Here is a 272,876-nt window from a genome sequence, read left to right as displayed (position 1 = left end):
GATTATATTTTTAAGTGGTCATATCATAGAGGATAGTCTATGCAAAAGCCTCAAGATAGGATGTTCAGAGAAATAGCAAATCAGTTGGTTTATTTGAACAGGAGGGCTTAAAGGGGAACAATGTAGCCTTGAAAAGTAAGCAAGGTTATGAAGGAATTAGGTCTCAAAGTATGTATATTTAATCTTAGAAGTAATGGTCTGATAAAGCCAGAAAGGCCTCAAGAATGTTACTTTGGCAGCTGTGCGGTAAGTGGATTGTCAAGAGACAAGACCAATTAGGCTATTGCAGTTTCTCAAAACTGCTGCAAGGAACCATGAAAACCCCAAAGTTTCTTTTTTGTTGTTTTAATGAACCTTAGGTTTGTTAATAGACTTTACTTTTAGAGGATTTTCCAGCAACAGTTCTGCCAAAGTTTTGTTTACATTGAAAGATATTCTCCCACTGGAAAAGTTTGAGAACCATGGGGCTATTTCCATAGCATCACTGAGAAGTGTTCTGGAACCTAATCTAAGGTCAGTTCTTGAGAATGGAAGCACAAACATACATACAACTTAGGTCCTAAGCAAGAATTGTCATAACTGAGAAATTAAGATATCTTAAGGTTTATAAAGCACTTGTCTCATCAGCCCAATTTAGGAGGTTTGACAAGTATTGATGGCATAATTTTTTTTTTCTTTTCTCTGACCTAGTAGTGCTTTGCACATAAAAGACACATTAAATACTTGTTGGATTTTCCCAATGAAAAAAATTGAAGGTGGCAGCTTGTCCAAGGTCCGCAGCTAATTTCATCCACAAAATGAATTTTTTTTTGATACTTAATGAAGACAGTCTACTAAAGAATATCCAATATATATTTTAACATATTTAAGGAAGAGAAGTTTTTTTATTTAGGAATTAAGGCATGTTTCTCCACAGTGCAAATAACACTGGCACAAACTAGGTGGGCATAATCATTACCTTCCTTTCCTGTTTCCAACTAAACTTGCTAGGTATTCTAACCCCAGGTGTTGAATGTGAAGGTACAATAAAAAGTAGAAGAATCAGACTAAAACAGATTCTATTCCCAAATCTCCAATCCGAAAAGAAGATAGAATTTTTTCAGAGTGAGACTTGAGTCTGCTGGGAATGGTGAGTAGAAGATTAGCCAATGAGCAGGTTTGGTAATAGCTAATATTTTTATTGGTTGTTAGGTTTGCAAAGCATCATCTCATTTGTTCCTCACAATAGTCATGTGGGATGCTACTAATTTCTTAGATGAGGAAACGGTTGAGATGCTGCCCAAGGTCACACAGCTAGTGTCACAGGCTGGATTTGAACTCAGCTGTTTTTAATTCCAAATTCAGTACTCTCTCTACTGTACCCATATAACTGCCCAGGACCTGGTTTTAAGTGCTCACTTCCAAATATCACTTCAAATCCCTACTCCCTTGCTTTTTAAAAAAAAGCACTAAGATGAAAGATTTGTGTGCTGATATAATTAAACTGCCTTGCTGGAACAGGGACCATATAACACCTACAGGCAGACCAGTAAGTAGCCTAACATTCAAGGATTTCAGATATGAGAGCCCCTAGAATCTAAGGGACACAAAGTTTTTCAGCTGGGGACGGGATAGATTGATGTAAGGGGAACTTGGAAGCAGAGAAACTAGGACACTACTAAAAGGTAGAGTAGGAAGAGACTTGAAACAGGGAGACCAATTCCCGGTTATAAAAGTCCAGGCAAGAGGAGGTGATGACCTGAACAAGTTTGGTGACAGCGTGATTAGATGGTATGTATGGGAAAGATGATGATGATAAATTAGGACATCTGTTATCTGAGTCCATATGCAGGGTGAAAAAGAAAGAAATTATGAATAACAGCCAAGTTCTAAACCTGGGTAACTAGAAATATGGTACTTCTTCAATATTAGTGATATTTAGAGAAGTGGAGAATTGGCAGGGTAAGGGGAAGAGTTCTGTTTTGGATGAAAAAAATTCAACAACAACCTAGACAACACCACATCCACCAACTTATTTTTCATAAGATTGCCTCCTTTCTCCAGGTCATCTGACCTGCCAAGATTGAGGGTACAACATTATACTTCCTGGAATATTCCCAAACATCATATCTAACAAGAAGGTAACTAAATTCGCTCTTAAATGTGTTCTGGGACTGATCTTGGGATAAGTAACAAAATAGTAATACAATGGCACCATTATATCATGCATACTTTCTCTAGCTTTTGGTAAATTGGCCTACCAACTAGACATCACCATTGTTTTTGAAGAGTTCTCTATTGGTTTACCATCTCAGTGCCCACATAGCCAGGGCAGCAGTGCTTCAAGAAGGGGAAAAAATATACTATATATAATATAAATATACTATACCTGAAACAGTAAAGTTTTGTAGTTTCTATGAGAATGCTTGCTTAGCTTCATCATCCTCTTGAAAAATACCTAGCCAAAATGTCTTAATGCCTTGATTTCAATGGTATTAATGTTCTTCATAACCAAGTGACAGTTTTCAGCTCTGCCCTAAACTAAAACGTTTAATTGAATATTAAACTTCCCATCCCATTCAAAACTACAAGGTAGGCTTCCACAAAACTTTCTTTAAAAGTATTTCTCCTGTGGAACTTTGAATCAGATTTTATTTTTCAAAGCAACAATTCAAACTTGTATACTTTTAAGTTTTGCAAAGCACTTTCCAAACCAACAACTTGTAAAATAGGTATGTGTGTTAAAGTTAGCTTTGGGCCATTCTATATGAGTCTGGTCCAGACTAGAACTGACAACACATCTTTTTCAGGAAAGCTTTAATGATAAGCCACTCCTATCAACAGGGACCTTTCAAATTTGCAGATGTTTGCTTTTGTCAAATATGTTTTCAACCTCAGAGCAACAAACTAATAAGCAAGAATTGCATATACATTCCTATTACAGAACTAATTCATCTGTTTTGTTTTTTTTTGGCAGCAATTGATTTATAGCTCTAGATAGTCCCTAATTCAACTAATGCCACCTGAGCAAAATCTCAAAGAAAGTAGAGTCTAGAGAAATAAATAACAAGGCAATCCTAAAAAGGAAACATTTAACATGAAAAAGAAATAAAAAACTTTTTTTTATTCATGAAAACATGATCATTCTAATGGCAGCTTCAATTTGACTGTTAACTTACAGAAGTTTTGTTCATTTTGTAAATTGAGTTGACTCACTTCTCCCAAAACAATGATCAAAAAGAACTATCACCTTGAGAGAATACAGTTCCACTGGTCAGATACAAAATTTAATTGCAAGTATCAAGTTGTGATATATGGAAAACCAGTCCAGAAAAACAGCTGGTATGCATATATCAGTACATTAATGAAAGAGGGACAAATATATTATGATCAAGTCACATACTTTGAGGTGATGGTGGGATCTGATGCAGGATGAAGTTAAACATGAAAAAGATAGTGCAATCATATTTTTCTTCATTAATAACTAAGCCAAGCTTATGATTTTCCATATCACTTCTAGTTGAACAGAAACAAGCATAACCTAGAATATGAAGATTACTACAGTGGAGAAAGGTAACAAATTTTAAAGTTGGGAGATGTAAGGATATCAAAGCAACTTTATTTTTTTTAAGGTCAGACTTTCAGCAACTCCCAAACCCTTCCTCCAAAAACAAAATCCCCATACCACAATTCATGGTTCTGAGGCAAACCTGAATTTACTTTATACAATTTGCCAACCTTGAAAGAAATATTGATGTTTAATCTGTAAATTATGTATAATTTCTCCCAAACAAATGGTATCAACACTGGGATGATAAATTAATGAGGATGCAAGTGCGTATGGGAACATGATGCTACAAATATTTTTTATTTTAAACCATAAACTTATGGAAAGTGTTCTTGGAAAGTGCATAGCATGAACTGAGATCACAAAACATGTCCATATAGTAATCATCTAGAGAGAAATCAAGTTCCTTTATTTTTAAAAAAAGTTACTCTGTTCTGCCCGTTTTAAGATTTTACGATTTTAAGAATCACAATCTCCAAAACCAAATAGAAGTCAAATGAGTTATTTATTATCACCTTTCTCTTAAAGACTTTGTTTTTGGTCCTGGGCTGTGATTTCATCTGTGTAGGGAGCTCCCAGGAAAGGAACTCCCCCGAACCCCCAATGTAGATAGGCATGTGTTCTGCAACTTCTAGAGTCCCCAGACAACTGCATGGGAAACCAAGAGAGGCTGGGTGACTTGCCCAGAGTAAATTAAATCAATAGTGAACCCAACTGCACTTTTAAAGGAGGATGAGAAATGACTGGGCATTTATCTATGTAACTTTTCAATATAGGTAGGGCCTGTAGAATTTTACTGGTATAATAGAAACAACAACAAATAAACTTCATGCATTCCCTTCTTACCCCACCCCCAAAGTATATATGCTCTCCCTCCTCCACTCCTATCTTTGGCAATACTTAAAAATCCTGAAAGCAAAAGTTTGCTTGAGTGGAACAAGAAGAATATATGATGATTTTAAAGGTTTGCAATACAACCTCAGCCTGTGCACTGAGGAGAACCCCATAGGGAAGACTGAATGGTTTATAGCAATCTGCTCAGGAGAGAAAAGAGCAAGAATTCAAAACCAAATGGCAGGGAGCTGTTTCACTCTTTGCCCCTTTCTCCCCATCTCTTTGCTTAGAATGGGTTGTTGGGGCAAAGAAATTTTCAAACACTGAAAGGTAGTGAGTGATTTGGGAAGAACTGGAGGATATAATAGATGAATTCCCAGATGAAGACAGCAGCGACATCTTTAACTATCAATGAGTTTCTTTGCTTTGGCATTGGCAAGATCAATACGATCTTTGTTAGTATCAGCCTGAAATGGAAAAGAGGGAAAAAGTTATAATATGTCAAAATAATGTGAACGTGAAAAACCACATCAGTGTCCTTGAACAACAAGAAAAAAGAAACCTTCCTAATCAGTCATCACTAGCTAAAGAAACTTCAATAATTCAGGCGGGGTAACAACATAACTCTCAGGGAGACTAGGGAACTGTGGATAGAGAAGAGAGTTGTGACAAACCACAAAATCAATCTAGGCAAATAAGAGGCCCTAAAGAGGACAGAATTAAGGAGAGTCGGGGTACTTCTGATGTACCATTTAACACCAACTTGGATGTGGAGTTGGTTTAGAAAGTTGGTATAGACATCTTGACCCAATCCAAAGGACCCATATTTCCTAAGATATCTCAGAATAGAACCCATGAGTTCTAGAATTAAGCAAATTTTATTTTATTTCATTTTTTCTGTTTAGTAGTAAAACACCATTTATTTTCTATGGTTGTTCCATCATAAGTGAAGCAGATTTTAGATCCAACCCCAAAGACAGTGAAAATAAGCTTGTGCTCTTCAGAGTGTTCAAATACTCCCAATCCTCTAGAAATACACCAGAACCAAAGCATATCTAAATCTGGACTAGATCATTGGGCTAACTATAGAACAAAATGATACCCAGCAAATCAGAATGCTTTAGGCCAATATTTGCATTAAACTTGTGTAATGTTCACAGCACGGAATTTAATAAGCTCTAAGATAGCTTCTTTTTATTTCGCATATATATGATGTGTACAAAGATGAGTACAAAGTCCCCTTCAGGCAGAGGCATCCCTTTTCACTGCATTGTCTGTGAGTAACAAAGGTTTTTTCTCTCCTTTTATCATTTATGAATTTATCAAGGCCTTAGTTTCTGAAATAGCCTCTTTTTACTCTGTGGATAGGCCAATGAAACAATCATTCTGCACAGTTCATGTTGGGCTTCTATCCACTGAATCTCAGGATAACTTCAGGGTTTGACTGCCCAAACCACCATGAGAAATATCTGTTTTTAATATTTCTCTATATACCTTGAATTATGATTTGAAGAAGCTAATCTATTCTTGTATCAGTTAAAATCTTTGCCAGAGAGGTTTGGAATAGATTCCTCTTGAATAGGGTAACATCAGCTCACAAAATATATTCTTGAGTGCCTCCACAAGGTCTTGGGTTTACCTCCCACCTTGGTAGTTTCAAACTCAGCACCTTTTCTCCTACTTTCCCCTGTGGAAAATGCCCTTCTCCTTTTCTCTCTATCAATACAAATCCTACCCCTTTTATCAAGTCCCTTCTCCTTCTAATCCTACTTGGTCCCTACTTCTCTAAGGACCCACACATTTTGAATCACACAGTTTGGCTCTTGATTCTCTGCTGTTATTTGCTTTATAATTTATTATTACTGCCTACCCATTATTAAATCTTAATGCTATGAAGATGGTATCTAACATCCTAGCCCAAAGCCAAGGGTTCAAAAAATGCCTGACTGATCATTTTGGAAGAAAGGAAGAGAAAGAGGCTTTGAGGATCTTACCTTCTCAATGATTCTCCCTATTTGTTTGTTCTGAGAGTCAATCTCATTGCCCATGTCTAAGGCCATTGTTTTCAAGTTCCCCAAGATACTGCCCACCTGAGTCAAATTTTCTTCCATTTCATCTTCTCTGGCATCATTAGTTATCCTATCATAGAGACAATTAAATGTTATCACAGGATTTGTGGCATGCTGCAAAGAACTGTATGAGTGCTAGACTGGCTTCTTAAGAATGATGAACTAACTTTTCAAAAGAAGTGAAGTCTAACTGATTGCATCCCTCAACCCTCTTCAACATTCTGCTGTCTTTTCAGTATAACTGAACATTAAGCAGTCTATATTGAATGGCATTTCTGAAACATTAGCAATAGTGAAACTCAAAGAACTAATAGATAAAGAGTATAATATTTCTGATACATGTATGTGGAGTAAAGAGCAAATGTCTAACACCTCCCTTAATGCCATTCCTGCTGTCATCTAAGAACTCATGCAAAGTTATTATTGCAAAGAAAGGAAACTCAAAGTCCCAAGTTAAAAGAAAAAGAAAAAGTGATTGGGAAGAACATGTACCGTTTAATATATCCACCACTGGCTCCTCCTGCAGCTGTTTGCTGAGGTTGACCATTTGTCATACGGCCTGGCTGCTTAGAAACCACATTACCAGGTGAACTGTCTCCACCTTCAGCCCATGTTGCTTTATAGGCCTTGCCAGACTCAAAATTTGCTGACCTACACAGACAAGTCAAGGTTGAGAGGAAATTAAATGAAAGAAGCCAAATCTTGTTTTAGTTTGCACTATCATTGGTGTAGCCAAGTAGGGTGGCATTAGAGTATATTTGACATTCCACTAAAATGAAATTCCAAGCATTTGACATTCTAATATAAACATGTCATTCATAATTCTTATGAGAATCTACAAGCTAGGAAGGGAGATGATTTAACTGTGAAAGGCTGGATTAGCCTGTGAGGAAAAGTGCACCTTTAGTTTATTATCCTGAAAATCAAAATACTCAGGTACATGGCAGAAAATTTAAATCAGTTAAGACTAGGTCATCTTAGACCATTCATAATAATATGAAACAGAAAGAACACAAGTAAGTAAAAAATAATCCCCAAACTCATTAATTTCAAATTCCTCTCCACCACACTTTTACTAGAACTAAAAAACAAGTGATATACATCAACCATCTACCAGAAACTGTGCTAAGCATCGGTAATACAAAAATAAAATAATTCCTGTCTTCAAAAAGTTTACATTCTATCTAACAGCCTGAAAGAAAAATCTTTCTCTTTGAGGAGTGATTGATAGATAAGTTCATCCATCAAAATATATTTTTATTATACCTCCACCTAAGAATGATGAGACATGAGGCTTAATAAAATGTTTCTTAACTGTTGAGGCTTATATAAATAACTTTACAATATGATTCATAACTAACACTAAAAACTTCCTAACCCGTTGACAAGGTCAAGGAGAAGTTAAAATAGCTGGTGTTTAAATAGAGCAGAGATTCTTAACCCATTTTTGTGTCATGGATCCCTCTGCCAGTCAAAAACTATGGCCCCCTTTTTCAGAATATTGTTTTTAAATGCACAGAATAAAATACATAGGAGTACAAAGGAAGCCAATTGAATTGAAGTAGATTAATTTTTTTTAAGTTCACAGACTCCAGATTAAGAACTCCTAATATGGAACTTTATAGATTTCACAGAAAGTTTTACATGGGTTATCTCATTTGATCAGTAAGGCTTTGTATAGGCTAGTTCAGGTTTTGCTTTATCTAAAGAAATGGAAGTTTCAGGAGACAGTCGTGGCCTCTTTGGTATATTCCAAATTATTCTCTAATAAGGAAATTTTAAAATGGCATACCAGAGATTAAGATAGGATAGTATATCTAATCCTAAATGTGTGATTTGAAGTGCATCTGACAAAACTAATTTTATCTTAAATATATCAAAATCTTTTTATGCTCAGTATGATATGCTCCCTGTTTTAGGACAGTATGAAAAAAATGAATCCAATATTTAAGAATATCAAGAACTAAAAAATATATAATAAAATAAAAATTTTAAATTAAAAAAAAACATCAAGAACTAAAGCTTGAAGCATGAGTCTATGTGCCAAATTTTGTTTACAAATTTGACTGCAATATATTTTGAACACTATAAAGTCAAAAGTTTTAAGTATACAATAATATTCTTCAAAGATAAAGACCAATGATACTCTACCAGAAACTTTATAACAGGAGATATAATATAGTAAGAATAAGCATGTGTTCTAGGAATGTTAGATATGGGGAGAATATAGCATGAAACTAAAAACCAAAATAATTTCAAATGTAGTAGAAAATGTAATATGTCTGGGCATCTTGGATTTATGGTTGGGTTAAAGCTGGGAAAGATTCAAGAGAGATACCTGTTTTCAGCAAAGGAAGTAGGGAAAGACTAGGGACGAGAAAAATCTAGTGAGACAGGACCTAGGTCATATTAAAGGACATAGGTTTCTGTATGAACTCCCTGGGTCTCTAGCAGTTTCAGTCAACTTCTCTTGGGGAATAAGGAGCCATCCATGGGAAAAGGAAATAAAACCTTCCTTTCAGCCAGAAGTCAATCTACATGAACAAAATCTATTTTACCTTCACAAAGTCATAAGTCAGTTAGCCAATACCAATTTACTCACTGAAATGTGCACTGACTGACTTCAGAGATGGATCTAGGGAATCATTTAGTTTGACCTGTAGTTGAACAATTTCTTCTAAAATATTCCTAGTGAGTAATTTGGTCCATTCCAAAGGAATAGGAATTGGAATTGGAAACTCACCATCTCCTGAAGCAATTCATCCTACAGACAACTTAACTTTTCCCCTTATACTGAATCTAAATCTGCCTTTGCCAATTTTCAGAGTAGATCTATTATAAATTACAGAACCAACCTCTGTTATGCCTCTCTCTAAATAAAAAATGTTTCATATCTATTCTGCTCCTTTAACTTCCTTTAATAAGAATGTTTGCCCACAAAACGGAAATACCTAGCTTCCTAACTTTTAGAGTTTCAGTTAAAGCATAATCAGTCACTATATCAGGATAATAGGCTGTTTTTATACATGAAAAAGGACGAGTAAGTTGCTGAAAGAAGGGTCTAAGGACTTTAAAATATAATTTAAATTAAAATCCTTAAAAAAACTGGCACATAGAAATACTTAAAAAGCATTAGTTTTAAATATTCTTAAAATATGTGGTTCACATTTTCCATACTACTGGAATGTTTTATAGCGATTTTTTATTTTTTATATATTATTTACTTTTTAGCACTTTTAAAATTTGAAGTTCCAAATTCTCCCCCTCAACCCCTTCCCTCATCCACAGAGAAGGCAAACAATACATCAATTATCTATGTGAAATTATGCAAAACATACTTCCATATCAGCCATATTGAGGGAAGAAGGAAAGAAAAAGAAGGGAGGAAGGGAAGAAATGAAGGAAGGAAGGAAATTAAACTTCAATTTGCACTCAAAGGTTATCAGTTCTCTTTCTTGTGGTAGATAACATTTTTTTCATCATAGGTCCTTTGGAATTATCTTGGATCATTGTAATGACCAGCATAGTCAAGTCCTTCACAGTTAATCACTGCAACATTATTATTATGTAAAATGATCTCTTGGTTCTGCTCACTTCACTTTTCATCTGTTCATATAGATCTTGTCATGTTTATTCTGAAACTATCCCCCTACTCAGTTTTGCTGGATAGATAATTCTTGGTTATAATCATCAAGTTGATAGCATTCTCTGTCATAAGTCTTTCAGGATTGTCCCAGATCACTACATTGCTGAGAGTAGCCAAGTTTTCACAGATAATCATCATCCAGTATTGCTGTTACTGTGTACAATGTTCTCCTAGTTCTGCTTATTTCATTCTACATCAGTTCCTGCACATCTTTCCAGCTTTTCCTGAAATTATCTTGCTTATCTTTTCTTTAGCACAATAGTATTCCATCACCAACAGGTATCACAATTTGTTCAACCATTTATCAATTGATAAACATCTCAATTTCCAACTCTTTGCCATCATCAAAAGACCAGCTATAAATATTTTTGTACAAATAGGTCCTTTCCCAGTTTTTATTAACTCTTTGGGATACAGACCCAACAGCAGCATTATAGGATCAAAAGGTATGCATAGTTTTATAGCCTTCTGGGTATAGTTCCAAATTGCTCTCCAGAATGGCTGGATCAGTTCACAACTCTACAAACAATGCATTAGTGTCCCAATTTTCCCCACTCCTCCAAAATTTACTACTTTCCTTTACTACCACATTAGCCAATCTGATAAGTGTGAGGTGGTACCTCTGTATTGTTTTAATTTGTATTTCTCGAATCGAGTGATTCAGATCATTTTTTCGTATGATTATTTGGCTTTGATTTCTTTATCTGAAAAGTGCTTATTCATATCCTTTGAGTATTTGTCAAATGGATTGAATTCTTATAAATTTGACTTAATGCTTTATAAATTTGAGAAATTAGACCTTTATCAGAGATATTTGTTAAAAAAAAATTTTCCCCAGTTTGGTTTCCCATTTAATCTTGGTGAGATTAGTTTGGTTTGTACAAAAGCTTTTTAATTTAATATAATCAAAATCATTCATTTTACATCTTATGGTACTCTCTCTTGTTTGGCCATAAATTCTTCCCTTGCCCAAAGATCTACCAGGTAAATTATGCTGTGTTCCCCTAATTTAGTTATAGTGCCATTCTTTACATCTAAATCATGTATCCATTTAAACCTTATCTTGGCATAAGGTGTGAGAATATTGGTCTATACCTAGTTTCTTCCATACTATTTTCCAATTTTCCCACCAGTTTTTATTAAAGAGTTTTTATTCCAAAAGCTGGGATCTTTGAGTTTATCAAACACTAGGTTGCTAAAGTCATTTGCCCTTGCATATTGTACATCTAATCTACTCCACTGATCTATCATTCTATCTCTCAGCCAGTACCAGATTGTTTTGTTGATTGCTGCTTTAGAGTATAGATTGATATCTGGTACTGTTAGGCCTTCCTTCAAATTTTTTTTAAAAAATTATTTTCTACAGCCAGCTTTTGTACCTCTTTTTCCAATTCTACTTTATAAGAAGTTATTTCCTTCAGTGAATTTTTGTACACCTTTTCCATTCAGTCTATTATGCTTTTTTAGAGGTTCTTTTCTTTGGTGAATTTTTGTGCCTCTTTTACCACTGGGCCATTTCTGTTTTTTTAAGATATTTTTTTTTTGTACAAACAAAACCAATGTAACCAAAATTAGAAAGAAAGCAACAAATTGGGAAACAATCTTCATAACAAAAACCTCTGACAAAGGTCTAATTACTCAAATTTATAAAGAGCTTAAATCAATTGTACAAAAAAATCAAGCCATTCTCCAATTGATAAATAGGCAAGGGTCATGAACAGGCAGTTTTCAGCCAAAGAAAACAAAACTATTAATAAGCACATGAAAAAGTGCTCTAAATCCCTGATAATCGGAGAGATGCAAATCAAAACAACTCTGAGGTATCACCTCACACCTAGCAGATTGGCTAACATGACAGCAAAGGAAAGTAATGAATGTTGGAGGGGATGTGGCAAAATTGGGATATTAATTCATTGCTGGTGGAGTTGTGAATTGATCCAACCATTCTGGAGGGCAATTTGGAACTATGCCCAAAGGGTGATAAAAGACTGCCTGCCCTTTGATCAAGCCATAGCACTGCTGGGTTTGTACCCCAAAGAGATAATAAGGAAAAAGACATGTACAAGAATATTCATAGCTGCGTTTTTTTGTGGTGGCCAAAAATTGGAAAATGAGGGGATGCCCTTCAATTGGGGAATGGCTGAACAAATTGTGGTACATGTTGGTGATGGAATACTATTATGCTAAAAGGAATAATAAAGTGGAGGAATTCCATGGAGACTGGAACAACCTCCAGGAAGTGATGCAGAGTGAAAGGAGCAGAGCCAGGAGAACATTGTACACAGAGACTGATACATTGTGGTACAATCGAACGTAATGGACTTCTCCATTAGTGGCAATGCAATGTCCCTGAACAATCCACTGGGATCAAGGAGAAAACAAAAACACTACCCTCAAGCAGAGAACAAATGGGGGGAGTAAAAACACAGAGGAAAGGCAACAGCTTGACTACAGGGGTGGAGGGGAGATATGATTGAGGAGAGAGACTCTAAATGAACACCTTAATGAAAATACCAACAACATGGAAAAGATTTCAGACTGAGGACACGTGATACCCAGAGGAATCACACATCACCACTGGGAGGGGGGTGTGGGGAAGAAAAAGAAAACGATCTTTGTTTCTAATGAATAATGTTTGAAAATGACCAAATACTAATGTTTAAAAAAAAGATATTTTTTTCAATTTTATTGTGCCTCTTTTACCAAACTATTCATTCTCTCTTCATAATTTTCTTACATCACTCTGAATATCCCAGTTTTTCTTCTACCATTCTTATCTTTCTAACTCTTACAAGATTTCTTGTGTCTAATTTGCATGTTTTTAAATGCTTCAATAACTTTCTGCCTTTCTTTCCTGAGGGGAGGGGACAGCTATCACTATACTCTCTTTCCTCAATGAAAATTTTTCTCCATTTCAGATTTTTAAAATACTATAATATGCGCAAAGTAAAGTAAGTCAAATGTCACACATTGGCCTTGTTTTAAAATGTCAATCTTTAAGATAATTCCAAAGGATTTGTTAAGATGAAAAATGCTATCTACTTTCAGAGAAAGAACTGATAAAATCAATACAGATCAAAACATACTTTTTTCTTGTTTTGGGGGGAGTAGCAGGGTTGGGTTTTCTTTTACAACATAAATGAATTTCACAATATGGAAATATGTTTTTCATGACTACCCATGTACAACCTATGCTTGCCATCTCAATGAGGTGGAGGTGGGAAAAGGAGAGAGAGAATTTGGAATTCAAAATTATTCAAACCAAATGTTAAATTACTTTTACATGTAATCAGGAAAAATAAAACTTAAAATGAACAAAATAAATTTAAAAGATTTTCTATCTTGCTTGGTTCCTCAAGTTGATCATTTCTCTGTGTGAAGATGGTTGGCAGGCTTTATCACTGGATCTCTTGGAAGTCTCATTCATTAGTCACTGCATTTATCAGAGTTCCTAAGTCTTTCAAAATTGTTCTTTCTCACAATGCTGTTATTGTGCCAGTAGTTCTCCTGATTCATTTCACTTTATTCTAGATTAATTCTGACAAGTTTTCCCAATTTTCTCATGTTTTATGCCACAATCATATCCCGTTACCTTTACATGCCTTAATTTGTTCAATTATTATCCAACTGATGGGAACTTTAAAATCTCAATGGGCCTAGTAGTGGCATTGCTGGGTCAAAGGATATATCCAATTTAGTGCCTTTGGGGCATAGTTCTAAACATATATTTTCTATCACACATCACAACAAAACTCCACTCATAATATCCATGCACATGCAAATATAGCCAGTTGAAGCATCACCTTTAGATAGCAGGTTAACAGCTCAGATTGCGCCAAAAGACTGCATCCTAAAGTTCACTTTGATCAATTACCGAGCCAGCCTCTGATGTTAAATCTTCATTTTTAGTAAGCATATTAGAAAGGAAAAGATTAGGTAAGAGAGTGAGATACACAAAATAGTAAATAGCAGCAAAAGAGAAGCAGGTTTAGTTAGAATTTTTAAAACAGCATTTAGAGTCCTGCCTTGTTTTATAGAAACAACCAAGATCGGAGAATCTGAATAAAAAGGAGGGAAAAAAAGAATCATAAAGTATTTAAACTTGAGAATGTTTCATTTCAAGCCACAAGACCATCTAATTGATGAAATTCTAACTTAAAATTAACCCAAAAGTTCAATATGTGCACAAAACCATTTTTCAGGTCTGACCAGGTCACAGCAAAATAAGATTTGTTTTGCATACTATAATAGCTCAAGTTTTGAAAATTTTTCACATTTAATTGAGTTCTCAAAAAGTCCAGATGGTTTTGAAGCTTCTGGTTATAGTATATAGGTAACAATTGTTTTGCTGATTCAATTATATATCATGTCATTTCTCTATTCAAAACACCTTAATGACTTGTGTTCAATCACTCTTCATAACCCTATTTGGGGCTTTCTTGGCAAAGATACTGGAATGGTTTGCCATTTCCTTCTCCAGTTCATTTCACAGAAGAGAAAGCTGAAATAAACCAAGCTAAGTGACTTGCCCAGGATCGCACATGTATTAAGTGTCAGTCCAGATTTAAACTCAGGTCTTCCCAACTCCAGGTCCAGCATGCTATCTACTGCACCACCCAGCTGCCCCAACCTACTGCTAACAAGTAAAACATGGAATATCTCAAAAGTCTTAGTGTAATTTTAAGATTTACAGTCCTCTATAAAGTCTTTTTCTGGGGGAGTGGTTAACTTTACTTAACATTCATTTTTAACAGTTTTGAGTTCTAAATTCTCTCCCTCCCTCCTCCCTTAAGATGAACAATATGGTATCAATTCCTGTATGAAGTCTTTACACATCCTCCAACTTCCTTTGCAGAAGCATACTCTAGCCTTACTGCATAAAATACAGAATTGTTTTAGTGTAGTAGCCAATTTTGTTGATTTTTCCCCTCTTTCTCTTTTTTATTTTTATTTTATAATGGATGGCTCTGGGGGGAATTCAGGTGTTACAAAAACAAAAGACATTTAAAAAAGATAAGCTGTAATTAGAGAGAAGAATCTCAAAGTTCCAGGTCTCAGAGATATAGATAATTATGAAAATATCAAGGCATAAGATGTGAACCAACAGTGTGTAATTGAAGTAGGACAGAGGAGGTCACTAGAGTTAAATAAAGCATTTAAGAAATTGTGGGGCTGTATTGTAAGAGGGGATCATCAACATGAATATTAGGAGAGGAAAAGACTACCTGCATGAATGTGTCCTAAGTTTCTAAGAAGATCATAAGGTTAATATTTTTTTCACTACAAAGAGTAGCTGCTTAATAAATGTTTAATTGAAATGTATGACAATACACTAGATTCTGAAGCCACCAACTACAAATGATGTTGAGAGCTACTTAGTTAAATAACTAATATAATAGAGAGTATAATCTGAATATGATAAATTGGGACACTAGACATTTCATCATCCTGGGACTTTTAATCTGAAGTATACTTCATTTCAAACTAATATTAATTACATAGTCAACTGTAATTAAAATGTACATCTTAAACTGATTACCTTTGAAGAAAAAAGATTAACATCAAGGACTTGAAAGTGGAGATGCTAAGCTGGGCTTGGAGATTCAGCAAAAGCCTTTTGTAGGAGCTGATACTTGATCAGAGTCTTCAAAAGACCCAGAGGTTCAAAGAAGTGGAAGTGAGGAGGGAGAGGGTCCTAAGAAACTAGAGGACAGGCTTGGCGGAGGCATAGGGGCAGGAGATGGAATATTTTATATGAGAAACTGCAAATAAAACCATTTAGGAATGTAGAGTGCATGAAATGTGGAGTACTATGTGATCTATCTAAGATATAGGCGAAAGCCAGATATGGAGAGCTTTAACTTGCTAGATGAGGAGTTTATATATTGTCCAGAAGCCTCAGGAAGTCACCAAAGCTTACTTGATCAGGAAAATGACAGGTATCACTTGTACTTTAGGAATATCATTCTGGAAGCTGGGTGGAATATGGATGAGAGAGGCTATTGCTACTATCATCTAGGTGAAAAGAGATGAGTGCCTGGATTAGAGTGCTAGCCCTTGAAATGTAAAGTAGTTAGATGTGAAAGATGTGGTGGAAATAGAGTTGAAAAAAAGATGTGGTGTCATATTAGATACAGAGAGTACAGGGATGGATGCCATGCCTCTTCTCTAAGCCCATAGCCACCTTTTATTTGTTTCAGAAATGAGACTCACTTAACAGTTTGTATGCAGAAAGATCATCAAAGAAAATGGATGTCCCATGGTTCCATAAATACTTCTGGCATAAGTATATTGAGGAGATGATGATGGAGAGGTACTCAGTGTCCTTATTTTACTTTGTTTCCCTTTTCTAGTATAAGCAGTATGGCTTTCATGGAAGCCTGAGAAAAACAGAGAAGCATAGAGCTCAAACACGGAATCTCATAGAGAAAAAATTCCCCAAAGTAGTTATAATACAATGGAATTAAGGCACCTACTGTGAATAAATATTTGATCCTTGAAGAAAACTTCAGCTCCTCGACAAGGGAAAACTTTACTTATCCTATTTTACTACTCATCAGGCCTACCTCTAAACAATTAAAAGGATAGGTTTTTTTCATAAAACCAAGGAAGAGAAAAAGATTGCAAAAAAAGAAAAGGAACTATTGACTGAGATGGATGAAATAATAACGAAGAGAGCAAGCAAAGCAACTAGACTTTTATTGAGCTTTTGTTTTCTCTACAAAGAGAAAATGAGCTTCAGACTGAAAAGAACAAGTAAAAATGACTAACAGGAAGCTGAGGTGACAGGCATTGTCTGGCTGCTGATAGTAAGTCCCAAGTCACCAGGCTCCAATGAAGTATATTCTAGATTACTGAACAAGCAAACAGAAGTGACTGCTGAACCACTGTCAGTGATCTATGGAAGAATGTAGAGAACAGAAGTGAAGTCACAAGCCTGGAAAAAGTCATATATTTTCTGTTGAACACTGGATTGAGAAGAGTCTGCAAACTCTAGGTCTGAGTTTGACTTTGGGGTCCTTGCAAAATTTAGAACAAATTGATTATTTAGAAAAAAATGATTATTAAATGGTTAAAGAAAATTGAGTATATACTTGGGAAAGGAAGCAGTAATCACAAGGAGCCATTATCATGGTTTCACCACGAACAAGTTATGCCAAATGGATTACTAGCTTAAGAGAATGTTGTCGTTTTAACACAGACTTCAACAAAGCTTCAGACAAAGCTTCTCATACTATCCTTTTGTTGACAAAATGAAGAAGTATGAGCCAGAAATATGTACAGTCAGATAGATTCAGAAATGGCCAACTGATCCCAAAGAGCAATCTGCAAATAGGTCTCCAGGAGAATGCTCAAAGTATCTGGCCTTGTACAATTAAACTTTTTTTGAGTGATAAATAGGCAGAGATAAAATGCTTATCTAGTATGTAAACTACACAGAATCCAAAAAGGTCTAGAACACTGGATTGAATTTAAGATGAGCAAATGTATCATCTTAACAACTACTTAAAAATTTTTTTAAATTAACCTCACAAGTTCAAAACAGAGAAGACATAGCTAAACAGCAGTTCAGAAAAAGATTTTAAAGTTTCAGTGGGCAGAAAATTAAAGGAGTCAACAGTGCAAATGTCAGGTCATGTTTGTTTAGAGAACATCCAGAGTAGGGCAACCAAAATGGTGAAGGAGCTTAAGATCATACCATAAAAGTATAGGAAAAGAAATGGGAATATATAGCAGAGAGAAGAGACTTAGGAGAGACATTCTGGCTTCATTCAAACACTGCCATGTGGAAAAATAATTAGATTTGTTCTACATGGACCTAGAGGGCGCAATACAGAAGCCAACTTTAACTCAAAATAGGGATATATTTCTTAATGATGAGAATCATCCCAAAACAGGAAAAAACTGCCTTGAGAAAATAGTGGATTCCTCCTTAGTGGAGGTCCACAAGTGAAGTCTGGATATACTCATTAGCCAGGTAGAGAAGGGAAGGGGATTCATGGTCAGCTATGGTGGAATAGACTAGAGGGCCTGAAAGGTAATATCTAAAACTCTGTGATACTTTGATTTATCTTATATGTCATTAAAGCAGTAGGAAGAAAACTAAGAGCCTGAATAAGTATGGAAAAATTTTATCTACTCTGTCTTTTTGATAAACACTAAACTTAGCATTTGAACAACTTAGGCCAATTTATTTGGGGGTAATATTTGCAATCATGAGTCACAGGAACTTATTTACCTGAAAGCCTGACAACAAAGAAACAGCTCTTTCATTCCCACCTATTTCTGGTAGCCAAAGAGCCCCAAATGTAAAGCTTTTGACAGAAAAGCTATAAACAAGTGGAATAGCTGCAACAAGAAGTAGGTATAAGTTGGAATATGTATGAAGCAATGGAAAATGAAGACCTTCAGCACTATGAACATAGTCATTCAACTGTAAGACAGCTATACGTTGTCACTTTTTATAACTTATTAGAATAAAAAAATACTGCCAGTGTGTTTTCTTTTCACTGAAAATTTAACAAATTAATAACCCTTTCTCATGAAGGTAATTGGTAAAACTGATTTGTTCAAAATTAACCTATAATTCTGAATACTTAAATCTTTTCTGCTATTAATAAGAGGTTGGCATAAAAAAGGGCAAGAAGAGTGAAATTAATAAGAATTAAATGTCATTTATAATTTTAACAATTCATTTAATGGATGTTTGTCGAATGCTATCCTATTGTAGGTGCTACTCTAAGATAGTCTTGAGAGTACAGCTTTCAAACATTTATCATATACAGTTTTCAGTGAACAACCACTTATGAAAAAACTCACCTCAAACTTCAGAAGCTTCTTTGGACACTGCAACAGTCTAGTTTGGGAATCCCTGTCTACAATTCCAAACCATCCATCAGTTGCTGCCTGATTAATTTTCCTAAAATATTGCTCTATGTTATATTCCTAACTCCAGGATCCATAACTACCCCAAAGACCTTTATTGGAGATCTATAGTAATGCTATATATGAATGTAGGTTCAAACTCTTCAAATTTCCATTCTAGGCTTTCCATCATGCACCTAGCCTCATTTCTCAGTAGTCATCACATGAATCCTCCATTTCAATTATTAGACCCACTTCTTCACTCTCCTCCTCACATGCCACACTCATTCTTATCTACATGCCCTTTCTCATACTATTACCTCCAAATGGAATATTCTCATCTGCCTAATCTAGTCTTGCCTATCACTCAAAGTTGACCTTTAGTCCTGTCTTTTCATTAAAATTTCTCTTTCTCCTTTATTTAGCTCTTGTAGGCTAGATAAAGAACACCATTTAGCATTTGCTATGTACTTCTAGTATTATTTACTATTGTTTCTCCAACATTATTATGAGTTCTTTGAAGGCAGAATCATTGAATTAGAGCTAGAAGAAACCTAAGCAGTCATCTAGTCCAATTCCTTCATTTCAATAGCAGGAAACTGAGGCCCAAAACAGGTAAGGAACTTGCCTAAGGTCATATAGTTAGCATCAAAACCAGAAGTATAACCTAAGACTTCCAAATAAATCCATTATTTAGCAACCCATAATGCTGCCACTTCATGTTGCCTATCTCTACTTGTACTGGAAGTGATAAATAGTAAGCAGGCAGGTATTTACTATGATGAAGTACTTTCTATAAAACCTGCCTTATTAATAGTTACTTATTGATTGCTAGTAAAAGAAAATATTAACTTTATTCTGCTTTTTGACTTCCAGAAGCATATTTTCCATCCACTTCTTAGACCAAAAAACCTCAAGATACATATTTTAAAACAGGATGGATTTAAAATTGTGGTTTTCAGGGATGCAATGAAGTCTTTAATTTAGTCTTAAAACTACACAAACATTTCAATAGAAGAAAAGCTGGGAACAAGGGATCTTTCTATAAAGCTTGTATAGCAGTTTAAAACAATCACTGCCATAAAAAACAAAAACCTCTCAAAATATCCTCTAGGTAAACAATGGTGAGTTTTCAGGCTTTGAGTAATCAACTCACCTATTCCAAGGGCAAACACAAAGGCCGCAACATTTGTTGAGTTCTGTTAACGTCTTCTCTGCTTCTCTCATGTCTTTATTTATTTGGTCCATGCCTTCTTCTATGCGGTTCAGTTTTTCTAAGAAGAGTTTTTGGAAGGTTATATTTTTGGGAAAGTTACTGGCTATCACAAATGTTCTAGGAAGCCTCCCAACCTGAAAATATTGCTGTATGAAGCAATATAATATGATACAGTTCCAAATCTAATAATGCATTGATCTGATCTAGTAAATGTCTAGAATAGCAGCAAAAGACATAATAGATAGCAAATACTATCTGACATGAAGTCAATTTGGCATATGCCAAACTTCAAAGCATCCAAGTCCCCCAATATCAGAATCTGAACTGACCCCAGGAAGAGCTTAGGGACATAGTTCTATTTTAGAATCACACAGGCTGAGGTCTGCTTTGGAACAAGATACCTGACATTATCCCTAGCTCAGTAAGTTCAAACCCCAGAACCTTGAGAACTAGGCCCATCTGACACTGAGCCCCAAGGAATATTCCAATTTGAATGTCCTACTTGTTTAGGTCACTATTCAGATTTAACCTGATTTCCGATTATACAATAACTTCTTTTTTAAAATGTAAACACTTACCCTCTGACTTAGAATTGATGCTAAGTATTCCAAGGCAGAAGAGCAGTAAGGGCTAGGCAATGGGGGTTAAGTGACTTGCCCAGGGTCACACACCTACTGTGAACCTTAAAAATTCTCAGACCCTACTTCATAAGGTTGGATTGTGAACCTTAAAAATTCTCAGACCCTACTTCATAAGGTTGGGTTAAGACCATTCCCTCTTTAAACAATGAAGGAACTTAGATCAGGAATGTGAAGACCTCTACTCCACCCCTACTTAAGGCTGCTTTAGGGGAAGAAACTCCTTGCTGAACAATGAAAAATACTTAAACCCATACTTATAGTAAGACAACAGTTCTTAAGCTGTGCCTATTTTTAGATCTAATACAAAAAGGTGCTAAGTACCTATAAAGGTCAGGCGACTTGTGAATTTACAAGGAGCAAAGAGGTGAGAAACTTACTCAGAGGTTTTCTGGTGTGAACTTAATTAAAAATTTAAGCCTTCTTAGGTATAAATTAAGAATGGTCTGTCCTTTGAAAAACATCTACTGTGATTGGTAGATGTGAGAACTTAGGGGAGGTGACATAGGAGAAAATTCCCTTTATAAGGAAAGGAAAAGCTGAGTCTCGGGACAGTCAGAAGAATCTCTCTCTGGAGATGGATGGATGGCTGAACTGGTGTCTCTGAACTAGAATCCTTGCTTGGACAGATCTTGTGGTGAATGATTTAAGACTGACAGATTTCTCTCTTAAGACTCAGGTCTAGGCCATGTTGGCTAAGGCCCTTCATACTTATTCCTCTCTTATTCTCTCTCACTTTCATTAATTCCTCATTTGTATGAATTAAAATCTCTGTAAAATCCAGTTGACTTGGGTATATTTTAATAATTGGGAATTTTCCCCTGGCGACCACATTTTATTTGATTTAAAAACAAAAACTGTCTTGAAAACTTATTTTCTGAGGTCACAATTTACTCATCCACTCTTTTAACTGCCTCAGTTTATGTCTTCCACTATTTTAATTATTACACTATGAAGTGTCTGAGGCCAGATTTGAACCTAGGGCCTCCCATCTGTAGGTCTGGTTCTCAATTCACTGAGCCACCTAGCTCCCTCTTATAGTAACTTCTTTTAACGCCTCCAATGAAGAAGTCAAAACACTGTACAAACGAAATGTGAATGAGGTTTGAGGTAAAGGAAATGTACCGTCCAAAATAAGGAAGAAAAACATTTTGGAAACCTCTATGAAAAAGCCTTGTGAATGCAGCAAATCAGTATAGGTCATATGCAAAGTAAAATTTAGAGCGTCTTCCAATGACTCCAAACTCACCCCCTTGTTCATCCAGCATAGTGATGGTTTTGATTCCTGCATCCTGAGACTGAAAGAAGTAAAAAAAAAAAAGTCTAGAGTATAGTTAAAGTAGAAGGACTAATATTTACAAATGTAAAACAAGAGGCCCCTAGAAAACAGAGAAAACATCAAGAAAGTAAAATTATAAACAAATTAAGCCAGGATTCTAGAAGTGCATTGTACAGTATAGTCAGCATTTGAAATAAAAAGCGAATCAGTTATAGACTTTTATTAAATTAGTTACTCCTGCCATGCTATACTAGTGGAAGAGGAAAAATCAAGTGTTAACCTTACTTAGCTTAATGACATTAATACTTCCTGGTTTCAAACAAAACACGGATTGTCCTCCTGTACCTACTGAACTCTTTAAGAACACCAATTCAAAAAAAAAATCCCTCCTTGCTTAATTCCTGTACTTGAACAGACAGAACTGACTTCATGTCAAACATAAGGTTATCTGAGCAATAAATATATTACAGGGCATTAATGGTCCAAATGCTAAATAGGCCACAAGCTTGTAATATAGAGCTGTGTAGGGAGAACAGTGGCATCATGTTGTGACAGATCATATCCACCAAGATACTCAAGTGTAGGCTATTTCTAGTAACATTCTCTTACCTCAATTGCTAAACCCAGGATTCTCCTTGTACTTTCCAGGGACTAGAAAAAAAATGAAAAACATAGCTTTAATCTAACATTCTAGGGTGCAATGGAAAATAAGCATCATTTAAAAATAAAAATCTGTTAACATGTTGAGGATGTCATTTCCTACTATGTGAGAAATCAATGCAAACTATCCCTTATACAACATAAAAACAACCACATTTGTTCATTAAAGTTGCAAATTTATTTTTACCAAATGCTCCAAGAGATACTGGGGGTTAGTCAGGTTAATCACAGAATTTGAAAATCAAAAGGAACCTCTATAGCCATCAAATTCAACTCATGCCTCACAGTAATACCCATTATAACATATCCTACAAGTGGTTATCCAGCTTCTGGGTGAAGACCTCTATCTCTCAATCTTTGAAGAGGTCTGATCACTAAGAAGTTTTTCCTAACATCAAGCCTCTTTGCAAATTCCTCCAGTGTTCTTGATTTTGCCCTAAGGAACAAAATGCAAGAAGATGGATCCCTCTGCCACAGGAAAGCCTTTCAAAAATCTGAAGAGAACTATCAGAGTCCCAACATATTTTTTTCTCCATGCTTAACCTTCCCATTTCCTTCAACTGATCCTCAGATATCAAGAACTCAAAAGTCTTTTTCACCATTCTCACGGCCATCTTCTGCTTGGTGCCCAAAAAGTGACTACCATTCTGCAAATGACATCTGACAGATGAACTGTCACCTCCTTATTCCTAGAGGCTATGCCCCTCTTATAGCAGCTCAAGACTAAATGAGCTTTTTAGATTCCATACTACTTTGATGAGATTCAAACTTTGAGATATTTTTCAGAACTGCTATTTATACATGCCCGAAACTCAAGACTTTACATTTATCCCTACTGAGTTTCATCTTAATAGATTCGGCCTAGTGCATTAATCTTATGAAATTTTTGGATTTTGTCACACAGCATATTAACTATCCTTCCCAGTTCTATGTCATCTACAGATGTGATGAGTATACTATCTCTGTTTTTATCCAAGTCATTAATAAGAACTTTAACTAGCACAAGGCTAACCAAAGAGCCCTAGATCATCAGTATATCTTCAAACCTATTTTCAAAATCCTCAATCAACAGATCAATAAGCAGCTACTATGTGCTAGGCACAAAACTAGGTGTTGAGAATACAAAGATTAAAAATAAACAATCCTCATCTCTTCATATGGATAGACATCAATCTTGTTTATTATTATTATTATTATTATTATTATTATTATTATTATTATTATTATTATACCTCTCACCTGAACTGGTGCAACTGCCTAATTGCATTTCCTTACTCAATTATCTCCAATCCAACCACATAGCTGCCAAAGTAATCTTCTTAAAGCACAGATTCGGCCATGTCAGTCCCCTATTCAAATTTTACATGGCTCTAGGCCATGTAATAATATATGTATATAATAAATATAATATAATATAATATAATATAATATAATATAATATAATATAATATATACAATACAATACAATACTATACAATACAATACAATATATATGTATAATATCTCTAGTGCCTCTGTTTAGGCTGGAGTGTGTTAGAATTTACTTTTAACTAGTTTTTGTTATTGTTTTGAGGAGAAAAGATGACAAGGCAATTATACAAATCATCAGGCAATAAATACCAACTGAATTCTTTGGTCTAATCAATCAACAAGCATCTATTAAAGGACTAAAGTTGGCCAAAATAGCCTTTAAGATAAGAGATGTGAAATGAATGTTTACCTCATCTGTCACCTGGTGCGCCCTTAGCTGAATTTCTTCTGCTGATAGATTATCCATGATGGATCAAAATTCTTGGTAAGCAAAGAAACAGGAACTGAGATACTCTGTTTTAAAAAAAAGGAATAGGATTCAAGGTTTAAAGTATATTATTTTCACCTTAGAAGATCTCCTTTAAGAGTTACACAAACTGATAGAAAGTGAAGTGAGAACCAGGAAAAATTTGTGAACAGTTACTGATGATCAACTGTGAATGACTTAGCTATTCTCAGCAATACAATGATCCAAGACAATTAAGGACTTATGATGAAAAATGCTATCCCCTTCCAGAGAAAGAATTGATGGAGTCTGAATACAGATCAAAACAAATTTTATTTGACTTGGGTTGGTTTTGGGGGGGGAGTGGAGTCTGTGTTTTCTTTCACAAATGACTTATTAGTCATAAATATTTAGCATGAATGCACATGTATAACCTATATCAAATTGCTCAGGGAGGGGAAATAAAGTTAAAAAGAGACTATATGGAACTCAAAAAAATTTTAAATGAATGTTAAAAATTGTTTTTACATGTAATTGACAAAATAAAATATTTTTTAAAAAATTTTAAGATCTCTCCCATTAACTTAATTAAAAAAAAAACATCATTATGTTTGTAATGAAATCTTGGTGGGGGCAAAAAGAAAGTTTTATAAATTAAGAAGCAAGGTAATAAAATATTTTATTAGCTTTTTGAGTAAGACATCTTCTACAATTCAAATTCCAAATTCAAACATTATTGTGCAGAAGCAACCTGATCTAGTGGAGTTAAGAGGAGCTAATCTTAAAGAAAGACCTATTTAAATCTTATCTCTGTTACATTTTAATTATTCTACCCTGGCCAAATAATTTAGAAATTTGCGCAGTTGTTACACAACTACACATGTATAATCAATATCAAAATGCTTGCCTTCTCAAGGAGGAGGGAAGGGAAAGAAGGAAGGAAAGAATATGGAACTTTACAATTTTATTTAAAAGAATGTTACAAATTTTTGTTTACAAATTATTGAGAAAAAATAAAAATTAAATGAAAAGAAATTGCACAGAGAGGTTAATACTATAAATTATAAGTTAAAAAAAATCATAGATTTAGAGTTGGCAAGGACTTAGGAGAGGAACTGTTTTTCAGCACTGGTAGATTTTCCAAGAAGTTGAACTCCCACATCATAAACAAACTAAAAACAAATAGTGTATTAAGTGGAAGACATAAAGATAAGAAATGTTCCCTAGTCTCATGGAACTGATGATCTAGTAGAAGGATAAGATACAAACAAATGCCAAGGGAGTCGAACACAATGAATTCCAGGGTCCCTTCCAGGTCCCTTCCAGGGTCCCTTCCAACTCAAAATCTATAATTATGTGGTCAGATGAACACTGCATATTATATTAAGTGTACTAAAATGCAGCCATATACATGCAAACATACATGTGCTAGGGAAAAGGCTCAAAGAAGACTTTGTAGAAGAGGAGGTGGCACTTGAGTGGGGTTTCAATGGATAAACGCAAAAAAAGGGAACATTCTAGACATAGAAAAGAATGAGAGCAAAGGAAAAGAGACAGGAGGAAAGTGAAGAGTATAAGCATACAGTTTACAAAAGAGATAAATATTACAAGAGGCTGAAAGTGCTAAGGGTGGTGCCAGGAAAAGGCCCTGATCTGATCAAGAGCATATCTAGTCCCTGGTGCCTTTAAACACAAAGTACAACAAAAATACAACCAAGGGTCTTTTTCATATACCTATAATCAAGATTAGTCACTTACAAGGAAAACCCACCACACAATGAACAATATTTTGGTTACCCATTTCTATGAACTCAACTAGGCTGGTTCTTAGAGGAGAGAATTACAGTAATCACCAGACTACACTTGAAAACTAACTGGCAATCCACTGGCAAAGTCTACAAACATTCTACAAATAAATGCTTGTTAAATTTCTTCACAAAAAGCACCTTTTCATTAGTCCTTGATAATTTATATGTTAGTTGAAGAGATTAAGGTATATTGAAATTTGGAGAGTGGGGAGGGTGATCACCCTATCCCAGTGATGATGAGTCTTTTGGAGATCTTAGGGACCAAGTGCCCAAACTGCTACCCTCATACCACATGTGAGCCCCCTGCCTTACCCCAGACAGGGGAGGGAGGAAGCACTCCCATTGGGCTGCTGGGCAAAGGGAACAGTGCCCCCCCCCTCAGCACGCTCTGGCAAGTGTGCCATAGGTTCACCAACATAGTCCTATCCCTTAACTCGAATAGCAAGAAGAGCAACTGAATGTTACAATTCTCACTAGTCAAGGTATTATGCTTCTTTCTATTTTTATTTTCAATGGGGGTGGGAGAAATTATAAAAAATAAAATAAAAAGGCTAAGTAGGTATAAAATATATTTTTTGTTCCTATCATTTAATTTTTTTTTACTGATGCCTTATTTTTATATAATTTTTTCCTAATAAGCCCTTCCCAACCCATTTGGAATCTCCTCATAACAAAGTACAGATTTTTTTTAAAAAAGCAATACAATGCTCATGCCTGATAGGATATGCAACATTCTATACCTGTAGTTCACTATTCCTCCTCCTCCTCAGTCCTCTGGAGTCATTGCATTGATCTGAATTCTGAGGACTTTTAAATGTTATTTATCTTTACTTCATTGTGGTCATTGTATATATCATGTTTTCTTGGTGCTGGTTACTTCCTTAGCAACATTTCTTATGAGGCAAGAGCCATATAACCCAATTTGTTCAGTCATTCTCCAATGATTTGGTACCCACATAATATATTATATAGTTTTTTGCAGCCACAGAAAGTACCACTATAAATATTTTAATACACATGGGATCTTTTTCTATTTGTCCTTGGGAGTATGTGCCCAGTAGTGGTTTCATTTGATCAAAGAATATAAACAATTACTTTTCAGGTATTTAATCCACAGTTCCACCAGTTGTATATTACTGTGCCTGTGCTCGCCCAACATTGACCTGACTTTTCTTTGCCTATCAAATCCCTGTGAAGCAAAATCTGCTGCTTTAATTTGTATTTTTCCTATTTTTGTGATTAGGAACATTTTTATATTTATTGATCATTTACATATACATTGTACATTTTAAAAATGTTTTAAAACTGTTCATATTCTCTAACCACTCATCTTTTAAAGAATGATTTTTGGTCTTATATATATATATATATATATATATATATATATATATATATATATATATATATATATATATATATAATTCCTGTATATCTTGGCTAGCAAACCTCCAACAGTCCTATCTGCTACACAGATTTTCCCCCTCCCCTCCATCAATGGCTTCTCTTTGTATTCAATCCTAAGGTTTTTTGTGTGTAAATACTTTTCAATTTCAAATATTCAGAAATGTCTATTTTATCACTTGCCATCTGCTTCATCTATAAATTTTCCTCCGAACTACTGATCTGAAAGTTATTTTTCCTCCTCTTTTCCTATAGATTTTTTGTGACCTTGTATACTAATAGAGTGCCATAGTTTTCTAGAGCTCAGTCACCCCCAAGCCCTAAAGTATCAGTGTAAACCTTAAGAAAAAAAGTTATCTTTCACACAATTAGTATATTTAAAACTATGATTTATCATTTTGCCTTCCTTTCTCTAGAATTAATAAATACATATCAAAACAATACCAATAACAGTCAACCTTAGGCAAAACTGTGGAGGCCAAGTTTATCTTTGTAGTTCTCTTAGAGGTACATGTGGTTTACCTTTCTAAGTAACACATTTAGGGATCACTTCTCAAAGCTCAGTCAAACTACAGCCTTCATTTTGGTTCATTTATGCTTTAGTGTTGAGGAAAAAGTACAAAGAACTTCCCTAGCTCAATGAACAATGCAGCTGTCTTTTGTAAGCCTCACAAACGAGTTCCTGAAGAAGCAAGCTGCTAATGAGTCAGATGCTGAGCACCTGATGAGCCTTTGATTCAGCCAGCTTTCAGAACCAAAGACAGTGGAATTTCTAATCTCCTCCTCTAGGATCAAATAAGAGAAACAACAAAGGAAAGATGTAAAAAGAAAGCTTAGAATAGTCCTAAATTTAGTCAGCTGTTTTGTATCCATTTCCAGTATTAAACATATCTGGATTAACTTGAGAACTAAAAATAAGGATGTTGTGGCAACCACAACACAGTTGCTTAATTTAATTTCTTGAGAAAGGTTATTTTACTCATCACACTGTCTCTTTTCACTTTAGGATCCTATAGATGCCACTTATAGGCCCCAAACTCAAAATCATAGTATTTTTAGAACTGCAAGGAATATTCAGTTTTCTTACTACATATAATCTAAAACAAGAAATCTTAGATGCTAGGAACTAGATTCATATTAGACTAGTAATTCACTTAATGGCAATAGCAAAAGAGAAGACTTTATAATCATCAGAAGGATCTAAAATGGGTTGCTTTTGAGGGGAAGGGGAGTGGAGGAAGGGATCAGAAAAGATATGGAATAATAATAGGTTTCCTCTCAGAGTATGTCTTCAAGAATAAGCAAGATGATCACTTATCAAGTATGTAAATAGTTTGGATTTTATTCAGGTATAGATTGGCTAAATTATCTCTGAAGTCTTTTCCATTTCTGAGATTCACAAATTTCTTCCCAGGAAGTTACACAGGCCTCCAGATCTTTCATACCCACTAGGAACATACATTATCAGTACCACAACAAAGGTCCCACTCACTATTTGACAAAAACTGTTGAGAAAACTGGAAAGCAGTTTGGTAGAAACTAGTTCTAGACCAACATCTCACATCACATACCAAGAACAGATCAAAATAGGTATGTGATTTAGGGTGATACATCACATAAAGGGTTATACCATGAGCAAATTAGGAGACCACAGAAACTTTTACCTGTCAGATCGATGGGTAAAGGAAGAATTTATAACCAAACAACAGATGGAGGGCATTACAAGATGTAAAATGGGTCATTTTGAATATATTAAATTAAAAAAGGTTTGTACAAACCCTACCAATGCAGCCATGACTAGAAAAGTAAAAAACTGGAGAAAATTTTTACAGCAAGAGATCTCTAATAAAGGCCTAATTTCTCAAATATAGAGAACTGAGTCAAATTTATAAAAACATAAGCCATTCCTCAATTGATAAATGGTCAAAGGACACAAACAGGCAGTTTTCATTAGATGAAATCAAAGCTATCTATGGTCATATGAAAAAATACTCCAAATCACTACTGATTAGAGAAATGCAAATTAAAACTCTAAGGTACCACCTTATACCTATCGGTTGGCTAATATGACAAATGTTAAAGGAGATAAGGAAAAATTGGGACACGTCCCAATTTTTAATAATGTAGTGTGAGTAGAGTTCTGAACTAGTCTAACTATTCTGAAGAACAATGAGTAGAAATTTCAGTTGAGCAATAAAATTCAAAGCCAGATTTCAAGGATTGAATGAGTGAAGACTGATTTTTTAAACTTGTCTGTATGATTTCATAAAGAGGTGGAAAGACCCACATGAACTGATGCAGAGTGAAATAAGCAGAAGCAGGAAAGTTCTGTACACAGTAATAGAAATATTATGAAATAATCAACTGTTAAAGACTTAGCTACTCTATAGCAATATAATGATCCAGGACAATTCTGAGGAACTTATGACAAAGAATGCTATTACCCTCCAGAGAATCGACTGTTGGAGTCAGAATGCAGATGAAAGCATACCATTTTCCCCTTTATTTTATTTTATTTGGGTTTTTATTTTGGGTTTTTGTTTTATATGAGTATCTCTTACAAAAATGAACAATATGGAAATGTTATGTATGATAATATACAAATAACCCAGATCAAAATGCTTATCAGTTCCAGGAAGGGAAAGGGAGGGAGATAATTTGGATCAAATAACTTCAGAAAACTTATTTGTAAAATTGTTATTACATGTAATTGGTAAAATAAAATCTTTTAAAATTTTTGTCTGAGAAAAGAGAAATATATGATTGCCTGAGGAACTGGCAAAATCTAGTCAAGGTTTTTTTAAGGAGGGGAGAGACTAGGGCATGTCTGAAGGCAGTAAGAATGAATATAGAGCAGATAGGGAGATATTAAAGATTAAAGGGCTGTGATCAAGAAAGGGTACACATAAAAGGGGGGAAAAGGACATTCTAGGCCACAGGAAACAGTATGAAAAAAGTCTCAGGGTCCAGGAAAAAATAGGTCATGTTCAAGAATAATTAGGAGACTAGCAGGTGGGAAGAATTATGAAAGAGGGGGTGGGGAAAGCACATGTAGAGTTAGCCCACCTCATTATTAGAGCCTGGAAAAAAGGAGGAAAAATTAGGGAATAATGTCAAGTGGAATTTCAAGATTAGGAGAAAGGAAAACAGAACTCAAGATGAATGCTTTAATTTTTTCAGTAAAATTAGAGATAATGTTATCAGTTGAAAGGATAGGAGGCTAAAAATTAGAAAATATGGCTGGAATAGCTTCTGTGAAAAGTGAGATAGTATATCAATTAGTGTATTAGGTGGTTCTTTTCTTAGGTGGTTTATGGTAATATGGGATTTCTGAGCAAGCACAGGGAGCAATAAGGTAGTGAGTGAGAAGTCAGACTTGTCTCCCTCCTCCACCCACTTCCATTATCCTCTTAGGTTAGAGTCAAGCTAGGATTCAGAATGAGTAAATTGACTGAAAATCTGACATAACTCACTCTCTAAAATTTGTTAGAAACAACGATTTATTTTAAGGAAGATGGGGAAACAGAGGTTGGATAGGAGAGAGGGGAATGGGTTTCCCTGATCTAGAGTAAATCTTAAAATTGAGCAAATAAAATTATATAGTCTTAGAAGAGGGATGTTGTTAACAGTTTTAAAGATCTTCAGAGTCAAACTCCTAGTAATACAAAGAGAAATTCAGTAACCAACAGGCAGAGAAACCTTCTCAGCCCTTCCTCCTCAAGGGTCAGGGAGAAGAGTTCCCAGCAGCAGTTTGGGTCTGTTTAACTGCCTTCCTCCAGGTCACATTCTCCCCTGGAATTTTCCTTGATGGACGGATCTCCAAGCTTCCATTCATTGCATCTGTTTCTCCAGGTTTTCTGCAGTATTGCTCTCTCACAATATGGAGGAACTATTTTTTATTCAATTTAACAAACATTTATGCATCTACTGCATTCCAAGTTCTATGACATGAGGAGATACTAATTTGGCTTATGGCATAGTCTCTGCCATCATGACTAGAGCTATATATAAAGAAGATTGTCCAGAAATTATATGAAGGATGAATTAGAAAGGGGAAAGAATATAAGCAGAAAGCACTGTTTCACTATCTCAGCAGTCCAGGAAAATGACAATGAATACCTGTACTTCGGTGGTAGAAGCAAGAAAGAAGAAGCCATAGCAGAGATTTCATTTAGAACTGACTATGGGTGGGAAAGTGAGAAGGATAAAAGATAATATCGAGGTCTCAGACCTAGCAGCCCGAGTGAAACATGATGTCAATGACAAAAAAAAAAGTAAAGTGTTTAAAGAGGAGTTGTAAATACAAAGCAAAGGACCACTCAGAGCCTACAATTACTTTATTAAAATCAAATTCAGTGAAGCTGAAGTAAAAAAAACCTCTCTCCAAGGAGGTTCCCTGAAATCTCAGAGGCCACCTTTTTTTTTTTTAAGTCCTTACCTTCTATCTTAGCATCAATAGCTAAGTATTAGTTCCAAGGCAGAAAGGCAGTAAGGGCAAGGCAGTTGAGATTAAGTGATTTGCCCAAATTCACAAAGCTAAGAAGAGTCTGAGGCTAAATTTGAACCTAGGCCCTCCCATTTCCAGACCTGACTCTCTACTCACTGAGCCACCTACATACCCCTAGGTCTCCCTCTAAATAGAGCAACCTTTCCCAAAGTCCACATCTGGGGATAAAATCAACAAAACTGCCCAGGATTTGCATCATAGCACGTTGGCCCACAATGTAAAGTCAAAAGAAGAAACAACTTTGCTACTAGCTTTATTACACCAAAGTAGTGATAGTAAAGAGAAGGAAATGTAGGAAAGAGGTAAAGAATTGCATGGAGGAGAGAGAGAGGTGCCTTGGTCTCACTAGCTCTCCCACATCACATCTCAGGAACCAATCATAGTTCCTTAATTTGCCTGGCAGTGGTGGGGGTGGGGGGTGTGCCTGTGGGATCAGTTTCCCATCTCCTTGGATTCAACTTCCTTTCTCTGAGGGTCTCTCTATACTTGCACATCTCAATGGTAAAGAATCTTCAGGTCCCTAGTTAATGATGTTAAACAAAGTGACATAATAGGGAGAAGAATTCCTTTCTCATAGTTACATGGAGCATATGCAGAAGAAAATACCCTTTAGGCACTAAGAGATTAGAGGCTAAAGTTTAGAAGTCAAACTAGAGATAGTCATCTGTATATAGCTGACTATTGAAGCTGAAGAAATAAATGTCATTTCTAAAGGAGAGAAGGCAAAGAGGAAAGAGGATGTAAAAATTAAATTAATTTCTACAGATAAAATATTATATTTCATGAGGTTTATTAAAGATTATTAGAAATCAAGGAATAAGGAAATACAAAATAAGAAAAGCACGTGCCTAGGGCTGATTAGCCCATTCACAATTCACTTACTACATCTTGCATGCTGAGTAGAGACATGTGTGCTTAGAAGCAGAAGAAGAGAGCTCTTGAGAGGCAGAGAGCCCTTTAAATACTAAATTGTGTTCTCAACCCCAGGTGAGGACTCAGGTAAGATTATAGGGAATTCTGGGAAGTACCAAAGACTTCTAGGGATTGAAGCCCAGGGTTCAAATCTCCATTTTACAAGGACTAAGAATAGAACCTTGGGGAATACCATCAAGTGTGGTGAGAAGTCAGCAAAAGAAACAGAATGAAGAGTTAAACAGGAAGAGAAACACTGAATTATGGTAACTTGGAAACCAAAGAAAATATCTCTATGTTTTCTATCACAATATAAGCAATATGGAAATATGTGTTATGTGAAAGTATGAGTATAACCTGTATCAAACAGAGTTGAGAGCATAGGGAGGGAGCAAACCTGAATTTGAAAATGTCAAAAAACAATAACCAAAAAAATACATGGAACTGAAAAATAAATGAATGAATGAATGAATGAAAACATTAAAATTCAAAATAAAACAAAAAATATATATCCCAAAGGAGTTTAGTCTTGTTCATCTGAGAAGTTAAATAAAATCATAATTTTCATTATATTGGTGGGAAGTAACTATAAACAACTAAACATTATAAGGATGATATTAGAAAATAAGTATTGTTTTATTAGTTTAGAGTTAAGAAGTAGAATGACTGACTTGAGAAAAAATTGAAGTTTGAAGCAGAGCTGAGTGAGCATGTTAATTTCAGATGTTGACAGTTATAACAGTTTTTCTGTGTCAGTTACACTCTCTGGCAGTCGGCAGTTGGTCTCTGGCAGTTGGGTGAGACACACTCAGAGACTCTCTCTCAGGGCTGGAGGAGGTAACATCTTTGCCTCTCTCTGTCTGAGGGAAAGACCTGAAGGAGCTCAGTGTTTTCCTTTCCCAATTTGGGAAACACTATTGACTATCTATTTCTATCTTTATAAATTGGTTTATATCTGAGAAGATCAAAGAAAGATCTGGTCTTTGGTTTGGACTCTGAGAGACTCAAGAGTCCTAACATAATGCTTGTTGAGACTCAACCAGCTAGCCTTTGTTATTTTATAACTGTAAGGTGAAGTTAAGAATTATAAGGATAATAATGGTAGTTTTATTTAGAACAGTGTAAATTTGGGTTAGACCCCAGGAGGATTAGTGTAGCCTGTGAAACAGGAGAAACAGTTCCTTGTTGAATCAGGGAATTTATTTGGGTGGATTTAGAATCCCTGAGAATTAGAAATCCTTTTTATCCTTATATATTTCAATGAATATTTTATTTTTTATAAGAGTCTCTTTAGCATCCTTGCGCCTGGCCCTGAAGGGAAGTTCACATTTGAGCTTCACTTCACTTCATCACTGATGATATTTTTTATTACATCTATCAAGAGTATCTGAACAGATTTGAACCTGTATTGGCATAGTTTTCCCATCTATTTTTATAACTCATCATTATTATTTTTAAAACATCCACAGGTTCATTTGAATACTGAGAAGCTGAACAAGGAGTTTGTGGTAGTGTCAATATGAATTTTTGGATGACTCAGTTTACCTTTACTTTTGAGAAACCCCAGTACTAAGCACACCTATTTTGATTTAAATGCTAAGCACCTTTTTGTTATGGAGGTTTCTCTATTGGTTGAAAGTTTCCTCTCAGGAAGCCCAGCTCCTGAGTTTGGCCTTTATCTTTAATTTGTTACAGCTGACCATTTTCTAATGTCATAGCTGTTGAGTGTTTAGAGGTTTATGCACCTCTATAAAGAGGTGCATATATATATATATATATATATATATATATATATATATATATATATATATATATAAAGAGACTCTCAAGTCCAGCATCTCTTTGGCATTGGCACTAAGAGCTATGTCCCAGGGATACAGTTCCCAGTGTCTAAGAGCCTTTGGTTCTGAATAGAATTTGATTTATGACTCTGTGTTGTACCTAGATTAATGAACCTATCCCTTTATTTGATTAAAAAGTGGGTTTTATGACTACTTGGAAGTTCTGTATTTATTTCCAAGTTAACAGCAGGAAATGAAGAGCTTTATGACTGCCCAATGAATTGTCATTGGTAGCCTCCAGACAGTGTTGCTTCTAAAATCCCAAATAATATCCAGGAGTAATTTTGCAAATATAGGACAATTCCCATCAAGGTGCTATCTAGTGGCTCTACTGGTACTTTTTGGTGTAGGTCAGAAGTCACATGTTGTTTTATTCTACAGACATTTGTTTGAATGTAATTTTTGGATGACTGAAGAATAGTATGATAATGAATAATTACCTCCATGAAAATAAAGATACTTAACCAGTTTTTTTTTTTAAATGGATGTGTTGGGGGAAGCTGAGTGGCTCAGTGGATTAAGAGTCAGGCCTAGAGATGGAAGTCCTGGGTTCAAATTTGACCTCAGACACTTCCCAGCTGTGAGACCCTGGGCAAGTCACTTAACCCCAATTGCCTAGCCCTTACCACTCTTCTGCCTTGGAGCCAATACACAGTATAGACTCTAAAACGGAAGGTAAGGGTTTAAAAAAAATGGATGTGGATATTGATATGTTTTGAGGTACAAAGAAGGAGAAAGCAAAAGAATACATATGCTGTCTAGGATTTGATTGGAAAGGACAATTGTTAGGATAGTCATTGGGGAATGAGAGACAATAAGAGATAGACTAGGAGGAAGGTGTAACAGTAGTGAGGATTCATTATGCACTACCAATTTATAAAGGAGAATCATCTTGATTTCATTACTTTCTCCAGGAACATCCAACAGTCTAAAACAGGAACAGAAAAACTGGAATGAAGATTATCCAAGGCTGCTGATGAACAAGTTGGGGAAATGGAAAGTCAGGAGATGAAAGATTCTAGCTTAGTGGTCATCATCAGAACAGCTGTTTTTGCTGAAATCATTCATGAATCCTCAATTCTCTCTAAGCAGATGACTCCCCAATCTGTTGCTCCAATATTGACCTTTCTCCTAGATTGTAGAAGATTCTCATCTCCAACTGCTTATCAGACTTCATGTCAAAATCAACATGCCCTAAAAGTAAACTTATTTTTTTAAAACAATAACTTTATTTTCTTTCCTAATAACAACTCTAAGACAAAAACGCAAGGGCTTCAGTGGAATTGCTTGTTGTCTCCCTCCCCCCTTCCCTTCTCTTCCCTGGAGTTAACAAGAATCATGTAAAACTGGAAAAAAAATTTAAATTAAATTTTAAAAAAAGAAAGAAAGGCAAATGGGTAAATGGGGTAAAGTGACTTGCTAATTTGCCCAGGGTCACACAGCTAGGAACTGCCTGAGGTCAAATTTTAAACCAGATCCCCATTCCAACTCCAGGCCTGCCACTCTATACACTGAGCCACCTAGCTGGCAAAGATTTTCCCCCAAAGTCTATTTATTATTATGAAACAGGAGAAGTGGAGGAAGAAAAAAAAATAGGCATTAATGCCAAAAAGGTTTGAAGAGTGCATGAAGGAAGCTATTATAGGATTATAAAATCACAGAAAAGGGAGAGATCTTAAAAGTCATCTAATCCAACTCCCTCATTTTACAGATGAAGAAAATGCAGCCCAGAAAGGTTAATGTGATTTTCCCAAGATCACCTAGTTTGTAAGCATCAGAGGTGGAATATATTCCCAAATCCTCTGATTCCAGTTACTGCCCTTTTTCAAATGGTCTCAATCTTCTCAATAAGCTAAAAGGGTATAAGGAAAGTCACCTACTACAGTGTGAAGGTTTAAAGGCAGAAAAAAAGTTTTAGTAAATTACAATGGGAAATTATATAGGGCATGAGTAAAAGTATGGTAGGATTACAAGATAGCAATGATGACCTAATTGAGGTTATATCACAGAACTAGTAATAATTTTTGTATTCAGATCACATAAAATATATATCAAAAGACCTCTATAAGGAGATACAGCGAAATTGGGACACTAATGCATTGCTGATGGAGTTGTGAATTGATCCAACCATTCTGGAGGGCAATTTGAATTATGCCCAAAGGCCTTTAAATGACTGCCTGCCCTTTGATCCAGCCATACCACTACTGGGTTTGTACCCCCAAAGAGATAATAAGGAAAAAGATCTATACAAAAATATTTATAACTGTGCTCTTTGTGGTGGCAAAAAAATTGGAAAATGAGGAGATGCCCTTCGATTGAGGAATGGCTGAACAAATTGTGATATCTGTTGGTGATGGAATACTATTATGCTGAAAGGAATAAAGAACTGGAGGAATTCCATATGAGCTGGAATGACTTCCAGGAATAGACACAGAGTGAAAGAAGAACCAAGAGAACCTTATACACAGAGACGGATGCACTATGGCACAATCGAATGTAATGGATTTCTCTACTGGCAGTAATGCAATAATCCAGGACAATTCGGAGGGATTATGAGAAAGAACACTATCCACATTCAAAGGAAGAACTGTGGGAGTAGAAATACAGGAAAAAAAAATCATTTGCTTGGTCACATTCATTGGGGATATGGTTGGAGATGGAGACTCTAAACAATCACCCTATTGCAAACATTAATAATATGGAAGTAGGTCTTGATCAATGATAGATGGAAAATCCAGTGGAATTGCTCACAGGCTGGGGGGGGAAGAGGGTTGGGAAAGAATATGAATCATGCAACTATGGAAAAATATTCTAAACTAATTAATTAAATAAGGTTTAAAAAAAAAAGACCTCCATACAGCTGTATGTATCTTTTCCTTACATAAGCTATAGTTTGGGGACCAAATATGTGCAAACTAACATAACTTAACAGTTCTTATAGCCTGTGATTCTGGAAACTAGTATGTCTTTCAAAGAAATATCTGAATCAGTTACTTGACCCTCAAATATTTCATCTCCTACCTCTGCACTTTTGAACTTTATTGTCACACCAGGAATGTACTTAATCCTTATTGCCATCTTATGAAATTTTTAGTCTACTTGGTTTCATCCCTTACAGAAGGGAGGGCTTCTACTGATTCTCTCATTTTTAGTGCATCCTCTATTCAAAATTATTGTTGTATTTATGTTGTATGTATTTTATATTTATTTTGTATGTATTTTGTATTTGATCCCCAAAGTACTACATGGATGCCTTATGGTGGTATGGAGGCTGTCCTTAAAAACTACACTAGTGGAACACAACCCCTGATTCTACCAATGTGCAGTACACGCCTGGCAACCAACTGAGTCACCTTTGTAAAATTAAAAATTAATATCCAATATTCCAAGTATTACATTTTAATAAGATTTGTTAATAATCACTTGAAGTAGAGGAAAGTAAAAAAGTCAGTAAAAAGGAGCTTCCCGGGAGAGGGGTGGAGTTACACACAACTGTATTGACACAATAAGTAAGTAAGGAAATATGGAATAAATAATATAATAAATAAATAAGGAAGTAAGGTGGGGATGAAGGGAAAGGGATTGTGGAAAATGTAGTTCAAGGGTACAAAATTCTATTTACACAGCTTCTTGACCAGGCCCAGTCAGATTATGAAGAAGCTTGTCACCAATAAATTGCCTATTTGGTGAGAAATTCTAGACTGCAGAACCACCTCAAACAAACAAACAAAACACAAAAAATGTTCCTCAGTACCCAGTCTCCTATTTCTGAAGTAATTGACAGAATGTTGGAAAATGGGGCCATGGCTGCTAAGAATCACAGTTTTATACCATTTAGAAATATAGCTTAGGTTAGATGCTGGTACTTCATTAAATTTGTTTTGGTTAGATTTTTATATAGTAACCAATGAGAGGATATACTACTAGAAAATCTCAACATTCTAGCTATAAATGAAACAAGATCAAAAGAGGATGGTGCAGATAAATGGAAGAATGATTCTCTCTGAAGAAACAAATAAAGGAGTTGGTTTTATTGTCCAAAGTTAATGAGGAATACATTCTGTCATTTGGTCATCTCACACTGTAGTGCTCATGATTAATATTTGCAAAAAGAAAAAAACTGCAGCTTAGGAACCAACATTTAGTACAGAAAATTAAGATGTGGAAGTTTTATAAAGAAATCAATAGGGGCAACTAAGTAGCAAGAGAGCTAGAGACAGGAGGACTTGGGTTCAAATGTGGCCTCAGATTTCCTACCTGTGTAACCCTAGGCAAATCAATTAACCCCAAATGGCTAGCCCTTACCACTCTTTTGCTTTAGAATCAATATCTCAATACTTTTTTTTAATCAATAAAACTTTCCAAATTAAATTAATATGTACTAGGTGATATCAATGTAAAGGTAGTAATAGACAAAGAAGGTAAAAAAGTGGGAAAATATGAATATGAAATATGGAGTAAGTGACATCGAAGACTTTTTAAAACTATACAAAAGCCTCATACCTATTTATCATGAATACTTGCATTGAGAAAAAAGGCAGAAGACAATGTACATGAAAAGTATCAAATAACATAAAATATAAAAATTGATGTTTTCATAGGCAGAAAATTACTTGTTATACATATGGGAGACAATCTTCAATTATCTGTGTATAGTAAGCACAGTTAAAACAAAGATCACTTTTTTTAATCTACAGTTGAATTTATTACTATTTTGAATAATGAAAGAAATTACATTTTAGATATTTTCACTGTGCCAAAGTACATGCTTTAACTTCAAAGTTGAACTACAACATTTCCAGCAATGTCTGCCTCTGATGACTCACTGCAGTACAAAGGTAACACTTGGGTTCTCAAAGGCTATGCCAAGAGAACATGAACTCAGGTAGGTCCTACCAAGCTAAAACTCTTTCAAGTAGGGGCCTAAAGACTAACAAATTCCTGAAGATTTTCTTAAGTTTTTTAAAAAGATTTTTGGTTATTGTTTCTCTATAATTCTTAACAAAGATCAAACATGAGCATTTCCATATACTTAGACGAGAAAAAGAGAACATGAAATCCTGACTCTACCACCTACTGCTTTTATTTTTTAAAAAATATAATAAATTCCAGTTATTGGTTTCTTTTCTGTTTTGCCTTCTGCAAAGATCAAGATTAATATAAAGTTAGAAAAACTAATAAAAATGAGAAAAATATTATGGCATACTTAAAAAAAAAAATCTAAGAACTTCCAGAATGGTTGAGAGAGCAAAAATTTAAGGTGAAAATATCCAAAAGATTAGGCATTAGAATTCAAGGAAGAAATTATCAAATATAACAAGAAAATGAATATTTAAGAAAAACAAACTCTCATGATAATGGTAGATTCTCTTAAAAAGAAAAAAATTAAGGGGCGGGGGGGGTGGGGGGGGGTGGGGGGGGCCGGCGGCTAGTGGATTGAGAATCAGGCCCAGGGATGGGAGGTCCTGGATTAAAATGTGAACTCAGACATTTCCTAGCTGTGTACCCCTGGGCAAGTCACTCAACCCCCCATTGCCTAGCCCTTTCCACTCTGCCTTGGAAGCAACACACAGTATTGATTCTAAGATAGAAGGTAAGGATTTAAAAACAAAAATAAAGAACTAGAAAACAAAAATTCAGAGGCAGCAAAAAGTAATATAACAAGATAAAACAACAATATTGGCAGATTACACGAGAGTTCTACAAAATAAAATACTGAAAATAAAATGAGGATGTGAAGAGATGATCCAAGAATAATGTATCTTCTAGGAAAAATATGAAAAAAATTTAAATACTATACTTAAAGATAATATATATTACCCAGAACTACTCTTCAAAGAAGAAATTCAGGTTTACATATTACTTACTCAAGGATGGATTCTCGAAGTGTCTGAAGAAGAGGAAAATACAAAGGACATGATAAAAAATCTGGGAAATCCATATGCCTACTTTCTCATCAACATAAAATTTTTGAGAATATAAAAATGTACTCAGGTCATCCTTCATGAGACTATTAGTATAAAACAATAAGGGTTCCACAAGTGATATTCCATAGCAGATCACATCTTTTCTCATCATACAACATACTGAAAAATACCTTTTTAACCAGGTATCTCCCTATATATATCAAAATGATGATAGGAATAAGCTTGTGCAGGTATAATTAACATCAAAGTATAAAAGAGGAAAACATGTTCATTAAAGGAAATGCCACTACCATGGAAGAGATCGATTTAGTCCAAGTTAAAGGATTCTTAGGTTCTCCAGATGCTTCTATTTGTGGAAAACATTAAAACGACTACATCTAAGCCAGGAACAATACAATACTTCCTGGATAATATCCATAACCACTGAAAAAGTTGATCTAACCATAAACACAAGAAAAAACAAGTAGATACAAAATGTGTTTTGCCCAAATTATGATATAAGGTTACATCCCAAGCTGTTGCATTATGGGGGGGATCTTAGGATGTGAAAATAAACAAACTGGGAAGAGAATTAAATGTTAGGAAGAAAGAGGGTTAGATTGCCTCCAAGAAACAGCAGCACTAACTTAATGCTCCCAAATTTCTCCTTAAAACAGAGGTCTGCCTTCTTAATACCAATATTCTACTGGTGATACTACTGCATGGCCATGCATAATGGAAACCAAATAAAGTCTCTGAAGAATTAAAAAAAGAAAAACACCAAAAAAATTTTAATTAAAACAAAAGAATAACACCTTGATGGCAATCTAAAGGCATATGTGGTGGAGAATAAAAGCAAAGAACATCATCAAAAAATTCCTAATGGGCTAGTAATTTGGCAAAAATAAAGGAATCAATGAACAGTCCATGTGCTCCACTATTATACTTTTGATACCAGAAGAGCAACTAAGTAAAACCTCAGCAATTTAAGTGCACCATCTAGTCAAGGACCCAGACAAAAGTCATACAAGATAGAATGGGATCTGTATGCTTCAGGGAAGCATCGATGCTGAAATCACAGATCCATTTTTGTCTACTTGGTACTTACTTAATTGTATTCAGGTTGTATCCTTTCAGAAAATAAAAGCTCTCTAAGGGAAGAAATGGTTTCATCTTTGTATCTCCAGTATCTAGCAAAGTATCTTGGATATAGTAGGTAGTTTAATAAATGTTTATCAAATTGAAAAGTAAAGAGACTAGCATATATTTAAGAAAAAAATCATTTTAAGTATAAATGAAGAATCCAAAAGTTCATAGAACTATGCAAAAAGTAGAATTGCTTCTATTAGCATCTATTCAATAACTTATCATTAGTCCTAAAAAGAGGTAGAAACTGTAGAAAAGCATGTATTCTTTCATGTGGTTTTTTAATAGATTCCAAACTTTTATGACAACATAACCAAGAAGTAAGAGGAAAAGAGGAGCATATAAGAAACAAGAAAGTACTATTTTTTACCTGAATGATTTAAATGTAAAGAGAATTCATAACAGAACAATCTTATAGAAGTCAATCCAAGAATTTAAAAGGCCTGGGAATGTCAAGAACCTTAGAATCTACTGGGAGAAAAAAAAAACATATACACAAATAAATAAATATTTTAAAATAATAAGAAGCAAGCACATCAACAATAGGAGAAAGGTTAGGAAGAATCAGAAAATACTTCCAAGAGGAAGAGAAACTGTGGCTGAACCTTGAAGAAAAATAAAGATATTTAGGGCAATGGTGATGAGAGAGGATATACCAAGTATGAGGATAGTCTGGACAAAGGAACAGCGGCAGAAAACTAATTTTCAAGTTCAGGGAACAGTTATTAAACATGGAATATATATTGCATAAAAGGAGGTATAAGAATTATGGAAAAGTTGTAAAGACTCAAACTATCAGGAGCTTTAAGTGATAAGCTGAGGATTTTTTACTTTACCCAATAGTAACAAGAAACAACATGACCTGAGTTGAGTAGGTCATAAGGAAATAATTTTGGCAATGGTGACAAGGATGGCCTGGATGATTGGACACATGTGTTTAAGTGCCTATTAGAGGATACAAAGAAAGGGATAAGCCAGTCCTTCCCCTCACCAGCTCACAATCTAACCAGGGAAGACACATAAAAAGAGACAGAAAAACAGCAGAGAAGAGCAGAGGAATGATAAAAGTCCTGCAGCCAAGGTGGGAAATGATCTGAAGACATAGTTTCTGAGCTGATTTCATTTTGCAGAATTAGTTCCTGGAAATCATGAAGGTTGGGAAAATATATGGGTAAGAAATGACATGGTGTATTCTCTGGGCACCTCCTTAAATTTCTCACCTCAAAACTGAGAAAACAGAAGCAGGTAAACCAATTAGGAAGCTTTTCCAATGGTAGTAAGAAGAGTCTAAACTAAATTACTGATTATATAGGTACAAAGAAGTAGATCAATTTGAGAAATTCTGAAGAAGTAAAAAATACATGTCTAAACAACTACATACATGTGAAGGAAGAGATAAGGATAGCTGTAAATCTAAATAACTGGATGGAGCATGGTACCCCCAGCAGAAATATGAAGTTGGATGACTGTTTTAGACAAGGTGAATTAGAGATGTCAGAGGTGCACCCCAGCAAGCAGATGGTGATACAGGACTGAAGTTGAGAGAGACTAATAGGAGACATATATTTGATAGTTATGATAAGTGAACCATACTGCCAAGATCATCATAAAGTATTAGTTCTAAGAGGGAAAAAGATATGAGAGATATGAGAGATATGAGAGAGAGAGAGAGAGAGAGAGAGAGAGAGAGAGAGAGAGAGAGAGAGAGAGAGAGAGAGAGAGAGAGAGAGAGAGAGAGAGAGAAGGAGGGAGGGAGAGAGAGGGAAAAAGGGAGGGAGTGAGGAAGGAAGGAAGGAAGGAAGGAAGGAAGGAAGGAAGGAAGGAAGGAAGGAAGGAAGGAAGGAAGGAAGGAAGGAAGGAAGGAAGGAAGGAAGGAAGGAAGGAAGGAAGGAAGGAAGGAAGGAACCCAGCTTAGAACTTTTGAGGAGCATCCATACTTTGTGTGTCTTCATCTAGCAGAAAAGACTAAAAAAAAAGCTGAGGTTATATTCCCTCCTGAATTCAGGGTGGATCAATTACAGAAGTTTTACAAAAGAGCTAGGAATTGGAAATGACAGTCTGACCCAAGGCAGGAATTTAGTTAGAGATTCAACACAGGAAGCCTGCTTTGAAAAGGAAGAGAAGGCAGTATTCCTGACTTTTGGAAGGAGCTGATGTGATAAGACAAGCTAAAAGAATGTTGATGGAAGCCATCAAGACCAAATGACCAAGAAGAGGAGACACATGCTGGTCTATACAGCTGAAAGAGCTAATTTTCACAGCCTACAGAATGCCAGAAGGAGCCTTAACTGGCTAGTGGATAAGGCCGAGGCAAACAGACCTGGGCAAAGAGAAAGGGGGTCAGTGGGAAGCAGTTTTTCTACGGTCCTGAATGACTGCAATCATTCACTGCAAGACAACCTGAAACCAAAGAAGTTTCATTAGGTGCAAGAAACTTTGTCTGCCAGGGTTCCCCTAAAAAATGTTGAAGTAAAGAATCAAAATCAGATAACTCACAAACTAAGATAAACAAATCAATCAATGGCCAGCCTTTACTTACCATATATAGGATAAAAAAGATGTACTCTAGAACTCATGGATACTGTTTTTGTATTATCTTTTTTTTACCTTCTTCATTTCCAAATAAAATGCCTCTAAAAAAATTATCTCTTGGCTGAACTAGGGGAAATGATTGTCCATATATAAGTTAGAAAAGGGAGTTCACGTTGCCTTAGCAGAGGCATGGCAAATACTGACTGGTTTTAGAATGAACAAATATCAGTATTGGAAAAGTGAAAGTTTAGCATAGGGAGAGTCAGGATCAGTATGATGCTAATGCCTGCATCCTGGGACTTTCCATCACATATGACTTCAGTGGGGTTTTTACAGTCAGTTAAAAGTTCTAGAGGTCACATCACAAAGAACAATGAGGTAAACATTAGAAACAGTAGTGGTAAAGATATGCCAAGGCATTTTGTGAATGAGCATTTAACTCAAGAAATGCTAAGGTAATAAAACATTTTCTTAAGGCAAAAAAAGTCTAACCTCACCCAGTGATGGACTGCATAGCTGTCATCTGAGAATCAGTCTGGCTAAATTAGCAAGAAAGAATCATCATCAGATTGGTTACAAGGTGATGCATTTTTCAGCCATATCAACTTCTAAAGATTATCAACCCAGTTGTGCAGAGGTTGAGGATATATATTTTGTGAAGAGAGTACTCATACAAAAACTACCCATCTCTAAAGTAATGTTACCACATAAAGTAGGTACTTAAACTTTCAATTAAACAAATATTTATTAACTACTGTGAATTTTTTAGTCCCCATTATACATTCTGGTTTTTTTTGGATAGTCCTAATTTCAATGGGATAAACTATACTTCTAACAAGTATGTAAGCATATCAAACACCTCCTTTTTAGTTATACATTCTGGTTTTTTTTGGATAGTCCTAATTTCAATGGGATAAACTATACTTCTAACAAGTATGTAAGCATATCAAACACCTCCTTTTTAGTAAACTGGAAAATATTAAAAATATTTTCCTTTAAAGCTCATACCAGATTCCTGGGAAAGGCACGTAGTAAAGACTGGTGATAATGTATATAACAAAACAGCTTTTCCTAGGGAAATGTATTAATAGTACCTTGAAACAAGGTTAATTCTTGTATTATCCATCTTTACCTCCCCAGCCAAGAGAAGACACTCATGCTAGGAGCCATCATTTTCCACTACAAAAAGATTTAAGATATTGATAGAAGAGAAGTCCCTTGGGAAGGGAAATGGTCCATATGGGAATGAGTTAGTAACCTGGTTATTCAACAAATTTTGGAATATTTACTCAAACTGTATATTTGTGTTCTTTTCTTAGTTCAAGATTCCTACAAATGGTTTCAAATAATCTTGGAGTAGGGCATGGAAGACGATACCAGTTCAGATACCTCTCTTTGAAAAATAAAATAAAATAATTTCTGGCAGACTGGCACCTAAATGCAGAGTACAGTATTGGTATTAATAGTTTTTCTTCAACACGAGGCTTTGCAAAATTTTAGACTAATGGTCTCCAAATTGTGTGGGGAAAAGGGGAAAAAGTTAACTAAGAGAATAGTGGCCTGACCTAAAGAAAAAGTACAATCAATCAAAACAATCTATTCTAATCCCTTATTTCTCATATCCTTCCACTCATCTCTAATCAAGTAGCTGCCACCACAGTCCAGCTTCTCATCAATCGTCACAAGATTACTGCAAATCTCTTCCTTCTTACATTTTCCATAAAGAAGCCAAAGTGATTTTCCTAAAGCACTGATTTGCCTTTGTCTCTCCTTTATTCAACAAACTCCTGTGGCTTTCAAATGACTGAGAAATCTAACAATATTTGATCTTACTCTTGTTTAACTTCTTTTTTTGAGTAAATGTAATGCATAATCTTACATTGATATTTTGATATGTATAGATAATATATTGATAAAGAACTATATACATATTGGAAGAGGTGTTCAATTTTTTTTTTATTGATGGGATGTTCATTCAAAAAAGGTTTGGCAACAAATGGGGTATACATAGACCATGTTTCCAGATTTTTTGGTTCAGAAATATGGTCACTGTATCTAAATGCAAAACTAAAAAAAACAAGAATTAAATTCTAGAATAACTTCCCATTTTAAAAAAACATAAGGCAAAATTACACAAAAGCACGATCAGCAGTTGTATTTCATACAAGTATTTCTTCCTCAAAATTCCAGCCCTAGAAAATCAGGAACTAAACTTAGTAACTAAAAAATGATCAGCAAGTTTCTTGCCTTTTCAAATTAGGGGAAGGGGGAGCGGAAAGGGGGAAGAGAATTCAAAACTTAAAATTAAGAATTTTAAAATAATTTTTAAAAAATTATTACATGCCAAGGGACATGGATAGGCAGTTCTCAGATAAAGAAATCAAAACTATTAATAAGCACATGAAGAAGTGTTCTAAATCTCTTATAATCAGAGAGATGCAAATCAAAACAACTCTGAGGTATCACCTCACACCTAGCAGATTGGCTAACATAACAGCAAAGGAAAGTAATGAATGCTGGAGGGGATGTGGCAAAGTAGGGACATTAATTCATTGCTGGTGGAGTTGTGAACTGATCCAACCATTCTGGAGGGCAATTTGGAACTATGCCCAAAGGGCGACAAAAGAATATCTACCCTTTGATCCAGCCATAGCACTGCTGGGTCTGTACCCCAAAGAGATAATAGACAAAAAGACTTGTACAAAAATATTCATAGCTGCGCTCTTTGTGGTGGCCCAAAACTGGAAAACGAGGGGATGCCCATCAATTGGGGAATGGCTGAGCAAATTGTGGTATATGTTGGTGATGGAATACTATTGTGCTAAAAGGAATAATAAAGTGGAGGAATTCCATGGAGACTGGAACAACCTCCAGGAAGTGATGCAGAGCGAGAGGAGCAGAACCAGGAGAACATTGTACACAGAGACTAATACACTGTGGTATAATCGAACGTAATGGACTTCTCCATTAGTGGTGGTGTAATGTCCCTGAACAATTTGCAGGGATCTAGGAGAAAAAAACACTATCCATAAGCAGAGGACAAACTATGGGAGTGGAAACACTGAGGAAAAGCAACTGCCTGAATACAGCGGTTGAGGGGACATGACAGAGGAGAGACTCTAAATGAACACTCTAATGCAAATATTATCAACATAGCAATGGGTTCAAATCAAGAAAACATCTAATGCCCAGTGGACTTACGAGTCGACTATGGGGGGTGGGGGGGGAGGAAAAGAAAATGATCTATGTCTTTAACGAATAATGCTTGGAAATGATCAAATAAAATATATTTTTTTAAAAAAATTATTACATGCCAGAATTGTCCAAAGGGGTCAGCTGGAATAACTACAAAAAATAAATCTAAGTTCAACAATGAAATGTGTTAAGGCACACTTAGGTTAACACTATGGCTAGAGTGCTAGGTTTGGAGTCTGGAAGAACTACCTGAACCCAAATCTGGCCTCAGATACTTACTAATTGTTTGACCCCTAACAAAGTTATTTAGTCTGCCTGCCTCTCAACCTCCTAAACTGTTAAAAAAAAAAAAGTACTTAATAATGTCTGTTCCTTTCCCCATCCCCCTTGACTCAGAAAATATAATTTATTCACATGTAGACAAGTACTAAGTGATGACATTTCTAAATACTAAAAGTGAGGTACTAGAGAAGGGACAGTAACTAATAAACATGTGGCATGAACAACACAGAAAGAATGAGGTACGTTAGAGAATAAAAATAGAAAAAATATTAATTTTTTAGCTTTTCCTTTGCAAATATTTCAAAATGCAAAGTCTGTACTTTCTATTACAACTGAAGTTTGAGTTTTGAAATAAAAGGAATAATGGACCAGGTATTTATTACTTAAATAATGTACTTTCTAAATGAACATTATTTGGTGCTATTTGCCAAATCTAGATCACTGCTCTGTAGGCAAAGAAATTAGAATTGTGTAACAATAGAAATGGCAAAGAAATATCTTGAGTACATAAGAAGCGATTTGTGAAAATGCCAGTTAAAAAAAAAAGTGTTTATTAACAACTGGGTAGAAGAGGAAAAGCTGATGCTAAATTAGGTCACGATGAAAGCATTCATTTTAAAAACAAGCTCACAGCATGTCTAAAAACCCTGAACCATTACATACAGGTATGAATTGTTATTATATTCAAAATTTATATTATTAATTTCCTAGTAATAAATGTATTATATCCCCTAATTTTATAATGATGATGATGAATCTTGGCCATGGAGAAGGGTTGTAAACAATGTGTAGAACATCCATAATCATTTCCTTTCCCATTACAGAATAAAATTTGAAAACTTTTAAACTAAATAAAATCTGAAAGGTAAGATTGTTTTAAGTTTATTTTCAATACAATTTTTAAATTATTTCAAAAATTATTTAAATTAGTTTCATCAGTCTATATTGTACTTATTTTACATTCCCTCACTATCAGTACAAAGTCCATAATCTCTTGAGTTTATATTAAAAGCAGGTGCCAATACGCTAATGGCCATGTAGTGTATTTAGAGTATCTAAAGAGACTTTAGATATTTTCTAGCTAGTCTGGAAGTTCTTAAACTTTTTTGGATCAGGATCCCTTTACACATTTAAAAAGCTTTTGTTTATGTGTTATCTATTGGCATATACTACATCAGTAAGTTATTTCTATGAAAATGGCTTTTACCCTGAGAAGATCTGAGGAGCCCCAGGATTTTCCCAGACTATACTTTGAGAACTGCTAATCCAGTCAAGCCATTCATTTTAAAAATGAAAACAGTTACTCCTTAGAGAGGTTAACTGACCACATTAATTATGCCATTTCTCTGCTCAACATGCCTCAATAACTCTCCATTGTCTCCAAGATATAATCCAAACTCCTGATCCTCACACTCAAGGCTTTTAGTCTCAATCTACCTTGTTAAGAAAAAAAAAGAAAAAGGAAAAAAAAAGGTTTTTTGATGCCTTCTGGCTTTACAACATAAGGCATTTCTTGCTATACTTTCATGAAATCACACATATACACAAAAACAATATATTGCAGATGAGTCTTCCCATGTAACAAAGAGAATCAGCAAGTCAAGTCATTTCCGCAAACATTGTGTCTACTCTGTGCCAGACACTGTGTGAATGAATGCTGGGGATATAATGAAAGGAGGAAACAAAAAAGTACCTGCTCTTACAATATATGAAACATGTAGGTCTGTGAACCTCTCTATTGTAAAGCTGTTGTTACATCTTCAATTCTTCTCCATGGCCAATTAATCAGCATTTGCCTTGATTTAAGTATTCTTTTATGTTCACATTTTTTAGGTCATTGTGAATTTTGTTCTTCTGGTTCCGATTATTATCTTCATTATTATCATCAGTTCATATACATCTTTCTATATTTCTCTGAATTTCTCATTCATACCTTCTTACAATACAGTGATATTACATTACATTCACACACTTCAATTTATTCAGCCATTTCACAATCAATAGTCACATACTGTGTTTTCCAGTTCTTTATTAACCACAAAAAGGGCTGCAATGAATATTTAGGTGTAAATGGGGACTTTTAATATATTCTCCTTTAAGTATATGCCCAGTATGGGCAGCAAAGTGGCACAGTGGATAGAGCGTTACTCCTGGAATCAGGAAGACCCAGTTTCAAAGCTGGCCCTCAGACACTACCTCGTTGTATGATTCAGGGCAAGTCACTTAACCTCATTAGTCTAGCCTTTGCCCTTCTGTCTTAAAAGTTGTAACTAAAAGAGAAAGTAAGGGTTTATATGCTCAGTAGTAATATCAACAGGTCAAAAGACATAAATAATTTAGTGATTTTCTCCCATAGTTTCTAAATTATGTTCCAGAATGGCTGGACCAAAATTCAGAACTCCACCAACAGTATATCACTAAGCTTGTCTTTGATTCGCTACAATTTTTCACATGGTTGCTGATATTTTAAAATTATTTTTTATCTATTTTCCCCTACTTTTCTATTGAGTAATAGTCCCAAGTCTTACATATTTATGTTAATTCTCTACATCTTGAATAACTATCATATATTTAAGATCCTCCCCCAGTTTTACTGGGTGAATTGACTTTCTGCAAAAGCTATAAAATTTTTAAGTTTCATTTAATATAGTTAAAATCTATCTTCTTTTTTCTTATCTCCTCTACTCCCTAATTGGTCAAGATTCTCTAGCCAGCATTACAAAAGGCACTTCCTTTGATTCTCCAATTTTTTAATGCTATGACCTTTTCTAGCTATGAGTAGCCATTTAGAGCTCTATTATATATGGGGCACAAGATACCAGTCTATTTTCTGCCAAGCTGCTTTCCAGTTTTCCCACCAGTTCTTATGGAAGAGGGAATCATTCCCCAAGTAGTTTATGCTATTGGCTTTAATGAACTCAAGATTGATAACTCAGAAGAGCAAGGATATTTGAAGGACATCAACATGTAAAATTTGAAATCCTAAAGTCTGAAGTTAGGCACTGGGATAGAAAGAACATTAAATCACTGAATTCCATGGGAAAAGGGGATGAATTAGTTGAGAACAATAGATAATAATCAAAGGGATCCAAAAAGGAGGATATATATGAAACAAAACTCAAAACAGGCTTACTGAAAGCAAATCTGGGTCAAATAATAATAAAACTGTTCTACTAACACGCAATTTGATGACCTGGAAGTCTAGAAATTGCATTACAGCCACCATTGCATAGTTTCTATCATCACTGGATAATTATTAGGCCCTAGGCATGGCTAATAATAGTGATGATTATCATTGACATTTATATAGTACCAAGGCTGAAAACACCCAGTAGCATAGATGCTATTACTATATCTATATCCCCATTTTAACAATGAGCCTCAAAAAAAGGTTAAGTAATTTTCCCAGGGCCACCCAGCTAGAAAGTATATGATGTTGAATTCAAACCCAAGTCTGACTCCAGGTCAAATGCTTTAACCATTATGCCAAGTTGCCTCAACTATCTCAGGAAAAGAAGTAGCTTCTTCAATATTAACTAAAAGGATTCATAATCTGGCAGGCCACCCATCCAGAGGAAGACACAGGAGCAAAGCAGAGTAATACACATCCTGAACAACTCTAAGGCTACTATATAATAACCAAGTCAGTCAAAACATGTCACTAGAACTTCCTTTTCACTAACAGAGGCATTATTATATTAAACTGTTATGTAACAGTTTAACAGGTTTTACTTTCCCAACTAAGTTGCTGAATCCTTGCAGGCAAGGATTGTCAATATTTGTATCTCAGAGCCTTGAATATAGTAGGCACTAAGGGTCACAAAGTGCGTCTGCAGATTCCCAGTTATTCATCCTTCATTTTAAAAAAGGACCAATAGTATTACAATGTGGGGGCAAAATGGTGGCTTATGGGTGATGTCTTGCACTTGAACTGGATTTAAGTGAGGCAAAGTTGCACAAAGTCGTAAGCTTCACTCTCTCTTCCAGTCACTAAAATCCAGCAGCAGGACAAAAGTCAAGAAGACCGTTGATGACCCAGAATGCAGTGGATGAGCCTGGCATCTTCAAAGTCCAACTAAGTTCTAAATGCTCCTCAGCACCTGCTCTAGCTGCCTTCATGACTGGGGAATAAATTATTCTCATTTGCCCATTCCACCAGAGGAAGTCTTCACATGCTTGGGGTAGACATCCCCCTAACTCACTGATGGGTTTAAGGCCCATTGGTTACCTTAAACCTGGTGTATGGAATGTTTGGGAAAATCTAGCATCAGTTTGAGGGCTTATTGAGCCCTTTCAGAGCTGCTCATCCTATCACCCAACTCTCACTTGTGGCTGTAAGAAAGCTGTAGCAAATAGAGACCATATCCTGGCAAACCAGGTTGATTCCCACTAGTATTCTTTCTACTATATTATGTTGCCTCTTGTTGTAATTATTCTGATAGAATATGGGACCCAAACCCCCCTTCTCCCAATACCTACCAAAATTAACAGGCCTCCCCCTCCCAACACCTGTAATAAAGCCCCAGTAAAACCTGGCAGAACACCAGGGCTTTTCTGTCAGGCCTAGACTAATGACCTCCTAGATGACTGACCAGTGGGCCCTGTAATAAGTAGTAATAAGGAACTATATTATTGGTAATTGCTAACTAATAAATAAGGCTATAAATCTCTTTTCTTCTTTCCCTTCTCCCTTTCTTCCTCCCTTCCTCCCTCTTCCTCCTTTCCCCTCCCTCTTGCCTCTCCCCTTTTGGTGATTCTCCTTCTGGCTTCTCTAAATCAACTCAGGGGTGAGTTTATAATGTTTCAAATCAAATACTTTTTCTCTTCTCTATCTTAAATTAAAAGGTTTATTGGGGAAGACAGGGAAGGATAAGGAAATGGAAGGAAAGAAGTTTGGGGGTTTCCCTATCACTAGGATGAGTCTTAGATTGGAGGATGGTAGAATATAGTTCAATTGAGAGAAATAGCTGATAGGTCTGAAGTTCAGTCACTATCATCAACAGAGCAAGTCAGAGAGAGAGAGAGCTGGACTTTGTCCTTCTTTCTTCTGCCATCAAAGCCAAAAGACCAGTTCCTTTCTGTCTTCAGGGTTAAAGACATAACCCTTCTGTTGGTCTGTTCCTTTCTTCCAACTGCTTCTCCAGGTAACATTCCAAATCAAAATATTCTCATTTGAATGACAGGTCATTACTTAGGTGCTCCTGTCTTTTTGCAAGCTTTTCCAATCTCTCTCTCTTCAACAGTCCCCAACCCCAGGGATAGAGAGTCCCCAGGCCCTCAAGGCCATCCAATAAACTTGACCCAAGTAGCTCAAGTGAACCAATAGCAGATTACCTCATCCCTGACAACAACCCCATAAAAGGCTACACCCTTCTTCACTCAGATGGAGACTCAGTAGTCATCTTTGCTAGCACTAATCTTCCCCTCACTCCCTCCTGCCAAACCTCCCCTCCCCCAGGGACTCCTCAGCCACCTCTTCTGGCTTGGGGACTCTCACCTTCACTGCCCTTTCCTTCCCCCTTTGCCCTTTCTTTCTTTCTTTCAATAAAGCCTGTGCTATACCCCACACAGACACACTCTCATCTCATTTGTCTTGGGTCAGACCCCTGTCAGTAAGCACTGACATATTCCACAGTCTTCATTAACTCATTAGTATTATACTATAGCAATTACATATGATCCAATTAACTTTCCACAACAAATAAACTCAGCCACACAGTGTAACATACCAGGCATAAAAGTATGATTGATGTAATAATATTGTATTACCAGGCCTCTTGATAGTCAGTGTATGATTCCTGAGCTAGGCTCTTGACTTGGCCACACTGCCTTTGTTCAGAGCAAAGGTCATTAACATTTGAGCCAAACTCATTTGCAAAGCGGTTAGATTTACCCAGGCCTCTAGGTTGTCATAATTACCATTTCAACCAATGTCAATCAACCATGCTTTGTTATGTATTATTCATTGAAGAACTCCCAATCTACACCTCAATAAATGTGGGTGTGGGGTGCTGCTCTCTCTCTTGATTCCTGCAACCTTGGAGCACTTCTATCTCTCTAAGTGCCACTCTTGGTCACCTGCTTTCTATCTTGGAATTCTTACTTCCATGTGTTCTCTTATTTCTCATATTTTCCTTTAATTAATTTGCTAAGGAAAATATTATCAGGGGCCATCACCATTCCCCATATCAATTAACTTGTCTTTGAGTCTTTATTTATCACCCATCTTCCTCAGGCTCCTTCCTCCTTCTCAAGTTATATCCCACAAAGAAAAATTATATAGCAACCGCTGGACGGACTGCTATACACAGCTATAAATTGCACACTAAACTATGGTCAGGTAATCTTTTAATATGTACTGTTGGAGTCATTTTACCCCCATTGCCTAGTCCTCATCACTCTTCTGCCTTGGATACAATCCACAATATTGGTTCTAAGATGGAAATGAGGGTTTTAATAATATATATGTGTGTATAATATGTATATGTATTGCTGGATTTAAGGGTACTACTGAAAAAAATCAAAACATCTGTCCATTCCAAGTAGATCAATAGCACTATCATCTTACACAAAGGATTTCTTATTTCATTCAGTTCCTTATAAGGTCCTGTGAATTTTAAAACTATTCCACCTTACTCAGACGGTACTTTAGAAAATATGATTTAGCTATTTCCTGATTAGTAACAATGGAGATACTCGGTTTAACAGAATCAGGTCTTGGGAACTCTACATTGCTCCACCCTACTTAAGTTTTACAAGGTCAAGAATGTCTGCATCATACTCAAGGATTAAGTATCTGAGGAAATGGCCTTCAACAGACATGTACAAAAACAGTGGACAGACCCCTGGGCTGTCCTAAGTCAAGCTAAGCTATCATTGGTACAGATGAGATGCAGAAAGTGCCGTAAAACCGTCTATATAAGGCACGTCACTTCCTCTCTCTCTCTCTCTCCCTCTTTTCCCGGAGAGGCATCTCTGGCTGGCAGCATGCTAAGTGTTCCAACATCTTGGCATGGTGGCAGCTATTTATTTGTCTGGGTTTTGATGGTGAGTTTGCCCTTGAGCTAATTCAGGTTCAGGCATCTTGGTTGAGCCCTCTTGGAGTTCAGGCTGATTCCTTCTTCCTTCACACTCCAAACCCTTACTTTCTAGATCCCCTAATCTACCTGCCCGGTACAAGCCAGGTGGGAGAAATCCTTCACCCTTTCCTTCTCCCTTCTTAATTTCCTTCCACTATATTAATTAAATCACCATAAAATTTCAGACTGACTTGGGTATTTTTATTTTATTATTTGGGATATCCATGGTGACCAATAATTAATATAATTTAGGTCACAAAGCTAAAATTATCCTTACAGTCCCAAATAAAGTTCTAATAAATCCTTCATATTCTATCTCAAATTCTATTTATTTTAGAGTTCTATCTCTTAATACACCAAATCACTATTAATCTCTTCCCTTAATATATACCATAGATTTTAGTGTTAGCACTTGATAATATTTAATTAAGCATTTGAATATAAGCAGTGTGATTATAAGGTAATGAAAATTACTTCTGGGAAAATGGCAGGATTAATCAAGTCCACTGATTTCTACTGTAAAAAGGCAAGATAAGGAAGGCACAAAAAAAATAGCTAAAATATGAAAAGTGATTTAAAAAAACATCAAATCACTCCCAATTTAGCAATTTGAGAAAAATGGATGTTACAGGATTTAAACACTATCGTACCCTAGTGCCTGGGAAGATATTAGGGAAAAAAGAGAGAGCAGAATGGAATTTAAACAGACCCTACAAGACTACCTCACAGGAACAGGAACAGCAACAACCTCAATAATTCAGGATAGATTTGTGTCAGATTCGCAAAGAACTCAAGTTGAAATTTGGGGAATTCAGAGAAAAAACCCAAAACAATGGAAAGAGGTTGCAAAGAAGCAACCTTAGGCTTGATGTCAGGAAAAGCTTCCCAACTAGCGGAGTTGTCTAGAAGTAGAACTCATTGTGTTAAGAATGTTGTTAATTCCTTCTCAGAGGGGGTTTTCAAGCAAGGATGGATGATTACTTGCAGAATAATATCAAGAATACCTGTCTTTCAGTTACAAGCTGGACTTTCAGTTACATAGCTGGCAAGGTCCCTTGTGACTCAAAAATTCTGTTAACTCTGTGACTGCCCAATGGATGAATTATCAACAGATAGCCCTCAATAGCAACTACTGATAACCATATGAAAGTGCTCCAAATATCTAATAATAAGAAAAATGCAAATCAAAACAAAGAATCATAAATTTAGAATGATAAAGAACTCCTAAAGTCATCTAGACCACACTCTCGTGTTACAGATGAAAAAAGTGAGGGTCGACAATAGCTCCTAGGCTTAATAGAAATCAGTTCATTTTAAATTTTATTGTGAGGTAATGATCTCCTATGTATCCTTCACTGGCTATTCTTTCTGACATGTTAAGGTGTCAAGTCAATAAGCTAGCAAGCATATATTAAGCACCTAATATGTGACAGGCACTGTGATAATAAGTGTTGGGAAAACTCCCAGGTTCCTCACCTCCAATAATCCTTGCTCTCAAAGAGCTCATATCCTAATGGAGGAGGAAACATGAAAACAACTATATACAAGATCTAAACAGGATATATTGGAGATAATAACAAATGGGAAGGTACAAGTGTTAAGGGGGATAAGGAAAAGTATTGAAGGTGAGGTATTAACTGAGATCTGAAGGAAGCCAAGAGGCAGAAACAAGGAGGGAGAGAATTCTAGGAATAAGAGGGATGCCTGTGAAAATACCCAGATTCATAAGATAGTTTCTTGTTCAAGAAGACTAGTGTCATGATCACAGATTACACAAGAAAAAGTAAAGTATAAGACTAGAAAGGTAGGAGGAATCAGGTTGTGAAGAGCTTTAAAAGCCAAACAGGGAATTTTATATCTGATTCTGGAATTGATAAGAGGTGTCCACTGGAGTTTAGTGAGTGCAGGGTGACAAGATCAGACCTGTGCTTTAGAAAAATCACTTTGACAACTGAATTGAGAATGAACTTGAGTAGGAGAGTCTTAAGGCAGGGAGACCAACCAGCAGTTACTGGAATAATTCAGGCACTGAAGTGATAAGGATCTTTAGCAAGGTTAAGACAGTGTCAAGAGAAGGGAGTATATTCTAAAGATGTTTGCCAAAGTGAAATGGGTAAGTACTGATAATATTAGAGGGAGCAATAACAATGAGGACTCTAAGCAGATACCTAGGTTGTAAGCCTGGGTAACTAGGAGGATGCTAATGCCCTTCACATTAATAGGAAAGATAGGAAAATGAAAGAGCTTAAGGTTGAGGGATAGGGCAGGATAAGAAATTCAGTTTGAGTCATGTTGAATTTAAGATGAACAAAAAATATCCCTTCTGAGATGTTCAAGAGGTAGCTGAAGATTTGAGTCTGAAGGTTAGGAAAAAGATTAGGGCAGGAGAAGTGAATATGAGACTCATCAGCATAGTGATGATAAATTAACCCCTGGAAGCTGATAAAGATCACAAGATACATAAGTAAAAGAAAGGAGGGCCCAGAACAATGCCTTGGGTGGCATCCATGATAATCAAGCATGACCTGATGACAATCTAGCAAAGGAGATTGAAAGAAAACAGTCTAACAGGTAACAGGAGAACCACAATAGAGTAAGATCACTGAAAGTTAGAAAGAATATCAAGTGTGCCCCAAGATCCTATATTTTGTCCTTAAGTTTTTTCTTTCCAACTCTCTCCCCCTTTAGCAATCTCATTCTCTCACATAGGAAGGATTCCCAAGTTTATAATTCTAGCCTTGACCTCTTTCCTGAGCAGCAGAGCTAAAGAACTGCCCAAAGACATCTTTACCTATATATCCTTCCAGTATATTAAACTGAACATATTCAGAACTGAGTTTATCTTTCCTGCAAAAATCATTCTATTTCTAGCTAGCAGCTAAACAACAATCCCTTCAGTCATCTATATTCAGGAATTTGGGATTATCTAGACCCTTCTTTCTCCCATCTCTCATATCCATTGAGGTACCAAGTCATAGGATCATAGATTTTGAACTGGAAGAGTCATCAAGTCCAAGTTGAGGAAACTGAGGCCATAAAAAGGAAGTAATGTGCATGTGGTCATACTGGTGGTAGAAGTACAAAAATTTAAACCCTGGTCCTCTGACTCCAAATCCACTATATCCATTTTCCACTGTATCAGAACTACCTGTTCCATAAAGGAGGCAAGGTTAAGAAGGACAAAAAGCAGAGGTAATTTGAAAGCTTCAATTACGGGTCTCATGAGAAACTGTATGTCATCCAAAAACCAGCTTGGTTAAGCTTAAAAACCCTCCCTGCCATATTGTCCCCAGTGTAACAAATATTTCAAACACAAAAACTCTCACCCTTTCTAATGTGATGAAAAGGAAGTACAGCAGTGGGAAGATATAACCTCACAACTTCAATATTCAATAATGTGCTATAAGATTTATTTGAAGAACACTAAAAAAGTATAGCAGCCCTGAATTAGAAAGTGCTATTTGGGATAGAATTTTTTATTTCATTTTAAGGTTTTGTTGGAGGGCAAAAACTTTCCTCCATAAAAAACAAACACATAAAAAAATTCTTAAAACAAAAGTTAGTAAGAAATGGTGAGAAGGATTTCAGAAAAAGCTTGGAAGGCATAAATGAACTGATGCAGAGTGAAGTGAACAGAACCAGGAGAACATTATACACAATATAATGAACTGCTGGGAGTGACTTGGGTATTCTCATCAATACCATGATCCAAGGCAATTCCAAAGGGCCATGAGGAGAAAGAACTGATTAAGCCTGAATGAAGATGGAAGCAGACCATTCTGAATTTTATTTTCTTCATTTTTGTTTAATGTATCTTCCTCGACAACATGGAGAATTTTTTTTTTATGACAGCATATGTATAACTAATCTCTAAATGCTTACCATCTCAGGTAGGAAGAAAATGTGGAATTCAAAATGATAGAAAAGGAACACCAAAAATTGTGTTTAAAGTAAACAGGGAAAAAGGTAAAAACCTAGAACTTTCAGGAGAATAAAATTATATTTTAAAAATCAATTCATATTAAAATCATCTAGTTCAATTAAAAAAAGACTAGGAATTGCTATCCTAATCTTTTAGTAGAGACAGTATAACTTAAATTGAATCTATATCAAATGAGAAATTAAAAGGCTGAAAAAGAATGGAAAGGCGATAAAACATTTTCCTTAACTGCCACCCTCCCCCCAAAAAACACTGCACAAAGAATAAATAAGAGATGGTAGCTAGTGACCACTAAAGTTATGCTTTCTCTTTCAAGAATCTACTTCCAGTTTTACAAATTAGCTGATTTAAACATCCTAGTATCAACAGATGAGGCCAGCCTCTTCTTAATTCTTTCTTCACAACTAAAGCAGAACATAAGTCTTACATTTTACTAAAGAAAACTGGAACTGACTGCATATCCTTCAACTTTCAATAATAGCAGAAAATATATGTGGTCACCTATAGCTAGCATTTTATTTTCTACAAAGCATTTTTCTCATAATAAATCTAGGAAATAAATATTATTGGCAGTATTCTGAAGAAAAGGAAACTGAGGTTCAAAAAAGACTTGAACAAGTGACATAATTGGAAAATATTTTCAACTATAAAAAATGATTCAAAAGTTCAACAAACAAAAAATTTTTTAAACTTTATTTCTGAAGAAAATAGCTCATTTACCCAAAACACAGAAAACAAAAATGGACAATTTTGCTAAACAGAAAGCTAGGTTTTTTAAGCAGTAAGGACTCCCTTTTTTTCTTTATAAAAGTTTGTTATATTTGCACAAATGCCCTACTCTTTTTTTTTTTTTAAACCCGTACCTTCCATCTTGGAATCAATACTGGGTATTGGTTCCAAGGCAGAAGAGTGGTAAGGGCTAGGCAATGGGGGTCAAGTGACTTGCCCAGGGTCACACAGCTAGAAAGTATCTGAGGCCAGATTTGAACCTAGGACCTCCCATCTCTAGGCCTGGCTCTCAATCCACTGAGCCACCTAGTTGCCTCCCCTGATCACTCTTCTACTTCTTCTTCTACTAACTCTTTCTGTTATGTTCTTTTATATATATATAACATATATATATATATGTTATGTTCTGTTATAGTTCTCCAAACTATATCTTTGATGCATTAACAAAATACTATCTTCACTAAGCTCTTTGAAAGAGGGCATCCTTGGCTAAATCATCAAATAAAAAAAGTAAAATGAAGCCAAATCCTAAGTTAATAATTAAATTATAACAGAGGAGTTGCTGAATTATATAACTTTCTCCAGACTATGAGGAAGTACTTTGTGTCAATCAACCAAAAAAGTATTTATTCAGTACCTTCTATTTGTGAAGACACTGAAGATATAAAGACAAAAATGTAATAGTCCCTACAGTCAAGGAGCTAACAATCTACTGGAGAGAAAGAACATGTACATAGTTAAGTAAATATGAAATTATATACAAAGTAAATACAAAATAAATTTTTATTTGAGGGGGAGGGGAAGCTGGAAAGTAGAGACCAGGAAGAACTCCATTCAGGATGTGGCACCTGAGTTGAGCCAAGGAAAAAGCTAGGGACTCCAAAAGATGGAGGTAAAGATTGACAGCAATCCAGGCATAGGGGACAGCTTGTGCTAAGGAGAGAATGTCATGATGAGGAACAAGTAAGCTACATTGGATTTAATGTAGTGAGCATCAGGGAAATAATATGAAATCGGTCTAGAAAAGTTGAAGACAGAACATAAAGGGCTTTAAGTATCAGAGGAGTTTATAGGGAACCAACAACAAAATTAGAAATGGGCTTTAGATTTGGCAGCTGTGGGCAAGATAAATTGGTTAGGGAAAAAGTTGGCTATATGAAGACAAATTAGGAGACAAGTATAAAACAGGGATGAGGGCCTGAACTAGGATGATGACTTGAGACTACTACTAGGGATATTTTGGAGAATGTAACTGACATTGAACTGGCAAATTGTGGCAACTTATTAGCTGGCTGGATGAGAGTATGGGAAAACTAAAGAGAATTAGCTGGCAACCCTGAATGGCCAGAAGGATAATGTTGCTTTCAACTGAAATAAGTTGTGACAGGCTCAGATACTTACTAACTTTGTGACCCTGGGCAACTCAATCTCTATTTGCCTAGAAGACAGCTTAATAGCCCAGTGGATAAATCAATGGGCCTGGAGTCAGACTCTATTTCAAATCCAGCCTCAGACATTTACCAGCTATGTGACCCTGGGCATCACTTAATCTCTGCTTTCCTTAATCCACTGGAGAACCAAATGGCAAACTATTATAGTATCTTTGCCAAACAACAACAACAACAACAGCAACCCTATGGACAGTATGGTCTCAAAGTATGGGACACAAATGAATGACTGAACAACAATATTCTACCACTCAGAAAACTAGACCAATTACTATTCCTCCCCAATATGCAGTATGTTTTCTCCATCTTAAAACCTTTACATATTTAAATCATTCTCCTCTAGAATTTCCTCCCATTCTAACTTCACCAATTGAAAACCTCTCCATCTTTCAAAGCTCAGTTTAAAATAAAGAAAGAAGTTAGGAGGTTAGGGATAGTAGGGAAATAATGAACTCCAACATCTTGTGCATGTTGAGTTTGAGAAATGTAGGGTCACTGAGATAGAGATGTCTAGCTAGATGAGGGACTATACTGTTCAAGAGAAAGATTATAAAAATTTGAAAGTCATCAAAATTGTCAAATGTTAGACAGATCAAAAAGAATAAACTTAAGGAAATCAATTAGACTTAACAGCATAGATCTCTCAACATGCCATCTCCTCCCTCCATGCATTTACCTAGGTAATTTTTCTATTCTTGGAATACAAACTCTCCTCACCTCTACTTTTCGGAATTTTCTTTCTTAAATGTTCAGTTCAGGATGCCCAAAGGGCACTAAAAGACTGCCTACCCTTTGATTCAGTCATACCACTGCTGGGTTTGTACCCCAAAGAGATAATAAGGAAAGACTTGTACAAGAATATTCATAGCTGCACTCTTTGTGGTGGCAAAAAATTGGAAAATGAGGGGATGCCATTTGGGGAATGCCTGAACAAATTGTGGTATATGTTGATGATGGAATACTATTGTGCTCAAAGAAATAATGAACTGGAGGAATTCCATGTGAACTGGAAAGACCTCCAGGAATTGATGCAGAGCGTAAGGAACAGGACCAGGAGAACATTGTACACAGATATTGATACACTGTGGTACAACTGAATGTAATGGACTTCTCTACTAGCAGCAATGCAATGATCCAGGACAATTCTGCGGGACTTATGAGAAAGAACACTATCCACATTCAGAGGAAGAACTGTGGGAGTAGAAACACAGAAGAAAAACAACTGCTTGATCACATGGGTCGATGGGGATATGAGTGGTGATATAGACTCTAAATAATCACCCTAGTGCAAATATCAATAATATGGAAATAGGTTTCGATCAATGACACCTGTAAAACCCAGTGAAATTGTGTGTCAGCTAAGGGAGGGGGTTGGGAAGAGGGGAGGGAAAGAACATGAATCTTGTAACCATGGAAAAATATTCTAAATTAACTAATTAAATAAAATTTTCTCAAAGCTAAAATTTTTTATTCAGTTCAGGTACTACCTATTCCATGTAGCCTTTCTTGTTCTTCTGATCTCTTCCTCTTCCAGTAATGCTAAAGTACTTTACTTGGATCTTTCTTTTCCCTCAATAATTCCCTATCATGAACTATATATTTAACTGTATACAGGTTCTAATCCATTGCCTTCAGAAAGTAGTGGCAGTGTCAGGGACAGTGTTTTTTTTTAATCTTTATATCTCTGTATTTTGCACAAAGTGTTTACTAAATGTTGTTTAAGTGTCAATATTTTTAAAAATTAACTGAGAGAATTTTTAAAAAATTATATTATACAGGTCATAATCTTCTTAAAAGATGCAAAATAATTTAATCTTTAACTTGATGACTCAAGATCATAATTATAAATAATTATTATAGTCAGCAATAACAAAAAGGGAAGCCCTCAGTACCACTGAGGTGTGTAGAGATATTTGAGCCTACACACTAAATGACTCCATATACTATTACTGCTTTATCTTGCATGCTCTCTTATATGGTTTTCCTTTGGATTCCTGCTTCTAGGAGAGAAGAGAATTCCCCCTCCCCCTCCCACCCCATTACTATGAGCTGGGAAACCAAATAATGACACATCAAAACTGTCCCTAAAAGTATAGTTAATGGGGGGCAGCTGGGTAGCTCAGTAGATTGAGAGCTAGCCCTAGAGATGGGAGGTCCTAGGTTCAAATCTGACCTCAGATACTTTCTAGCTGTGTGACCCTGGGCAAGTCACTTGACCCCCATTGCCTAGTCCTTACCACTGGTATTCGCCTTAGAGTGAATACCCAGTATTGATTCCAAGATGGAAGGTAAGGGTTTAAAAAAAAAGAAAAGAAAAAAAAGTATAGTTAATGGTATCTAAAAGATGACATGACTGGTAAAGGGAGTAAACAGGCATGCATAGATTGTCATATTATTTTGCTTAGGGTTTTTTTTCCTTCCTGGTTCTCTTCTATGCACTAAATAAGAAAGTTTTTACTGTTCTTAAAGTAACTGAATAAAAAAGGAACAAAAACCCTAATATGCAATAATAGTACTTATCTACAAAGACACAAGTCCCACAAATGTTTATGTAAAGCTGCATACCAGAGTAAGAGAGGAAAAAATGGTACAATATTATCAGGGAAGTAGAATAACAAAAGTCATTTTGATTCCAAAAGTACACTAATAAGAATGACAATCACATGAACAAGCCACAAACTCCTTATATAGAGCTACCAGAGCTGACAAACACATAGACTACAGGCAGGCTGGCAATTTATACGACCACTTTAATTATGTTCCCCTGGTTAGAAAAAGGGTATTGATAGTTGTTCTAATATTTGCTGATTATAAAACATAGGTAATCACATTTGCTTTGACAAGTATGTAATGAGGAAAATAGTTCATAAGCACTGTGTACTCTGCAAAAATTTGGCTTAGGTAGTGGCAGGGATGGAGAATATTTAAAATAATATATGGAACATAAAACATTTGCAATATTGAGAGTTCCCAGAAAACTATGGAAAAATGATACCCAGATTTAAAATTCATTAGGTATTTTCTAGTATGGACAAGAACGGTATATCATATTTTTAATCCTAGTATGCCAGTATCTTCATTTTACTGGATGGACCTCACAAAGGACTCTGAAAAACCAACTTTCAGGAAGGTTACAACTATACAGAAGCGTGTCCGTTAATACTCACAAAACCTTGTTTCCAAGAAGCTCAAAGTACATTCACATGAGTTGAGATGAGCCACTACTCAGTAACTAACTTCTCTTATTCAACTTCCCCTCCCTTAACTAGGCTATTACATCTTGATGAGATGACAAGCAGAGAAAAAAAATGACTACTCTGTGGACCAATCAGGGTTATCTTTAAACTTTCCCACTCTTCCTTTTCCAACTTGCCTACTTAAAATTACAGTAACTAATGACGATGTGGGAAGGGGAGGAGTGGGAAGAGGGAAGGGAAATTTTAAACATCACAGCAAAACTTCATCCTGTTTGGGGGGTGGGAAGGAGGGGAGCCGCCACCTCCTCATCCCGGAATCTGGGGAACTACCTGCCGATCCCCCCTCTCGATATGCCAGCATCAAAGCTGTCGTCAGTCTATGAAGAAGCTTTATTGAGTTTCAGCAATTCTCTCTCAGTCGGAACAAATGTAGTTCAAGCTCAGGGCGTTTAAGATGGGTGTAAAATAATATTTCCCAAGAGTGTGTCCTCATGACTGTCTGAACACAGACCCCATACATACACACACACACACACACACACACACACACACACAAGATCGGTGTACAGTATTGCCCATGAGTGTATCCTCTACGGACTATGTGTGTACACACATACCCATACACACACAACACACACCCGAGAAAGAATAAGTATTGTTAAACTGCTTTCTTTCCTCTACAGCGGGGATCGCACCGCTCACACCCTCCTCCGAGGCCAGAGAGAGACGAAGCTGGACAGACCCCCTATCCGCCCCGCCACCCCTTTACCGTCCCCTACACTTCTTCCTCCCCCTCCCCCTCCGCGCCGGCCACCTCTTTCCAACTTCATTTTTATTCTCATTATCCGCCTCTCCACCATTTTTTTTTCACGTCGCGCGCAGTTTCTCCTAGTCCAGAACCTTCCCCGGCGGTTCCCCCGCCCCAACCCCTGGGCCGTGGCTCGAACCTAACAACTCACCAGTAGACTTCAGCGCCCTTCCCTTCCCTTCCGATCCTCCTCAAGCCGGTCTTTGCCAAAGATAAGACCCAGGGCTACGTCTCTCTGACGCATGAGTACTCAGAGCCCTTCACATTGCCCCCACCATGCGCCTGCGCACTTCCCCATAGGCGGTGTCTCCGACCAGAACAAGCCCTGGAATTACAGCCAATCAGCGTACAGGAGAGGGAGGTTTAAACCTTGCCACCCAGGAAAAAAAAACAACTGGTCTCAGAGCTGGATTACCAGTTATAGGTGTTTTTGGAGATGCTGCATATAGTTTGTGATAACTATATATAAAGATCTTTTTTCACTGTTTCGGTAGTTCTGTTTCTTTTTTTTCCCCCAGTGTTTTCTAAAAATAACACAAAAATCCAGATTTAGTAACAAGTCAGCATGCATTTATTTATTGAGTCATACACTATACTAAGAATAGGAATATAAGGCAAAACAGAACCAAAAAAACCCAGACGCTACCCTCAAGGAACTTACTTTGCAATTTGTACACAGAACTGCAAAATGAGATGTGGTTGAACTAGATGAGGTCCAAGTACCCTTCTAGCTATAAACCAATGCTCCTATGATCTTAAATAAATGCAAAATGTATTATACAGTATGTTAAATAACATGTTGTGGTATGATACAATATAATATATAACAAATCATGTCATTAATATAATTTAACATACAAAGTAATTTCCACAATGTTCCATTCCACCCTGGTAGACTCAAAATTTTACACTTGACTATTGCCTTCTGGTGGGTCTCCCTGCCTCAAGTTTCTCAGGCCTTACACCTTACCAAAGCCTTTACTTGTTGAAATGATCCCATTTCCTCTTCTGTCCTCCAATAGATTGCCCCTTCTGTCATCCTCACTCTTCACTTCTTTTCAATCTCTACTAGCTTTTTGCCTACTGACTATAAACATGCCCATGTCTACTTCATCCTAAAAAAACAAGCAAACAAAAAACCCTCACTATGAGGAATAACACACACACTCAGTTGACTGTAAAAATCTATCTTACTCTACAGCAGCAATGGTGAACCTTTTAGAAATGGAGTTCTGGGCCCTGCCCTCAACCCACCCCTCCAGACTGTGTGTCATGCCTGCCCCCCCAACTTCTCCCCAACCCCCACACTTACTCTAGACAGGGGAAGGAGGAAGCCCTCTCATTGGGCTGCTGGTCAGAGTGAAGAATGATGAGAGAAATGTCCTCAGCAAAGGTGAAGGGGGGCTCAGAGCATCCTGCTCCCCTCTAGCTCTGCCACCTGTGAGCCCTCTCCCAACCTTAGCCCCTGTGTGCTCCCATTGGCCTGCTAGTAGGATGGGCAGGAGTTGTGAAACAATGTAATAAGTATGGTGGAGAAGGGGAAGGGAACAGCTCAGCCCCAGTCCCTCTGCCTTTCTAGTAATGAACTCCTAAGGAGTAGGGAGAGAGGGCAGCCACGTGTCCACAGAGAAGGCTCTGTGTGCCATCTGTTTGCCATCACTGCTTTACAGGAAAATAGAAGGGGATAAAAGGGGATGAGGTACTGATAGAAAGGAAGACCCATTGGGGAAGCTGTGGTCAGATACAAAACGCTTTTGAAAAAAGAGGATGGCTGGGAAAATTGGAAGACAGTGTGGGAGAGACTAGGAATAGATCAACACCTCACACCCTACACCAAGATAAATTCAAAATGGGTGAGTGACTTAAACATAAAGAAGGAAACCATAAGTATATTGGGTAAACACAGAATAGTATACATGTCAGACCTTTGGGAGGGGAAAGGCTTTAAAACCAAGCAAGATATAGAAAGAATCACAAAATGTAAAATAAATAATTTTGACTACATCAAACTAAAAAGCTTTTGTACAAACAAAACCAATGTAACTAAAATCAGAAGGGAAACAACAAATTGGGAAAAAATCTTCATAGAAACCTCTGACAAAGGTTTAATTACTCATATTTATAATGAGCTAAATCAATTGTACAAAAAATCAAGCCATTCTCCAATTGATAAATGGGCAAGGGAAATGGATAGGCAGTTTTCAGATAAAGAAATCAAAACTATTAACAAGCACATGAAGAAGTGTTCTAAATCTCTTATAATCAGAGAGATGCAAATCAAAACAACTCTGAGGTATCACCTCACACCTAGCAGATTGGCTAATATAACAGCAAAGGAAAGTAATGAATGCTGGAGGGGATGTGGCAAAGTAGGGACATTAATTCATTGCTGGTGGAGCTGTGAACTGATCCAACCATTCTGGAGGGCAATTTGGAACTATGCCCAAAGGGCAACAAAAGAATATCTACCCTTTGACCCAGCCATAGCACTGCTGGGTCTGTACCCCAAAGAGATAATGGACACAAAGACCTGTACAAAAATATTCATAGCTGCGCTCTTTGTGGTGGCCCAAAACTGGAAAACGAGGGGATGCCCATCAATTGGGGAATGGCTGAACAAACTGTGGTATATGTTGGTGATGGAATACTATTGTGCTAAAAGGAATAATAAAGTGGAGAAGTTCCATGGAGACTGGAACAACCTCCAGGAAGTGATGCAGAGCGAGAGGAGCAGAACCAGGAGAACATTGTACACAGAGACTAATACACTGTGGTATAATCGAACGTAATGGACTTCTCCATTAGTGGCGGTGTAATGTCCCTGAACAACTTGCAGTGATCCAGGAGAAAAAACACCATTCATAAGCAAAGGATAAACTATGGGAGTGGAAACACCGAGAAAAAGCAACTGCCTGAATACAGAGGTTGAGGGGACATGACAGAGGATAGACTCTAAATGAACACTCTAATGCAAATACTATCAACAAAGCAATGGGTTCAAATCAAGAAAACATCTAATGCCCAGTGGACTTACGAGTCGGCTATGGGGGGTGGGGGGGGAGGAAAAGAAAATGATCTATGTCTTTAACGAATAATGCTTGGAAATGATCAAATAAAATATATTTTAAAAAAGAGGATGAAAGGAGAGAGAGAAGGATAACAAAGGGAAAAATAGAATGGAGGGAAATACACAACAGTTTAACTATTTTAAAATTTTTACAGCAAGTTTCTCTGATAAAAGCCTCATTTCTCAAATATTTAGAGAATGAAGTCAAATTTATAAGAATACAAACATTCCCCCAATTGATAAATGGTCAAAGGATATGAACAGGCAGTTTTCATAAAAAGAAATCAAAGCTATCTATAATTATATGAAAAAATGTTCTAAATCACTTTTGATTAGAGGAATACAAATTAAAACAACTCTATGGTACCACCTCACATCCATCAGATTGACTAACATGACAGAAAAGGAAAATGACAAATGTTGGAGCAAATTTAGGAAAATTGGGACACTAACACACTATTGGTGCAGTTTTGGACTTATCCAACCATTCTGGAAAGCAATTTATAACTATGCCCAAAAGATTATAAAACCTTTTGACCCAGAAATACCACTACTAGGTCCCTAGCTCAAAGAGATTAAGAAAAAAATTAAAGGACATACTGGTACAAAAATGTTTATGGCTCCTCTTTTTATGCTGACAAAAAATTGGAAATTGAGATGACCATCAATTGGGGAATGACTGAAAAAGTTGTGGTATATAATCATGATGGAATACAAGCAAGTACAGCAAGTTTCTCTGATAAATGCCTAATTTCTCAAATATATAGAGAATTAAATCAAATTTATAAGAATACAAACATTCCCCCAATTGATAAATGGTCAAAGGATATGAACAGGCAGTTTTCATAAAAAGAAATCAAAGCTATCTATAGTTATATGAAAAAATGTTCTAAATCTAAATGATCTAAATTGTACTATAAGAAATGGTGACAAGAATACTTTTTTAAAAACCTGGAGACTTATATAAACTGATGCAGATGATGAGCAGAACCAGGAGAACATTGTAGCAATGTTGTAACAACAATATTGTAGAATTATCAACTGAGGGGGCAGCTGGGTAGCTCAGTGGATTGAGAACCAGGCTTAGAGACGGGAGGTCCTAGGTTCAAATATGACCTCAGCCACTTCCTAGCTGTGTGACCCTGGGCAAGTCACTTGACCCCCATTGCCTAGCCCTTACCACCACTCTTCTGCCTTGGAGCCAATGAAGGTAAGGGTTAAAAAAAAAAAGAATGATCAACGGAGAATCACTTAGCTATTCTCAGGAATACAATGACCCAAGGCAATTTCAAAGGACTCATAAAGAAAAATGCTATCCACATCCAACAAAGGAATTGATAGTCTGAATGCAGATCAAAGCCTATTTGACAAAGTCCTTCATAACCTAGCCCTCTCCTACCTTTCCAATCTTCTTACCCTTTACTCTCCAACACATATTCTTCCATCCATTGACCTCCTGGCTATTCCAGAAACAAGACAATCCATCTCTCATCTGGCTGTAGTCCATGCTTAGAATGCACTCCTTCCTCTACTCAGACTACTGTCTTCCCCGGCTTCCTTTAAGTCCCAACTAAAATCCCACCTCTTACAAGAAGCCTTCTTCAACTTCAGAATTCCAATGCTTTCCCTCTGTTAAATTATTTTTTACTTTTCCTGTCTCATAAATCTTCTTATCACCTTGAAGATCAAGCAGAAATTCCTTGTTTAGCTTTAAAAAACCTATACTTTTTTTCCCTCCCAGATTAAGGGGTAACGAACTGTCTCAAGCCCATCAGTGGGGGATGTCTACCTCAAGTGTGTAAAGATTTCCTTTGATTGATTGGACAGATGACAACAATTTGTTCCAACTTCCAAAAAAGATGAACAGATTTATCCTAGATATATAGCTTGCCTTGTGTATATTTGTTTACATATTGTTTCCCTCACTAGATTGTAAATTCCTTAAGAGCAAGGACAATCTTTTTCCTCTTTTTGAATCCTCAGCACTAAGCACCCTGCCTGCACAGAGTAGGTATTTCATAAATCTTTATTGATTTGGAATTGGCCCCAATTCATCTTCTGATCTTCTGTTGAAATGTCAAAGTGATTTTCTTAATCAAGTGCAAGTATGACCATTTAAAACAAAACCCCATCAAAAAAAAGCAAATAAATCATCTCAGGTTGTCTTTCTGAAAGTTACCTTAAAAAATAAAATCCTGTTTAGCTTTTAAAATCCTTCAAAATCTATCTCCTTCTGTCCTTTATAGTATTTTGGCACTTTCCCTTCTGACAACTACACGATCCACTGACACTGACCTTCTTATTGTTCCTCATACAAGACCTTCTGTCTCTGGACTCTATGCTTTTTGATTGGTTGTTTCGCCTGGCCCTGTTATACTCTTTCTCTTCATCTGTTCCTCCTAGTTTCCTTCAAATTCTACCTTCTGAAGATACCTTCTCTCAGAGATTATCATTCTAGTACCTTCCCTTTAAGACTAACTATCATTCAGTCTGTGTGTATATGTTAGATCCATATATTTATATGTATGTAGTGTAAACCTTAAAATTTCCCAGACCCTACTTTATAAGATTGGATTAAGACCATTCCCCATTTGGGCAGTGAACTCTACTTAAAGCAGGAATGTGAGAATTCTACTTTACCTACCTGGGTCTGCCCTAGGGGAAGATAAAGTTGTAAACTCTTTTCTGAACAATGAAAAGTACTTAAACCCATACTTTTCTTAAGCTAAGTACAAGGTAAAGCAACTTGTGAATTTACAAGGAACAAAGAACTGGAAAACTTACTCAGATCTTTCCTGGTGTGAATTAACAATCCACACCTTCTTAGGTGTGGACTAAGAATGGGCGGTCCTTTAGAAACATCTACAGTGATTGGTAGATGGAAGGATTTAGGGAAGGTGACAGAGGAGATTTTGCCCTTAAAAATAAGAGCTCAGGGAAGAGCTGGGAAATCATTCTGAAACATTCAGATTGGAGAGACTCATTCTGAGGAGACTGATTCTGAAACATTCAGATGGAGGAGGGAACTGGTGAAAGCAGCTGAGATGCTGCTGGCCTGGTGTCATTAGAAATCCTTACTTAGACAGATCTTATGGTGAGTTATAAAAAACTGACTGATTTCTCTTTTAAGACTCAGGTCTAGGCCATATTGGCTTTGAGGCCCTTCATACTTATTCCTTTTTTACTCTCTCTCTCTTTGATTACTCATTGTATTGTTAATTAAAATCTCTATTAAACCCTAAATAAAACCCTAAAAACTCTATAAAACTTGGGTATTTGAATAATTGGGAATATTTCCCTGGTGACCACCTTATATTTGATTTAAAACCCAAGACACTGTAGTGAAACATATTTCTGCGGTCAAATTTACTCACCCTCTCTTATATCTATCACAATTTATATCTTCCACTATTTTAATCACTACAGCTTAAGACCTCAACCATTTTAAATCTCACAGTAGTTATTTCAATGTTATCTTTATTAGCATGTCAATCCTTTGAGAGCAGGAACCAGTCTTTGCTTTTCTTTTTATCCCCAGATATTAGCATAGTGTTTTTTGACTAATCTGTCACAGGAACACTAATGAGAAAATTCTTATCATTTCTATATTTTACACATGTGAATACTATTGCTTTAATATCTGAGAATCTATTGTGGGCCACATACTATAGCTTTAAGTTAACATTCCGTATCCTATTAGATAGTACATGCATTTTAAGTTGCACATACATGTAAATTATTTGAAGGATTCTTTTTGTACAAGTGAACTCTTAGAAACATTTTGAAATATTATTTATTTTTTTGTCTTTAATTTGGGAGTAGTCTGGGGATTTAAATTTTATTAGAATCAAACATAAAATAATATCTATAGACTAAGAACAGAGTCCAGAAAATGATAGCAACATAAAGACAACAAACAACCATCCCTCAGAAAGAAAATACATTAAACTTTTTTTTAACCCTCATCTTTTATCATAGAATTGATGCTAAGTATCAATTCCAATTCAGAAGAACTATAAGGGCTATTTAGGTAACTGTGGTGAAATGACTTGCCCAGAGTCAAAAAGCTAAGAAATATCTGAAGTTGGATTTAAACCTAGGTTCTCCCAACTCTAGGCCTTGTGATCAATCTATGAAGATTAAATTTAACTCTCCCCTGATTATGAAAATGAAAATAACTAACTCTCCCCTGATTGTGAAGAATAAATTGTAACCCTGCCTACTTTTGGATTTAATCACCAAAAATGTAAACAAGCTACTTAAAAATTGAGTATGGAGATTTAGATCTAATCACCAAAAGTGTAAACATCCCACTTAATAATTAAATGGGACATCTGTGACCCACATGTGCAATAGTGAGTGATGAATCAGATTTAAACTAACGGCTCCATGGCAGTCTTAAAGCAAGGCTTCAGTTATGATTGGTAGACATAAAATTAGGGGAAGAAACAGGAAGTGATGCAAAAGAAGCATCTTTAAAAGGAGCTGTCACTACCTGTGAGGGACAGGTCTTCATTCTTTGTGTTTTGTTTTTTTTTAACCCTTACCTTCTGTCTTGGAATTAATAATGTGTATTGGTTCCAAGGCAGAAGATTAGTAAGGGCTAAGCAATGGGGGTCAAGTGACTTGCCCAGGGTAACACAGCTAGGAAGTGTCTGAGGCCAGATTTTGAACCTAGGACCTCCCGTCTCTAGGCCTGGTTCTCAATCCACTGAGCCACCCAGCTTCCCCCCTTTGGGCTTTTTTTAAAATAACAAACTTTATTAAAGTTTTTATTTTAATTGCATTTTAGGATTTTCTAAGTAAACCATAATAGTATTCATAAAAAGGATTTTATTTCCTCATTGACTATACACATTTCCTCAAGTTCTTTTCTTTCTTTTTTTGTTTTTCTTTTATTTTTTGAAATTTTTATTTAATTAGTCAATGTAGAACATTATTCCTTGGTTACAAGAATCATATTCTTTCCCTCCCCTTCCCCCACTCCTTCCCATAGTCAACACACGCAATTCCACTGGGTTTTACATGTGTCCTGGATCAAAACGTATTTTCATGTTGTTGATGTTTGCACTAGGATGATCATTTGGAGTCTACAACCCCAATCAAATCCCCCTCAACCCATGTAATCTGGAGTGAAAACTAGAGAGACTTCTTCATTCTTTGGAGTGGAAGTTGGTGTAGATTCTGCTGATTGGACCTGACACCCAGTTCCTGCTGAGACTGTTAGACTGACACATGGCAAGTTAAAGAGCTGACTCCTTTCCTGAATATTTTCTAAAGAAACTAGCCTCAAGAGAGACTAGCCTCTAGAGAGTGTTTATTCCCCAGGGCCTCAGGCCAGCTAAGAACCAACTCTCCCTGCCCAGGCTGGGCTAGGGGCTGAAAGTAAATTACTTAGTGCTTAAGCTAGATATCTTACCCTATCCTCTCTCTGATTTTCTTACTTCACTCTTTCTACATTTTATAAATAAATTTCTTTGGAATAAATTAAATTCCTGGCAACCACAATCTTTAAATAACCCTGTCCAATCCTTTTATAAATAACCCCTTTCCCCTCTTATATATCCATTGTATTCCCTAGCTGCCCCCCACATTAAATTTTAATATTAATATGACAAGTATCTTGACACTAAGGAAACAAAGCTATCACTGAAACCAGAAAAATCTACTTTCAAAACCTGCTTCTGACATATGTAAAACTGGAGATTTTGAACTATAGACTTCAATCCTCAGAAGTACTTGGTATTTCCCAGAATTCTCTATAATCTCACCTGAGTCTTCACATCTCCCACATGTAATATTTATTTGGAAAGGAATTTGGATTGGAAAAATGGGGGATAATGGGAGGTCTGTAGCAGGGGTATGGAGGAGTTAAAGAGAGAGAGGGTATATTGCTTGGTAAGGCAAAGGAGGGAGATGACCCCTGCTGAGAGGAAGCAGCAGGGGTCTGATAAGGACTATTTGTCCTGGAATGATTGAACTGAAGTTCAGCTCCCTCTATGACCAGAAAAGATAGTCCACTTATCTGACTGTGAATTCAAATAATATAAAGTTTAATAACCAGTTGGGATTGGAGTTTTTCTTAGCTTTAGTCCTGAGGCCAGGCCCCAGAGGCTGGCGGAGGGTTTGTCCCATTCCCGTCTACTCTATATCAGTCCAGTTTTGTATAATTCAGAATCTTAGCAGTAGATAGAAAGCAAACAATAACAGATCTAACCTTCAGAAGAGATTGGACTTGAATCTTCAGGCTGACCCAAGAAAGAGGTGGCACACCACACCAGACTGGACTGAACAAGCTCCTACCTCCTCTAACACCCGGAAGCAAGTCCCCTACGGCAGGAAGGAAGTGCTAGTCACAAGCCCCAACTGCCACTCCCAGCAGGAAAGAAGTGCTAGTCACAAGACCCAACTGCCACACCCAGTTGGTCCCTTCCCCCACAAACTGTCAGTCTAATTTCCTTTCCACACATGCTCTCGCTGCCATTGCAATGATGTAGTAAGTAAGCTAAGCGCGGGGATTCTGAATTGACTAATCAGCCATGGGCACATGGGTTTTTATTTTGTACCTTCTTTATTTCTTGATTTCTAATAATCCTTAATAAACTTCATAAAATATAAATATTTTCATTATTAGAAATATAATTTTAAATTTAATAGTTGGTGACCAGGAAGGGACAAGAGAAAAACTGTCAATTTTTTTTAAGATAGCCTAGATAATTTTTTTTAAGCCATGTTTCTCCTGCCAAGGCTCTCTTGATTCAGCTCGCTCCTGCTGCCGTTTCTGCCTGCTCCCGCCTCCTGCTATCTACTCTTGCCTCCAGCCATCCTCTCCAGACGTGCTTAACCCAGATTGCTCTCCCAGTCCCACCTCGCTCTTGCCCAGTCCAAGCTGATCTCCAGCCTCTGAACCAGATTACCCCAGGCCAGCACTAGGGCCTGCATTAGGGCTACCTGCTGGTAGCTGCCACTGTGTCTTCGGAATCACAAAAAAACTGGTAAAAACTGGAGTGTTCTTTCCTTAGGCAACAATTAGCCTCCACGTGGCAGGGGACCTCAGGGTGGGGAAAGAGGAGAAGGAAGAGACTTTTCCAAAAAAGAAGTTACAAGTATGGTGTATTCTATGAGACAGCAGTGCATTTCCTATTTCAAAGGATATTTTTTGAGGGCACTGATCCTTTCACTTACCTTACCTGATATTCACAGGAGAAATTCATCTCCCTGCAACTCTTTGCCATTTGGACCTGCCCACTTTCAGATTCCTAAAACCCATGTTCTCAGCTATGGGAGATTTCACAGTATTTTCTATTACAATACTGACAAAACGAATCTATACAGATAAAAAAAATGAACGTTATAAAGACTGGAGGTTATATTTTTAAGGCTATTCAGACTACAATGTTTTATAAAAATCTCTCTATTTTATTGCATTTTGCTGATTGTTTTGTTTAATATTTAATTTTGTTGGTTTTAAATTCATATATTAATGTACTCAATACTATTCTGTTACACTGAATCATTTTAATGTACTGGTTTTTAACTACTGTTATATTCTGTTGCTTTTTCCCTATAACTACTGTGAACTTGGAAATTACTCCACCCTAATTAGACATGCTTTAGAGGAAGATAAAGTTGTAAACTCCTGATTGAATAATGAAGGTACTTAACTCATACCTAATAGTGAAGCTAAAAGGTAAGCTAAGTCTATTTTTAGATCTAATACAAAAGTGTATTCAGTACCTATAAAGGTTAAATTAATCACAAAAAGGTCAAGTAAGTAACAAAAGGTAAGCTTAAAAAAGAAGTGTGAAGTACCTCAGAAAATATAATCTAACCAGAGAAGGTGAGAACTAAAGAGTGGATAGGGGGGCAGCTGGGTAGCTCAGTGGATTGAGAGCCAGGCCTAGAGATGGGAGGTCCTAGGTTCAAATCTGGCCTCAAACACTTCCCAGCTGTGTGACCCTGGACAAGTCACTTGACCCCCATTGCCTAGCCCTTACCACTCTTCTGCCTTGGAGCCAATACACAGTATTGACTCCAAGATGGAAAGTAAAGGTATAAATGAAAAAAAAAAAGAGTAGATAGTCCTGGAGAAAATCTAATCAAAGAAGGTGAGAACTAAAGAATAAGCAGTCCTGGAAAAAAAACATCTACTGTGATTGGTAGATGTAAAAATTTAGGGGAGGAGACATTAGAGAAAATTTCTTTAAAAGGAGGCTAAAAAGTCCGTTCAGGAAATTCAGTTCAGAGTGCAATTACATTCAGAGTTCAGTGAGGATTGGAACTCAGCCTGGTGGATCCCCCTCAGACAACTTCCTGGATGGTCTCCTGGTGAGTAATAAGACTGACTCCCTTTCCCTTGGGCTCAGGGAGGCCACTTTGGCCAAGGCCTTTAACTACTGCCGGGCTCAGTCTAAGCCAGAGCAGTTTATATTAATTCTTTCTCTTTCTCTCTCTCCTTTCCTTAATTTCTTCTCTCTATATTAATTAAAATCAACATAATTCCCAGCTGACTTGGGTACTTTATTATTTGGGAATTTTCCCTGGCAACCAATTATTTAGATTTCAAGTCACAAAGCTAAAATTATCTTATACTATACTGAACAAATATTATTTAATAAGCCCATATTTAAAAAAAAAACAGCCTTTTTTCTATTTTGACTTTGTAAATTGTCACATAGAGGATGGATATACTTCATCAGAACTGGTTACAACTGTATAACAACCTTTGGAAAATTTAATGAGCTAAATATCTCAAATTTATTTTAAGGGGTCTTCAAACATGGTTTTTAGATTTTTTTTTACAACAACTCTGATCATTTTGCCACCTGTATCTAATAGGAGGTAAGGTCCATTTTAGTAGCTATGGAAGAGGCATGAAGAAGGAGAGGATTTACAAGACAAGCCAAACAACAAACAAAGCTGGGGGACCTGATCTGCAAATCAAGGAGAAGATTCCAAAAATAGAATGTTCCCAGAAGAGGCAGTTGAAGCTGACCAGGGGGACGAACTGATTCTCGCTCTCTGGGGTTACTGACCGAGGGAGAAACCTCTTCTCTGGGGTTCCTGACCAAAAGAGACTGGCTTTTTTCCGATCTAGACAGAGAGAGAACTTTGGGAGGGCTTCTGGAATTAATCTGAGAAGAAATTTACTTTTGCTAGTGGCTTTGTGTAATTGAAAGAAGAAAGAAGATTTAACAGTTGTCCTCCATCTCTCTGACTGTCTCTGAGTCACAGCTGTGACTAGACTGAAATTTTCCAAAACCCTCCCAATCCTCCTTATAGATTAGGGTCACCCCTATTCCTCTTACCTCAATCCTCATACTGTTTCCCAATAAACCTCCTTACCTGAGAAAGAGAACAAGAGTATCTCCTCTAAATCTCACAGTCCACCTTTGAGTTACATAGAAAGGTGGCTCACCAACAGGGGGGAGGGGAAAAGGGGCAGGAAGGTGGGGATGGAAACTGGGAGGTGAAGGGTGGCATTGAGGGAGGAAGAGGGTAGGAAATATCTTCATTTATTAGCCATTAGTAATCAATAGGCAGCTCCAGAGTAATCCCTTCTAGCAGGATCTCTCATTATCTTTCATCTATCTCCATTATAAATAGGCAGCGTCAGGTGTCCCCTACCAGCTCTCTAGTCACAAGCCAGAGTATCTCATTTACCACAACCAGAAATAGTTTCTGCAGATTATCTTCTTTATTACATAGCTGAAGTGAAATACAATTTTAATCCCCACCTCCCACATTTATAAAAATGTGAATGGATGGGACACCACAGTCTCATACCAAAGGAGCCCAGAAGTCAATCCCAGGGTATGGTACCCCTGGATGACTCCCCAAAGAGGAGCATCTCTCATTTATAACTCTTCAGCTCACTTTACTTCCACTTGAACAATCTAGATTTCTTGATGATGTTCTAGACCCAAATAAATTTTACTTTGTTTAAAAATGTATTTGCCAATATTTAAATATTGCTACACCTGAAAAAATTGTGACAAATATCCATCAATCCATAGGTTTTCTTATGTCATACAATAACTTATATGAAATATGATAGTGGGTTTGTTTGCTATTGTAATTAACTGGGCTATTGTGAATTTTGGGATATTGATGCTTTTTGAATGTGCAGTACCTGTTGTACTGTTATGGTGAAAATCACCTTTAAAGATTGTTATAATATTAATTTATGGTCGCCAAGGAATTTACTTATGAAATTCCTAAAATGAAACACTCAAGTCAGAATGGAGTTTATGGTGGTTTAATCACAATGGGAGTAAGGAAAAGGAGAGGGAGAGAAGGAGAAAGGAGAAAAGGGAAAAAGGTTAACTCAACCTTCTGGCAGAGCCAGAGGGAGTTTAGGCCCAAAGGCCAAGGTAGAGAAGAGAATCAGTCCTTGACTCACGTGACCCATCTGAAGGAAAGCTGTCTGCTGGCCTCCTCTCTGCTTGAGCTCCTAGCACCAACTGCCACCTAGCTCTATCCACAGGAAGTAAGCAAATTCCAGAGGCTGTTCCCTACCTCACTTCCTGTGCATCAAAAGTGCCAATGGTGGCTCAAGCTTGGCTTAGGACAGCCCAGATGGGCAGTTAGTTATTTCTGATTTGTCATTGACTAGCACATGCCCGTGTAGTGTGGGTGTGCACAATTTTGGGTGCCAGACCAAGTAAGATGGAGATTTTAAAATTCATAATCTCCCCTGATGATGATTGGGGGACTAGTCTCCCCAATTGATCACTAAACATAAGCATCCTGTACCCTGAAAAATTCTAACTCCGAGTGTATACAAAATTTTACCCTCTAAGAGGAAAACTACAATAGTTGTAGATTAGGGGAAATAGAGGAGAGAGAAAGACAGCAAACCAATGCTTTGCTGGGCACATTGACAAAAGCCAATTAGGGGGCAGTCCCCTTTGGCATAAGAGTGTACATTCAAAAAAAATGTTCAATCAACCGCACCCCAAGGTTCATTCTAGATCTTCCTGTAGTGAAAAGGTTTAGATATCTTTCTGCAAACAGTTCATTCTCTGGATTCAGTAAGTTAGCAAGCTTCTTCTCTGAAGATCTATCTCGAACAAAATTTAAATCTTGGATTTTATGAAAATACAATCCCCCTGAAGAAAGTGTTGAAAAAAACACCGAGTCCATCTAAGGATGCAAGGTTTAGTTGTGGGGGTGTGTGAGTTAATTCCAAAGAAAAACAAAAAACAAAAATGAAAACAAAATACCAAAAAACAAAAGAAAAAAGGGAAAATATAAACCCTTTATATATACATAAATTTATATTAAAGAAGAATTCAAAATCAGTATCAAAATATCAAAAATATATGTATACAAAATTTTGAGAAAGCAAGAATAAATTTTCTCACATGCCCCTGTATTAGGGTCCAGTTAAGTAATTTCTAACCCTACAAATCTGTGGGACAGAATGCAGTAAATTTCACTTACCCATTTGCAGCCAAGGCTACAGGAAGTTGCTATAATATAGGAGAGAAAAAAGGACCAGATTTTAATTTTATATAAGGAAGTGTCATTCCCTTGTCTGATTTTTCCTTCATTCTTAGGGATGGAGGGAGCTAGGATGGTAGCCAACCTTTGGTACTTGTCTGTAGGTATTTTCACAAAGAGTGTAGATACAAGGAAGGCCTACATCTTAATGTATGTCAAGTGTCACAACCCCGAGTCTCACACTAGGTTCAAGTCCTTAGTATTGGCTTAGAAGTGCAGCAATCCTACCTGGATTGGCATTTGATGTTTAGATCTGTGAGCTCTTTTGGCATTATCCAGGTTATCTCTGTGCTCCTTTTTTTGATCCCATTCCTAGAATCAGACACAAACATTAATCATAGTCTCACAACAATTATCAATAAATGGCAGGTTCCCATAGTCTAAAGCTGTTTGGGTACATATTAATAAAAATAGTATATATATATATATATATATATTTATTTATTTATTTATTTATTTATTTAAACTAATATTATTATAGGATAAAAATTAATATTGATTGTATGTACCTTATATACATAGAAATGAGAAAAAGGGAAAAATAAAATATTTTAATAAAAGAATAATAATAATAAAATGAGGAAAAGAGAAAAAGGAAAAAAGAAAAAAAACAAATTCAGGAATTCAATGTGTCAAAAGCAAAATAAAACAGTTCCACTTGTCAGTGGGTAGTTATCTCCAATGTATATATAGGATTAAAGCTTCTTCAGAGGGGAGAGAAGCTTTAAGGTAGGAAGATAGAGACAGGATAGAAGTTTTAAATACCATGAGGGGGATGAAGGAGTCAAATTAGAGATATGAGGTGGCAGGAATGAGTCATTATTAATTATCCATAAGCCACAGCCAAGCTTTGATCAAAGGACCCTTTCGAAGGCTTTTACCAGTCCAGAGATCCACATTTATTACCACATAGGTTGGAGAGATGAAAGAGAGATAGAGAAGATTTAAATATGGAGCTTGGATAGAGGCCAAGTTCCTGCCAGGCCAACCATCAGCTAGCCTGAAAGTGAGAGAGAGAGAGGCGGAGCTTGCTGGGCTAAATAAAGTCTTTGATATGCAAATATACACAGTACATAGGGATGATTCTCATTGGTTAATGACAAGGTATAGGTGTGGTTTCTCTTAACCAGGTGAGCACAAAGAAACCTGTGTTCCCGCCTAACCTGAGGGAAGCTGGGGTCAAGGGTCAGAGGCTTTCCCAGCCATGTGCAATACTGAGCATGCTCAAGACTGAGCATGCTCTCTTCTAAGGCAATCTGTACATACCAACTGTTCCCCTTGCCCATAGCCAGGGGTGGACTGCTACAAGGATACAGTCAATTGGTCTCAATAGAAGATGCTCTCTTTACATGTGAGCAATGAATCCAAGAGCCCTTTTCTCCAACCATTATAGATGTTGGAGTAATTAACAATATTTGGAATGGTCCTTCCCAAGAAGGCTGGGCTGCTTCTGTACGCTCGAAGTTCTTTATATACACGTTGTCTCCTGGGTTCAGGTCGTGAAGTGAGAAGTCTAGTGGCCTGGCTTGTAATGTAACTCTGGATTCATGTAGTTCACACAGTTTGTGCTGTAATTCCTGTATATAGGAAGCAATAGTAGTATCTCCCCCTAACAGCGATGTATAAGCCGGAGAGAAAGGCTTAGCTGTATAGGCGGATGTCCAAAAAGCATCTCAAATGGTGAGATGTGTAAGTCTCCTCTAGGTCTGCTTCTAAGATAAAATAGGGGCAGAGGGAGAATTTCAGGCCATTTTAAGTAGGTCTCAGTGCATAATTTGCCAGTCATAGTTTTAAGTTCTTTATTCATCCTTTCAACTTGGTCTGAGCTCTGGGGATGATATGGAACATGGAATTTTTGGTTTTGTTCTTTTTTTTTCTTATCCTCAAATTATTGTAATCTTTAAATTGATTATGTTTTTATGATCTTTTGGGGAAGTCCTTCTTCCCAGAGGATCAAATGGGGGATGTAAAAATGGAGACTTGAATCCAGGACTTCAATCCCCAGAAGTCCTTGCTCCACTTCCCCAGAATGCTTTGTAATATCACTGAATTCTCACCTGGGCCGAGATAGAGATGGGGTTTTTAACCTGATTGGAAAGGTTTTGGTTTTCTTTTCTTTCCTGTTCCCGTTTGCAAGCAGACGTGGCTCTTTTTATAATGTAGGTGAGATTGTGTCTAGGCCTCTCTGGGCCTAGACACATGCTTTCTTATTCTGTAATTTTCTTTAATCCTTAATCTTTAATAAACCTCTAAAAATATAATACTCCTTGCAGAGAGAAACTAATTTCTACCTTGCCTCAATTTCCCTAAATTTAAACTGTTACAGTACTACTGTTCTTTATAAAAAAACTGTTACTTTGTGAAATTCATTTGCTTGTACTCACAGTGGATCATGGCCAGGTATGAAGATGAAATGGATCTCATTTTTGGTGAGAAACCTTGTATTCTACATTTCCTTAGCTGACACAGTGTGTCAATGATTATAAGCTATATTTTTTATTTTTAAAACTCTTTTATTATATTTTTCTTGCATGTACAATTTCAGTTTTTTTAATTTTTCTCTCCTTTTTAAATTTGAAGCACCTGTCACCAGTATTAAGATTTTCTCTAACTTTTTTGATTTTGCAGTAATCTAATTTTAAAGTAAATTTGCTATAATGTCAATGCATACCCCAAAAGCTTTTGACTATAAAAATGATGCCCTTGATTGTTTAAAAAAATTATGGGACTTTACTTAATGATTCTGTCTGATTCCAGGACAAGAGAATACAAAAAGAGCCATTGCACAGTGCCAAAGAAGCACAAAGCTAAACTACATAGTGCCAATTGAGCACAAGGTCAAAGAGAACAACCAATCCCAATGGTGTTGATGAAAATTTTTAGCCATGAAAAGAGAACTTGGACATGTTTGGGGTTCAAGTTTGCAGCTGTTTATCATGTGTTAAAGGCAGGTCTTCCTTGTTCCACATTTTACCAAGTATCTCAAATTTGGCTCTTATCTTGCTCCTATAATCTAGTCCCTATTCTGTCTTTCATAATGTGGCAACTTTCTGTAGTCCTGGCTACTTACTGGGTAAATGCCTAATTGCTTATATCATTTTAATTGGGTCCTGATTCAAGGACCTGTTATATATTTATTTTTCCTATACTTAGAATTTTTACACATAAGACTTTAATAGTCTATATTTCATCCAGAAATTATCTTTTTTATTTGAATTTTTTGATGTTTTTATTAATTTCTTTTGCCAATTGATTCATATACCTCATAACTCAGCCATGCATCCCTGAGTGATCCCTGTGTTTTTCAATCACCCTCTTTGGGGGGGGAGGGGAATATATAAATATTATTATTATTTTAAATTGCAAAATTTAAATTCCTTTTGAGAGTAATTTTAGGTTAAGAAACATGCTACCTCTCCAAATCCAGAAAATGAACTATTTGGAGAAGATACCATGAAGATTCCTCCACAGACCACAAGCTGCACCAGAAGATCCAGAGAGAACTTTGGGATGTGGTGATTTGAACTGTGTGGTTTGAATGCATTTGTTTTGTATGTGTAAAAAATAGACTCGAATACAGGACTACAATCCCCATGAGCCTTTGCTCCACTTCCCCAGAATGCCTTGTAATCTCACCTGGGCCGAGATCGAGAAGATATTTAAGCAAAGGCTTTTGAAGGGCTCGGCTTTTTTGGACTTCTGTTTTTGGAGCAGAGAGGTCTCTTCCATGATGTGAGGTTATTTTGTCTAGGCCTCTGGCCTAGGCACATGTTTCATACTTGTATATTCTTAATCTTTAACCTTTAATAAACCTCTAAAAATATATATATTCCTTGCAGAGAGAAACTAATTTCTACTTGCCTCATTCTCCCCCTATTCCATAAATTTTAATCTTTACAGTTGGCTAACCACTACGGGAAAAAGAACTTTCAGTCTTCTGATTTCTTTTCTGATCTTAAATTCAGTTTTAATATCTAGTACCTAGAAAAAAAAAAATTTTTTTTTTGGAGCCATATCTCTGGCCAAGGTTTTCTACCCTCGCAAAGCTGCTACAGGCTCCGGACCTGCCCCGCCGCTTCCTGCCTGCAACCTGCAGCCCTGATCGTCCTCACCTGGTACCTGGTCCCAGCCTTGCCCACCCCTGCAGCCCCTCCTGCTCCTGGCCTCTCACTGACCCGATGCCTGCCTATTTCTGCGCCCCAGACCCAAGAGCGTGACCCAGCCGGCTCATCACCCAGATCCTTGGAGCAGATCGCTCAGGACTCATTGCGACCAGCTGGTAACAGTATTGGCCACGTGGGCGGAGGGGAGAGACCAGAGGGAAAGGAGATTTTCCCTTGGGCTAAGCCTCCACGTGGCTGGGGGTATTGGCCACTGCGGGATCAGAGAGGGGAAAGAGAGAAAAGACTAGAGAGAAGAAACAGACTTTTCAAACAGAAACCTAAAAAGCAATGGGCTGTTTAAAAGGATTTTTGACTCTTCTGGCAATTTCATTGATTTTGCCTGCCTGTCTGGGAGCAGACTCAGCCCAAAGATTCAACTTTAACTTTGGGGAGGAAAATGGGTGGCCCAGCGAACTGGAAGCCAGGCCCAGAGACGGGAGGTCTCTAGTTAAAATCTGGCCTCCGATGCTTCTCAGCTATGGGGCCCTGGACGGATCCCTTGAACCCCTTAGCCTAGCCTTTACTACTCTACCTTCAGACAATAGACATTTAAATGGATAGTTAAAAACAAACAAACAAGAAAAAACAACCCAAGGAACTTTGAAGAGACTAAAGGCTACATTCTAAGGCATTTCAGACTCCAATGGTTTATAAAAAAAAAATCTCTGTATTCTATTGCATTGTTTTGTTTAAGATATAACTTTGTGATTTTAAGTTCATATATTACTGGATTGAATATTATTCTGTGAACTGAAGGTTGATTGAATTTATTTTGAATGTACTGAGTTTTGAAATTCTGCTGTTTTTCCCCTATAACTGTGTTGAACAAATATTGTTGTGAATAAGCCCATATATGAAAAAACAGCTTTTTTCTATTTTGCTGAGGATAGATGGACTTCAGAACTGGTTATAATTGTATTAACAACCTTTGGAATTTTAATGTGCTAAATACCTCAAATGATTTGATTTTAAGGGTTTTTTAAATATGATTTTGGAATTTTTTTTTAACAGTCTGGTTATTTTTGCCTGCCCCTACCACGAGGTAAGGCCCATTCTAGTAGCTGAAGTGAAATGTATTTTATAACCCCCAACCTTCCCACATGCGAATGGAAGTTGGGCAGTTAATTTCAGGGCATTTGTACCCTTGGGAAAAGCCTCCAAGAACAAGGAGCACCCCTTTATTTATGCTCTTCAGCTCACTATTTTACTTCTACCAGGATGATATATAGATTTCTTGATTATGTTCTAAACCCAAGATGAGTTTTACTTTGTTTTAAAAAAAAAAAATATGTTTATTACCAAGGTTGAAAGATTGCTACGTTTGTAAAAATTGTGACAAATGTCCATCAATTCATAGGTTTTAAAAATGTCACACAGCAACTTATGTGAAATATGAAAGTGTGTTTGCTATTGTAATTAATTGGGCTATTGAGAATTTTGGGGATTTTGATCAATCACCCACAACACGGGGGAATGTAAAAAATATCATTATTTAAATTGCAAAGTTTAAATTCCTTTTGAGAAGAATTTTAGGTAAAGAAGATGCTACCTCTCTGAATCCAGAACTGAACTGATGGAGAAGCCACCATGAAGAAGCCTCCAGACCACAAGTTGCACAAAATTGAACTTTGGGTGTGGTTGATTGAACATTTATTTGTATGTATACTTTTATGCCAAAGGGGACTGCCCCCTAACGGCTTTTTGTCAATGTGTTCAGAAATTATTGGTTTTATTCTTTTTTCTCTTATCCTCACACTATTGTAATCTTTTAAGTTTATTATGTTTTTATGATCCTTTTGGGGAAAAATTAATTTTTCCACAAATGATCACACGGGGGGATGTAAAAAATAGACTCGAATACAGGACTACAATCCCCATGAGCCTTTGCTCCACTTCCCCAGAATGCCTTGTAATCTCACCTGGGCCGAGATCGAGAAGATATTTAAGCAAAGGCTTTTGAAGGGCTCGGCTTTTTTGGACTTCCGTTTTTGGAGCAGAGAGGTCTCTTCCATGATGTGAGGTTATTTTGTCTAGGCCTCTGGCCTAGGCACATGTTTCATACTTGTATATTCTTAATCTTTAACCTTTAATAAACCTCTAAAAATATATATATTCCTTGCAGAGAGAAACTAATTTCTACTTGCCTCATTCTCCCCCTATTCCATAAATTTTAATCTTTACATATGTATACTCTTATGCCAAAGGGGACTGCCCCATAACTGGCTTTTTGTCAATGCGTCAATCTTTGGTTTTGTTCTCTTTCTCTTATACTCAAATTATTGTAATTTTATAGCTGGTATGTTTACAAGGCCCATAGGAGAGACTAGTCTTCCTCTGGCCTCAGGGGGAATGTAAAATGGAGATTTCGAACCCTAGACTTGTAAAGGATAATTCAGCGTTGTGACCTAAATTATGTTAATTATTTGGTTGCCATGGCTATCCCAATTTTAAAAGAAATATAACCAAGTGAGCTGGAAAATTTATGGTGATTTAATTGATATAGTGGAAAGAAATTAAGAAGAAAGAAGAAGGAAAAGGGTGTAGGATGTTCTCCCACCTGGCTAGTGCCAGGAGGAAGACCAGAGGCTCTAGGAGGATAAGGTTTTTTGAAGAGTAAGGAGGAAAGAATCAGCCTGAACTCCAAAGGACTCATCCAAGATGCCTGAACCTGAATTAGCTCAAGGGAAAACTCACCAGACAATAAAAAAAATGAAAAAACAGACAATAGCTGCCAACACACCAAAATATCAGAACGCTTAGCACGCTGTCAGCCAGAGTTGCCTCTCCAGGGAAAAGGCAAGAGAGAGCAAGTGACGTGCCTTATATAGACAGTTTTACATCAATTTCCTGCATCTCATCTGTACTAATGATAGCTTAGCTTGACTTAGGACAGCCTAGGGGTCTGTCCGCTTTTTTCTGCACATGTCTGTTGAAGGCCATCTCTTCAGGTAATTAAATCTTTGAGTATGGTGCAGGCATCCTGACCTTGTTAAACTGAGTAGGGTGGAAAAATGTATAGTTCCCAAGGCTTGATTCTTTTAAACCAAGTATCTCCTTTGTTACTAATCAGGAAATAGCTAAATCAGATCTTCTAATGTATGGCCTGACTAGGGTGGAGTATTTTTAAAATTTACAGACTTCAATCCCCAGAAGTCCTTGGTATTTCCCAGAATTCCCTATAATCTCACCCAAGTCTGCACCTGGGCAAGATCACAATTAGTATTTAATTGGCAGTAATTCCTCCCATGCTCTCGCTGCCCTTGCAATGATGTAGTAAGTAAGTTAAGTACAGGGATTCTGAATTGGCTAATCAGCCATGGGCATGTGGGTTTTTTTATTTTGTATCTTCTTTATTCCTTGATTTCTAGTAATCCTTAATAAACCTCATAAAATATAAATATTTTAATTATTAGAAATATAATTCTAAATTTAACACATATATTATCCTCAAGTAAGTAACTCAGCTTCTAAATTATGCATTAAAGAATTTTCTAAGACTGCAAAATTATTCAGGTATTTCCCAATTGATCATCCATTAGGTTCAACCAGTTTTTGACCCAAGAGCCCCCTCATCAACAAATCCCAAGAAGTGGTCATTCAGCCTTTGCTTGAATGCCTCGAAATGATCAGGAACCCCCTACCTTGACAGGAAACAGCCCATTCTCCTTTTGGACACCTCTAAATAAAAGAGACATTTTACTTACATCAAATCTTAGTTTGACTCTTTGTAGATCACCTACTGTTCTTAGTTCTGCCCTTTGGTATCAAATGGACAAAATACAATATTTCTTCCACTTAACAACCCTATAGATGTCTTTGAAGCTAATAGCTATCCAGTCACCTTTACATTTTCTCTTCTTTTGATTAACAGTTCCCCAGACCTTTCAGCCAATCCTCATAATGTACTCACTGGAGGCTGCTCATCATCCTTATGGCCTCATATCAGTTTATACTTCTGAAAATGTGATGGTTAAAACTGAACACTCTGACTAAGTCAGAGTATAATGGAACTATCGTATTCCTAGTGTTGAACATTAATGCCTTTCAATGAAGCCCCTGATATTTCATTAGCCTTCCAAAGTAAGATTTCAAAAACCACTCTCATCACTCAAATTTGAGTATATTTAATTTATGTATGGGGCAGCTAGTTAGCAGAGTGGATAGAATGGAGTCTTTCTAGACTTTATTTTCTGGAGTTCTAATCTGGACTCAGACACTTACTGGGCATGCCACTCTCTTTGCCTCATTTTCCTCATCTGTAAAATGAGCTGGAGAAGGAACTGACAAACCACTTCAATATCTTTGCCAAGAAAATTCCATCTGGAATCACGGAAGAGTCAGACCTGACAACAGCAACAGCCAAAAATGTGCTAGGTATGGCACTGTACTAAGTACAGAATATGTAGCATCCCAAGCATATTCACATCTATGAAATATAAATGACTGTATGGCGACTGTGTCTCCAAGCATAAGGTTATACCAATGAGGCTTGTGAATGTAACCTTGAACTGGCCATGTGGCCCTTGGCTAAGACAAACTCATTAACATGCTCGGACTCAATTCCCCGGGAAAGTGCGGTTTGCAATCTACACGCCCAAAGGTGTTCCCTCTACCTTGCCACCCAATCTTAATTGTCTATACTTTGTGATGTGGTTACTACGTCCTTGGGAGTACCGCCCAAGCAGGACAGGAATAAAATCCAGAGGCAATCCCATGAACTTCCTCTTGCCTCTTGGCTCTTGGCCTTTCTCCCTTTCATGGAGCTCCACTGGGCTCCTCAATGACTAGGTCTCTCTCCTCTTGACCTTCTCCTTCCCGAGGCTGTAACCATCTGGACCTGCATTTCCTATCTTAATCTCCTCCTCCACCTCGTGTTCCTTTGTACTCATACTCTCCTCCTATCAAAGGGAGTATCATAGGGATTGCCTGCCCTATCCAACCACTGACTTGTCCGTGTCTTTCATTTCCACCCTGGTTCTCGGTTCCTACCTCTCCTCGGGTCCCATCACAAAGGTGAGCCCCTTCCCTTGTGGGACCCTGCTGGTCAGGGAAGTCCATTAAGGAAAACCCCACAGAATACACAAAGAAAAAGGGGAAATTCTCTTCCTCTAAACTTTAGAGGTAAGTAGAGTCTAAAGGAACCAAGTACAAACAACTACATACAGACAAGATATACACAGAATAAATTGGAGAATAGAGAACTTGCTGTTCCCCTAACTCAGAATTTCAACTCCAATCTTCTCCTTGATTAAGAAAAGGCAAAATACACCAACAAATATTTCTTAAGGGCTTAGTATGTGCCAGACACTGTGCTAAGAATCAGGGGATAGAACTACAAGCAAATAAAAACAGTTCCTCCCCTCAAGGAGCTTACATTTAAAAGGTGGAAGAAAACATACAAATGGAAGTTGAAAATGAAGAAGGAAAGAATAAAGAATCTGCTCTGGGAAAGGTGTTAAAGTCTGGAAAATGAAGAACACATCTGGTAGGGAACTGAAGATTAGTTGATTAGGCCCCTCCCCAAAATGGAGGTGGGAGGAGGAATTTCCTTCCTATTAAAAGAAGGGGCCTGGTTTGGTTGATGGCTATTCCCAGGTGTAGAGGTCTAAGTCACTGAGGAAGGGTACAAGATGAGATTGCAGTTGGGACATGTTTTTTTTTTTTAATTTAGTCAATTTAGAACATTATTCCTTGGTTACAAGAATCATATTCTTTCCCTCCCTCCCTTCCCCCTGCCCTTCCCATAGCCGATGCACAATTCCACTGGGTATTACATGTGGGACATGGTTATTAAGTCCAGCAAATTAGAATCACATTCAAGAGGAGAAGGAAAGTTGATTAAAAACAAAAAGCCCTGCAATCGGGAATCCTTTCCTAATCCCTTTGGTAGAGCTCTCAGTCCTCATATTCATTTACATTTACTTATATTTTTTTTGTTGTATCCAACAGTAGAATATAAATTTCTTGAGGATTATTTTTGTCTTTGTATACTATACTCTAGCAAACAACAGGAACTTAATGAATATCTGTTGTTCATCCTTTATTTTCAAAGAGGACAAGTGACTTCAGGGGGCAATGCCTTGTTTTGAAGTGAATTAGATTTAAGCAAGGCAGAATTGAACAAAGTTCATCAGCTTCAGTTTCTTTTCTGGAGTTTTCAAAATCCAATGATAAAACAAAAGTCAGGACTGCCTAGGATGCAGTGGATGTTTTTGGGATCTTTGGTGTCTAACCAAGGTATAAGAGTTCCACTGTTTCAGTTGCCTTCATGGCAATTTGAACAAATTGTTCTCATTCTGCCAGGATAAGTGTTCACATGCATGGGATAGACATTCTACCAACTCATTGATGGGTTTGAGGCCTGTTGGTTATCTTCAGCACAATTTATCCTGTTTGCCAAGATGATTTTACCTGGTGTTGCTATTATATGTAAGATAATTTTAGCGTTGTGCCTTGAAAATTTAAAATAATTTGGTTGCCAGGGAAAATCCCAAATAATAAAATACCCAAGTCAGCTGGAAATTGTGGTGATTTTTATTAATATAGAGAGAAGGAATTAAGGAGAAGAGGGAGAGAGAGGAAAGAGTTAATTTAAACTGCTCTGGCTCAGGCTGAGCCAGGCAGTAGTTAAATGACTTGGCCAAAGTGGCCAAAGTCAGTATTATCACTCACCACGAGACCATCTCAAGGTAGCTGTCTGAGGGAGATCCTCCAAGCTGAGGTTCAGTCCTGAACTGACTGATCTACCTTTCACTGACTTTTCTAGCCTCCTATTAAAGAAATTTTCTCTTATGTCACCTCCTCTAAATTTTTACATCTACCAATTACAGCAGGTGCATTTTCTCCAGGACTGCCCATTCTTTAGTTCTAACCTTCTTTGATTAGATTTTCTCCAGGACTGTCCACTCTTTAGGTCTCACTTTCTCTGGTTAGATTATATCTTTTGAGTACTTCATACTTCTTTGTTAAGTTCACCTTTTGTTCGTTACTTGACCTTTTTGTGATTAATTTTACCTTTATTGGTACTTAACATCTTTGTGTATTTAGATCTAAAAATAGACAGCTTAAAGTTTTAGCTTCACTATAAGGTATGAGTTAAGTATCTTCATTGTTCAATCAGGAATTTAGAACTTTATCTTCCCCTAAAGTACTGTCTAATTAGGGTGGAGTAATTTCCAAGTTCACAATCCATTCCTGATTCTGTTATACCAAGTATCTCCATTGATACAATAAGGAAATAGCTAAATCAAATCTTCTAAAGTACAGTCTGAGTAGTTTTTAAAATTCACATATATATAGCATGGCTACACCTTCTTGGAGCCACAGGTGAGAGTTGGGTAAAAAGGGGGACACCAAGGATGGATGAGGAGTGCTAAAAAGGACTTGGGAAGCCCTCATACTAAGGGTGCTAGTTCTCCTTGAACATGCTATTCATCCCTTATCTATCTATCTATCTATCTATCTATCTATCTATCTATCTATCTATCTGGCCAAAATGTAACCATGGATAAGATTAAAGGATAAGGACTTTCCTTGAAATTTTGATAGGTGTGATTACACAATAGAGAGCAGAGATTATTTCTGGTTTAGGTATTGATACCTCATTGAAGATGAGTGACATATTTGTTTAGGTTGTAGATATAAACTCTCTTAGAAAAGAAAGGCATTCAAGTGAAGTAATCCCAATAACGGAAGATAATAGAATTGAAATGGATAAAGCAGATAAATCCCTGCCAGTATTTTTTAGGGAACAGACCTGGCTTCCCTCCCCCAGGAAGTAGAGCTATTTATGCAGACAGCAGACCAGTCTCTACTTAGCTTGGGGGTGAGAATTAGAAAAGGCAGGAAAGCAAAAGGAATTTCAGGACTATCAAAGAGGTTAGGATGGAAGAAAGATAACCTATGATGACTAGGGCTAAGTGACTAAATGCATGTGAAAATAGTAGTAGTAGTCTCTTGGTAGGGGAGGATGAGGATTGTCTTTGTGCACTTTCATCTGTGATGTAGATGAGTGTGCACAAAAACATTTGAGTGAGAAGGAGATTTAAGTGGAAAAGTCGATGCACAGAGACAGTCCCACTGGGACCATTGGCAAGAAAAATCTTTACACCTGGAGGCTTCCTCAGCTGCATTGGATGGCCCTGTTGTCTTTTGTGCTCCAACACGCCCTAAGCATAGTGCTTTGCTGCGTCGCCCTCTCAGCCGTTGAACCTTCTTATTGGTTTCTTCTGTCTTCACATGCTGGGTGAGCAAAGCCTTAGTTCACCAGGGGTCTACAACCCTACAACCCGATGGCTACCCTCACAAGGTTTAGCCGGCCTGTCGAAGCTGTTGCCCGGGGTGTGGCCACTGCGGTATGCTAGCAGCTACTAGGAGCTGCAAGTGAGAGCTGGGTGTCAGGTGAGGGTCAGAGGTTGGAGAGCTGCCAATGTGAAAATAACCCTGAAATAATAGCCCCCACATAAATCTGAGGATTGTCCCCCCCATCACTGACCTCACATTCCTGTGTTAAGGTTTGTTTGACTGTCAGATAAGAACCTATATGTGAAAGGAAATAGCTTTGTATCTTGTAACCTATATAAGCTATCCTGTAATGTCAGTCTGATGCAGCTTCTACTAGGGAAGTCTGTCCCAACTGGTAGATTCTTTATTTTTTCTTTTATTAATAAACTATGGTTCCAATAATTGAAATACTGGGTGTTTAGACTCATTTTGTGAAGTGTCCCACTTCACAAGGTCTACCTAAGAACCTACAGTCTTCCAGACCTACTGCATTACCCTAAAGATTTGGGGCTTCTCAAAAGAGAATGTTATTGATTACAAAAATGCAAACAAGAATAACAATAAGAAAAAAATGGCTCTTGTTCTATAATTATAAGGCTAGATTTTTCCCTGAAGAAGAAATGAGAAAATGGACTCCTCTCCCTTCTTTGCAGATGTGGATGAAGACCAGCATGGCACATTATATATTGCCATTTGGCTAATGTATTGGTTAGTTTTGCTGAATACTGGTCTAATTGCTGCCCTAGAGGGGTTTTAAAAAGATGAGTGTGGAATTGTTAGTACTATAACCTCAGTTTGCATTGTGACAAATGATGGCTGGGAATGAGACAATGAATATTTAAAAAGGGGGAAGATTTTCATCTTGAGAGGCAACCTTCTTCCTATCAAATTGCTAACTCATGCTAGCAGGAATGAACACTCTGTCCTTTCTAGTTCCTACCTTTCAAGTATCCCCTTCTTTGAAGGTCCCTGCTATCAATCTGTATTCAGATAGTTAATAAGCATTTATTTAGTGGCTACTGTGTGCTAGGCATTGTACTAAGCACTGGAGATAAAAGTAAAAGATAGTGTTGACTTTGAAAAACACAGAACTATTAAATAGTCAGAAAAATCACTCTTTAATCAAGGAAAAGGAGTTCATTTTAATAGTAAGCCTCCACCCAAAGTTTGAGGACTGAACTCTTAAGTTCTGGGCACTAACCCCTGGGGAAGTCAACCGGGCTAGATTGACAACTCCAAGGAACAGAAGAATTTGGGGGAACCTATATACCATTTGGGGGGAATCCAGGGGCAGGGAAAGATGTTTTATTGACATTACAATGGTTACAAGGAAAAATGGGAGTGTTCAAACTATATTGATAGAATACAATCAAGCTTGGGAAAAGAATTAAAAGGCAAGGGTATAAGGGAAAGGTCTGTTTACAATGGATACAAAAAGGGTGGTTCCTGCCCAGGTGAGGGTCTTCTTGGGAAAGGTTCTCTGATACAATAGGGTCCATTATTCAGTCTGAAACTGTTAGCCTGAGATTCCCTTCTGAGTGGATTCTCAAAGGAACAGGGAACAAGTACAAAATTTGAGGTCTCCAACTTAAAATCTAGTCCTAAAACTTGGCTACTTACTTACTAGGCTACAAATTTGGGGTTTCTAATGTTAACTAGAAAAAACACAGAACAATTAAATTGTCAAAATCACTCTTTAATCATGGGCAAAAAGGGTTCAGTGCTAATAGGCCTTGACAACATAGCTGCTCACTCCCTGGGACTGCACAGAGTCTGAGGATTGAACTCTGGCCGCCCTGGTCACTGACCCATGAGAGTGCCACTGTCTCAGGATGGACTGAGTAACAAAAGAATTTGGGGAACCTATATACCATTTGGGGAGTCCAGGGTCCAGGAAAGATGATTGACATCACTATAGCTACAAAGGAAATGGGAGTGTTCAAACTACACTGCCAGGATATAATCAAGCTTGGGAAAGGAATCATAGCTAGAGGCTAGGGTGTAAGAGAAAAGGGCTACTAACAATGGATACTAAAGGATGGTTCCTGCCCAGCTGTGGATCTTTTTGGGAAAAAGTTCTGATATAATAGGGGAGACTACCTAAAACAAAGAGGGTCCTTAGCATATGCTTAGTCTCACCCAAGCAGGATGGTCATTTCCCTGAGGGTCTCCCAGTCAGTCTGAAAGTGCTAGCTTGGGATTCCTTTTAGGGTAGATTCCCAAGGGAAAAGGGAACAATGACAAGTTTTGGAGTCTCCAATCTACAAGCTAGTCCTGAAAATTGGGGTTCATCAGATCTCACTAGGTAACAAGTTTGGGATTCCTAGATTCCATGTTGACACTAGATTCCATGTTGACAATAGTCATGACTCAAGGTGCTCACAATCTAATGGGATAGGTAACAAACAAATGACTATGTACATATAAACTTTATGTAGGAAGATCCACTTGTCCCTCATATATAGCATGGGAGGTACAGCACTGTGTGCCACAAAAGGTGGCAGAATAGACATCTCTAGTCTCTTCTTCGCCTAATCCCTTATTTTAGGAAGACTTTAATTCTTATCAGAAAACAAGACAGGAAGTTGGGGCTTAGGGGCTGTCATTTTGCTCTACTCTGTAAACCTTAAAATTTCTTAGACTTGTGAATGTTGCAAATTTCACCATTGGAAGGTTTCATGCTTGTAGGGAATTTCCTACTGATAGTGGGAACTCTATTGGAATGTGAACCCCATTGACATGGGAGGTTCCTCCTCCTCCCTTCTTAAGATTACTTTAGGACAGAAACCTTTTGCTGAACAATGGAAAGGGCTTTGACCTATGCTTAAGCATAGAACAGGAAGTTCTTTGAGTCATGATTGATTTTAGAATTGATACAATAGAGATACTTGGAATGACAGAACCAGGTCTTGGAACTTCCAATCTCCACCCTGCTCAGGGTAACAGGATTTAGGAAGGGCTGCAGCAAGGGATCAAGATTTAATTATTTGAGAATATGACCTTCAACAGACATGTGCAAAGCCACAGACCTCTGGGCGGTCCTGGGTTAAGCTAGAGCTACCATTGGCACAGGGAAGACTTGGACAGTGATTGGTAGATGTGAGAACTGAGGGGAGGGAACTTGGATGGTTTCCTTAAAGATAGAAGGGTCTGAGGAACTAAGGTGGTTGGAGAGGTGTTTCTCTGAGAGGTTGTGCTCTGAGAAGCTTGCTCTGAAGGAAGCTGGAGGTGGAGGCCCCTGAGACTGTTTCTCCATTTTGGTCACATGAGTGATAGGGACTGATCTCTTTTCTTTGCCTCAGCTATCTAAGGGCTAGGGCCTTTTGGCCCAGCCTAAATAGAAGGGGTATTTAAGCCCTATTCCCTTCTCTCCCCTTTCTCTCTCCTCTCTCTCTCTCTCTCTCTCTCTCTCTCTCTCTCTCTCTCTCTCTCTCTCTCTCTCTAAAATACCTTTCTTCCTCCTGTTTGTAATTAAACTCCATAAAAGGTTGACTGCTGACTTGAGTTTTCATTTAGGAATTACATAGCTGAATTCCTTGGCGACCTTAAATTAATATATATCAGTCTTTTAAAGTGATTTCCTTGTCACAACTCCGAAATAGGGAGTACTGGGCTAGAATTATATCTATCTGATCCTTTAATTATTATTAATACAGGAAATGTGAGTTTCAGGTTCAGAAGAATGAAGAAAGAATACAAACATATACAGTCTGTTGAAGTCCCTTCCTATGAGGGCAAGAGTTGAAGAAAGATATGTCAGTAAAAGCACTGAGGAAAGGAGTTTGTAAATAATAGCTACTTTGTATTTAGTATGTATATATTTTATATTTATCTTTCAATGTACATTCATGTTAACCTCTCCTAGATATTCTTTTCTTTGGGGTTTTCATGGACTATTCTCTCTGTTCTTTTGTCTGGTCATTCATCTTAGCTGGATCTTCACTGACTGTCTTTTGAATATCTGAATGCTTTGAACTGGTCATCTTATCTCTAATTCAAAATGTCTAAGATACAACTCATTTTTTCTTGCAGACCCATCCATCTTTGGAACTTTACTATTTCTGTCAAGGGTGACACTATCTTTCCAATTGCCCAGGTTTACAACCTCATTGTTATTCCTGACTCTTCACTCTCAGGCATTTTGTATCTAATCAGTTGCCACATCTTGTCATTTCTGTCTCCACATCTCTGACATCCTGCCCCTTCTCTATAGTAACCTAGGTGTCTTACTTCAGGCCCTCATGCCCTTGTCACCTCTATTGAGTGACTAATTGAGAAAATTTGATTTTCCTGTTTAAAGTCTCTCCTCACATCACTCTAATTTATTCTCCACACTGCTACTAAAGGGATTTTCTTAAAATGGTGGTCTGATGATGTCACTACTGTATTCAAACTCTAGTGACTCCCTAATACTTCTAAAATCAAATGTGAATTATTTGGCATTTAAGCCTTTCACATCCTTAACCTAACCTACCATTCTGGCTTTATTGTGTTTACTCTTTTCAGGAAGTACTTTCAGTCCAGCCAAACTGGATTTGTTATTGTATCTTAAATATGTCACTCAATCTCTTGGTTCTGTGACTTTGCATTGGCTGTTTCTCATGCCTGGAATGCACATTCTCCTCATCTATTCCTTCCAGAATGCCTTCAAGACTCAGCTCAAGTACTATTCTCTCTCTTTTCTCTTATAATCCTAATTTTGGTATATATATTTCATATTTATCTTTGCATTTTTAGCACATTACACAGTATTACTTCTTCCATGAAAACTTTCCTGATGCTCCCTTCTTCAGCAGCTGGTATCCCCTCAGATTCTTTTGTATTCGTTGTGTATATATTTTGCATTTACTTTTATGGGCATGTGTTCTTTCCCCTGATAGAATATAAGTTTCTTACGGGAAGGGACTGTTTTGCTTTTGGCTTTAAATCTCTAACTTTAAAAAAAGTGCTGATCCATAAGTAGTCTGTTAATGTTTAGTGAATTGAATTGCATAGGCATTATCAATGACACATTGATAATGTGTCAATGGCACATTTTTTATTATGTCTATGTTTCCCAGGGGTATGTTTGTTTTTATTATTCTTTCAGGAATTCTTATATTACAGCCATTGGATTAATCTTTAAAGCGATTCAAATTTTGCATGCCTTCTCTCTCAGGAGTCAGGAAAATGCAAACCGAATTTCCTCTTGTGGGTGAATACTAAGGATTTATGATGTCATAGGTCCTTAATTAGGAGAGTTTCTTAGAGGCTTCTGGAAGTGGGACTGCATGTTCACAGTTAAGTTTGGGAGGAGGGTCTGTCCTGTGATTTCATTGAAGTTACTTGCCCTACAGAGTCTGTAGAGTCCAGAGGTTGAATTCGAAGATTAGTTTCTCTATTCACTACACAACCTCTCCCACAATTAAGTAAATACCACAAAGTATATATTAAGTACGTTACAAATTATTTGTTGGGAGGTGGTGGAGGAGGAAGAACTGAAGGGAATCAAGAAATGCCATTTGTGTGTTTTTTTTTTTTGAGGGGTGGGATGGGGTGGATGGTTAACAAAAAAAACGGAAAACCTCGAAGAGGTTCTAGGACACCACCTAATGTGGGTTCAGGTTGGGGGGCACCATGAAAGGACTCGGAAGGGGAGGAGGGGAATAAGAATTGAAGAGCACGTGCTATATACACAAACTTCGTCGACGTCTAGCTTTTGCCTATACCTGGTTCTACCTAAACGAAATTCTAGCCTGCAGACAGCCGGCGCCTCATACAGAGGGATGCTTTTCTAGAAAATGACTTTCCTTGCAGTTGTAGCCCCTTCCTACTTGGTTTCTTCCTAGCTTTTCTTTTTTTTCCTTTTTCTTTTCTCCTCAGGTGGATTCTTCTTCGCTCCGCCCCCATCCCCTTCTTGTTCACTGTTCTAGCTCCAGTTTTTAAATAAAGCTTTCCGTCGCGCTGGAAGGCGAAGTGGGAGGATATTGGTGACCAAATGCGCGAGCGCAGTCGTGGAGGCACGCGCATGCGCGGGGTTGGCGGCGGCGCTGGCGGCGGCGGCGGCGGCGGCGGCTGCAGGGCCCGGCGGGGAGCGAGGGTCCGGGAGCGGGCCACCGGACCCCACCAGGAGGCCAGAGCCGGGGGTGGTGAGGTCCTCCTCGCCAGGGCCTCGGCAGCGCGATGGAGTAAAGGAAGTCGAATGTGAGTACTGAGGGGCCAGGCCGGGTCGGATGGGCTGACTGGGGAGCGGACTGGGGGCCTGTCTCTTTCAGGGGGCATCCTGGTCTCCTCTCCTCCTTTCCGCCCGGGAGGACCCTTTTTCAGGGGTCTGGCGGGGCCTTTTCTGGCTCCGAATTTCGGAATTTCTCGATATTGGGGGCTGTGCCCGAAAGGCAGCCCCAGAGCTTTAGCTCTCAGGGGACCTCTGGGTCTTTGCTTCTCCCGGAAACCCCGAGGGTCTTAGATGAGCTTTTATTTTCCTTTCTGCCATGTATCCAAAAGGAGAGAAATCTCTTCGTTTAGTATCTTGACATAAAAGATTGAGCTCCGGAAGGGACCTTAGAGGTCATCTAGTCTGACCTCCCTTCATTTTACAGCGCCCCAGAGACTAAAAGATTGGTGCAAGTAACAATAAATAGGATTCAAATGCAGATCGTTCATCTCCAAATCCAGTATACACCCAAGTTGCTCTCCATGCATCTGCATCCCAGAATGCTTTCTTTACTCTGGGTCTTTATTTGTCTTATAGGAATAATTCTGGTTAGTATTTTGCATATTCCTTTTATAGTTACCTTAGAAAGCTTATCTTAGAATAGTTTTAACTGTTTGGCGTTAGGGTGATGCTGCCTGGTTTGGGTAGGAGAGGCTGCATTTTGGAAATGTCCATATAAATAAGTTCCCATAAGAGCCTCTTGGAAACACCAAGTTTTAGTATACTATTTGCAAGAATTAGAATGGCTAAGTTGACAAGACAAATCAAAATAGAGGAGTTTAAAAAAGAAAACACTTCCACTGTAAACTTTTTCTTCCAAAAGGAATTGTTTGCCTGGGACTCAAAATAGATCTGTATAAAATTAAAATATAAAAGTAATGGCGTCCTAGAGATACTAACATGTAGTTTTTTAGTTTAGTCTCTTTAGTTATAGCATGTAACCCTTTTGAAGCTTTGAGTTTGCTTAATTCTTTGGCTGTTGTGGGCCATTATAATGTGAGGGTCCATTATTAGCTAGTGATTCGAGTGAGAAGCAGAGATTTTAGGGACTGATTTTTTTTTTAGTGTTGCCAAAAACTGGCCTTTTAACTTTACTTTATAATTGTGTTAAGTGGTTATTTTATGACTCAACTTTTAGTCCTCTTGAGGAGGCAGAGTTCACAGATTATTAAAGTGATACCTAAAATTACCGTTTTAAAGTGTCTAAAAATATCCTTTGATCCAGGGATGCCATGAGCATATATTACTTTTGTGTTTCTAAAATGTTTGCTATATTGTGAAATATTATATTAGAAGTGCTGTAAAAAGAATATCATTTTTTTTCCAGATGCTGTTTGAGTTAATTAAAAGAATATGGTCAAAATGTTAAAAAACTGTTAAATAGTTAATTGGATATATTTTGCCTTAAAATGGATCATACTTATAATTTACTGTTAGGGAAAAGTAGCAAAGTCCTTTTTAAAAAGTTATCTATCTGTGAGGTTCCTTGGGACTTTACTTGGGCTAGGTCATAAGATCTTATCAAATCCTACTGACCACTTGCAAAATTCTCAAGTACTGCAGTTAGCATCTTTAGATGCTAGACTTAGATTCTAGACTTCAGTTTGTTTCAGGAGTTAACGGGCTATACAAAATTGGAGGTTTGCTATAGTTGGCATTTTTTTTTATTTGGAATCAACTATCATATAGTCACTATATTTGTGAAACTCTAGAATGTAGTTATTCATATATTATAAATGATGGATAAATGAGATGTCCTTATATATGCTCATTGTTGACTTTTCTTCCAATTTGAGAAAAATGATAATATCCTAACCCTAATTTGTGATTAGTATAAATTTGTTATTTATTATTGTGAGGCTGTAATTTGATTTGTTCTGAGTTTGATTTCCTTCCACCATTCATGAGGAATGCCAGGTGTTGCCCAAAGGGTATGTGGTCTTAGAATTGTTATAGAGAGATGTCTGTACGTGGGAAAAGTTGAGGGGACAATCTTGCATAAGCAAAGGTAAAATCCTCTTGACTCAGTTTCCCATTGTTCTATTTCCTTTCTGAACAGTACATTTCCCCAGCTAATTAATTCTGAGACCAACTATGGTAATTTGTAAATAATGTGGAACTTGGCCATACAATTGTCTGTTAAGTAGGACTCTTTCCCGCAATCAAACAAAGCAGAGCTAAGGGAGTTTTTCCACTGTTGTGGCTTATGTCCTCCAGTCTGTCAGCCCTTGAAGAGATAGTTTTGGTAACATTTCCCTCCCTTTCCCCTCCATAGCAAATTTCTGTTATCTGGAAAGGTGAATGATGGAAGTTTGTCCTTGCAATACTAAACCTATTAACTTTCATGTTAATACTAAAACACCTGAGTTACTATAATAAGATACAAATATGAAAGATCTTACTATTTTAAATTTGAATTTGTGGTTTACCCCATCTCCTAAGCGTCTTAAGTAAATTGGTTCTTAGGTTTGCTATCCCCTTATATGTATAACATTACGTCCTTTTAATATTTCACTCTTTCAGGATGATATGAACTTATCAGTGTACAGATAGAAATAAACATTCAAGTACCCACTATGGTCCAGGCACTGGAGAATATTTCTAATGTCTTGCCAAACTCCTTCCTGTTCCTAGTGACTTTGGCCCATAGCAACTTCTAACTTGGAGCCCCAACTCACCAGATTGGTAGCTGCTTCTGTTGCTCCCTTTCCTTTAGTACCCTTTTTGGGGTCATGTTGCAAGATCAATTCCACGCCAGTCTTTGTTTCTGTGTGGAAAGTTTCTGTTTGTTCCCCAGTGGATCTACTCACATTACTGGAACTTTGCACTGTAGTTTACCCCTGCTGGCTGTCTAAACCTTTGTCTGTTGTTTTCTCATTTAAGTGTAAACTCCTTGATTTGAATTTGTATCCCTAGTGCTTTGGCTGCCATTTTTATCACTTTTTTTCCCCAATAAATGCCTTTTCATTCAAATAATGAAGATTAAGAATTAAATGAACAGATGTAGACTATGAAGAAATGGAACCAAAGAACCACTTATTTCTTTTTCTGTAATGTGAGGATTTAGACTAAATGGACTCTGAAGTTCCTTTCATTCCTAGATCTTTTATCCTGTTTTCTTACATTGTACAATGTGACTAACATGTAAATAACAGTAAAATGAAATTAAACTTTGTAATTATTTTAAGACATATCATCCAAACACTGATAATATAGTAATACAATTTGCCACAGTGCTACTGGCTCTGACAAGTCATGGAACTTATTAAACTCTTGCCACACCTAAGTACAGAGAAGTTAAAAAGTGTTGATTTGGGTGCAACAGAGATGAAATAAATACAAAACTTTCTTGCAGTCAACTATGTTCTATTTGGGAGTTTCGCCCTGTAGGGAATAACAAGAAATTTCTAGGGTTTGAACACATTTTGAAGTATTTCTAGTTAGAGACTAAACAAACCCATGTTTAAAAACTGGGAGGAAAAAAGATTGTATGGTTTTTCGAAATTTTAGTCAGCAAACATTCAACGAGCACATATATGCCCTACATTATAATAGACCTTGTAAAGTATACCAAAAATTACATAAGACCATGAGGATTTGTAGGAGAAAGAATAATTAACACTTAATCAGTGGTATCATATAGGTAGCTATCCTCATAAATATTACTTAAATAATTCATTCTGTGCTAGAGGCCTTCCTCTGGACTTTACTTTTGAGTAAGCAAGTACTTGAGTGGTCCTTCTCCGTTTTCGATCTTGTGTTTCCTAAATGTCTTGTGCTACTACTTAGCATGTATTTCTCTATTGCTCTTTGGATGACTTGCAACATATTTTTTTTCAAATTGCAATATGCTCTTATTTATAACCATATAACATCACTAGGGGTTGTTAGTATTTTTTTCCCATCATTTTTATGTATTTCATAAAATATTTCCCAATTGCATGTACATTTTTTGAACATTTAGAGAAACATTTTTGTTCCAAATTTTTTTCCTCCCTCTTACCCTTCTTGAAGGTGTACTAAGTTAGGTACTGATTATACCTATTAAGCCATGCAAAACATTTCCATATTAACTGTTACAAAAGAAAACAAATAAAAATTAAGCAATAAAAATAACATTTAAAATTATGTTTTGATTTGCATTCAGAATTCATCAGTTCTCTGGAGGTAGATAGCATTTTTCATCATGGATCCTTTAATTGTCTTGGATCATAGTTAGAGTAGTTAGGTTTTTCAGTCAATCATCCTTACAATGTTGCTGATACAGTGTACAATGTTCTCCTGGTTCTACCTACTCACTTCATTTTGCATGAGTTCACATGTCTTCAGTTTTTTCTGAAACCATCCTGCTTATTTATCTTTTCTTATAGTTCAATAATATTCTATCACAATTATATACTACCCACCTGTCCAGAAAGGTCCTTTTCCTTTTTCTTTTTTTTTTAAATTTTATTTTGTCAATTTAGAACATTATTCCTTGGTTACAAGAATCACATTATTTCCCTCCCTCCCCTCCCCCCACCCTTCCCACATCTGACAATTTCATTAGGTGTTACATGTGTCTTTGATCAGAACCCATTTCCATGTTGTTGATGTTTGCACTAGGATGATCATTTAGAGTCTACATCCCCAATCATATCCCCCTCGATCCATGTAGTAAAGCAGTTGTGTTTTTTCGGTGTTTCTATTCCCACAGTCTTTTCCCTTTTCTTTGTACTCTTTGGTATACAAACTTAATAGTGGTATTGATAGGTCAAAGAGTATGCACAGTTTTATAGTTCCTTAAGTGGAATTCCAAATTGATCTTCATAATGATTGAACTTGGTGTCCCAATTTTTCAATAGTGATTATTAGTGTTAAAAAGATGTGGGTTTTGTGGGAAGGAGCAGGTGAATTGCACTTGAGAAATGGTATAGTGGTCAATTTTGGACCCTCAAAAGTTTTTCTTTTAATCATTTGATAAAAGGCAGAGCTAAATTATGAAGTTTTTGGAATTTCAGAAAATGGAGAGATTTATGGAGTTAGTTTAGTATTTGGGAAAGGCTTTATAGAAGTGGCACTTAAGCTGGGCACATACTAGATGCTTATTGATAAATTTTGGTAAGTCATCATAAAAAATTATACACTTTAAAATTCCTTTTGGAAATGTATTGTCTTCATCAAACATAAGAAATGTAATATTAGTCACTGCATCATAACCTTTCATTGGAAGGGTGCCTTTTAAGGCAGCTGGGTGGCTCAGTGGATAGAGAGCCAGGCCAAGAGACAGAAGGTCCTGTATTCAAATTTGACCTTAGACACTTTTCAAGCTTTGTTGACCCAGGCAGTCACTTTACCCATATTGTCTAGCCCTGACTATTCTGCCTTGGAACAAATACATGGTATTGATTCTAAGACAGAAAGTAAGGTTTGTTTTTTTTTTTAAGGTGCCTTTTAAGTTCAGCACATTCCTTCTTTTTTATAGGTGAAGAAATGGGCACCCAAAGAAATGAGAACATCCATAGCTAGTTGTGACTTTTGCTTAAAAGCCAGATCCTTGTCTACTGTTTTTTATACTAGAGCAAGACTTTTTTTTTTAAAATACATTTAGAATAAATTTGAGTGCAGGCCTGGCACAAGTTCCTGTGGTAGGTCTAAAGATGCAGAAGATATGGTTCTTTTCTCCTAAAGAAGTCTTATAATGTACTTAAGCATGTGCAAAAATAGCTAAATTATGGGATGTTACTGACTGCCAAAGTACAGAGGGCCAGAAGAATTCCATTTTAATACAGACTATATACTTTTATTTCCATTTTGGATCACATTGCTGGTTTGATGGTCTTTTCTTTCATCTACAGTTATAAGAAGCACATATTTTGGAATGAAGTCAAGAAATCTGAGACAGAAGTTGGATTGACTAGGCACTGTGGCTAAGAAGTGAACTGTAAGGATGGTTACCTGAGTTAACTATTAGGAATAGAAAGGAGGTCCACATTAAAGATAGATAATAGTTATATAAAGAAGAAGTAATTCTTAGATTTACCTAGACTTTATGAAATTGGGGTTAAAAATGAATTAGATATTAACAGAATTCAACTAGCATTCAGTAATGGAATCCCAGCCCTAATTATAGTTCACATAGCTTTTTAAAAAATAAACCCTTACCTCCCGTCTTAGAATCATTACTAAATATTGGTTCTGAGGAAAAACAGTAAAGGCTAGGCAACTGAGGTTAAATTAATTGCCCAGGGTCACATAGTTAGGAAGTGTCTTGAGGCCACATTTGAAACAAGGACCTTCCACCTCCAGGCCTGGCTCTCTGAGCCATCTAGCTGCTTCTCACATAGCTTATAGATTTAGATCTGGAAGGATCATCTAGTCCAAACCATTAATTTTAGAGATGTAGGAACTGAAGCTCAAAGAAGTTAAGATAATAAGTGGTAGAGCCAGGATTTAAACACAAGTCCTCTGATTTCACATCCAGCACTTCTTACAACATCCTGAATTAATAAGATTGTTTATGGGTAGTTATGGCTCTATTGTAGTGCCATGATTTGAAAGAAAGATGCTTAAGAGAAACATGACTAGAGATCATTCTGTAGTAAGGTTTCTTAATCTGGAATCGGTAAATTTATTTTAAAAATATTTCAGCAAATATCTTTTTTTTTTTTTAAACCCTTACTTTCTGTCTCAGAATCAATACTGTGAATTGGTTCCAGGGCAGAATAAGACCTGTCTCTAGGGCCTGGCTCTCAAGCCACCCAGCTCCTGGGGGAGGGCGGGGAAGTGTTTTTCAATATAATTGATTTACTTTTTGGACATATGTATTTTACTTTATGTGTATTTACAAAGAGTATTTTGAGAAGAGTTGTCCACTGGCAGTTAGCAGAGTGCCAATAAGTTCTATGACACAAAAAAGGTCAAACACACCAAGAGTCTGTAAGACCACTGTGCCCTTCATCACTTTGCCCTTGACCAAAGTCATTTGATTATGACCAGCTTCAGCCCTGTTTCAGTTCTCCTTTCCTTACCCCCTTACACCACCACTGTTTAGCACTTTCCGCTAAGGAAAGCCCCTCATTTCTTACTGCCAATAAAGTTGTTTCCTCTTCTTTTCACATAATCTACTAAAGACATACCAGCTATGCTTGTGTAAGAAACCAGGAAAAGTGGTATATTTATTTAACTACCTGATGATATGACAAAGTAAGTATTTTTAATATCCTTTTTTATTATTGACTCAATAGCCAATACAAATATTTCAGTATACAAAGAACAAAAAAGATTGGATATGAAACTGAATTCATTTTAAAGATAAGACTTTAAATTTAGCAAGTCAGTAACAGAATTTCTCTGCTCTTTGTTTTATTTCTTTGTATTTTTAATGGTTGTTTTTTTTTCCCTCTTTATTCTCTCCTCTCTCCCTTACCCCCAAACTCTTACTTGGTATAGATCATTATACTGATCATGTAAAAATATATGTCTTGGGGCAGCTAGATGGCTCAGTGAATAGAGAGTTGAGCCTAGAGATACTCTGGACAACTCATTTAACCCTAATTGCATTATTTAGTCATTGTGTAAATTGTTTTCCTGATTATTTTACTATTCATCAGCTTATATAAATCTGCACATGTTTTTTTGAATTCATTATTTCTTTATAGCATAATAATATTCAACTACCTATACCTATACCACAATTTGTTTAGCCACTTCCCATTTGATGAACACTGACTTTTTTTCTGGTTCTTAGCTACAATGAAAACTTCTATGTGTTTTTGTCAATATGGGTCCTTTCCCTTGAAACAAAGCAAATTCTAAGTATTTTGGATCTTTGTGTAATGCTTAGGATTAATTATTTTGATATCTTTTTATTTTTTTAGTAGACAGAATTATATATTAAAAGTTTAATCTCAAATGTAGGTAACTCTTAATTCAGGGGTTCTTAACCTCTTGGAGCTCAGTGGTACAGTAGAGAATCAGAAAACCTTAGTTCAAATGTTGCTTTAGGCACCTAAATTTTGTGATCTTAGGCAAATCACTTAACTTCTTGTCTTCCTCAGATTACTTAACTGTAATAACAGCACTCCTCTTCCAGAGTTATTGTGAAGATCAAATAAGATATTTATAAAGAATTTTGCAGAGTTCCTTGCACATAGTAGGCACTTAAATCCTTTCTCTCCATTTTTGTATCATGGACTCTTTTTTTTTACCCTTTTTTTATTTAGACTATTTTCCCATGGTTACATGATTCATGATTCCCCCCTTTTTCCTCCTCCCTCCTAAATCCGATAAGCAGTTCTACTGGGTTATACATGTATCATTATTCAAAACCTATTTCCATGTTATTCATATCATAGTAGAATGATCCTTTAACATCAAAACCTGATCAAATCCCCATTGTACTATGTGATCGATCACATTTTTCGAATGCATTTCCATTCCCACAGTTTTTTCTCTGGATGTGGATGGCATTCTTCATAAATTCCTCTGGATTGTTCTGGATCATTACATTGCTGCTAGTAGCAAAGCCAGTTACATTCGATTGTGCTACAACGTATCAGTCTCTCTGTACAGTGTTCTCCTGGTTCTGCTCCTTTTGCTCTTCATCAATTCCTAGAGGTTGTTCCAGTCTCCATGGAATTCCTCCAGTTCTTTATTTGTCATGGACTCTTATTGACAATTAGGTGAAGCTAATGGACTTCCCAGAATATTTGTAAAATGCATTTAATAGATTAACAGGATTACAGAGAGAACCAGTTACATTTAAAATAAAAATAACATTTTTTCTCCAACCCAAGCTCATGAACTATTAAAATCTATTCACAAGTTTTTGGGGAGGAGAGGAAGTGGATTTCACATTATGAAATCCTATTCTAACTAGAACCCAACAGCTAACCAAACAACTAAACAGAAATCTCAGTTAAGTATTTTTTAAAAAAAGTTATATCTTATAGCAAGTCTCCTGTTGGTAGTATATATATGCCTTCTTAGCAGCAACCCTTTTCTATTATAATTTGTTCCAGATACCCAAGTTTATCAGAATTGTTTGTAAAGTAATTAACTCTGAAAGAGTTTTTTATTCCCCCTCTTCTTAATCACTGCCTGATTCAATTTAGTTAGGCATCCCATTCTAGATGGGTAAGACTGTTATTGGAATACTCTTTTAGAAAAATATTTTAATTTCAAGGCAAGTATTGGGGTTGGGAGGAGTTATACAATGAAATGAAAGCCTGCAGAAAGTGAGAGGTGAGCCAAATCTTGAAGGAAGTTTTTTTTTTGTTTTTTTTTAAAGCCCTTACCTTAGAATCTATATACTAAGTATTGGTTTCAAGGCTGGACAATTAGGGTTAAAGTGACTTGCAGGATCACACAACTAGGAAGTGTTTGAGGCCATATTTGAACCAAGGATCTTCTGTGTTCAGGCCTGGCACTCTATCCACTACTCTGTTCATTTGTGTGCCCTTTTAAACTGTTATTTCTTTACTATTCCATTGATACTTCAACCTCATTTTGAGCCTTGAGATAGCCACCCATGTCTTTTAGAATGACCTTTGTTGCTTTAAAACAGGGGTCTGCACACTAGAGTCTATGGACCAAATCTATCTTACTCTTTGTTTTTCTATGGCTCATGAGCTAATAGTTTTAAAACAAAGTATTTAAAAAACAATATTTAAAATAAATATTTTTTAATTAACAATAAGTAATGAAAAATATTTTAAATGAATGTAATATTTAAAATGTAACATGCACACATAAAAATTTATTCAAGATTCTCTTCCCTTCCCCTTCCCCTTCACCTCCCCTCCCCTCCTCTTCCCTCCCCTCCCGTTCCCTTCCCCTCCCCTCCCCTTCCCCCCCCCCATTGGAGTCAATACTGTGTATGGTTCCAAGGCAGAAGAGTGGTAGGGGATAGGCAATGGGGGTTAAGTGACTTTCCCAGGGTCACACATGTAATATTTGAATCTAGGACCTTCCATCTCTAGGCCTGGCTCTCAATCCACTGAGATACCCAGCTTCCCTCTCAAGATGATTTTCTAGGAGATATAGTTAGCAAATGAATAGTCCACCCAGATTTAGGTAGGAGAAAGTACTTGGCAAAGAAATTACACAAAACCAGTCAGCACATCTTGGTAGTTTGTAATATTCCACACCTGCATTTTTAAATGGATATATACTTTTTAGAATGGTTGTATCTATGCCATTACAATATGAATCATGCACATGTAAGTGCCTTTTAAGGAATATTTGGTATATCTGGTAAATATAATAGCACATTTTTCTTCTTCTTTTGCAATGTTTCTTTAAGCCGTCTTTGGGCTTGTGGCTTCTCCTTAGTTTACTGTATACATTTCACTGTTTCTAATATCCTGAGGACGATAACATTTTTTTTAGGTTTACAAAATCTCAGGCACAACATGAATATTAAATACTGACCTGATCTATTCATTCAGCTGTGTCCTTTACCTATGCAAATTTATACCTTTCAGAGAATCTGTTTAGATTTCCAGATTGTCCAGGAAAATACTGAATTTCAACTTAATTTAATTGTTAATTAGCTATTGGTTTCAGATCTTTTCCGAGTGAGTGTATATTAAAGAACTGTGGCATAGGAAGTTCTGCCCCCATATACTCCCATCATCACCCCTCTGAAAGGCAAGATTTTGTGAGAAGAGTAGCCAGTCACAGAATGTAAGGAAAAGGTTGAATATTGTTGACTGTAAGGGAATAAATAAATAAAGATAAAGAAGAAAAGTGATACAGAAGTAGATAACTGAACTTTTCTATTTTGGGATGCCTAAGTTAGGTCAGGGCAGTAGCAGGGCTGTTGAGTAAGAGATGGTATAAGGGAATTCCTGGCTTTGTTTAGCTAGCTGTACCTTCTTTATTGTGTATTATACAATTGTATTTTGTCTTTATAGATGTTAAGCCTTGAAGGGAAACTACTTCCTTTTAACCTGATGAGATCCATCTCCTAGGAGACCTGGCCTGTGTTAAAGAAAAGGAACCCAGGGATTGTAATGAGAACCTCTTTACTGTGAAGAGGTGGCATTGGGGGTTTGGAGAGAGAAGTATTCCTCATCATAATGGCCCTGGTCTCATCTAGCATTTGAGAGTATAAGATGTGACTACTTCAGTCTTATAAGAAATTAAAGCATAAGGAATACTGATTGTTACTTATTTATTTCAGGCAAGTGAAGTCTTCTGCTCCAGTCACTATGGTACGAGAACGAAAATGTATATTGTGTCATACTGTATACAGCTCAAAAAAGGTAATGATGGGAGAATGAGATCTTAATTTTTAAGATTTTATCTTAGTTTTCAAAGTCACTGTGTATGAATACATATATTCTCCATTAAAGGCTTTTTGATACCTGATAGTGGCATGATGGGTCTTATCTAATTTTTAAAAAAATTAATTTTTTAATCATATATTTTATTTTACCAATTATATACAGTAACAGATTATCACAAGTTTCCCAAAGTTATATGATCCACATTGTCTCCTTCCCTCTCCCCTTCAGGATTAGCTGGAAGGAAGGACTGTGTGAGCAAGAAAGTATAATATATGATGAGGTATAGTAAGGAAACTTGCCTGACTAAAAATGAAGTTTTTTTGGAGAAGTCTAATAGGAGATAGGGTTAGAAATAGAGCCACTAGAAGGCCTTTGCTCTTCAGATTGAGTGAAGAATTTTTTAAAAATAGAGTAGAAGAGATCATGAGTGAAGAATCTCTTCTTATAGATCATTGGTGTGGAACAAAAATGAGGTAATAAATTTGGTGGAAAAAAAGATTTTAAGAATATATAAATGCACAGATTTGGGGGTATATATAAGTATACACATACATATGTATATTTTGTATGTATATTAAGTTTTCATTCAATGTCTGATGTCTTAGAGATGTTTTCTAAGGTTATGCCAATGGAGTTTGAGATCTGACATTTTCTACCAGGTTAAAATGGCATCTATCCTTCAACAAATATATTTGTTGTCTAGTGACTACCTTGTTTCTAAGAGGTTAGCCACTGAATGATGAATTTGTTAGCCATTGCAATTCAAGAAACCGATAAAGTCTATTTTAAAAATAATGAACGAGATATACAGAGTAGCAAGAAATACAAAATGCAATAAACATTTTGCTTTTTAGAGATAACCTGGTTTTCTGAAGACTGTACCACCAGTTACAAGTTCTGCAAAATTGGAAAAGCTTATTTAGAAGTCCAGGGACAAAAATGTCTCCTGAGAACCGTTTATTGCCATGTTGATAATCTTTTTTTTTTAATTTATGGCAGCTTATGAAATTATCTCCTAAGGCATGGAGGTGTTTAAATCTGTATTGGTGCAAGTATACTGATGAAATCAAAGTCTTTACATGTATGGATAAACATTTGTGTAAGGTCTGGGACATGATCCAGAGAATTATTATAATAGTGAATTGATTTGAGTATTTATTTTTGTTCCCTATTTTCAAAACAATTTTTTTGCAGCAAAAGAAAATAATACTTTTTGTTGCTTGCAAGAGCAGAAGAATGATCTTGTAGAATAAAGCATTGCAGATTAATTTAACTTTATTTCGTCTTCAAGGAAATGGATGAACATGTGCGGAGCATGCTGCATCACAGAGAACTTGAAAACTTGAAGGGAAGGTATGAAAAGGTTCATTTTCCTCAAATGTCTTTTAATGCCTAAATATTCCTGAATATATTGATTTCTTTCAGTTTTGGCTCCCCCTAAAAATCTTTAGTTGTGCAAAATGGAATGTTCTCTATCATGAATTATTTTTTAGAAAATATATTGGTGAATTCTGTTAGTTTAAAACTAGGAAGGATGAATACAGCATTTAGTTAATTGTACCTAGGAATATTATGTAAAAGATTCACATAAATATCTTTCTAGTTGAAAAGATAAAGGGAAGAGATATAATTATGCTCTTCAGTATCTTCAAAAACTAATAGGTGCTTAGTAAAATACTTGTTGAATTTTAAATTTAATAAGATTTAAGTTAATAAACATTCATTTTATTTAATGCTTAGTATTTATGCATTTGGGGCTTAGAGACAAAAGAGAACAGAACAGCAGTTAGAAATACCATAACATGGATGTGTCTTATTCTTGAAATGTTAGCATGTAAGAATATTTTCGTTCTCAAGATCTCAATATAAGCTGTTAGAACTGATTTTGATTAAGCCTCCCTTATCTAACATTTTGTCTATAATATTTCCTGACCCTATTACCAAAAATTTCAAGAGTATAATGTCAGCAATATAAATGAGCTGGAGTATCCCAAGGGGTCAGAGTGATTACTCTTGGTACAGTGTCTTGTACATAGTGGTTTCTCAGTATTTGTTGCCTGATTTCCCAATGAAATAGGGATGAAAAATTGTGAAGCCTTCTTTCATTGAATCAATATAGTTTAAGTATAGATTGCTAAGTGTTTGGAGTGACCTTAGTTAGCTTTAGCTTACATTCCAGCCCAGCTAGATCTATTCAGATGATAAAGGACTTCATAGACAGGAATAATAATAGTAGTACTAATTAATATCACATACTTTGTATTACTTATCATTTGAGTCTCACAGCAACCCAGAAGGGTTATCCATATCTTGCTGATGAAGGAAGAGTTCCCTAGCTGTTGGAATTTGAACTGATTTAGGTTAAGGTATTATTGAACTCATCAGAGATGATTCTGTATTACACCATTGTACCTTCTTTCCCATTTCTCACATTTATTTCTAGCTCTTATCAGTCTACTCATATTTTATTTTTAGATATTTTTGGGAAATGGGCTACTACTAATTTTTATATCATTAGTCACTTTTTTTGTTGTGATCATTTCATTAATTGATCAATATGAAAAGAAAGCACAATTTGCCAATGTGATTATCCATTACAGCAGAGGAGTTTAGTGCCAAGAATGAGATAAGGGTATAAATAAATAAATACTACTTTTTTTTTTTAATGAACATGAATCTTCTAGGAAATGGAACTCATCTTTACTTATTGAGCACTCCCCCTTCCCTACTGTAAACCACAATGAACTTCCCATTATCCTACTTATTTTCTCAATCCCTGTCATCTAGATTCATTGTTTTAGATGAAGATACATTCCTCTACTGCTTCTTCCAAAATCCTCTTGCTATTCAGGCGACTGTTCTTTCCCAGATATAGTCCAGCCTGATCACTCTTCTTCTTCTTCTTTTTTTTTTAAACCCATACCTTCCATCTTGGAATCAATACTGTGTATTGGCTCCAAGGCAGAAGAGTGGTAAGGGTTAGGCAATGGGGGTTAAGTGACTTGCCCAGGGTCACACAGCTAGGAAGTGGCTGAAGCCAGATTTGAACCTACAACCTCCCATCTCTAGGCCTGGCTCTCAATCCACTGAGCCACCCAACTGCCTCCCCTGATCACTCTTCTACTAACTCTTTTTGTTATGTTCTTTTATATATATATATATATATGTATATATATATATATATATATATATATATATATATATATATATATATATATATGTATTTATACACACACACACACACACACACACACACACACACACACATATATGTTATGTTCTGTTATAGTTCTCCAAACTATACTTAACAAATCTCCCTACATCCTCCAGAGTTTTTCAACTTTTCCTTCTGGCTTGCTCTGATTGAAATTTGGTTTTCCTCTGAGGACTCCCTTAATCAATCAATCAATATTTATTATGTATGCATGAAGGTTGGGCACTGTGCTGAAATAGTTGTTGCTTTTAGGGAGCTTATATCCTATTAGTAGAGATGTGTACCTATAAATGTATATATAAAATATATGCAAGATAATGTAATAAAAATAGCTGGGGACCAGAAAGGACCTCATTTGGAAGGTGATACTTGAACTGAACTTTGAAAAGAGCTAGGGATTGTAAGAGGCAGAAGTGAGCAAGGAGCATATTCCAGGTAGAGGCATTGAGATAGGAGATGTGGTGCTGTGTGAGGAATGGCAGAAAGGCCAATTTGGCTGGACTATAGAGTTTGAGAAGGAGATTAATGCATAATAAGTATGGAAAAGTGGGTTGGAGCCAGTTTTAAAGGCCTTTAAATGAGTATTTGATCTTAGAGTCACTGGAATTTAAAGTGGTAAAATGCTACAGTTTGACTTGTGTTTTAGAAAAAAATTAACCTTTTCTAGCCTTTCCTTCTTCTACTTCTACCATCCCTTTACCCCTTTCTCCTTCTCTTTTCTTTCCAAACAACATTTATAAGACCATCAAGGTTAATATATCTTTGTTGTAGAACCAACTGCTAAATAATTTTTCTTCCTTCAAAATACATACACTCTGATTGTGCCCCCTTTCCCTATCTTAGTTGTTGTCACTTACACATCTCCAGTTTATTTTACTCAGGCTCCTCAGTCATTTTAGTTCTTAGCTTCCTGTCCACTCTATTCCCTATCATTCTAAGGGATTTCAGTAGTGACATTGATAAGCTTACTCACATTGACCACATAATTCCTAAACTCTCAACTTCCATTCTGTTACAATGATAGAGTCACAACTTAGATTTCCAAATCCTATTATAACTATTGTTATTGAGTCTTTTTTTTTTCAGTCATTTCTGACTCTGTAACCCCATTTGGGATTTTCTTAGCAGTGAGACCAGAGTGATTTGACATTTCCTTCTCCAACTCATTTAACAGATCAGGAGACTGAGGCGCAAACCATGATAAATGACTTGCCCAGGAGTTCTTAAGTGTCTGAGTACAGATTTGAACTCTGGAAGACGAGCCTTCCTAACTCCAGACCTGGCACTCTGTCCAATGCACCACCCTTGTTGCTCATTTAACTATGCTACTTCCAATAATAGTTATGATGATTAATCTTCACATTTATATGATACTTTAAGGTTATAATAGTATTAACTCATTTTTTTCAAATGTGAAAACTGAGACCTATAAGTTGTGACTTGCCTAAAGTAATGGAACTAAGTATTCAAACTTAGGAATTTTCATTCAGATTCTTTTCTCTCAATCCCCCTTATCTTTTAGTTCCTACTTATGGACCATATCTATTCTTTGCTTCCTTATGGAGCTTTTGCCATCAGAGCCTGACCTTCCCAAGATTCTGAACTTTAAAATTTTGCTGTATATCCACAACTTCATATTTTTAATTCTTTCATACTTTTGTGACCCCAAACCATTTCTTTGTTTTCATTTTGACTTCCAGTCTATGGCCCCTTTTCTCACCTCACTTAATGATCCTGAATGTTGCATAACTGTGACCATTTGATCTCTTTCTCTGCCTTGAGGAATAAATATTTCAGACAGTCAAAAAGAGTTCATGCACCAAGGATCCATAGTTAGAATCATATTTATCAATTACCACTATAATGGAGCAGAGATCATGGAATAATATATTTCTGAAGACAGAGGCATACAGCCAAGAACTTATTGGGTGCTAGGTGACTCAGTGGATAGAGAGCTAGGCCTGGAACTGAGAGGTGATGGGTTCAAATGTGGCCTCAGATGCTTCTTAGCTGTGTGACCCTGGGCAAGTCACTTAACCCTTGTTGCCTTGCCCATACAGAAAATAGAATTAAAAAACAAAACAAAACTTATGCATGAAAATTGAGCATTATTCATTGGGGAAAAATGACCCTTTAATGAAATCGAGAACTTCCAAGCATTAATTTGAAATATAAACAGAAGTCAAGAGAAACATAAAAAAGTATATTGAAGCAAAACTAAACAAGGAAGAAGTATTTACATTCTAATGTTGGGAGATGACACAGGTATCCTTTTGGAGCTCTAATGTCATCAGGATTAAAGGAGTTAAATTAGGAGTGAAGAGGAAGGAAAAAAGTTTTTATGTACGTTAGGAAGGGTCTTGAATTACTTCAATTTCTGCAAAGTAACAGATAATATTACTATGAGAATATGGCTTGTGTTGGACTATGTATGGAATATAGGGTGAACCAATGCATGAGAACTTTAAGTATTTCTTGCTTTTTCCATGAGAGAATACCTCTTGCTCATGCACCAAGAGTGGCTGCTGTGCTTGGCAGAACTAGTTTTTTATTGGGAGATGGATTCTTCAAGCTATTATGACTTCTGGAGAATATCACTTATCATCTAGACAAGCTGCTAATTTCTCTTTCTAATTCTTCCATGGCTCTCATTTCTTTTTCAATTTTTTCCTCAAATGTTCTCATTTCATTAATTTAAAATATTTTTAAGCTCTTAAAAATATTTTTGCTTCCTCTATTCCTGAAAGTTTTATTGAATTTGTCTTTAAGCTGTACTTTTCTTTGAGGTTTTGCTTGTAGGTTTTTTTGGAGTCATTCTCCTAGGTTTTTGTCCTGAACTTCATTGTCATCATAAAGCTTTTTATGGTGGGATTCTTTTTTTGGTTTGTCTATTGTTTAAGTCTGGCTTCAGCTTGATATTAGAGGACCAGGGTCTGTGAATCTATGAAGGGAAGTTCTAGGTTTGTCCTATTGCTAATTTTTTGGAGTACTGAGTGTTATTCTAGGCTTTTGGGGACAGTTCAGACTGGGGACCTACAAGCCTTCAGTGCTCTCAGAGTGGTTTGATAGAGGAGAGTGATGTGCCTCAGCCACAGTTCCTTTTTCCTCTTGCCTTTACAACTTTGACCTGCCTAGCATCCATGATGGTAGGGAAGTGAGGATACAAGTAGAAGAATTAAATGACTTTGGTAAGGAAGACCAACCTCCCCTTTCCAAAGTAGAGAAAATATGGTTGTAATGTAAATAAATATAAAGATGGGAGAAGAATTTTTAAGTGTGGGGTAGAGGAGAAGTAGTCCATGGAGGATGGAGGATGTCTTCTGTTTTTACAAAGGAGGACATGAGGACATTTCTTAGCAGATAAGGTAGTGGGGAATTAGGGACTTTTGAAAGAAACTTTGGAGTGAGCACTAAGAAAATAAGCTAGTTGAGGCAGAATTAACAATTTGCTTTTTTGTCATTGAGGACCTAGATGAGTTGAGAACATGAATTTGCAGCCAACCATACAATGTGATGGTGTGACTTCCTCCACTAATACTGGAAGTATGGTTGGAGAAGGATAAATAATATATAGAGTTGAGGAGTGGTAGGGTATGAACAATAATAGAACACTGTATAAGGTAATCAAGGTTGATATTGAGGCTTTTTTTCCTTTAAGCTCTTTTAAACCTTGCATTTATAGTGATCAGTTCAAGGGTCACATGGCATCTAGGATCAGAAGACATGAGCAGAGGAGCCGGTTCTTGTCTTACTGCAAAGTCTCTAATTAGGAAAAAGAATAGTCAGTTTTGGAAGATAGTCTGATAATAGAATGCCATACAAAAGGATTCTCTGGAGTTTAAAGAGTGAATCTGGAAGTAGCTGTGGGGAACAAAGAATATGCCAGCTTTTTTATCTCATTGTGTCAATTTACATAAAACAGGGAGCAACCATCCTTAGAGAGGGAGACTAGAAATACATTGTCTAATAGAGAGAAGCAAGAACATCAGAAGATGATAGAAAAAAAAGAGATCAAGGGTTAAGAATTCCAGAAGAGGAAATAGAGAATATGAGGAGAAATGAACAGCTGGTACAGAGATGTCAAATTCCTGGCCCTCTGTAATTGGAAAATATTTAACAAAACAAATAAAAATATCATAGAAAATAATGTTATATAGGATTTTATAACCAACCTGGAGAGATCCTAGAATACTGTTTAGTGGTCTTATTTCTATTTTAGATTGACATTACTAGGATAGGACATTCCCCAGAATTTTGAGGTAAGTAGGAATAAGAGTAGGAGGAGAGGTTGTAGAGGAAAGAGATTTTCTTCTGCAATGGACATTGAATTCCAATATACGGTATTTTTCATAGATGCAAATCATAGACCATCTTGAGTTGTAATTGAACCAAGAAATTGATTCAAGGTGCCAAAAACAATTACCAAAAAAGACTCAACAACATGTCCCTGACTCAGGGTGTGAGCTGGGCACCCAATTGAAGTTCTATGGCTTGACAGAATTAGCCATTTTATCATTATTTAATATTGTTGCTGAGACTATTTCCTGTTTTGGTTCTAATTGTCCTTTTTTTAAAAATAATTCAAGCTTTCTTAGAAACTGTGTTAAGATAAAGAATATTCCAATCAAGTTCTTTCCAAAATTGAAATGGTTTTGATTACCATTTAACCATAGCATTCTCAGGAATTTGAGAATAACCATTTGTTTAACACAGCTGTTAACTTCCTCTAGCTGAAATGCTTCCCCCCCCTTTAAGATAAGCCCTTCCTTAAGCAGAATGCAAACCACATGTATTATCCACCCCAAATAAAGCTCAGTTAGCTGCAGGCTCCTCCCATCATTTGCTTTGGGTCCAGAATCCTCAGATTCCAGGCAAGGTCCCAGCTGTCCCAGTTTAGGTTACGTTCTTGAGATTGGCTCTAGCCACCTACTCTTTTCCCCTCCCCTCTGCTTTCACTGGAGGAATGCTTTTGAGCCAGAGATTAAATGTAGCAGCTATCACCAGGCTCTCTTGAGTGCAGCTGGCACCATGGGTGTGCTTCAGAGCAGCTCCTGTTTGCTCTGAGCCCCCTGCCCTGCCTCCCCTTTCACCATGTTTTTCCTCTGACATGATTTTGAGTACAACAATTCAAGACGATTTTTCCTTTTGTACTACATTATTCTCAAGTGTATTACCTCTTGATTGTTGGGAAAAAAAATCATTGTAAAATTATTATTATTAAAATCACAAGCATTTTAAAGGTGGTGAAAGGGGCATTAAAGTTCAGCTGTATTCAGTTTTCACTGTTTCAAGTTGCTTAGTGCCTTCAGAGGAAATTACATAAGTTCTGGTGCACCTGCAATGCCTGTTGGAAGAATTGAATGTCCCTTATCTCCATCTTGTCCTAGGGACAGTGACCATGAGTGCCGGGTGTGCCGGGTGACAGTGGTGGGCTTGTCAGCTTATGCAAAACACATTTCCAGCCAGTTACACAAGGATAATGTTGATGCTCAGGAAAGAGAAGAAGATGGAAAAGAAGAAGAGGTGGAAGAAGAATACTTTGACAAAGAGCTCGTTCAGCTAATAAAACAAAGGAATGAACAAAGCCGGTCAGTATTTTTTATGAATTAAAAAAAAAAATATGCTGTGAGAATGTTACCCATTCTCAGCACTTTTCGGCTGTGCAACTTTGATTCATGTTAAAGTGTTAGCTTCCAGATTTATTTTAGGGTTGTTGTGTTGTCTTGGAATTCTTTTCTAAAATTTTGAAATGGCACAACTTGTTGGCTGAAAAACTTAACCTGATTTGATGTAAAAGTTATGGTTTGTACGATGGCCAAGTGAGTGTTACATATTTAGTGTTAATATTGGTCACTTTTAAAATCAGACTTGTTAGAAGTAGTAGGCTTTTTATAACAGAGTAAGCAGGATTGAGTATAATTCTTGAAGATTAAATAACGGCTTTGGCAATAAAAATACTACTATTCATATATAAAAATTGTCAATATCTTGAGTTGTTTTGATTTAAAAACTTGGGTACAGTCAAAGTGGTGGAGTTAGTTGTGAGACTCTCAGATAGTATAATTGAAATATGACAACTTAAAGTCATTTCTTTCTTTTGTTCTCTTGGTTTGTCCAGAGATACTAAAAGCCATGGTATTTTCTGTTCTGTAATCAGAAGAAAAAGTAGAATTTTATTAAAGTAACATTAGAATAAAACTATTTTACATGTCATAAATATTTATAACAGCCCTCTGGGAGACAGTCTTCAAATGTCTCTAGCAGCATAAGTTCTTATATAGCTCACTTGCTTATTAGTCCTTCAGATGACATTCCTGTTAAGTTCTGTATGGCAGCAGCTTATACCCTTTCTGTCTTGGAGTCTATTTCATTTTTGTTTTGTTATGATAATTTTGTTCTATTAGGTTAGCTATCTGCAAATAGTTAGCATTAAAGGAAAGTATGTGAACTCTTCATTATGCTAGGTACTATATTAGTTTTATCTTTGGAAGGATACTCTTACATGTTTCTGAAGTGATTTATTGGTGCAGTCATCTGCTCTTTTTATCCATGAATCTTCCCACTTGTCTTATTTTTTCCTAAAATATTATTTTAGTTGTACTACTGTCTCTTGGGAGTAGCATACTGAGATAGTATTCCTTATTTGAAGTATTAGCTATCCTTGTTAATTATTATTGATCTATTATATTTGGCATTGGTAGACTTGCCAAGGAAGGAAAGACAAAATAGAAGTTTACTTAATGCTTAAAGAAAGGCTATAACTAGGTAGGTCAAAAAATAGAGAGCCAGGCTTAGAAATGAGAGGTCCTGGGTTCACAGAGGGATAGAGTGCCAAGCCTAGAGTTGAGAAAATTTGAGTTCAAATCTGGCCTCAGATGCTGTCTAGTTGTGTGACCTGGGCAAGTCACTTAACTCCAATTACCTAGTTCTTACCACTCTTTTTTCTTGGAACTGATAATTAGTATTGATTCTAAGACAGAAGGTAAGAGTTAAAAAAAAAAGCACTATAAAGTTTGAATAGTATGACTGTCCTCTCAGGTGGTTTGGATCATCTTATTTTTAAAAAACATATTAGTAACTTTTGATTCCATATTATCCTCATAGTATTTTTTAAAATTTCAATTTATTTTGGAGCTTAAATGCCAAAGAAATTGAGACAATAGTAACTGTTTTATAATACTTTTTTGTTTTAAAAAATGCTTTCACATCCATTGCTTCACTCGATCCTCCCAACATCCCTGGAGCTTAAGTATTTCCTACTTTACAAATGAGGAAAACAAGATTTGTTTGACTTGCCTGTGACCAAATACTGAGCAATAGAACTCGAAGTCTTTTTATTCCAAATACTAGTGAGTGGTCTTTCCAGAGTTGCACACTTCTTCAGATAAGGCTTTATATTGATTAAGGTCATAAGCCTTAGGAACATAATTAGAAAGAAACCTAATCAAACAATTATTGCTTTGATTTGGGATAAGCACTATTTTGCTAGGGAAATTATTTTAATAGATATTGCCAAGACATCTTATTTACTTTAACATTTTTCTTGGAGTTCAACAGTATTAATTTGAATTTTGTCCTAGCCTTTTTGTTCAATATGTTGTAGCTCATGCTATAATACATAATAACATTTGTTACTCGTTCCCTCATTTGAACTCATGCTATTAGTTGTTTGTTTTTTTCATTGTTAGCTATTTTTAGATCCTATTTGTAAGTCCCTCAAGTGAAGAACAATAACCAAAATACCTATTTATGTTCCCAGCACTCAATATGATGCCCAATTCTTAGTAATCTTTTTTTAAAGAACCCTTACCTTTTGTCTTGGTATCAATTCTAAGACAGAAAAGCAGAATGGGTTAAGCAATTGAGATTAAATGATTGTCCAGGATCACATAGCTAGGACATGTCTTGAGTCTAGATTTGAACCCAGGTCTTCTCAACTCTAGGTCTGGAACTCTGTCCACTGTGATATCTAGTTGCCCTTAGAGTCTTAATAAATATTTGCTGATAGTATTGAAGTACTAGAAAACAACTATAAGCATTTATTAATTGCTTCCAGTGTGCAAGGTTCTGGACTAGGTGCTGGTGATGCACAGACAAAAGGAAAGATTGTTCCTATATTTGGTGATTTAGCTTTTAAAGAGAGAGATTTGACAATCAGCAGGCATGGAAAAACTCATATTGAAGGTGGTATTTGAGTTGAGCCATGGAGGAGCCTAAAATTTACTCTGAGGCACAATGATGAGGGAATGTACTCCAGCCATGCAGGAAGTCTTATGTAAAGTCACAGAAGTAGGAGATGGGAGTGCTGAGTTAAGGGAGCACTGCACTGCATAGGATAAACACTACATGTTTATAAAAATACATGTAATAGCATAGCCTGGAGCCGGAGTTGTTTTTTTTAAACTATTACTTCCATCTTAGAATCAATACTCGGTATTGGTTCCAAGGCAGAAGAGTGGTAAGGGCTAGGTAATGGGGGTTAAGTGACTTGCCCAGAGTCACACAGCTAGGAAGTATCTGAGGCCAGATTTGAACCTAGGACCTCCCATCTCTAGGCCTGGCTCTCAATCCACTGAGCTATCCAGCTGTCCCTTAGGAGCCAGAGTTTTTAAAGGCTAAATTTAATTTTTTTAGCCGATGATTTTGTGTTTTGTTCCAGAGGTAATAGGGAGCCTCTGAATTGTCTCGAGCATGGTAGTGACATGATCAGATCTGGGGTTGCATGTATTCTGTAAACCTAGTATAGGACTTATAGAGTTCTAGTCTTTATTTAGGGTATCTAAGCAAAACTGTAGGTGAGTCATCAAGTATTTTTATTAAGCTTAGTATTCTTAAAATACTCTTAAGGATAGCAGTTTCAGTTGCAAGCACATCTTAGTCAAGTTTTTCTTATTAAGACCTTTTTTGTCCTTGCCTTTTTTCTATAGAAGTGTGAAATTCATCTTTAAGCTTCATCTACTTTTATAGAACTGTTAGCTTTTTTCATGACAAATAATCCTAATCATGTAACCTTTTGCTAGATTGTCTTTTTCATATGGTGGAATTTTTTGTTTGTTTGTATGGGTACATTTAGATGAAATAGTTCTTTTAGGCAGTAAAAAATTACCATTTAAAATGGCTTAGAATGATTGGAATTTTAGCTAGGATTGAGAGGAAACAAGAAATATGTTTAAGTCACCAAAGAAAAACTGTTTGTCTTCTAGACAAGATGAAGCGTCTGTTACTGTTCAAGAAATAAACTCTGATGACAGACGACAATGGCGAAGAGAAGACCGAGGAGCTTACCAAGAGAGAGATGCTTATGATCAACCATCGTGGCACCATCGTGTACCTCTTCAGCGGGATTGGAAGTGGGAAAAGGATGGCTTCAATGGTGGTCGGAAAAATAACTTTCCACATTCCTTGAGGAATGGTGGTGGACCAAGAGGACGTTCTGGGTGGCATAAAGGTGGTCCAGGGGGATCTTCAAATTGGTATCATAACCACAATAATTCTGGAGGTAGTTGGCATCCAAACAATGGAACAGTAGATTGGCATCATGGTGGTACAGGAAGGAATTCCAGCTGGCATTCTGAAGGAACAGATGGTTTTTGGCACATGAACAACAGTAGTGGAAATTGGCAATCTAAGGCACGTGGTACAAATAGTTGGAATTATAGTGTCCCTGGAGACATATTTCAGCCTGGGAGAAACAGGAATTCTAACTGCCAAATTGATGACATGACCATGTTATGGAACAAGAAATCTAATAAATTAAATAAGTATAATCAAGGGAGATATACATGGCAAAGGCAAGAGAATAGAGGTCCTACTGAAGATGATAATGATTACCTATTGGATTTTACAAGTGATAAGCTTCCTTCGGAGGGTTTACTTGACTTCAGCACTTCTGAGCAGCCTGAAAGTCAAACCTCTAAGCAAGCAGAAATTATAGCACCTAAGATGAGTGGAAAGAGTGGTAATGTATCAAAGGATAAAATACATCGTTGGACTCCTTACCCCTCCCAGAAAATTGTGGAACCACAACAACCAGGGTTGAAGGAAGTAACTGCTAAAAAGTCAGAGGTGGTAGATGAACCTCCTTTTCTTTTTCACCTAATAACTGCTTGTGGGAAAGATCTCAAGACTAATAATACAGATAATTCCACAAAGCTGAAAACACAGAAAGAAACCCAGTTGGGATCCTTTGATCACAAGGTCACTTCTAATCACACTGTTTCCAATGAGGCAGTGACCACTTGCACATCTAGAGTAATACCTGAACAAGAGAACAGTTCACATAAAATGCCATCACTAAAGTCTCCACTCCTTCCAATCCCAAACACTAGATCCTCATCTCAAAAACAAGATTCAAAGAACCTTCTGAAAAGTACAAAACCTTTGTCTGCAACTTCTGGAGAATGTCAGAATCACTCAAATACACTTAGCTTAGAGGACAACCAAAATTCCTCTTATGTATCTAAACTACGTAGTTCCTGTTCTCGTGTCTTAAAAGGAAATAAAACTGTGCTTGATGGAACGCAGAGGGAGCCTGTTGACAATTTAAGTGAAGTCTTGAAAAAAGCCAAGGAGGTGTTAAAATGTAGTCAGCCCCTACAAAATCCACTCCTGAGCAATGCCAAAAGTATCAGGAGCTGTGCATCAGAAAGTAAGAATGGAGAAGAGTCTGTGAAAAGCTCTTTGAACACTGAGCTTCAAGAATGTGCACCAGAAGATAGAGATGAAGCAGAGCTATCAGACCTTGAAAAACATGGTACAAAAGTCGAAGATCTTGGTCCCTTAAATCCCAAAGGTTCACCTTGTGGTGCTTTAGAATGTGAACATCCTGTGACTGAGAAAGAGAGGGATGACAAAACTATTAAAACAACTGAGAAATGCTCTATTAATTCAGATGGCGCTACAGTCCAACACAAAGAATCAGAGTTTCAAATGGAGTCTGCAGCATCTGCAGCTAGTCCTCAGACAGGCCTATTGCTAGACTTTAAAACATCATTAGAAGATATCCAGGTTGAAGAACCTGTTAAATCAGGTTTGCCTTTTGAAACAGAAAGCTTTGATAACAGTAACTTGGATGTTGACCTCCAGAAAGGAGGGACAGGGCAACCTTCAGTCTCTCTGCTTCCTGAACTAAGCAAACTTGGTTTTCCTGCCTCTCTCCAGCGAGATCTAACCCGGCACATCAGTTTGAAGAGCAAACCTGGGGCTCATCTTCCTGAGCCCAATCTCAATAATGCACGCCGCATTCGAAATGTTAGTGGGCATCGAAAAAGTGAGACAGAGAAGGAGTCAGGACTCAAACCCACTCTACGCCAGATTCTGAATGCTTCTCGAAGAAATGTCAACTGGGAACAGGTCATTCAGCAGGTAACCAAGAAGAAGCAGGAGCTGGGAAAAGGTTTACCCAGGTAAGTGCCATTTTTCTATAATTTCTAAAAAAGAATTTATTAGTTAATTTTAGCATTCTTTTCTTTTTAAATTGAGTTCCAGATTCCCCCTCTTAAACATTCTCTCCTTTACCCACTGAGAAGCCAAGCAATATAATATCAATTACACAGGTGAAACCATGTGAAACAGATTTCTGTATTGGCCATATTAAAAAAAAAAACAAGGAAAATCAAGTAAGAAAGTCCATACTTCATTTTGTGTGCTCAGAGTTCATTAATTCTCTTTGGAGGTGGGTAGATTTTTTTCATCATGAATCCTTTGGAATTGTCTTGGATCATTGTATTGATCAGAATAGCCATGTTTTTCACACTTGATCATCATTATAACATTGTGCTCTCCCAGTTCTTCTCATTTTACTTTGTATCAGTTCATACAGGTCTTTCAAGGTGTCTCTGAAACTACCCGTCCCATTTTTTATAATACTGTTGTATTCCATCAAAATCATATACATCAACTTGTCAGGTCTTTTCCCAATTGATGAACATCCCTTCAGTTACAATTCTTTGCCATCACAAAAAAACAGCCGATATAAATATTTTTGTACACATAGGTCCTTTTCCTTTTAATTTAATCTCTTTGGGATACAAACAGAAGTGGTATTGCTATGTCAAAGAGTTGCTCAGTTTTATAGCCTTTTGGGCCTAGTTCCAAATTGTTTTCCAGAATGGTCAGAACAGTTCACTGTTTCACCAATAGTTTATTAGTGTACCTATTTTTCCCTTATCCCCTCCAGCATTTGTCTTTTCTGTAGGAGTGAGGTGGTAAAGTTCTTAGGAGTTAACATGTATCATCTTCCCATATAGGAATATAAACAGTTTATTAAGTCTGATGATTATTCTTTATGTTTACCTTTTTATTCTCTTAAGTCTTGTGTTTGAATGTTAGATTTTTCTATTCAGCTCTGGTCTTTTCATTAGGAATACTTGAAAATCTTATTTCTTTGAATATCCATTTCTCCCCTGAAGGACTATACTTGGTTTTACTGGGTGTGTGATTCTTGGTTGTAATCCTAACTCCTTTGTCTGCTGGAATATGATATTCTAAGCCCTCTGGTCTTTTAACACGGAAGCCGATAAATCTCGTGTGATCCTGACTATGGCTCCATGATATGAATGTATTTTCTTCTTGAACTCGGGGATTTTGCTATAATATTCCTGGAAGTTTTCATTTTGGGATCTCCTTCAGAAAGCGATGGGTGGGTTCTTAATTCTACTCTTGGATCTAAGATATCAAGCAATTTTCCTTGATAATTTTTTGAAGTATGCTGTCTAGGCTCTTTTCTTTGATTATAGTTTTCACATAGTCCAATAATTCTTAAATGATCTGTCTATGTTTTTTCATTGAGAGTTTGTTTTCTTTTTTTTTGTTCTCTTGTTTTTCTTTTATTTCTTGATGTCTCATGGAATTAGCTTCCATTGACCTAATCCTAATTTTCACAAAATTTTTTTCTTCTGTGAGCATTTGTAACTTTTTCATTTGGCCAATTTTAAAAAAATAATTCCTTTCTTCAGTGAATTTTTATACTTGTTCTATTTGGTTTAGTCTTTTTAAGAATTCTTTTCAGTGAATTTTTGTGCCTCTTTTACCATTTGGTCTATTCTATTCTTTAAGGTATTATTTTCTTCAATATTTTTTGTACCACTTTTACCAAGCTGTTAATTCTCTTCATAATTTTCTTGCTTTACTCATTACTTTTTTCCATTTTTCCTTTGCCACTTTTATCTCTTTAACTCTTCCAATAATTCTTGTTGGACTCAAATCCAATTAATGGTTTTCTTTGACACTTAGTTTATATCTTTTCACATGTTGTCTTCTGAGTTTGTGTCTTGGTCATCTCTGCCACAGTAGTAGCTTTTGAAGGTCAAATTTTTTTGTTGCTGTTGTTGTGGTTTGCTTATTTTTTATAACCTTTTCCTTAGCTTTAAACTTTATGGTAAATTTGGACTCTACTAAGTCTGGGTTGGGCAGTCCCTGTCTCATGCTTTGGGATTTTTCAGTTCAGTTCAGTTTCTAGTTCTGGGGGACCTGGCAAGTTTTTGGTGCTTCCAAAGTGGTGTGATTTTGGGAGAGGAGTGGTCCCTTTTTTCCTCATCTGTGCTATGGTCTTTACCCAGGAAGAACCCTTGATCCCCTGTAGCCAGAAGTACTAGTTTCTCTTTGCCTTTGAACTTTAACTAGAGCCCATGTTCCCTTGTGACTGCCCCCCCCCCCCCCCCATATCCTTTTTTTAACTGTGACCCAGAAGTGGATATGGGTTGTAGTGTTGCCAATTAAGATACAATCTCTACCTACCTAGTGCTGACAAAGGACTCCCTATAATCTCTGATCAGCTGCCCAATAACTTTACCATCTCTAGACTGAGAGCTTCTAAAGCTGATCTGCTATGTTATTTTGAAGTTTTTGAGAGGATTGTTGAGAGAATTTGGCTAGTTTATCTCTAATCCACCATCTTGGCATCCTCTTAAATATTGATTGACCTTTTCTAATACATATTTGTTTTTACAGAGGTTTTTAAAAAAAGAATTTTAAAAATCTCATATTGGTATCTTGATTTTACAATACCTTTATTTCTCATAACCCTTTCATCATCCTTTATTACAAAGATGCCCATCCCTTATAACAAAGAATCCATGTTCAGTTCTTTTTAGACTATTTCTAAAGATATTTATGAAATTCCCCTGCCAATCATATTTTAAATGGACAGAGATTTTTTATTACTGTAGTTTGGATAATCTCTTTTTAGATACTTATTTTTAAAAACTTTACCATCTTTTTTTAGAATAGCTACTAAGTATTGATTCCAAGGAATACAAATACTAAGGGCTAGGCAATGGGGATTAAGTGACTTGCCCAGGGTCATACAGCTAGGAAGGCTAATCTGAGGCAAGATTTGAATTTAGGATTTCCCTACTCCAGGCCTGCTGCTGTATTCACTGGCCTATCTAGCTGCCCTGATAACTATTATTTTTCCTGGAGAATGTAGATAGTTTGGTTGATTACTTAGTTGCAGAATCCCTGATGGTTAGTTATTCTTGAATATCTCTTAGTACTTAGCATTGGCATAATGAAAGTTTCAGAAATATTTATTGAATGAATGTAAGCTAGATCCAGCAAGAAATATATTGAAGTTTCTAATAGGTTTTAAATAGGTCAGGTCTTTGACATTGTAGGAATTAAAACTGACAAATTAGCCCCAAAACCTGAAAGAACCGTCACCACCTAGAAAGTTAAAAAAGTAAACATTCATTTAAAATGACTATAACAACTAACAGAAGACCTATGTAGAAATCCCTGTGATTTGATTTAAGATCCATTTTAAATAGTGTATGTAGTACTTACGTGTTATTGTTATGTATGTAGTACTTAAAGTGTTTTCTTGCCTTGGATAGTTAAGCGAAGCATAGTTGTGGAGAGTAAATTCATGTTAAAGTGAAAATGGAAATAAGGAGAATTAGAATTATATTACTATTGTATTCCATATCTTTAAAAAACATGACTTATGCATTGATAATTCTGGAAATTTAATAATGCCATGTAGTTTTCAGACACTAAAAATCTAACATGGAAGATTCTCCCAAGTGAACAAAAACTTAAAAATAAGTTTATGGCTTAAACTTCTTTATTTCATTATTGGAACATAAATCCTAGCAAACTACAAATATTCTGAGCAGGTTATTAAGGCACCTCAGTGTTTTTGACTATGATAAGAGTTAAGTAAATAGACTTGGCTATTTATAATGAAAATTTGACTGGTATTGCATACAGTATCAGGCTTTATTTAATTTGCTGGTTAGTTTTACTAATCTATTTTATTTTTACTCCTTTTTATTCATTGTTAAAAAGGATGGATGCATCTCTGGATAGGGGCAGGGGAAGGATAGATTTGGCAATGAAGGTAATGTAAAAGCTAGAGGTATCAGTATTAAGAAATAAGCTTGTACTAAAAAAATTGGCATATTTGTGTAATTGTCTTTCTCAGTTGAGAGCGCATGTTCCTTTAGTTGACTTCTTTATGTAAAAGGTAATTATTATTTCTTCCTATATAAGCCATAACTCACTTTCTGTTTCTGCTTTTTGTGTAAGATTTGGCATAGAGATGGTACCGCTGGTTCAAAATGAGCAGGAAGTGTTGGATTTGGATGAGGAACCTGACCTGTCCAGTTTAGAAGGTTTCCAGTGGGAAGGTATTTCCATTGCTACATCACCTGCATTGGCAAGAAAACGCAGTCTTTCTGAGAGCAGTGTGATCATGGACAGGACTCCCTCCATGTACAACTTCTTCACTGAGCAGGCTACAGGAAAGGAAAATGAACCCCAGCAGATTGTTTCACCCAGTAATTCACTGCAGACAACTCAAGGTCAGAAAGCAAATGTGAACTTTAAACAGGACATGATGCCCCTGGCTTCCTCCTCAAGGGCAGGTGAAAAGGTTGAAAGTGTTGCCACTCGAAGGAGGCATAGTGCCCAGTTGCCCCCTGACCGTATGATATCCTTGGTGCGTTCTGCCAGACAAGAAGAACTGAACAGGCAGGAGAGCTCAACACCCCTTTCTGAGAACCAAAACACTCAGGAAAGTAATGGAGAAGGGAACTCATTATCATCTAATGCCTCCTCAGGTCTTGGCATCTCTAGTTTGGTGGATGCTGCTACAGACAGCAGTTGTACTTCTGGGACGGAGCAGAATGATGGCCAGGGCCTCCGGAAGAAGCGCAGGGCAACTGGAGTAAGTATGAGGCGTGGGCCTTAATGGCTGCTTTACTGGTTGTAGTAGTTGGGGGATGGCAGGCTGCTGGGGCAGGCGGGAGTATGTTGGGGAAAGGGTGAGCTCGAGGTCCATTGAGATTGGCGGTGGGACCATCATGAACATTTTAAAAAACTTTTATTTTCATTGTCCTAGGTTTTTATTTCTTAAACCATTGCTTAATTTTTCCAAGTGTTATTTAATATGAAGTCATCTTTAAAATGACCAAGTTAACATTTGTTAATATTTGAACACACTTGCAATTGTAACTTGATGTGCCTTCATGAGTGTAGTAGTACTTTGTTAGGCTAGTGTAGATTAGAGTTGGACTTGGGAGAGGTGGGTGATTGGTTGACCCAGGGTTGCTTTACTGGCACTGAATGTTTTCTTTTGATAAGCACACAACCAGTGTTGATTTTGATATTGATATTGGAAATATCAGTAGACCTGCATGCTCTTATTCTGCCTTTCCCCTTCACTTGCCAGCCCTGGCCCAATTGGAAGTATACCACTATATTGTTTTAGGTTTTTTTGTTTGTTTGTTTGTTTAAAACCATATGTTCTATATTAGAATTGATACTGAGTATCAATCAATCTAAGGCAGAAGGCACGGTTAAATGACTTACCTAGGATCACACAGCTAGGAAGTGTCTGCAGTCAAATTTGAACCCAGGACCTCCCATCTCCAAACCTGGCTTTCTATCCACTGAGTCACCTAATTGTTCTTGTTTCTTCATTGTTACTGTTTTCCTGCAACACTTCTTGTACCTTCCTTCCAAAAGAGAGGGAGAGAGCCCAGTTTAAGGAGGCAGATTTGGATGCCATAATTAACTTATAACATTGAGATTGGTTCTTTTGGGTGTAAACCTGAGGGTGAAATTTTGCCTCTAATCCAATGGGATCCCCTGCTTTCTTTGCCCCTGAAAGTACAGTTATGGTGGCAGTTCTCCAAAGCCACCTATAATAGCTTATAAAAGCTAGTTTGTAGTACTAGAAGCTGCTATTGACAGCAATTAAGACTTGCTTTGAGATTTTTTTTTTTAACCCTTACCTTCCATTTTGAAATCAATACTGGGCATTGGTTCAAAGGCAGAAGACTGGTAAGGGCCAGGCAATGGGTGTTAGGGAAGTGACTTTCCCAGAGTCACACAGCAAGGAAATGTCTGAGGTCAGATTTGAACCCAAGACGTTCCATCTCTGGGCCTGGCTCTTAATCTACTGAGCCACCTAACTGCCCCCAGGATTTTTCTGTCTTCTTATCCCCCTTCCTGTTTCCTCCTCAGTCTTGGCTTCTGTTACAGCATCTAGTTGTGAAACTGTGGATGAATAGGGCTTGATCTTTCACTCCCCTATTCTAGCCTACTCAGTGCCTTTTGTATCACCTCTGGGATAAATACCATTTCCTGGCATTTAATATTCTTCTCTGGCTGGCCCCCCAGCCTACCTTTCCCCATTGCTTTTCATGTTATTCACTTTTATACTCAAAAATGTTCCTATCAAACAAGCCTCCTTGCTATTTCTTGAATTGGATGTTTCCTCACCCAATTTTGTACTTGTGAAGTTGTCACACCTTCTTGATTCAAATGCTGTTCCTCTTTACTTTTGCCTCTTAGCATCTTTAGATTCATTCAGGGTTGAAGGAATTGTTACCCCTCCTCCTAGGAAACCTTTCTTGATCAACCTTTAGTCTTAGAATTAATTATTCTCTCACATCTTTTTTTTTTAATATATTTTATTTGATCATTTCCAAGCATTATTCGTTAAAGACATAGATCATTTTCTTTTCCTCCCCCCCACCCCCCATAGCCGACTCGTAAGTCCACTGGGCATTAGATGTTTTCTTGATTTGAACCCATTGCTTTGTTGATAGTATTTGCATTAGAGTGTTCATTTAGAGTCTATCCTCTGTCACGTCCCCTCAACCTCTGTATTCAGGCAGTTGCTTTTTCTCGGTGTTTCCACTCCCATAGTTTATCCTTTGCTTATGAATGGTGTTTTTTTCTCCTGGATCCCTGCAAGTTGTTCAGGGACATTACACCGCCACTAATGGAGAAGCCCATTACGTTCGATTATACCACAGTGTATTAGTCTCTGTGTACAATGTTCTCCTGGTTCTGCTCCTCTCGCTCTGCATCACTTCCTGGAGGTTGTTCCAGTCTCCATGGAACTTCTCCACTTTATTATTCCTTTTAGCACAATAGTATTCCATCACCAACATATACCACAGTTTGTTCAGCCATTCCCCAATTGATGGGCATCCCCTCGTTTTCCAGTTTTGGGCCACCACAAAGAGCGCAGCTATGAATATTTTTGTACAAGTCTTTGTGTCCATTATCTCTTTGGGGTACAGACCCAGCAGTGCTATGGCTGGGTCAAAGGGTAGATATTCTTTTGTCGCCCTTTGGGCATAGTTCCAAATTGCCCTCCAGAATGGTTGGATCAGTTCACAGCTCCACCAGCAATGAATTAATGTCCCTACTTTGCCACATCCCCTCCAGCATTCATTACTTTCCTTTGCTGTTATGTTAGCCAATCTGCTAGGTGTGAGGTGATACCTCAGAGTTGTTTTGATTTGCATCTCTCTGATTATAAGAGATTTAGAACACTTCTTCATGTGCTTGTTAATAGTTTTGATTTCTTTATCTGAAAACTGCCTATCCATTTCCCTTGCCCATTTATCAATTGGAGAATGGCTTGATTTTTTGTACAATTGATTTAGCTCATTATAAATATGAGTAATTAAACCTTTGTCAGAGGTTTCTATGAAGATTTTTTCCCAATTTGTTGTTTTCCTTCTGATTTTAGTTACATTGGTTTTGTTTGTACAAAAGCTTTTTAGTTTGATGTAGTCAAAATTATTTATTTTACATTTTGTGATTCTTTCTATATCTTGCTTGGTTTTAAAGCCTTTCCCCTCCCAAAGGTCTGACATGTATACTATTCTGTGTTTACCCAATTTACTTATGGTTTCCTTCTTTATGTTTAAGTCACTCACCCATTTTGAATTTATCTTGGTGTAGGGTGTGAGGTGTTGATCTATTCCTAGTCTCTCCCACACTGTCTTCCAATTTTCCCAGCAGTTTTTATCGAATAGTGGATTTTTGTCCCAAAAGCTGGGATCTTTGGGTTTATCGTATACTGTCTTGCTGAGGTCGCTTTCCCCCAGTCTATTCCACTGATCTTCCTTTCTGTCTCTTAGCCAGTACCAAATTGTTTTGATGACTGCTGCTTTGTAATATAGTTTTAGGTCAGGGACTGCAAGGCCCCCATCATATGTGTTTTTTTTCATTATTTCCCTGAATATCCTTGATCTTTTGTTCTTCCAAATGAACTTTGTTATGGTTTTTTCTAAATCAGTGAAGAAGTATTTTGGTAGTTCAATGGGTATGGCACTAAATAGATAAATAAGTTTGGGTAGGATGGTCATTTTTATTATATTGGCTCTTCCTACCCATGAGCAGTTAATGTTTTTCCATTTGTTCAAGTCTAGTTTTAGTTGTGTGGCGAGTGTTTTGTAGTTGTGTTCATATAGTTCCTGTGTTTGTCTTGGGAGGTCTCTCACATCTTTTGTTATATTTTATTTGCACATATGCATGCATTACCTCATCCAGTAAAAATTCAGAATAGGTTGGACTGTTTTCATTTTTTCCTTGTATCCTTAGTACAATATCTTGTATTCAGCTTGTCAAGTGCTTGGCTCACTGAAATTATATAGGTCAGAAATACCTTCTCAGATATACTCAGCTTCCTTTTTGAACTTTTCCAGGGGTTTCTTTGTAGATACCAGATAGCACTGTATGTAGACTCTGTCATTCTACTTAGTAGTCATTAAAGATGGAGAGCTCAGATGATAGCTTGCTTTTTTTGTATGTATGTCTCATTACACTTTACTCTGCCAACAACATCATCTGCCACCTCCACTCCTGCCTTGGTTTTTCCTTTTCTTGAAAGTTGAAGATTCAGATTAATGTCTTGACTCATAGATCCAAAGCAAATTTGTCAAACCCTATGGAATAGGGGGAAATGGAGAGTTTTTAAACTTGAACAAGAAAGAAAGATTTCTTAATTTAATAGTTAGGTTAAATGCTGTTTTGTATTTAATTCCACAGATATGTATCTATTGGCCAGAGAATTGTTTTCTGCAAGAAACAATTACATATCTTCCTTTCCATATTACTTTAGTTTCTATCCTTCTACCTTATTGTAAAGTGGTATTTACATATTCAGTATCACTACTTCAATTCACATTTATATTTTCACTCTTGACAGGATGGATCTTCACCTGAGCTTCCAAGTCTGGAAAGAAAGAATAAAAGAAGGAAAATTAAAGGCAAAAAAGGTATGGTTTTATAAGCTTGAAGAAGGATAGGGAATGAGTTTGTCATTTGATATCTACCTCTGAATAGTGAAAATGATTTAAGTTGTAGATTTACAACATATTTTCAGCATTGGTTAATTAATGTGGGGAATTTTTTTCTCTTAATTATGCTATTTTTAAACCAATATTTTGGTTCTCTCTTTAAAAAAAACAAAAAACAAGAAAGTTTACCTTCTGACTTAGAATTGATACTGAATATTGGTTCTAAGACAGAAGAGTAGTACCAGCTAGACAATTGAGGCTAAGTGACTTATCTAAGGCCACACAGCTAGGAGGTGTATGAGGTCAGATTTGAACCTAGTTCCTGACCAGAGACCTGGTACTCTTAACCACAGAGCCACCTACCTGCCCCTTCTTTTCCAATTCTGATTTGGTAAGTGGCAGGAATAGGAAAAAATTGCCAAAAAAAAAGAAAGGATAGAAGGAAGACTATAAGGAATCAGTTAATAAGCAAGATGACATTGGATGTTTCTGGTTGAATTATATTACTTAAATTAAAGAGGCAACTAGGTTGCTCAGTGGTTAGAGTTCCAGGCCTTTGACTACAAATACTTCCTAATTGTGTTACCCTGGGCAAGTCACTTAACCCCCTTTACCCTTGCCTTTTGGTCTTATGAGTTGTTACTATGACAGTAAGGCTTTAAAATAAAAGAATTATATATTTTAAAAGGAAAGCAAAGTATACCTAATTGAGATTCATTGTTTAATGTTGAATCCCCTTTTTCTGTTTTTCTTTGTAAGAAAGGGCTTGTTTTATTTGGTTCTTGTGTTCAGAAGAAAAAAGGAAATTTTATACAAAGCAAAATTGTGGAAATTTTATTATCTTTAACTTTTAAGTTCTATTGGGATATGGCAAAAAGAAAAAAAACTTAACTTCCGCCTTTTTTCATTCTTTTAGAAGAAATAATAGAAACTTCTTGATTTTTATTGTAAGGGATTTAAACTTTACATACATTATAGTGTTGAAATTGTAGGCATTATGTTTTCTTTAATGCTGAAAGGTTTTAGATTCAATAGACAGTATAATATTTAAATGAAATCCAAATGCAGAGAGTATTTAGGTCTGTTTGGGCACAACTTTTCCACTAAAGATGTATTACAGGATTTTTCCAGCTGTTTTTTTCTCTTTTGCCTCTTGGTAGATTTATCACTCATGCAAGAGGTGGGCAAACAGTGGAATACTGAACAGTTATTACTATAAGTACAATTGATCTTTTAGGGAATTAAGATTTTAGAAATATTCCTTTAATGAAATTAAACAGCTCCACAGTTGTTTGTGTGTGTGTGTGTGTGTGTGTGTGTGTGTGTGTGTATGTATGTGTATGTGTATGTGTGTGTGTGTCTTATGGCAAGTTCTTTAATTTAATATGAGTATTTAGTCCACATCATTCCAAATAGTATTGAATGCTATTAAATGGTTTTAGGTTGCAGGTTTTTAATCCCCCAAAATGATCATAATTATGTGTAACTCTTGTAGATTGGTTTTGAATTTTCTTAGTTGCCTTAATTGTAGAGAAAGTTAAGTTGTATAAGTACAAAATTTTCTTCCTCAATTATAAATCACATTATTTTAATTCAGTAGTGGTATGAACTTGTTTGGATCATCCCTTGTCAGTTTCTTGCCTCTCCAACTAGATTATGTGCTTTCTTTAGGTGATATATATAAAATGTATGTTTGTATGTATATAACCTTCTAACCATTTGGGCTAGGGAATATGTTTTTTTTTTTAAGACATATATTAAGTAATGAAAATCATGGGTTTGATAAATATGCTTGTTATATTTAAAATGCTAATATGTATATTGTAGGAATAAGATGTTTTGTATGATGTCAACTTTGAAAGCCCTTAAATTAGCATCCAGATGGCCAAGGCCATTTGTTTTTATATTTTGAAGAAAGCTTTGACAACCTAATTCTTGCCTACTTTAAGAAAAAACAAAAAGCATGAGTGTAATGGTTACCTAAAAGAAGAAATCTTGTTTTCTGAGTTTGTAATTTCTAGCTTAGGAAGCTGTGGAACACATAGCTTGTGAAATACATTTAGTCTTCAGTGAGGGAACTAAGGGAAAAAACAAGCATTTGGCTCATTTTTTTTAAAACAAAAATGGCTGAGCTGTATCATAAAATGAAAGCTTTCATACTGAAGGAGACCTGTTTTTCTGTTGGCAGAACGTTCTCAAGTTGACCAACTGCTGAATATTTCTTTACGGGAGGAGGAACTGAGCAAATCCTTGCAATGTATGGATAACAACCTTCTGCAGGCCCGGGCAGCCCTTCAGGCAGCTTTTGTGGAAGTTCAAAGACTCCTTGTGCTGAAACAACAGGTAATTGAATGAAATCTTATATGTGGTTGGAAATAGTTGTTTGAGTTGAACTTGAAAGGATGAAATCCTACTCTCTCTTCTTAGATAACGATGGAGATGAGTGGCCTAAGGACCCACAGAATACAGATTCTACAAGGATTACAAGGTACCAAGGGAATTTCATGGACTTTGTTTTGCATTCAAACATACTTGGAATGTTATAAGCAACAAGATAGCATCATGGTCAGAAGATATCTTAATTTCTTTAAAAAACAAAACAAGGCAGAAGAATGGTAAGGGCTAGGCAATTGGGATTAAATGACTTGGTCAGGGTCACACAGCTAGGAAATGTTTGTGTTCAGTTTTGGACTCAGAACCTCTTGTCTCTACACCTGGCTTTCTTCTATTCACTGAACCATCTAGGTGATCTGAATTTAAGAACCCTGAACTTTATTCAAGTTCTAACTCCAGTTCTTTTGTGTCCATCCATATATATATATATATATATATAAACATAAACTGATTTGGGGGATATAAATGGACATAAAACTTGTTTTGTTTTACACATAGGAGTGAGGAAAAAATGATTAGTCATTTGTAAAAGTTATTATTAAAGGGGCTTTTGTAGTTTATAAAAACATGGACATTATAAAATAATGAAGTCCTATACAAATTAATAAATGTAATTCTAGATTTTTTTCTCCTTTGGTTTATAATTTATTAACTTTAAATGTATATATTTTTTCCCCTTTCTGCAGAAACTTATGAACCTCCTGAGCAGACAGAACAGGTCCCCTGCAGCCCTTCCCGTGAGAGAAAGAGCAGATCTCAGACAGCTGCTGATCCCCCTCCTCTGCCTAGTCCTTTTTTCCCTCTCTTTCTGGAGACTCCCCCTTCCCATTTATCACCATCTGCCCCTGGAGTGCCACTTCGGGTGTGCACACCTCCTGCTTTCCAGGCTCCTGGGAGTATCACATGCCCAGCTCCAGATTCATCAGTGCAGATTAAACAAGAGCCCATGTCTCCTGAGCAAGAAAATGTGAATGCTGTGCTACAGGATTCTGCCTGCAGTGCTTCTGAGGAATTGCTACAAACGAATAGTATGTCAGTCAGCTTTCTTCTGCATTAAGGATAGATAATCTTAAGGAAGGGAAATAGGGCTACTTGTCAGCCAGTTCCTTGTGATAGGCTGACTGTTACAAGGTATTCAGTACATGTCTCTTAAGATGAAGAATATTATGATCTCATATTTTAGTTTTGTTGCTGGGTTTTTTTTTTAAGGCTTGTTGGACAGATCTTGCACAGGGCATTATATCTTTCCATAACTTGCTGTACTTTTAGGATCTTTAGCTATAGGCTCCTTACCACTTTTAAGAGGAGTCATTTACTAAAATCAATAAAGAGCTGATTATTTGCTTGTTTTTGTTATATGCCTGTTAAGCTAAGAGTCAGTATAGTTATTTGAAAACTATCATTGTAATTATTAATGTCAATTAAATATAAGCCTTAGGCAAATTTGGGGAATGATTAGAAAACTGGGAAGGTGCTAAAGGTTGGATCATGTGAAAACCTTCGATTTAGGATATAATATATTTGCCTTTTGTCAGCATGTATTATAGTAGAGCCTGAATTTGGAAAATTAGACTAATCACAATGGAATTCTTCAGACTGCAATACTCCTTTTGTTTGCCTTGACCAGCCAAAAGTGACTCCTACCAACTCTGGTCCTCAGCAGACAGTAATAAAATTACCTAACCTAAGGAGGAGTCTTAAGGGGTTTCTGAAAGTCAGAATGGGCTAGGAGTTCCTGAATGAATGATGGGAAGACTGTGACCAAGAGAGAGAAGAATGACGTCTGTATAAAGGAGTTATAGAAGCTGAGTTCATACAGGGCATGCATATGTTGAAAATCACAACCTTTCATTGATGATATATTGTAAAAATATTAATAAAAGGGATTATAGACAATATACTGTTACCTATTAACTGGACCTCATACTAATACCTGATTTGCTTATGGATGTGTTTTTTATGTACACAATAATAGAACCAGTTAGTCTCCACAATACATTTTAAATTATTGACATAATCTTAGCCAGAAGCTAAGTAGTTAATTCTCCAGTTTATATATCTACATGCCTAAAGTTACATGCTTATTTTAACCCCTCCATATTTATAGTTTTCCAAATAATGTTCTAAATAAAACCTGTTTACTTTGGTCTCTGGAGTATATTCCACTAGTTCTACCTAACATGAGTTGGTTTAGATATTTCAGCACAACCTAGGTTTCTTTTTCAGCTCTCAAGTCTTCTGAGTCATCAACAGGAAATTGGGTTTCCCTTGGGTTAAACTATAGCAGTTTGTTGACTTCAGTATTGGCCTACCCTAACTTCTAATGCAAGGTGAAGAATTACTAGCTTTTTACTTTTCCAGAATTCCAGGTGGCCAATTAAAGACACCTTTAAAAAATAACACCACAGCCTTAGCTCTATGCCCATAAAATGTGACTATCATAGTAGTTTGCAATCTGAATTGAATAGTCTTTCCCAAGTAAAAGCGGTGTGAATTCTTAGCCACTAGTGTTATGACTCCATAGTTGGGGTTTTTCCCCCAGAGATTAAATTCTTACACATCTAATATTGGCATTTCCCAGTCAGTCTGGTTGTCTCCTGCATATAAAAATCCATTCATTTATGTGGGCTGGCTATTCATTACTTGTTTGGCTAATTTTAAACATTCTAGTAACAATGTTCAGAAGCTGTCTTGCAGAAATAGTATCCGATTATGATCAATGATAGTCCACAGCAATAATAAAATTGGTTTTGTTATTTAACATATGTGATCCTACCAAATTGTTTACAATTAAAGTCAGTCTGTCTTTTGTAAGGTCTTTTCCAGTCCTTGCTATTCCTATGACATTGAACTCGTCTATCATTAGGTGACAGTGTCCCTGCTTGTCTGCAGAAAGTACACCATTTTGGAAAATATATTCTTCTCTTACCCTTGCGTGTGGGCAAAATCCACAGCTTTGCTTTTTGGGTATTTCCAGACTAAATTATTGCTGAAGAAATTTTCCTCTTATATGTTCCTTATATGTTTTGCTCATTTTATAACTAAATATTTCTTATTCTAATATGTGGATTTTTAAGTTTTTATTTTGCAGTACTCACATTGTCTCTTTTGTTCTAGATTCCCCTATCCTGATTATAGTGTTACTGCAAAGTGAACTTTTATGAGCAGAGCTGCCCATTTTGAAGTTAGATAATTGCTTAATCACTATTCTTTCTATACTTCTCCAGACTTCAGCAGATGCCTGAAGTTTTTCTTTTTAATTCTTTTTCTTTATTTCTTTGAATACCCAATTATAGGTAAAAAAAATTTTTTTTTATCATTTGAAAAAAAGTTTTTCTAAATTCTCTTCCTGCTGTTTCTCCTTTCTTGAAAAGAGAAGAAACTTTATTTAGATTTTACACATGTGAAGTCATGCAAAACATATTTCCATGTTAATGGTGTTGCAAAAGAAAACACAAGATAAAACAAAAATAAAATTTAGAAATGGATGCTTTAACCTGCATCCAGAATTCATCAATTCTGTCTGGAGGTAGATAGCATTTTCATTGTGGGTCCTTTGGAATTGTCTTGATCAGAGTAGCTAAGTTTTCATAGTTGATCATCCTTGCAGTATTGCTATTACCGGGTACGATGTTCTTCTGGTTCTGGTCACATAATTTTAAATGAATTCATGGAGATCTTCCCAGGTATTTGTGAAACAATCTTACTCTTCATTTGTTAAAGTGCAATAGTCTTCCATCACAATCATATGCTGTATTAGAACTTGATGATGAGTGATTCGCCAGTAATGGGAATCTCCTCAATTTCCAATTCTTTGCCACCATAAAAAGAGCTGTTGTACACATTTTTGTACAAGTCCTTTTTTTCCATTTTTTGAACTTGGTTTAAAGATCTAGTAATGGTATAGTTGCATAAAAAGGGTATATGTAGATAGTTTTATATGATCCTTTGGGAATAGTTCCAAATTGTTCTCCAGAATTAGACTAGTTCACAATTTTACCAATAGTATGTTAATGTTACAATTTTTCCACATCCCCTTCAACATTTGTCATTTCTATCTGTCATGTAAAGAATCTGATAGGTGAGTTGTATCCCAAGAGTTGTTTTATATTTCTCTAATAGTGATTTAAAGCATTTTTTTAGCGTGACTTGACAACTTAAATTTCTTCTGAAAACCGCCTGCTCATATCAAACCAATTATCAACTAGGAAATGATATATTTGTAAATCTGGCTCAGTTCCATGTTTGTGTTTTGTTGTTTATTTGTTTTAGTCATCACTGTTTGCAATTTTGTTGGCAAAGATACTGGAGTGTTATCTCTTTTACTTGAAGTAATCACCCCTATTTTTGTTTTGGATATAAACTTTTATCTCTAATTTTGAATATTACATTTTTCAGTATTCCCCTAATTTAAAAATGATACTTGATGTCCAAGTCATTTATCTATTTTAACTTTACTTTGATACAGTGTGAGATGTTGGTGTAAGCCTGTTTTCTACCAAAACTGTTTTCAGCTTTCCCAGCAATTCTTGTCAGGTGTTGTTTTTTCCCAGAAAACTTGACTCTTTGTGTTACTGTGGCCATTTACTACTATATAATGTGTATCTAATCTGTTCCACTGATCCAATCCTCTATTCCTTAGCCAGTACCAGATTGTTTTGATGATTACTTCTTTGTAATATAGTTTGAAATCTTGAACTCTTTAAGCTGCTTTCCTTAGGGACCCCCCCCCCCCCCCCGCCCCCAGCTGCATGGCTCAGTGGATTGAGAGCCAAGCCTAGAGATGGGAGGGCCTAGTTTCAAATTTTATCTTATATACTTCCTAGGTGTGTGACTGGGTAAACCACTGAATCTCTGTTATATAGCCTTAACTCTTCTTTCCTGGAACCAATGCATATTGATTCTAAGATAGAAGGTAAGGACTTGGGGGGGAGAAGAAAAATACTGATGATATATATATGTGGTATTTCGTGTCCTACTACTTACTGAAGTTGTTAATTGTTTCAACTAGTCTTTTAGTTGGTCCTTTAGGGTTCTCTTAGTATATCATCATATTAAATATATCAAAGAATAGTGGATTTGTATTGTCATTGCTTATATCTATTCATTAAAAGAAATTTATAGCTAGCATTTCTAGTACAGTATTGAACATTAGTGGTGGTAATGAACATCCTTAAAGTCACTCCTAACCTTATTGGGAATGCTTCAAGTTTTATCACCATTATAGATAATGTTTACCCTTGGTTTTTGAAAGATACTACTTTACTTTTTTTTTTTAAACCCTTACCTTCCATCTTGGAATCAATATTGTGTATTGGTTCCAAGGCAGAAGAGTGGTAAGGGCTAGGCAATGGTTAACCCCCAGTGACTTGCCCAAGGTCACACAGCTGGGAAGTGTCTGAGGTCAGATTTGAACCCAGGACCTCTGGTCTCTAGACTTGGCTCTTAATCCAATGAGCTACCCAGCTGCCCTCACCACTTTACATTTTAAGAAAGTGTGAAGATTAAATCTAAAAATGGGTGGATCTTCATACTTAACTTTTTAAGTACCGTATTTGCACTTATGGTTATTAAATCTAAAAAATACACAAGGATTACAATTTAATCTTCACAATCTGGAGAGCTAAGTATTTTCATTGTTATAATCAGGGGAGGGTTAAATTTAATCTTCACAAAAGCCTCCATTGATTCCTATGCTTTCAATAGGAATAGATTTTTTAATGCAGTCAAAGAAAGGCCTTTTCTGTATCTTTTGACATAATCATAATTTTTATTATTAGTTATTGATATGGTCAATTATGCTGATAGTTTTCCTACAATTAAACTATAGCTTTGCATTCTTGGTGTAAATCTCACCTGATTATAATGTATGATCTTTGTGATATAGTGCTGTAATTTCTTTTCTAGTATCTTATTTTTTTTAATTTTTGCATTGATATTCATTATGAAATTTGGCCTATATTTTCTTTTGTTTTTGCTCTTCCTGGCTTAGGTATCAAAATAATATTTATGTCATAAAGGGAATTTGCTAGGACTCTTTATTTTTAAATAGTTTATATAGTTTTGGAATTAATCATTTCTTAAATGTTAGGTAGAATTCACTTTGTGATTCCATGTAGTCCTGGGGATTTTTTCTTAGTAAGCTCATTGTTGGGTTGTTCAATTTCTTTTTCTAAGATAGTGTTATTTAATTATTTCGTTTCTTCTGTTAATGTGGGAAGTTTATATTTTTGTAAATGTCTATCCATTTTATTTAGATTTTCAATTTTGCTAGCATATATAATTAGGAAAAAGGATTTCTAGTAATTGCTTTGATTTCATCATTGGTGGTCCTTTCATCTTTTTAATTTTTTATACTAGTAATTTGATTTTCTGTTTTTGGTCAAATTAACTAGTTGATGAATTTTTAAAAAAACAAAACCAGCTCCTAGTTTTATTCATTAGTTTGATTTTTTTTTAAACATTCAGTTTTATTCATCTCCTTTGATTTCCAGGATTTCTATTTTCATATTTAATTGGAGTTGTGTTTTTTTTTTAGTACCATGTCTAATTCATCTTTCTTTTCTTTTGCTCTTTTATTGATGTAAACATTTAGTGAGATAAATTTTCCTCGTAGTACAGCTTAGGCTGCATTCCACAAATTTTGGAATATTGTCTCATTCTCTTTAATGAAATTAGACCCCATTCATTCTTTAGAATGAAATAATTTAGTTTCCAATAAGCTTTTAATCTATGTGTCTATGACCCTTTATTAAATAAAATTTTTATTGCATTATGGGCTGAGAAGGGTTCATTTAATATTTCTGCTTTTCTGATTTTGATGATAAGATTTGTATACCCTAATATGTGCTCTTTTTTTGTTTGTTTTGTTTTGTTTAGATGATATATACAACTAAGGAAATCGAATATTCCTTCTATTCCCATTCAGTTTTCTCTAGGGGGTTTAAAGGTATCTAACTTTTCTAAGACACTATTCTCCTTGACTTCTGTCTTGTTTATTTTTTGTTAGGTTTATCTAGTTTTGAGAGAGGAAAGTTAAGGTCCCTCCACTTGTACAGTTTTACTTTCTATTTCCTCCTGTAATTTAATTTTTTATTGAAGAATTTAGATGCTATGTCATTTGGTGCATATATATGTTTAGTATTCGTATTACTTCATTGTGATTTCTTTTACAAAGGTATAATTTAGTTTCCCTGCTTATCTTTTAATTGCATCTAGTTTTGCTTTTGTTTATTTTAACTTCAGTGTCTTTCTTTTTCACGTGTATCTCTTGTAAACAACATATTGGATTCTGGTTTCTAATTCATTCTGCTCTCTCCTGTTTTATGGGTGAGTTCATCCCAGTCACATTTACACTTATGGTATTATATTTCTCAGAATCCCATTTCCTTCTATTTATCCTCTTTTTATCTTGTCCTTCCTTTAAAATCTATTTTGCTTTTGACTCCCTTCTTCTTTTATCTGTTTTTGTTACAGTCCCTGGCCTTTTTTTTTTAAACACTTACGTTCTGTCTTGGAATCAATCCTGTGTATTGGTTCCAAGGCAGAAGAGTAGTAAGTACTAGACAATGGGGGTCCAGTGACTTGCCCAGGGTCATACAGCTGGGAAGTGTCTGAGGTCAAATTTGAACCTAGGACCTTCCTTCTCTAGGCCTGGCTCTCAATCCACTCAGCTGCCCAGCCCCTCCCCCCTCCCCTTTTTTCTTAATCTCTCCCTTTCCTGCTTCCCTGTTGGATAGGATAAGGTAGATATCTATTACAGTTGAGTGTGTATATATATTTTCCATTTTTGAACCAATTTAGATGTAAGTATAGGCTAGTCTTTGCCTATTTCCCATCCCATTTCTATGTAATGTAAAATTAATGTAAAAGCTCTTTTTTGCGTGCCTCTTTTATATGAGATAATTTTCTCAATTCTTCTCCCTTACTCTTCTCCCAGGATATCCCTCTTTCTATGCAGACTCTTCCTATCTGCCCTGGCAATGATAAAGTTCTTAAAATATTCATATATCTTCTTCCTATATAGAAAAGTAACATTTTCTATTCAGTTTTGGTCTCATCAGAAATGCTTCTATTTCATTAAATATCCATTATCTTCTTGAAGGATGTATTTTTTAGCTGGGTAGGTTATTTTTGATTGTAATCTCAGTTCTCTTTTTGCTTACTAGTATGTCATAGTTTAAGCCCTCCACTCTTAATGTAGTAGTAGTTGATCCTGTCTGTGGCTTTATAGTGTTTGACTAGTTTCTTTCTTGGTGCTTAGAAATATTCTCCTTGACCTGGAAGTGTTTGAATTGGGCTACAGTATTTCTGGGAATTTCCATTTTGCAATTTCTTAGGAGATGATTGGTAGATTCTTTTAATTTCTGTTTTACCTTCTGGGACAGTTTTCCTTTATAATTTCTAGAGGTATAATGTCTAGGCTCTTGTTCTGATCACAGCTTTTCAGGGTGATCCAGTTATTTAAGAAATATCTCTCCCATCTTTTTGTCAGGTCAGTTGTTTTTCTTTAAAAGCAAAAAACCTCTTACTTTTCTTTCTTAGAATCAATATCTATTGATTCCAAGGTAGAAGAGTAGTAAGGATTATGCAATTTAGGCTAATTGACTTGTCCAGGGTCACAGAGTTAGGAAGTATCTGAAACTAGTTTTGAACCCAGGATTTTCTGTCTATGTTCTGGCTATATCTACTGAGCCTTCTAGCTACCCCAAGTTTAAGTGACTTGCCAAGAGTAATATAGCTAGGTATCTTCAGAATTTGAATTCCTGTCTTCCTCAATCTAATTCTAGCATTTAATGTGCTATGGTTTCATAGCTGCTTTGGTTGTTTTTCCAATGAAATATTTCACATTTCTTCTGTTTTTAATTTTTTTTGCTATTGTTTCTTGATGTGTTCTAGTTATTAGCTCCTTCTATTTGCCTAATTCTGATTTTTACAGAATTCTTTTCTATTGGAAGTTGTAAATGTTTTCCATTTAGCCAATTCTGTTTTTTTCTTTTTAATTTTTTTGTGCTGCTTTTTATCAAGCTATTGTCTTTTCATAATTTTCTTTCTTTGCTTTTGTTTTTTCACTTATTCTTTCCTCTGTCACTCTTACTTGATGTTGAAAATAATTTTTAAAATTCTTCCAGGAATTCTTGTTGGGCTTATATCCAATTAATAATTATTTTTCTTGTAAATCTTGCTTGTAGCTGTTGTTCTGAGTTTGTTTTGACATCTTTCTGGTCACCATAGCAGCTCTTTGTGGTCAGGTATTTTTTGTGTTTGCATTTTCCACCCTATTTCTTGGTTTCAAATTTGATGTTTAATGTCAGTTAGGATTTGAACACAAGTCCTCTTAATTTCAAATTCGAATTTTTCCACAATAACCTAGTTTTTCTCTGCATTGGGAAAAGGAAAACATGTGCTTTCAAGCTTCAAGCTTTCTTCCATTGTTGTTTTTAGATGTGAAGTGTTCCCTGTTTCAAAGGTGGTGTGGTGGGGGAGCCGTGTGGTCACTGCACTTTTGGCCTGCATTCTGGTCCTTAACCTGGCAGTAGGGATTTACTGCAAATGGGATTGCAGTAGAATACTGTTCCTCAGGACTCCTCTCATATCTTGGGACCAGAAAGGATATACTTAGTCCTTTCCTACTGCAGTGTTTAGACTGCAGTGTTTTTTGCCTCTCAGGTTTACCACTCTTTCTTACCTGAAAGTACTCCTCTCCATCCTTTATGGGTAACCAGAAAGCGGATATAGGCAGTGGTGTTGCCAAACAGCATCTGGTCCTGAGTCTAGGGCTAGCACTGGGATTACTCTAATCTCTTTCTGACCAGTTTACTGGTTCTGATAATATCTCTGGTTTGAGTTTCTAAAGTTACTTCTGCTTCTATCACCACTGGCCTTTGTTTCATCTACTTTTTTTTTCCAGATCTGCTTCCTCTTCTGGTGATCCTCTTGTTTATTCTTAGTTAATTACTCAATTATTTTGATAAGTATACCCCAAAGGCTATGCTTTGTGTCTCTCCCCCCCCCCCCCCCACTTTCTCTTAAATTTGGGAAAGGATTTCATTTACTTTGGTTACCATTTAAAATGACTCAGCCAGAACTTTTTTTTTTTATCTTAATTGTATTCTGATAAATTTACACATAAATTCTCCAAACTTATATGGTTCTTCTTGTCTCCCCTCTTCCCTCCCCGAGTTGACCAGCTCTCTTTGCTAATTTGTTTTTCCATTTTTGGGGAAGATACCTTCTTTTTTTAAACACATCACTGATTCTTTCTCTTTAGGACATTGTTATAACTAATTTTTCTGTTAATGTCTTTGCAAACAAGATTTATTATTATTAAAACCATATTGCTTCAAATGAACAGGGTTGCAAATAGAATTACCAAAAAAAAAAACCCAACTAGGTTATTGTGGAAAAATCTGAATTTGTAGTTAGAGGACTTAAACCCTAACTGACATTTGCTTCCTTGTGTCCTTGGGCAAAATTCTTAGCTGTTTGCACTTTGACTAAATGACCTTTTTTCCCCACTTGGTATTCCTTTTATTTTTTTAAATTGTATGCAGAAACAATCTGACCTTTTGCAATACAAATTCTCTTCCCTCCCTCCCCTGGAAGTAAATAATCTGATACAGGTTATTCTAGTGCTGTCAATGCAATACAAATTTCTTATGTTGTGAAAGACTAAATGGCCTTTAAAGGACCTTTTCACTTGTAAATCAGAGACCCGGTGCCAGACCTTCCTGTTCACACACTTCACTCACTCAAATTGCCTATTTCAATTTTTCCTAATTGCTCCAAAACCAGTTATAGGAGACTTTAAGATTATACTGACAAGGATATTTTCCTTTATAGTTTCCATAGTCTTAATTTATTGAGACTAAAACTGCTTTGGCTCTTGCTATTTAAAACTTTTCCTTATTCTTGGTGACATTTTAATCTCAGAAGGACTATTTTTGGCAAGGAGGAAAATGCTGTGTCCAGTATTCTAGGGCTTCTGAAATTACCATTGAGCCAGAATGTGTGTATAAGTCACAGAGTTAAGGATTTGAGGAATATTAGGAAATTCCCACATTTAATATACTATGATTTAAATCTAGGGATTGTAGAGTGACCTATCTCAAATTCCCCTCTGGAATAATTTTATATTAGCTACTCAATTGAAGTCAAAATGGACTAAAGAATCAATCTGGGAGTTTAGAAATATGGTAAAAAGAATATACCAAGGAATAGCAGAGTAAATTAATTTTTAATGATTTTTTCCCTCAAATATAAAGACAATTTTTAATGTTCTTTAAAAACAATTTTACTTCCACATTTTCTCCTTGAAAGAGCAATTAATCTTATATAGCTTTTACATGAACAATCATGTAAAACATTTTCCTATATTAGTCCTTTCGTGGAAGAAAACAGAAAAAGAAAACAAAAGAGAATGAAATATAGTATGCTTTGCATTAGTTTTTTCTCTGGAGGTGAATGGCATTTTTTTCATAAGTCCTTTAGGATTGTCATGGGTCATTGCTATATTGCTATTAATGGGTATGATGTTCTCCTGGTACTGCTCACTTCACTCTGCACAAGTTCATGTATGTCTTTCCAGGTTTTTCTGAAATCATCCTGTTCATCATTTCTTATAGTACAATGGGTATTCTATTGCAACCCTACATCACAACTTGTTCAGTCTCCTCAATTGATGGATATCCTCTCGCTTTCCAGTTCTTTGCCTCCACAAAAAGGACTATTATAAATATTTTTGTACAAATAGGTCCTTTCCCCTTTTTAAAAAATCTCTTTAGAGGTACAAACCTAGTAGTGGTATCGCTGGGTCAAAGAATATATCGATTTTCCCACATCCCCTCCCAATATTTATCATTTCCCTTTTCTGTCATATTAGCCAATATGATGGGCGTAAAGTGGTATCTGAGTTTTTTTGATTTGCATTTCTCTAATTTAGAGTGATTTAGAACATTTTTTATGTGATTTATAAGATAGCTTTGATTACTGCCTGTACATATCCTTTGGCTATTTGTCAGTTGGGGAATGACTTGTATTATACATTTGACTCAGTTCTTTACATATATGAGAAATGGGGCCTTTATCAGAAATACTGAATATAAAAATTTTTTTCCTTCAGCTTTCCTGCTTTTCTTCTCATCTTGGTTGCATTGGTTTTGTTTGTGTAAAACTTTAACATAATCAAAATTATCCATTTTACATCCTGTAATATTCTCTTATCTGGTCACAAAATCTTCCGTATCCATAGACCTCAGTTAAATTGTTCCATGTACCCTTAATTTAGTTGTCACCCCCCCCCCCCCCCATGTTTCCCATTTGGACCTCATGTTACTGTACAGTGTGAGATAATTGGTTTATACTTAAGTTTCCAACATACTCTTGTCTAAGCAGTTTTTGTTAGAGAATTCTTGTCCCCAAAGCTTGGATCTTTTTATTCGTCATCAATACTAAATTACTGAGAACACAAAAAATTAATTTCTTAATGTACCAAGAAAATAGAATTTCTTAAGCTGAGTATTCTAAGATCAAAGTGACAACTCTCCAGAATCCTCAGTTTTATCTCTTGAAACTATAACTTCATAATAAACTTCATAATAGTCTAAGTGACTGTTAATTATAAGAATCAACTCCCATCAAATTTATCTATATAAGTTATAAATCAGTATACCAAGAGGGGGAAGATTCAAGTTGAAGATGGCCCCAACTAGTAAACCCTGCATCTGCCTGCACCTTTTTTGATATGTCTACATTTACTCTATTGGAACTGAAATAAAACCTCCTTTGTGATTTTTCCTACATGCGTTCCAAAAGTCTCATGAGCTTAGCATCTTTTAGTTTGGTTGATCACACAGCCTAACAGACTAACTTAACAACTCACCCTAATATGAGACCTTCCTTGAAAATGGGATTTTTATATTTGTTGAGCATACTAAAGTATTTATACTAACCAGTTTGGACAAATGGGCTAAGGACTTCATCAAAAAACTGAAGTTAAACAGGTAAGTTTTTGCATGAGAAGTTTAGCTTTAATGACTTGACCCTGACTGAATGGACCAGGCATACATATGCAAAAGGAAGAGAGTGGGGGCTGAGATGCATGACAATGATATTGTGCTCCTGAGAATTGGAGTTAGAATAAATATTTTCCCCTGAGTTTTACTTAACCAAATGAATTTGGATGTAGATTTTAATGACATCTGCTTTCTAATCCTTGGCAGATTGACTTTGTCTTAATGTTTTTCTGTCCCTTCTCAATCTTCTGGCTTTTAAAACCTCCTTTTATTTTTAACTTAAATTTTCCCCCCAATTAACTTGTAGAAGCAATATTTGACAATTATTATCTGATTTTGCAATTCAGATTCTCCTCCTTGAGGTTGCAAATAATCTCTTTCAGGCTGCTAGCTCTTTGCCCAATTGTGAATGATTTGATTATTATTGATGTAGGAAAGGAATCTGTCAGGTAGTAAAGGACTAAACGACAATATGGTGGAATTTGAGGGATTCTCTCCTCCCTCCCCCCCATCCCAAGTTGGAAATTGTAGATGATCTTATATTTATAGTTTTGCTGATCCTGCTTTTAATTCCAGGTAGAACTTTCTTAGTTTCTAACTTATATCCCTTCCAAGTATTCCATCAAGAAGTATAACAGTCAGTACTAAATAGGAGCTGCTTTCCTGAAGTAGAAAATCAATTGGGTATCATAGGTACTCTCAGCCCTGCCTTCTTATGCTACATCTCCAGATCTTTCCATTGTTCCTATTTACCCACTTTGGACCAACTAGTCAGATTAAATATGGTGCTGTAGAAAGAAGTCTGTACCTTGAGTTCAAAGTTAGGATATGCTTCTTACTCTATGTGTGACTTTGTACAAATCACTTGAGTGCTCTGCTTATTTGTAAAGTGAGGGGCCTGGACTAGATGATTTAAGGACTGTCATCCCTAGTTGTAAGTAAACCCTTGCCTCCTAGGGCTGTCATGGCTGTAAACTTTGCTTATGCTTTTCTGATACAGCCCGCTAACTAGAAACAAAGCCAAATAATTCTTGATTGAACGTTTTAAAAATAGCTACGAAGTCTTTGAAAATTCCTGTTGAGACTTTGGAATAGTCAGAATGATGCCGATAATTAAGAATTAAGGAACAGTCTGCTTTCCTAATCAAAAGAGTGAAAAGTCAGTCATTTTAATTGTGTAGGAGAATATAATGATCATTTTAAGTATTAGTATCTGATGTAATATTTGTTGGGGTTTTTATTGGTAAGTAAATTTAAGTTGGAAGTTGATAACCTAACAATACATTGTAGAATTAATTTTAAAAGATGGAGTTTCTAAGCTATTTTTAATGAAAATATATATCAGAAACCTATGTCCTCCAGTAGACAGAAACTGGTTTAGACTAGAAAGCTGTAATTTGTTGTCTTTGAGATACAGATTACCTATAACAGTTAAGCTTTTTTCCATATAAAAGTGACACCAATTATCCAATATATTAGATAAATTAGATTTTTGTTTCTAAATTGATACAAAGAAAATACAGTAATTCTGCCTTCCCTTCTTTAGGAGAGATCAGTGGCAACTATTCATTGTACCCAATCATCGCTGGGACGCTGTCCTTGTCCCACTTAACAGAGAGTTTCCAACATGCAAGCCAAGAAATGAAGTCATCCTTGGAACAAGGTGGTACCAGAAGAGTAGAACAATCTCAATTAATTGGTCCTCTTATTATAAAGAAAGAGGGGGAGGTGTCAACCAAAAGTAGCACCATTGGTGAGCCCTGTAGCAGCTCTTTTTTGAGCCTGACCTTTCCTTCACATACCCCTTTGGAAAAGGGGCATCCACTGTTGGTTGAACAGCCAGCAGAATCTACTCTGACTTCAGTTGAAAACAAAGGAAACAAGAAAAAAAAGAAGCTCAGGAAAAAGAAAACACTGCGAGCGACGCATGTGCCAGAGAATAGTGATACAGAGCAAGATGTCTTCACGGCCAAACCTGTAAGGAAAGTCAAAGCTGGAAAGATGACTAAGGGAGGAAAAGTTACAACATCCACATCCTTGGGACAGGAAGATGGGAAAACTGGTCAGGAACAAGATAGAAATAGAGATGAGCCTGACAGTGACTCTTCCTTGGAAGTCCTTGAGATCCCTAACCCTCAGTTCGAAGTGGTAGCCATTGAGTCATCCGAGTCTGGTGAGGAGAAGCCGGATAGTCCATGTAAGGATGATACCTGGAACTCTACGGATCAATCCCTGCTGGAAGCATCTCGTTCTGGGTGTGATGAAGTAAGCTCTACCAGTGAAATTGGAACACATTATAAGGATGGCATCCCTAGAAGGTAATAACATTTTAGCTAAGCAGGATGGTTTTCACTAAATTTTCTTTTTCTTTTGAATTATCATTTACCTAGATCTCTATATATCTATACACACACTGAAGTGTAAGGGGGATGTTGTGTGTGTGTGTGTGTGTGTGTGTGTGTGTGTGTGTATGGTCACGAGGCAAGAACAAGTGATAACCTAGTGCCTAATTGGCTTGTTCTCCATTGGTACTCCCAAGTTATCAAAAGAACAAATATCCTTCCTAGCTTGTTGCATGTTATTTTTGTCCTGACAAATTAATAAGAGAACAGCTAAAATTACAAAGGATAGTCGGCCATAGGATAGAGATTTATTTTCAAATTTGAGAAAGAGAACTATATGGAGAAAAATAACATTTTAGAATTACATGAAATAGCTCTTGTTTTCTGTTTGAGGTTCCATTTTTAAAAATACTAAATTATACATTAAATAGAGTTTTAGTTAAGGCAGACATTTGGTGGGTCTGGGATGCTGATTTGGCCACCATAGCTTACTATTTTAAATGCCTTTCTTCAGTTAAAAGAAGACTTTTATTTTTGCTACTTTGCTTATTAATTCATTATTTTATTATTATGTTATAATTTATTATTATTAATTTACCTAACTTTGCCTGTTAATAATGCTGATGTGTCTGCTTTTTGTTGTAGTGTGGCCGAAACTCAGACTTCCATCTCCTCGATAAAGGGGTCAAAGAATTCTTCAGGTATTTAATTTGATTAACCAGAAAATAGTATTACATATATATGGGTCCATGCAGAAGATTGTGTTACACTGGTCCTTCTAGAATAGAGCCTACTCTTTCTGACCAAAGTAGTAGTAGGTAAAATTTAAAGTAGGTAAAGTATGTCTTTGTCTTCTAGATTTTCTTTTTTTGTAAACTAATTCACATTGAAGTGTTCAAGATGTTAGTGACTCACAATTGTGTTCTTTCTAGGAATATTTGCATTTTAAGATTACCATTCAGAGAAAGCTGAGACCCAGGGGAGGAACACATTTCTTAACTCTTGAAGTCTGGAGAGATCTTGATTTGATTGCCACTTAACATTTATTGCTTTGGGATCATGGCAAAGTCAGCTAATCTTTCTGAACTCAGTTTCCTTTTCTGTAAAGTGTACCAATTTCATAGGTACATTTTGAGTCTCATGAGAATATAGGTAAATGGGTATATTGGTAAGATCATTTTTATAAATCACATCACTTTTTATGACTTGTTAAAGAGACTCTTGCGGACTTCTGGCTGTGGTTTGGAACCGTGTTGGTGGTGAGTTTCATTCCAGTGGAACGGCACATAGGGTGGTAGTCTAGGCAACTCCTTACCTTTTTCCTACATTTCCCTCTCATTACTGTCTCTACTTTGATGTAATCAAGCTACTAACAGCCTCATAATTTAATTTTAACTATCATAATTTAATTTTAGTTATTATACTTTTAAATAATTGTCATTCAAGTATTTTTGAGTAATTCTATAATTTGTCAATGGTGATATGGTTAGGTATATGATAGTTTATTTATTGTGGCTATTGTTAGACCTAGACAGACATTCTTATAATTGAAAATACATCCTTATGAAATAAAGATGTAGGGGCAGCTGGGTGACTCAGTGGATGGAGAGCCAGGCCTAGAGACGAGAAGTCCTAGGTTCAAATCTGGCCTCAGACACTTCCTAGCTATGTGTCCCTGGACAAGTCACTTAACAAACCTCATTGCCTAGCTGTTACCACTCTTCTTCCTTGGAGTCAACACACAGGATTAATTCTAAGGCAGAAAGTAAGGGTTTTAAAAAAAAGAAAAATAAAGATGTACCTTCAGAAATATAAAATACTGAAACTATCAGAACACCAGATAGGTGTCTTAAATTACCTAATCTCTGAAAAGGAACTTGAACGAGCTGTAAAGGAATTACCAAAGAAAAACACTTCTGGTCCAGATGGACCAAAGGAGAATTCTGTCAAACTTGTAAAGAATAGTTAGTACCTGTACATCAAAAAATTATTCTAAAGATTAGAGAAAGCACCCTAGTGGGATCCTTTTATCAAACAAATGATAATCCTAATAACGGAGAATAAATCACAAAAGAAAAACTATAGGCTAATGTCATTCATGAATGTTGATTCATTGTATTTTTAATTTTAATTAAAAACAAACAAACCTTACCTACCACCATAGAATCAATACTATGTATTGGTTCCAAGGCAGAAGAGTAGTAAAAACTAGGCAGTGGGGGTTAAGTAACTTGTCCAGGGTCACACAGCTCAGAAGTAGCTAGGACAGATTTGATTCTAGGCCTGGTTCTCAATCCACTGAGCCACCCAACTGCCCCCAATATTGACTCATTTTAAACAAAATCCTGTCAAACAAGACTTCAGCAATTTATCCAAAAGATGACCAACTTGGATTTATACCAGGGATGAAAGTATGTTTCAACGTTAGGAAAACAATCTGTCATTATATTAAAAACTAAAGCATCCTCATATCTGGCCTCAGACACTTCTTAGCTTTGTGTCCCTTAGCAAGTCACTTAATCCCAGTTGATTCTCTTCTTTTCTGCCTTGGAAACAATACTTAATACTCATTCTAAGACAAGGCAGAGGTTTAAAAAAAAAGCATTAGTAATCAAAACTAATCTTGGTTTAAAAATAGATAATTAAAACAGCCTAGGCAAAGGAGAGTTGGAAGCAATAAAACTCAATAGCCCAATTTTTGAAAAAATGGAAAAAACAAATCACTTGGGGGAAAAAATAGATTTTCTAGGAAAAAGTAACTAGTTGGAAAACTGGAAAGCATTCTGGTAAAAGTTAGGCTTTGACCAGCACCTTACCTTTTACCAAATTCCAGAATCTATTCCCAATGTATATGTGGTCTTAATATTAAAGATCTAGTGATTTTAAAAAACTAGAAGAGAATTGGGTCATATGCTATATTTCATGGCTATGGATAGAAGATATATTTTTAACCAAAGAAGAGACAGAGAAGATGTGGGACTCTGGACAAATAAAATCACTTAACCTTGTTTGCCTAGCTCTTGCCCTTCTGTCTTAAGAGTTGTTACTAGAACAGAAAATTAAAAGAGATTAGAAGCAAGAACAAAATATAGAATAAACTTTGATTACATGAAAGCTTCTGCACATAGATAAATTAAGTGCATTTAGGATAAGAGAAGAAGCAAAAGATCAGATTTCTCAGATAAGGTTTTGGTATCCAAAAAATATAAATAATTGCTAAAGATATGAACAAACATTTCTCATAAGAATTTGCAACCACATGAAAGAATACTCTAAACCATAACAATAAGAAATCAGAACAACCCTGGATTTTCATATTAGACATGACTAATTGGCAAAGATGACCAAAAAATGGCAAAAGTCAATTTCAGAGAGGTTATAGAATTATAACACACATTGTTGGTAGAGCTGTGAAGTGATATAATCATTTTGTGAAGTAGTTTGGAATTATGCAGGTAAAAAGTGAATAAAATGTTGGTACCCCTTTGAACCAGAGATTACATTACTAGGTTTATATCCCAGTGTAGCCGTTATAAGAAGAAAGACCTCACTCACACTACAAAATATTTATATTTTTCTGTTTGCTAAGAATTAGAAGCTCTATGGATGCTCATTTATTGGCTATACAAATTGTGGTATATTAATATAATAATATAATGAAATATTACCAAGCTGTAAGAAATGATTGTGTTGATGGGTACCAAGAAGAATGAGATAATCTATGTCAGGGATGATGAACCTATGGCACAGGTGCCAAAGATGGCCACTACCACCACCACCCCACCTGACAACATTTTTTCACCTCCCCTGCCCTTCTACCCAGCAGCCCAATGGGAGTACTTCCTCCTCTGTGTATGGTAAGGGATGGGTGTGACATACCCAATATGTGGTGCAGGGGAGGGTCATGGCACATGGTGGGATGGGCACAGCACTTGATCTGGGGGTGTGCAACTCAATACTCCATCCCTAAAAGATTTGTCATCACTGACCTATGTAAACTGATGCAGAATGAAGCAAGTAGAGCCAAAAAACTAATATATAACTAAAATAATGTACTTGGAAAGAGCAGTCACAAAAAAAAATTAAACAAAACAATGAAGATCAGGCATAATATGAATGAAAAGATAGGAGTGGTCATCCCAGGCCACTCTTCCATGAAAGTGGGAGGACCACAGGTGTTCCACATTGCACATATATTGAAACCTTTTTACTGCATTCATCAATTGTACTTATCTCCCCTCACTCTTTTTTGTCTTTAAAAAATACTTGTTATTGATTAGCCCTTTGGGAAGTGGGTGATCATGGAGATAAGTTGATGATGATATAAAAAAATAGAAGACATCATAAAAACTATTTAAAAAAAGAAAATGAATACTAAAAAATACATCCTTGTTTTCTAGAAATCTCTTCAGAACCAGGAGATGATGAAGAACCCACTGAAGGAAACTTTGAGGGACATCAAGCTGCAGTGAATGCTATTCAGATTTTTGGGAACTTATTGTATACATGTTCAGCTGATAAAACAGTTAGAGCCTATAACTTGGTGGTAAGTAGATTGATTTCATGGTTTTATTTTATAGATTTGGGCTACCAACACTTTGCTTCTCCCATGGAGAATTACAGTTTCATTATTCATTGCTGCCAATTCCCTGTGAAATAAATTCTTAGTCTTTAACCAAATCTTTTAACAATTTTACTTTCTTTTGTATCAAGTGGACATATTATGTATATATACTGAGAAAAATCAATACTTTCAGATGTCTCAAGAAATAACATGATGTTTAGATCTCTGCTTAGACATTTGATGACTGACTATTGGAAAGACTTAACTTTTTAGTTTCTTCATCTGTAAAATGAAGGAGTTAGATTCAGTGACCTAAGGCCCCTTCCAGCTCTAAAATTTGGGATCCTCTTATCTAAATAATAATCATTGCTGTGGCACAGACGCGAAAATGAATGTGTACCCAGGGCCTCACTGAAGCCAGGTAGTGGAACAAGAAAATCTACTCTACTGTGAGAAAGCTCTTGATTTCTGTGCTATGCCAGAGGTAAGGTATATGAGTTCCCTTAGCCTAATTTTCTTTATGAACCTTATGAAGTTTGCTATAAAGAGAGGCAAAATGCATCCAGAAACAAAGATAAGTCCATACTTGGTACGCTGTGTTGGACAATTAAGTTTTTTGTGGACTTCATATTTTTTAAGTTTTTATGAAGATTATTAATGAAATTAATCTAAGAACACAACTAATTGTTTCTCCAATCTGGTTATGATCTTTAGTTATTCAAATATGATACCAACCACCAAGCAATTTGTTAATTGGACACAAACTATGCATATTGCCACTTTTGTGCCTTTTTAATGATTTTTTTTATGCTTTTGGTTTTTATGACATTTATTCCAAAAATATCCTTCAATTTTTCTAATTCAGCAAGCTATTCCATGTATTGAAACTCTTAAAAGAAAGAAAAAAAATCAACATATCAGCCATATCCAGTAGCAGATATGATATTCCACAAACCATAGATCTTTGCCTGTGCAATGAAGAGAAGTAAAATATTGTCTGTAAGGCTGCTATGAGGAGAGAATTTTTGTGGTCTGCTATTCTTTTTTTTTTTTAAACCTTTACCTTCTATCTTGGAATCAATACTGTGTATTGGTTCTCTAGGCCTGGCTCTCAATCCTCTGAGCTACCCAGCTGCCCTCTGCTTGCTATTCTTCTAATGTGTCATTAGCTGTTAATTTGTTTTTTCCCTTTGTTCTTCCTCAAGACTACATTATGAACTGATTTTTTTCAGTTTGTTATTAAGCTCCTACTACATGCAAGGTTTTAGGGATTTATAAAGAGTAACAAAGGAGCATTCCATTGAGCTACAAAATATATACATATAAATAAATGCAAAATAACTTGAAGAGAGTTATTCACTAGCAAGAAAAGACTGCCCACTCAAGGACATAACACCAGAATTGATCCTTGAAGGAAGCTAAGAATTCTAAGAGCTGCAGGTGAGAAGGAAATTCAGGTCAGTCATGGAGAAACCTGTACCAGGGCAGAAGACAATGCTTCATTCAAGGAATTTCCCATAAACCATTTGACAGAGCTGTAGAGAATGTCAACATAACTAATAGACATTAAGACTGCAAAGACAAACTGGAGCCAGATAATAAAAAGGTACTAAGCTGAGGAAGTCATATTACACCCTCGAAGCTGTAGTGAGGAGATTTTTTGAGTAGGAGAATGGCAGAGATGTGCTTGAGGAAGCTTCTTTTGTTAGGTCTGTGGATGGTGGAGACTGACCTTGGACATGCAGCACTCATGAAGAAGGAAGGGTTAGAGACTTGCCCATGTGATATTGAAATCACTTTAAAAGACTGATATATATTAATTTAAGGTTGAGTAGTTTTGAAATTCACACCCAGCATAGAGCAGTGCATCAGCCTGGCCAGAACTAGGGTCTAGAAACAGGAAAAGAATTTTGAGATTATGGAATTAGATGTGGAATGCTAGCAAACCTTTTTTTTTTTCCTGAACTTATTCATAACTTTTTCTTCTGAGTCTTAATAACTATGATTAACCTTTTTGAACCAGTTTTTTCATCTGAAAAATGGAAACAGTAAAAAGGGATTAATAAAACCTATAGTATCTTATAAGACCAAAATAAGATACTGTAGTAAGCACTTTGCCTTTAAAGTGCTCATACAAATGACAATTTTTATTTTAACCCCTGACATTTTGGAGTGTCTAAAACTAGTTTCTCACTTGGGAATATAGGTGTTAGAGCTGGAAGCAACCTTAGAGGTCATCTAGTTTAACCCTATTCATTTTGAGGTAATTGAGGTCTAGAAAAGGTTACATGATTTGTTCAGGGTATCATTTATATCACTCTTGAAGTTTTTAAGCACTCTACATACTTTATTTCATCAATGCCTAAGTTCAAATTTGGCCTCAGACATTTACTAGTTCTGTGACCCTGGGCAAGTCATTTAATTCTTTTTGACTCTGTTTCCTCATCTATAAAATAAGCTAGAAAGGAAAATGGCAAACCTCTCCAGTATCTTTGCCAAGAAAATCCCAGATGGGGTTACAAAGAGTCACTCTCATTTGATCTTTACTACAACCTTATAGCAAAGTGTTTTTATATATATATATATATATATATATATCCTCAGTTTATAGATGAAAAAATCAAGGCAGAAAGAGGATTTGACTTGGTGAGGTCCACACAGTCTATAAAGTGTGTCAGAGACAGAATTTGAACCCAGGTTTTCTTGACTCCTAATTCATCACTATTCACCTCACTCCCTTAGTTACTTGATTTCCAGTCTATTATTTTTTTAGCAGTTTCCCATAAGAAAATTAATTGTAGGGACTGTGTCTTATTGATACTTTAAGGAATTGGTGTCAAACTAAAATAGAAATCTATACAGAGAGCATATTGATTTGGAAAATCACTCATTAATATTATCTGTGTTATATTTTTATTAAACATTTTCAATTACATTTTAATATATGACTTCATGGCTTCAATACTTTCAGTAAAGATATATTATTATTAGATTTCATTTAAAGGTTTTAAGAAGAGAAAAATGATGCTTTTCACTTGATTCCTCTTTCAGGTAGTGTTTTCCAAACTAATTAGACTATAAAACATCTATTGCCTTTAATATAACTCATAAATGCCTGAATGAGAGTATGGCATATAGTTAGTATTTTTAGGTCAGATAAAATTTGGTATGAGGAAATTTTGTCTTTTCATACTGAAAAAAATTCTGAGTGTATTTATTTTTTATAACAATATTTCAGAAGGAAATGTTGATATCACTAAAATCTCATAGGAATTAAATTTTTTTATGGATTGCAATTCTTCAAAATAAGGAAAGCTGATTTAATGTATAGCTAGTCTTCCATTTGTAAGTGACTATTTCTTTTATAAACAAAACTTTTCCTCAGTAATGTCTTTTAAGAGTAACAAATTATTAATATTCCATTTTTTCTCTTCCTTTCCCCTCCTAGCCTGACCCAGCTTCTTTTCTAACTGTTCAAACAGACATAGACAATATTGACTTGGAAAAGAGCATTAATCAGTTACTACTGTGAAGAAGCCCCATAGTCACTGTAGGCTATAGCAGTAACAGTTTTTGTCTATGTAGAATCTACATAGCAGACAATAACAGTGTAATAGAGGGATTCCTCAATGGAAGCAAAAAAATAACTAAGGAGTGGAGGCTTAAGTGGAGTTATTTTCCTGTAGGAATTGAATGTGCTTTGGGAAAAGCATGCGATCTCTAGGCATCCACCATGAACTCACTGATTAACTGCTTAAAGTTTTACAATGAGTTTTAACCTGTAACTACATGAGATGAATTAATTACGTACATCCATTTATTTTGGCTAAAGAAGCACTATTCTTTAATGCATGAATAAGATGGGTTGTGGGGAAGAACCAGGTTCCTCTCTAGATGAAGTAGGACCTGTGCAAACTATCTGGTGTGTTTGTGTTCCCAGGCCAGCAGAAATGACACGAACTGTTAATATCACTTGAGTATTTCTAGAGAGCCATATTTCAGAAATACAAATATGTAGGTACACATTCTTTTGAGTTAATGCTTCCTCTTTTGTATATTGGAGACTTATTCTCTAAGGTAGGAACTACCCTATCTTAAGGAATTTTATGTTATTTTGGAGATTGGGTTTTGGAGACTGCTAAAGTATGTATATGTTCCTGTGTTATACATGCGTAACTTGCTCCAGATGTGAGCTTATTTTTGTGGACATGGATACCGACATGAAGGTATTCTGGAAATAAATATTGCTATTTCATATATATCTTAGACGGAATATACTCATCTGTCTTGGATTTTGTTTTAGACTAGGAAATGTGTGGGTGTTTTTGAGGGCCATACCTCCAAAGTGAACTGCCTTGTGATTACTCAGACCAATGGAAAGAATTCAGCACTGTACACTGGTTCCAGTGATCATACCATCCATTGCTACAATATCAAGGTAGGTGTGGCACTAGGGAATTGAATCATGCCTTTTGGTTCACTTACTGTGTAGAAGAGATACAAGAGATACCATCCTGGGCATTTGGATGTAAGATTGAGTAGTTTTTCAGGGCCATTACCAGGCATATTTGTTAAGGAGATAAAAGAGTTCTTTGGGAACCCTCTTATCTCCTTTGTCAATGTCTCTCTTTTTCTCTGGTTCTTATCTCTATCTTGTTAATTATACTGTGCTAAGCCTTAATTGATATTTGACTTCTTAATTGCTCTTAAGTACAGCAAAATCTTTTAAGGCCATAAAGAATTAATTTATAGTAGTAGAAATATAGGGAGTGGGGTTGGTTATTTTTTAGACAAGGAAAAAATACTGTTTGTAGATACCTCCTGGGCATATTTCTCGTTTTGAAGAGGGATGCATCTAAGGAAAAGAGAAGACCTTTCAAGCTTTTTTCTTTTCCCCCACTCTCTTCTCTAAGGCCTTGCCATCCCTTCCTTATTAGAAAGTAAATTATATTATAACCATATCATTCAAAATGATCTCTCAAAGTCTTCCAGCTCCTTAGATAATGACAGGAAAACTGGAGGACAAATTAATTATAGCAAGGACTTCTAATTACAACTCTAAATCTCTGACCCTGTAATCTTTACAATAACTATGTAAAGTGTTGGGAGCACTAGTAAGAGTCATCTCTATGCAAGTGGAGAAACTAAAGACTTAAAGGGTAAGGGCTTACTCAAGATCTTACAAATAAACATTCTCTTTCTTACTTAGATCTTCATATTTCAAATCTACTATTGAGAAAAGTCCCAAAATAAAATCAGTTTTTAGAAATTAAACAGTATTATTCTTCTAAGTGTTAAAGATCCTAAAAGTTGCGAGATTTCAGTATTCACAAAGTTTGAGATCGATTCAGTATATAACTTACCTTTTTTTTTCCTACTTAAAAAGTTCCAAATGTTAAGGTCATAGAATTTGGAGCTGGAAGGGACCTTAGAAGTCATATAGTTGACATCTTAAATTTTATAGATCAGGAATCTTAAGACACAAAGTGGTTAAAAACTTGCCCAAGATCTCACAGTTACTAAGTAAGTACCTGGGGTAGAATTCAAAACACCAGGCTTTCATGACTTCCAAGTCCAGTGCCCTCTTCTCTATATGACATTGCTTTTGATTTGTATTATTTTTCACATGTTTTTATTCTTTATCAAAATACCAAATAAAATTGTGAATTACTGGACTTGAATTACTAGACTGAGAATAGAATATTAATTTTAAGTTTCTGAATTACTAATTTGATTATTGAATATTAGAATTCATAATCTTTGATACTGCATTTATACAATATTAGACTTTTTGGTGATCATCATTGTGTGCATCAGTTCTAGTTGTTCAAAGTGCTTCAAAGCATAGTAAGAAAGTACAGACTTTTAAGCTGAATATGTACTTACCACAGAACATTCCCTATGCTGTTTTAAAAAACTAAGTCCTTGATATAAGTTTTATTTTAAGAAATTATTTTCCTCCCCTTTCCCTAGCTAATTCTAAGTAATTAAAGATTCTTTTAATGGAAGTTTTCCGATTATGAAGTTCTTCCTTTTTTTAAGTTAAATTTTATTTTTTTTATTGGCAAACATTTATTTTCTTTCCCTCTTGCCCTTTTCCAAATTGGGGGAAAAAAACAAAAAACTTGTCATCCTTATTTATAAGCAAAACAAATACTCCCAATGGCCATGTTCCAAAAATATGTCTTGATTAAAAATTTTAGAAAATAAATCAGTTCTTTTTCCTGAATCAAGTTATTTTCTGTATGCAATATCTTCAGGTCTATCTATCATAAAAATGAACAAAAAATTTTCTTTTACAAATTTATTTTCCTGTTTGAAGATCGCTTTTCCCTGTCATTGCATTGCTCCTAAGACAAAGCATACCCGACATCTTGTTTTGAGTTTTATCATTGTAGTTATTTGATATTTGATAAACTAAATATTTGATATTATTGTAGACTGACCCAGAACACTTGTAATCAAAGCCTTTTTTCTTTCCTAGATCTTTCTATTGTTATCACTCAAACACAGACCATTTAAATTTCCTATGATTGTTCATTTCTTAAAATTCAGTTGCATGGGGTCAGCTGGGTGGCCCAGTGGATTGAAAGTCAGGCCTAGAGGTCCTAGGTTCAAATCTGGCCAAAGACACTTCCCAGCTGTATGACCCTGGGCAAGTCACTTGAACCCCATTGCCTAGCCCTTACCACTCTTCTGCCTTGGAGCCAATACACAGTATTGACTCCAAGATGGAAGGTAAGGGTTTTTTAAAAAAATTCAGTTGCTCAACAATATAAGGCATCCATATCATATAAGTGTATTATTTCTCTTAATACATCTAATACTCCAAACTCCAAATTTTGAGTTTTTCCAGATAAGCATAAAAACATATGACTGTAAAATCAAAATTAAGAGGAAAAAAATTTCTTTGGGCAAATCTACCCCTTTTAGAACCGCAGCTATGGTTCTACAAATTTAGACAAATCCCTCTAAAGACTATGTGGATCACCTAGCATGTAGCTCTTAGAAAAGCACACTAAAAACTTTTTCTTAAATTCTGAAAGCATTTGGATGACATTTAACCTGACAGAAAAAGACATATTGATCATTCTATAAGGCTTTTAATTTTGGAATTTGCACCTAGTCAGATCTGCATTTAGGCATATAAATTATTCACCTTTATACATAAATAGGGTAGATTGAGAAAAACTGAACTTTATATCTTTTGTTCAAAGAAAGAGGGAATTGTGGGGAGGTAGGGTAGAGAAGGTGTGCCTAATTTTATAATTCTTTAGCAGAGAAGAATTTCTTTCACTTTCTGTTACCAGGAGTTGCTGTTGATTTGGCCCTTTCTCCCCACTTTTTCAGACTAGAATGTGTTTGGAGAAGTTACAGCTGGAAGACCGAGTACTCTGCCTTCATAACCGGTGGCGAATCCTCTATGCAGGATTGGCAAATGGCACTGTAGTCACCTTCAGCTTAAAGGTTAGTGGTTGACAATGAGACTATATTTCTATGTCTGTTTTTCTTTTCCACTGAGAAATTTTTTTCCTTCCTCTTGTTGGGAAGGGAACAGGATATGCCCCAACAGTTATTCTATTCCTTTTTGAATAAGGGTAAGTATACCCTGACCCTAAATTCTCTTTTTCTATATCCTGCAACTTCAAGGAGCCATGACCCAAACTCTCTCTGAGCATCACAGGTGGTTACCTCTGATAGATAAAAAAAAGATTAAGACTTTAAGAAATTAACTCTAGGAGAGACTAGAGGCTGGGTTACTTTACCTCTAGCCTTTAGGCTTCTGATTTTCCTTGACTTACTTTGCTAAGAAGTTATTCATAACTAGTACTGTTCATATCCCCTTTAGAAAAACTTTATTCTTTCTCATCTCTGAAGATTAGCACGGTTCTGGGACCTATCATCTTTTGATATTTGTTCTGGTTATTATAGGAACTTTCTAACAGTTGTCAGTGAAAAATTTGCAATATAATTTTATTCCCAATTCTAGCTTCCTTCTTTTCTATTGTATTGCATCTCTAACCCCCTTTTCCTATATGTATACTCAAGTAAAATCAAACATTTAGTGCCACCTACTCTGTACTTACACTTGGACAAATGCTGTAGGCCATGCAGTGCATTCTTGTCTAATATAAGGTAAAACAATAATAGCTATGCAAGAGAGTGCCTGAGGTCATAGTAAAGAGAGACTGACAAGGGGGGAGGAGTCAAGCAAGGCTTTAACACAATATGAGCAGATCAGATTGATGTATTTATTTAGACAAGGATGAGAAATAGTGGGGAATGAGATTGGCTTTTAATGTGGGGCTGTGTGTGTTAAGAAGGGCAGCCTTGAAAATCAGGTAGCAGAGCTTATTGTACTTAAGGTAGAGAGCAGCAGGGAGCCTTTTTAGATTGTTGAGCTGGGAACTGACTTGATATAAATAGCATTTTAAAGAAGTTTATTCCAGCAGCACTATAGGATGACTTAAAATAGAGAGTATAAGAGCAGGGAAAACAGCGAGGAGAAAGTTGAAATAATCAAGTGTGAAAGGCATAAGAGCCTAGAGAAGGTGGTGCCTGGGAACTCAAAACTTGAGAATTGGGAGAATGGTTGTAGGAGATAGAAAGGGAGTCATAGTTGAGATCTAGATTTATATCAAAAGAATTCAAGAATTGTAGTATGTTAACAGACAGGAAAGTTGACTTTGTTTTAAGAAAGTGATATCAAATCTGAAGGGATAGTATGACATTCAAATGGAAATGTTCCACAGATATTTATAAATTGGAGAAATCACTGGGTTTTAAGACTAAATCGGGGACTTTAAAGGCCATCTAGTCTTTATTTCTTATAGAGATCGACCTGTGGTCCCTATATAGTTTCTCTGTGGGTGGTGGTCTGAGAAGGAGAATGGAGGCTAGAGGAATATGGATGTGAGATAGATAAGGCAATTAGAGGAAGAGATGCAGGAATAAAGACTCGGAGACCATGAGTTAAAACACCTGGGGAGATGTGAGCTCCCTAATTACCTCTCTAGAAAGAGAAAGCAAGAGGAAAAATTATAAGTATGAGGACCAAGAGAACCTGCGTGGAGCAGAGGACTCTGGGACATCCCCCATGAACCAGGTGGTCAAAAGACTAATGTGTGGGTCAAAAGACTAATATGTGGGGCAGCTGTGCTGTGTAAGTCAGTCAGACATGAGGAGACCATTCATTATAGGCCATAGCAAGATCAAGATTGTAAGAGGCAAGAGGGTGTAAGAGAAGAGAAGGGAAGAGGAGGCTCGCACATGTTCCCCAGCCTTTATTGGGGACCTTAGGAATGTCAAGTGGGAGGTGATTAATGTATACGTGACATGACATAGGTTTTTACATTGGTAGCATTGACAATGACGGAATCACAGAGGAGATAAAGGAATGTAGTCGAGCCAGGGAACTGGCTGTCAACGCCCAGCCCAGGAATTTTCTAATCCTTTGCTAGTCCTTTGGACTGTCCCTTTCCATACAATGAACATCAAGTGATCTGACCATGTGTCTGGTAAATGAATAAACAGGATACAATATCAATACATCAATCATACTTCCAAGATGCTAACATGCCTGGTATGCTATATTTCTTCATTTAATAGAACTGGAGTTTTGTTGAGAGAGAAAAGACTGGAGTCATAGATTTGGAGAAATTCATCATAGCCATGAATATTGAAATCATAAGACTAGATATGTTCTTTGATAAAGTATGCATTTGTATTTGGGAGTCTGGTGTGGTGGGAAGTGTGGATACCTGCAAAGGCCAAGGATTTTGAGGAATACTCAGTTAAAGAAAGGAAAGAACCACTGGTGAAGGAAACAGAGAAGTACCAGATTAGTGTAGTTTCATTTTGGCATGGATGACATGAGAAGAGAATTTCAAAGAGAGGGGAACAAACCTCAGTATCATGCCATTCATAGATTAAGGAAAATTTTAGTGGAGAAAGGCTGTTGGATAGAGCAACAAGCTAGTCTTTGACCTTTTCAGACACATTTACATTGGGAATGAGTAGAGAGTACCATGTGTGACTGTGGTAGAATTTAAAGGTGCCTATGCTTTAGCCAGAAGCCATCATGAATAACTCAATCCCAGGCATGTAGTGATAGGACAGACATTTCAGCAATCTGAAAATACGGTAACATTTTGGTGGAGCAGCATACACTCCTACTGGGGGTCACCTTCTTGTCTTTTTGTCATTCTGTTTTCTTTGGTTCCTTTTCATTGGCTGAGTTTTCATTCTGCATCAGGCTGGCAGTTACAATTAAAATCCTCCACTAAAGTCCTACTCTGATGCCTCATCGTGGCGTGGAGGTGACCCTGGGTTCTCGAAGGCTATGCCAGCGGAGCACAAGCTCTGGCAGGTCCTACCAAGCTGGAAAGGCTTCGAGTACGGGCCCGGTAACAGACTGTGTCTGTTGTCCGAGGACCAGCCTAGCTAAATTCGGAGAGGCTCATCACCAGATTGGCTGCAGGGTGATTTTTCAACCATAGCAACTCTCATGGATCATCTACTAAATTTCAGAGAGATTGTAATCTGTATCTGTGGATGGAGTACAGAATACCCACCCTGATGAAATCACAGATTCTCTTAAGTATTCATTGCTCACCTGGTACCGTTTGATAGCTCAACCAGCTATTGTTGGAAAGGAATGTTTACTTCTTACATTTTGTGTGTGTATCAATTTAAGATTAAAGCTTAAAACATCATTGACTTTCAGGTCACCGTATAGTGTGTATAGGCACATACGTGTGTTGTATATGGATCAGTAAATGGAAATTGGTACAGTAAGAATGAGTATCATAGTGAGAGCCAGGACAACTTCAAATCCTGCCTCTGCCTCATACTGGCTATGTGACCCAGAGCAAGTCACTTACTTCTGTTTGCTTTAGGCAGCTGTTTATTCACCTATGAGTTTCTGATAACAAAGAATTCAAAGCCCCAATCTTATACTATTCTACACACACACACACACAAATTCTTAATTTTAAGCACTATGTAACCTTTTATTGTGTATTGTATTATTATTATATATTAATAGGATCTTATTTCTGGAATTCCATAAATATACAGCTTTTGCCTGCAGCCCTGGGTATCAAAAATGGAACTACCTGGTAGCCCCTCATTTCAAAAGTTTGACAGTAAAGGAAGGCAAGAAATAGGAGAATCACTGAAAGCAGTGGAATTAGGTGAAAAATAATTGTGGGATTTTTCTAAGCCCTGTGCATGTTGTTTTTTCCCCTAAGATGATTGTTTAGCAGAGAGGAAGGAGCCAGGAGGAGGGAAGAGACTGAAGATGCTGGAGAGTGGTGATAAAGAATTATACTTCTTCCTCTTCTGAAACTCCAGAGGAAAAAATACAGAGAAATATGTGTTCAGGTAGTGATTACGGCAAATTGAGGAACTGATGCTAGTTGTCTGCTTTCTTTGTGAAATGAAATAGTGGAGGCCTTAATTAAGAATGGTGGAAAGAAATAGAATTGAGGGTTTGAGGGAAGAAAAGAACATTTTGGAAAAGAAGTATGAAGGATTTTCCTGAGAAACCAATAAGAATGCGTAATAAGATTTTAACAGTTATAATGGCCAAACTGAAGTTGGGTAGTGTGAATTTTTCGTATGTTAAGTAAGTCTTTTTGATTTTACATCCTTCTCAAGTAATTCTCCATGATCTGTGAGGTAGGAGTAGAGAAACGTAATATATGGTTAAATATTTGCTTAGCAGAAAATTAAGGGGATGTGGAAATCTAAAATAACGAGGCCAGCATTAAACTGGTGCCCAGTGGAGTCTAGGCTTTGTAGGATTTCTTTGACTGTGGATAAGGTCATTGATGGAGAAGCAAGAGCAGTGATGGTAAAAGAGGTTGACAGAGAAGGGAAATCTCTAATTTAGGATCCTAGAAATGGAATATTTCCTTGTGTTGATTAGGGAGTGATAGACAATTGATTCAGAGTGATAGTTTACAGAGGACTTTAATAATGATTATAAGGGCAGCTAAATTGCTCAGTGGGTAGAGAACCAAGCCTGGAGTCAGGAGAACCTGTTTTCAAATCTGGCCTCAGACTCTTTCTAGCTGTGTGACCCTGGGCAGATCGCTTAACCCCATTTGCCTAGCCTTTGCCCTTCTGTCTTAGAGTTGTTACTAAGACAAAGTAAGGTTTTTAAAAAAATGACGGTGTCAGTGTGGTCAAGAAGTAGAAAAGAAGGCAACAAAGAGGAGCAGCTGCTCCCCTGGCTTTTCCGTAGAATAAGGCAATGGGAAAAGATGTGGTTTCCAAAATGGGAAAGACTGTGGGGGAAGCACTCAGCAAAGAGCTATCTTTTGAGGGTGTGGCTAGAAACTAAAAAATAAGTTAAGGAAAATTTATTTTTATTGGACCTGGGAGTTTATTTTTCCTGGAACAACATAAAAATATTGCAATAGGATAAGTAGTAAAACTAAGAAATGGTCTTTGGAAGTAGTATTACAAACTGTCAACAATGATGAAAGTTGCTCCAAATCATTAATAAGTGCATATTGAAGGCACTCATTCCTCAAAAGAGGCAAAGATGATAAGAATGCAAATGGTATTGGATGGGCTTAGACTTTATTTTCACTATCTGTGTAGCTGTGTGGAAAACAATTTCAGATTAAGTGGGGGGGGAGCCATTAAACTGTGTTCCAGGCATTGTGCTAGGTATAAGAAACACCAAGGGAAAAGGGAAAAACCTTTTGTCCCAGCCCTCAAAGAACTTTAGCTTTTAGGCTGAGGAAACATGTACAAATCCAGACAGATTAAAAAAAAAATATATATATATATATACATATGTATATGTATATATACATATATGAGTGCAAGCTGATGTTAGAAAGAAGGTACCAAGTTCTTGGTGGAAGAGGAGGGTGGCATATGAGCTGAACTTTGACGATAACTAAGGATTTTGAGGAAAAGAATGGAGGAGAGTGTATTTCAGGCAGGGAGGATACACAGTGCATGAACATAGAAGCCAGAGCAAATAACAGTATTAAGAGTGTATATGTGGAGGGAAATGATGTATATAATAGAGCTGAAAAGGAGAGTTGGGCCCAGATTGTGAAGGGCCTTACAGGCTAAACACAGGGGTTTATAGTTGATCCTGGAGATAATGGGGAGCCACTGCAGTTTGGATAATGAAGGTACCATGCTTGGAATGCACCTCCTTACTTCCTCCTTATAGAATCTCTAGCTTCCTTCAAAGCTGAGCTCATGTAAGTTTCACTTGATCTCCAGTTGCTAGTGCCTTCTACTTGAGAACTTTTTAGGATGTATTTTAAATTAATTTTCTATATTCTCCCAACAGATTGTAAACTCCTTAAGGGCAGAGACTCTTCTATTTTTTCTTTCTGTCTCCAGCACAGTGCTTAGACTATAATAGGCACTTAAATGCTTACTGAATTGAAATGAACCCCAGTGATCCCACTACTGGCCATATATGTCCTAAGGAAATTAAAGGCAGAAAGAAAACTTCATATGTACCAAATTTTTCATATTAACACTGGTTTAAAAAATGAGTATTTATCAATTGAGGGAATGGGTGAGCAAATTGTGAGTGCAAATATGCAAATAAATAAGAACATTAGGAATTCAGGGAAATGAATGGATGCAAAGTGAGGGAAGTAGGACTAGGAGAATGATGACTACTGTATAATGGAAATTGAAACAATACTAAAAAACAGACTGACTAATTGTAATGGCTAGTCTTAAGCCCACAAAGCAGCTGATAGAATGATCTTGCCTTCTTGCAGTACAAGTGGATGTGAATGCAGAATGTTCTTGGGAGATGTTAGACTTGGCCACCTTATTTTGTTTTTTCTTTTCTCTGTTAAAAGGGAGAAACTTTAGGGGGTGGGTATAGGAAGTGGTATCAGAAAATGACCAGTAGGCAAAAAAATGTCTGCCAAAAATGATTTTTAAAAGGGAATATATTAAGGCAATTTGGTTTTGGCAAGAATCTGACAAGCTAGGGGAGATTTTGTACCCTAAGGCAGAGGCTCTGTACATTACTAACAGAAATCTTTCTCTGAGATCTTTGTTCAGCAGGGGACCTACTACTTCATAGATCCATGGTTTGTTTTCTAGACCAACAAGCAGCTTGATATCTTTGAGTGCCATGGTCCTCGGGCTGTTAGCTGCCTGGCTACAGCTCAGGAGGGCGCCCGAAGACTGCTGGTGGTGGGATCCTATGACTGCACCATCAGCGTTCGAGATGCTCGGAATGGACTGCTCCTCCGAACACTGGAGGGCCATAGCAAAACCATTCTCTGCATGAAGGCAAGTATTGGCTTTGGAGAGTTGGTCTAGGATGTAATAGAAATGGTGTGCTTTTGGATGAAATTTCTAATATTTAGAGCCTTCGTTTTAAATAGCTAATAAATAGCCCTTCTGAAAATGATAATTAAAAGTTCTGTTTTTCATATCTGTATTATTTTAAGATATATGCATACCAATAATAGCTTTTAAGAGCAGGTGGTCTGCCCAAAGCTTGATACTCTCTTGCAGTGGTTAATTTGAGGTAGATTCAGTCAGAACCCTTGGTGATATTGGTGGTGGGTCTGTCATTGTATATTTGGTCTGGAAAATAAGCTTTTCTTCCTATTTTTATATTATGATTACATCAAATTAGTCTGGAAAATAGAATTTAGCAAGTGATGATTTGATGTACATTATAGGAATAAAAGTAAATTCCAGATTTGTTGCAGATTCTGGCTTATTCTCATTTGTTTTCCTTGAAGGTGGTGAATGACCTTGTGTTCAGTGGCTCCAGCGACCAGTCTGTCCATGCCCACAACATTCATGTAAGCCATGATTGATTCTGGTGGTGATTTCAGCCTAGGGAGTTTTTTGGGGCACATGTAATGGAAAGTGCAACTCTTCATTATAAAGGTTTTTAGTATTGTTTTGTATATGTATACATATAAATAAATGGGGCTTGGTTAAATCAATATGTGTTTCAGGTGTGTAGCTGAAAGCAGAGAAACTTAATTGTTGGCCTCTATTTCCTCATTTCTTAAATGATGGAGAGGAGTGTTGCTTGATTATCTCTAATATCCTTTTTTAACTCTGCTATTTTTATATTCTATGCAATAATGACAATGCCTAGGTCACTTGAAGCCCTTCTTTTCTCTTGGCAATAGTTTGTCTCCAGTGGGCTAAAGGGGGAGATTTCTTTCCCATAGGCCTTCCATTGTATATTGGTACGGGAGCTTAGATTAAGCAATATTGTTACATACAATATTTATTGTTAGCATTATGAGTGCCAAGAAGTCGAAAATGGTTTATATTTTAAATAGTGATGAAACTTTGAGAACAGTCTTGAGGAGAGTTAATGATTTTTCTTTAATTTTCATTCCTTATTCCTTCTCCCCTATTTTGGCACAGACTGGTGAGCTGGTACGAATCTATAAAGGTCACAACCATGCAGTGACTGTGGTGAACATTCTGGGGAAGGTCATGGTGACTGCCTGCTTGGATAAGTTTGTTCGGGTCTATGAATTACAGGTAGACTCTAGAACCTTATGATAACAGTTTGCTAACATGGCCTAGAGGGAGCGTAGTTGTATGGGCAGAGTAGGAGGCAGAAAACATTTTTAAAGTTGGAGATTAGGAATTGACTCAAAATGGGATGATAAGAATAACAGACTAAAGCAAATTTTGGTAAGCAGAGGCACAGGTATTACTGAGAGGGCAGAGCAAAAGTGACTACATGGTATTCTAGATTTAAAAAAAAAGCAAATGAGTTTCACCCCCCCTTTTCAGATCATTATGGGGGAAACTCAAAACTACTAATGGCAGAACTAAATTACAGTGTCTCAAATATGGAACCTTACAAGGGGTTAATGAACAAACTTCTTTTGCTCTGGTTACTAAGTAGCCTTTTCTTGAGGAGTATACCTGGTGAATTTCTTTTTTTTTTTTTCATTAAAATTTTTTCAATTGTCAAGAATATATTTTTTTCTCTCCCATATCCCCCTATTGTGGGGGAAAAAAGGAAAAATAAGCACAAATAAGTATAGTTAAGCAAAACAGATTACTTGCGCAGTAATGTATCTCCTTCTGCCTATTAGCGCATATCTTGTCAGATTAAGAGCATTCTTCATCATCAGACCACTGGAATCATATGCTAGGGGATTTTCACAGAAGTCCGTGGTGGAGGACTTTATTCCTTAGACCCTGTAGTGTGATGGAAAGAGGAAGACATTTTAGGAATCGTGATAAGCTGGCTTCTGTTATTTTGTTACTAATTGGCTATGCCACTGTAGACAAGTCACTTAGCCATGTGGACCTCAATTTTATCTTCTCTGAAGTGAGGGGGAGCTGGAAGGCTAAAGTTTTGGTTTCCATATTATTGATCATTCTCAGTGAACAAGTAGGGACCATCTCTTTTCTAAAGCTTTTCTTTTTTTTTTCTACCCAAGTCTCATGATCGTTTGCAAGTTTATGGAGGACACAAGGATATGATAATGTGTATGACTATTCACAAGAGTATGGTAAGTGTGGCTACTGTCACAGTTATTAACTTTTGTAACTGATCATCTCCCTCAGATCCTTGGGGTAGTGGTGATATCACTGACACAGAGAAGGTGATAGGGAGCTGGTCTCTGAGTTCAAAAGACCTGGACTTACTAGGATTCTGATGCATATGGTGTCATATGGCTCTGGGCAAGTCATTTCACTTAGTTTCCCAGACAGCTCTCTGAGTCTCTGAATTGTAGATAGCCTTTGAAGTGGAGCAGTTTTCTCCCTGGGAGTTCCATATAGTGATGGAATCACAGATCTAAAACAGTTCCCCTCAACTCAATCTGTCAGCCTCTAAAAGGTTTCTTCTTAGCCTATGCTTGTGGTGCTCTATTTAATGCCTCTATCATTTCCATATTCTTAGAGGTTGTGGAATATTCTTTTTCTATAGATTTGCAAAAGCAATGAAACCAGAGATGTAAATTTAAGGCAGTATAAAAAATAAGTTTTAATTTGAACAAAACTGTTTTTAATTTCCTCCTATGGGGACAAGAAAAAAGAAAAAGAAAACCCATTACAGCAAGTAAGCATAGTCTGGCAAAACAAATTCCCACATTGCACATATACAAAAAAATATACAGTTGGCTCTCTCTTATCCACATGGGATATAGTGTTAAGATCTATTATGAATGGCTAAAACTGCAGATAAATAAACATCTACTGATTGTGTGTGTTCATGTTCTTTCTCCTTACTTTGGCTCCCTCTGCCCCCTAAAAAAACTAAAAAAGTGAAAATAACATCAAAAGAGACCTCAGATAAGGGACCCTTACTATATCTTTATTTTTACCCCAAGTTCAACAATTTGAAATAAATGGATGCATTTTTACAAAAGTAGAAAATGTCCAGAATAACCAGACAAGAAATAGGGAACTTAAAATAACCGAGGCTCAGAAAGAGAAAATGATCAGGGCATAAATGAATAGAGCACTAGGCCTGGAGTTGAGAGGACCAAGGATCTGGGTTCAAATTTGACTTCAGACTCTTCCTAACTATGTGACCCTGCTCAAGTTCTTTAACCTTATTTGCCTAGCAAGCTCTTATCCTTCTAGCCCTCTAGCATTAGATAGAAAATAAAGGTAAAAAAAAAACTCTAAATTTTTTTTAAATGACAAGATCCCAGCACAGATATGAATACTATCAAACATTCAAAGAATAATTAATTCCAATATTATGTAAATTGTTTGGAAAAATAGGAAAAGAAGTAATCCTGTTCATTTCTTTCTGTGATACAAATATAGTCTTTGATACCTAAACCAGGGAAGGTCAAAAACAGAACTAGTTAGAAGAGAATATGGCAACATACACCACAAAGATTATATTCAATCTGAACAGAATAGATTTCTACCAGAAGTGCAACATTAGGAAGAAACTACCAGTTCCACAGACCATATTAATAATAAGAACAACAAGAATAATAGATGCTAAAAAAACTTTTTTTCAAGATATAACACCTATTCTTGTTTTTAAACAATACACAATAAATTCTAAAAAATGTAGGAATAAGTGCCTCTTTCCAAATGTGACAATACCCCAAATTCTAGAACATGGCTAAGTTGTGCTGACATTATATATAACTATATATAATGGGAAGAATATAGAAGACAGATTAGGGATAAAGTATTTGCATTATTATTGCAATGAAATTGAGGGAAGAAGCATAATAATCCACAAAGAACCAGAACTATCCCTTTTTGTAGATGATAGTTTAGAGAACCCTAGTAATTAAAAGGAAATATAATTTTTTCAGACTTCCACTGTATTATTTGCCAACCTGACTAGACAGGTGCTTAGACTAAATTGGTAGATGTTTGATTAATTAACAAGGTATTTGTTGGTAATCCAGGATATTTAAGCCTTTGCCAGGTGTTACCAGAAAAGTTAGCAAATTTCAGCTCATCCAGCTTCCTTATTTGTTACTGGGATGGGTTGGTAGGACTTTGAACTCCTTGAGAGCAAGGACAGTGTTTGTCTTCCTGTATCTCCAAGCATACAGTGGGTGCTTAATAAATACTTGCTGTCTCAGTGGCAGCAGTCTTTTGATTCTGAAGCTGTTTTGCTCTTCTAGGTACTGGAGCTTATCTATGTTCTGGATATGTATGTGTCCAATGCATAGTTACCCTATACCTCCTATGGTTACCATGAATTTCTGAAATTTATTTTGAAAAATTTTTTTTTCTTTTAGTGAGTCTTAATATGTTCTTTTCTTTTCCAGATTTATACTGGCTGTTATGATGGTAGCATCCAGGCTGTAAAGCTAAATCTGATGCAGAATTTTCGCTGTTGGGTAAGGAGTACCTCCTAATTGGAGACTTTTAAGGAGCATCTGGATGGATAATAAGGGTCAGGAGTATTTTACAGAGGATTCCAACATTTGTATAGGTTGGACTAGATGACCTCTGAAGTCCTTGTAAACGCGGAGATTATAGAGTTCTTTGAGTAGAGCTTTTCTTACTACTAGCATATTTGTGGTTCATGCTACTTGTCAGGTTAATTTTATAGATCTTCGTGATCACCATTGATATATTTGAATACCTACTGAGTGTGCGACTAACCACACTATTGCCAGGTTAAATATAGATATTTCAGAGCTTGCAATCCCATTGGAGTGGCAGTTGTTGAATAGCTGTACATATTTAGCTAGCTATTATACTCATTTATACTTTGTTCTGAAAGTAAAGCATGATGGAAATAAAACTACAAATATACAAAGTATTCAGAGAAGTCTCCCATGAGACATAGTCTTTGGAGAATAGGACATTTGTGGTTCACATCTTGTGGAATAAGAGAGAGAAAAATTCTTATTTTCCTTATAAGGACAAACCTACACCCCTCTAGAATGTAGCTTGGCTGTCCAGCTCACTATGCAGATATTTGCCAGCTCATTTGTCAGTTGTATCTGTGACTGTCTCCTTTGATGTTCTTTTGCTTAAAAAGAGAAATTTGTGGTACTGAAATTCCCTATTGCCAATCTCTGAGCTTCTTCTCCAGCTGCAACTAAGTAAATTTCAAACCCCGAATCATCAGAATTTGGCTATTGGGGTACTTGGGATTCTCTTGAGTCTTAACCCAACTATGTCCTGCTGATATACCAGACTTTTCTGTGTGACTTACATCTATGACTTCGGTAACTTGGCTACATTAGACTTTATCTTCCTCTGTGGAGCCAAGTGAAATATAGTCAGATTCTACAGTTTCTAAATCTTCTAGGAATAAACAAGATGACAGAGATGAGGAAATTAGATCTAGAGAGATGGGGAAATTATTTGATTTTTAAATTTACCTAGGGTCCAAAGAAGCAAGTTCTTCCTTTTTTTTTCTCCCTTATGTTAGCTTTAACTTTTTCCTCTCATCTTTTCTTTTGTCTCCAGTGGCATGGTTGCTCACTGATATTTGGTGTTGTGGATCACCTCAAACAGCATTTGCTAACCGACCACACCAACCCAAACTTTCAAACTCTGAAATGTCGTTGGAAGAATTGTGATGCATTCTTTACTGCTAGGAAAGGATCCAAGCAGGTATGTGTGTCTTAGAAGATTGAGCTTCTTATCCTTTTCTGTTATTAATAGCTAGCTCTTTTCAGAAGGGAGTAATCTTCAAGGTCTTTTCCAACTCTAAAATTCAAGGTAATTTTGTAACTCTTTATCAACCTGAAGACCAGACCCCTGGAGGAAAAGTACAGAAGATCAAAGGTGTGTTAGGTCTGATTCTTTTATAGGATCACAGTTTTAATCTATTTTAGGGGCAAAAAATCATCAAGTCACTCTCAAATATGTACAATTTCTGTTACCCTTAACACAGCAGTCTGTCTTGAGATCTATAACAAATAACTAACACAATTCCAAGGAACTTCTCCAGTTCTTATGTCTTGGAATTTTCAAATATTGCTAGAGATAAGGGGATCAGGAAGGGTTTTTTGGCTGTTGACCTACAAAGAGGTTTCTTGTGACGATTTGTGTTCTATAATATTTGTAATAGGTGAACTGTTCTGTAGCAATTGGATTTGAAATTTAGCCCTAAAAGGGCAGATCACTCACTAAAAAAACATTGTTCAGTTTTAAAATCCAGTATTTGAATGAAGAGACTTCTTACCATGCTGTGACCTTAGGATAGGAATGCCTTAATCTTCCCAGTAAAAATACTGCTGTTATTACCGTTGTAAAATGAATAATTACAGAAATTTATGACTGTCTTTCATGATATGGTAACTCGTAGGGGTGGGTTGGATTGCCTCTCTGTGCCTTTTGGGTTGCTATGTACCTTTTGTTGACTCTTTACCTGATGGGTCCCTCTGTCCCTTTCTTCTCAGGATGCAGCAGGACATATTGAACGACATGCTGAAGATGACAGCAGAATTGATTCATGAAGTTTTTGCCTCCCACGTTGGGAAGTTGTTTAGTCCTGTTATTGCCCTTATCAACCCCATATGTGTACCACTCTTCCCAGCGGCCTTCTCGTCTCCTTCCCCTTCCCCCTCCCCCACCTTTAAAGAAAGAAAAGGCAGGAAGAGGAATATGATTATTTTGCCAGGCTAAAGATACCATGAGCCTGTACAGCTCTGTGGGAATATGGGTAAAGCCTGAGACTTGTTATAAAGAGGTAGCAAATGTTTAAGAACATGCCCCTGGGGATGGTGCAGTGCAGATACACAAAGCCCTTCTGTAAGGGCAGGATAATCTGTGCCCATTAATGTGCTCCAGGTGTTTCATAGATGCAGAATCTTTGTCAGTCACACTCTTGGCAGATAATTTTTTAAAAAATTTTAAGTTATTAAAGTGGTTTAAATGTCAAACCAGAATATCTGATTGTTAGATGAAATCAGATTCTACAGTTACAGAATTGAGTTTTAGTTTCCTTTCTGCAGGTTACTGCCAGCAATTTTTACATTAAATTGAAGTAAATAGTTTCCTTTCTTAATGTAACATGCTACTTAATTTTAATGTTATTCCTTTGAAATTGGATGAAGTTTGTGATAAGTGGTAAGGACACAGTGCTTGTAGGAGCTGGAGTGGCTCTTCTGCAGATGACTACTTCTGGGAACTCGGGTTATAGCAGCTAAACCCTGTTCATTCAGCAGAAATATACTGATTCATACTCAAAGCATTTCTTAGTATGACTGCTTCTATGAATAACATTGATCTTTACTATTGAACGGGAGTACATCATACAAATATCATCTAGTAACAGATGTAATAGAGGTGAAGCCTTCATTTAAGCTTATGGGGTTTTAAAACCTTAAGACTTGATTCAGAGCTGACTTTCCCCCTGAAAGCAGGTTAGGTTGGCTTGGCCTTCCTCCCATACTTAGAAATGAAACTTCCAGCTACTCCCCCCCCAGATCTAACCATACTTTATGTAGACTTTGTGGAGTCACAGTGGAATACCTGAGCCTACTTGTAGAAAACCAAGTTTCTAGAATCCAGTGGCTTCCTTCTCACTCTACCAAACAATGAGAAGAAAAGTACTGTTAGAAGGGAGCATTCTTCACTTTTTTTTTGAGAGCAACCATGAGAAAAAATAACCAAGACTGATTTTTTTTTTTGCATTCATTCTAGGCCATTTAGAAGTGAAACTGTGGAAGGTGTTTCTTGATCTTTCTATCAGAGAAATGTTGCATAAAGAGAGGTTGATAGAAAGGAAAGAAAAGAACCAATATGGCTTCATGATGTGAATGTCTCACAATCTGAGAAGTGCGGGTTTTCCCTTAGTACCTCCACTCTCATATATTTTCCCTTGAACTCTAGGGCATAATAAGGATTTGAGGCTTACAAATGGCTCCAGAAATTCCTTCCTTTTCTATCCCTAGGAGTAAGATTTATCTCCCAACTGAATTGTTGTGTCATGTTCAGGAAGAAGAAAACATATTGTATGTAGTTTATGTGTGTCTACTATTTTGACTGGCATTTTAAAAAAGTTTTTCTCATCTCACATTTCTGTTTCCTTTAAAGGATGAGAATTTTGACTGGAGAATTCAGGCCAGTCTCCTGTGGGTTATAATGGGAATACACTTCTCAGGGGAGTTCATTTGGATCTGCTTTGGGGTGGCTAAGTGTTCTTACATTAGGCCATCTGTAGATTGAGCATTTAGAAACAAAGTCACAAGCCTGAGTGTGCCAGTCTGGCCTGGATGGCAAAGCAGATCAATCAATAGTCCTTAAATACTTGTTTAATTGTTTAACTCTTTTTAAAATAGAAAGGAAAGTGACCTGGAAAAATGTCTAAAAAGTCATGGCTTGGCAGCCCCTGAAGTACTTTCAAAAGCCCTAATCCTACAGGAAGGTGGCATATGGGATGTTCGAGGATATTGGCAGGAGATTGTCTTAAGAGTTGAAGTAGTTGAAATGAAGAAGCCTATGCAGAGTGTCTGCCTTCCTGTGTTGGTGTGTGATATGTGTGTGTACCTTTAACAGTTTGCCACATCTCTCAAATTTCTCTGGAAGAATGCTGAAATTATTTCAATTGTAAGAATGTGCGGAAGTCTTATTCACAAGCTCATAGATAATGCACTTTTTAGAAAAGAAAATCTAATCTTTAAGCAGCTTGACTGGCTGTGGATGAGTTCTTATTAGAAATTCAGGGAGTAAATGCTCATATCTTTTTTTTTTTTATAAAGTGTTTTAAGAGGCACAGTCAGATCCTTGCGGCTTTTGTTGTTGTTTTGTTTGTTTTAATCTTCAAGAATGAAAAAATTGACTCTAGCCTTTGATCTTATCTTACAGAGGTACATTGAGCATAGAGTATTTGTTGCTTGAATGTTGGCAATGGTATGGAGAATTGAATCAGTGCAAGGACAGTTAGAAGTCTCAGTCTAGAAGGGACTCTCCTTGGAAGTTGAGGTTGCATTACAGAAACCATTTCTATAATGTTATTTTTGAATAGCTGTAACTAATTTGGAGGCCAGAGCCCCAAGGAACTGCTGTGCATGCGTGTGTGTGTCAGTGTGAGTGTGTGTGTCAGTGTGTGTGTGTGTGTGTGTGTGTGTTTGTGTGTTTGTTTAAATCATGTTTGTGCTAGTGCTGCCCCACTTAGAATTTCAGGCTAGGATTTAGGCAGGTTCAGAGGAATACACTTAAACCAAGCAAATGACAGTAAGGTAGATCCAAAACAGAGAAATATTTAGATCTGTGAGGTCATTAGCACATCCCTGCCTCTGTGTAGAGCGAAGACAACTTCAGTATACTCCTTAGACCTGGACCATAGTGGGCTGTTTTGTTTTGCTTTAGACGACCTGTAACTTGTGTGCAGAGAACTTGCTGTGTGAGTTACTGTAATCCTACTGAGTGATGTTTTTGTCAGTTATGCTGTAAACATCTTTAGTGACTGGACATAAATGTGGTTTGAGGTCAGTTTTGCTTTCGGGAGAAAGTGTAACCCAGATAAAGAAAGGAACTCTCGATAGGCAGGGGTCCAGGGTGAACAGAAGCAAGCAGGCTCTTGGCTTGCTGAGATCATTTGACTTAAAGTCTCTCACCTTTTAACTATACTCTAGAAGACTAGTAGCCCGGGAGGCTTTCAGGAAAGCACCACCCACAGGTACTGACTGCAAAAGAATGGTCTTATTTGTGCCACTCATTCATCCCCTACTTCCACCCCTATTCTCAGGGTCTGAAGAGAAGCAAGTCACCTCACTTGCTTCCTCCTCCTGTCCCATGGGTTAAAGGCAGTGAGGATTTACTTGTAGAACTGCCCTCGTGGGCTGTGGGGAGGTCCCCACCTCCAGCTTGCCTTCTCTGACCAGTTATGCTGGTTTAGCAGATAGCAAACAGAAGCTATCCTTGGAGCAGCGATAGGTTCTATACTGAGTTTCATGTACAAACTTGTCTAAGATACCCCGTATCAAAAACAGAACTACAGTTTTAACAGCCTTCCCCAATATATAGTCTTTGTATCACATGACTTTTCACCAAATTTCTACAACTTTCTTAGATCTACTGGGGATCTCAAAAGCCTTGGCTAAGACTTTAATCTGCACTAAGGCTTTTGGGACACCCTGTAGAATACACCATTTCCTAGTAACACAGTCCAAATGATGTTGGAAAAAACTTTTTTTTCTTTCTCCTTAGTATATGTACACCAGAGCTATTTCAGGGTTCTTGGTTTCAGAACAGTTCGTTCATTTGTTTGTTTAAACACCGTATGTGGATTTAGAAGAATGGAAATGGGTGAAACAGTTCTGGAAGTATTTAATAAGCAAATACCTTTGCCCCTTTCATTTTGGTACAAAGCTGTGAACTCCATGAAACATTGTAAAGGAAAGAAGTAAAGCAAATACTGAGAGGAAAATAAAACTTAAATACTTTGAATAATTGGCTCTGTCAATTTAATTGGCGCCCAGATGTTTGTTTATAACCAAGTTAGCCACTTTTGTGTGCTTATAGTCTCATAGGTTCAGAAGGGAGCCCTTTATTGCCGTTCAGTTGTTTCAGAAGGAAACTCGGAGGCTGTCTAAATCCAACCTCAATTGAAATTTAAAATTCCATCCACAACATCCCTAATTCAGCCTTCACTTAAACACTTTGGGGGAAAGACTAAGCCTTCTTCAGGTAACCCATTCTGTTCTTAGACAGCTCTTGTGCAAATTTTTGCTTTAGGTGAGGTCTTCCTTCCTATAACTTCCATCTTTTGAGGTCCTAGTTTTCCCTTTGAAGAACAGATGGAAAAGTAAGGAAATAAATCGTCAAGATGCAGCCTGCAAAGTTGGATTGGGGTGGACATGGATTCTAAATCATTTTAGGAGGGGAAAAAATGGGGAGATTTAGAGAGATTTCTTAAGGGGCGTACCTTAGACTAAAGGACTTCTGAGGTACCTTCTAACTCTTGGAATTCTGAGATTCTATAGATTGGCTTCACTGTTAAAATCCCAAATCAGGGTCTTCTCTGGCCAGGTGTACACTATATGGCAAATCACAGTGGTATAATCAGCAAGAGCGACAGTCTTATTTATTAATAGGATTACAACCTCTCCACAAGTCTACACATTTGGATCTTAACACAGCTGTGTTCATTTGAGTGTTTTCTCCAGTCGCATTTGAATGAGTTACTACCTCATGTTGGTGGGGGCCAGTATAGTGACTCTATCCCTGGGGTATAATCCAGACCCTTCAACTGTTTTTTTTCACTTATACTCTGTACCTGGGAAAGTGTCCACCAGTTTTGGCTTTTTAATTGATCATTTCTCCAAAGGGACTGATATATAAAATTTGATCTTTTCAACATACTTTCTAAATCAAAATCTTCTTGGGCCCTGTTGTATTTCCTGTTCTGAGATTAGGGAGTTCTAGACCCTAGGCTTGTTTTGGCCCCAGCCTGGTCCTTGATGAGAATCTAAAAGGAGTCAAAAAGCCCACACCAGATAGCCAGACACATGCCTTTTATTAATTGGGAACTCTTATTGGCACCACAACCAGTCATCTGTGACAATCCAACAAGGATTGATCTACCTTTCCTCTGTATAAATCCAGAACAGATACAATTCTGAAATAAAACTAAGGCAGAACCAAGGGCTGGGGACGAGGGAAGGAGTCTAGGAGGCTCTTCATGCTTAATATCCACCAACATGTCAACAATGAAGGAATTTTTCTTTAATTTAACCAGCAAGGGACAATGTCGCACAAATATCCCTGGAGGCATTTCTTTACCCTTCCTCAGCCCTGGCCTGGTTTGGAACTTGTTATAGTTTCCTAGTAGTCATTAATTATAGCTTTCTAATCTGGAGATTTGGGAGCCTTGGCAGCTCCAACCCTTGCTCTAGGATCTAATTACAATTAGCTTTTTAGGTGCCTGGACTGATGTTCTCCAGTAAAAATCTTCCCCCAAGGCTAAACTGCAACTGTATGAAGTTGGCCGAGATTTGCTTCACTGTAGTGCTTTCTGGGATATTGTCACTGCTTTTGTAGGGAAGAGAAGTTCTATCTCTGCTCACACCTTAGCATGGAGACTAAGGTTGGTTGGGGAGCAGCCATGGCCTGGGGTAGGTATTTGGAATCCTAAGCCTGGCTGGGAGCACCGAATGACAGGGAAGAGAACCACTGTGGGAACCCCAGGCTGGTAGAGGCGGGCTTGTTTCTTAGAAGTGGCTCTAGCTTCTGCGCTTGATGTGAATGGTGCAGAACGTTTCATTTTAGTCGAGGTGAGGGAGGCTCTGTTCAGGCATACATTGTAAGCTGCAGCCACTGAAAGGAGAGAAGCCAAGATGAGGCCAAAAATGGAAACGAAAAGTGAGGCCCAGATCCCACCTTCCCCACCGGGAGACAAAAGTCCCATCATCAGTCTCTTGCCCTGAAGGGCTCTTTTCTCCACGGAACCCCCACATCAGGTGTAATAATGTTGGGTCGAGCCACTTTGCTATGATTCCCACTCGCACCTTGTAACAGTTAGGGACTGCCCGGATCTTTACCTCGAGAACGTTGAGCTTGATGATGCCGTCTCCGTCCTTGTCAAAGGCTTGGAAAGCCCCTGTGTGAAGGAACATAAAATAAAGAGCGAACAGACCAACAGGCTGCTCCCCCCCGTGCCAGCCTTGGGAGTGAGAGGGGCTCGGGCCAGCTCATTTGCCCCAGGACGCACTGTGAAGGTCTTCCCCAAACCCCCCACCCCATCCCTGTTAATTAAGAGGGAAAACCACCTTCCTTCATCTCTGCCTGTCAAGCTGATAGGCCAAACCACTGTTTTCCTACTTAATTTTTTTTCCTTACGCCTTTACTTTTTGTCCTAGTGACGACTCCAGGACCAACGAGGTTAAGTGACTTTCCCAGGGTCACACAGCCAGGAAGCATCCGAGACGGGTCTTCCTTACTCCAGGTCTGACTATCCCCTGAGCCACCAACTGTCCCCTGCTTCCCCACTTACTGAACATGCCCTCCAGCCGTACAAAGCAGCAGATGAAGCTGTCAAAATTGATGTTCATGTGCTTGTCTGCATAGCGCATGGTGATAATGTCATAGAGCTGACTGTTGAGGTGGAAGCCTGGGGAAAGGGGGGGCCAAGGTCAAGTCCATCCTTGGGTGTTTGCCCCCCCCCAACCCTCCCTCCCTCTCCCACCCGCTTCCAGGCCAGCCACCTGCGTCATTCACGGCATTACGCATTTCATAGCTGTTGATGGTGCCGGAGTGGTCTGTGTCATAGTGTTTGAAGATTTTCTGTCGAAAAAAAATTGGGGTCACTTATTTTAAACAGTAAGCATTTATTAGGGACCTAGTGTGTGCAGAGTGCTGTTATGTGTTGAGGGGGATGGAAAATGGGATCGTGCACTCCCTGCCATCGTGGCACTCATGTGGTGGAAGGAGGCCTGGACTTGGAATCAGAACCCAAGTTCTGGTTCTGGCCCTGCCATTTAATTAGCTGAGGAACCTTGGCCAAGTCCACCAGAACTTTAGTTGTTTGTTTTTTAAACATAAAATACTGATATCTTCACTGGATTGTTGTGAGGGAAGGACTTGGTAACTTTTGTTTCTTAAACTCTTAGTAAAACTGATACTGATTCCAAGACAAAAAAGTAGTAAGGGTTAGGCAATTGGGGTTAAGGGACTTGCCCAGGGTCACACAGCTAGGAAGTAGCCAAGGTCAGATTTGAAGCTAGGACCTCATCTCTAAGCCTGCTCTGCTATCCACTGAACCACCCAGCTACCCTGTTGGTAACCTTAATGCACTCTTGTAAAAATTAAATTTAATTTCTAGTAATAAAATATATTTTGTGAGGTGTATTAAAGATGATTAGAAATCAAGGATACAAAATAATAACCCAAGTGCCTAGGGCTGATTAGCCCATTCACAGCCTACTTACTACATGTTGCAATGTCCGAGTAGAGAAAGAGAGTATAGAGGAAGAGAGCCCATTAAGTACTAAATTGTGATCTCGCCCAGGTGGAGACTCAGTGAGATTATAGGGAATTCTGGGAAGTACCAAGGACTTCTGGGGATTGAAGTCTGGGGTTCAAATCTCCATTTTTACACTATATAACTGAACATTGATTGTGGAGAAAGAGGGGGAGACGTAAAAGACATGACACACTCTTAGTACACTAGTTCAAGTAAACTAATCAACATTTATTACACCCATTGGTTCCGGGCTACTTCATGTATTATCATGCAAAATGTATTTCCATATTATTTATTTTGTAAGTGAATAATGGCATAAAACCAAAACTCCAAATCATAGGGAAAGATCATGTTTTTCATCTGCATTTCCACTCCCAACAATTCTTTCTCCAAGAGGTGGAGAGCATTCTTTTTCATAAGCACCTCAGAATTGTTCCAGGGCCCTCAGACTGAAGCGTGCTACCCATTCAATAGAGAAGTAATAGATTCAGGGTGTGGAATGAAACATTTGTTTTTGGACTTGGCAGTTGTGGGGATTTGTTTCGCTTAGCTTTGCATATTTGTTATAATGTTTCAAATTTCCTTCCCACCCCCACCTCCCGATGGTGAAGGACACAGGAAGGAGTGAAAATAGATTTTTGTAAAATGGAAAAAACAAACCCAGCATAAACTCCCACAAAGGTATCGGTTCCAAGGAAGAAAAGCAGTGAGGGCCAGACAATGAGGGCTAAGTGACTTGCCTAGAATCATATTAGGAGGTGTCTGTGGTCACATTTGAACTCGAGACCTTCTATTTCTAAGCTTGACTCTCAATCCACTGAGCCACCTATTTTCCTCCAACTCGAGCATTTATTAAGCACTTAGTATGTGTGAGGCACTCTACTAAGTGCGGGGGTGGGGGTGGGGTGGGGGGTGGCGCAAAGACAAGAAGTCCCAGTCCCTGCCCTCCAGAAGGTTACTGCTTTCCAGCTGGGGAGAAGGATTTATCTGAGGGTGGACTGGGAAAGCCATCTGGCAAAGTGTGACTTAGGTTCACAAGGAGGAACTCCCAGAGACAGAGAGAGAGAGAGACAGAGAGAGAGAGAGACAGAGAGACAGAGAGAGAGAGACAGAGAGACAGACAGAGAGACAGAGAGACAGAGAGAGAGACAGAGAGAGAGAGCCACCCCATTCATTCCATAACACCCCACCTCACACGTTTTACTAGTTCTACCCACCTCACCTGTCCCTCCTCCCCATCCCTTTCTGTCCTTCCCACCTGCCAGCTCTTGATCTTCTTCCAGAGGTGGTGGAATTCCTGCAGGTTCAGCCGCCCAGAACCATCAGTCTGGAGCAAAGTGTTCAGGGCCACACCAGCAAGTCCCCCCACCATGAAGGGTGGGCAGAGAAAGGAGGGAGGCCTATAGAGGAGCCTCTGCACAGAACCTCCCTCCCAGGGTCCTCCTCTGCTGTAAGGGGACTGAGCCTGTTCCCTTGTTTGTTGATCATCCTCCCCATCCTCAAGGAATATCCATCCAAACCTCAGCCTCGGGGGCTTTAAGGTGGTCATAGTGGGTGCCCACTATGTGACGAAGGAAACCTCAAGTGATCTTCATTTGCTTGACTTGGAAGTCTCAGTGACCTAGTAACCAGAAGCTCACCCTCATTAATGACCAGCTTCTCTAGGTCACTCACTAGATGACCAGGGTCTGTCTTGGGTGTTTTGTTTTAATAAACTCTTACCTTCCATCTTTTCCAAGGCAGAAGAGTGGTAAGGGCTAGGCAATGGGGGTCAAGTGACTTGCCCAGGGTCACACAGCCAAGAAATGTTTTAAAGGTCAAATTTGAACCCAGGACCTCCTGTCTCTTGGCCTGGCTCTCTATCCTCTTAGCCACCCCGCTGCCTCCAATATTAGGTCTTTACAGGAGTTTAAACTCAGATTCAGCCTCCTTTAGTAGGTACCACCCACCATCCCCCTGAGTCCATGGGGCCACATGGCGGGGAGATGTTTAGCAGATGAAAGGATACATCCATCAGGGCAATCATGCTTCGGCAGGACTCCAGGGTGAATCCCTCTATCTTCAAGTCTTTATCTGGGGAAAGGAATGACAAGAAGTGAGGATGATGATGTCATTTCCATTCATCTAGGGAGCCTTTCCTCCCATTCTACTGGTTGTTCTAAATAGCCAGATCTCTCTTGCTTTGGATAAGGAGGTATTCGAGTCACTCACGTTTGTTCACCACTGTGTTGAGAACATTCTTGAGTTCATCAGCACAAATTTCCATATCCTAAGGAGAAATGGAGACAATGAGGATTCTTGTGGAAGTGATGCCCAATTTTTTTTTTTACGCCAATTACATAAATATGGAACAAGTACAATTGTGTCTCTTTTCTCTGGTTACTTCATCAAAAAACGGGATGATTGCTTGTCAAAGGGAAGCAAGAGACTTGACCAAGGTTGGTGTCATGAAGACCAAACCCATCAGAGGAAAGGCTGAGCCCCTCAGACCTTCACTCCAATTCTAAAATGGATTGGATAGCCCAATGACCTCTTCCTTTTACCTAAAGCAACTAGTGTCTGAGCAGTTTATCTGACTATTAACAACAGATTTAACAAACATTTATTGAGCACTTGCAATGTGAGAGGCATAAGAAATATGAAATGGCAATTCGTGCCCTCAGAATTTACAGAGTAGGGGATTTGGCATACACACCAAATAGAGGGTACATTGATAAAACAAATTGTGATAAGCAATTGATATTTGATCCTAGAAGTAATAGGGAGTCACCCGAGTTTATTGACCTTGGAGGTGGTGTAACAACCGTGCTGTAGGAAAACCACTTTGGCAGTTGTATGGAGGATAGATTAAAAGGGGGTGGTATTTAAGGCAGGGAGACTGACTAGGAGGCTGATGCAATCACCCAGGTGAGAGGTGATGATGGTTTTTGTTAAGAAGATATGGGTAGGGCCAGGTAGATGGCTCAGTGGATTGAGAACTAAGTCTAGAGACCGGAGGTCCTGGGTTCAAATTTGGCCTTAAAACACTTAGCTGTGTGACCCTGGGCAAGTCTCTTAACCCCATTGCCTAAACTTTACCACTCTTCTGCTTTGGAATCAATACACAGTATTGATTCTAAGATGGAAGGTAAAGATTACTTAAAAAAAAATGATTGTGAGGACAGGAGAGAGCTACTCCAGAGATGTTATAGAGAAAGAAAAAGAAGATTTGGCACCTGATTGGCTATATGGAGTGAAAAAGAGTGAAAGTTAAGGATGATATGGAAATTATGAACTCGAATCCCAGGGAGAATGTGGTTCCCTTCACAGAAATTGAGAAGTTCAGAAGGGGGGTAGATTTGTGGGGAAAAGATGAGGAGTACTGTTTGTGACATCTAGTTTGAAATGTCCAGTAGAGTCAATATGATGCAAATAGAACTCAGGAGGAAGACTAGGGTTGGTTCTATAGATCTATGAATAATCATCTATATAAAGATGATAATTAAAGTCATGGGAGACCACCCAATGAGAGGATATCAAAAGGAAAGAAAGGAAGGACCCAAGACAGAACCTCGGGGCCACAAATCTAGCAAAAAAAGCCCAAGGAGTGGTCAGACACCCGGGAGCACCAAGGGAAAACAGTACCACAAAAACCTGGAGGGGAAAAGAGCACCCGGACAGTCAGTCACCAATAGTGTCAAATGCAGCCACAGGGTCAAGAAGGATGAGGATTGAAAAATCTTTTCAGCTTTGGCAATTAAGAGATCACTGGTTCTTTGGAGAGAGTAAATTCAGTTGAATGATGATGTTAGACATCCGATTACAGAGAATTTGGAAGAGGGGAAGAGTTTAGCCAAGAAAGGGAGATTAGCTATTATATGACACTTAGCAGAGATGGCGGAATCTAGTTTTTTTCAAGATGGAGAGTTGGCCATATTTGTAGTCAGCTAGGAAGGAACCAGTAGTTAGGGAGAGATTGACAATCAGAGAGTGTGTAGGAGATGATAATGGAGGCAATCTGCTGAAGAAGATGAGAAGAAATGGATTGAGGATGCATGTAGTGGGGCTGGCTTGGGAAAGGAGAAGGACCATCTTTAGCAGGTAAGATAGTGGGAGATACTCTCAGAGGGACAGCAGATGAGAAAGGGAAAAGAAGGACCTTTCAGTAAATGACCTTAATTTTTTTGGTGAAGTATGAAATAAGGTTCTCAGCTGAGAGAGCAGGAGGAAGGACTGTCATGGAAAATTGGAGGAAAGGAGTAAAAACTTGGAACGGTTCCTGAAGGGAGTGGAATAGAGAATTGGTTGGCGGTGGGGAAAGGTTGTCTTGCTGCAGTGAGGGCATAGTTGGCATTAGATAAAATACATTTGTACTGGTCTGACAGAGGAAGGAATATCTGGTATGATATAATTTCTGGTGTTGGCTGGAGCTCCATTCTTACAATGAGGAATAAAAGATCCAGGTATGAGCACAAACATATTAATATCTATTCAGAATGGGAAAAAACAAAACTCCAATGATTCTTTTGCTCCTCGGATCAAATATTCTTTGTTTAGCTTTTCAAGTCCTTTACAACATGGCCCCCTTGTCATTCATTACTCCTTTTCCTATATTCTGTGATCACACCTAACCCTGCTAATCTGCTCACTAAAACCTCCATCTCCAGATTGCACTTTCCTACCTACTTTCTCCTATGAGATAGGACTGTAGTCCCATCTCACTCATCTCCATGTCTTTGGACCTCTTTATTTCCTTCAGAACTCTGCTCAAGTGATTTGAAGCCTTTCTTGGTTCTCCCAGCTACTAGTGTCTTCTCCCAACCACTGTCTCCCAAGAAAAAATTACCATTTTTTTTTACCGTGTCAATTTTTGTATATGGTGGCAGGTGGGTGACACAATGGATAGCAAGCAGGGCCTGAAATCAGGAAAATTCATCTTCTCAAGTTCTAATCTGGCCTCAGACACTTACTAGCGGTGGGACCCTGGGCAAATCACTTAACCCTCTATGCCTTATGTAAGTGTCTGAGGCCGGATTAGAACTTACTAGAATTTACTAGAAGGAAATGGCAAACTGCTTTTTGCATGCCAAGAAAACCCCAAATGGGAATGTTGGAGAGTTGAAGACAACAAAAATGACTGAACAATGATTTTTGTCTTCTCTTTCCCCAATAGAATATAACCTCTTTGAGGGCCTGTACTGTTCAATTTTTGCCTTTTAATTCTCAGTGCCTAGGACAGTGTCTGGCACATGCTAAGCATCCAAACCTTGGTTGATTGAATTGGAAGCCCCAAGATCACAAGTGTTTGTATAGTACTCAGTCCAATCAATAGATTGTTTAATGTATTTGTACATGTGTGTATGTTTATGTGCATATTTATTTATATTTGATCCTAGAAGTAATAGGAAGTGCCTTGGTATTTTTTTTTTAATGAGGAAGATGATGTGTCATTATGTCATTAATCTGAGGCAGCACACATATAACCCAGATCAAATTACATCTTTGGGAGGGAGGGGAAAAAAGAGGGAAGGAGACATTTTGGATCTTATACTTTGAGAAAAAGTTTGTGGAAAAATGTTATTACATGTAATTGGGAAAATAAAATTTGGGAATTGGGAAAATGAAAATAATTTTTAAAAAATCTTAAGGCATCATCCAGATGATGCTGAGAAAGGTGGGAAAGTTGGGATGTTCTTTGTGGAGCTAGAGTGCTTTTGATTATAAAGCTATGACAATGTTCTCATTAAGATTCTGATTAACTTAGGATAGGGGAAGGAAAAGGAGTTATCTTCATGGTAGAGGCAGGAAGACAAGAACCCATCATATACCATCAGTCTCTTGTCTAGGCTTGTCGAAGATTCCTGTCATCTAGACCCCTGGGAAGGAGATGGGGAAGAAGAGTGGAGTGAGAGCATCTATCTGTAGGACCTGTAGGGATGGCTACTTCAGTAGGTACTCACATCACCCGCAATCTGTCGAAAAATATTCTTGAATTGCACCTGCTCCTCGGTCTCCCGGTCCGTGTTGCCTGAGGTTGGCTGTAGGGGCACAAGAGGAGAGGTCAAACAGCGCTGGGGAAAGTGGACAGGCCCCTAATGGTAAGCCAGGAAAGGAGAGGAAGGGCAAAAGGAGACTGTCAATTCAGCATGACTTTCCAGCTCCCAGCCAAACAGCAATATTATCTTTTCCTTCTCATCCCTCCTTGCTCTGAATATTCTTTCTTTGATGGCCCAGGGAAGAGCTTACAGTCTCACTGCAACCTTCTCTTGATTCTTGGCAGGGCTTGAGAGAGTTTCTGGTCCATTTTCATCTATTTAGGAGTAAAGACTAGACAGAACCCTTCTCTTCACCTTTCTAGCCATCACCATCTACCTTAAGAAGATCTGAATTCAAATCCTGCCTCAGACACTAAATAGCTGGCTGACCAACTTCATCTCCCCTGATCTGCTTCCTCATCTCATGAAGGGATTAAGTCCTAAAATCCCTTCCAGCTCTAAATCTCTGACCCTGTGATTCCACAAGGGAAGAGCAGCTCTGCCAACAAGGTCCTCTTGAGCCCCTTTTGGCCATGGAAATGTGCAGAAATGTTCTATTCTTCTGCTAGGGCCCCTTTCTGCACCAACCCCATCTGGGCAAAAAAGGAAACTTCCAGGCAATGTCCCCAAGTCAAAGGAGACAAGTGGAAACTATCTCAGGCTAGAAGATCCTCCCACACCCAACTCTTGCAGGATAAAGCTTCCTGAGCAACTGACCTTTATTTCCTTCAGGGTCTCTCCTCTCTAGCAAATTACACATAATTGACCCTTATTCCTGCAACCCCTTACCCAACTCCTACTTTCAGGAGATCTCTCTGTAATCTGCAGGACCCACCCTCTCGTGTTCTTCTCTCCCTTTGCTTCTCCTTAGTTTCACATTTTCTTGGGCTCAGAAACTGATCCTAAAAGGCAGGAGACAATACCCCAAACTCTGTTTCCTTTCCCTCTTCCTCAGCCCCCCTTGTTTCTTACTGTGCTGGCTGACCGATGAGTGAGAGTGCCAAGCTGTTCTCATGCCCAGCTCTTCTTGGACGAGGCCAGGAGGTGGTAGCCAATCCATTAGACACTTAGCTCCAAAGCATGACTTTCCCAACCTTTTCCCCTCAATCCCTTGATGGGGGAACAGTTCCCCCAATTGTTCCCCCAAGAACAATTCCCCTGATGGCTGGGGAAAAAGATGGAGGTGGGGGAAAGCGCTGGCAGAGGAAGATGCCCTAACTGCTGATTATGAAAGAACCCCACACTTCATGCCCCGGCCACCTCACAGGCCTCCCCCATTGTTCCACATGCTCCAGAAACCTGAGTTGGTTTCTCTGGCTTATCCTTGCCCTCCTGAGACTCATGGTCCACACCCAGCTCCTTGTTGCTGTTTGCTCTGTCAGACACGAAGATGATGGGCTAGAGAGAGGAAGGAAGATGTTGGAAAGGGGAAAGGTAGCAAGCTTGGGAGACTTCAGGGGACCCTGGGAAGAAGACTCATTTCCAGGCTTCCTCTGTTGTCCCCGCGCTAAGCAGAAGCTGTCTCTTGCCAAGTAGCAGCAGTGCAGAGATTAAGTGCAGTAAAGATTAAATGGAGAAGTGAATGCAGGCAAGGGAGCAGTCCCTGAAAAGCACAGAGCCTGAGGACTCGGGGGAATTGTTCCTTTCAGGGTCCGTTTCATGGCTTACAGAGATGGGGAGGGGACCCCTCGAGTCCATCTAGTTCAACCTATACTATAGTCAGGGGTGTGTTGGAGCTGATTTGTACCAGCTGGGCAATTATTACATTTTCCATGTATTTGCCCCATGGAAATTGACAAAAATGACAAATCAAGACTTGATGTATTGTTTTGTTGATTGTCTATAGACTTAAGAAAATGATAGAGGGGGCAGCTGGGTGGCTCAGTGGCCTGAGCCTGGCCTAGAGATGGGAGGTCCTAGGTTCAAATCTGGCCTCAGACACTTCCCAGCTGTGTGACCCTGGGCAAGTCACTTGACCCCTATTGCTGCATTAAAAAAAAAAAGTGATGGAGCAAATGATAATAATGCTGATTAAACTTAGAAATGTCTAGTGCATACATGTCTTAATTGGAGAGCTGATTGTTAAAACATTTACCAGCATACCTTGCTTATACTTAATGAAAAATCTTTTCCGTATCCCCACCAAATGGTCATCTAGCCTTTTTTTTTTAACTCTTATATTTTGTCTTAGAATACATATAAGTGACTTACCCAGGGTCACACAGTCAGGAAATGTCTGAGGTCAAATCCGAACTGAAGTCCTGACTCGGGGCCTTGTGTTCTGTCCGCTGTGCTACCTAGCTACTCCTTATCTAGCCATTTCTTGAAGAATTCTGATAAAGGGTATCCTGCCACCTCCTGAGGTAGCCCATGTCACTTCCAGGCAAATCTTAATTTGGAGGTTTCTCTAAACATTGTGGCCTAAATCAATTTGTACATCTACTTCTTTGCTAGTTTTGTCTTTTGGGACTGGGGGCAAGCCGAATTCCTCTTTAATATGCAAAGACTACTATGTTCCAAAGTGTTTTTAGGCTAAACAACTTCCTGTGGCACAGTCTTTAGTACTCTCTTCAACCTGGTAGCTCTCCTCTGCGTAATGTCCTTCCTAAAATAACGTCCAGAACTAAATATGATATACTTAAACCAGCACTTCTCAAGCTCTCTGGACCTCCTTTATATTCTTAAAATGAATGAGGACCCCAAAGTGCTTTTGTTTATATGAGTTATGTCTAGCAATTTTTACTGTATTAGAAATTAAAATGGATAAAATGTTTAAATATTTTAATATTTTTTTTCCTAAAAATTCTTACCTTTTGTCTTGGGATTCAGACTGGGTATCAGTTCCAAGGCAGAAGAATGATAAGGCCTTGGCAATGGGGGTTAAGTGACTTGCCCAGGATTACACAGCTAGGATGTGTATGAGGCCAAATTTGAACCCAGGACCTCTTATCTCCAGGCCTGGATCTCTATTCACTGAGACACACTACTGCCCCTATTCATTTTTTAAAAAAATAGTAAGGCTTATAATGCACATCTCCTTTTTATCCTGTGTATAGCTTACTTTGTATATATTTATTTATATCATTAGACTGTAAGCTCCTTGAGGGCAGGGACTGTCTTTTACTTCTGTTTTTATCCTTAAGGATATTCCCAGTGCCTGGCACATAGGAAATATTTAATAAATGTTTGTTGATTGATCAACTGGCATACATGCACACATGTAAATTTTTTGCTAAAATAAACTTTATTTTTATAAGAAAGAATTCAGTTAAACATTTATTTTTTTTTAACCTTAGACAATCATTTAGTTCAACTGTTTCATTTCACAAAAAAAGTTATGTGATTTTTTTGGCTTCAGTAGCCTCAAATAGAAAATGAGGCTATTATTTGGCTTGTGTAAAGCTCTAAGACCAATAAGTTTTGGATTTTTCTATACCTTCAAAGGATAGTAATGACAGTTTCCAGTCTTTGTTCTTAGACTCTTATATCTTGGCTTCTGGGAGGGAGAGGGCCATGTTATAGATTTGTTCAGGTGAATGCCCAGCACTTTTAGTGATCTATGAAGACCCGTCTCTGTCTCTGTCTGTCTCTCTCCCTCTGTCTCTCTTAATAAAACCCCTTATCTTCTGTCTTAGAATTGATACTAAGTGTTGCAGAAGAGTGGTATGGACTAGGTAAATGGGGTTAAGTAACTTGTCCAGGATCACATAGAGTGTTTGAGACCAGATTTGAACCCAGGATCTCCTGTCTTCAGGCTTGGCTCTCTATCCACTGAGTCACCTAGCTGCCCCTATCCTAATCTTTAAGTGACTCCCTATCCCTCAATTTTTATTTCTTTTACTCTGTGTTTGGGAAGAAGAGAAGCAGGGTTGGGAAATAAATATTTCTGAGGTGCTTGAAGAGCTGGTCCTTCTCTATCTGCTGTGAAAAGGTCTAGGCACCATATTGGCAAACCTATGGCACGTGTGCCGGAGTGGGCTGCTCCCCTCCCCCTCTCTATCACACCTGAGGACATTTCTGACATAACCCACCCCTCTACCTAGCAGCCCAATGGGAGTGCTTCCTCCTTCCTGTCTGGGGTAAGGTGAGGGTGGAGTGGGGGGGGGGACTCACATGCAGCATGAGGGTTGTAGTTTGGGCACTCGGTCTCTAAAAGGTTTACTATCACTGGTCTAGGCTATAGCCATTTCTAGGAATGCTGTAATTATAGCAAGGATGGAGCCTCACCCTCAGAGTCTAGCTGTGGGGTATTGGTTTTTCATCTTGTAAAATACTGGATTTAACTTGGGGTTTTATTTTTAAACTTTCAGACTTAAAAAGGAATAACTATATTTCAATATAATTAGTTTCCTTTATAACCCTATGTTAGGGGTTTTTTAGGCATTTTGGATTTACTTATTTAAATTTAGTCTTATTTTATTTTAGATTTAAAAAACTTGTTTTGAGAAGAGAGCCAGAGGTTTCCCTAGATTACCAATGGAGCCCATGACACAGTTTTAAGAGCTCCTGTCCTAGAGGGAGATTGTTAGTTTCCTGAGAGAACATTTACCTGGGTTTTTTTTTCCTTTTCCCTGAAAAGGGCTGCCAAAATTATCATATTTCTTGCCTTTTCAATGGGTGGAGAAGAGTGGGGTGGGAGGGAAAGATTTTGGAACTGAAAATAAGAATAAATAAAAGGTCACCAAAATGCCCTGCACCCTTAGGGCTTCTGTCCCTCACTGACTGTCCTAATGGAAGTTCTCTTTCCCCATCATCCTCAGAAGTGTGGCACAGACAGCTAGGTAGGTACCAGTGTGTCCTGTGTCCATTCTTGGGCATCTTATGCAGGGAAAGACATGAGTATCCCTCTGACAACTCGCACAGCACTCAGACCCTCCCAGGTTCCTCCCACTCCACTTAAAAGCCATGAAGTGCATGCTTAGAGAGGATCTGGGAAGCTACTAACCATTAATTCATTCATCCACTATGGGCAAAGCATATGTTAGGCAATTAAGTGGGCTGTTAAGTGAAGCATCCTCCAGGGGAACAGCCATGGAAGAACTGTGAAGAGCATTAGCAGCAGCCCCCATCCCCCCCAACCCCGTGCTCTGGATGTGTGCAAAGGAAGGAACAAACACCTGCTCTAGCCATCACAGCACACCTACATGCTGTCTACCTCCGGTAGCCTCTGCCCTGTCACACCCACCTTGTTCTTTTTCTTTTTCTGTACAAAGAAAGAAACATCAAGTGCAGAATGAGTGAAAGCAGGTTCAGAGGGAGCCCACTGGCCTGCCTGTCATTCTTTTCTGTGATTCGTGAAGCCAAGCCATAACTCAACAATCCAGGACTAGATCACAAAAGGCAAGAAATTGAGCCATAATAGAGCCAAGGAAGTGAGCAGACAGTGAGAGAGGAGGAGAATACATCTCCCACCTTCCTCTTCTCCCTCCTCTCTTTCCATTTCTCTCCTTCCTTGCTTCCTTGCTTCCTTGCTTCCTTCCTTGTCTCCTTGCTTCCTTGTCTCCTTGCTTCCTTGTCTCCTTGCTTCCTTGCTTCCTTCCTTCCTTCCTTGCTTCCTTCCTTGCTTCCTTGCTTCCTTGCTTCCTTGCTTCCTTCCTTCCTTCCTTCCTTCCTTCCTTCCTTCCTTCCTTCCTTCCTTCCTTCCTCCCTCCCTCCCTTCCTCTCTCCCTTCCTCCCTCCTTCTCTTCCTCCTTCCATCCCTCCCTTTCTTCTTCTATTCTTTCTTTCCTCCCTCCCTTATTTCCTTCTTCTTTCATGATTAAAACTATCTTGAGATTCTGATTTAGGGGAAATAATAGAAGTTTATTGATTATATCAGAATTGGTTAGGTTAACATCATAATCAATAAAGTGATACAGTCTCTATGTCCCTCTTGCAATTAGGAACAACTTGAGCTGGGTCAGGCAGTCTAATAAATAGATTTTTAGGGGCTTGATTCTCAGCCCCTTCCTTGACCATACCAAGACATCTTTAATTGGTAATAGCTAATTAAGAGGTGGTTCATCAATCTTATCACACACCCCCATCCCCACAGGTAGATAAGGCACAGTAGGCTAGAAAAAGACCCTTGTCTCCTTCATTTATTATCAAAATTCTGTTAAAAAGGAAGACATTCCTCAGGATTTCCAAGGACAAAAAAAATACAAAAAGTAGTGGACTAGTTGGTTTCTCTGGTATAGATTACAGAATACCAGAATACAAAGTAATTCTCCCTAATATATAGCAATTAATGCAGTATATGAAAAATAAATTCTCACCTATCTTAGAATTAATAGTGTTTCAAGAGAGGAGTGGTAAGGGCAAGGCAATGGGGCTTAAGTGACTTCCCCAGGGTGTCACACAGCTAGGAAATGTCTGAGTCCACATTTGAACCCAGGACTGCCCATGTCCAAGCCTGGCTATTTATCCACTGAGCCACCCAGCTGCCTGCTGCCACCTCCCACCTTGGTTTCTAAGAAGAGTGGTGATGGTGTAGTTTGTAGTATCCTCTTTGATTAATCATGCCTAGGGAATATAAAGTCAAGTCAGTTTCCTCATCTATAAAATGAGAGTTGGGCTAGATGCCCTCTAAGTTCCTTTTCAGCTCTAAATTTATGATTCTTTGATCTGCTAATCCTGGATTTTCTGGCTAACAAAATTTTCTTTAATTAAAAGTTGCCTTCTAGTTTTCAAAGGCTCAAAATGCAATGAAATGCCTGTAATACTCCATCTATACTGAGTAGAATTTGAAAGATCAAAGGCTTAGAACCCCAAATCAAGCAGAAGTAACCAGGGCCAGGATTCTCTCAACATTGCTCAATCCCCAAAGTGTTCCATTGTCACATAAGAGTGAGGAACAACAGTTGTAGGCTTTGAATGAAGATTTTTGAGCAGGAGATAAATGATAAAAATTATATTTAAGAAAAACAAATTTGGAATTAGTAGTAGTAATGATAATACCTCACATTTATATACTGCTTTGGGGTCTCTGGAGCATGTTGCATACAGCATCTCATTTGATCCTTACAATATCCCTATGAAGTAGGTACTATGATTATTCTTTTTGTTTTCTACAGAGAGGTTAAGGTTAAGCTTATAAGTAGTAAATAACAGAAATGAAATTTGAACTTGGGTCCTCTGATACCAAATTCAGTCTTCTTCACATTTCATCCTTAATATTTTGATGTTGTTTTATTTTATTTTTTAAACTCTTACCTTCCATCTTAGAATCAATACTGTGTATTGGTTCCAAGGCAGAAGAGTGGTAAGGACTAGGCAATGGGGGTTAAGTGACTTGTCCAGGGTCATGTGACTAGGAAGTATCTGAGGTCAAATTTGAACTCAGGACCTCCTGTCTCAAGCCTGGATCTCAGTATATTGAACCACCTTAGCTGCCCCTTTTCTGTGTTGTTTTTTTTTCAGAGATGTTTTAGGACCCTGCAGTGTCTCATGTTGAGCACTTTGAATGTTAATTATCACTGTAACAGCAAAGTGCAGAAGTGCTGATAAGGAGATTCTAGTTACTGAGACCCTGGTTATCTGAGAGTTGACTATATTTTTATTGGCCAAGGCTATTCACAACTAATCCCTGAATAGAGGCGGGATTTGCAAATCTATAAGTAAAAATAACTTTGTCAAAGTCTTTCATGAACTACTGTTTTGAGGGAACTTTAAAACTCCAAAAGTTAAGGATTGAAGATTTTTTTAAAAAAGGCAATTAATTGATAGTGATCTTGAAGACAAGTTAAAAAACAAAGGAGACCCAAGAAGAGACTCCCAGACCACAGAACGTTTTAAGATTCCTTTCTGGTTTCTTGCCCTTTAGCTCCATGGCAGGCCCTTCCTTAGACGGTGGATTTGAGAGAGAAGAGGAGTGTACAGACCCAAACACAAATCCATTTAGTGGATCTGACTTTGAGCCAATATCTTGGCAGAGGAGACATAGAGAGGGCTGGGTGGGAAGGGAGACACCCATTTACATCAGTCCTGGGACTTTATCCAGACAAATGTGGCCCCATATACTCTTACTCATAGCCTAGATGGCCCCTTTTGTCCTAGGCTCCTCTCTTTGCTCTCTCCTCTGGCCTCCAGGATGTATAAATGCACTCAACAGGATAAGGCCATCTATCTGCAGAAATTCCAAACTTGGTTTTTAAGAAAGAGCTTTGTCTCCTAACCAGTGCTTCCTACTGGTTGATCTCAGACCCAAGAGCCGTGATTATGGCTTGGGAAGATCATCCCCCCCTGAGACTGCACTTACCACAGGATGGTCCACAGCAATTGTATTTTCGACATCTCTGTTAGGAAAACACATTTACAAAGGCATTAGGAAGAGCGATGAATATTATTGGTACCGACAATTTCATTTTCTTCTGCTTTAAAAAAAAAATCAAACAAGTCTTTGTTCCAACTAGGTTTTTATTTTTTTCAAAACTCCCTTAAAAACCTTTTTTTTTTGTATGGTTCAACAAATATTTTCTTTATATACACCCTTTCACTTATATGTGATCACAGAAAGTAAAATCTCCTTCAAATGAGAATTATTACATTTAGGAGGAAATAGAGGATAAAATAAGTAAATTAAGATATCTCTTTGGTACTCTGGTGCATTCTGGAGACTTAGACAAACTCCCTATCCCTCCCTATCCTTATTTAAGCAAATTTAATGTCATATTTCTTTTTAATCCTCCAGTGCATCTAATACAATGTTAAGTGCCTAGGAGGTGCTAAAAAACAACCTCATCATCATTTAACTGGTTAGTGGTTATTTATGTATCAATTAAAAAAAACTTTTTAAACTCTTACCTTCCAACCTCGAATCAATATCATGTCTTGGTTCTAAAGCAGAAGAGCAGTAGGGACTAGGCAATGGGGGTTAAGTAAATGACTTGCCCAAGGTCACACAATTATGAAGTATCTGAGGCTAGATTTGAACCCAGAATCTCCTGATTTGAGAGCTGGCTCTCAATCCACTGAGCTACCTAGCTAACCCCTAAATTTTTAAAATGTCAATTTTGCCAATTGCTTCTTTGATTTTCAGGATGTCTAATTTGATGGGCTTTGATTATCTTTTATAGTTTTTTTTAATCGCATCCCCAGTTCATTGATCTGTACTTTCTTTTGTTCATGAAAGTAATCTATAGTTTCCAATATTTGGGCAAAGGACCTGGACTACCTGTGAACTATATCTGCTGGGGCCAACCAGACAACTGGCAATCTACTGGGTAAAGTAGCCTAGACATGGTACTGCTGGAAAGAAGGGGTGCATATAACCCTGGGAAGGACAGAGGCAGGGGATGACATCTGCATGCACAATGGAAGAAAGACTTCTGGAATGGAATCCTTCCTGGTGTCACCTTGGCTGCCTTCCCTCTTCCAGTGTATATCCATATTTCACCCTGGATGCCCAGAACTCTTGTGTCCCCTTTTCCCTTAGAAAACATTCCTGAAAATGGCAATGAATACATTCTATTTTCTAGGATCAGTTGGGAAAAGTTAGTACTCACTCAGAGAGGTTCCTCTTTTCAGAGAAGACCCGAAGGATGAATTCTCCTTCCTGGTGGGGATCGTAGGTGGAGGGGACGATGACATATTCACTGGGGGGCAGGCGGAAGCGCTCGGATACTTCACGCATGTTGATATAGGTTTTACTCCGAGCTTTGGAGGCGTTGTACAAGAAGAAATCCTTTTGAAGGTGCTGTTTGTTCCCATGCATCTGCAGAGGAGGAAGAAAGTCCAAGTGGAAGGAAGCAGCACTCCCTCCAATCTTGGATTCAAATCCTGCCTCTAATACCTGTGGGACTTTAGGCAAATCACTTAAACCTCTCTGAATCTTCATTTTTCTCATCTATAAAATGAGGAGGTTGGAATAGAATGGCCTCTGAGGTACCTTCCAGTTCTAGATTGATCATCCCAGATTAGGAAAGTGTACTTTCATAGTGTACTTCCATGAAAGGCCCTGAGAGAACGGAATAGGGGGAGAATTGAAAAGAATATTACTGCTTTCCCACATGAGGCACCTATGTGGCATAAGATAAAATTCTCGACCTGAATCTGAGTTCGAATGTGACCTCATACACATACTAGCTAGGTCAGTCACTTTACTGCTGTTTCCTCAACTGGAAAATGGGGGGTCATAATAGCACCTACCTCCCAGGGTTAAGAAATAATATTTGTAAGACATTTAGCATAATTCCTGGCACATAGAAGGTACTTAATAAATGTTTGTTTCATTCTTTGTTCCATTCTTCCATCTTTACCCAATCCACCCTCATTCATGGAAGTAAAGACATCCAGGGGAGGGATAGGGAGTTTGTCTAAATCTCCAGAATGCACCAGAGTACCAAAGAGACATCTTAATAGTCAAAGGTTCAAGAAGCTAGCCTATATCTGGAGAAGTGTGAGGAAACACCAAGAATAAGACCTGAAGAGGGAATGAGGTAGAGAAGGGTAAGTCTTTTTACTTCTCTGGCACCAAACCCCACCTTCTCAAGGTTCCATAGACTTGTTCCCTCCCTGCACCCTCAATAACATGGTACAGTGCTGCTCCTGATGCCACTTCCATACCTCTTTTGGCACCTGAAAAAGAAAGCAGAGAAAAAAAATGTTTAGGCTCCATGATATCAGCCTGGGGAAGAAACACTAGGTGACTGGGAGATTGTATTCAGAACAACAAAGCAAACATCCATACCAATTGGCTAGTTCCAATTTTTCACCACTCAGGCTTCACTATTCATTGCAAATCCCCCAAATCAGGATTTCTTATGTGGGGGATCAAGGTTTTTTTTTTTATATATTTTCATAACAATTTAATGACAATTTATTTCCTTTGTAATTCTATGTATTTTACTTATCAATTTTAAACCCTTACTTTCTGTCTTAGAATCAATACTGTGTATTGGTTCCAAGAGAGAAGAGTGGTAAGGGCTAGGCATTTGGGGGTAAGTGACTTGCCCAGGATCACACTGCTAGGAAATATCTGGGGTCATATTTGAACACAGGACCTCCCTTCTCTGGGCCTGGCTCTTAAACCACTAAACCACCTACCTGCCCCCTATGTATTTTATCTTAAAAATTTAAAAACCTTATTGTGAGGAGTCTATAGGGTTTGCCAGACTACCAGGAAGGTCCATGACAGTTAAGAACTCCTGCTCTAAATGAAACGGCTTGGCTACCCAGAACTGCCAACAAATCCCTAGGGAGCAGGAAAACAAGAGATTGAATTCCTCTGGAAAACTCCCAAGTCATTCATTAAGCCATTAAAAGCTCAGTCTCTGGAAGGGACAGGTAATTCCAGGAATCTGGTTCTTGGGTTGAAGATAATAAAGTTAGGGAGCAGGCAGAGCTGGTACCTCATAGATGGCGAAGCCAATGGTGAAGAGGTTGGCTCCCAATTTTCTGTCTTTCCTCCTATTCTTTTGCATCAGGGCCACCAGGAAGCTGCAGACAACCTCATTGTCTTCAGGGTCATCATCTTCCTCCAGAAGTTTCAAGCGATACTGAGGATTGGTCCAAAAAGTGTCTGTGTTCCACACCCCCAACCCCCAAAGGAAACACTCGTTAAAAGTCTTAAAAAAGTTAAAAGTGATCTTGAAAAAGTCCAGGGAAATGAATTATGAACTGCCTTGACTGTCTTAATGGAGGCACTTACAAAGTTCCCTCCCTTTTGGAGGCATCCAAAAAAGGGAGGACCATCTCTGGAAGGCATTCTAGCATTTTCCTCACTGAGAAGTAGCCTGTCCTAGCTCAAAGTTGGAATGGTGCTGGCTTACAGTTTTCCAGTCACTATATCGAGACATTTTCATGCCTTATCAGTATATCCTAGATGGGTATAGTAGGTTGTATTTCTTGCATGTTCCTTTGTGCAAAACAGTGAATGTAGGAATAGAATGACACTGACCCATAACCAGGGGACCTTGCTATAAACCTGAATGATCTCATAGAAGGAGAGTTTGTTAACGAGTACACACTTGCATCCAATATATGGACCCCATTATGTGTGGCCTCTGCTTGACTGACTGTGAAAGTCAAAGACTATGGGAGAGCAATTAACATGGTTTTATTATATCTTTGGTCCATTGATAGTTGAAAGAGCTTTTTTTTTGTGGCTTGGGTTCAAATTCACTAAAAGGTAATTGTTTGACAAGTGATTTAACCTTGATGAACATCAGTTTTCTTATTGTAAATAGGGATTCATCCACACCCTAGAAAGTCATTCAATTCAGTGGTTTAAGATCATGGGAATTGACAGCATCTAATGGGGGCAGAATATACTTCAGATACCAGATTTATAGAAGGACATTGAAAAGCTGGAAAGCCAGAATGGGGAAGAGCCTCAGGCTGCTAAGTGTCAGAGTGGATAGAATGCTGGGTCTGAAGTTAGGAATTCTTGAGTTTAAATCTGGTCTCAGACATTTATATAACTGGGCATGTCATGGAACCTCTGCCTCAGTTTCATTATCTATATAATGGGAAAATAACAGCACCTCCCTCCCAGGGTTCTTGTGAGGATCAAATGAGATAATATTTGTAAAGCACTTAGCATAGTTTCTGGCATATAGTGAGCACTTAATAAATTCTTGGTCCCTTCCCTTCCCTCAACAAAATTGTATCAGATAAGGATTAATTGAAGAAACTGAAATCCTAAAGAAGAAAATGTGGGGTTGAGAGTAGATGTTTGCAAAGTACTTAACATAGATTCTTGTTTTATCCTCACAACAACCTTAAAAGGTAGGTGCTATTATTTTCCCCATTTTACAGATAACAAAACTGAGGTTAAGTATCCTACTTGGAGTCATACAGTTAGTAAGTGACTAAGGCCAGATAAGAGTTATATTATAATCCTGAGAGGCTATCACAAGAAAGAAGGATTAGATTTATTCTGTAGAGGCAGCTAGATGATATAGGAGGTAGAGCACTGGACTTGATGTCAGGAAAATTTCAGTTTGAATCTTGTCTCAAATGCTTGGTAACTGTATGACCCTCTCTCAGCCTCAGTTTCCTCATCTATGAAATAGAGATAACAGCATCTTAATCACAGGGCCTTGTGAGGATCAAGTGAAAGGTATGTAAGTCTTTTGTAAATCTTCAAGTACTATAATGATTGTGACATGAAGAGACATGAAGAGAGAGAGGTTTTGCCGGACAAGCCAAGATGCAAGAACCAAGGCTGGGGACCTATCTGTCAATCAAGAAGGTTCCAAATGGAATGTTCCCAGGAAAAGACAGTTGGAGGAAAGCCAGGCTGAAGGAGAGACTTTTCTTGGTGGCAGGCTGAGGGGGAAGAAGCTGAACTGATCTTATTAGCTTTTGTCCCAGGCTGAAGGACCCTTGGGTAGTGGGGGGCTTCTGAAATTAGGCTTAGAGGCCTTGGTGGCTTTGTGAAGAAGAAAGAAGATTTTAAACAGTTGTCTTCCATCCATCTCTCTAACTGTCCCTCTGTCACAGTTGTGACTGGACTACTTTCCCAAACCCTCAAATTCTCCCTCATTATAGATTAGGGAAACCCTAATCCCCTTTTCCTCAATTTCCTTGTCCTGTTATCCCAATAAACCCCTTACCTGAGAAAAGAAAGGACGAAGTTTTTTTTTTTCTCATAAATATCATAGTCCACTCATGGGGGGGAGGGGTGAAGCCACAAGCTTCAGAAGAAACTGGGAGGGAGAGGGTTGGAGAAGGGATGGAGTGAAGGGAGGAGGAGGTTAGAAAATAGATTGATCTATCAGCCATTAATAGTCATCAATAGGCAGACCCCAGAGCGTTCCCCTACAGCAGCATCCCTCTATCTGTAGCAGCATCTCTCTTAGTATCTCTCAAAGTACATCTATCTCCATTGTAATTAGTTACCCTCAGGTGTGTCCCTATACTAGTAGCAGCTCTCTCTAGTCACTAAGCCAGAGTACATCAGTCATTACAACACGAAATAGTGTCACACAAATTTACATTTTTAATACACGATGCTATTATTACTATTAGTGTTGTTGTTGGCCCCAAAGAAAAGAAGTTTAGAGCAAGATGTGGAAATTGGGGGTTGGGGGTTGCAGGGAAGGCAGAAAGGAAGTTCTAAGCAACTTGATATGAAGGAAACATTTTGTAACAATGAGAGCCATCCACTTTTTGGAGTAGCAAAGACTTGGAAACAAAGTAGATGCCTATTGATTGTGAAATGGGAGAAACAATGATTATGAAGATCAAGAAGTATTGGAAGGAAGACTAACAAACTTATGCCAAGGAAAGTGAGTGGAACCAGGAAATATATATGACTAACAATGTAAATGGTTAAGAATAACAAGAAGAAAAACTTAGTATTCTGATACTACTTCACTCTGATACCACATCTCCAGTCCCTAGAATCTGTGACCTTTCCCCCTAACCTTGGAGAGTTTTCTGCAAAAGTCAGTGAAGTGTTAGCAAACAAATGTTAAAAATTGTTTCTACATGTATTTGGGGAAAAAATACAATAAAATATTACTGGAGGAAAAAAAAAAGAAAGATTCAATCAGGGTTTAGGATGATGGGAACTATTACTTAAGGTTTTCAAAGTGCTTTTCATATATTTTCTGATCCTCAAAATAACCCTATGAAGCCAGTGTCATTATCATCCCCCCCGCCTTTTTTTTTAAACCCTTACCTTCCATCTTGGAGTCAATACTGTATATTGGCTCCAAGGCAGAAGAGTGGTAAGGGCTAGGCAATGGGGGTCAAGTGACTTGCCCAGGGTCACACAGCTGGGAAGTGTCTGAGGCCAGATTTGAACCTAGGACCTCCCATCTCTAGGCTTGGCTCTCAATCCACTGAGCTACCCAGCTGCCCCCTTTCATCCCCTTTTTAAAGCTGAGGAAAATGAGACTCAGAAGTTCAGTGATTTGCCTGTTCATGTTTATGTACCAATTAAGTGTCAAAAATGGGATTTGAAGCCAATCTTTACCAGCTAAATGAAGCAATGAATAAAGTGATAGCCCTGGAGTCAGGAAGACCTGAGTTTAAATCCAACCCCAAGTACCAATTGTGTGATCCTGGATAAGTTACTTTACCCTGTTTGCCCCCATTTCCTCATCTGTAAAATGAGCTGGAGAAGAAAATGTCAAACCACTTCAGTATTTCTGCCAATAAAACCCCAAATGAGGTCATGTAGAATTGAAATTGAAAATCAACTAAATAACAGCAACTCACCCAACTCTCAAGTACAAGGATCTTTTTCCTACACAACATTGTTTCTCAATATATCTTGGTGAGGGCAGATGGAGTTCAACATTAACAGGGTACAGAGAATCACCATCATCTCAATAATAGCTAGCATTATATATATATATAATGTGTGTAATATATATATAGCTATATAACATTTTGAAGATTTGTAAAGGACTGTAAAATGCTTTGTAATTGAATTTGCTCCTCCCAGCAACCATATGAGACAGATACTATTAATATCTCCCTTTTACATATGGGGAAACTGAGGTCCAGAGGTTAAAAGACTTGCCCAGGATCACACAGTTAATAAACATCTGAGGCAGACTTTGAACTCAGGTTTTCCTGACTCTGAGTCTATAATTTACTATACCACCTTGCTGCTTAGAGAAACCTAGAAGTTGTAAGGATAAATCCTAGGACCAAAACCTCCTCTCCTCCTTTCCCCTTAGCCCCTCCTTCCCCTGCACCTGCTAGAACTCCAGAACAAAACAAGTAGTTCCACTTCATAGGGCACTGTTACTTCCCATGCTGTGACCTGACAAATCCATGATGGATTGATGTTCTGGGCTTGTACCATCTGTACCATACTAAGAACTAGACAAGCCTGGGAACCACTCCCAAAGACAACCCCCTTAGGGATATCCAATCATCTGGACACAAGTACTCCAACTTTGCCCAATAGAGACAATCCAGGTTACCTTATCCCAGACCATCACCCCATAAAATATCATCCCCTTCTTCACCTCAGTCGAGGCCTTTGGCTATCTACAGATTGCGGGCTCTCCTCTTGCTCTCCTTTCCTCTCCCTCCTTTCCTTTTCCACAATAAATCTTTGCTGCATGACTCAATCTCTCTGTCTCATTTGCTTCAGGATGGACCCCTGTCAGCCAGGTCTGACAGAAGTAAAAGGATTTTATTTTATTTTTTGAGGAAAATTGGGTAATGTGACTTGTCTAGGGTCACACAGCTAGGAAGTATATGAGGTGGAAGGGATTTTAGATGCTATCTAATCAAATCTTTTCATGTTATTGTTGTTCAGTTGTTTGAGTTATGGCTGACTCTTTTTGATCCCAATTGGGGTTTTCTTGGCAAAGATACTGGAATGGTTTGTAATTTCCTTCTCTAGCTCTTTTTATAGATGGAGAAATTAGGCAAACAGGGTGCAGTGACTTACCCGAGGTCACATATGTCTGAGACTGGATTTGAACTTGGGTTTTCCTGAGTCTAGTTCCATCAACCTATCCACTACAAAACCCAGCCACCCCTTCCTGTCACAGGAGAGGAAACTGAGAGCCAAGATGGCTAGCTGACTGGTCCAAGATCACCTAGGCAGTGAATACCAGAGGCAGGACTTGAATCCAAGTCCTCTGACTCAAGAGGTAGCATGCTTTCCACTGTACCAAAAAGATAAATATTTGTCATGGTAACTAGGCTTTCATCTCTGTGCTCATCAGCCTCCAGCAGGTCTAACAGTCAGAACTACGTGGGAAACTAGCATTCCTCCTGACAGTTCCTTTCCTCACCTGGAAAGTTGCGGCAACCTCCTGCAGAACATCCCCGCACCCATCGTCCCTCATTCACAGACACAGTCCAGGTCTGGAGCTTGTCAGATTCCAGGGCATCAGCTGTGAGGTTGCAGATCTCAAGCTTTGTGAAATTATACATGAAATCTTCATAGGACATCCTTGGAGGGTGAGAGTGGAGGGAAATGAGGGGAGATGAGGAAAGAGAGGTTGATGGAAGAGTAAGGCTTAGTAGTGAAATGCAAAATGATCATGAGGTGGTTCTGCTCAGGAGAATATGATCAGTGCTGGAGTGGTGCTCATCCTACCTCATCATCTGAGTACATCCTCTCCCTCCACTACCACTGCATTCAAATACACCTTCTGGTAGCCAATCTGACAGGTGTGAGCTGATATCTCAGAATCATTTTCATTTGCAATTCTCTGATCAACAATAATTTGGAGCACTTTTTCATATGACTATGGATAGTTTTAATTTCTTTCTCTGAGAACTGTTGTTCACATCCTTTGACCATTAAATGTGGGGATGTTTTGTATTATTATAAATTTGACTCAGTACTCCATATTTTTGAGAGCTTTTGTCAGAGACTTGCTATAAAATGTTTTTCAAAATTTGTTGTTTCTCTTATGATCTTGGTTGCATTGGTTTTGTTTGTACACACACTTTTAAATTTAATGTAATCAAAATTTTCTATTTCATTTTTTATAATGTTTTCTCTGTTTTGTTTGGTCACAAATTCTTCTCTTATCCACAAGTCTGACAGGTAAACTTTTTCATGTTCCCCTAATTTGTTTTTGGTGTCACTCTTTATTTCTAGATCAAGTATCTATTTTGACTTTATCCTGGTATATAGTGGAAGATGTTGGTCCATGCCTAGTCTCTGCCATACTATTTTCCAGTTTGCCAGCATTTATTGTCAAATAGTGGATTATTTCCCCCAAAGTTGGGATCAAGATTAAGTTGTTATGGACACTAACAGCCATGAAACACAACCTCTGGATCTGAGAGGGCAGCAACATACATGAAGACATTACCTCAGCTCTGTCTCCCAATGACTCAAGGAACATTATACAGAGTAACAGAAATATTGTTTGCAGAATAACTTCTGAATATCCATCTCCAAAGAAAGGACCAAGAAATAGAAACAAGCAAGACAGAGTTAGTGGAGAGAGAGAGAGAGAGAGAGAGAGAGAGAGAGAGAGAGAGAGAGAGAGAGAGAGAGAGAGAGAGATAAGACAGTTAGGTAAGAAAGATATAGATAGAAAGACAGATGGTAGAGAGATAGAAAGGTACAGAGAGAGATAGGGATAGATGATAGTGAGATAGAGAGATGGATGGAGAGATAAATGGATGGATAGATAGATAGTCAAATTATACCAAATTATACCAAAATATACTAGTGCAAGGAGGGGAGGGAGATAGCTGGGAACTTTAATGTAATGAGTAAATTAAAAAAAAGAAAGTTAAAGAAAAGAAATTGGGGGGATGTATCACAGTTGCTCTGAGAACAATTTGGGTCTCAGTGATTAGTGTTAACCGGCAATTTGTCCTCAGAATCTTGTCCTAGTGCTATCCTGGGCTTTGAGGGGAAAAATGGTGCAGAGAACCAGACTGACTAGTAGCCAAAGGTTCTGGAGAAACTGAGGCTTGAGATTTGAGGCTATCATTCTGGGATTTGTCTCAGGGCTCTGGGCCCAAGCCCAAGATAGCTGTGGCCTTGTGGATCTTGGACTCACCAGAACTCCCCATCTTCTGTCACCTGATGCTGCAAGCGAGATTTCTCTTCTTTGTCAATCAGGACCCAGTCCTTCCAGCTGGAGAGCAGACATTTGGTTATCACATAATAATGATCTCAGAGATAGTACGACTGCATCCTTGTAAATCCAACCTTCCTAGAGCTAGCAGGGGTCCAGTGTGGTCAAGCTGCCCACTATAACCTCCCACTATCATGGAATTGCAGAAGTAGAACACATCTAATCAAACCTGTATTTTTTTAAACCCTTGATTCCTGTCTAAGTATCAGTTCTAAAACAGAAGAGCCCTTAGGGCCAGGCAATTGGAGTTAAGTGATTTGTCCAGGGTCACACAGCTAGGTAGAATCTGAGGTCTAATTTGAAAGCAGGTCCTCCCAACTCCAGGCCTAGCACTCTATTCACTGTACTGCCTAGCTGTCCCCTAGTTCAACCTATACTTGAACAAGAATCCTTGCTGTCACAGTTCCAAGTGGTTCACCACATGGACCTAGAGTCAGGAAGACTTGAGTTCAAATTTGGCCTCAACTATTGACTAGTTGTATGACCATGGGTAGGTCACTTCACTGTTGTCTGCCTTGGTTTCCTTACTTGTATAAGGGGGATAATAATAGTACCTCTCTCCTAGGGGAGGTATTATATACATTATTATATATAATATATAGTAATATCTCAGGATTCTCATGAGGATCAAAAGAGATAATACTTACAAAGTGCTTAGCACAGAACCTGGCACATAGTAGGTGCTTAATAAATATTTGGTGATTGACTGAAAGGGTTTCATTTTAATCATTGTAGTGCCAGTTTTTATCACAGTGCCTGGCATGTAGTAGGTGCTTAATAAATATTTAATGACTGACTGAGACATCTTCATTTTAGTCACTGTAGCCCCAGCACCTAGCACAGTACCTGTCAAATAATAGATGTTAATATAAACTTGTAACCTTTCCCACACCCACAGCTACCCCCTTAAGTCTCCCTTCTTGGAGTCTCTGCCCACCTACCCATCACTCCAGGAGCCATTCCATTCCACCTGACCCCAGGGGTTCCGCAGTCGTACCAGCTTCACCTTCTCTCCTTTGAATGTTGTCTTGGACAAAAAGCAATCAATCGATGAACAATTGTTAATGAAATGCCCAAATGGAGCGAGGTACTAGGCAAGAAACCAGCTCCCATCTTTTTAGCAAAGAGTTTGCCCTTTTTCCCTCTCAGAAATCTGCTTTGTACTGGCTTAAAGTACCCAGGCAAAAATTGAAGATGATTGTGATCCAGTTATGAACCTTTGAGATAATACAGTGGGAAGAAGTTGGCATCTGGAGATGGAGGATCTGGGTTTGCACCTCAGTTTCCTACTTGTTAATTATGAAACCTCAAACAAGACACTTAAACCCTCTAAAACTCCATTTCCTCATCTATAAGGCAGGGTTTGAATGATGAAACTTGTGCATCCTACTTCAGAATAACTGTAGGAAACAAACAGGCTGGTGTGTGTGTAAATGTGTGATATTGTTATCACATTCTTTCAGGATATAGAGTTTGGAAGGAGCAGACACTATAGCTTTGAGAGGGAAGGAAGGAATGTCACCATTTCTCAATCTTCTACAAAGTAATTTTCCCCACAATTCCTTTCTTTCTTTAAACAAACAAACAAACAAACAAAACAAACAAACAAACAAACAAACAAACAAACCACTACCTTCTGTCTTAGAATCTATGCAAGTATCAGTTCCAAGGCAGAAGAGCAGTAAAGACTAGGCAATTGGGGTGAAGTGACTTGCTCAGGGTCATACACCTAGGAAATGTCAGAGGCCAGATCCAAACCTAGGTTCTCCCAACTCTAGGCCTGGCTCTCTATCCACTGAGCCACCTAGCTGCCCGTAATTCTTCCCTCCTTCCTTCCCACCTTCCCTCCTTTTCTCCTTCCTTCCTTCCTTCCTTCCTTCCTTCCTTCCTTCCTTCCTTCCTTCCTTCCTTCCTTCCTTCCTTCCTTCCTTCCTTCCTTCCTTCCTTCCTTCCTTCCTTCCTTCCTTCCTTCCTTCCTTCCTTCCTCCCTCCCTCCCTCCCTTTCTTCCTTCCTTCCTTCCTTCCTCCCTTCCTCCCTTCCTTCCTTCCTCCCTTCCTCCCTTCCTCCTTTCCTTCCTCCCTCCCTCCCTTCTTTCCTTCCTCCCTTCTTCCCTTCCTCCCTCCCTCTGTTCCTTCCTTCCTTCCTTCCTTCCTTCCTTCCTTCCTTCCTTCCTTCCTTCCTTCCTTCCTTCCTTCCTTCCCTTCCTTCCTTCCTTCCCTTCCTTCCCTTCCTTCCTTCCTTCCTTCCTTCCTTCCTTCCTTCCTTCCTTCCTTCCTTCCTTCCTTCCTTCCTTCCTTCCTTCCTTCCTTCCTTCCTTCCTTCCTTCCTTCCTTCCTTCCTTCCTTCCTTCCTTCCTTCCTTCTTTCCTTCCTTCCTTCCTTCCTTCCTTCCTTCCTTCCTTCCTTCCTTCCTTCCTTCCTTCCTTCCTTCCTTCCTTCCTTCTTTCCTTCCTTCCTTCCTTCCTTCCTTCCTTCCTTCCTTCCTTCCTTCCTTCCTTCCTTCCTTCCTTCCTTCCTTCCTTCCTTCCTTCCTTCCTTCCTTCCTTCCTTCCTTCCTTCCTTCCGTGTCTGAGGCCAGATTTTTAACCCAGGCTCTCCTGACTCCAGGCTTGGCTCTCTATCTACTGAGCCACCTAGCTGCCCCTAATTTCTTTTTTTTCTAAATAAAATTTTTATTGACAGCTTTTCTTTTCATATTGCCTAAATTTCCTGCTTATATCTTACCCTATTCCAGAGAGCCATCCCTTATAACAAAGATTTTTTAAAAAATAAAGCAAAAGAGGAAGAGAAAAAAAATCAGTAAAAGCAATGAGCACATTGGGGAAAAATATGACAATATATTCATTGTTCCATGCCTTGTGGCTCCCTTATTTCTGCAAAGGAGTAGAGGTTAGCATCTTAGAAAGTAATTTCTAAGACCTTTCTCCCAAAGAGAACAAAGAAAGAAGAAAATATTCATAGTAGCTCTTTTGTAGTGACAAGGAACTAGAAATTGAGAAAGGTGGCCATCAATTGGGAAATTATTAAACCAAGAGTGGAATATGAATGTAATTGGAATAATTATACTGCAAAAAGTGATTAAATGAATCCTGTCTGAGAAACATGGGAAAACTTTTATGAACTGATTCAGAGTGAAGCGAGCAGAACCAAGAGATCAACTTATACAATAACAATAACACTAGAAAGACAAATTACTTTGAAAGGCTTAAGAACCCTGAACAAAGAAACAACCATGACTCCAAAGGACCAATGATAAATTATGTTGCCTACTTCTTGACATAGAAGTGATAGATTCAAGATAGAGAATGAGATAATGTAGGAATTTGTTTTGCTCAAGTAGGCATGTTTGTTGTAAGAGGGTTTTTTCTTTTCCTTTTCAATTGGGGGAATGGTAGAGAGAGAAAATAAATGTCTGCTAATTAAAAAATAAAATTCAATTTAAGTTTTACAAGTGAATTTTATAGGCTAGATTCCCCTTGCATGAAGTAGCTGCCCCACCAAGTCTCTGTTTCCTAGGTGACCCTATTATCATGCCAAAAAAGCGCAGATGACTAGGCACAGGGAGATCTGGTCCTGACCTTTTTTTTCCTGCAATCCTTACAATTTTTATTTATTTTGCTAATTTATAAACCACATCAAAAAGTAGGAATCATTTGTTCAGCATTCTATAGAATGAAATTGTACCATCAACCTTACAAACTAATACAGGAACTGAAAAACAGACATTAATACAAAAGATGGATTTTCAACTCAAGTTATTCCCCAAAGTATCATCATCCAGAAATGTGAGTCTATCTGCATAACTGTAAAAATTCCCAATACCATATGCTGATGGATGAGATTATTTCAGAATTGTAAGGAACTGAAATGGCATTTAAAAGTCCAAGCCCCTCACTTTAAAGAAGGGGAAACTGAGGCCCAAAGAATCTAGTGACTCTTCCATTGTCACATAGCTAGACTTGGCAGGAAGTGGAATTAGAACCCTGGCCTCCTGGGTCCAGACCAGTCAAATACTCTACATGGTTCCTTTTCTAGGTTCTAACTACCTCTTAACAAATCACCACATTTTCAGAAGAGGTAAAAAAACCAGTTTTCCTCTAAAAATTTTCTAACACTATGTATAAGCATTTTGGTCCTGACTTTTTATCTCATATCTTTATAAGAAAAATGACTCAAATTATTTTCCCAAACCCAGTTTTGTTTTGTTTTTCTCAGCACTGACTATGGTTCAGCCTGACCAGTTTATGGCAGGCCAACAGCTAACAGAAGCAGTAGATAGAGTACTGGATTTGGAGTCAGTAAAACCTGAGTTCAAATCTTGCCTTAGACACTTACTAGCTCTATGACCCTAAGCAAGTTACCTTGTAAGCTCAGTTTCTTTATCTGTAACATGTAACATGGGATAATAATTGCATCTACCTCACAGGGTTGTTGTGAGGATCAGATGAGATAGCATGTAAAATACTTTTGCAAATCTAATTGTATGCTGTTGTTCACTGTGTTTGACTCTGTGTGATCCCATTTGGAGTTTTCTTGGCAAAGATACTGGCATAATTTTGTCATTTCCTTCTCTAGTGGATTAAGGTAAATGAAGGTTAATTCACTTAACCAGGGTCATACTGTTAGTATCTGCAGCTGGATTTGAACTAGGGTCTTCCCAACTCCAGCTCTGATACTCCATCCACTGTACCATCTAGTTGCCTCCCTGTTACAAATGTTAATTATTATTGTTATAATAATAATTATTATTATGTGCTTACCTCCTCTAGTCCGGTGACTGAATATGCATGACCTTTGACCAGCCCACAGGCCATTCGTGTCTCATACTGTACAGGAACAATTGTCTGTGGAGCCCAAACCAGACAGGCTGTCAGTAACAACACCAGGAGTTGTTCAGGAAAGTTCCCACATGCTTTCCTTCACCTGGCTCATCTGCAAGTAGCTTCTTTCCCTACGAGGTACAACAATGCCTCCAAGAGGACCTGAGGTCTAGAATCTTGGGACTCTTGTTGCCAGGACTCTCCAGAGCCCCTCTGATGCCTATAGCCAAGCCCTCATCCCCTTTATCAATCCCACATCTTCCATGGCCTCTACCTGAGACTCCTCTTTCCTGCCTACATAGGAGTGGGGGATAGGAAGAGGAGATGGACTTGGGATTTTACTGGTATAGGGACATCCCAGAGATAGTAATTCCCTCTACCTTCTTTGCACCTCATAGTCATGATTGCCTAAGGCACTGAGAGGCTGTGACTTACCATGGGTCATATAATTAGTACATGTTAGACATGGGATTTGAACCCAGGTTTTTCCCATCCCTTCCCTTCCCTTCCTTTCCCTTCCCTTCTCTTCTCTTCTCTTCCCTTCCCTTCCTTTCCTTTCCTTTCCCTTCTTTTCCTTCTCTCTGTCTCTCTGTCTCTGTCTCTGTCTCTGTCTCTGTCTCTGTCTCTGTCTCTGTCTCTGTCTCTGTCTCTGTCTCTCTCTCTCTCTCTCTCTCTTTTTCTCTGTCTCTCTCTGTCTCTCTCTGTCTCTCTTTCTCTCTCTCATTCTTCCTTCCCCATCCCTAAGGGCAGCTCATTGAGGTTTACCATTCCTAGGTAATGATAAATGGAAAAGCTTAAGCTCTGCTTTCTTTGCCTACACCTCTCCTTTCCCCCCATCCTGCCTTGGTCATCATTCCAACCCCCCAGATCTTTCAGATTCGAGAATTGTTGGAAGAATCCCAGGACACTTTCCCAGGCGGGAATGAGATCATGCACAGTCATGCTGGGGAAGAGCCATACCTGGTGCTCTGGGGACAGCTTCTCCCATTTGCTACATTTGGTACATAAAGGAGAACTGACAGGAGTATGGATTAGTCAATAGAGAGTGGGGCACACAGAAACTCAGGGAGTCATTGATACCCTTTTAGCATCCAATATCCTAGCTCCTCTTTTTAAGTCATTTTTCAGTCATATCTCATTCTCTGTGACCTGATTTGGGGTTTTCTTGGCAAAGATACTGGAATGATTTGCCATTTCCTTTTCCAGTTCATTTGACAAATGAGGAAATTTGAGGCAAATAGAGTTAAGTGACTTGGCCAGGATCTCATAGCTAGTACTGAAGGAAATATTTGAGTTTTCCTGATCCAAAGCCTAGTGTTCTATTTACGATAACACCTCAATTTCTTCTTAGTTGTCTGATAATTTTCAGTGCAGTAGAAAGAACTTTGTCTCTCAAGTTAGAGAGCCTTGGTTTAAATTCCCTTTTAACTTAGTACCTTATGTGATGTAGGAAAAATCATTTAACCTCCATGGACCTCAGTTTCCTCATCTATAAAATGAAGGGGTTGGATTAGATGGACTCTGAGATAATTTTCAGCTCTAGATCTAGGATTTTTGGCTCTCTCCCAGAGAAAGACTCTAGCCCAGTGATGGCAAATCTTTTGGAGACCGAGTACCCAAATTACAACCCTCACACCACTTGTGAGCTTTCCCTTTACCCCAGATAGGGGAGGGAGGAAGTATCCCCATTGGGATGCTGAGCAAAGGGGTGGGTGATGTGAGAAATATCCTCAGGCGTGGTGGAGAGGGGGAGGAGAGCAGTTCCCTCTGGCATGTGTGCTATGTCCGCCAACACAGCTCTAGTCCATCTGGCAATGCTAGCAGAAGAAATATGGATCAGCACAGGATTTCTGGAATATGAACCTTTCTCTTATTTAGACTTTTCCTTGCTCCCCTCCTCATAGGCCACAGACAAATGCTAAGACTTGTAACCCTGTGAGAATTGGGTAAGATGAAGATTCTCTCATTTTTAGTCCTCTAATTCATGGGATGAGTAGGTAGGTGGTGCAGTGGATAGAGGGCCAGAGCTAGAGTTAGGATGACCTGAGTGCAAATCCAGTCTCAGACACTTTCTAACTGTATGACCCTAAACAAGTCCCTTAACCCTATTGACCTCAGTTTCCTCATCTGTGAAAATGAGCTGGAAATGGCAAACCACTTCAGTATCTTTGCCAAGAAAACCCTAAATAGGGTCATAAAGAGTCAGACAACTCAACAAATGATAACTTAAAAAAGACAACAAAATTCATGGGATGAGAAAGGAGGCACATCTGTGAGAGATTAAAGCAAATGGAATTTAGTTGTTCAGAAGTGAAGTAAACCTTGAGCACAACTTGGGAATTAGGTTCTATCTCTAGACAGAGCAGCAGCCTGAATTCTCTTGACTCTAACCTCCTTGGATCTCAGTTTCTTCATCTGTGAAGTGGGAGGATTGGACTATTTGACCTCTGAGGTCCTTCCATATCTCAGACCATAATACTATGGCACCCTGACTGTGAGGCAGAGAGATGAAAATATCTCATCTGCAATTCTACTTGTTTCTTAGTAATGTAGAAACTTTCTGGACTCATTATCTGAAAGGGTCAGAAAAACTTTTCTGGGGCTTATATCAACCTGCTACCTTTCTTCAGAGCCTAGAATGTCATGGAATCATGAATATTTCAGAAGGGCTAGAGATAATGATGATGACAATAAAGTACTAATGCATGTTTAAATATAAAAATATTATATTTGATCTTCACTATAAACTTGTCAAATGCATAATTCCTTTCCCCACTTATAAGGAAACAGACTCAGAGAGGTTAAGTGATTTGCCAAGGCTCAAAGGTCGAGCTCAAATTCTTAAACTCTGGCATTCTTCCCATTCTATCATGCTTCCTTTCCATCTAATCATTTCCCTCTTCTAGTCCCATCTCTTTACTGTAGAAAGAAGAAATCTGAGATCTAAAGGCAAGAAATGACTTACCCAAGGACATATGGTTAGGATCAGTTTGAAATTTGAACCCAAGTCTTCTCGACTTCAATGTAGCACATTATCATGCCTCTCCATTTGGCCCACCCATTCACCAAAGAAAAGAGGAACCTTATCCTCATCATTACTTGGAAATGACTGAAGCTATTAGAGCTGCTACCAGATATATTACGGTAGCCCGATTGTTCATATTTTAATATAATTGGTTTCCTTAGAAATTCCTTTTCTTTAATTTTATACATATAAAAATGATATTCTGAATAGGGGACCATAGGCTTCACCAAGTTGCCAAAGAGGCCCATGATTCTTTTGAGCAGGATAGAATAGTATTCTGCCTTTTCACTGACCTACCTAATTTTTATTCACCCCACCTGTGAGTCCTGGTGGGTAACTGAGTGGTAGAATGCCTGGCTATGAGGTATCATAATAAATGACCAAACTAATGACTTGGAAACTTTCTTTTTTCCTGGGCTCAAAGACAGGGAGTGATCTGCCTGAAGCCACACACATTGTTAGTTATGAGCAGTTAAGATTAGAACTGAGGGATCCTGACTCCCAGCCCAAGGCATTCCCAGTTAAGTGCATTCTAAAGCCTCCAGCAGTTGTCTGAATGTTTAGCATCACACAAAGAAAAGACTGGAGCTGGGTACCAAAAGGGATCCTGAAGACACGAGAAGCTGTCAGTATTGTCAAAAGGGAAGGGATGACTCATCCTCTCAGGCATACAAACCCGGGTTGGCCTGTCATCTGTGCCTCTCGGATCTAGATCTGAGTCCCTCAGATGGGAGCGATCCAAATTCTTCACCATTCTATCAATCAGCTCCCTCATGCTACAACCAGGAGAGGTCCCATAGGTCATGTTTGTACCATCCTGAGGACAGGTAAGGAGGAAGATGGGAGAGTGAAAGAAGAATGGGGGGAAAGGGAGAGGACAGAAAGGAAACAAGGAATTCATTAAGGACAGAAGCAAACTCAGATGAGGAAAAAGAGGAAAATAAAAGCTCTAAGAGTGAAAGGTGGGAAAAAGATGGAAATAAAGTCATGAAGGGAAAAAATGTAGAGAGAATTCTGTTCTTATCTGGTGTGGGATGAGGAATTGCAATTTTTGGTCCCACTGACCTCAGGATACTAGATTGAAATGATGCCCATTCAGGTAAATCCCAGAGAGGAGGGGAAGATGCCTAGCCCAGAGAAGGATGTCAAATAGGAGTGACAAGAATGACACATTTAGGAGTTGTGGTGAGGACTGGAATTCCACTTTATTTTTTTGTTCAAAAGAGGAGGGGAAGTGAAACTAATAAGCCTTGACCATTCATTCCACATGTAAAAAGGTATTCTTGCCTTCCCTCTAGAACAGGTGGTCTTAATTTGGGATTGGGGGGGGAACTCCCAAAGAATATTATTTCAGGAGTTTTAGGAACTTGATTGGAAAAAATATTACATCTTTATTTTCACTAACCTCTAATTGAAATTGGACATTCCTTTCATTTGAACATTAGCAGTGCATTATGGTAGTATTTGCTGTACTGATGATTTTGTCACCAATTGAAATTACATTTTCATATCACATCACAAATGTTGAAGATATCTCTAAATATTACTTTTTAAATAACCCTCACCTTCCATCTTAGAATTAATACTGGGCATTGGTTCCAAGGCAGAAGAGAGGTAAAGGCTAGACAATGGGGGTTCAGTGACTTGCCCAGGGTCACACAACTGGGAAGTATCTGAGGCTAGATTTGAGCCCAGGACCTCCCATCGCTAGGCCTGGCTAGCTGTCCCCCTAAATATCGCTTATGTTCACCATTATTTTGAAATTATTAACATTATTAGAACTTCCATTAGCCATAATAATGTCACAGATTTTTTTCTATTTCAGTAACTATTTCAGCATAATTAGTTCTCTTGGTAATGCTATGTATTTTATGCATTTTGAAATACGAATCTGAGACCAAACCCCTAAAAGGTTCAGAACACACATACACAAGATTAAGGATCCTGGCTTTAGACAAAGTAGTATGCTGCCTTTTTATTGGTCTTCTTATTTCCTATTTGGCCATTGGGAATAGGTAACACTATAAGACACCAAACAAATGACCTGGACGCTTTTTTTTTTCCTTCAAGGAGATGGATGTCCATATGGCTACGAGAACATGAAAACTTCCCATGAAGAGGTCAACTTTATCCCCACTGCAAGTAGGCCTGGTGGAAAACTCTTATGAAAGGTTCAAATCCAGAGAATTCTCAATTATTTGGACTGCCTGTTCAAACTCAGGATTAGGAGTGTACCCACAATCAGAAAGGAATTCTCTGGCTGTCCATGGGCAGGGACAGTTCCTGCTTGCCCTTATTGAGTGATTTATGAATGGACAGATGGAATGCTATCCCCAGTGAAGGCATCCTGTGGCTATCCATTTACCAATGGGCTTTGCCCACCTGGACGCCCTTGGACTCACATCAATGGAGCAGCCCATGAGGGAACCCCTCTCAATAGCTTTCTTCATGATCTTGTACATGTCTCTGGGAGCATCCCTGATCTCGAAGAACTCTGTCACTCCTCCAGTGAAGTCTTCCATCGCTTCTGTGGTGTTACCACCTTTCAGGGCTTCGTAAGAGCCATGGAGCCTTGGGGAAAATAGGAGGGAAGATTTAACAGCACAAAGTTCTAGGGTAAGGTGACCCACATGGCTCCCCCAAGGTTCATGGCTCACATGAGTTGGAGCCAAGGGGATCTCTGACTTTCAAGCTCCAGCGAAAGCTTTCACTGGTCCAAGCCTGGGGCACTGTAGAAATGGCACAAAGTTGCTATGGGAATCCATAGGGTCAATAGGTAAAGACTTTACTTCTATTAGAGAATTTTTAAAACATAAATCGGTATGCAGCCTGGATAGGCTTTACTTTTTATTATTTTTATTGACATTTTTGTTCTTTAAGTTTTAAGTTCTCTTAATTCCAGGCCTGGCACTCTATCCATTGAGCCATCTAGCTGCCTCAATATATTTTGTTTTAAAAACATCTTCATTTCAGGAGGCAGCTAAGGTAGCTCAGTGAATTGAGAGCCAGCTCTAGAGATGGATTCTAGATTCAAATCTAGCCTCAGACACTTCTTAGCTGTGTGACCCTGGAAAAGTCATTTAAACACCATTGTCTAGCCCTAACTGCTCTTCTGCTTTAAAATCAAGACACAGTATTGATTCTAAGATGGAAGGTAAGGGTTTAAAAAATTTAAAAAAACCCCCAAACATCTTCATTTATAAATCTATCCCTTTTCCTTTCCCATCCCAGAGAGTTGTAAAAAATAAAATGAAAGAAATGCTTAAAGGAAAAAGGAGACAGACAGTTCAACAAAACTAAAATGACAACCAAGTCTGATCACATATTCAGTATTTCATATACAAAATCCTTCCACCCAACCCCCTGCACAGAGGGAGGTATATTTTCTTTTCTTTTCATTTAAGCTTGGTTTCATTTATGAGATGATCCTCAGTTTCACAGTTGCATTCTCTGTCTCTCTGTCTTTGCCTCTCTTTGCCTCTGTCTCTATCTCCCTCTTCCTCTCTCTCTCTGCTCTCTCTGTTTCTCTGTCTTTGTTTTTCTCTCTCCCCCTCTTTCCTTCTTTCTTCTTTCTTTCTCTTCCTCCCTCCCTCTCTATCCCTGTCTCTGCCTCTCTCATTCTCTGTCTCTCTGTCTCTGTCTTTGTCTCTCTGTCTCTGCCTATCTCCCTCTCCCTCTCCCTCTCTCTTTGCTCTCTCTGTTTCTCTATCTCTGTCTCTCTGTCTCTGTTTCTCTCTCTCCCCCTCTCTCCTTCTTTCCTCTTTCTCTTCCTCCCTCCCTCTCTGTCTCTGCCTCTCTGTCTCTCTCATTCTCTGTCTCTGTCTCTCACACACTCACACACACACTACCACACCCCAAAGAGGCCTGTGTTCTGGGGCCTGAGGTGGTTTCTATAACCCAGCTCCTCTTACTTTGCATAGGCCTTCTCCAGCAGAGCACTCCAAAATTCATTGCGATGGTTGGATTTGGTGAAGACCAGCTGGTTGTTATAGGTTGGGAGGCAGTCATCAATAACCACATCTACCCAGTCTCCATAGCGCCAGAACTAAAGGGAAACATCAGTCCATCAGTAATTAATCAATAAAAATTTGTTAAATGCTTACTATGTACCAGGCACTCTGCTAAGTGCTAGGGAAACAAAAAGAAGCAAAAGCCAGTCCCTGCCCTCAAGGAGCTTACAATCTGCCCATAAATATATACTAACGTCATTTACAAGATCAATAGGAAATAATTAAAAGAGAAAAGACAGTGGGATTAAGAGGGGTTAAGAAGGCTTCCCCTAGAACATAAGATTTTAGTTAGGATTTAAAGGAAGCCAGGAAGGTCAATAGAGAGGAGGAGGGAGGGTGTTACAGACATGAGAGACAACTAGAGATGTCAGCATCAGCCTCAGGACCCTTGATAAACATGGCCCCTCGTTCAGCAATCCTAAATTATCTTTGACCATGATTACTTAGATTCAAATAAATTAGTTTTTCTTTGTCTTAAGTTTCATGTGAGGCAGCTAAGTGGCCTTAGAGTCAGGAATACCTGAGTTCAAATCCAACCTCAGATACTTACTAGTGGTGTGACCCTGGACAAGTCACTTAAATTCTGTTTGCTTTAATCCACAGAGAAGGAAATGGTAAACCATTCCAGTATCCTTGCCAAGATAATTCTATGAAGAGTATTGTTGCCCGCTGGGTCATGAAGAGTTGGACATGACTGAACAGTAAGTTTTATGTTCATCATCTTGCCTTCCCAAATGAACTATAATATCCTGGAGGGGAATTACATTTTACCTCCTTTGCATCATCTACAATGCCTCACATAGTACTGGGTCCAGAGTAGCTATTTACTAAATATCTTTGAATTGGACTGAATTCGACCCCTTCCTCCCCCAACTCTTTAAGACTTTAAGATGCAGAGCAGGTGCCCCCTTGAGGGAATGTCCACAATGGAGACTCCCTAGCTCAATGGAATCACAGATTTACTACGAAAAAAGGGGATTAGAGATACCCAGGCCTTGAGTCAATAGGGATTGGTTGGATTGTTGGAAGGTTCTATTCATTAGAGCACAGAAAAGCTCTCCTAGCTAGGGACAGGCAATAATTGAGGCTGATTTCCTTTTTTCTGTAAGGAAAACAGATTTAAAATGAAGAGAAGGAGACAGGGAGAGAGAGAATGTGGTGGCTATAATAACCATATTAAACAAAGAATTTCATTTATTTATCTATCTATCTATCTATCTATCTATCTATCTATCTATCTATCTTAAAAACCCTCACCTTCTGTCTTGGAGTCAATACTATTTATTGGCTCTAAGGTAAAAGAGTGGTAAGGGCTAGGCAATGGGGGTCAAGTGACTTGCCCAGGGTCACACAGCTGGGAAGTGTCTGAGGCCAGATTTGAACCTAGGACCTCCCATCTCTACGCCTGGCTCTCAATCCACTGAGCTACCCAGTTGCCCCCTAAACAAATAATTTAAATGAAGAGTATTATAATTTTTAAAAATGTCCATTACAGATACAAAAGGCTTAGCGTTAAATCCTTTTCTAATCATAGCTAATTTTTCTATAGCACTTAATGATTTGCAAGGCTCTTTTCTCTGGAATTGGGGCTGGTGAGCGGGCTTGGTTGATACTAACTTCATATGGAAGAGGCTGGAGAACCTGCTCCTAGAAAGGCTTGATGACTTGGAATGGAAGGGCTTTATTTCTGTATTTGGAACCCATGCAGGCATTTGTATAATTGTCTCGTCTGCTAAGCGTGTTATAAAGAGGAGCCTTCTTTGATTGGCTGTGGAACTGGTCCTGGGGTACATTCTAAAGACCCCAACCAGCCAAAGCAAGTCTCTTGTTTCTCATTACTGCCTGGCTGTGTTCAGGGGAAGAAGCAGGGAATCTGCTCAGAAGGAGAAAGATGCCTTGAGCTCGCCATTGGGGCCACGTGAACCAAGAACACAGACCTTGCTGTTGCTTCTTTCTCCATTTTATTTATTCTTCCTGCTTTTAGCAGGGGGAATATTAGAGATGGCTATGACCTTTTGAAATTTGGAAGGTCCAAATGGTGAGTTCAGAGGCCAAGAGCTGGAATCCATGTCAAGTTTTTCTGGGAGCCAAATGGTAAGAAGCAAAGTATCAAGCAGCCTTCATAATCCAACAAGCTCTTCCTAGAGGCCGCTTTGGTTCTAGGTCAGTCTGTGAAATGAATATCTAGTTTGATCTTTGACCTGTTCTAGTATAGACCTGAGACCCTCAGGCAGTTTCAGAACCAATTTGGAAGTCTTCTAGACTTGAGGCTAAACCTCCCAACCCCAGAGCTAGCCTAGAACTGTGCTGATTTCCAGAGATACTTGAGTTACCATTAATATAATGAAATGCTGTCCTGAATAATATGTCTGTTTGCAGTTTATTCATTCATTCACTCATTAATTTAACAGGTATTTATGGCATTCCATTATCTGCAAGGAACCATGTCAGGCATGTTGGAGATACAAAGAAGCATGGGAGATAGCATTTGCGTAGCTAGAACAGATATACATACATACACATATACTTGATACATTTTCCATGTGATCATTTATATTTCAGAAATCAGAAAATGCTACAAAGTCGGGGCTTGATTTCTTATGTTATTGATTGTCTGAAGTTGAGAAATTGAGGGAGAAAATAATAATAATTCAGGTTAAACTTAAAAACAAGTCGTGAGTACTTTTTTCTTCTAAAGAGCTGGTGGTTAAACAGTTACCATCATACTCCTCAATAGATCCTTTTCAGTTCAGGGGAGAAAGTTTGGATTAAGAGGCTAAACACTCTGGTTATCAAATTCTAATATTGTCCAAATTTGAAGGGCTAAGATAACTCTGATCAATATGATGATCCAAGATGATACCAAAAGATCCATGATGAAAAATGCTATCAACTTCCAAAGAGAGAACTATGAAATCTGAGTGCAGATTGAAGCATGCTTTTTAAAAAACTCCTTTGTTTTTCTTGTTGGTACATGTGTATGCCTTCTTTTGTAACATGGCCAATATGGAAGTGTGCTTTGTATGGTTTGACGTGTATAATTGATATATCATTTGCCTTCTTAAGTGGTGGAGGAGGGGCTGGAGAGAGGGATATCATTTAAAACTAAAAAAAATTTTTTTATTAATTAAAAAAAATTTACATCTAATTGAGAATTATTTAACAAAATAAATAAAATATATTTTGAAAACAGAAAGGCAAATTTAGGTGAGAAAATAGTTAATTTTCTGTTTCTACCAGCCAGGGTAATGGGAATATGAAGAGTATAAGAGAATACTTTTTTCCTTTAAAAAAATATTATTTATTTATTTTTAATATTCTTTGAAAAAAATTACCTTCCATCTTATAATCAATACTAAGTATTGGTTCCAAGATAGAAGAGTGGTAAGAGCTAAGCAGTGGGGGTTAAGTGACTTGCCCAAGGTCACATAAGCTAAACAATATCTGAGACCAAATTTAAACCTGAGCTACCTCACTGCCCCTTAACATTCTTTTCTTTTTAAAAAATTTATTTTCCTTTCCCCCAAATTATATGTAAGAACAGTTTCCAACATTTTAAAAAGAATTTTTAGTCTTAAATTCTATTCTTTCCTTCCCACCCTGGCCTGCCGAGACCTTAACATTCTTTTAAAAAATATTTCAAGTTTTGAATTCTCTTCCTTTCTCCTGTTCCTCCTCCACCCACTGTGAAGGCAAGCAATATGGTGTCAATTATACATGTGAAATCATGCACACTGAATTTCCATGTTGGCCATATCACAAAAAACTCCAAAACAAGTAAGTTAGAAAACTATACTTCAGTTTGTACTCAGAGTTCATCTGTTCTCTTTCTGGAGGTGGAGAGCATTTTTTTTTTTATCATGAGTCTTTTGGAACTGAATAGACTATTTTTTGCTTCTCTTTGTGTCCCTAGTACTTCATTTAAGTTCTGGCAAAGAGTAGGTGCTTAATAAATGTTAGCTGACTGACTGACTGACTGATTGAAGATGGATCTGCTCCAGGTAGAAGGCCTAGAATTGTAAATCTAAGGCATTTGAAAACTCTGATCAATGCAATGAGAATTCTCAAGGGCTACCCACCTTCAGCCAGAGAGGTGATGATCTCAAGATCCAGAATGAGACAGTTTGGGATATAGCCAATGCGAAAATTTGCTTTGCTTAATTATGTATATTTGTTACATGGTTTTCTTTTTCTTTTCATATGAGGGTACGAAAGGGAAGGAGAGAAAACAAATACTTGTTAATTAAAAATAATTATTTTTTTTTTTAAAAAGGAAGTGAATTGGGGGCAGCTGAGTGGCTCAGTGGATTGAGAGCCAGGCCTAGAGATGGAAGGTCCTTGGTTCTGATCTGGCCTCAGACACTCCTGGCTTAATGACCTTGGGCAAGTCACTTAACCCCTATTGCCTAGCTCATTGCATTTCTGCCTTGGAACCCATACACAGTATTGATTCTAAGACAGAAGGTAGAGGTTAAAAAGAAAAAGGAATTGTAACTATCAAATAAGGGGGTCATCACATTTGATGACCTCTGAGGTTCCTTGCAGCCTTAAACCTATTATGGACCCATATTCCTGCCTTCAATAATCTTGACTTATCTAATACATCTTGATGAGATATGGACATTTCTCACAAATGTTAAAGAATTACTTTGGTTTAATTGATCAAGAGAGTGATTATTTATTCATACTTCATATTCATGTTTCATAAAGCACCAATGCCAGCAAAAGGCTTTTAAGTAAACTATGAACTTAGTATACACCCAATTTTAATATGAAATGCAAAGACAGCTGGAGTGTGACCCCCCGCAGATTCTCTGGAGGGTTAAACATAGTTAAATGGGTTTTGGAAGATATTTGGGAAGGGCCATAAGCTTCAACAGAGTCCCAGCAGCTGGAGAAGCTAAAATAGACTGACCTGTCATTACACAGGATGTCTCCTTCCTGCTCCATCTGGAGCACATGGTGGAGTTTAACTTTCCAACAATAAAAAAGACCATAGGCTGGGCAGAGACAGACACCTGTTCTCCCACCTTCTTCCTCTCTCTGCCCTCCCCCTCTCACCAATAGGAAGAGTTTGCCCATATCTATTTTCCTTCTTTGTCTTGTGGAGAATGCTAGACAAGGAATTCTAGTGCAGTGTTTCCCCCCTCATTTTAGATAGATAGATAGACAGAAAGGCAGACAGACAGACGGATAGATAGATAGATGGATGGATGGATAGATAGACAGAGACATATAGAGAGATAGATAGATAGACAGATAGATGGATGGATGGATAGATAGATTGAGAGATAGGTAGAAGGATAGATGGATGGATAGACAGACAGATAGATAGATAGATAGATAGATAGATAGATAGATAGATAGATAGATAGATGGATGAATGGATGAATGGATGGATGGATGGGCAGGTAAGTAGACAAGTAATGGATGGTTTGATAGGTAGATAAGCAGATAGATAGGTAGATGGATGATTAGGTAGATTAATGAATGGATGGATAGATGAATTAGATAAGCAGATAGGCATGTAGGAAAATAGATGATAGGCATATAAATAGGGAGATGATATGGAGAGAGATAGCTAGGTAAGCAGGCAGATAAGTGGTTAGATATGTGGATAAACAGACAGCAGACAGGTAGATGATGGATGGGTAGAAAGATATGTGATAGGTACATATTAAATAGATAGATGATAGGCAGATAGGTAGCTGGATGGATGGATGGATGGATAGAAGGATAATTAGGTTGGTAGATATATAGCTAGTTAGCTAGTGAGAGTGTGAGAGAGAGACAGAGATATCATAGTAAACACTTATCATGTGTCTAGCTATTTAGCAATATTATGCAAACCATTGTAAATATAAATTATAGTGAAAAATAAGACAGATGAAGATACTGAGGTCCAGAGGGGTTAATTGGATTGCCCAGAGTTATATCTGTGGTAAGCAGCCAAGCTAGGATGTTACTCTCGGTTTCCTGACTTCAAATCCAATAGTCAATATGCCTCATGACATCTTCCCCATTTATCCCCTCTCAAAGGTCTGGTGTCTCACCTGGAAATGGAAGATCCCAGCATAGTTTTCAGTGAAAGTCTGATCATGGGGGATAACTCGGAAAAGTAGTCGCTCATTCAGGGTCAGACAGGCAATGGCAGCCAGGAACCAGCAATCCCCTGTGGGAAAGGAAAAAGGAGCAAGAATAATAATAATAGCTGGCATTTATATGTGGCTTTAAGGTTTGCAATACACATTGCATATCAAGACAACCCCGTGAGATAGATGTTTTTAAAAGCACTTATCACTGACTGGCACATAATAAGCACTGTATAAATGTTAGCTGTTATTATTATCCCCATCATGATGATAGCTTTCATTCATACAGTACCCATTATATGCTGGGCACTGTACTACATTTTAAATGTGACAAACTGTTATGGAAAGATATGAATACCAGACCTGTCATACAACTTTGGAACAAATATAATTTATCTGATTTTAGTTAGAAAATGAACATTTGATTACTTATCATTGCAGATGAGGGCTTGTTGCAAAGAGGAACCAGGACTGAACACAGAAACACAAGATACATAGATATCAGAACTGTATCATCTGAATGTGAAGCTGGAAGTGGTATAAGACATTTGCTATTGAGGAATAAGTCTATCTGAGCAAATGAACAGCCTGGAAGCAGAGGATCGGAGAAGTACCGTGATGAATTGATTAATTTGTCTGAGATGTCAGTTTGGGTGGCCGCCCTTTACACTTACTATATGTCGTATTATAGACTTAGAGTTGGAAGGGACCTTATTAGTCATTTAATACTCTCCTCTCATTTTACAGAAGAAGTAGCTGGGGCCAGGAAAGATCAAGTGACTAATCCATGGTCATAAAGGTGATAAATATCAGAAGTAGATTCTGAAACCATGTTCGATGACTCCAAATCTGGTACTTTTTCCTCAGCACATTCTAAAATGATTCTTCATTTGCCAAAATGACTCTATTGGGTTCTTTTAACAAACAAGCCCTTCTGGAACACTTAAAGTACCATTTAAAATATAAGAAAAACTTCATTTGTCTATCTCCTTTTTAGGAATGTGTCTGTCGTGTAACATGAAGTATATATTATAGATAAGGATTATGACAGTGAATAGTAATAGTTTCTCGGTAACCGAGGATGACTATTGTCTTTGTGTGTTTTCATCTATGGTGAATATATGAGTGTGCACAAAGACACTTAGGCGTGAAGGAGATTTAAGTAGAAAAGTCGATGCACAGAGACAGTCCTGAGTGCTGGATAACATCAGGAGACTTGGGTAACCCACCTTTGCCATCTGAAAATAAACTGGTCCCTTAACCTTTTTAAGTTTCAGTTTTCTTCTCTATGAAATGGAGAAATAACAGGACCTACCCCAGTGTTGTGAGAATCAAATGAAATAATGTACATAAAGTGCTTCACAAACCTTAAAGTACTATAAAATAGTTCATTCTTTAAAAAAAAAAAAAAACCTTGACCTTCCATCTTAGAATCAATACTGTGTATTGGTTCTAAGACAGAAGAGTGGTAAGGGCTAGGCAATGGAGATTAAAATGACTTGCCCAGGGTCATACAGCTAGGAAGTATCTGAGGCCACATTTGAACCCAGGACCTCCTGTCTCTAAGCATGGCTTTCAGTCCACTGAGCCACCCAGCTGCCCCTCAAATAGTTCATTCTTACTGTTGTTATTGGGTGAGCATTGTGATGCACTGGAAAGCCTGGGTTCAAGTCCCATCAATGATACATATTGATTAAGTGACCCCAGGCAAATCACTTGACCTCTAAATGTTCCATGTGCCTTTCTAAGCCCATAAGTAGAAGAGAAGATTCTGTCTGCATTCATAGAGGCAGTTTCTTTATGTCAGTGAAAACACACATCTAGTCTCTACCACTACTCATTTTCCTGTGGTGCAGAGCAAACATGCTCATAAATAAAAAAACAGAAAGCAAGGAAATGAAAAATCTGTACCTGCAAGTCAATGAATGTGAAAATCATTGACAGGTGAAGAATCTGCCCCTAAAATTGTATACAATGGTATCAAAAGTCAATCATTCCTAGGGGGCAGCGAAGTAGAGATGGGAGATCCTGGGTTTAAATCTGGCCTCAGATATTTCCTAATTGTGTGACTCTGGGCAAGTCATGTCTCTTCTGCCTTGGAACCAACACCCAGTAGTGCTTCTGAGGTGGAGGGTTTAAAAAAAAAAAGTCAATCATTCTCTTCTGGCACTGTCTGGCCCTCTCTTGGCCCCAATACATGAGAGCTCTGGGGAATTTCCCACCTAAATCGCCTTGGCAGATGTCAGTTCTGTTGGCTCCACCAATGATAAACCTGGGATTCTCGCAGATTTCCTGTGAGGGGAAAAAAACAACACAGATGGGTAAGAAGCAATTTGGCATCTCTTAAATTTGTGGTACATTGCCTGATAGCTGCATCAATGTGTTTTCCTATTCCCTCTAAAGTTAAATATCAACTCCTCTGCTTGGTATTTCAAGAGCTTCATAACCAGGTCCCAACCTACCTTCCCGACCTCATTATATATAACTCCTTTCCGCATATTATTTTGTTTGGTCATACTGGCCTTCTTTATGTTCCTCACGCATGACACTCCAATCTCCCAGCCTTCTCCCCCTTTCTAGAAAGCAATCCTCACTATTGCTTCTTGGAATGTCTCATTTTTTTTTCCAAACTCAGCTCAAGCATTTCCTTCTACATGAAGCCTTTCTTGATCCCTTTCCTCTAGTTGCTTATAATTTCTCCCTTCCAAATGTGAAGATTGGATTTAGCGATCTCCTGACTATAACAATGAAGGTACTTAGCTCTTTCTTTATAGTGAAGCTAGAATTGTAATCCACAATCTATTTTTAGATTTCAATCTACAAAAAGGTGATAACTCAGTATTTTAAGTACATCTACCCATTTTAACCACAAAAAGGTGTTAAGTAACTACAAAAGGTGAACTTACCAAAAAAGGTGTTAAGTAACCCAAAAAGATATAATCTAACTAAAGAAGGTGAGAACTAAAGAGTGGGAAGTCCTGGAGAAAAGTGTCTGCTGTGATTGGCAGCTGTAAAATTTAGGGGAGGTGACACAAGAGAAAAAGATTCTTTAAAAAGAGGATGAGATGAGATATTCAATTTGAGTTTTGAGTTGGATGAAGAATCTCTGACTCAGAGTTGGACTTGGAGGAGAGATTGGAGACAGACACTTGAGGAGCAACCAGAAGACAGATACCAAGACTTCTTTTCATTTAGACAGTAATCGTTGGTGGGTGAAAGGCTGACTTAGGGACCCCACCTTTCTGGAGGTGTGAAGCCTCCAGAAAAGCCCCATTGTCTTGAGATTCTCTTCTCCTGGCTGGGGCTTAGAAATTTCTAACTGGCTCAGAGGAAGCCATGGTTTTCTGTCTGTCTGTCTGTCTCCATCTCTCTCTCTCTCTCTCTCTCTCTCTCTCTCTCTCTCTCTCTCTCTCACACACACACACACACACACACACACACACACACACATTCCTTAATATCTTCCCTCTATTGTAAATACCATAAATTCATTTTACTTTAGTAATTCATTTGGGATTTAGAAATTTAAATCCATGGCGACCACATATTATATATTCAGAGTTCAACCACAAATAAATTTAACACAAAGCAACCTTGATTTTCCTTTGCATATATTCCTATATATGTATACATGTGTCCATATATGTATATGGATCAAATGAGACACCATGCATAGTGCTTTATAAACCTTAAAGTCTTATATAAATGCTAGCTATTGTTATATATACATTGTCTCTCCAGATAAATGTAAACTCATTGAGGGCAGGGACTGTTTCATTTTTGTCATTATATCCCCAGTATATAGCACATTATTCAATAGATAATAAGTATTTATTGAATGCTTACTAATTGATTGATTCCTCTGAGAGCTCAGGCTAAGCAACACTAACCATTGACCCTGCACCATACTCTTTCCCCCCCCTGCTTAAATAAAAAGAAATATCTAAAGTCCAGGGTTGGAAGGTCATCTCGTTCAACTCAAGGGTGTGCTGGTAAATATTGTAACAATCAACTCTTAAGAAAATGAATATAAGTATGACACATTTGCTGGAAGAGAAAATGGCAAACCTCCAGTGTCTTTATCAAGAAAACCCCAAATAGAGTCATGAAGAATTGGATATAACTGAAATGACAACAAATAATGTACTTAAAAATATATAATCTTTAAAAAATTTTCAATTTTATTTTCAGTTCTGAACTCTCTTCCTCCCCTCTTTGCCTCCCCACCCATTGAGGCCAGAAAAACAAAACATATTACAAATATATATAGTCATGGAAAACAAATGTTCACATTAGCTGTGTCTAGAAAAAGGAAAAACAAGTTAAGAAAATATGCTTCAATTTCTAATCTGAATTCACTAATTCTCTATGTAGCAGTCCAGCCCATAGGTATTAAGGAGAGATAAGGATTGTGAATGGGCACATGGCCATTCTGTGCATGGCAATGAACTCTGTTCCCAGCGTGGCTGGAGTTAGGGCACGAAACCTTGCTTCCCTTTGTCTCACTCACCTGAGGATAAAAACTCCACCTTCACCTTGACGTAATTTGCAATTATCCAATGGCAATATACTATGTAACTCATCAATATGTATTGAGGCATTATGTAACTTATCAATATGTATTGAGTTCATTTGCGTATCAAAGAGATTAAATTGGGAAGCCGTGGCCAGCTCCTCTCTCCTTGGACTATCTCACAGGTTTGCTCAACACTGTCTTTCCACCTTTCTCTCTCCTCTCTATCTCTACCTGAGGCCTGGCCTTCAACCAGGTGTCTCTTTCTTTTCCAATGCTAATACCTAGCATTCTCTAATTCTTTCTATTAGTCTCTATTCATTCTCTTAGCTGAGTTATATCATCCTCTGACCAGTGAAGTGTTAAATTGGGATCTCTGGATGGAAATAGCCTTTCAGTGACGTCCATTGATTGGAGCATGGCTGCAGCTCCAAAATATTAATAATAACTGATTACTGACTCATTATTGACATCTCAAAGGTTGGCTCCTTCACGCCCTTGGCGGGATCCAGAACTTCTATCCCATTTCTATTTTCCTACCATAAGGCTTCCCGCTGGCCGGGAGGCTTTACTCTAATTCAAGATGGATGGCATATTTTATTATAAATCCTTTGGAATTGTAGTTGGTCATTATATTGGTCAGAGTTATAGTCTTTTAAAGTTATAGAAATGTGACTCTGAACCTAGGAACAGAGCAGGGACTCAGTTCTCTCTTTTAATACAGCAATAAACCTGTAGTGAAAAAACCAGGATAGGAGACCGAGAACAAAGGGGATCAAGTAGTTCAGTCTCTCTGAACCTACAGAAATTTCCAGCAAGTTAATAGTGACTGAGTTTAGTAGCAATCTACTGAAACTCACCCATGTATAATCCAATAGACCCAAAGCCTGGACCAGAAACTTGCAGTGTCCTAGGTTCAAATCTTGTCCAAGATACTTCCTAGTTATGTGACCCCAGACAAGTCACTTAACCCCCCATTATCTAGTCCTTACAACCCTTCTGCCTTGGAATCAATACTCAGTATTGTTGGATGATAAAATGGGAGGTAACTGTTTTTTTTTTTTTTAAAGAAAAACTTGCAAAGTTCAGACTAGGAAGGCAGTGAACAGATCAGAAGTAGATCACACCACTTTAGGAGCACTGAAAACTTGTAGGCCTCCAGAAAGAGCTGTGAAACTAGCAGAAGAACATAAAAGGACAGAGGCTCAGCCCAGACATGCCTCACTTCACTCCCAGAAGTGCTCAAAGCCCAATACTGACATAAAATCCAAAGACAAATAGGCTGGAAGAATTAAACAAAAGAAGGACCTGACCATAAAGACCTACCACAGTGACAGGCAATCTCAAGACACAAAGGAGAAGGTAATGATTTGAAAATATCACCAAGCAAAGCCTCAAAGGAAAATTGCAGATTAGACATAAAACCAAAAATTTCCTAGAATAATTAAAGAGTTTTAAAAAATATCAAAAAATAATTTAAAAAATCAAATGAAAGGGGTAGAGGGAAAAATAGAATAAGAAATGAGAGCTATCTAAGAAAGTTATTAAAAGAGAATTAACATCTTGGTAAAAGTGATACAAAATCTTATTGAATAAAATAGTTCCTTGAAAATGAGAATTAGACAAATGACCCTATAAGAAGACATCAAGAAATAAAATCAAAAGACTGAAAAAAAAATAGAAGAGATTGTGAAATATCTCCTAGCAAAAACAACTGACCTGAAAAATGGATTGAGGAGTGAAAATTGAAGAATCACTGAGCCATTAAGCCATGAACAAAATAATAGTGTAGGTAATATATGTCAATAAATCATAAAAGAAAACTATCCAGATATTTTAGAATCAGAGGGTAAAGTAGAAATTAAAAGAATATAATAGCCACTTCCTGAAAGAAACTCCAAATGAAAACTTCCAGGAATTTTATAGCCCTATCTAGAATTTCTAGGTCAAGTAAAAAGTACTTTAAGCAGTCAGAAAGAATGCAATCATCACAAAATCAAAGGTAGGATCACACAAGATTCAGAAGCAACTTTAAAGGAGAAGACAGCCTGGAATATAGTATTCCAGAAGACAAAGGTATCTAGGATGGCAACCAAAAATAATTAGCCTGAAAAACAAAGCATAATCCTAAAGGAGAAAATTTGGATTTTTTAATGAAATGAGAACTTTTAAATATTCCTGATAAAAAGACCAGAGCTAAGTAGAAAAACTGACATTCAAACATGGGACTCACATGAGCATAAAAAGAGATGATTAAACCTCTGAGAGCCGATGAAGTTACCAAATGACATAGCAAAGAGAAAGAAAGAAGAGAACTTTGGTGAAGACTCATAGTTAATAGATCCATGATATCATTAATAAGAATACTTCCTGTAATATTGTAGACAGTAATCTATCTCACCTTCTCAGACTTTTAATTTCTTTCTCATATCCTCTCATACATCTACCATAGAAGATCTTCCCAATACATTGGAGGCCTTTCTTGAGGTTTTCTAACATTCTATGGGTGCCAGTGAGGTAATTGGCTCCACTTTTCCATTATCTTTCTTTTGTTAAAGGACCTCCTTTTCCCATCATACATTTTTTGAAAAATATTTTAAGCCACTTTTTTCCCCAGAAATCTTTGTTTACAATATGCTACAGGCTACTTACATTTACCATGTTTCTCTCAATGTTCCTTGGGTTACAATTTAAAATTTTTGGTGATCATGGTTTTTCTACAATTTGTAGTCATAGAGCATCACTGTCAGAAAATTGATATTAAAAGATAAACTGTATGTTAGAGAGAAGCTTGGGATCAGTGAGGTCTTGAGCAGTTTCCTAAATGTAATCTTGCCATGATTGAAAAAAAAATTTTTTAAACCCTTACCTTCTGTTTTAGAATCAATACTGTGTATTGGTTCCAAGGCAGAAGAGTGGTAAGGGCTAGGCAATGGGAGTTAAGTGACTTGCCCAGGGTGACAGAGCTAGTAAGTGTCTAAAACTAGATGTGAACCCAGGACTTCTTGTCTCTAGACCTGGCTCTTAATCCAGTGAGCCACCTAGCTGCCCCCCCTGTCATTCTTTATGAATTTTCAAAGATTATAGAGAGTTTTTCAGTGATTGTACTAAACAGAGTTCTTTTAATACCCTGGGATGTTTCTGGTCTGGGCCAAGAAACCTGAAAATGATTCAATTTAAAGCAGTTAGTTGCCATCTTACTTTTGTTGCAGTTATCTTTGACTTTAATTCCCTTAAAATATTTTTAAATTTCTAATTTGAAGATCAGTCCCTTTGATAGAAAAGACAAAAGCAAAACAGGAATTGAATAGTTCTATTTTCTCTGTCATTGATTAATATTACTTACAATCTGCTTCCTTCCATTTTGGTCTAAGAAACTATTTTAATTGTGTTTAGTATTTTTGTTTATGCCAAGTTTATGAAACATTTGAGCCACCAGGCTTGTGGTTTTGAGAGCCTTCCTATGTCTTTTTGAGTCATCATCTCATTGGTCACAATGCCACATTGTGGCACAAGCTCATTCCCATCCTTTTTGGGTGACTTTTTGAAATCTCCTTTCTTGAAATCTAGAATTTATGTCTGACTATGTCCATCCAAAATTCCCTTCCTTTACTATTACAAACTTTAAGATGGCACAGGTCCTTTCTCTAATGTTTCTTATTGTTTTCAGTTCACCAACTAATACTTCCAACAAGTGTGTAAAAAATGTTTGTTGAGTGAATGAAGACTCTGATCTTCTTATTGAGTATACTGTGTGTATAGAAAGATGGAGAGATGGATAGGTAGGATGAATGAACAGAGTATAGAGATAGATGGATATGTGTGTGTGAGAAAAATGATAATTTCTGCATGCATCTTTTCTAGTAAGCCTTATATTCTAAAAGAGGTTAATTAATTTCTCATTTTATCCTCACCTTTACATTTGAGTCTCTAGCCATGGAATCCTTCCCATAATTCTTTGATCTTTTTGAAACTTCCTTTCCTAAAATCTAGTTTTTGCATCTGATTGTGTCCACACAATCTGTGCCTATTGCCACACACTTAAGTACTTAATAGTTTTTGATGATGATAATGAGTTCCTTAATTTGTAGCATGAAGGACTTGTATTAAATTATCTCTAAGGTGCTTTCCAGCTCTAATATTCTATGCCTAGGTGGCTCAGTGGACAGAGAACCAGGCTCAGAGATGGGAGGTCCTGGATTCCAATTTGACCCCAGACACTTCCTAGCTGGGTGGCCCTTGTGATAAAAGGTTTGCAAATCTTTCCATTCTTTATCACACCCTGGACAAGTCACTTAGTCCCAATTGCTGAGCTTTTATCAGTCTTCTGCCTTGATTTGATACTTAGTACTTGATAATTGATACTTAGTACTGATTCTAAGAGAGAAGAAAGAGCTAAAAAAACCATTCCATGCCTCCATAATGATAAATATTTAATAAGAAACAATATTTCTAAGTGTGGAATAACTTTCTTGCCTTTATTCAGTAAAAGATAGGGCAGATGAAGTACAGGTATCCATTACTGGTTCTGAGATAACTACACTTTAAAAAAATACTCGGGGGCAGCTGGATAGCTTAGTGGATTGAGAGCCAGGCCTAGAGACGGGAGGTCCTAGGTTCAAATCTGACCTCAGACACTTCCCAGCTGTGTGACCCTGGGCAAGTCACTTGACCCCCATTGCCTAGCCCTTACCACTCTTCTGCCTTGGAGCCAATACACAGTATTGACTCCAAGACAGAAGGTAAGGGTTTAAAAAAAAATACTCATTATGATAGTGGAATATTTATAGTAAATAATTTGTTTATCATTTGAAAACTCTATCTTATCTATCTCTAATTAGCTTTAAATTTAAATTAACATTAAATAAAAGTATTTAACTGGGACAAAAACCAATTGAATGGAATGGAGGTGAAACGATACCCAGGACACAATTGTGCCAGGAAAGGGGGTAGCTTGACCCTTTATCCCTCATAAGACTTGGAAGGAAAGGTGATCTGGGAAAGGTGTCTTGGGAGACAGGTTCTAAGGATGGTGGCTACTCCAAAGGGTCGTTCAGAGCAACATGGCATGAGAGTGGCAGTGCCTACTGGAAATAGGCACACTCTATTGGGTAGGAAACATGCCCCTGGAAAGCAGATTGCTCCAGGGGAAAGAAATACATATCCTTAGGGAAGGAGACTGTCTATCTCCTCACTACATTGGTGATCTGGGACAAAGTCCTATTGGCCTTATGCTGGTTATTGTTCTGTCTTTACCTACATAATGACAAAAATTTGTTTTGACTGATTTTGTTACTCATTTGCAAAGGGTCTTTGACAAACTTGATCCATTTATTTAAACAAATTGGTCATATAATTTGTGTGAGTATAAACATTTACATATATTGTATATTATATGATACATATTATAAATCTATATACATTAAAAAACTAATCAAACTGATTATTTGTGTGAATGCAACAATTAGCATTATGTCCATGCAAAATGGTTGTTGTCTTTCATATTTGAAGAGGACCAAAATGACATCATTCATCTGTTGGGGCTGTGAAGATGGGATTAACTCTCCCCTTGACTACTTTAAAATTTAATCAACAAAAGTGAATACACCCCTATTTAACCCTAAAGTAGGGGAAGTCCACAAACTAACTTAGGGGTTTTGTACCTCCAGAAGCAACTGACTGCCCCATGGGCAGTCTTAAGCAAATTTAAAGACTACAATTGGTCCCCTAAAGTGGAAGAAGGAACAGGAAGTGACATAAAGTCTTTAAAAGTGTCTGAAACTTCCTTTCATGAAGGTCTTTGACCCCTTTTGAGGCCCTGGTGGCTGGTGGAAGACCTTCCTCAGCATGGACCTGGGACTCTAGCATTTGGTAAGACTGCTCTTGGATCTTCCCTGTTGGACTACAAAGTGGGTGAATGAAAAGCTGACTCCTTTCCTGGCTTCTGGAGAGATTAGTTTCTGGAAGAAGCTGTGTGGTTATTCACCACCGGATCCTCTAGCTAAATGGCCCTCTGGCTGAGGGTCTTCCAGTGGAGGACTAATTAGTCCAGGCTGAGTTGAGCCAGGCACCAGAGCAAATATTCAGGGTGATAAGCTAGGCTGCTTACTCTACCCTCTTTCACATTACTTTACTCTTTCCCTCTATTTTTAAATAAAACTGCTAAATAAAAAGTCATTTTGACGAGTTATATTGGCAACCACATTCTATTATATTTAGTCAAACCATGTTAATTTTATCCCCTACAAGGTCAATGTATGGTGTGTATATTGTTGTTGATCAGACCAATACAAGCCAAGAAGGCTCTCCTACAGATTGGGCAAAAATAGCCATAAGAACATTTGGGCTAGGGACATCTCTAAATTTGTACACTCACACTTCAAATATTCCCTTAACAATGTGACCTAGAGAAAGAAAACAGAACTAATCAATGTTATTACAATCTGCCTATATTACCAATAAAGCAAAACCACAATAAAGAAACAACAATAAATGCATTAAAAATCTGAATCCCACCAGAAGGAATCCATATAGTGAGCCTGGTACCACTGTAACAATAGATAATGATCTTAGATTTGGACCTAAGAGGTAGTTTAGGAGGCATCCAATCCAATCCCCTCATTTTATAAATGGAGGCATTGAGACCAAAGAGATTAAGTGACTTGCCCAGAGTCACAAGGCTAATAAGTGTCTGGGGGAGATTTGATTCTCCTGACACCAATTCCAATGTCCAGTCCAACACACCATGCAGCCTCTCTGGCTAGGCATGTTGCATTTAGAATTGGCCAAGGTAACTCTGAACCTCTAAGGGACAGATACTCAGGATTGAGGATACATCATTGGCATGTCTGTGGAGAGAACAAATAATCGAGGATTCTGTGTGGGTAAGGCGCCTTTGTTTTCTGATCCAGGCAAAACCGTGAAGGAACCTGTGGCCTTTCATAAGAGCAAAGATTTAGAGTTGGCAAGTGATCATCTTGTCTAGCCCTATTATTGAATAGAAAAGGAACTATGGAGTTGACATGATTTGCCCAAAGTCACACACATTGTTAAATGGCAGGGTTGATATTTACCTGCATGTCTTCTAACCCTGTAGACAATGCTCATTTTATATTTTTCCCCATCTTAACCCTTTAGTCTTCTCAGTGGTATGCTTCTTCACACCCATGGTCAGTGCCTCTATGATTGCTCTGCTATTTCCTTATCAAAATCCATCCCCCAGAAAACATTCATTCATTCAACAAGCCTTTAACTGAGTGTCTATTAAAGTATGAGGCCCTGTGTTCTGTTGGAGAGGAATGTAAGGGCGAACAAGATCCCTGTCTTCAAGGAGTAGATTAGCTGATTAGCCAGTTATACACCACTGTGAAATTAAGGTAATCTGTTGCATTTTTTTTCAGCCTTATCTCCTGTTCTGGGCTGAAAAATTTATTTCCAGTTAAAGGAATTTTAAATATCCAGAGGTAAGTGAGGGAGATTTTTTTGTGTTGGGGTGGGGTAATGTTTCTGATGCCCTCAGAGCACATAATAACAATAGTTAGCTATAACTATTATTAATAAATTTAATAAAGAAATATAAATATAATAAATATAGCTAGCTATATAATATAGCTCTCTAAGGTTTGTAAAGTGCCTTACAAATATTCTTTAAAAAAATAAACTCTTAACTTCTGCCTTAGAATCAATACTATGTATTGGTTCCAAGGCAGAAGAATGGTAAGGGCTAGGCAACCCCAAAGAAATGGAGACTTGAAGACTTTGGTAGAGGTAGATTTCTGTTAACAAAAGCCTGACCAAGATGGCCTTTGATATTCCTTCACCACTCACAGATTTTCTGCTCTTGGCATTTTTTACTGAGCTTGCTGGGATTTTTTTCCCCCTTAGAAAAAACTTTTTAAAAATGAAGTGACTCGCCCAGGGTCACACAGCTAGGAAGTGCCTTATAAATATTCTCCTTTGACCTCACAACAACCCTGGGGGATAGGTACTATCATGATCCTCATTTTACAGGTGAGGAAACAGAGGCAGACAGAGGTTAAACGACTTGCCCAGGGTCTCTCACCAGTGTCGTACACTCACCATGAAATGGTATTCAGTTCTTTTTGACTCGAGGTCCAGAGTTCTTTCCATGCCTCTCATTACACCCTAAATACCCTCTTAGCTTTACCCACCAGGGAGGGATCCTCATGAATGGCAGGTACACCCCCAGGAAAAGGCTGGTCATTCTGGCCTTCCCGTGACTCTATGGCATCCCTGCTTTCCCACTGCTCCTACCTGGGGATTCCCCTTCCCTCCCTACCTTTGGCCTCTTCCATGTAATATTCTTCATCTTAGATTTCTGCCTCAGTTCTTGGAAGCCCAGGGCCTGAACGCCCGCTGGGAATACATTGTCCTCAAACAGTTTCTTCTGGGCCAGGCACCGTTTCCTGAGGGCACTGAAATCCTGTCCTTCGAACTTCACGGGATGAGCCAGGGTCCCCTCGCCATTCTTCCTGTCCCTTTCCCGGATCACCCGGTCACAGAAGAAGCCCGGGGGGAGGTAGGGCATGGCGGCGCGTGCCCGGCTGGACAGTGGAGAACTGGCTCTTTAACTGAGGTACCTCTCTGCCCCCTTGGCCCACAGCCCGCCCCAAGCCTAATCCCTCCATCAATGGGCCTGAGCCTATAGACGACCTCCACTGGTAACACGCTCCGAATGCATGTGAATGGCCTCAGTCCCAGAGAAAAACAAGCCTTTTGAGTCAGCAGCTTTGACCCCGAGTTCCCTATAGCAGGCAGCAGCACTGGGCAGCTCTTCTGTGTGTGAGGCGGAGGGAGGCTGCGGGAGGGAGGGAGAGCCTGGAAGGCGGCATGGCCAACCCCAAAGGAAAGGAGACTTGAAGACTTTGGTGGAGGGAGATTCCTGCTAATGGAGCCCGGCCAAGAGGGCCTTGGACGTTCCTTCACGACTCACCGACTCACCGACTCTCTGCTCTGGGCATTTTTTCCTGAGTCGCCGGGATGTTTTTCCCCTTAGAATAAACTTTTAAAAAATTAAGTCAAATCTCAGAGCGACTTATCCTGCCTCAGCAAAAGGCATTCATGTCTTTCAAACTGGCTGTGAATAGGTTATAGTGTGCAGCGGCTAAACACACTATAGCTAATCCTATACAAGTCAGTGAATGCATAGGAAGAGAGTGTGCCCCACGCCATTGTCCACGGCTAATGAAGCCTTCATTTCTCCCCTTCCCAGCCTCACCTCCGAAACAACATGACATTTACATTGATTAGGGGAGAGGGGCCCGGAGGGTCGCAGACATGTTGGCCCACGGGAGCCCCCACTCCCGGCGAGTCCCCTCCGGGGTCGGGAAAGATCTGCGCTGCCAAGTTAAGCAAACCATGTCTAGAGAGGTAGGTGCGGGGATGGACGGGGTTATGGCCGAATGGTCGTGGGGAGAATGTGTAACATACACACATACATAAATATTTATATATGTATATAAGTACACATCATCCTGTAGAATTATACCTGTGGGTATAGAATGCTATTCCTGCAGTGAGGAGGCACAGTGGATAGAACACTGGGAGACTTCTCTTCCTAAGTTCAAATTTAGCCTCAGACACTTATCTGCTGGGTCACCCTGAGTGAGTCACTTAACCCTCAGTTTCCTCATCTGTAAAATGAACTGGAGAAGGATGTGCAAACCACACCAGGATTTTTGCCAAGATAATCTCAAACGGGGTCATAAAGAGTGGGAAAAGACTAAAACAGCTGAACAACCACAACTGCAAGACAATTCTTGATTCTATATATTATAATGTCTCATAATATATATCATACCAGATTATAATGTATAATATATAGGAATTATATATTTATGTATTATATTATACTAATATAGCATGTGTCAATTTCTGATTCTGTATTAACATTAATATATTTATATGTATAATACAATTCCTGATTATATATTATCACATGATAATATATTGTGCATATAATGTAATATATAGGACATTACAGCATTATATACATTATGCATATTCTATATTATATAAGAATTTAAAATTTAGGATTTTGACTAAATATGAGAATTTTAAAGTAATATTGTGGTCTCTGATTTTAAATTATTACAGCTTAAGTCAAAATGACTTTTAGTAGTTGTATTTATAAAGAGGTAAAAAGAGTGAAAGTGGAAAAATGTAAGAAGAAGGTAGAGAATTATCTAGCCTACCACCCTAAGTGCTGCTCCAGTGTCTGGCTCAGCCCTGGCAAGGCTTGATAATCTTCAGCCAGAGGTCCCAGTGCTGTCTTCAGCAAGGGTTCCACCAATGCAGTTTCCTCCAGGAAAGGAAGGCCTCTTTGGAACCAATCTCTCCAAAAGCCAGGAAAGGAAGGCCAGCTACTAACCCAGCAAGCCAAGGCAGGATCCAGAGAAAGAGTCTCCTCCTTCAGTCCAGCTCACCAAAGCAGTCTCCAAAGATGAACTCCAAAGGAGAAGTCTCTTGAACAGGAAGTTCAGGAATTTTTATAGCCCTTTTTCCATATTACTTCCTGTCCCTTCCCCACTTTAGGGCATCAATTGCAGGCTTTCAATTTGCCTAGCACTGCCCAGGGGCAGGGCAGTGACATCTGGAGTTGTCACCCACTTTAGCAAGTGATTTATGAACTCTCTTACTTAGTGTCAAGTAGGGGTACTTTAAGTTCTTGATTTGATTAGCTAAAAATAGGCAAGGGGAGAGTTAATCCTAGTTTCACAAATCCCCCTGTGATTTTTTGGGAGACTAGTCTCCCCAGTGAATCATTTAACATAACTAGCTTATACCTCCAAAGATCTTCTAGCTAAAGGTGTATACAACATTGCACTTTCTAAGAGGAAATTACAATGGTTGGAATAAGAGAGCAAAGCCAGTGTTTGCTAGGTGCATTGACAAAAAACCAATTAGGGAGCAGTCCCCTTTGGTATGAGTTTACATTCACAATAAATGTGTTCAACCTCCTTCAATTCAGTCACACCCCAAAGTTCATTCTGGATCTTCTGATGCAATGTAGGTTTCTTTATGGCACTTTCTCCAAAGAGTTCATTTTCTTGATTTGAGTGGTTAGCAAGCTTCTTTTCCTGAAATTTTTCTCAAAAAATTTTAAATCTTGGATTTTACAAAAATTATACAATTAGATTGATATGTTATTCATACACTAATATATGATCATATGTGAATATAGTATATTATATATTACATATTATATGAATATATTTTTATATTGACAAGTACATATTTATGTATATAATTATTTATTACATATTCTTTTATAAACTATATGTCATTATATGTTCTAAATAGAATGGTCATATTACATATATTTCAACTTACAGATATAGTATCTTTTTTTTTAACCCTTATCTTCCATTTTAGAATCAATACTATGTATTGGTTTCAAGGCAGAAGAGCAGTAAGGGCTAGTCAATGAGGGTTAAGTGACTTGCCCAGGGTCCCTCAGCTAGTGTCTAAGGTCAAATTTGAACCTAGGACATCTCATCGTTAGGCCTGGCTCTCAATTCACTGAGCCACCCACCTGCCTCCCATTTATAGTATCTTAGGTTTATAAGCACTTTCCTAATAATCCTGTGAAGGATGGAACTAAAACTTACTGCTATTCTCATTTTATCAATTTTATAACTGAGATAAATGACACATTCAAGGCTACATAACTAATAAGCAGAAAAAGGAACCCAGATTTAAAGCAGGAAGAATTCTTAGAGGTCATCTATTTCAAACTCCTAATCATATAAAACCAGGAATTGTATTTTTATATGTATATAATTAAATAGGAGTAGATATCTTCTTGAGTTCAAATCTGGCTTCAGATACTAGCCGTGTGATGCTGGACAAGTCATTTAACCTGTTTGCCTCAGTTTTCTCTTTTGTCAAATGATCTGGAAAAGGAAATGCAACTGCTCCAGTATTTTTGCCAAGAAAATTCCAAATGGGGTCCCAAAGTTGGATAAGACTGAAAAGGACTGAACAAGAACATAGGAATCCCTGACTGGGAGAAGTTTAGTGACTTGTCCAAAGTTAAGTTAATGGTAGATCTAGGATTTGAATACAGGAAGATAGAGTCCCCATCTTCTGTTCTTTAGACTATACCATAATGGACTTGGGGTTCCAATCCATATCTTCTGACTCTAAGCTTATTTCCTTATACTACATTGTCCTCAAGCACAGAGCCTGGAAATATTGATTAATTAATTAGTGATTAATAAATGCTTGTTGATAGGCACCATATTGCCTCCATATTTGGAAACTGTGGATGTCGAATGCTGCATACTTTGTTGGGCACGGTCGCATTGATATTTGACTTCGCTTGACTGATTTTTCATTGTTATAATGGAAGACCCAATAAAAGGTTGATACTGAATGGAATAAAAAGAGAATTAGTGTGTTCTTCTCAGTTTGAACATCCATCCTCCTCCCCCATCAGGAATGAAAGTCTGCTTAGACTTACAGAATAAGACTTCAAGGATATCTTGTTATTCTCAGTTGGGAGACTCCTTATCTTACTTCAAGGACGTCATGTTATGGCTCAAGAAACAAGGAAAACAGTCAGGCTATCCTACCTCTATCTCCTCATACATTTAGAAGCTAAGGGAGTCACTCCAGAGGACATGGTTACTTTCCCATAATCTTATCCCTCCCAAGTAAGGGCTCATGATGAGCTCATGTTATGTATCTTGCTGTTTTCTGATTGGGGTAGATGTCACACCCAGATTCTAAGTCCTGGTCCCCAGACAATGGGAATTGGACAGAGGAGGGAGGTGGTTTTGCATCAGGAACCTGCATAATGTTTGTTTCCTTGTCCATGCATTATATTTGCCCTATTCAGGAACTTGCCCTTTCTCATGAGAAAGAACAAAGACTGTTTCGTCTACTCTCATTTTCTGACTCCAGGTTTTTAATTTGAGTAGGTGGTTGATTTCTATCCCACTCAAAATGTGGGGAAATTATTGTACTATTTATTTATTTAAATCTTTAATTATCTTAATTTAATTTAAATAAAATAATATACATATATAAATAAACAAAATATAATTTAAATTAGCTTTGATTTTTTATTATAAAGATATTTTATTTTTCTAATTACATGTAATAACAAATTTCCACACAAATTTTCCAAAGTTATATGATTCAAATTGTCTCCCTCTCTCCCTTCCCTTCCTCTTCCTGGAGCTGGTAAGCAAGACAATCTGGGTTATACATGATTTTCATGCAAACCATATTTCCATATCATCCATTTTTGTAAGAGAATATGATTGTACTATTTTTAAAAATTTCTACCAAAAAAGGAGATAGAAAAAATATATAGTGATTAATTTACAGTCTATAAGAGATTAAAACAGAAGATCCTTTCCTAGGCTATTCTGATGTCTTTGGGCTGAGAAATGTGATTCATTTTGTTCTTCCATCCAGCCAAGAGGAAACTCTAATGCTGTGGTCATGAAGCCTGTTGAATATTTACCATTTAACAGGGAAATAGAGAGATCAGAAGGCTGACCACCCACAATTCTATATAGCTGCTCAAAGAACACGAGGGTAAACATCATTCTTTCTCTAGCCTCTGCATGACCTCAGATGGTTGCTCACCAACAGTCACCTCCTGCCAGCTCCCACTGCCCCTATAATTAACAGTCAGCAGCCTGTGGCTACTGGTAGGTCCTGCCTCAACAGGAAAGTCACTTGTTCCAGGTTCCTCAATTCTAAAAAGAAAAATTTTCAAGTTAGCAGGAAGTCTATTGATGCTGAGCCTGAGAAGTAAAAGGTTGGAGCTTGTCCAAAGAGAAAAGTGTGTCCTCCTTATGGGTTCTGGGTTCTGAGGGTCCAGCAATTGTGGTCTCTGTCTACTCTCACCAATAAACCTGGAAGTGGTGTTTGCCTTTGGGCAGCTAGGTGTGCTCTGTCTAAGACAGAATGCAAAGTCTGGAATTAAGAAGACTCCTCTTCCTGAGTTCAGATTTAGCGTCAGACACTTCCTAGTTTTGTGACCTGTGAATATTAAATTTAACTCTCCCCTGATTGTGAAAATGAAATTAACTCTCCTCTGATTGTGAAAATTAAATGAACTCCCCTGCCCATTTTTAGATTTAGTCACCAAAAGTATAAACACCGTACTTAAAGTTGAGTGGGGAGATTTGTCCATTTTTAGATTTAATCACCAAAAATATAAATACCCCATTCACACTTGAATGGGGGAGGTCTGTGACCCATGTGTGCAATAGTGGGTGACGAATCAGAATTAAACTGATTGCCCCTGGGCAGTCCTAAAGCAAAGCTTCAATTGTGATTGGTAGACATAAAATTAGGGGAAGGCACAGGAACTGACACAAAAGAAAGTGTCTTTAAAAGAGAGTTACATCTTCCTGAAGGAGTTCTACTTGGAGTTCTATTTGGAGTTGAACTTCCTGTAAGAGACAGTTCTTCATCTTTTGGAGTTGAGACTGGAGAAGAATTTGCTGACTAGACCTGAGGTCCTGTTCCTGGTGAAACTGTCCATAAATCTCTTCTTTTGGACTGACACATGGTGGGTGAAAAAACTGACTCCTTTTCTGTATATTTTCTCATGAAACTAGCCTCAGGAGAGATCTACCTCTTGAGAGAGACTTCCCCAGGTCCTTGGCTTTGCTGAGGCCTCTCCAGCTAAGTTAACTCTCCCTGCTTGGGTTGAGCCAGGGGCTGGGAGTAAATTACTTAGTGCTTAGGCTAGCTATCTTACCCTATCCTCTCTCTGATTTTCTTACTTCACTCTTTCTATATTTTGTAAACAAATTAAACATAAATCTCTTTGGAATTAATATAATAAATTTTAAATATTATCCAATCCAACCCTTTTAAATAATAAATAACTCCTTTCCCCCCTTATAGATCACGGGAAAGTCATTTAAATCTGTTTTCCTCAGTTTTCTCATCTGTCAAATGATCTAGAGAAGGAAATGGAAAACCACTCCAGTATCTTTGCCAAGAAACCCCCAAATGAGATCATGAAGAATCAGATACAAATGACTAAAGCAATTGAACAACAATGATTTTAGTCTTCCCAAAGAATCAGGCTTGGCCAGAAAATCACTTTCTCTGTGACCTTTAGCAAGTCACTTTATCTTAAAGGGTTTCTAATTTCCCTCACTTGTAAAATGAAGTGCTTGGACTAAATGGTCTCTGAGACTCCTTCAAGGTCTAAATCTGTGATTCTATGAACTTCTGCTTTGTAATGGTTAGTGGAGAGAAAGACTGAGCAGATTAAATGCAAAATGGGTATTACGTGTGGTGTAAGTATTTCATATATGTTCTGTGGAGCAATGTTCATGGTTTTTCTTCATTTTATCACAGACTCAGAGTCACAGGTGTTAGGGATGGGAGAGACTTTAAAGATTCCAATGAACTCTACTTTTAGAGATGAGGAAATGGAAGTCAGGGATGGCAACTCATTTTGCCCAAGATCACACAGACACGGGGCATGGTATGCTGCAGTGATTATCAGGTAGGGTTCTATAGGAGTATTGATGCTTGTGATCATGGTCTGCTCTCCTAAGAGTCACCAAACAATTTTAAAAAATGCAATTCAATAAGCATTATTGGGCGTCTACTAGGAAGCAGTAGTTTTTCTCATGAGGACACAAGTTACTCTTTAATTTTGAAATTTCTTGAAGCAAGGCTATAAAATGATGAAGATACTGGTTCAAGCCAGTAGAGTTGAGGGTATTGACCAGAGGGACAGCAAAAGAGCTAGCAAGACCTTGTTGTGGTAGAATATGCAGCTCTGGGTTGTATCAGCACCTTAGTGAAAAGAAAGTAATATGTGTTTATATACTTTGGGTTGCCTTTGCCATTTTAAAAACTTTTATTTTCATTGTCATGCAAAACACACTTCCATATTAGTCATTGTTGTAACAACACACTCATACATAACCAAAACCCCAAAATAAAACCATAAATACACTGATGGGAAAGACAACTCCAACAGTTCTCTCTCTGGAGGTGGATAGCACACCTGGTCATAAGTCTTTCAGGAGAGAATTATTGCTGTTACTGTGTACAACGTTCTCCTGGTTCTGCTTATTTCACTCTGTATCAGTTTGTGTAGATCTTCCCAGCTTTTTCTGAAATCATCTTGCTTATCATTCCTCATAACACAATAGTATTCCATTACCAACATTACCACAATCTGTTCAGCCATTGCCCAAGCCTTTGCCATTTTGTAAATTGCTTGAGATCTTATGGACAAGAAACACTAAAGGGATGGATGATGGTGACTCTAGGTCACAAGGTCAGGACAGGGAGAGCTAGGTGGCTCAATGGATAAAAAGCAAGGCTTAGATAAGGAAGGTCCTGGGTTCAAATGTGGCCTCAAACACTTCTTAGATGTATGACCCTGGACAAGTTACTTAATCACCATTGCCTAGCCCTTACTGCTCTTCTCCTTTAGAATCAATACTTAGTATCAATCCTAAGAGAGAAGGTATGGGTTATAAGAAAAAAGAACAAAAGCATAATAGAAGTAGAAATGTATAGAGTAACAAGAATATTGTAGATTAATTTATTGCAGAAACCAAGGGCAATAGAACAACCAGCTCAGGGTATTGGAAGACTGAGGGGAGAGCAGTTTAGGTCAGAACACAGGGGTTGTGTCCATTGAGCCCCTTTGTAGCAGAAGACAGATCTTCTCTATTATATACATTGCTGGTGGCATTTTTGCTTTAGGATATCATGATCTTTGGTCCTCCGATCTTTCTTCTTTCCAGTTGGAATGATTTTATCCCCATCTCTCAACAAGTTTTCTGTAAGCTTCTGCTTCAGAGTTTGGGTGACCAACACAAGAGTTTGAATTTGATCCTAGAGATAATAGGAGTTTATGGAGAAGGGGAGTGATGTGGTCAGACTTGAGCTTTAGGAATATAAACTTGGCAGCTATGTGGAGAATGGATTGGAAAAGAGAGAGAGGAGGCAGGAAAGCCAGTTGGAGGTTATTGTGATAATCCAGATGAGAGATGATGAGGCTTGTGATGAACTGGCTATGAGAGTAAAAGGAAGGGGGAGATCAAGGATGGCAAAGTTGTAAAAGTTGAGTGATGGTACCCTTAACAGAAAAAGGAAAGTTCAGGAAGAGGAGAAATTTGGGGTTAAAGATAAAGAATATGAGATCTGTTTCTGAATTCTTAGTTAAATTTTTGATGTTGAAAGTAAGGAGCATCCCAGCCTTAAAATCCCAAAAGCAGTTTTTTAGGTTATTCACACATATGTTTATATATATCTATATCTCTATATATACACACATATGCATATATTTTACTTTTATATATATGTATATATACATATATATTAGAGAGGGAGAGAGGGGTAGAGAGACAGAGAGAGAAGGAGAGAAACAGAATGAGACAGACAAAAAGAGAGGGAGACAGAGAAGGGGAAATGGAGAGAGAGAGGGAGAGGGAAAGGGAGAGACAGAGGCAGAGAGAGAGACAGAGAAAGAGGGAGACAGAGAGAGATAGAGAGAAGGAGAGAAAGAGAGAGGGAGGAAGGGAGAAGGAGGGAGAGGGAAAGACAGAAAGAAAGAGGGAGAGGGAGAGACACAGATAGGCAGTTAAGTGGATTAGTGGTGGGCCTAAACTCAGGAAGACTCATATTTATGAATTAAAATCCAACCTCAGACACATACTAACTGTGTGACCATGAGCAACCCAATTAAACATGTTTGCCTCAGTTTCCTCATCTATAAAATGAACTGGAGAAGGAAATGGCAAACCAGTCCAATATCTTTGCCATGAAAACCCCAAATGGGGTCACAAAAAGTTGGACAAGACTGAAAAGTCTAGACAATGACAATGTATATCTATCTATCTATCATCTATCTATCTATCTATCTATCTATCTATCTATCTATCTATCTATCTATCTATAAAACAAATATTATTTATGTTATGTATATAGGGCAGCTGGGTGGTACAATAAATAGGGTGGCAGGGCTGCATTCAGGAAGGCTCTTGAATTTTTTAGTTTAAATCCAGCCTCAGACACTTCTAGCTGTGTGATCACAGGCAAATCATTTAATCCTGTTTGCCTCAGTTTCCTCATCTGTCAAATGAGCTAGAGAAGGAGAGGCAAACTACTCTAGTATTTTTGCCAAGAAAACCCCAAGAGGGGTTACAAATTTTCAGACATGACTGAAAATGACTGAACAACTTAACTTGTATGTGTGTGTATGTGTTTGTGAAACCTCCTTTTGAGCAGTCATCCCCAAGCTACTCTCTCCCTTGGTTTCTGTATTGGGCAGATAAACTAAAGAGCCTTTTACTATACTCAGCACTTCTATACATTTCACTTCTGTTGTACTTTTAACACTCAAATGTTCAAGTTGGAGAGTCGGACATCTAGCATGAACAACAAAGATGGGCTATAACACACACAGAATGCCACAAGGATACTTCTCGCGTAGTATTTTTTTTAATGCTTGTTGAATTTATTTCAATAAATACATCTTACAGAGTTGTTTTAAGTATAGAGAGATATAATTATTTGCCCACAGTGACACACTTAGTTAAGTTTCAGAAACAGACTTAGAATACAGGTCTTGCTAACTCCAAGTCCAACAGTTATTTCATTGCAATAGATCGCCTCTATAAATTCAATCAGTCAATAAACATGCATTCAGCACTTACTAAGTGCACTGTGCATATCACTCAAATATAATATTAGAAAATATTAAAGAAACATAACAAAAAACACTGAATAAGTTCTGCACACTAAACACATGGTAGTAGAAAAGACTGAATTTTTGGAATTGTAAAATCTGGGTTCCCATTATGAATCTGCTAACTGCAAGTTATATAAACTTTGAAAAGTCTTTATATTATCTCTCTGGACCTCAGTTCTTCATGTAAAATGAAGGGCTTGGGACAGATAGCTTCTAAATATCTTTCCATATCTAAAACTACGATTTCTTGGTCCTATGAGTTGTTTAAGTTGATTGTTAGTAAGATGAGGCAACACTAGGACACAAAAATGTATTTGCTGATCATTTTGATTGCACATTATTTTTCCCATTAACAAAAGCATTCTGAGGACAATCATTGCTTACTAGCTTGAAAGCCATATATTAAGTATCATTCTGGGTAACTCAGTTAGGAAGCAAAGAGAAGAATAAGGAAATAAACAGAAAGGCTTTGCATTGGTGCAGATGCTATGCCTCTTCTGGTAATAAGACATATGAGAAAATTATTCCTTTGACCAATAAATTAAACTGAACCTGATTCTCATAACGTTGAAACTTATTGATGAAGTAGATAAATGATCTGTCTTCTGGTTTTAGCCATTACAATGGCAATGAACATGTTTAACTGCTTGTAAACCAAGTATTAAACACTAACCTGGAAACAATATCCCTCTAAATAATGATAACTGATAAGCTTCTGATCACTTTTTTTTAGAGATTTTTTGCTCACCCACTGGTTGCCTATATTATCCTTTTCTGGAAAATAGGCCATTGCTGATTCTTGACTCCTTTTGATGATTCTCTTGAGTTCTGTGGTTGGACATCAAATTTTCTGTTCAGGTCTGGTCTTTTATTTATGAATGCTTGGAACTCTTCTGTTGTGTTGAATGACCATACTTTCCCCTGTAAGAATATAGTCAGTTTTGATGGGTATTTTATTCTTGGTTGTAGACCTAGTTCCCTTGCTTTCCAGAATATCGTATTCCATGCCTTTCGGTCCTTCAGTGTGGATGCAGCCAGATCCTGTGTTAACCTCACCGTGTTTCCATGGTATCTGAATGGCTTCTTCTTGGCAGCTTGTAATATCTTTTCTTTCATCTGATTTGTTTTTGAATTTGGCTATAACATTTCTTGGTGTTGTCAGTTGGGGATTAAATACAGGGGGTGATCTGTGGATTCTTTCAATCTCCACTTTCCCCTCTTGTTCTAGGATCTCGGGACAGTTTTCCTGGATAATTTCCTCTAGTATTATGTCCAGGCTTTTTCTTTTGTCGTGGTCTTCTGGTAGTCCAATTATTCTTAAATTGTCTCTTCTTGAACGATTTTCTAAATCGTCTGTTTTGTGAATGAGATGCTTCACATTTTCCTCAATTTTTTCATTCTTTTTGTTTTGTTTTATAGTGTCCTGCTGCCTTGTGAGGTCACTTAATTCCAATTGTTGTATTCTGGTTCTTAAAGATTGGATTTCATCTCTTGCTTTTTGGTCGTCCTTTTCCTTCTGGTCTGATTTTCTTTGAAGATCATCTTTCATCCTCTTTACCTCGTCTTTCATCTCCTTTGCCTCATCTTTCATCTCCTTTGCCTCATTTTCCAGCTGGTTGATTTTGGCTTTCAAGATTCTATTTTCTTGTTTTAGTTCAAGTGCCTCTGTTTCCAGATGACTTATCTTAATTTTTAATTTCTTTTCCTAATTGTCTTCAGCCTCTCTTAGTTGTGTTTTGAGTTCTTCCACAGCCTGTATCCAATTCGTTGGGATTTCTGGTTTATCGTTTGCTGATCTCTCCCCCTTTGTTCCATTTGCTGAGTAGTAGTTGTCTGTTGTAGTTTCTTTCTTCTTTTTCTGTTGTTTGCTCAAATTCACCCTTTCTTTACTCCCCATATTTGTCTGTGCTCTTGTTCCTCTCATTTTTTTGTTTTTTTTGGGGACTTCTATCAGTCTCCCCTCTTGGAGCTTTAACTCTTGCGTGGTATTGAAAAGACCAACCAGTCAATGTAACAGTGCTGATTGGGCACAATCTCATCTGACCAGTGGTCTTGCAGATGGTCTCTAGCTAAGATTCCTGGGCAGCTGTCTCTGGACTCCAGTCTGACTATTTCTGGAAAAAGTCAGCTGTAGATTGCTTAGGATCGAGGCCGGGCATGACATGAGTTAGTGACCTCTGAGGGACAGTTTCACTGGGACCTTAGGGAGGGAATTAAATTGTTGTGTGTCTCTGAAAAGCTGTGACAGCATCCTACAGGCCCTTTCAAACATTGCTCTTTTGTCAACTTGTTGAAATAGCTCTTCTTTCACTTATAGAATATTCTTGTTGGTGCATTCTAGTTGGTCAGCAGAGACATTTTGGTGGTACAGTGAGCAGTGTTAGACTTGGAGTTAGGAAGACCTCAGGTTTGAATCTTGCCTCAGGCACTTCCTAACAATGTGACCTTGGGCAAGTCACTTAGCTGCTCTCAGACTTGGTTTCCTCATTTGTAAAATGGGAATAATAATAACCTCTGTATCATATGGTTGTTGGGAGGATCAAATGAAAAAATACATGTTTTGTAAACTCTGAAGGACTATATAAATGTTATATTATGTAGAATATATTTACATGTATTTAACATGTTATATTATTATAATGCTATTATTATATATACATATATATTCTATATATAGATGGTACCATGTGGATGGTGTGTCAGGACTGAAGTCAGGAAGACTGGGAGTGTTATGAGGAAGAAGGGAACCCCTTTAATGCATCCCCACACAACTCCTTTGATGGTTTGCTGGGCAGGGTCCCTAAAGTAGTTTGAGAATACAGATTGACAATTTAGGATTTGACAAGAATTCAAAAGAACTTTCTGACTTAAAATCTGGCTTCAGATATAGCCTAGTTGTGTGATCCTGGGCAAGTCACTTAATCCTATTTGCCTTAGTTTCCTCATTTGTAAAATGAGCTAAAGAAGAAAATGGCAAACTACTCTAGTATTTTTGCCAAGAAACCTCCAAATGGGATCACAAAGAGTTGACACAACTGAAAACAATTGAACAACAACAATTATTATTACCATTTTTATAAGTAGCAGAATGAACTACTGGCATAAGCTTTGGTCAACAATAGGATGGGAGATGAATGAATGAATGAAAATGTATCTTTTAATTTCTTACTACATGCAAAGCACTGTGCCAGGCAGAGGGGAGACACATAAGAAAAGTAAATCTTTCCTCTCAAGAATGGAGAAGACAGTACACATGGAAGGTTCAGGCTGCAAGTTAGATGGAGAAGTCCCATAGTGGATTCTCTCATTGGCCAAATTGAATATTTGAATGTTAAAAGTATAGCAGATGGAAAGTTCTACATGAACTGATGCAGAGAAAAATAAGCCAAACCGGGAGAACATTGTATATGATCAACTGTGAAAAATTGGCTACTCTCAGCAATTCAATGATCTGGGACAACTCTGAAGGACTTTAGACATTTGATCATCAGATAATATTCCTGTTACTATGTACAATGTTCTCCCGATTCTGCTTATTTCTCTCTCTTTTAGTTCATGTAGATCTTTCCAGCTTTTTCTGAAATTATCCTGCTTATAATTTCTTATAGTACAATAGTATTCCATTACCATCACGTACCACAATTTGTACAGCCATTCCCCAATTGATGGATATCTACTCACTTTCAAATTCTTTGCCACCACAAAAAGAGCTGCTATAAATATTTTTGTACAAAGTGGTCCTTTCCCATTTTTAATGATATCTTTGGGAATCAGATCCAGTAGTGGTATTACAGAATCAAAGAGTATGTCCAATTTTATTGCCCTTTGGGCATAATTCCAAATTGCCCTCCAGAATGGTTGGATCAATTCACAACTCCACTAGCAATGCATTTACACCCCCAATTTTGCCACATCCCCTCCAACCTTTATCACTTTCTTTTAGGGTCATATTGACCAATCTGATAGGTGTGAGGTGGTACCTGGTGTTGTTTTATTTAATTTGCATTTCTCTAAACAAGAGTGATTTAGAACATTTTAATATGATTATTGATAACTTTGATTTCTTCATCTGAAAATTGCTTGTTCATATCTTTAGATTATTTGTCAGTTGAGGAGTGGTTTGTGTTCTTATAAATTTGACTTAATTCTTCATATATGAGACCTTTATCAGAAAAATGTGTCATAAAATGTTTTCCTCAGTTTGTTGTTTCCCTTCTAATCTTGGTTATAGTTTTTTTTGGTACAAAATCTTTTTAATTTAATATAATCAAAATTATTCCTTTTATATCTTATAATGCTCTCTATCTCTGGTTTGGTCATAAATTCTTCCCTTCTTCATGGATCTGCCAGGTAAACTATTCTGTTCCCCTAATTTATTTAAAGCATCATTCTTTATATCTAAATCATATCCCCATTTTGACCATATCTTGGTATTGGGTGTGAGAATTGAGTTTCTTCTATACTGTTTTCCAATTTTCCCAGGAGTTTTTTAATAGTGGAAACTCAACATTTTTTTTAAATGTTGGAAACTATTTTTACATCTAATTGGGAGGAAAATTAAATTAAAATTTACTTTAAGAAAAAGAAAGCAACACAATGGGATCTGACAGGATTATCAAGAGAAATCAACTTAGATAACACATGTAATATATATATATTCTAAAGCATTATACATGTAAGCAATCATTATTGTTAGAATAAGAGAAAGGGGTACTGTAAGAAGAGACCACGAAGTCAGTAGCCCCTGGACTACATTAGGGGCACTACAGCATCAGGTATATGCACTGCCCTGGATTTTCAGGTCCTTGTCCTCTCTCTGTGTTCTCTAAATGAAGGAGTGTGCTGGACCCAGCTTTTATGGAGTGATATTTAAAAGTTCAGTGTATTTACACCTCAGAAATTGGCAAATGCTACAAATCAGGATTTGATTTATTGTTTCGTTGACTATCTAGATTTAAGAAAATGATAGAAAAAAATGTTAATAACTTAAAAAAAACCCAAAACAACAAACCCAAGCATTCCTCCCCATCACCAAAGAACTGGTTGTTAAATTTTATCAGTATACCTCTGCCTACATGCTCTTGCTCAGGTCTCACAAATTCCCAGCATGTCTGCCCCTTCACCTGTGTTCATAGGCTTCTTGTTCCCTCTCTCTGTGGCTTTCCATCCATGTTCCCTCCTGTCTAATTCATACATTCCCTGCAGTAGTGTGGTGACCTATGAGTCCAAGGCAGAGTTTTTTACTTGATTTACTGAACCATTTGACTAAATTTTTTTTGCTTGAAATACAAATGCTCCTTCTGCTTGGCTCACTAAAAATGTACATAACAGTTGGGGCTTATGAGCTATGGTTTTGCATGGGTGTTTTGAAACTGGAGTAGCTTTCTGAGGCCTACATATAAGGAAGAACTCAGGAGCTGCATTAGTAAAGTAATTTCTTGAATTATACGGTTAAATTAGCCCAATGTGTGACCATTCAAATATTCACTAGGGAAGAAAATTGAGGAGAGAATTAAGAAGGAGGCCATTATCAAGCCTCTAAGTCAGAGGAAAGCAGTTTGAAAAGCAAATTCAAGGAGTCTCTTATTTGCTTACATAGCTGGCTGGAAGGGTCTTACAACATTTCCAGTTCACCAGCTCTTCTGAGGTTATGTATGGTATTAAATTTGTAATAACCCTCCTGCTGTGGCGTAACATTTTCGGACAACCTTTTACTGTCTGGAGGCATGAGTAACATGTGGTTATTTGCGGGGCTCTATGATGAAATGAGGATCCTGTGCCTGGATTATTTCATCTTGTCCCTTGGCAACCCAGCTTCCTGAAATTATACTGCCTGGACTTTATGAAGGCAGCGACTTCCTGACTTCATGGTCTCTTCCTCCTCGTCCTTGTCCTCCTCCCCAGTAGCCCTTTCTCCCATTCTAATGACAGCTTACATGTTGTATAATGCTTTAGAACACATTTTACATGTGTTATTGAAGTTTATCTCTCTTGGTAACCCAATCAGAGCCCATGATTTTAATGATCAACCTTATGAAGATGACTCTTAGATCTATGTATCCAACATCTGGCCCTCTTCTAAGCTTCAGTTCCAGCTCGACAATTGCTTATTGGAACTTCCAAGTAGATCTCCTATAGATATCCCAAGCCAAAGCCTCCCTTTTCGCTCCCTTCCTCATTTCTGTCAAAGGCATGACCATCATTCTGATCTCCCAGGTCTGTAGTCTTTGTATTATCCTGGGCTTCTCACTCTCCCTTACTCCATCAATTGCCAATACGCCAATCAATTGCTAAATCTCTTCTTTCTGTCTTTACATTCTTTCTCACATCCAATCCCTTCTCTCCACTCATCCAGCCATTACCTTAGTTCAGGTTCTCATCACCACATTATTGCAATAGCTTCTCCTTGTCTCCAATTTTTCTCCTTGAGTCCTCCCTATTTATACTGCTCCCAAATTCATTTCCCTTAAGCATAGATCTAACCAGGTTATTCCTCTACCTGACCAGTTCCAGGGCTTTCTATTGATACTAGAATAAAATGCAAACTACTCTCTTTAGCTTTTTTAAAGCCTTGCAGAATATGGTTCCAATCTAATTCAAGCCTTTCCCTCCCACACTCTGCAATTTGGCCAAACTGGCTTTTTCTTTGTTCTCGAGGTGGGGAATTCTAGATCTTGTCTTTGTGCTTTTGGAGTCTGGAACTCTTAGAGTCCCTCTTTTCCTTTAAGAAGTAATTCAGGCTAGGGACAGCTCAGTGGCTCAGTAGATAGAGAGCCAAACCTGGAGACAGAAGGTCCTGGGTTCAAATTTGACCACAGACACTTTCTATGTGACCTTGGACAAGTCACTTAACCCCAATTGCCTAGTCTTTACCACTCTCCTGCCTTCCAAGAAATAAGGTAAGGATTTAAAAAAATAAAAGGAAAGATGAATGGAACCATAGAGCAATCCACTGTCCTGACTTTTCTGAAATCAGAAGCAACTGATTATTGTAACCAGAGCAAGAGGTGGAGGGGGTGAGGTAAGGAACTTGCTGCAGAAAGTCAGATGGATGCAAAATGTTCCAAGATGTCTATAATGGATGGATGCAAAGCATACTCTGGGGCCATGGTGGGGACACAACTAGTTGTAGAATAGAACTTAAAGAGCCAAATTCTGACAGCTGTCAACTATTGATCTATACTCTTTATTCCTGACCCCAATTCTAGGGACATGATTAAATTTGACAACATAGGCTTTGAATGACGCGTGCGTGTGTGTGTGTGTGTGCGTGTATGCATGTGTGCGTATGCGTGTGTGTGTGTGTGTGTGTGTGTGTGTGTGTGAATTGTTTATATATCTTGGATACCAAACCCTTATCAGAGAAATTTGGTACAAAGATTTCTTTTTCCATCCTAAGAAATGATGAGCAGTTAGTTAAAAAAAACAAAACCATAAAATTATGAAGAATGAAACAAGTAGAACCCAGAGAACATTACATACAACTACAGAATTAGCATATGAAGAACAATTTGTGAACATCTATAGTCAGAGGAAGAATTGATAAAAAGAAACATGAAAGACATAAATGATATGTTCATAATTTTTTTGTTGGATGATGCTTTTTATGGTATGGGAAGGGGAGAAGGGAATGAGATATCTAGGAATTTTAATGTACCAACAAACAAATACATTAATTAAAATTTCTTTTAAAGATTTTTTCCCATTTGATTCCTTTCCCTTTTTATCTTAGGTGCATTAATTTTTCTTGTGCAAAATATTTTTAGTTTCAAGTAAATAAAGTTAATTTAATTTTATACTAATTTTTAGGAGCCCTATCCCAGAAGTACTTTAATTCTGAGCTCTGACCAGATCAATTTCCATCATGGAAATTTGGCCAAACTATTTAATAGGATGTGTCTATTCCTGAAATAGACCCTATGAGGAAAGGCTGAAGGAATTGGGGTTATTTGACCTGAGCACTTACTGATTATTGCCTGAGTCGGGTGAGATGGTAGAGGGATTTTAAGGATTTTAAGCATATGAAAAGCTATCAAATTAATAATAGTAGGTAACAATTCTCTCTTTCCACTAGAGAATACAGAAGAAGTAATAGATTAAAGCTGTAGAAACTGGGATATGTTAGGACTTCCAAGGGAGGTTGTAACACTCCCACTGAAGACTTTATGCAATGGGCAGGCAGCGATCTGTGTTTTCTTCAGAACGTAATCCTGAACAGAAACATAATCATTGTTATATAACCTGTGGACTAACGCCCTAATCCAGATTGAGTTCCATTTGTGAGGTTTTTCCAAAAATCACAATTCTTTAACTCATTTTGCCTTTATCCCAAGTTCACTCTGGAAAATCTCAGGATATAATTCGAGTGTCCAATTCTCCACAGATGTGGCAGAAAGGGCTCCTGGCTCCTAAAGTCAAGGTAATAATGCATATTGATATAAGAGAGAAATGGCCAATAAAAATCCAGGCGTCATGGGCATGCATGTTGGGTTCTGCCTAATATAATTCCCTGTCCATGTGCACTTTGGAGCATGTCCAGGTATTCAATGACTGTTTCCTGTCTACTTACTACTTAGTGAAAAGGATCCTTTTTGATGGACTACTGAGTTGGAACTGGGTATGTATTTGAGAGGTACAATATGGCCAGAGCCATATTCTTTTTCTTTCCCTGGAGACCCAAGGTAGGAGAGTGAGCTACTATGAGCCTTCTGATGGGGGGGGGGGAGGGGAGAGGAGAAGGGAAGTGCCCTCAGGCTCTCTCCAACTTGAACCAGGCTCAAAGCTCAAGGGTTTGACCCTGCTATTGCTGAGATATGTAGCTCCAGCCCATGGAACCTTGAGCACATGGCCCTGTTACTGCCTGTCTCTGTTGTATGTTTTAATTTATTTTTACTGCCCTTAGGTAAAGTATGGGAGAAACCTGTGGTCTTTGAAGTATGATCAAAAGTCTATACTATCACTGGCCAGTAGCCAAGCCTGGTCAGACAACCAGTGATGTGTTTGAAGAGCAAGTTGCCAGATGTTCAGGGACAGGAGATCATGCTCGAATTTATTGGCAGCCAAGACTGGTGAGGAGTGTATTATAACAGGAGGGATCTGCTTGACCCAGAATATCAGTGAATAATTGAAGCCAGTCCAGTATCAATGCTGCATTTCAAAATGAACTTGGTGGGTAAATACCTTGTATAGAACATTAAGTCTGAGCCTACTCTCCCCGAAAAGGAAGTGGTAGAGGGGAGAGTATATTCCTCCTGGTTCAGGGTAATGTTCTGTGTGTCCTTGCTATATCTTCTCAGGAAATATACCTTTGTAAAACCCAATTACTGTTCTTTGGCTAAATAATGGAAAGGCTATATATGTAGCCTTTATATAATTGGCTTCCTCTTTTAATCTTATGCATTTTATTTTATTTTATTTACTTAAGAACATTATTCTGAGAAGGAATTCATAGGCTTCACTGGATTGTCAGAGGGGTTGATGTCATAAAAAAAAAGCAAAGAAAGCCTGTATGAGAGGCTGGTCTTAAAATCTTTGGCAAGATTTAACTAACCAAGGAAGTGAAATCTAGAAGCAATGGCAATCAGATGGAAAATCCCTTGCTTCTATCTCTTCCGTTCTTCTGTCTAAATTATATAAAACAGAAGTTGGGGGAAAAAAGTTAGTCAAAATGTGATGTCATAAGAGAACAAGGCTAAGGAAGTGAAAGTGAGCCAGAAACAGACAGGGGTCAGTTTGATTTTATTCATATGAGAAGCAGATTATACTAAACTCAAATTTGGGTATATGCTTTTTTTCCCCATGAGTATCCCCATTGCCAAATAGGAGGGTTGGGCAGAGAATAGGTGCTTAAATGATCTCTCAATGATTATCTAATGGCTGTGTTAGTGAAGAATTTTATTTTCTACTTTGAAGATGTACACAGGGTGTCTCAAAAGTCTTAGTGCAGTTGTAAACCATTAAAGCATAAAAGGATTTGAACAGTTGCACACCATGCTTCTTGATTACTAAAATAAAACCTTTCCTTTAGAGACAGGAAAGTGATGAAAATAGGCTGGCTTTAGAGGTATAGATCCTAGGTTTGAATCCTGACTTAGTTACTTATTATGACAAGTCACATAAATTCTCTTGTTCTTGATGTCCTAATCTATAATATAAGAAATTTGAATCAGATGACTTTTTTGGGGGTTGTTCAGTCATTTCAGTCATGGCTGACTCTTCATGACCCCATCTGGGGTCTTCTTTGAAATGATCCTGTTGTGGGTTGCCATTTCTTTCTTCAGCCCTTTTGACAGGTGAGGAAATTGAGGCACACTTTCCCAGGTTAAGTGACTTTCCTAGGGTCACATAGCTATTAAGTATCTGAATCCAGATTTGAATACAGGTCTTCCTCTGCACCACCTAGCTGCCCATCCATCCATTTCTCAGTAAGACTGTGTATAACAGGTGGGCCTGTCTTAGGCTAGAACCCTGTTTAGGTTTAGGGATAGAACAAAATGAATCTAAGTGGAAACTTCTAGATTGAAAATTAAGTTTTCAAATGCCAGGAGGTAGAATTGAGAATTTCTGAAGCTTCTTTTCAGGATGCATTTGTTTGTTACAAGTTTACCCTATTTACTCTTCCAGTCTTTCAGCTGATTACTCTGGAAAGCCATCCCTTACTGCCTGGAAACCATTTAAGTATAATTAAGGCTCAAGTCCATTCACAGAAGACTCTTCATTATTAGAGAATAATGACTGGAAGCCAGCTTTTAGAAGAGCTCCATCATATCCTTAGCTTAACATACTAGATATTTTGGGAAATTTCTCTGTGGATGAGATCTGGGGATAGGAATATAATTGGAGTCAGCTCATCTATATGTTAGCTTCTTCCTGGAGTTTTTTTCTCCCTCTAGGTACCTTTCCCTAAAGAGAACCTGGAACTTTTTGTATCCACCCCACCCCTCTCATCTTTACCTTCTGTCTTAGAATTAATACTACAGATCAGTTTTAAGACGCAAGAGTGGTAAGGGTTAGGCAACTGGGGTAAAGTGACTTGTCCAGGATCACACAGGTAGGAAGTGTCCAAGGCCAGATTTGAACCCAAGACCTCTTGTCTCCAGACCTGGCTCTTTATCCTTTGAGCCCCCTATCTGCCCCTACTTGCATCCTCTCCTAAAGTTGGAAACCAGAAGGAGGCTCTCTCTACTCTCAAGCTCTTTCCAACTCCATCCCTCACCACAACAAAAGGTATCCAGTAATCAATGACCATCCATCAATGAGGAGGATCTTATGCAAAAAGACTTGAGCCTTGGGTTACAGAAGCATTCTAACTAGTTGTTCTCTATGTCTTTTGACTACTAAAATTATTTCTTTCTCCCATTTCTCTGAATTATAATTGCAATCCTTATGTATGTTGGATTTAGAATTAGGGGACTGAGTTCAGATTCCATCCCAATGAGGATATGTTATTAAGTGCCTACTATGTGCCAGATGCTCGAAGTAAAAAAGAGAACAGTAGAAGCTAAGGTCTGAAAAGAAAATAGTTGGGTGACTCAGTAGATAGAGCTAGGCCTGGAGATGGGAGGTCCTGGATTCAAAACTGGTTTTAGACACTTCCCAATTACATGATCCTGGGCAAATCACTTAGCCTTTGTTGCCTAGCCCTTACTCCTCTTCTGCTTTAGAATCGATAATTGGTATTGATTCTAAGACAGGGTAAGGGCTAAAAAGGAAGAAAACAGTAAGTTCCCTTAAGGAACTTACATTTTTTTTTTCATGGGAGGAAAGGGTTGGAATAGACACAAATGAGTGAAAACAAAAAATATATACACAATAAATGCAGAGTAATTTTGTGGGGAGTGGGAAGGGAAAGGAAGAAATCTAACAACTGGGGGGGATCTTGAGAGATCTCCTGAAGAAGAAGGCACTTAAGCTGAATTTTGAAGGAAACTAGGGGTTCTGAGTTATTATGAGTTATTATTATGGAGAAAGAATGCATTCCAGACACAGGAGAGCCCATACTAAAGTTCAGACATGGGAGAAGGCATACCATGTATGGGAAACAACAAATGGGCCAATATGACCAGAACATTAAGTATATAAAGGGGAGTTGTGTGGAATGAATCTGGAGCAAAGTTGTAAAGGGCTTTAAATGCTAAACAAAAGTTTGTATTTTATTTTAGAGGCAATCTGGGGGTCTGAGCAAATAATTTAATATTTATCAATTTGTTTTTCCTCATTCATAAAATAAAGATAAGAAAAATTATACTACCTATATAATAGGATTGTTTTGAAGAATGTACATGATATAAATGTATATATGTATGTATATATATGTATATATATCTATCTATACATTTTTTCTTCCAAGCAGCAGCCAAATTGATTTTTGTGTGAAAATCAATTTCATAAATGGAGGGAGTGACCAAGTTACTCTCCTGAGTAAACTCTAGTAGCTCCCTATTATCCCAATTTACAAATCTCTTTTTGTCTCATTCCTTGACTGACTGGGCCTTCTGTCTAGAAACCGTGTCTCCTATCGAGTGATTAGTTTGGTTGCAAGACACCATCAACTAATAAATCAAGTCAGAGTTCAAATATAACCTCAGACATTGATTAGCTGTACAAGTTTTTTCTTGAGGCAGTGCTATCTGCCTTACTTTATTCATTTGCAATATTAAGAAAATAATAGCACCTACCAGCACTTAGCCCAGTGCCTGGCACATATTCATTTAATAAATATTTCTTGATTGAAAACAAATAAATAAGTAAATCAAGTCAGTAGATCGGAGGAAGAAACAGTCCGCTCTCAAAAACTAGGTTCTTCCATAGTGTACCCTCTTTCCAGTTGCCAGATCTCCAACTCAAAGCTTTCTTCTGCTTTAACTTACTCTCTAGTTAGTATGTCTTAGTTTTTAAAGGCCAGTAGGGTAGCTAGCTAGGTGGTGTAATAGATAGATAGAGTGCCAGGCCTGGAGTCAGGAGGACCTGAGTTCAAATATGGCCTCAGACAACTTAACCTAGTTTGCCTCAGTTTCTTCCTCTGTTAAATGAGTTGGAGAAAGAAATGGCAAAACTACTTTAGTATCTTTGTGAAAAAACCCCAATTGGGGTAATGAAGAATTAAACACAACTGGACCACAACAAGAAGCCACCATCTATTTCCAAGTTTCACTGTCCAAATTTGACTGAAGAACTTCATACCTTGTTGATGGCCATCAAAATAGAAATATTCTACTTCATTTAATAACATAACATCTCATTGTCTCTGTTATCTTCCCCTTACATTGTATAATTTCATCAAGTGGGCTGGGGAGAGATCATTTGGTTGGGGCTCTCCTGATCTTCATTTAACCCAATGGGAACAGAGCTCTTCCCCTAGCAAAATTCTGACAGAAGCTAGATTCTCTTTCTCTCTGTCTCTGTCTCTCTCTTCTTTATCTCTGCCTCTCTTCTCTCTCTCTCTCTCTCTCTCTCTCTCTCTCTCTCTCTCTCTCTCTCTCTCTCTCTCTCTCTCTCTCTCTCTCTCTCTCTAATCTGCTTAGTTCACCATTTCTCTGTGTGTTGAGACACTGTTATTTCTTGAAAATGTTTTGGATGTGTTACAATATCCTGGATTTCCTCATTGCTCAGGAAGATGGTGGTAACTCTGGTAGAGTTACTCTTCTGGCTGCTCTATGTGTGTAACTACATTTAGGGGTGTGGGCTTGTATAAAATGGTTATATCACGGTATGACTCAATGTAGGAGGGAAAAGAGAAGCCCTTCTTTGGTGTGTCCTGGCAAATTCACAGATATGAAGTATAATAATTAGCCTGGTTTTTACATTATGGGCTTAAGGAATCATTCTCATTCCTTGGTGAATCTCATCATCTATCCCATCAAATCTCCTATCTAAAAGCTTAGTCTGATAGGGCCACTGTTTCCCTGATGCAGCCACTTTTCTGCCCCCCACAACATGCGGAAGCTTTACCTAACAGAAGACCAAGCTGACTCTGGGGGCTCGATTGGCCCCAGCTCCCCTCACATTCCCTTCCTCCCCCCTTCACCCTCCAGGGGTGAGGTGCAGGGCAAAGCTGCCTCTGGGACCAGAGTCATTAGGGCCACCCCAGTCATGGTATTTCTCAGACTTGGTAGGTGCCTAAGACCCAGAGAGTTGGCCACTACTCTGATGACTTTTTTCTTTTTCTTTTTAACTCTTCCAAATACTGTAGTTTAATTCAGAAACACACACAAATGCCAGTATTAAGCAGAGTAAGACAAGCTTCCAAAGGGAATTGAGGGAGGCCAGAGGAGCTAATACCATTGTATACTTGTATATAATAGTGGTAACTCTGTAGAATTATCCTTGCCATGTTAGGGCAAAGTAAATCTCTTTGTGTTAAATATTCAATACCTTGAAAGAACCTTATTGGATCCCAAACTCAAACTGTTGGATCTACAGCCATGCCTTATGATAGCTGGCAAGTACTGACCTCCTAATGCTAGTGAGGCGGCAGAGTGAATAGAATGCCAGGCGTGGAGTCAGGAAGACCTGAGTTCAAATCTGACCTCAGATCCTTAATAGCTGGGAGACCTTGGGCAAGTCACTTTAACCTTGTTTGTATCAGATTACTCGTCTATAAAATGAGCTGGAGAAAAAAATGACAAACCACTTCAGTATCTTTGCCAAGAAAACCCCAAATGGGGGCACGACTGCACAATAACAAATTGATAAGATGCATTTACTTGTCTATTTGCTGACTGACCTCTCTGAGCTGCAGTTCCTTTAGACATCAAGTATATCTATCTACAGAACTTGCATCACAGATAATTCTGAGGCTCATAGTTATGATTATGTATTAGGTAATGGAAGATTAAGGCTAAGTAATGGAAGTCTTGATGCAACCAAGATAAATCCTGCTCACTCTCTCAGATGAACTCTGCTTTCTCAGTACCTTCATGAGCTGGTCCTTTAGGACCTGTTTGTCTGCCAGGACACCATCCAGTGTTGCTTAGTGATTTCAGGCATATCCAGCTCTTTTTGATCCCATTTGGGATTTTTTAGGCAAAGATACTAGAGTGAGTGGTAGGCCATTTCCTTTTCTAGGTCATTTGAAAATGAGAAAGCTGAGGCAAACAGGCTTAAGTGACTTGCCTAGGATCACCCAACTTGTAAGTGTCTGAGGCCAGATTTGAACTCAGGAAGGAAGGTGAGTCTTCCCGACTAGACCTCACATTCTATCCACTGTGCCACCTAAACTGGTAGAGTACCTCATTCATAAATACTCCCTTAATATCTTTTGATTTTGATTAGATTTACTTTGCATTTCAAATATAAATAAAGTCCACCAACATTCCCACTCAAAAGCACATTCTGCAAGTGTGAAATGGGATCCTTTGGGTCAATGGAATTGTAGTAGGATGCTTCCTGGGAGGAAGGCTTCCTATTCACAAAACAATATTACTTAATTTCCTAATACTTAACATTCATCTGCTGAACTATTCTGACTTCTTTCCAGCCCTCTCTCCCAAACAGAGAAATCTCCAGGAGAGATCACTATGTCACAATACACAACTGCAAACACGGTCCTGATGAGAGAAGAGCTCACATTAATCATCAAAATGTATGCCTTAAGATGAGAAGAATTTTCTCCATCTTTCAGAGAAAATGAAATCATTATTCATGGCTGATGAATAACAGAATAAGTTCATATTAGCTGAAGAACACGAGTAGAGTAGGGAAGGAAATGAGCGTATGCTAATTTTCTTTTATGTAGATTAGTAAGAATTAATCGAATTAAGAGTTAGACAAAAGTCCCAGAGTTCCCAGGGCTAGATTTAACCCTGGTCTTACCACTGACTGGGGCAACTAGATGGCACACTGGATAGAACAATGGGTTCAGAAATCAAGAAGACATTTTCTTAAGTTCAAATCTGGTCTCAGACACTTCCAAGCTATGTAACCCTGGGTAAGTCACTTAACTCTGTTTACCTAAATTTCCTCACCTGTCAAATAAGCAGGAGAAGGAAATGGCAATGAACTCCAGTATTCTTGCCTAGAAAATGCCAAATGGGATCATGAAGAGTCAGACATGACTGAAATGACTCAACAACAAAACCATTGACTGACTATTCAATTTTAGGTAAGTTTACCTGACCTCTCTGGACCTCAAGTGCCCCATTAGTAAAATGAAGGAATAGAACAGGTCTTTTTTTTCTCTTCTAGTTCATCATTCTGTAGTTCTAGGAAATGTGTTGTTGTTGAGAAGTTTATCTTTGCCTGCAATTAATTATTTCTGGTGTCTCAGTGTTTTAGAAACAGACTAACAGGCTAAATGACTGATACTATTTTTGCCTGAGAAAGTGAAGGATTCTTTCCAAAAGAACTCCCAAATTAAAATAGAAAGGAGAAGAGAGCAGAGCTGTTCTGAGCAGTATTTACTTTGAAAATAATATTTAGTATTTCCTTTTAGCCAATAAGTTAAGGCAGAGCTCCAACTATTAAAAAAAGTAATATCAATTTAAAAAAGAAAATCCAAATCCTGAGTCCCTTTTGCTATTGATACTTCTGGGACTTATCCAAAGATGTATCCAAGATTATATACTTCCCTCCTTCCTCCTTCAGATTTGGGAGAAGAATCCACCAAAACAATTTACAGGAGGTCCTCTTCTAGTGCACATGTGCAGTGTTGACAGCTGAATGGGGTGGAGGCAGTGGGTGCAAGAACCTCCTTTGAGAACAGAAAATAGCCAGCTACTCACCGGTGGTCTCTTCCAGACAAACTGGATGGGGAACTTCTGACTGTAGAACAGAGAGGTCTCATCGGGGGGGAAATCAGGATCCAGATACAGAACCTTCTTTTCTAGACATTTCTTGTGTAGCTGCTCAAAAGTCTTCTCCTTGACGCCAATAATAGGGAAATTCCGACTGATAATAGCTGAATAGATGCCCCCAGTATTCAGCCCACCTGTTTCGGTGGTTGGGGTACGGACTGGGGGAGGGATCAGTCCTGGGGAGAGGGGCCCAGCCCTTGTTGGCTGAGCCACAGAAGCCTTAATGACAGTTGGCATCACTGGCAACTTAAGAAGGAAAAAAATTTTCGAAAGAGATGAAAATAAATGTTACCTCCAGGGAAAGGAAGCAATAGGAAAGAGGAAGTCAGAGCTGCTCAACCGAAGGCTTTGTCCTTTGAGAGACAGTCCTTTTAGAGACAACGTCAACATGGAGACTTCAGAATTTTAACCTTCTCTGAAAGGTTGTCCTCCATATCTCCATCCTAAATACCTTAGTGTGGCCATATGGCCCTCTGGAGTCAAGACTTTTTTTTTTTCTGATCAAGGAACAAGAAAAGCCTCTTTTATCTCAAGGGTTCCTACCAGGAGCACGTTATGTCAGAGAGAAGAGTGTTTGTATGTGTCTGTGTCAGGGGCCCAGAGAAGCCTGAGCCAGGGAAACTAAAAATAAACCTGAAGAAGGTTAGTGCATGGGAGCTTGAGAGAGAGGCTAGCAGGAGGCAATTTTCTAAGTTGATTCATTTCGGAGAAAGAGTGACTTAGCTGGGGACATTTCTGTGAGCTATCACAGAGTGACATCACAGTGTGAGTTATCAATGGAAAAAGAGAAATAGTATGTTTGAAATTAGTGAAGAAAGCAATTGACTAAGCAGGATTGCTTAGGGTGTGATTGAATAGAAAACAAAGGAGTCTAGTACCAATTTGTAAAAACCTATATGGAGAAGAGGGAGCCAGGAAAAGTGGGGAGCTCTTGAATTCTGGAGAAACATCTTTGAGAATATAAAATTTTCATTTCTAAGACTGATGGGACAGCAGAATGCTGTCTGGAGGTGAAGCTGGCATCTCTTCTGAACAAAGAATTTTGGTGGGATTTAGCCTAGTTTTGAAGGATCCTCATATAGGCTGAGGTCTGTAGCTAAAAAAACTCTCCCTCAGGGGGCAGGTGACTCAGTGGATAGAGACCCAGGCCTGGAGATGGGAGGTCCTGGATTCAAATATGAGCTTAGATACTTCCTAGCTGTGGGATCCTGGGCAAGTCACTTAACTTCCATTGCCTAGCCCTTACTGCTTTTCTGGCTTGGAACCAATACACAATATTGATTGTAAGATGGAAGGTAAGGGTTTCGAAAAAAGAAAAGAAAACTCTCCCTCCCACTAATGTCTATGTGATCTTCCTGGCACAGTCAACTTTGGCAGGTCAGCCAGAGTGCACAGTAGAACGGGCCTCTCTTGATTTCTTAGGAATTCCATTTAGGGAACTGACCTAAGAGCTAGAATGACTTTTCGAACAAAATGGTCAGTGCAGGGCAGAAGTCAGGATGGATGGAGATGTGGGCTCAGTGGCTACTGGGCTGACAGATTGAATGACTCCCTCCCTCCCTCCCTCCCTCCCTCCCTCCCTCCCTCCCTCCCTTCCTTCCTTCCTTCCTTCCTTCCTTCCTTCCTTCCTTCCTTCCTTCCTTCCTTCCTTCCTTCCTTCCTTCCTTCCTTCCTTCCTTCCTTCCTTCCTTCCTTCTATTTTTCCCCAATATTTTATTTTCTCCCAATTACATGTAAGAACAATTTTTAATAACACATTCCCTTTCTCCCCTCTACCTCTACCTCCACCTCATATGCCATCAATCAATCAACAAGTATTTATTAAGTGGCTACTATGAACATATGGGCAAATAGGTAGCTTAGCAGATAGAATGCTGGGCTTGAAGTCAGGAAGACTCTTTTTCCTGAGTTCAAATCTGGCCTCAGACACTTACTAGTTGTGTGACCCGTGGCAAGTTACTTAACACTGTTTGCCTCAGTTTCTTCATCTGTAAATCGATCTGGAGAAGGAAATGACAAACTACTCCAATATTTTTGCCACAAAAACTCCAAATGGGGTCATGAAAAGTCAGACAATGAATGTGCCAGGCATTGTTCTAAGTGCTGATACAAACACAAGGAATGACACAACCCATCATTGGAAGGAGTTTCCCTTCTAATGGGGGGGAGACATATATTTATGAGTATATATAGAATAAAAAGAAAAATAATACAAATTCATTAATACAAAGTATTTTAAGAGGGAGGGCACTAGCAGTTGAGGAGATTGAAAAAGCTTCATATAGAAGAAGGTGGTACCTGAACTGTGTCTTGAGGGAAGAGGAGGATTTTGTGAGGCAGATTTGGAGAATGAATGCATTGAAAGAATGGGGGAAAGAGAGGAGATGATGAGTGTCATGTGTGAGGAACATAGAGAAGATTACTATTGAATTACAGTGTGTGGGAAAGAGAGGTAAGTGCCTGAGGCCAGATTTGAATTCTAAAAGAGGAGTCTTCCTGACTCCATGCCTAGCACTCTATCCACTGAGCTACTAGCTACCCTGTTACTGGAGTGGTTTCCATTTCTTTCTCAAGATGAGCTAAGGCATACAGGGTTAAGTGACTTGCCCAGGGTCACAGAACTAGGAAATGTTTCAGGTAGGATTTGAACCCAGGGCCTCCTGCATCCAGACTTGGTACTCTATTCACTGAGCCACCTAGCTATCCCTGAGAACATGCTTTTCTTGAAATGAATAATCTGATAAGCACTTCTTATAGGGCCCTTAATTGTAATATTTACAGCCCATTGCTCCCTTTCCACTATATTCAACAGGAATGTATTAATCACCAACTGTGTATGGAGCACGGTGCTAGATGACTGTGAAAGATACTGAGTTTAAATAAGGCTTCTCATGGAACTTAATTATAATGTTTGAGTTCTTAATTGTAATGCATAGGGCCCCTTGCTCCCTTTTAATTATACTCAGCAAATATGTATTAAGTACCTACTGTATGCATAGTACTATACCAGATGAGGAAAGATAGAGGGTTTAGATAAGACTGGATACTCACAGAACTTATAGCCTAGAAAGAAGATAAGACACAAACAAAAATAATCAATGCAATATTACAGATAAATATTTTAGAGAGTTGTAGAATTAAGAAATCCAAGGGAAAGGGGGCAAATAAGGTAGACAGAGCACCAGGTCTAGAGTTGGAAGGACCCCATCCAAATCTGGCCTCAGATACTTCCTAGATGTGTGACCTTAGGCAAGTCACTTAACCCCAATTGCCCAGTCCTTGCTGCTTTTCTGAGTTAGAATTGATACTAAAACACAAGGTTAGAATTGATACTAAAATATAAAGTTTAAAAAAAATCCAAAGAAGGAGATTATATTTGACTGGGAAGATCAAGGAAGGCTTCATTGAAAAAGTAGACTCCAAAGGATGGATGGAAAATTAGTAAGCAGAGAAGGGGAGGGAGGACATTCCAGGCATACAAAACAGCTTAAGCAAAGGAACCAAGGCAAGAGAATGCCTCCCTGGCTCAGAAGGTCCAGTAGGGAGAGGATATCAGCTCTGAAGGGAAATAAATCTCTAAGAGGCAGCTGTTTCCTTTTGGCAGTTTGCTCTAGCAACCCTTTCATCTATCAGGTCTTGTTATAAGACACATGCATACATCATCTGACACCACTTTGTTGGATGCTAGCACACGATGTCTTTTTTCTCCCCTAATGGCTCAGATTTATATCTATATCTATATCTATATCTATATCTATATCTATATCTATATCTGTATCTGTATCTGTATCTGTATCTGTATCCGTATCCGTATCCGTATCCATGTCTGTGTCTGTGTCTGTATCTGTATCTGTATCTATATCTATATCTATATTTATGCCTATATCTGATATCGATACACACACCCATATATACACACACAAGCACACATATGCATATAGATGAATAGATATTATAAACACATATGCATATATTATAAATAAATAGAAATATTATAATAGGAATAAAAATTTAAATTATGAAATATAAACATATAATATAAATATGAATAAATATTTAAATATAATGTAAATATATAAATACCCAACATGGTTCCATTGATCATTATATGTGTAAGAAAATTTTAGCCCAGGTGAGAGAAAACTTAATAGCAACTTCAGAGGAGAAACAGGATAAGCAAAAGTTAGTTTGTAATCCGATTATAAATACATGTCTATGCAGATCACACATGTATAACTGAGATCAGATTGCTTACCTTCTTAGGGAGCAGGGAAGGGAGGGAAGAGAGAGAATTTAGGATTCAACATTTTAGAGGACAAATGTTAAAAAAATTTTTTTATGTGTAATTGGGGGAAATAGATTTAAAATTTAAAAATACACATGTATTTTAAAAACCCACACATGTATGTGTAAGCACATGCATGTGTCTATATGCCCATATGCAGATATGTGTTTATATGTGTATCTATAGGTACAAACACATCAGCATCTTTGTGTGTATGTATATACACACACAAATTATTTATGTAAATCATACACACATGTATCTTTATAATCAGACAATGACCTGACTTTTCAAATATTCTTTCCCCCAGAGCTGCTGCTGTCTTTTTTTGTCATTAGGGCTGAAACTTTATCTTATACATATAACAGTCTCTGGACGATGTTGGTATCCTGAGTGTTTGGTAAATGGAAACCTTAGAAGCAGAGAGGAATGCTTGGTGTTCTCCTGGGAATCCCCTTATCCAGCAGACTTTCAGATGGAACAGCTGACATGTGGTGGAACTCTTAAAATCTGGAAATTGTTGTGTGTCTTTATGATTCTTCTGTTACTTAAACTGTTCTTGGGCTTCTTCAATGTGACATCCTGCCATCTGGAAGGAATCTGAAAGAATGGGGGTGTTTTACATACATACTAATTACTGGACCTACATTGTCCTTGTGGCTGTAGACATTGGAAAAAGGACACAATGGTTTTAAAATAAGACTGCCCTATCAGAGATGATACATAGGTAAAGGTCAAAGATATTTTCTTGTATGTAGGATCTAGGGAAGTTCCAGGGATTGAATGATGCAGTCTTTTTGATAGAGAGAAAAAGAAAGAAAGAAAGAAAGAAAGAAGAAAGAAAGAAAGGAAAGAAAGAAAGAAAGAAAGAAAGAAAGAAAGAAAGAAAGAAAGAAAGAAAGAAAGAAAGAAAGAAAGAAAGAAAGAAAGAAAGAAAGAAAGAAAGAAAGAAAGAAAGGAAGGAAGGAAGAAGGAAGGAAGGAAGGAAGGAAGGAAGGAAGGAAGGAAGGAAGGAAGGAAGGAAGGAAGGAAGGAAGGAAGGAAGGAAGGAAGGAAGAAAGAAAGAAAGAAAGAAAGAAAGAAAGAAAGAAAGGAAGGAAGGAAGGAAGGAAGGAAGGAAGGAAGGAAGGAAGGAAGGAAGGAAGAAAGAAAGAAGAAAGAAAGGGAAGGACGAAAGAAAGAAAAGGAAGGAAGGGAGGGAGGAAAGAAGGAAGGAAATGAGTGACAAAGAACAATCCAAGGCATGGGTCTCCCAGATTCAACTTAGACAATGTTCACCCAGTCATAATTTCCTGAAAAGAAGAGGGAAGGAAAAGGTTCCACTTTGGTCTGTTATTGGGATGAAAAGGTTTCACTGGGTTGTTGTATAGGGTGCCTATTTCAAGAAGCAAAAAATAGTTGTGGCATGAGAGAAGGCGCAGTGCCATGACCCCTTGGGGGGTTAGCAATAGAGTAGGACCTCATTTTAGGTGACCATTGTAAGTTGAAAATTGAACATAATAGTAACCCACATATTTAATAAGTATTTCTTATATGAACAGACTTAGGCACATTATGATTTTTCTTAGGCTTATCAGAGCTACCAGTATCACTATTCTTATATTTTGGGGCCATTTAAAATAACTAAATAGCATTAACAAAATAAAAAGAATCACTGCTCCGACACAGACACAAAAAACTCATAAGCAAGAACTCTGGACAAAGACTGATACAGGAGCTAATGTTCAGCACAAAACAACGTAATGACTCACCAACGCATCTCAAAGTGAGAGAGTGTGACTGGGAGAACTGCTGGGGGAATTTATGCCATTTAGGGGAATGGATGAATTTAGCTCATAATTAACAAATATTTCTAACTTACTTTTCTGCCTTTATTTTTTTATTGTCAGTTGCATACACCTCAGTTTGAATGTATTCATGTATCATGTAAAACAAGGTCCTATTGTAG

General features: G+C 37.7%; 3 protein-coding genes across 10 annotated transcripts; 1 reads left to right on the top strand and 2 right to left on the bottom strand.

The window, feature by feature from the left end:
• Positions 1 to 3,082: 3,082 nt before the first annotated feature.
• SNAP23 (synaptosome associated protein 23) lies at positions 3,083 to 65,550 on the bottom strand. Of its 4 annotated transcripts, none has more exons than XM_007472422.3 (9): positions 65,393 to 65,550; positions 24,475 to 24,578; positions 22,704 to 22,745; positions 22,065 to 22,113; positions 20,118 to 20,235; positions 14,122 to 14,154; positions 6,943 to 7,101; positions 6,376 to 6,520; positions 3,083 to 4,848 (listed from the first exon to the last, which is right to left on the bottom strand). In XM_007472422.3, exons 2-9 carry the CDS (start codon positions 24,529 to 24,531, stop codon positions 4,783 to 4,785), a joined length of 669 nt encoding a protein of 222 aa, XP_007472484.1. In that variant the 5' UTR covers positions 24,532 to 24,578; positions 65,393 to 65,550; the 3' UTR covers positions 3,083 to 4,782. The 4 variants fall into 4 exon arrangements, with proteins under 4 accessions (XP_007472484.1, XP_056666313.1, XP_001362502.2 ...); XM_056810335.1 differs by lacking the exon at positions 65,393 to 65,550 and adding an exon at positions 65,248 to 65,275; XM_001362465.5 differs by lacking the exon at positions 65,393 to 65,550 and adding an exon at positions 44,571 to 44,868.
• Positions 65,551 to 98,263: 32,713 nt separating this feature from the next.
• ZNF106 (zinc finger protein 106) lies at positions 98,264 to 180,641 on the top strand. Of its 2 annotated transcripts, XM_007472421.3 has the most exons (23): positions 98,264 to 98,442; positions 109,620 to 109,701; positions 111,017 to 111,078; positions 118,327 to 118,527; positions 122,143 to 124,344; positions 128,468 to 128,742; positions 129,001 to 129,107; positions 133,395 to 133,464; positions 135,674 to 135,828; positions 135,913 to 135,973; positions 136,566 to 136,907; positions 150,439 to 151,210; positions 151,880 to 151,935; positions 155,635 to 155,780; positions 160,102 to 160,236; positions 163,149 to 163,265; positions 169,902 to 170,093; positions 170,555 to 170,617; positions 171,201 to 171,320; positions 172,238 to 172,309; positions 174,551 to 174,622; positions 175,707 to 175,853; positions 176,645 to 180,641. In XM_007472421.3, exons 1-23 carry the CDS (start codon positions 98,267 to 98,269, stop codon positions 176,699 to 176,701), a joined length of 5,682 nt encoding a protein of 1,893 aa, XP_007472483.3. In that variant the 5' UTR covers positions 98,264 to 98,266; the 3' UTR covers positions 176,702 to 180,641. The 2 variants fall into 2 exon arrangements, with proteins under 2 accessions (XP_007472483.3, XP_001362420.4); XM_001362383.4 differs by having other exon boundaries at positions 128,468 to 129,107.
• A 1,049-nt stretch (positions 180,642 to 181,690) lies between these two features.
• Positions 181,691 to 267,248, bottom strand: CAPN3 (calpain 3). 4 transcript variants are annotated; one of them, XM_056810331.1, is made up of 24 exons: positions 266,572 to 267,248; positions 228,842 to 228,911; positions 226,581 to 226,699; positions 220,429 to 220,562; positions 218,920 to 219,088; positions 217,194 to 217,334; positions 213,433 to 213,516; positions 209,614 to 209,699; positions 208,595 to 208,672; positions 206,858 to 207,018; positions 201,497 to 201,666; positions 200,712 to 200,723; positions 199,652 to 199,860; positions 198,406 to 198,442; positions 195,352 to 195,369; positions 191,466 to 191,564; positions 190,092 to 190,169; positions 186,364 to 186,421; positions 186,161 to 186,225; positions 185,411 to 185,479; positions 183,395 to 183,473; positions 183,184 to 183,300; positions 182,732 to 182,790; positions 181,691 to 182,507 (listed from the first exon to the last, which is right to left on the bottom strand). In XM_056810331.1, the coding sequence occupies exons 1-24, from the start codon at positions 266,878 to 266,880 to the stop codon at positions 182,481 to 182,483; spliced, it is 2,448 nt and encodes an 815-aa protein (XP_056666309.1). In that variant the 5' UTR covers positions 266,881 to 267,248; the 3' UTR covers positions 181,691 to 182,480. The 4 variants fall into 4 exon arrangements, with proteins under 4 accessions (XP_056666309.1, XP_056666310.1, XP_056666312.1 ...); XM_056810332.1 differs by lacking the exons at positions 191,466 to 191,564; positions 195,352 to 195,369; XM_056810334.1 differs by lacking the exons at positions 191,466 to 191,564; positions 195,352 to 195,369; positions 266,572 to 267,248 and adding an exon at positions 239,432 to 240,082.
• Positions 267,249 to 272,876: the final 5,628 nt, after the last annotated feature.

Source organism: Monodelphis domestica, chromosome 1 (assembly GCF_027887165.1).
Source record: "Monodelphis domestica isolate mMonDom1 chromosome 1, mMonDom1.pri, whole genome shotgun sequence".
In the NCBI taxonomy this organism is placed as follows: domain Eukaryota; kingdom Metazoa; phylum Chordata; class Mammalia; order Didelphimorphia; family Didelphidae; genus Monodelphis; species Monodelphis domestica.
The sequence above is the reverse complement of the archived record's forward strand: the minus strand, read 5'-3'. Positions and strand labels throughout refer to the sequence as shown.

Bases quoted from the DNA above. Each gene is read 5' to 3' on its own strand.
- SNAP23 (XM_007472422.3), bottom strand. From the start codon at position 24,531: ATGGATAATCTATCAGCAGAAGAAATTCAGCTAAGGGCGCACCAGGTG. The intron at 22,746-24,474 runs GTAAACATTCAT...TTTTTTTTCTAG, and splicing joins CGCACCAGGTGACAGATGAG to TCCCTGGAAAGTACAAGGAG. The intron at 22,114-22,703 runs GTAAGAGAATGT...TACTTCTTTCAG, and splicing joins TCCTGGGTTTAGCAATTGAG to TCTCAGGATGCAGGAATCAA.
- ZNF106 (XM_001362383.4), top strand. From the start codon at position 98,267: ATGCGCGGGGTTGGCGGCGGCGCTGGCGGCGGCGGCGGCGGCGGCGGC. The intron at 129,108-133,394 runs GTAAGTATGAGG...CACTCTTGACAG, and splicing joins AGAAGCGCAGGGCAACTGGA to GATGGATCTTCACCTGAGCT. The intron at 174,623-175,706 runs GTAAGGAGTACC...TTTTGTCTCCAG, and splicing joins TGCAGAATTTTCGCTGTTGG to TGGCATGGTTGCTCACTGAT.
- CAPN3 (XM_056810331.1), bottom strand. From the start codon at position 266,880: ATGCCAACTGTCATTAAGGCTTCTGTGGCTCAGCCAACAAGGGCTGGG. The intron at 228,912-266,571 runs GTGAGTAGCTGG...TTCCCCTCACAG, and splicing joins TTGTCTGGAAGAGACCACCG to GAAATCTGCGAGAATCCCAG. The intron at 213,517-217,193 runs GTTTGTATGCCT...TGGGCTCCACAG, and splicing joins CAGATGACAGGCCAACCCGG to ACAATTGTTCCTGTACAGTA.